Genomic DNA, 285,860 nt, shown 5'->3' with positions numbered 1-285,860 from the left:
ATCAAAGGTTTACCTATGGTTCTGAAGATTCCCCACATGAATCCCACCATTTTTATTTTTTTACTTATTTATTTAACGGATCTGAGGTACCGAGGAACAATAAACCACCAAAAAACCTGACCTTCAGTTGTTGCAAAGCCAGAATTAACTCTGCAGTCAACACAGGAAGAGATCAGCCCACTGACCAACCTCCACAGGCCACATGGAACATCCCAGTGCCAGAACCTTTCCTTAGAGAAGTGGAGAGAAGCACTCTGAGCAGAAAAATGAATTTTCCAGCGACAGTGAAATGGAGGCAACTCAGTCAGGCTAAGATGACATCTCTGGGAATCACGAAGATCTTAACCCAAATAGTCTGTTCAGGAAGGAAATACCTCATGGGCATTTTAATGGTCTTGGTGCTGGAAATTTCAGTGCAACAGGAATAGGAGTGGAAAAATACATCAGCAAGGAAGGAAGTGGGAAGGAGAGACCAGGAAAAAAACAAAAGAAATAATCAGATCTCCAAGAGGGATTGGTCATCTCACAATCAACTTGAAATTTTCTCAGCTCCTACTGAGATTTCATCAGAAACAAAACAATTCCACCAAATGACTTTTCAGCAAAAATCCACCAAATGAAAAATCTAGGATTTCATCACCAGTATGAAAATTGCAATTTTCCTTCGTTTGGATTTTAAAAATCAAAAATCAAAGATTTTTAATGTTTTAGGTTTTTTTCTTCTTATTCCTGACATTAAACGAAACAGAAAGAATGGCACCCAGGCAGGATTCACCTGTCTTTCTCTTCCCAACTCTTCTAATTTGTGAAGACTTCCTTCTTCTTTAACCAAAATAAAAGAGTCTGTGGAAAAAAGCTACCTCATGCTAAAAGCTGCATCTGCAAAAAAGTGAAGGAAACTTTGAATCAAGGACAGAATAGGAATGAAAGACAACAAAAACACTACTAAAAATAAGTTTTAACCTCTCCATTAAGAAAAGTCTTTTTCCTGTTCAGTAAAATTGAACCCTTGGTGGGTTTTTTTTTCTGTGAATTGATTGTTGTATTGCTTTGTTTGGGCTTTTTTACCACTTTAATATATTCATCTGCATTAAGTTGAGCAGCACAAAAGGGCACTGGGCAAGTCAGACTCGAGATTTCCAGCTTTGGCTCAAAAGCCAAAATCTGTTGTTGATTGCTTGGGTAGAACAGCAGAGAGAGGCCAGAGTGAGCTTTAAAAACAAATTCAACACCTTCCACAGCCCGAGAGGCATCTCTTTCCATCTGCCATCTCAAGCAATTCTCCTTGCAGCATGAGAAGCAGTCCAAGACCTGAGCATATTTTGCAGATCCTCCCGTGATTTTGCAAACTCACCCCATGACAAGGGGAAGAGCCACCGTCTCATCTGCCTCTCCTTCTCCCAGCAAGCAAACTGGCTGCCTGGCCCTAGATTCTGTCATTAGAGACAGGAGTCGTTAAGAATTCATGCCCGCTGCCAACACTGCATTTTTTGGAGAGGTCCTGCACTCAGGCAGAACTAATGAGCAGGCAAAGAAAGGGAAGAGCAGTTAAAGCAGAAAACACGCACACAAATACAGCCAAAATGAGAATGCAGACTTATCTGTAGGTCTTCTCCCCTCCAAGGTACTTCGGCAGCATCGCATAATGAAATGTTTACCCGGGGGAAGGGATGATTGTCATACCTGTGATAGGGATGGGGAGGCTGAGGGAGGAAGGATCTAACGGTACCCAGGCACACAGGAGGGCTGTGTTGGAACTGGGGCTGGGTTTGAAAGCACCCAGCCTGACACATTCATTCAGCCGAGGAGATCACAAGGTGCAGGCACTGCCTTCGGATGGCTCCGAAGGCTGCAAATTCTCAGCTGTAAAAATAGGCCAGATAATACCTGTCTGAAGGGGATTTATCCTGCTGTACGTGCAAAATGCTTTGCAGTCATTGGACAAAGGATTTTATCAAAATACAGCCAGAGGCTGGATGAGATATTAGTCTCCCCCTCTTCCAGCTACTGCAAAAAAAAATAAAAAAATAATAAAAATAATAAAAAAATCCTGCTGGTTTCTGGGAGCAGAAGGCAGCACTTCTTCCCACATTTCTGTGTGGAACAGCCAGCTGTGGAGCATGTGCTTACCACTAATAACAACTTTAACTGCAATGGAAGAGCAGAGAGCTTAATCACATATAGAAATAGGACACGCAGAGATGGGATTCACAGAGGGACAGGCTTCCTTCGCACCCACAGAGCAGTCTACATAAGGAAGGATGCTCTTCAATGTACACATCTCCATGTACAGCTTTGCTGAATTGTTGCTGCCAGAGAATCGTAACTAAAGCATTTTTCACTTCCATCTGTTTCTGTTGTAAGCCATAATGTTACAGCAGCATTTATTCCTTCTTCTCCTTCTCTTCCCCTGCCTGCTTTTTCCCCAAGCATCCAATTTTTTAGGCCTATAACCCTGAAAATGATGAAAGTCTCCCATTGATTTCAATTGGCTTTTGTTTAAGGGCTTGATAGCAGAGAGAAAAATTGAATGATCATTCATTGAACGAGACAGATTTGGCCCAGTTCCCCAGCTGGTGTAAATCAGCATGAGCACTCAGAACTCGGAGGCTCCCTGCTCTGTGCTGATGACTTAGTCCACTTCCGTGCACACCAGGAATTTTAATGATGCTGCCCTGCCCTGCCAGCACACGGACCCAGCGTGCAGCTTTTAATGCTGCTCAACAGCTCCAGCTCAGGACCATGCATGATCCACCTCACTCACCTTCAGGACAACCCGTGCCATGGGCTGGAAGACAGCTCTGAAGCTGCCAGGCTGTTCCCATGGAGCACAAGCCTTTTCACTGCCACCAGGTATCCCAGGCTACTGGATCATCACTCCCAGCAGAAGGCAGAGCATCCTGTTAATCCCTGTACTCAAACCAGGATGCACCTAATGTGTTACACCCATACTCTGGACTGTGGGAATGGAAGGGTGGCACCTATCTATGAATTTACTTTGTCTCCCTTCTACTCCTTGCTCACCAGAAGGAATTAGCCCACCTGGGATTAGAGCAGGCAGCCTGTGCTGGCAGCAAGGTAAAAAGCACAGGGAGGTTTTGCAGCAGCATGTGCCTAAGGCAAGACAAGAGGCCAAGCACAACTCTGAAGCCATGCTGCTTCCAGAAATCCCCTGGAATTACCTTCCCCTCATGATGCAGATATTGTTTTTTTCCATTGCTCACCTGTATGCCTGTCCAGCCTGAGTAAGGTGCTCCTGAGAAGGGCAGGATATGGTGCACTACAGCACTGCCATCAGGGCTAACAGTAAGTTTAGGGTTTGAATAGTAGTGAGGAGGCAGGATACAGGGTCAAAGGTAGTCAAACCTCTGCCAAAATGTGTTTTTCCATGAGTTTTCACTTACCTAATTACAGACATACTATGAGAGACAGTCTGGAGGAGCGAGAACCATTTGTCTACAAGCCTCCAGCATTGATCAGCTGGATTCTTCTTTTCCTACAGAGGAGATTGCTACAGTAGTCCAGGAAAGGAAGAGGAAAGGCAAAGCAGAGAAATGAACAAGAGGAAAACCTCTGGCTGGCAAGTCTCTTTCTCACCTTGATTAGTCGAGCAGGATATAGACATAAAATTACAATTGCTTCCTCCATTCCCCCCTGACCTCCCTCTTAGTGTGGGAAAGATGTTAAAACGTCAGGTTTGATTTACCCTGACACACTGACTGACTCACGGCAGCCACAAATCCTCCCCACCAAACCAACCTCCTCTACCTGCCACCAGGCTGCAGATGGCAGGAGGAGGAGGGGGGAAACACCATCTCCCCTTCTTGCTGTGCACATCAAACCAAATAACCTCTTCTTTCACCCACCTCCAAAAAGCAGACAATTTGTTCACGTAGCCTGACGCCGCTGCACAAGTGTGTTTTAAACAAGGCCACGCGATCTCTCCCTTTGCTTTGTGCCTGTCTCTGCTCATTTCTGTTGATGCAAGAATCTGGGGATATGCTGGAGCACAGACGTTCAGCTCAATCTGACCACTGCCAACTGAATTACAGCTCAATTTCACCGGGATGATTAGCTCCAAAAGCAGACATGAGATGGCAGGGGGAAAAGTAAACGCCAACCTATCCTTGTGCAAACTTCCAAAAGAACAGCTAAAGTGTGTTTTGGATAGAAAAGCAAGAGAAAGCTCTAGGCAGGAGGGAAGGAAAAGGGGTGGATAAAAGGAGAGAGGGAAAGATCTAATAGAAGCGGATGCGGTGCAGTCTGGGATACAGCTCTGGCACGTCTCCAGAGGCCAAAGCAGTTCCTATAGGATGGAGGTTTTCTTTTAAAAATACTAATGGGCTGATTTGCAGAGCTGCCTGGCTCCCAGGTCTCCCACAGAAACTACTCCTCAAACATCATTAACATGTGTGCACTGCTGAGAAAGCCTTCCAAATATGACCCTGCAGCCTGACTGCAGCAGCCGACTCAAACAGTGCCCAAACAAGGGATGAAAAGGATGAGCCTCCCTTTGCCCAGGCACCACACACCACCCTCACAGGCTGGGGTTTGCTGTGGTACTGTCACAGCTCAGGGCTGGCACGAGATCCATACACCTGGCTCTGACCTCTCAAGGCCACTGCCTCAGCCCTATGGGATTGTGGTGTCCTCTACACCCCCCAGGCCAGATGGTCCTGGTGGGAATTGTGATGTATCCCAGCATCATTGCCCTTCTTCATCCTTTCCTGAGGATGGGAAGTGCTGTCAGTCAAACCACATCCTCCAGCACTCAGCCTCTGAGACCCTGTGTCATGACAAGAGGCCACAGCAGGCATAAGAACACGGCCACAGCCTTCCCAAGAGGAAAAGGGGGAAAGCAGATGAGGATATCTATAAATCTCTTTTTGCTGCAAAGGCTTTGATTACATTCAGCATCCCCAGGGATCTGCATTCCATGGTGATCTAGTCCTGCTTCACATCTATTCATTCTCCTCTTTTGCACTCCACAGCAGCAAGTGATGATGGAATATACACGTAATTATGCTTGTCAGGAGAATGGACATACCTTCATTTTCTTTAAAATTTTTGCTTAATGAGTTCAATGGGGTAATCCACATCACAAGATACAGCAAACCATCTTAAACCTCTCTGGACTGTACTTGGCTTGATCATCCCCCTCTCCCAGCTGCCTCTATTCAAACCACACATCTCAATCTGACTAATATCTCCTTGTGTGGAAGCTCCCCTGTGCTTTAAATCACAGACTCTACCTTTTTTTTCCCTCAAAAAAAATTCCAGAAGTGGCAGTTTTAGAGAGAGAATTTCCCTCACCCTCTTGGTAACATATCTGATTCCTGGGATTGACCACCACTGAAATCTGGTGAGACATCCAAACCCCACACCAATGCTGGCAAAGTGTCCCTTCTCACTATTCCAGACACTGAGGGATCAACAAAATTATTCATATTGTACTTTTCAGGGGGTTGCTGGAAGGGTACTTTGTCAAATTACTGGAGGGACCAACAAGACACATTCCAGAGCTTGAGGCTACTTGTATTTACTAGCAGAATCACTACTGAGTTTATATCTTATCTACAAAAACAAACCCAGAAACCTTTCCATCCCAAGAGGGAGAAAACACCATTTGCACAGTACAATACAACACAACGGTTCTCAGTGACATTGGCATGCTGAGCTTCCTTTTGCAACCTCCTGGTTAAGAAAAGTTCCAAAAAATGTGTGTTGTGTGATAAACAAAAGCAGCACAGCTGGAACTCCTGTGATACAGAATCCTGTTTCTCTGTAGTTATTTATAAACTCTTCTTTCCAATAGTTGGGAGCTTCATAAACTAGAGCAGATCAATAGACCTAAGAAGGTAGAGGCTGATCAGAGGGAATTAAATGACATTGGTGTACACATCTTTAGAAATAGAAAGAGTTGATCAAAATGTGTGGGTCAGAAAGACCTTTTGTTGTTCCTTCTTTTTTTTTTTTCCCCCAATCAGATATTTTTTCCATTTCCAAATAAAATTTTCCAAGCACTAGTCGTAAAAAGAAGTGTATTTCCTTTTCGCACGCCTAAGCTGAAGTAATTTCTGATTGGAAAATTTCCCATTGGAAAATGCCAGAAACCAAATTCATCATAGTTTTGGGAAGGGTGGCAGGGAGAAATCTGACTTGGGCCTTATTCTCCACTAAAATCCAGTCGTTGCCTTTTTTAGGCTGCTCAGAAAATGAAAAGCAAGAGCATTTTTTTCCCAGCAGCAGCACTGCAGATTTTTGGACAGATGTGGTTATTCTTCATGTGCAAGAAACTTGTGGGCTCCTGGCTGTTGAGACAGCCCAGAGATCACCCCCAGCCACGGGAATGTGAACACAGCACCGAGGTTTCTCTTCTGAGAGGCCAGAAACCATGTCCAACTCTCCAAGTTGTCTCAGAGCCACTTCCCCAGGCTGTCTGCAATCCAAATCAAATCGCATCTGACTTCAGGCCAAGTTCAGGAAACTCGATTATCTTTCTCCCCCTACGCGATGGGAGATGGCAGGTTGAGGGGAAAGAGGAGGAAGGAGTGAAAAATTAACACAAGCACTTAAGATGTTATGAAACTGCAATATGCATCTGTAGCCTGGCCCCCGGTCCTCCATCCCATACATTATTTAACAGAAAAAAAAAGCATAAATGAGCCAGAACAATAGCTAGAGGGTGGGAGAGGAATGTATATATGTATACATATATATACACATATATATATATATATATTTAATTCCTTAAACCATGCCCATTAGTTTTGTTTCTTATTTAGGATACTGCATTAATCATGCTAATATTTTACAGCCGGGCTGTACACTTTAGCCATTACTTTAATCAAAGCCATCAGCGTACCCAAGAACACGCTACCAGGTGGGAATAGCTGCTACCGCTCGCTGTTAATTACTTTGCATTTTACAGCAATCAGCAGCAGGGGCTGAGATCATAATAAATTCATGACTTATGGGTCCATAAAATCATTACCCTAGGAAAATATGTTTTATCAGGCATTCGTCGGGCTGCTGCTCAGAGAGAGATTTCTTGAAGGAAATGACACCCATGAAATTAAACCGATCCTTGCAGTCAGCAGAAATGCTAATGTGGGCACAAACAGAGACGAGGCTCGTGTGGAGCGCAGGGAGGAGAAGAGGAAGAAGGATTTCGCCAGCCAGGAAGGAGGGGAGGCACTGGGGGAAGCCTGCTCACCCCGGGATAGGCGGGACAGAGGGAGGACAGGGCACTGGAAGGCAAGGGAAGAACTAAGAGGAGGATGCAGGGCTGCTAAGGAGTCTCAGCAGCATCACTGCCACAGCCTGAGACTGCAGGAGTGTTGCTCCATGGGGCAACTCAGCACAGGGACACAGAGGGAAAACTTACTCACACCCTTCTACCAGGAGAATCACAAAATCATAGTGACCCACAAGGACCATCATGTCCAGCTCCTGGCCCTGCACAGAATCTCAACATGAGCCTGAGAGTGTTGTCCTAACACTTCTTGAACGCTGGCAGAGAGGGATCCTGCCAGATAAAGACACACTGATGAACTGATGTGCAGCAGCTTTATCAGCCCAGGCTATATTCCCTCTCCAATGGCAGTTTTCCAGAAGGGAATACAACCTTCTGATTTGGCTAATCACAAAATCTCTTTGCCTAAATAATGACACCGAGGGCTTTGCACACAGGGAATGGCAGCTTGGCCTGAACTCCCTATCACCAAAATGGGTCAACCAAAGGCCAGAGTTAAAATTCAATCCCCTAAAAGGCCAGGAAGGTTACATGGGATATCATCATTGCAGGACCTGCTCCACATGGAGCACAGCAGTGGTGTTGCAGTAACATTGAGGGTGGCAGCGAAATCAAGCAGTGCCAAATTGACATAAAGAAGCAATAAAGAAGCCTCAGGATTTGAGAAGCATGAAAGGAGCCTAAATGAACTTGCTGAATATTTTCTAAGTCTTTTCTGCACTTGCATAAAATCCCATGGCACTTGCAGAGTCATTAGCCCTGCCAGTTCCTAAAAAACAAACAATAAGTTCACTTCTGTTTTTTTCTTTTTTTTTGCAATCTAAGATCAACTGAGTTTTCTTTGGCAAGAAGCCACTGACTCTTTAGAACTCTCGTGTTTCTTGGCCTGTGAAAATGAAAAAGTGAAATGCCAACTAGAAAATACCCCCAAAGTGTTAAATTGGCTAAGCCCTTGTTTTTTGCTGTTTGTTTCAGTCTGAAAATACTAAGGAAGCTCAGTCATAGCTGGTTTGTTTGGTTTATTCGCCTCTTCCAATTACACTGTGCAAACAGGGAACATTATTTAGTGTTATTTAAGCATGAAATTATAACAGATCATTTTAAATATCAAGGCCCTAAAAATAAATCTTTCTATCAAGGCACAGCAGGTCTAGATCTACTAGCTTGTTAACATCCACCAGTGGGCAGAAGGTAGGAAAACCCCAGTGGAGACCTCTGTGTTCCTTTCTTTTCTGGGATCATAAAAGCCTGGGCAGTTTTGCTCCAAGACTGCACTGCTGGGGCTGGTATCTGAAAGAACTCTGGGTCTCATCTCCATGAGACGTTGTCTGCAAGAGGGGTTTTGTTATTCCTTCAGCCCTTCAGGCGGTTTTCCTACAAGAAAAGCCAGCCTCCAGCACCCCACACAGCTCTGGGTGGTGCCTGCATGCCCATTCCATGGAGAATGAGCCACCACACCCTGACAGCTAAATCAGGATTCTTGGCCAGAACACACCATGGTTCCCTCTCCAGACACTGCACCTGGATTTCTTTCCCTTAAAATCTAGGGAGACATGGGAAAATAGAGAGTGCACAGAACACCCAGACCATGCTGGCCAAAAGGAGAACACTTGGACCTAGACTGTGGGAGATGCTCCCAGGTCGAGTTGAAGCTTACCAGAGATTTCCACACTATAGTCCAATAAGCCAATACCACACAGAAATAACAGCCCCCAGAGCTACATTAACCCAACACCAACCTTCATGAAAACCTTCATCCAGATTCCAGTGACCTTGAGCTATATCAAAATGTTCTTGGTGTCCTACCTGAGGCCTCAGAGCAAGCCTCAGGGCTAAGGCTGCAGAAAAGCTTATGCCAAAACCTCCTGTGCAGCTCCATCAGCTGCAGAAGACCCCAACCCTATTCCCCAGCCCCATAGGGTGAGCTCCCCTCCTTCCAGACCAGCTCTGGAGGAGAGGTGATGTGCCAACAAAAACTCCTTGTGTAGAACAAGCTGTGGGTAAGAGCAGGTTGTGGCAGAGCTCTGCTGTCCCCAGTCATGCTGCTTTTCTTTGCAAGCTGTCTTTACCTTAAGAAACCCCAATCACTCTAATCCCTGGGAGTAAATTGCTCCACACACAGCCCAGACAGCTGCTCACTCCTTGGCATTGCTAGTCTGGCTTCAGCTCTGGCTGAAGGAGCGAGGAGGAACCAAGACCTGCAGCCAGGTGCTCCATCAGCCCCTCAGGAGCTCCTAACCAGCCAGGGCAAGCAAGCCACAGCCTCCCTGAGTGATAAACCGGCTTTCTTTGGGTTTGCCCCTCTAGTCAATCCCTTTCCTACCTCTCCAAGGAGCAGGAATGATCCAAGCCACATTTCAATGTCTCGGTGTGTCAACACTTTCCAAGATTCAGAAGGGCAACAGAGTGAGCCATATGGAAAGCATGGAAAATACCATACTCCAGCCAAGCCTACCTTCACCCTCCTGGAATGTGGCCAAATTACCTGAGCTAGGCCCTCCTGTGTGGCCCAGGGATAGACCATTACCTTTTTGCTTCCCTCTAGTGGGTTCCAGGTTGATTGTTTCTATTGGGGCTATATGTAACTTCATCTGACAGGTACTGCAGCCTAGAGATTTCCCCTTTAAGGTCCTACCCAGCTATAAATATCCTTTTCTTCTTCAGGGAAAGAGCGTCTGACCCAAAGTGTATGAAGCTTCCTGACAGGCTGGGAAAAGAGAAGAGGTTTAAATGTCAGCTAAAACAATCTTCATTTTCTTTTCTAAATTTGCAAAGCTCCCCGAGTCACTGGAGTGAGGAATTTGCCTGTTTGAAGTTCAGCCTGAAAATCCTTTTGCAAAATATTTGCTGAAACACAATAATGTTGGAATTGGAGGGGATTAAAACAGCTTCAGTCCTTGGCCCATCCCCCTGAAGCCCCTCTTTAAGAGGGTTTCTGTAAAAGCAGACTTAGGTCCCCATGTCTTGAAGGCACGATACAAAGGAGAGAGGGAAGGAAATAAAAACGTAAAGCTCCTAACATCACTATTATTGAAATGCCTCATTTGACATTTTGACTGTTTCAATTAGCTAACAAGGAACGCTCCACTTAATCCACCCTCAGATACTGAAAGAAATCAAGTCTTTCCCTTCCCCCATCCCAGATCCGGCCTGGCAGCTACTTCCCAGCCTCCGGAAAAATCCCAGCCTGGGTGATGGCTCCTGCCCCGGGGCAGCCAGCAAGGCAGAGCATACCCAGCCCAATGCTGGCTGACATTAGGGAGCATCCTTTCCTCAAACCCAACAGCATCAGAAAGTCCAAGGAGGAAGGAAAAGGACACCCAAAAAAACCACTGCCAGTGCCTTTCCTTACCACTTTGGGGAACACAAGAGCAATGTGGTGCTGTCAGACCAACAGAGGGGCCTCTCTCCCTCATTAGGATTAACCAACAAGGAGCCCTGGCTGGTTTGAACTGCACCGAGCTGAAAAATTACCCTCAATGATTCAGTACCCGCAAGAGAGGATAAAACACTGTGAAAACATTTCCCACCTCCTGCACACAGTCCTGGGCTAATTCGATTGGGCTAGTTTTATTTCTCCAGGATTTATCCGCCGCTGTGATTTTACGCCAAGGAAGCTGAAGTGCCGGCAGCTCTCCTGTCAGCACGTGTAACGGCCAGAGCCTTCCTCCACGGAGCGTTTTACAACCTTTAAAAACACACACACACACTCCCCATCCCACAGGTGAGCTCCTGCCTGGGAGGGGGACTCCTGGCCATTACAGGGGAGGTGCTCCACACTCCATAAAGTCAGGGCGGTCGCCTTTGGCTGGGGGAGCTCTTGTGAAGATTGATTATCCCACCAGGAGCACTTTCTTTGCTTTGGGCAGAAAAACAATTCACCAGCTCTTCCATGGCTAGACTTTCATAGACAACTCTGCAGACACCACCAATAGGATTTTCTCCCACGTTTTGGAGGTGGAGGAGTGGGCAAGGAATGATGCACACAAAGCCACAGAGATGTTTGATATCCACAGGACACCACCTCATCCAAAACAATGGTGTCCTTGAGACAGTAGACCCTTACAGGCAATGCTGTCCACATTCCTTCATATTTGAAGGGATCAAGAGTTTGAAAAATGCTGCAGTACTAGGTTAATGGTTGGACTTCATGATCTTGGAAATCTTTTCTGGCCTTAATTAAGTGGATGTAGGTGTGGAGAGCTACCTGTGACACTACCTGGTCTAACTACAAGGACTTTCAGGTCCAAACTGGAGCACCCGGAATCTGGCAGGGAGGAATAGGAGCTGCCTGACAAACTGCAGAGCAAGGTAGAGGCAATGCATCAAAAGTCAGCAAAGCCTTTTTTTTTTTTGTGTGTGTGTAAGACCCAGGTTTCTCTGTTGCTTCCAATAAGGAAAGCCTGGCACAAGTGATGGGATAAATTCTGCCCATTTTATGCCAACCATGACCTCAAGCTCTCTGTTCTGTCCCAACTAACAGCAATATTCTCCATGGAAGAAAAGCAAATTCAGGGCATATTTGGAATAGCCTGTTCCACTGCTACTTTAATAACTCCCACACCTGTGGCAAGCTTATGTTAACAAGAGATGCAATTTCCTCTACCCATGAAAATAAACATCAAAACAATACAAGTGTTTTCAGGATCATCTCAGTAGAACCTGTCTTCCTTTTGCAGGGAAACCAGCTGGCTTTGAGAGTTGTGTCAGATGCTGGCAGCTCCTCAACACCAAGTTACCTTCTATCATGTGGCTCCTCTCGGCAGTTCAGGAAAACATAAGTGTGTCAGGCAGCACTTAACTGAGTGTGAGACTGTGTGCCAAAGGAACAAAGACCTTATCCAGGTGCATGAAGGCTTTGTGGGAAACTGACCCAAATCCTCTCCTGAAATACCTTGGCTATCTTTGAGCTCCTAGCCACAACAAAAGACACACACACACTGTCATAAATAAGAATTGTAAGAAACCCCACATCCTTACATGCAGCCTCTGAGCAGGGCTGGAGTTATGTCAGATAATCACTCCTTCAAACCAGTCCCAGTGCTTCCCTGCTCCATGACTGCTGGAAGGGATCACTGTCCTTCTGCTTTGTTGCCAGTCTCCCAAGCTCATGGAGAGGCCATAACCAGCTGTCCTTGCACCAACATCTGCTTACTCTAAACATTTCTTCTCCCAGAGTGCATCACCTCTTGGCCTTGATTTTTGTGAAGCCAAACTCAGGGTGTGATAGGACTTGCATGACTCTGAATTTCTCTGCAGGCTCCTTTATACCTGCTCCCATTTGACCTCACTGGTCTTCAGAAAGACTGGCCACAGTATCCCCATTATTCCTGATGTGGTCTCAGCTGACAGCAGGGCCAACATGAGGCTTCCAACAGTCCCTGTTACTCCAGCCTTGGCTGTGTCTTGTCATCCTAGTGAATCATAGAATATTCTGAGTTAGAAGGGACCCACAAGGATCATCAAGTGCAGCTCCTGGTCCTGCACAGGACATCCCCAGCAATCCCACCCTGGCTGCCGGACTACAGGGAGCACGTCCAAATGCTCCTTGAATTCTGGCAGCCATGGGGCTGTGTCCACTTCCCTGGGAAGCCTGTCAGTGCCCAACCACCCCCTGGGTGAGGAACATTTTCCTAATATCCACCCTAAACCTCCCCTGACACAGATTCTTGCCATTCCCTCAATAACACTGTTTCATGTCCTATCACTGCCTCATCCAAGCTTTGCTCCTCTGCTTTCCCACCACACAGAGCTGGAAAGGTCCTTAATTCCTGGGAAAAGCAGCTGAAGTCCCACCTACTCAGCCCAGTACCCAGGAGCTCCCTTACCCATGAATAGAGCCATACCTTCATGGAAGAAAAACCATCTCTGGCCCTGCAGAAGAGACCTGGCAACAACTTCTCCATCCCAATCTCCCAGACAATCTATAGGCACCAAATACCTGCAGCATCCCAAGCAGAGGTGCCTCCATTAATCACAGCCCTCTGCGGTTAAAGTTATTTAATTCAGAGGTGAGAGAAGCTGCTCAGCTGTTTTTGTCCAAGGGTTAAACTTGCCCCAGCCGCACACTAAACACATTTTTTACAATCTGGCAGTGATCCTTGCCTATTAAGCATCTCTGGCTTCAGAGAAGAGGTATTGATTTATTTCACTTTTATGGCTGGAGGTATTTATTCCTATTTGCTTTCTCGCTTCTTTACCCCAGCTGGGATGGGGGAATGGGGAGGAGTAAAAAAAAAAGCCATTACAAAGCTGGTGGAGCCCAGAGGTGATGACTCACAGTTTTCTGATGGAGGGCATGAAGGCTGGGACAAGGGAGGTGGGGACCAGCTCTGGGGCTACGCCAAGTTTTGTCACAGCTTTTATTTTTGCAATGAAAAGAGGAAGATGTGTGGCTGCAAGAAAAGGAAATCACATCAAACTTCAGAGGGAAGGTTCCTATCGAAGTTGTGTCCCCATAGGGTGCTTTGTGAGTTAGAGCCTGATTGATTTGTACCAGCTAAGGACCTCAGCAAATCTCTCCTGTGGGAAGAATCTCAATGTTTTCCCGTATCTTAAAGCCAATCTAGAAAGGAAGATAAAACCATACAGCTGCAAGATAAAGCATAGATTAACATCCCTGATTTTAGCCCATCCCCATACTGCCACACAAAACCATTTCCAGGCCAGGCTCCCAGGCAGGGCCCCCACTCCAGTGGTTAACTGTTAATGGAGTATTTCCATCTCTTCCTGGTACAACTGGTGCTGGGATGTGGCTGGCTTTGTTACAGAGGGCCAGCACAAACACAGATTGGCATTTGCACCCTTCCAGATGTTTCTTTGCAGGGAGATGCCATGAGATGTCTGGGGATGTGATGAAAGCAACAGGACAGTTCAGATTCTCCAATAAAGCAGATGCTCTGGCTCATGGCACAGCTCCCATCTCACATGCCCAGCTTGTTCTACCTCCTAGTTGGGAGTCTGCTTCTCAGAAATGCCAAAAAGCCACTCACTATGAAAAAACCAATCACATCCCTTTTCAACAGCATCCAATGTCAATGTATGAGCCTTAAGCTCTGCCACAGAACCTTCTCACAACACAGGATCAGACATAAAGCATCCTGCTTTCCCGTGGCTGTCTGGACTATTTGGGGACATGGCTCAGAGGTGCACACAGCAGTGCTGGGTTAACAGCTGGACTCACTGATCTTAGAGGTCTTTTCCAGTCTTAACAATTTAATGATTTTGGTTGCAGGCATGTTTGAGGAGATGATGCTTTTCGCTCCCACATGCAGGTAATGCAGATTCAACATAAGCCTATGATCTGTAGCCACCATCTCAGGATTTCTGGAGGCGCAGTTCACGTCCCTGTATCTGAAATCCCATTGCAGAGGTTCTAGGGACAGAAAGTGAGCAAAGGCCTGACTAAAACGGAAAACTGGGGGGAAGAGGAGGAGGTAAGAGCCAGGGGCAGTGGGGAAGAGGGCAGGAATACCTGACAGGAGAAATGGAGCAGGTCCTGCTGCATCAGGCAGAGCTGAAAGGCATTTCAGGGAGGTGGGAGGTGCACTTCAGAAGTTCTGGAGCAAGAAGGGTTGGGGATTTGGAACATACAGAGGAGCAGAAGCCCTGAAGCACAGAGCACTCCAAGTCAGGGCCTAAAAAAAACAGACAAAAAACTACAGTAAAAGATTTCTGGACACAGTACAGAGCCAATGAAAGACTCTTCTTTGCACCTCACTAAACCTGCAAAACCCAGGGTCTCCCGTCAGTCCCAAAGGCTGCAAATCTCTCCTAGAAGCTTTGTGCATCCTCTGACAATTTAGCCTAGCCCTGAGAAAGGATGGGAGCTCAAATTCTTCTATCTGTTTGTCATCCCTCCTGCTTCAAAGAGAAGCCCGCATTTCCATTCGTCAAACACAACATGCAGATAGAGAAGGAATAAAAGGAAGGGGTGGGCTGGTGGCAGATAGCACAGAGCTGCCACTGAGTGCAGCCGGTTCACGCTTCATTAGCATCCTCTCTCACCAAGCTGCGAGCGCAGCCTTGCAGACTGGCTACACACAGACAGACAGGCAGGGAAGGAGCACATTTTCCATTTGGAGCCTGTCTCCCCCCTTCCCAAACCCGCCTCACCCCCGTGGAGGCTTCCTTGGGCTCAAAGGTGCACACTTCTGCTCCAGCGTCTCCCGCACTAGTTAAATATACCTTCAGGCAAACGTCAGGAGCGAGCCCAGTTTGAAACTTACTGTGTTGTCAAGATGACAAGTGCTCTGCCAGGCTGTTATTCTCTGCTGCCCTTCCTGTGTCTGTTCCCCCTCCCCTTCTCCTCATTAGATGTTCCCTTGATAAACCAAGGCTGGGTATTTTTATTTTTTTTTAATCATTTAAATGTTTTCTTAACTTCAAAACATCAGCAGCTGCAGGACTGAAAGAAGAAGAAGGATGTTTTTACACCAAGAAAGAGAGAGATTCAGCCTGCTACAACACGGCAGGATGGGTTCATGGACGGGGAAGAGCCCCAGAGTATTGTACTCATGTGGTCACAAGTAGGAGCCCAGCCTGGAAGTCTCAGTTCCCCACAGGCTGCTGCTGGCTCACCCCAGCCTGGCAATCCTGACAAGGGAGCTGGGAACAAGTCAGCACATCCTGCAGCCTCATTTACCTCAGCTTTCTGCATTCTCATGTCCAGTACGATCTTCAAAGCCCTCAGTTTCCCTCCTCCACACAACAGCCTTCAGAATCCCAACCCATGTTTATGTGAGGCTGGCATCAAGGATCATCCACACACATCCTGGGTGTGGATGACACTCAAGCATCACAGCACAAAGCAAAAAAGTCCTGAGGAATGAGCCCACAAGCCAGGCAGAAGCACAGACTGAAAGACAGACATCTGGAAGCCCAAAACACAGACTAGGGACAGAGCTCAGCAGCCCCACAGCTCAGACACTACTGATGCCAGCATGGGACTGCAGAAGGCCACAGGAAAATTTGTCTCATTGTGCTCAATGCCTTTTGTCTCCAGTAAATTCTGCCCCTCCCCACATGGCAACCTCAGGGCAAGGGGGGCCAGACCCTTACCCCCCTTCCTCCAGCATGGGGTCACCCTCACAGGGAGAGACACTGAGGGTTGACTGTTCTTGGTTCTCTGCAGGACAGGCAGCAGGGGAGGATCATTAGTTTGACTTTCTCCTTCCTGGAATACTTCTCAGTCTCTGTGCCTCCACGTCCTTGGATTTCTGCTCTTAATTACTGGATATTTTAATTTTATTGGTTAGGGGTTTGAGAAGCACAAACCAAGCTCCCCTTGAAAACAAGGTGAAGCACTGAACCTTCCTACAGGCCTTCTCTATTATATCTACCTGCCTGGGTTCCCCACAGCAAAAAATAATTCCCTTTTCCCTGTTAGGTGAGCTGGAAAGCATCTTCACTAGCAGCCCAACTCTTAGAAGAGCTTGCTTTAAGTCCTGGCCAAGCCATTGAATCAAAGCAGCTTGAGAGGGAAGATGAATTACGCATTCTCCTCTTGCCTTCTTCGACTCCGGTGCCTCTCACAGCATCTCCAAGCAGCAGCAAATCCTGCAGCTGGGGCTAAATGGTCACAGGAGTCTCCCTGCCTCACCTGGGCTCTTCCTGCATGGTTCTCCAAGGCTGGCTCCCACTCCTTCCATGAGAACATACAGCATCTGGCACTGGGTCTCTAGCCTGAGCAGGGGCTTCTTGGTACCACTGACAAATAAATAACCACAATTAGCTCCTCTAAATGAGCATTCCCATGTTCTAATAAACATCATAAAAAAGGAGAAATGAGCCTTAATTCACGTTTATTGTCACAACTGACATGTTGCAAGATCTTAATTGGACTGAAAAGAGTTTCCAGTAAGGAGATGCTGTTTAACTAACTCATTAGCAGCAGCCTGACAGAGAAGGATGCTCTAGTTTTAGGAAGAGGAAAAGAAAAAACAGATCCCACTGATTCCCCACCTGCCCATGCCCCAGACAGCCTCAGGAAGGAACACAGTAAAGAGTCTCTTCTTTACCTTAGGCACACAGCAGTGTGCAGCACACACCCATTCAAACATCTGCCCTGTGTTCCCTTCCACCAATCAAGAATGAAACCAAAAAGGGCCCTGTGGGCAGCTACCCCCAAACTGAAAATATTTGAGTCCTTCACAGTACCCATTCCTACCCACTACCTACAGGATATTCCAAAGTTCCTGAGCAATAAGGACTTCACCTCTTCTCCAGAACTGTTTCCACCCTGGGGTTCTCACAAGGTCCTGGGAAGCAAAGGAAGGACTGTAGTTCCCCATCTGCCTCCCAACAAGCAGAGGGACTGCTTTGCCTCACCTACAGAAGAAACATATTAACCCAGAGACTGACAAAATATCACCTCAACAAGGCAAACTTTCCAGCAAATTTGGAACCCCAGGGAGAGGAATGGAAAACGCAGTGCAGGTGTCACAGTCAGCCCAGCATCAGCTGCACCCCAGCACCTCTGACTCGGACAGACAGACAGCTCTGCGCCAGTTGTTCCCCCCAGCAGATCTGGAGCAGCTCCTGGCTGGTTTACTCCAGCTCTCTCTGTCCCAATGCAGATAAATTTAGTTTTCTGCTCTCACTGCCTGGGGAAGACTAGGGAGGGGGAGCTGACATCTTTCAAATGAGACCTTAAAAATAAGCTGTCTACATGTCTGGACGTTGAAGAATCCCAGGCAAAGCTTTGCCTGGATAAAAGAGCTCGTTCCAGCACCCTAACCAAGGTACCCTAACCAGACTGCTAGCCAGCCAGAAACAGCTGCAAGCATGACTGGCATTTCTTGCTGTGCCCAGGGTGCTCTAGGGGTGCCACCAGGCTGTGTGCCACGTACACATGCAGTGACAGCCCCTGTGCTTCATTCCTTCAGCTCCTCACAGAGATCTGGAGGACAGGAGCCAGAGCAGAATCAGGAATAAAAGTCCAGATTGCCCATTTTCCATAGCTGTCACCCACTCCAGTCACTAGCCCAGCTTCCCTCCCAGAGTCACTTTTTTTCCCTGGGGCTGAAAGCTGCTCTGTAAAGGCAAGTAAGCATTTGATAAAGAAAATAACAGGATGAATAAAACCATGTGTATGTACAAGAAAGCTTTTGCTCTGATGTTTAGTGCTGCAGTATGTTTTGACCTACTATTGCAAGACTCAGCTACATCTTCCCTCCTTCCAAATGTGACAGAAGGAAAAAAAGAAGCTGTGGCTGATGCTGCAGAGCCTTGTGCTGGGATTCCAGCTGACAAACAGCCTTGGCAGAGCTGCCCACACAGACACATGGATAAACCCCACACCCTCTGCTCTCCTGTCACCTGCAGGAGGAAGTGCACGGGGACATACACAAATACAGGCCTGATTCCTCACTCAAACACTCAGTGAAACACCAGCAGCCTCCAACACAAGGAGAAACACATCCCCAAGATTATATACTTCCTAATGAGGGCTGACATTTAGCAGCTACCACAAGAATCCTGTATTACCCAGAATAAAACTTACAGGCAGAACCACCCCTGCTTGGACAGGGCCAGGAGCAATAGACCTCAAACCCACCCAACACTTATGAGAAGCTGAGGCTGGCAAGTGGCATTGTGTGGCACTCAAGGGGAAGCTCGATGATTCCAAGTGGCCTTTGTTGTACAGCCTCTCTAGGCTGTCTGGCTACTATACAACCCCGTTGGCTTGTCAGTTCTGTGTTGGTACAGAGGGAAAAGGGGCTCTAAGCACCAGTATCAGAGGCTTGCAGGGTGGTGAAGACTCCAAAAAGCACTGAGATCTCACCTGGGATCTCCCCCAGGACAGGATTAAAACTCTGAGGTTTGTTGCACAGAGCTTTAGCACCAAGTCCTTCCCAGCACAGGCAGGCTCTGAACCACACACAAACCAAATGCACTTTTGTAGTGGACTCCAAACCCCCACTGGACGTGCCTCATCTGATTTACTATTGCTGCCATGGAAGGTGGATTTATTCCCAAATTTAGCAGCTGCCAAATCAATGTGAGAGTGTTCACATGGGGATTTGCCACAAGCTTTTGTTAAGCCAGGGCAGGACTTGCACGCTGAACAACCCTTCCCTCGAGAGGAAGCAGTGGCCTCGCTGCACCACAGTGTGGGTTGCTCATTAGGTATCTCACTCTTGCCTAAATCCAGTGGTGATCCTCTTTGGAGCTGGTCCCTCACCTTTCAAACATGACACAGTGACAGGAGACAAGGAGCTGACAAGGAAAAGAGGACTCCTAAACATCAAGCCCAGCTTGGCATGCAGGGCACACAGTAGCGGGTTTATTTTTTTAGCAAGCAAGTTTCCTCTCCTCCAATCAACTCTGAGGCAATAAGAAGTGGGTTTCAACATGGCATAAATCTGCCACCAGCATATCAAGGCTTCAGAATAGCAAGGGCACAGACAATTGTCCAGTGGAAAAGAAAAAAAAAAGGTCAGAGCAGTAACTCTTGCAGTATTTGTTCCACAAACAGAGAAGGTTTACACAGCTTTTCTGGCCTATTATAGGGCAGGAAATAAATCTCAACAGAAACTCATCTTCTTCTCCCTCTTTTTGCAGTTGAATCTCTTTGCCTCCCGCCCCTTGCCATGTCCCCAAAATGCTTTGCAACAAGATGTCAGTTACACAAGCCAAAGCTGAGCCCCAAGAGCCAGTGGAGAAGTGTATTAAATTTAATAGCATTGCTCCAGGTAATCTATGACCACTTATAATCAATTGTCCATGCCCGCTGCAGCATGACTGGAGCCATTTTCCCAGGCTGCAGGTGCAGGACTGGCAGAGAAAGCTCTTGCACAGGCTGGGGGAAAGCTGTCTCACGGCCTTGAGAGGCTGAGGCACAGCCAGACAGCTCATCTCTGCTGCCACACTCCTGCAAAGCCAGGTCCAAGGTCTCCTGGGGGATTGGAAAGCTCAGGCATGACCACACCAACCTCAAAGAGACCATCAGCTGTGCTGGGGGAAAACCAAGGAGGAACCTGTCTCTCTCCTTTGGCATCAACTCAAGGAAGCAAGAAAAGGATCACTGCCTGTTTTATGTAGGGGGAAATGATGCACAGGGACATAGGAATGATTTCTCCCCTGCTGTGGCAGAGCTAGGAAGTGACTAGCATCTCCCGCAGCACCTGAAATCCAGTCCCCCTTCCACACTTTGCAGCACCAGCATCATTCTGCTGCTCAGGAGCAGCTCCAGGCTCCTCCACAGCGCTGAGGGGGAGCATGAGCAGCCCTGGGCAAGGGGCCAGGCTGCCAGAGGGGAGAGGGAGGGGATGGAGTACAAGAGGAGAGCTTCAGGAGCAGGGCTTGCTCCTACCATCTTTGCCATACAGGAAGGAAACGCTGTCACACCCACCTCAACACTTCTCTTAGTGGAAGTGGTAGGAATTAGCTGAAGAGGAGACTGCCCCACATCCCAGGTCAGCTGTTGTCACCACACCAGCCAAGTTCAAGCAAGATCTGGGTCTAGCCTCTATTTCTGGTCCACAGAGTAAACCCAGTTCTCCCAAGATGAGTGTACACTTAGATTCATAAAACCCCAAGGAGCCACGATGAGTACAAATGGCCCAGACCTTTGCTGGATATGGTGTTTCCCTTCCCCTGTGCTCAGCTCTCTGGGGGCCTTGGCAAGGGGCTGAATTTTGTTGCCAGCTTCCAGGAGGGCTGTAATAGGGAAGAGTTACAGTACCCCAGTTACACATGTGCTGCATTTCACAGTGCTCAGGGACAGGAACACATCCCTGGCTTTCTGAGTCTTCCTCTCCTTTTCTTGACCCCAAATGGGTTGAGTCCACGATAAAACGTGGTCAGAAGCCAAGTGGGATTGGCCACAAGCTTGAAGCAAAGCTATCAAGTGCAGCCAGTGAGGGACTGCAGCCTTCAGGCTCCCTCCATCTTTCTCCCTTGACGCTTATATGGACAAAGAAAGTACCTGTCACGTTGGCACCCAGGAGAGAAGATAAACACAGGCACAGCCTCTGAGGTGTGGTCTCCATCCAGCATCACAGCAGAAGCCCTGGAAAAGGAGAAGGGTGTTGAGCCCAGGATCCCCATCACTCGGGCAGTGAGCAGAGCCAGGTGCAGGGAGGAGGTGACAGCAAGTGACAGCTCTAAGTGTGCATCAGTAATGACAGTCCTCTCTCCAGCAACATTTTCCTTCCCTAAGCTCCCAGCTCTCCTCCAGCCAAAGACAAGGCCCTAGTCCCACACAGGCAGCCTCCACCCATATGGGGAAGAGCAGACCCTCTGTCTGCATCCCCAAGCACACAGAGAAAACTAGCTGAGTTTTGTCACACCAAAGGACGCCCACCACCTCCAAAAATCCCTGCTATCCCCCTGACCAACAGGCAATTGTCCGAACAATCAATCCTGAGCCAATTTCACCACGGGGTGGGGAAGGACAGCCAGAAACTACTGTCCAGCCTAAGACCGCTGCTCCCCCAAGGTCACACAATTCAAGCCACTCTCACTGAGGACGCGATAAGAGGCAGCGGGCGCTAAGCTGTCCACTTCAGCCCAGCGTTAATCTCGGAGCTTCTCCAAAGCCTAGCACGGAAGGGATCCACGGAGCCAGCCCGGGAAGCAGCGGCGGGGCTCCTGAACAGAAACACTGCCATCTAGAGGCCCATTGCCTGGGAAAAGGGTTGGGAAAACCTGGCAGGAATTTCCGTACTCCCCAGGCACCTGTACGCAAGAGAGCTGCCAGAAGCGACAGGGAACCTGAGGTTTGGGAGCGCAGCATGGACCAGACTCCAGGAGATTTCGGCCATCACTTCTCAGAGAGCTTTAAGGGATGTTGCAACACTTGGGTCTTTCTTTCCTTCTTCGGAGAACTTGGCCAGAGCTTGGGTAGCAATTGTTCCTTCTGCTTTGAGGTGTTTGAAAGCTTGTCTTGCCCTCTGCAACCTGCTCGGGGAGATGTGAGAAGCTGGGGAAGCTTCTCTACACCCTTGAGCAGAGCATCCTGAGGGGACTGAACCCTCCTGTGGGGAGGCACCAATGCAGCATCACTGCAGTGCCTGGGAAATGGAAATAGGTGTGAAAGCACCTGGCTTAGCCGAGGATCTCAAACTCTTGCTGCACACAAGAAAGTGCCAGCCACCCAAAGTCCTCTGCAAAGGCAGGCTCAGATCCCAGCAGACACCACTTCAAATCAGACCTATACTCCACAGCACACACATCCTCCACAACGTTTTTTGCCCCATGCTGCTCTCCAAGTCAACAGATCGAGTCACATGCTGCTGACTCTATCACACAAGACCAGAGTGGGTCTCTGTCTCACCAGCACCCCCTAATCAGCAGAGGGAGGCAGGTCCTCCACAGAGGAACACAGTTCATTGAACACATAGGACACTTGCAGGGGTGCTGCAGTGCCTCCACTGGTGGGTTCAGTGCTGCAGAACCCACACCTACCCCAAAGCACAAGGAAAGGGGAGAGCACAGCAGCCTCTATCCTTTCCAGTGAGCCATGAACCAGCAGCCAAGGGCCAGCAGTGCTCCTGTGGCTGAGCACTCCACAGCAGGGGCAAACTGAACAAGAAGCTGGGTAGATCACAGGGGAGAGGATGAGCCAGGGAATTCAGCTGAGGTCAAAGGTAACATCCTCATGTTAGGTAAACTAAGGCTGGCCCTTAGTCACTGGTGTAGACTGGATTGTACCAGTGAAGAACAGGAGCTGGAGCATGCAGCCTCCAAGCAGAAAAAAACCTCTCAGCCCTACAGAGCAGCCTCCAAGCAAGACGCAGATCTCTAACATTTTGCTGGTCTCACATTCCAAGACCCCCAACAACAGCACTACACAGTCACTGTTCACATGCAGAGAGTGGCCTGGAGCTCCTAATTCTGTCCCATGGAGAGTGCACACCCTATCGTGATCCACTGCCACAGTGGTGGGACACGCCAGTGCTCCCTCCACCTTTGCAAGCACACCTGGGAGTGTCAGCCACATCCTGAAATCCAGACCAGTGCTTAGTCAGAAAGCCTTTGTCATCAAAGATTAATTTCTGTGGTTTGCAGGTTTCTACCTGAGCTACCTCAGAGCTTGAGCTCTCTGGAGAGGAAAAGAAAAGATAATAAAATCCCCTGAATGTGTGATCAGAAAGGAAGCCTCATTGGGTGTCCTGCAGTCCTCTCACGTTTTTAAACTGGTGAATCACTGGAACTGCTAAAGAAAAGAAAAATCACCTAGCCAGAGCCCTGGAAATCTCATCTGGGAAGGTGAGAAACTAGAAAAACACTTGAGTGCAGGTTTTGAAAAGAAACCACTCCTCAGTCTTAATTAGGGCTTGTCCAGATGAGGCAGCCATTAAGGTGCTTGCACAGGGAGCTGTGGTTAGTGTCCACTAATGGATGAGTAAGAAGACACCCCAGGATTTAAGCTACTGGCGCCTCCGAGGGCTGATGGGGGGGTGCTTCTTGGCAGCTCTCTTCCTCTCCTCCACGGTCAGCAGGCAGGTGATGAATGTCTGAGTCCCAGCCCTCCACTCCCACAGCACATCATTTGATTTGCCGCAGACACGGGGCTGGAGGTCCCCGGCAGCGCTCTGCATGCCAGGAGAGGTCACCGTCTCTTTGAATAACGTCTTCTTAGAGTGCCAAGAAGTGACATCAAGCTTTGCCCCCTGACACCCCCTGGCATCAGAGGGATGCTAGTCAGAGTAGGGGTGAGAGGAGGCGCATTCCCTGCCGTCTCTGCTGCCCATGCATGATTTATACCTGCTGTGTCAGACGGACAGCGATGGCACACGCTGCCTCCCGGCACCGGCGGCACGGCTGGCACAGATGGATGGGGATAGTGCTCTGCTCCATGCCAGCCCAAGACTTTCTCCATGTCCCCTCCACAGAGGGCTTGCCCAGGGTAGATTATTGTTTGCATGCAGGTGTTTGATGGGAGAGCATCTCCTGGGATGTCACTCTGCAAGGGGCTATGTTGGACAAGCCAAAATACTCAAAAGATTCGCTGCTGAGGTCCTGAGACAATATGTAAACCAGCAACATGCTGACACAAGAGACACAGATCACATAAAAGGCACTTGCATTCCTTTATTCCTTCCTCCAAACCTCCCTCTCCATCCCAGCATAGGCTTGCAAGCCTGCCTTCTGCTCTCTGACCCTGCTTTGACAGGCACAGCTGGTCCACAGAGCAGCAGGTCAGACAAACAAGTGATGGCACGTGGCTCTCAGCATTGGATAGGAGCAGCTGAAACATAAGAGACAGACCACACCACAGAGGGAGTCAGCGCTGTGAGTAAGGACCCCTGACCCCAGGTCTTGGTTGGAAAGCTCCCCTTCTCCGAGAATTTGCAGTTTCGAGTTGCCAAGTGGCCTTCAAAACAAACGGAACATCTCACAACAGGATAGAGGCTACAGGTGTGTTTTCTCCTCATTCTCCTCCAAAACTCACTTTCACTGCTGCTCACCAGCTCAGACATGAACATGCATGAGCAGCCACCTACAAACATCACAGATCCCTCTGGAGCCATTTGATATTTATGGTGGCATCTCCACTGACCTCTGCAACCAGCAGGATGATGCAGGACTTGAGGGCATCACTGTGAAGCTCTCAGCCTGAAATTACAAACATTGTTCCACCACTGGGTCACTCACTTCAAGATCTTCCACCACTGCAGCTGGCTGGGACCCTCAGCAATTTTCAGCTGCAAAGTCAGCATTCAGACACGGCTGCTGCTGCTCTCCCAGCCATGAGATGGAGATTTAAAAACCACACTCTAGACAGGGAAGCTCTGGGGTAGGTAGCAAAGGGGGTAAAACGTTCATTTATCCTTGGCAGAACAGCACAGCAGCAAACCCTTGGCTTTGAGGGCAGAGGAAAGCATGGGCAGCTACAAATTACTAATCAATGTCGGGTGACAACAACAGCAGCTAATAAGGAAAGGCTGATCAGCTTACTATGGCAGTGATTATTCCTGACACCAGCCCTCAGAAGGAGCATCCAGGTTTAGCATACCGTCTACCATGATGATAACTCAAGATAACTAGAGAAATTTTGTGCTGAAAAAAGGGAGGGGGAAGAAAAAAAACCCTCAGCAATTAGCAAGACTTGTGGTGCTATTACACTGTGAATGGTGTGCAGGCTTTGTCAGAGCTCACTTGAGCCTTCCAGGTGATGCCAGGGAGGGATGAAGTGCCAGCACACCTTTTCATGTGACAAACAATTCTGGCACCTGGTTATTTTTGAGAACAGCACAACTCTGCTGCTGACACCGAACCTGGCACACATCCTTTGCCATCACTGCCTGAGGAAAAGCCTCTCACATCCAGTGTAGCAGAGCTACAGTTCAGGTTCACATCACTAGGTGGTACTGAGCCCACCTAACCTGGGTACAGGACCAATTCAGGATGAGATAGAGCCAGCACAAGAATAGCAATCTTAATTTACCAACATGACTGAGGCATGTATGTTCAAAGTGTGCTGCATTCACCCAGCGCTGCTCAGGATCCTGCAGTGACGATGCTCTGCAGTGCTGCAGCAGCCCAGGCACAAAGGTCCTCATCACTTCCAGCAAGGCCACTGGTCCTCCCACTGAAGTTTCCATCAGCATCCTTCACCAGCACAGGAAGAGTTACTGCACCCAGCAGGGGTGGCAGAGTGAATGTGTGAACACTCATGTGCTTCCCCCATCTGCTTCTTACTGATAGAACAGGTGAGAAGAAAATCTAACAGCCCCCAAGGCTTGTGATCGCACACGCTCCTCACTCACCTCTCTCCCAAGCAGGCATAATTAAAGGCACTGTTTTCTTGCACCCTTCATTTGAGGGGGCTGAGAAATTGCTCTCTCAGCAATGGTGTGTGCTTTGTAGAGGTGAGCTTCTCAGAAAGGCAGCTGCCTTGGGATTGCGAGTCACCGCAGTCACCAGCTCACGGAATCACAAGTTCTGCAAGTCCAGAGATGAAGGAAGAGGTTGCAGCTTTCCTCCACACAGATCAATGCTGTCACAGCATCAGCAACAGCTGCTGGAGCCTGTTCTGACCTTATCCTCTCCAGCTCTCTCTTCTCCTCCAAGACTTATGGCCTTTGGCACCTTATGCAGGATGGGGACTTTGCCTTGGCCACGGGGTCTTTGCAGAAATCCAGCCCCCTCCTGTCAGGAATACAAACCGGTCTGCTGAGATCCAGCAATTCAAGAGACAGTGGAAGTGCCCATCAGGACTGTGTTTCTGGCCTACAATCTTCCCAATACTTCCCACAGGTGAGTCCTAGTCCTCTCCCTCCCTTCAAGGGTGTTCTGTGCCAGCCCACTCTTCCCACCCACACACAAAGCTGTCATAAAGTCTACAATCCTAATACAGGGCAGCATCAGGGGGACATGGCTACTAGCCCTTGCACAAACAAAATCCTATTACAACAGAGATCCTGATTCCAGCCTTTATTTACCAAAATTATTACTACAAAGGACCCTGAGGGAAATCACAGTTCTATGCTGCATACACTGAATTCATCACTGCTAGGCAAGAAGCCTCGTAGCGTTTTGAGACACACCGAGATGCAAATAACATCTGCGATGTGTGTCATGGAGTGGGAGACAAAAGGGAAAAAAATATGCACAGCCTAAGCCGTGACAGGAAGAGAGAAAGGGAATGGCATGTGTGTTTCTTTTGTCCAGCCCAAGGCAATTTTTAGCTGCAAGGTGCACTAAATCCTTTGTGCCACTCGATTAAATTTACAGCTGACCTAAGCACAGATTGTTGTTCTGCCAAAAAAGAGCAGTCCAGACTCAGAGTTTTCCACAGGGTGAATGGCCACAGCCCTGTGCAGACATGTGGGCAGCCCAAGGAGGGCAAGGAAGGGAAAGAGGAGGGAGATGCCACAGGGAATGAACAGTTTGGAATTGCTACCATGTGCAGTATCATGAGCTGTGCCTGCACTGACACCAAATCCTGTGCTGGAGCATCTACTTTCAGATGAGGAAGAAGAGCAAACCCCCATCACATCCTTCTGAAGTGCCACATTTGGACAAGCAGAGAAAACAAAGGCATCAAGCACCTGGGGCATCCTCCCACCTGCAACTCATGCATAGCCCAGTGATGCTTAAACACCAACACAGTCCAGCAGTGTTCTCCTGTCACAAACCTTGACTGGCTGATAGAAGCAAAGAGGGAAAAGGATTGTGATATCCAACAGGGAACAGACAGACCTTCCTGGGACACATCAACCTGTCAAATGCACACTGTTCAGGCATACTGGAAGGGAGGAGGAAGAAGAAGAGAAGGCATCTGATCTTACACAGATCTACAGGAGCTGCTCTTAAAATTTACCAGTGCAAAGCAAGCACAACGTTGGAGAAGGGGAGGTGAGGTCTCTGATGCTGCAGTGTAGATACCATAGCACTGTAAGGGTTATAAATCAGAGTGCTGACACCAGACTGACTGTATGGATCACACCAGGCACCATCAGAATCACACACACCTGCTACAGAGAGATCTTATCCAGCAGAAGGGTCTTCCTTGCACTGCTGATACTTGTAATAACAACCCATCATCACTTTGCTGTACACAGCCAGAAATGTTGACTTTAATGCCAGGCCAAGGATGCTGTCAGTGCCTGACCTGCACACATTTCCAAGTGATATTTCTTCAGCTACTCTCTATTTGTTATTCAGCTGTAGGTGGATACCTAGAAATTATTAATTCCATCCAGCTGAAAGTGTCTCCCCAAGGTGAAGCTCCCATGTCTCAACATTATCAGAGGAAAGCAAATCCTGACAACAAGAGGAAGGTCCCATCAGTTGACATCGATGAGTGAACATGACAGTTCTCTAGGAGGGAATCAGGAGAAATGGTGTTGCTCAGGGACAGCCCAGGTAGGACTGGCACATCACAGAGGGGACATCAGCACAGGGTGCAAGATCAGAGGCTGAATGAGACTTCCAGAGGCTAGAACCAAATCATTCCTTCTTTGTGTCCTACATCAACTCATTTCTCCTACTGCTGTCTCCACCAGAAAGGGAGGCCATGGTCTTCCTCACATCAATGGATCACAGCCAAGGCAGCAGCCGAATAAGGCAGGGTAACACAAGGGTTGGCCCCTGCAAAGCTGTTCATCAGTATTTCAAGGTGAATCTGACAACACAGCTGGTTTCCTAAGTGTTAAGAACATGCTTTGCTCCAGCCTTTCATCTCAAGCAACCTGCAGCGCCAAAGGGCAGCTTGCCAAAAGCAAAAATCGCATGCAGGACGAAAAGCATCACCCCTGGGAAATCGGCATCCAAGGAAGGTTGGAAACCTCCCCCCCCAAATCTGACAGAATTCGAATCCCTCCCCTGCTGAGACACTCTTTCAATTTCTTCAGTGGATGTATTTCACGTCTCACCTGCAGTAGGACTGTTTCTTGGAGAAGGAGGAGCCATGGAGAAGTTTGAGCACAGCACAAAGCAGAACTTGGATTGTGTCTTTTTTTTTTTCTTCCCCTTTCACTCCCTACTGAGGCATGTTAGGAATGAGATTTCAGAGAGCCCAGCAATACTGCCAGTGCCTGAGTCCCCTGCCAGCAGCCCTGAGCTGGCAGGAACAATACAGCCTCTTCGGGAACCCTTGCTGCTTGTTCTCTCCTCCCAGCACAATCGGAGGCTAAACTCACACTCCAACACCGGTGCTGTGCATGAGTCATCCTCGCTGCTGTCAGCTGGAATGATTAAGGATGAAATGGCATCGCTTATCAGCAATGAGGTGGCTGCAGGACCACTGAGACAGTCACAGATTGGGACTAGGAAACAGAACCCAAAGCAGGGACTTTCTCAAAAGACCCAACCTTTTGTCCAACTCCTACACAAAGCTCAGCATTCCTTCAAAGCCTAAAACCAACTTAAACTTATCTGTGTGCAGAGACAGCAACTGGCTCTTGCACATGCCTGTGGAAGATAAAACTTTGAGAGGCTTAATGATAATTTTAAGACCAAATTGTGTCAAGTTTTTAATGTTTTCAAGTCGGGAGTCCTGCTGGGTCAATAGAAGTGGGCTCACAGATCATAATGGCTCTGACTAATCACTGCCAGCTCTTGGCTGGCTGCCTGGTTAAAACTTGGATTACTCCAATGGGAAGCTGACCCTGATTTAAACTCAAGCCCACATTTTACAGCTTTACATTGCAGCTGCCAGGCTGTCCCTGACATACCTTCTTTATGACATTGCTGTTTCCTCTCACATTTCTGGTGAGCCACCAAGAATCAGGGCCATTAGCAAGGTCTTGCAGTTGACAGGTCTAAGACAGCAACCTCCAGCCAGGAAAACAGTGTGATACATTAAATAGCTGAGCAACTAAACCCACTGGATAAAATTACTTGCAGTAGAACATCAGTCCTGGGGGGAGGCCTCCCTAAGCCAGCCCATGTTAATATTTATTAATAATAATACCAATATCCTTCCACTCACGTATTTTTCCCCCAAGATGCAACAGGAGACCCATTGCAAGAAAAAACCACACAAATTATTAGATATGACTTTTCAAAGACACCTCCCCAGCTCCAAAAACAGCCCCTGAAGTAGCCCTTGGCCTGCAAGACAGGTGTCTGTGTTCCTATGGCATGTGGAACCCTAAGAAGTCATGACTCACCAGCATTTCCACCCCTGGAATTTGAAATGTAACAGACTAGATGATCATTAAGGTCCCTTGAAACACAAACCATTCTATGATTCACAATAGAGTGGGTATACAAGAGATCACCTCTTGCCCAAATATATATAATTTTGGTTGACAGCTGTAATGGACATCAGAGCCTTGCTCTCCAGGGGAGATTCGGCTGGAGATCACCTGCAGATCAGCTGTCTGACTGGAATATAAAGGCAGGAATTGGCACTGAGAGTGATGCTTCATGGATTGAGAACTGATGCTTTCCAAAATGGCCAAGTAAAGCAGATAAAGGAGCTGTAGGTTGATTTGATGATTTAATCAATAAGATAATTATATTAATTCAATTGTTTGATACAAAGCCACTTCCTTTCTGTTTGATTTAACCGCATTTCAGAATTTTCATGGCTGAGTTGATCAAATACATAAAATAGCAAATTTGTGCTAATTAATTAATATTAGATGGATTTTCCTTAACCATGAATTGCAGAGCCCCAGAGGCTGAGAGCATTATCACCCAGCAACCACATCATGATAGCCCTTAGATTTGCACCTACAGCCAACTACCTGCTCCAGAATTCATCCAAAATGCAGGACAACTGCACCACGAGGGGACCTGGCAAAGAACAGAGATGCAGGTGCATCCACATCCTTGAAGTGTGGGCATCTACACTTAATAGAAATAACTTCTGGTAATGGAGTAAAGAAGGGTTAATATCAGGTATATAGTGGCTTTCCATTTACAGGAAAGAGGAGTAAAGTGTCATCCCTTCAGGAGGATGGAAGACATCAGGGTTCATTTTCAGCCTTGTACCCTAAGGGGACACCAGCTAGAGAAGCAGTCAGCAACACCACCACCACACATGCCCAAAGCTACATTTACATGGTGAGCCCCATCCCTACTACTATTGCCCCAGTGAAACACTGTAAGAGGGCAAAAAAACCAAAAACCACTACTTTTAATGCCCCAGAGACTCACTGTAAGGGGGAAAAACTGTGATAGCAACCTCTATCTTGCTAGACTGCAGGGCATTCCTCCCCAAGGCAGGGAGCAAGTATTCCTTCACTCTCCTTCCCACAAAGGTGCTCCACTGTTCCTGTTGCTGGGCAGCAACATTTGAGAAAGCAGACTGAAGATGCTGGGGAGACTGGAGGTGTCTGCAATGACCTTTGGTTTTTCTGCCTTTCCCTAGGAAGGACAAAAAACACACTCCCACACTCCTGCCTGCAACTACATCTCTACAGTAATTCCCAGTGCTACCACAACGTGCTTTCAGGCTTGGTTCTTTTTCCTCCCTCTTTCTCCACTTGAAAATTCGCTAACCCCTGACACTGCCAGGAGAGATGCAGTGAAGGCGATCGTAGGTCAGCCTTCTTCAAACAATTGCAAGGCCTTCTTGCCAGGTTCCTCTCTGGGTAATACCATTCCTCCAGTAAGGAAGAAAAGCTCTAATTAAAAAGACCTGGACAGCAACCCACCAGCTCCCACTCCTGCCCTGATCAATGAAGCTTGCTAATTAAAAGCAGTTGACCTGAGCAAAGAATGGCTTGGAGGAGATTAGCCCAAGGGAGACAAGATTTAAGAATTAAATTACATGAATGGTCTGTTTCATTTTATTTTACAATCCCATTCTTCCTCCTCCCCCACACAGGTAAACGGTTGCTTTGAGGACTCAGTCCCAATTTGTAAGAGCAAAGGAGCACAAAGTACGGTTCTGCTGTTTAATTCACTGTCAAACACCACAGGTTGAGGGCTTGGGGCTGTCGCAGCTGCTTTGTCTGATCACCAGGTGACAACTGAAAAATGGCCAGGTGGCAAGTAATTTCTGCAGTTTGATTAACTAGTCCTTTGCACCCTGCCACATCAACAGGATGGGGACAAACACAGTGCCTCAGACACCCACTCTGACTACACAGTTAGGGTGACATATTTCTCTGCCTGAAACCCCCAGGAGATTTATGCCCAGCAATCAAAAGGAGACAACCACCACCGCAAAGGAATAGTGCTCATATCAGGCCCCCATCATCTGGCCTGACCAGTGACTCACTGGTTTGAGTATCCCAGCACACAGAGCTATAAAGAAGGTGAGAATGCTCAGGCAAACTGACATGCAGCAAACACATCACATCCCACAGCTGGGATCTTGCAGGATGCACTGGGATTGCAAAGAAAGCTCTCACATCCAGTTTCCAAGGTTGCTTTGCCCTGCTCACGTCAGTGGGAACTGCAGGAGCTCAGCACCCCTAGAAACTCTGTTAATAAGAGGCAAAGCAGAAGAATGTAACGCTTCCTTGCTTCAGGAAAATTGGGTGGAAACATGAGGTTTCTTCCCACGGTTAGAAATTCCAGTGCAAAAGTGAAATATGTTCTCCTTCAACCACCAGTATTCAAGGGTCTTCACCACAGAATAACTTTAAGGGGATTTGCCTGGAGCATACACATCTGCACAGAGAGAAAAAATATTCTTGAGAGAAACCAGAAGCTTCCTAACCAAATGCCTGGGATTTTATGTATGTTCCACACACAATCTTGGCATTCATTTTCTTTCTAAAATCACTGTCTTGGAGCTGAGAGGAATAAAACCAAGAGCAGGAGTGATGGCAATCCTATTTGTGTAACTTATTAATCCACTGCCCTTTTTTCTCTGGCGTGTCATTTGTTTCCTCTTTGCTTCTGATGTGCCTGCAGAGCCCAGAGTGTCCCCATACTTCTGACTGTTGATATCAGATCTTCAGAACATTTCAGCTTTCGCTCCTCCATGATTATTCTCTCTCCTTTTCTCCTTCATGCAGCCTGCAGCAACTAGTCACCATTTTCTAACCAGCACAGCTGGACACATCTGACACGGGACTGACCACCAGAGCAAGGCACTTTCTATTTCAGCTGCAATTCCCAAATGAAAATAATACTGTATGGCTTCTTCCAGTTCCTTTAAAAAAAACCACCCTGATTGCAGGGTGAGAAAGAAGTGATTGCATAGCATCCAGCAAAAGGAGTTGGTCAAGAATTAGGACCCTAGGGCACTAACACCAGAAAAAGAAAACCAAAATACCTCCTTATGAATGCCAGCCAAAGGAAAAACAATTCAGCACCAGAAATCTAAACATAGCCAAGCCATCTCAGCGAGGCAGTAATTCATATTCCTCCCCACCAAGGAAAGTAGTGCATAGGCATGTAGCAACAGACACAGAGCTAAACCCACAGCTGCTTCAAAACCAGAGATCTGCCTCCAAAGTGCCCTAGGAGCCCACAGACCTGATGGGGCCCACCAAGCCCACAGGGATCTCACAGCTCAGGTATTGTTTAAGCTGCATAAACAAAGATGCCCGAGATGTTATAATATGCTGTTACTCAGGCCTAATTCCCCAGCTGCCATCCCTGAAGTAATGGCATCATTTTCATTACCATGGGGAAGCCTATTGCAAACCCAGACACTTTTACTTCCAAAAGGGAGAAAATTCATCAGAGATACAGCAAAACATCCTCATCTGACTTGAGAAGCAAGAGTTTTCTTCAAAGAAAGTCAGTCTCTCTAGCAACACCTCCCTCCTGCCCTAAGGAAGAGAAGTACAGGGAGGCATGACGAGAAGCAAAGCTGGGTAGTCCATCAGAGGAAGGTGCTGAGGAGATGCCATCCCTTCCAGCTACCTGGCTGAAATTCAAATGCTGGATTAGTGTCTCTGGCACACTTTTAACAGGAGGCAAAGGAGAGAAATGTAGTGCTTCCTTCCAGCCTTTTGGGTCTACAAGCCTCTCCCAGGCAGCAAACATTCTGGTCCACCTAAAGGAGGATAGAATTAGAAATTAGACACATTTGTCACATAAAATTTCCAGGTACAAGGAACAAAGCTGAATTTCTATCAGGAAGAGATGCTGTAATAACACTGTAGCAGCTGGGAACTCCAGTCAGGTGAAGGTCAGGGCTGCTTGGCATCCACTACAGTCACAGGCCTCTCAGAAAACCAAAAAGAGCAAAGGACAAACAGTTCCCCTTGGCAAGCTCGCTCCTGTCCAGCTGGATGCAACGGGCTTTGAAGGCTGGAAACTCAGGAGGGCTGGCTGCAGTGAAACAGGAAGGAAAAGGGAGATATGGAAGAAGAAAAAAGTTAATCTTCAGAAACAAAGTGGTTTTGTTCATCTTCTCTTTGGTCACCAAGTTAGCTCCAGCTGTGACTTGGGTCTGGGACTGAAAGGAGAACGCTAGCTGGAACCCTAGGGAATTGGAGTCACTTATGTGTCTTCTTTGTACTGAGTTACAGCTCACATAAAAATGAGGGTGGCAAGCCCTGAAGGTGCCCTTTAGCCACATAAAGGGAAAAGTGCTGCAAAAGACAGACCTTGATAAAACACGATCCAAATGGGGACACATTTGGCATCCCTCGGGGTAGGTGACAGCTGCACAGGCAATCATCCTGACAGCTCTGGGCAGGGCTGGGGCTCTGCCCTTGGCCCGCACCCATTCTGTGCAGGAGAACACAGGCAAGTGCAGGGATGCTCAGATTTGGCCGTGTCCTATTTCTCCTATCAAATCTCTGCAAAGGCAGCATTCCTTCCACCTCCCCCCTTGGACATCTAACAAGGATCAGCAGCTGGAAGCCCCTTACCACTGCCAAGCCCAGCACCCAAGGACCTGCCATCTGTGTTTCAGCCTGCCTTTTGTACTGATTTGTTACGTTTTCACCCTGGTTGCACGCCTCGGGCAGGCGACAGTTGCTCTGTGCAGGACTTGGAGGAGGGGAGTTTTACAGCTTGGCTGCTGCCAACGCACAGATGTTACAGGCTGGGTCACGGCAAGGTGCTAAAGGCCTTCAGAAATGTTGCAAAGCATTAATTATGTTCCTGCAGCTGTTCTTTAACCCTCATCTGTGTCTCCTTTCTTCCATGGGCTGCCAGAAAGACAACTGTGAACGGGAAATCAAAGCAGGAGGCTTTGAAAAGCGTCTTTAAAGGTTAAAAGAAACAGCACTCTGCAAAGACAGAGTGTTTTTAAAGCTGTTTGTCCCTGCCACTTGCTTGGACACCTCCTCTTCTCCTATTTTGGTGCAGTGCTGATGCTCCAACAGCATCCAAGGTGAAATGGAAGAGGTCACCCAAATCCTGACATTTCACAGAGCACGTCTCAGCTTGAAAGTTGATCCGTGAGCTTGGGAATACTTTGTCTCACAAGACTGGAGAAAGGAATGATTAGTTGTATGGGCTTAACCAACCCTCCCATCTGTGCAGATCTAGAGATGAGGGGTTTCCCTGGTTTTCCACAGGTTTATGTGAACCTCTTGAAGTGATTCTAGAGGGAGGCCACAAAGATGCTCAGAGGGAGGGAGCACATCTCCAATGGAGATAGGCTGGGAGAGTTGGAGCTCCCGTTTCTGTCCGTCCTGAAGAAGAAAAGGCCCCAGGGAGACCTTAGAGCCCCTTCCCATGCTGAAAGGCTACAAAAGAGCTGGAAAAAGGACTTCAGACAACGTTCTAAAGCAACAGGAAGAGGAGGAATGGCTCTAAATTGAAAGAGAGGAAGGTTAGATTAGATACTTGTAAAACATTCTTTTCTGTGAGGGTGGTGAGACTCTGGCACAGGTTGCCCTGAAAAGCTGTGGCTGCCCCATTCCTGGAAGTGATTCAGGCCAGGCTGGACAGGACTCAGAACACCTTGGTCTTGTGGGAGGTGTCCTTGCCAGTGGCAAGGGGCTGGGAATGGGAGCATCTGTAAAGCCCCTTCCAATCCTGATCATTCAGCTATTCTGCAGACAGAAAAATCCCATTTTGCCCCAGCTGGACCAGAGCTGTACTCAAATAGACCATTGACTAAACTGACCTGCAGAACCCAAGCTTAGAGCTTCTCCCATCCCTGCTATGGAAGCTGGGGTTATGCCAAGTGTCAAGACACCATTGAAGCAGGCTTACCTACAACAGCTCTGGACAATGTAGGAACCCAGGTCTCCTGAACTTGTCTCTTGTGCTTCAGTGCCCTTGACAGCCACCATGTGCCAGGGCTGGCAACACACCCTCTGGTGTCCCTGCACAGGCATTTTTCTGGGCAATAGGAGCCCTGGAAAACACAAAGCTACTGCTGAGGAAGTATCCACACCTACAGCACAGTGCCATTCAGAGCTGCCACTGCAGGAAAGCAGTTAAGGAGGTCTGAACCCAGATTTGAGCCCTGCTGAACATCAGGACTAATGCGTATCCACACGCCACCAGGGCAGCCATTCTGGTGCTAAAATTGCAGCCTGCCTGGGGGGGCATCTCCATACCCCACAAACCAGAGGTTCTCAAGGGGAGAGTTTGTCCATTGCTCATTTTCAGACCAGCTGCAAAGTAAAGCTCCATCTCAAATGTGGGCATTCATTAACATCTGCATGGGCTGGGCTGCAGCTGTGCCGCAGGACCATGAGTGGGCTGATAAAACCCACCAGGCTCCTGAAAGACCTCTCCTCTATTCTCCGTGCTTTAAGCTGCAGTCAAACAGAGCATAACTCCTTTTAAGACTTGCAGATGTGTTTCTGAATCTGGCTGGGCAGACGAGAGGGAACAAGATTGTCTCTGGAATCCTTTGTGCTGCAGTTCTCTGTGCACAATAGACTCCTGCGCACTCGGGGGCTGAATAACTTTTTATGCTAGAGATGAAGCAAAGGGGGGAGAGGAAAAAATACTACAGGCACAATAGCAAACAAACAGGCAGAGAGAGAGAGGTGATAGAAAAGCAGGCAGGAATAACAACGCTGTTGTGCCCAGACACTCATTCTAAACAGCATCTCCCACATTCAAAAAAGCATGAACTAATAAAGAATAAGTTTTTGCCTGACATCTCTTGGACGTGCCTTCAGCTGAGGATCGTTAGGACTCAGCATGCTGGCCAGGACTTGAACTTCTGCAGAATGGCCCCAGACAGCTGCTGATACCCTCAGCTGCTGCTGGCACTAATGCTCACTCCTCTGCATCACTTTGGAGTGATGTAAAAAAAGTGAGTGAAAAAAACAAAACAAAATCCCCAGTGTCCAAGCCTTGAAAGGGGATCCACGCTAGCACTAAGCACTGAACCCCAAGGCCATGTAACAGCAGACTGGGCTATGCTGACAGCCACAGGTGAAGGAGCCAGGTAGCTCAGGAGCCTCACCCCAGATGCCCACATAGGATACAATTTCTCCCACACCAAAGCAGTGAGTGATGGCTTTCTCCCCTTTCCTCTGGGGAAGCCCGCCCCTGGGTATGCAGCCATTTCAAGCAGGAATTGGAGATCAGCAGTGTCACCCTAACAGTCCTTACACCGTGGGCTTGGGCTTGCCCTCCTTGGACAGCTGCCCTAGGGCAGCCAAAGGTGGGCCAACATCAGATTCCCACCAGGATGTACCAACAGCCAAACAAAATCAGATTAAAGGCTTTGCAAGAACAGTTTTTGTGTTAAGACATTTCTGGACACACCCACTCTGCCTAAATATCAGAAGACAATGTTTTTATTTGACTAATAGAGCTCCTCAAACCATGTGGGCCCAGGCTGGCTATTTTAAAACAACGTTCAGCAAAGACTTTTGTTTCTGACAGAATAATTTAACACCCCACTCTTACTGAGTACTCTCACCCCAGGTATCAGATTGGATCAGAAAGGCTGTGCTGGGGAAAACCACACAATCATTAAGGTTGGAAAAGACCTCCAAGATCATCAAGTCCAACCACAGATGCAGCAACATCAGTGCTGTGATCATCTGTGATCCTGGAGCAAAAACTCCTACCTGCCCATATGATCCCTCAGCAGGGACATGCAGAGGCAGCTCCTCCAGCAGCCTCTCCCGAACAGCAGCTTTTCTCTTTCTACTTTTTCCAGCATTCTTTATTTTTCAATCTGCTTCCCTCCTCTCCACCCCCCTGCCCCGACTCCAAATTCAAGTTATGTAAATTTTACAGAGGGGCTGACATCTTCTGATGAGGATGATCCCATCGGTGTTATTGTCTGGCTGCCAGCTCCTGGGAAACAGGCGAGGCACGAGGGCGGTTGCTGTTTTTAACCGGAGGCCGCGTCTGACTCGAGCGTTAGGGGAGTTAATGAGCACTGTGCAAAGGGAGGGATGGCTGGCAGAAAGCAAACAGGGAAAGCTTTATTTTTACATTTCATTATTTTTGTAAGAAAAGTAAGCCTGGGACCTTAAGGGAGGCATAAAGGGGATTTTTAATAACTTTTTTTTTTTTTTAAATAGCAGAAATTGTGGATGGAAGAAGCTGCTGAGGTGTCCTGTGCCTAAATAGCAGGGAAAATTGCCTGGGTCTCCACAGAGGCTCCCTTACTCTTCTAGGTTTCAACATCTGTGAGTGTGAACACACACACTACAAGCTCTAGAAGAGAGTCCTCCATGGCTCACCCCATCCATCTAACATACAGGATGGATCTGCACAATTATCTTCTCTTGGGGGTCACAGTCTCCAGGCTGCCCCCAGGCAGGCTGGGAGCTCCCTCTCCAGCTCTAAAGCAGATTCAGGCCACTCAGTGGGTACTCAGCACCAAGCAAGTTGAAACCAAAACCAGTAGTCTCTAGAAAAGATGGATGGGGCCAGCAAGCCTGACACTATTCCCCATAAAGCAACAGGGAAGAGGTTAAAAGAGAAGATTTATGGGCATATATCTCTGCCAGAACCACCAGGTGATCATGTGTACACATTTCTCTACTCTAAGACCTAATTTTCTACTATTTCCCTTGATTTGCTGTTCCTATTCTCCCATTTCCTTGATTTAAGGCCCAATTATTTCTTGTCCTCTTGCCAGTGAAACAAAATATTTCATAAGCACTTCTGCTGCCCCTCACCACTCCCTCCCTCCTTTGGATGCTGGTTTCAATGCCTGACTCATGCTTCGTGTTCTCTAAAATTTAGAGTATTTTAGTGAACACCTAACAATGATTTTACCATTTTTCTCAGTGATACAAATGGGCTTTGGCACCAACTAGCTTGCTGTTGAAATTTAAGTGAGTCTGTGGCTGCCAGAGGTCTGGCAAGTCTTTGCAGAGCAGTCCCTGGAGACTGTCACCTGGGCAAGATTTCATTGTGTCCTTCACAAGGGAGGAACAACAGATCCTGGGCTGAGCTGGAGGTGACTCTGTGCTGGGATAGGGACAAGGGCAGACAAGTAAAATCTGTAGTTCATCCAGGCCAGCCCCAGCCTTCCAGGGGAAAGCTGGGGACTATCATCCCTACATGAGTCCAAGATCTGGTCCTTCTTCTTAAGGATATAAACAAACTCTTCCCTCACTAAAAAGAAAGAATAATGTCATTGGTGAGTCTCCAGTCTAAACTTCTAAGCACCATCAGATCTTCCAAGTGGTTCGTCACAGACTGGCTTTGTCAGCCCATTGGGCACCAGTCCTTCAAAACATTCCCAGGCAAACACCCTCCCCTCCCCTTGGAGCAAAAGGTTTACAATAAACTTCTATTCCTCTTCCTCCTCCTTGCCCAGGCTTGCATTTCCATAGCATCCTCCTACTAGCTCCCTCAGTCATAACCAAACCTGCCCCAACACAACACAACCATGAAAAAAACCAGTTAAAAGTGCTATTTCAATATTACCAACCTTTTTCAAGGAGATAAATCCATACTGTTAGGTGAGAATAAGCACAGATCAAAAAAGAGGTTTCTTAGGCCATGAGCCTAAGAGAGGGAAAAAGCTCAACATTGCTCTGAGTCAAACTGAACATGGACTCAAAATTGGTTCTCTTGTATTCTCAAGACCATCAGCTGCTTACCTCTATCTGCACAACATAATTCATTTTGCCTTCACTTTTTCCCCCAAAAAAACCCCAATCAAAACCAAACATAAAAGCACAACTCACTGGACGTGCAGCCTTTCTATTCAAACACTGTCAAAAAAAATCTGAAATTTGAAAGTTGTAGCTCACCAGCTGGCTCTCCAGATGGGACATCTCCAGAGATTCTAATCCTTCCAGTGGCTTGCTGGAAGCAACAAGGAGGAATCACCTTGAGAAGATGATCAGGATGAAGGAATAGGACGAGTTACTCTCTCCTAGATATTTTGAGCTATGCCTGTTCTCTTCAGCCACACAAACATTTACCACAGGACATGGATAATTATCCAAACCTGATCTCATGCTCAGATTTGGGGTCAGCTGGGCAAGAGAGCTGGACACAAGCTGGGAGATGCAGAGCCCTCTCAGAAATCAGGCCCTAAATATTGCAATGGGAAACCCTAAGAAGGTCAAAACGTTCACACATCCCAAAGCAGGCAGGATCTGGTCTTCACATCCATGGTGCCTGCTGGCAGCTCCTTCACACATTTCATGGAGGCTGGAAGACAAGTTGAGACCTGCAATGCTGTTTTGTTACACCAGACTTGCTGCTCTGTTATGGGATTGAGCAACTTCACTCCAAAAATCTTCACAAAATAATTGACCACCAAATGCCACCAGAGTGAGAACAGTTTGGTCTCTGGTAACCCAAGAAAGGACTGAGGTTTGTTGAGGGGGGAAGTTCTTTATCTGAACTTAAAAAAAAAAAGAAAACCAGCCTTAGTTAGAAATATCAAGTAGGAATGGAATAAATGAGGAAAAACTTGAAAGACTCTGCAGATTTCCCTGGACAAGGCCATCTCTTCACAGCTGGGGCTACACAAGGCAAGACCTCCTTTGTTTTGAGTGTTGCCTAGAAAAAGCTTCTGGGACCCCACCTCCCACGCTGTGGGGTATCAGTCCTGTTCTGGACTCTTTCTAAGGATCAGCCCAGCAGGGGCTTCTGAATTCCACTCACAGCTCAGGGAGGTCTGGGGATCAGCACCACCCAATATCTGTAAAACCCAGAGGCCTCAGAGGATCCTAACCAGGCTAACTTCATCCTCCCTTGGTACAATCAGCTCTGCTAACTGTATTGGCCTGAGGGTTAGTAGATTAATGTCATTTTTAATTTATCATGTGGCTGTGGCTGGCTGGAAGCATCACCTCCAGAGGAAGCTGACTCACCCTAAGCACACTGTTTTCTGAAGGGCCAGCCAATCCTGCCCAATAGACCAGCTTCCCTTCAAGCTCCCTGTCAGCCCAGCACAGGCTGGACAGCCCCCAAAAGCTGACACACCACAGTTCATATTCCTGGCAAGTACCATCACAGAGCTTAAATCCCCTGAAAGGTGTTGGAAAAGGTGAAAGCTGGCCATTAGGGCAGTTTTATATGAGATAGATATTCTAGGTTGTAAAGCATGTTCAGAAGGACCATTACGCTCTCTCGGCTGCCTTTCCTAAGAGGAAAGAAGATAAATGTCCAGACAGATGTTCATAGCCCAGGGCAAGGGAAATACAGCATCCTCTGGAAGAGCAAGCAGAAGTGCAGAGAGAAGGGACATGCAGAGACAACGCTCAGAGCCAGCGTGACCGGCTTCCCCAGCGTCCCATCAAACCCAAACCACCTGTGGCAAGCACACTCCAGGGCCCCTGTGCCACTCTCCCAGCGTCCCAAGTGTGAGGTGTCAGGGAAAGAGGTGCCCATTAGAGCCCACCCCAACCCTGGACACCTCAGCAGTGTCAGGGATGACCCAAGAAAGCAAGACTGCAGCATGTGAGCAGCGCAGCACCTCTGTGTGCTTACTCTGCTGCCCAGACAAATCCTCTCACATTTGATCTGACCATTCTACAGGCACAGGGATGAACTGTGTGGTCCTTGGGGAGTTCACTAAGGCCATATTTCTGTAGGAAACAGAAGCTTGTGCATCCTAATCTAAATATATTTTAAAAAAATATAAACAGCCTCTATCTGATCAAGAGAAAAGTGTTTGGAGAGTAAATTGAGGATAAATTGGCTCAGATTTATGGGAAGGGGGAGAGAGTTGGAGAGGTCTGAACTGAATCCATCCCTTGAGCAGAAGTGTAACTACAGAACCCTGAAGTCCAGCTCTAACTTCCTCTGCAGCCTGGTAAAATGCTGGAGGTCCCTTCAGCTTCAGCTATTTCATGATTCTGTGGGATGCAGAATTTATGGTACTCTATTTTGACACTGGGAATAGGAAGAATATGGTTAGGGCCCCAGCAGAGCTTCTATCCCTCATCCCACCCCATCTGATTGAATCCAAACCTCTGTTAAAAAAGAGGTCCGGCCCTTTTCCCAAAAGGAGCTGTTAAAAGACATTTACAGCCTTGAAAGAGCAGATGTCCACAAGAAATCAGTTTTTCCATTCATCCATGGGATGGATCGGATCAAAAGAACAGGGACAACACAAACCCTAAAATGCACAGATCCTCAAATGCTGAAACATTTCTCAGCCTTTTCTTTGCTAGATTGGGGAGGAAAAAAAAGACAGCAGAGAAGAGAGATGTAACTTGGTTTACTGGACGCTCCTAATCGAGCTCTAGTGCCTAGGATCAAAGATTGGTTGATTAAAATCCAATTTCAAAGCTTATTAACTTTTGAATGAGAAATGCTGCTATGGTGAGCTTACTTGGGCAGGCTATTTCTGGCTTGGCAGAAGCGGCTGGCAGGGACAAACAGCTCTTTGCTTATCAGCACCCAGCTTAGACCTAGATGAGGCAAGAGGATTTCACCTCCTCAGACCACTTTAAATCAAGACTAAATGAACAAAAGAACTTCCCTTAAGCTGGATATTAAAACCAGCTGGGCATTTCCCCTTCATGCCACCAAAGCTCATTTAAAAACCACGCAGAGCCTTTGTGTTGTTTTGCTAAGTTACCCAAAATTCACTTCCCTGCATAGGATTCTCAGGCTGGCAAGTGACAGCTCTGACATGAAGTCTCGAGGTATCTCCAGCCCACATCCTCCTTTCCCAAGGATGTAAGGACATCTCCTTGTCCTTACAGCAGCTGTGCCACCATGACCAGCTCTGTCCCACTACAAAAGGGGCAGGAAACCCTGGCGCTGCCAGCTGAGATCTGTTTGCCGCAGGCTTTTATCCTGAGGGACATAAATCACAGCTCCTAACCTGAGATCCTTTCAGGACACCCAAGTATATTTTAAAGTATGTAAGACACAGAATCACGAAATCATTGAGCTTGGAAAACATGTCTTAAGATGTAGAGTGGAGCTGTGTCCTGGAGCTTTAGGGTTGAACACATTCCTTGTCCTAAGGACAAATGGGGGGGTTAAGCACTGCCTCTGGGGAGCTAGATCACCCCATCCCCTCCTGTTTGATTAATCCTAATCCTGCTTGCAGAGAGTTTCCCAGTTTCTCTGCTCTTTCCCAGGCACAGCAACCACAAAGATGAGAACTGCAACACAATCCCACAGCAAACTTTTTCAGGTGTTAAGGGCCCATTTATCTCTCAGGTACAGAGCTTTTCAGAACATCTCTCCAGGGAAACATTATTTAGGGCCATATGTGCCCAAACAACGGGCTTCACCTCTTGTGCAGAAAGACTGAGTTTATCAGCCAAACACAGTCACTGTCTAGGTTAGCTATTGACAGGGATTCACGTGTGTTGTAAAGGTAGCAGCTGTGAAGCACCAAGCTCTGGGTCTGACCCTTGTCCTGCTCACAGTGAAACACATGAGGTATCCCAAAAAAACACCAGAACAAGAGGAGTTTAGCACCGAAGCAGGAGAGAAAAGGCAATTCCTGCTATTGTACTTTAAAAAGGGAAAGCAGCAGGCAGCCTGGGTGACCAAATTTGCTTTGAAGAGTGGCTGGTTACAGCTACATGACAAATACCTTTTCTCTCTGGGAGGCACCTCAGTAGCATCTTTCCTGTCTTGCTGCCCTCTGGGAATCACAGACACACTGCCCAGAGCAGCATGGCTGAAGGAACTCCGCTTCCAGACACTTTCAGACCCAGCTCCAAACAGCCATCAGATCAGTAAATGACACAGCAAACACTGACTTCTCCCTGGTTCAATTAAAACTTACCTTTAAGCAAGGAAAAAGGAAAACAGCCTTGCAACCTGCCTCCAGTACACATGAAGTATGCAGGAGTATCTTCAAAAGGATTCCTGCTCCTGCAGATCAGGCACAGGTTTTCAGAAGAGGAAAATCAGTTATTTCCACACATCTTTTTGCAATGTTCAACCAGGTTCCTGTTACACACAGTGCCTCCAGGGGAGGAAGCAGTGTGGACAGCACAAACCAGAGGCCTCCCCCATCCCTGACAAACCCCAAGCATGTGATAATAGAGGGAAAAGTGTATAGCTGCAAACTTCACCTCCACATGAGCACAGCAGGGATCCAGTCTCTGAAACCAAGCCCAGAGAAAACTTTGAACATAGAGAAGACCTGTTGGCATAGAAGTGTTGTAGTAGAAGACCTCCCTGCTGGTGGTGAGGCCACTTTTGCCTTGGGGAAAGAGCATTGTGTTTCTCCCCTAAACTGTAGAGAGGTCAGGATGGAAAGGCACAAAAGTTTCTTCTATGAGTAAAAAAGCTGTTTTTTAAACTACCTCTAGACAGAGAGTCTGACTCTCCTGTTATTCAGCCCATGCTACTGCACCAGCCGAAAGGGCTAAGGCTCCCCACACAGCCTGGGAAAGGACCAGGAGGTCAGCATGGGTTTAAGTGCCACCCTGGAGCTCCACCTTGTGCTCCCAAGAGCAGTAGTTCTGCTCTCTCCTGCAAGCCTCCCTTGTGTATTCCAGCAGCAAGCTACAACTGAGCTGTGAAACAACACTTGGAAGGAAAGGCAACACCAGATCAGCCAGGCGAATGCTGAGGAGAGGTGACAGTAACAAGGAAGGTTATGTTTAGCCTCACATCTGTGCTGTTTGGAAGCTCTCTTCACAGGGAAGAAAAAAATAGCTTAAGAATAAATCTTTTACTTGGAAAGCATCCAATCTGGGAATAAGAAACAAGAGTCTAAGAGAATGAGCAATTGAATGGAGAAAGACTGTTGAGCAGGCGAGGTCAGGGGATGCAAGGTGCACAAAGGAAGGACCAGCAGAGGAAGGATTTGGGGAAAGCAGCCATTTTTGGGGCAGACAGGCAGGCTCCAGCTCTCTCACCAGGATCATCTTTTGGAGGGGAAAGAACAAAGCCCTGTGCTGCCTCCACTTTACACAGACCACAACAGGAGGAACCAACTCCCTGGGCTCTTCCATCCCAAAGCTCAGCAGAAAGTCAGATGCAAGGCAGGAACTGGAAGCTACCGGTGAAGGAAGCCCAGCGTGGAAGACGTGGAAAGTCACTGAATCTGGATCTCAGTTTGGAGCCAGCCAATCCACACAGTATCCTAACATCACAGAGTCCACCTGCACCTCCTCTGAAATGCCCCAGTCCTTCCTTCTCCATCCTCACTCAGCCCCATCCCATGAACCCATGAATCACATCCTACTGTGGCAGCAAGTGCCAGCACAGGAGTAGAAAGACATGCTGTTTGCTGAGGACCAGTTCAAGCACACCTCATTGCAGGCACATTCCCATCTAGTCTTCCAGTGCCCCAGGAGCCAACACACCATGGAAGCAACAGGATCCTTCTCTGCCCACCCCAGTCCCAAGAAAGCAGCACCATGCTTGGTTAAAATTCCAGACAAAACCATCCAGGCCACATAATCCAGCTCCAGCCAGGCTTGCTAGGGATATTTCCCCATTACTGCCTCAGCACTGTGTGAGAGATCTGAGTCCCGCTGCATTACAGGTGGTTGCAAATCCAATTTCCTTCCCCAAAAAACGGGGCATGTTTGCACCTGCCTCAGTCCCCCTGCACCCTGCATAAGGATGGAGCGACCAGGTGAGCAATGAGCACAAAGCCCACATGTCATTAATCCTCCGTGTTCATATCAGAAATCCAAATCTCCAATTTACTTCATCCTGAAGTCACTTAAATGTAAGCATCACTCCTGGCCCTACTTCTGTATTTATTTTTCTGGTTGCAGATATAATTGTTATACTAACAGTGCCTTAGTTGTGATTATAAACACCCAAACTCCCATGCCTATGTATGTGCAGGCACGCATCCACACACACTCATTCTTCTACCTCTTGAGAAATGGGTCTGTTCCGCTTTCTTCTGCTACTGATAAAATATTGATTAGGGAATTTGAAAATTTGAAATGATTTAGGAGTCCCTGGATGGGAAACGTAATGTACTGTGCCGGTCGCATTATGAGCCATCCATCACCTGTCAGCAAGCAGCAAGAAAGTGACAGAATCAATACAAACGTGTCTGAAGATGGGTTTAATTCATTTCCCTTCCCCCTCAGGCCATGGCTGGAGCATCCCAGCCGCAGGAGGAGGAAGCTCAGTAACACCAGCCCAACCTCAATCCACCCAAAGTGCAAGGGGGTTAACTTCTTCCTTGGTAGTCCAACCACATCAGGGCCAAGATGGGTGACCTTGGCCACATTCCCAGGGGAGCATGGCCAGGCCAGCCAGCCAGGAATTGCTAAATCAGATCCTGAGGGCTGCATTCAGAGATGTGCCCCGAGATGCTCTGGGCTACCTGCAATGTCCACGTGGGTCACAGCACCTGCATGGCTCCTACTTGAAGCTGCTTTAATTGACTTGGGCAGGTTGTTATTTGCCCCTAAAGCCACACCATGGATGGTAATTCCAGCCTGTCCCAGCACATTTTGTGCCATGGAACATTCCCAGACATTAGCCTGCTTTCAGAGGGACCAGACTGGCCAGCAGACAGTGTGAATCTCTCTTGCCTCCCTACTTCCCTTCTGCATCACCCACTTTCAGTCAGCATGGCCTGATCCAGCTCCTTGTTCCTCAAGCATTTGTTTTTCTTACTCTCAACCAAGAGTTTTAAAATAAAATTTAAAAAAAAAAAAATTTAAAAAGACAGGGTGAGCAGAATCCATCCATAGGGCGATACATCATCCTCCTGTATTTTGGCCTGTGATCCTATTTTGCAGATTCCCTTAGAGCACCGTAATTCATCCTGCAAGGCATTTCAAATGAGACTGGACAGAGCACCAGAGAAATGACAGGAGTCAGGTGCCCTGCTGTGCCCCCCAGGAGCAGAGAGGGTGACCAGGCAGGCTATTGCTCATGTGTGATTAGAGCTAATTATGCCAGGGTACACCACAGGAGGCGATGGCACCACAAGGGCAGCTCACACAAGGCAAACAGAGCTCCCAAAAGCTGCTCCTTAATGCAAGCCAGCCCACTGTGGACTAGTTAGGCAGCAGCATTAACCCTGGCTATTGAGCACATAGTGTGGCACAAGTGATGCTCCACAGCACAACACAACTTCTGACCTGTCAGCTGTGGGTGGAAGACTCAACAGCCTGCTGGGTGGGAACTGGAGGATCTCCAAGCTTCCACCTTGACTGGCTCTTTGTCCCAATAGAGGGCTGACTGACAACCCTCCCTTCTTCCCGACACTTTTCAAGGCTTCGAGGAGGTGGCACCGGCCAATGGACAGGAGCAAGCACTCATCTTCTGGGCAGCAGTTTCTCCTCTGTTCTTTGGCTGATGATGTGGCTTGCAGGTATGACTTCTTGCACAAAACTTCCTCATTTCTTTTGATTTTAATTCCATTATTTAATAGATGGCAAAACCCTTAATGTGGGAGTCTCAACTACTGTGACTGTGCAATTCATTCCAGATACATCCCTTCTACCTCACCATCCCTAATAGACTCAATAAACGGTTTCCAAATCCAGCAGAAGTGCTCTATTTGCTGCCTAGTATACCATATAATCTTTTGCAGAGGTAGTATTGATCTTATTAAACCTGCAGCCATCGAGTCCTCAAATGTGTCTCAGCATTTGCTTGCCTACAGCAAAGCAAAGTACATCTTCCAGCCCCACAGCAACATGCAGGTGACAGCACCAGCCTACAGTGACCCGGAGACGAGAGGATCAGTGCATTCCTGAGAACAATTTAATAGTCAGTAGACCCATGGCTTTAGGGTATTTAGTCAGAAGCAATATCCCATCTCAAAAAGAAATGTCTGAGTCATTTTAACTGTAAGGGACAGAAATTAGGGACTAATTCAGGCCGTAACAGGTACTGAATGCCAAGTCCAGAAGCAGCTCTGCTCGTGGCTAATGGATTTTTCACAGTGAGACTGGCTCAGGGCTCTCAGCTCATCGCTCCAGAATGCTCACAAGACTCATTCACAGCCACTTTGCCAAATTTTCCTCACCCATCCATAAAGGGAGAATCTCATGAGATTATTTGCATGGTCCTCTCCAAACAAACACCCTTTCCCACAGCACAGAAGCTGGCTCCAGATAAGAGGAGAGGCTGTAGGATTCTGGGCAAGAAACACAGCATTAAGATGCAAAGCACAGAGCTGGAATTCTAGAAAAAAAGATATATATACACATCTGTATGTGCAGGTACATGAAGCTCACCTTTCTGAGGTAACACAGCACCACAGTGTGCTGGGAAGGCAGAGGCATAAAGCACAGTCTAACCAAATGTTTGCCTGAGAGAGCATCAGCACTGGGTTATGTTCCCAGGCTGCCCTGGCAGCGACATCCAAGAAGGGGACAGATGGCAGCTCCACAGCGGAGCATTAAGACCATGACTCGTGTCTTTCTTCTAGACAAGGCTCTGGTGCTGCCAGCTTACAGCAGGCACTGAAGGAAGGGGTGATAAGTGGCCACTGTCTGGCTCAGAGGCACTGGGGTGCCAAGCAGAGGGGGGAAGGAGGCACAGCTTCCACCCCTTTGACATTTGTGCTGACACATTTGTGCTGACCCAGTTGTGTCAGCCCCGCTCGTCAGCCCATCCGTCACCCTGCTGGCTCCTGCCGGGGCCTCAGGCCCTGCAAAGGTGGCTACACATGTTGGACTATTTGTCTTCACAGGTTCTTGGGACAAGGGGGCTGACAGCCCTATTAGTTATCTCACAAAGCATAGCCCTAACACATCCCCAGAGAGGATGACAGGGAATAACCCCAGGGAATAAGAGAACATCAAAACCACGTGGCTCCCAGCTTCCCAGTAAAGGCAAAGCATCAGTACAGCCTGAGAAATTAAATCCTTGAAAGAAGTAGGTGGGGAAGAACAGAACCCTGGAATCTGAAGCTTTCACTCATCACCTGTCATCTTTCCTTAGCCAAGAGTAAGTTGCTTCTGCAACAGGCAGGGATCATCCCCACTTTTAATCCTTGTCCGGGGATGTGCCCAGGCTGGGAGACCTGAACTACTCCTGCACCAGCCCCAACTAATCCTACAGTCTTCAAGAAGGCATATCATTGCTCTAGGAACCCACTCACACATAAAGAGGAAGAAATACTGATCCAACAGGACAAAGAAATCATCCAAACTTACATTATGCCCCCACATCCTGGAAGCAGCAGGTAGGGACTTGGTGCCGGCACTCTGTGCTGGAGGAAAGCCAGGATATATACAACAGCTCATCAAGGTGCAGAAAGCACCAGGCACAGAGGTCAGATGACTAAGAATTGTACTATAAGTCCTCAGAACACATCAGTGGGATGTCACATCATTTTATTCCACAGAAGAACAGCTAAAGAAGTGCCCTGCTCCCCATATTGCCAAACCAGCACTCCTGCAGACAGTGCAAGTATTTCCAGTGCACACACACACCCAGGCTGTGCATCAAGGCAGCTCCTGACTTCCCACATAAGCTGGTTTTTAGGCAAACACCTCCAGCAGAGCAGGATCCCAGCCAGCACCAGTTCCAGGATCTTCCCCAGTTGTTCAGGACACAGCCAGAAGGCAGAGAATGAGCCAAAGCTTTGTAAAATGAAGTGTATCATAGGTGGGGAGGAGGGGAGACAGCTCTTTGAGCAAGTAATTTCAATTGCCTTGAGAAAACAGGTTGTTAAAATGATAGAAATAAATGGGTTGTTTGAGCAGCCTCAGAAATGCTTTCAGAGAAAGCTTCCAGGCAGGAACATTGATTGCAAATACTTATTAACTGCTCCTTCATTATCAAAGAGATGTGATACAAATGTTTACAAATTTTGATACATTTTTATTAATCCTACTTAACTGTTTGGTTCTCTAAACCTTCCCAGAAGAACGGTCACCAAGCAACTCCTTCAATACAACTTCCACTTCTGCCCAGGCAGGTGTGGGCACTGGAGGAGGCACTCAAGCATCTGCCTGTACCAACGAACACACAGCGCCAGTGTAAGATGCAAAATGGCTCTTTTTTATCCCAGTCTCCCCAAAAAGGAGGATCTCACTTCAGAACATGTGTGATAGGGTCACTCACTCACCTTCATCCACTCATGAAAGCCATCGGCCAAGAGATTTTAGGTCACTCTAACTCAGCCTCCTGTCTCAGCTGGGCTTGATGCTAATGGCAAGAACTGAAGAGAAGGTAGAAGGTGGAGGTGTTTTCCCAGGATGATTCTCCAGCTCCTAGCAGCCCAGCACTTACAAACTCCCAAGCTGTAAATTGCTTCAGGGCTGTGTTTTAGGCCCATCATTAAGAGTTATCTGCCATGAAATTGCCAAGTTCCTTTTTAAAGGTTCATGATATTTTTTGGCCGCCACAACATCCCTATACAACACGTTTCCGAGGCTGAATTAGTTCCCCCTCCCCCACAGCATGTAAAGCTGTTTGATTTAAACCTGAAGTCCATTATTTTCTTACCCCTCAGGAAACAACAATTACATTTTAATCATCTTCTTGGGTGATTATCCATGTCTCAAGTCCCCCTTGTTGATGCTTTTCCCAAGCTGGCGAGTTCCTGACCTAGGCTACCCTCAGATGGAAGCTGTGACACCAAGTTATATAAAGCATGGCTCCTTGCTCTTGCCAACATCTTCTCCAGCAGCAACATCAAGCATGAGCGATGCCCTGTGCTGGGACAAGTGTTCTCCTCTGGGGCTCCTCCCTGGAGCTGCTCTTCCAGTGGAGAATCTGAAGGTCTGTTTATTTTAAGCAGGCTAGAGAGAGGCACAGGCAGAAGAGGGGTGAGGAGGATCCCTGCCTCAGGTCACTGCTTCAACAAGAGACAAGATTTCCCTCTGAGAAAGCCTGTGCCAGAGGGATGCACAGATTGTCACCTCCTGGCTACTTGGGCAGGAGTTTCTGTCCAAAGAAGAGGCATCATGCTGATGGCCAGATTCCTGCAGGCTTGCACAGCCTCCATCATCCTGCTGGAAGTCCAGTAATCCTGCTTGAGGACTGCAATGTCCCAGCTAGAAACAACCCTCTGAGTACACAAGAAGCACAGTGATGCTGTGTATGGTATGGTCTGCAAGCTCTAGCTGCCACAGAGATCACAGCCAGTCCACCAACACATTTTGTTTTCAGAAGCTGAAAACCCCAGTGTGCTGCCAAGTCACGGATTCTTCATCATTAGCACCTTGCCTAAGAGTGCATGTAGCACTGCTGGGATTTGCAGGAGAAAATGGTAAATATCCTCTCTCCACATACAGCTGTTAGAGAACACTTCATCACAACAGGAAACCCGGCAGGGCCCAAAGCAGAGACTCACAGGTACAAACTGACAGGCACAGTACATCCCATGGCCTGCTTTCCCCAGCAAGCACCTCCTACCAGCTCAAGCACTAGAAAAGCAGTTACACCTCTCTATACACATTGCCTTGGTGTTGCAATTTTCATATCACCAAAGACAGTGGGTTGTAGCAACCAGGTGTGTTTGGGCCTTCAGCACTGCTGCAGGGTCACAAAATGGAACTAAACTCTGCCACAAAATGGAACTAAACTCTACCACAAAAGCTCAAGTCATCTGTGGGCCAAACCCAGGGTTACATCTCAGCCACACACCTTCCACAGACATCTTTGCCAGATAAGCCAATTCATCAGTTCAAGAATGCCGTACCCCACATAGTTCAATCCTAATCCAGCATCTGCAAATCCCACTGTGAGGTAGAACAGAGCATCTCTGTCATCAGCAGTCAAGCACACACAAAGCTTTGGGCTTGTCTGTACTGCCCAAGCATTATTTTACCCACAGAGAGAATGCAGTGGAAGGACTTTTCAGACACACAGACCTCACTGCAACTGCGTGGTCCCAGGGGCCTTAATTATCCAGCATCCTTCTTGCAGGGAGCTGCTCTCTGGGAACATTTGCATGTTCGACTCCTCTGGACAAGTTCTGAGGCAGGCAGCTAATCCTCTCCCAGGTCTCAATGTCATATCAATTTTCCTGTTCGAAGCTGAGCTCTCTCCATCAGGGGTTTTAAACTAATGAGACATACCGAGGCCTTCAACTCTGGGAATATCAAATGCACTGGGATTCAATTTCGTTTGATTTTCCTGTGGTTTTCCCTTTGTAATTAACACCAGACAGCATGCAACTTCTCTTCATCCTACCACTGGATACCATCTCCACTCAAGACAAACATGTCAGGAAAGGTGATGCTTCTACCCTATGCTGCCAAAAGCATAATAATTTTTTTATGCTTCCTTCCCCTCAGCATGAATATAATCCACATCCTCAAGGTACTATTCAGACCCTTGAATCTCCAAGAGCAGTGGCACAGATCCCTCAGGGTTCACAGCCCCTCCTACTCCTTACTCATACGGATTATGCTCCAGAAACACTGGTGTGTGGGCACAAGCTCTGAAAGGATTTAATGGGTCAGTCTTTCCTAAAATCCTTAGGGATCTGATGATCTCCAAGGTGCCCTAGGAAAGATGAGGAAGTAGGAATCATTAAGGTTGGAAAAGACCTATAAGACTATTGAGTCCAGCTGTATCTATTTCCATGTGCATTCTTGCCAAAGGCAGCCCAGTAGTCTTTCTACTACAGCAGGTTTCCCACACTGCTAAGACACTGGCACTGACCATTGCCTTAGAGATCACACAGGCCAATATCCACTTTTAAAAAAAAAAAAAAACAAACAAAATTAGCTCAGTTGAGCCACATCTGGCAGGACCTACAAGAAAGGCAATGCTCTGTTTGATCAGAGGAGTTTGGAACAGTCCATCAGTGTAGGAAGGGGTTGCACAGCAACATAACATGGTGCAAAAACCTGATCAGCAAGGGGCAGCTCCTACAGGCACTGTTATATGAAGGTTTTGAGGGAAAATATGTATCTTTTAGTGTCCTTTCCTAAAATCAGAAACTGCCAACATCCTATGGCCGCAATCCAGCAGAAATCCCTGAAGAACGGCTCTCCTGCAACCTCTCTAGACAGAGAACACCTGAGGCAGGAAGGGAAGATACTGCTCTAAGCAAAAGCAGGTCAGATCTGCATTACACTAAGAGTGAAGCAGATCCTTCTCCACAATTAGGAAAATAAAGGTCACCAACCATCTACCCCTCACACCTTGACTCTGGACTATCACTGCAGGAGCTATATAAGGGTTCAGAGCAAGACCTCTGCCATTCAAGCACATATATTAAATATATTCTTTTTAAAGGCACAGCATACTGCACAATATATTCCAAATTAGCATGTAAAATACCTAATTTTTCAAAGAAAAACTGTTTTTTTTACAAGAACTCAGTTGTCACCTTGACTTTTCTACACAGGATAGCAGAAGCTGGAAGGGACTCACCCATATTAATGCAGTCTGCAAATTTAAAATCATGCTCTTCCTTTGTATAACTATAACAGCCACATCCCATTTCTTAGAGTGATTTCCATACCAACAGCCCAAAATTACCATTTCAAGAGATGTTGCATTACATCTACCCTTGCCCCAGCTCCACCTTGGAAAATATTTGGGTTCCATTAACCAGACCATTTGCCACCTGAAGCTGCAACCAACAAACCCTCCCATAGCTGCAGCACACCCATGGATGTTTGAGGGATGAACCCCTCTCCTGTTAATGCTCACAGTGTTGTCTCCCTGATTTGGAAAACACCAGCCCAGCCTCTTGCTGCTGTGGCAGGAGCCTGCAAGTTCCAAGTGTTGAGCAGTACCTTGGAGCAGAGTTCAGCAACACTTTATTATCGCTCCATCACAGAGTTCCCCACACTGCCTGGCAGCTCCAAATGAGCCCTCCACGCTACGACAGCACCAGGACCACCGAGGTTTCATCAATATTCATGTCCCAGTGACACTCCAGAGAGCAATGGAAGCTTGTTTTCACCAGCAGATCATTAAACCAAGGGAAATGAGTGACCTTGCAAGACCAGCTGCATCACTGATGTCACCAGGAGCTGAAGGGACAGAGACAGGGTCATCCCCCAGCACTTCTTTTAATAAATAACAGCTCTAAATGAGCATGGCCTTGCCATGCCCAGTGGGACCCACGTGAGACTGGAAGCATCACAGACAAAGATGCCCAAACTGGAGTGTCAGGCACAGCAGTGCCTCCTCTCAGCAACCCTGACCAGGGGAATGCTGTTGGAGGAAGCAACATCGAGCAAAACAGGGCTGTAAATCTAAATTAAATTGGTGTTTCAGCCATAGTTAGCCCAGTGCAGGGAACACACACAATTCCCTCCAAGGACAGCAGCATTTAGGAGCACCCCAGGGCTTCCTGGAATGCTGCATCCCAGCTCAGGGATGCTTAGCAGAGAGCTTCCCCAGGCTGCACTACAGCACTCCATATGCAGAGACTGGATTACAGACCCTAATTGCTGCCATCCCTCACGTTAACAATTAGCATCAGGTTAATGCATTTCCACTGCTCTCAGGAGAGGATGGAGAAGGGAACAGGAGTCTTAAGTCCCAGTTTACCTAGAGTTCATTGGGAGGCCACAAGAAAGCAACTCACAGGCAAACTTTCCATACACCCAGGTTCCTCAGGATATTCCCAACCTCTGATAAAATCAAAGACCCACAGGAAAAAAGTTGGTTCCTTTGGCCCTCCTGATCCAAGCAGACAGCTGCCCTACCTCCACATTCCCACCTACAGAAAGCAGCTAATGGAAAATCACCTCTCACCAAAAACCAGATAACCTGCGGGATGGAAGATGCCACAGACTCTTTTTTTCTAAGTTCTTTAACTGGTGTTGATACCCAGCTCGGGTGCATCAGTTAAGGCTGATTCAGCCTCTGAACTCTTCCATGACTCTTGATCTCCAAACGTGGTATCAAGAGTGCGACAGGCAAGCAAAGAACCTCCTGTACCCCGTGTGCATGGCTGCACACTGAGTCTAAGGGGATTTGCAGCACACTCTACTTCAGAAAAGTTTTGCTATTTGATTCCTTAAAAACCTAGGGGGATGAAGTGTAGAGTAAGAAACCAAAAATATGAAGAGTAAATCTAAAATCACAGGATTTATTTCTAATGTTATTTGCCACATCTGCAACTTCCACAAGCAAGAATTCACCTGTATTTATCATTTTCCTCTGAAAAAGAGATTGCCTGAGTAACAGGATAGATCATCCTTCGGTCTTTGAACAGCAGGCTGTCTAAGGCAAGAGATTCACACACTCACACCCCTTTAAACCACCTCAAAGGACTGTAGGGCAGGAAAAAGCCTCTGCCAGACCAAAAAGCAACATACTGACCACCTAAAGAGCTGCCCAAAGCATTCTCCAGCTGAGACTGAGGGACATGAAGGCGTGGGTGCACAGCTGTAGCACACAGGGCTGTGAGGACACCCAGCAACATGGGGATCCCTCCCCCTGCACACACAGACACAAAAACATCCCAGAAGTTGGTGCCAGTCCTCAGCAAACCCACTCGAATTGTGTGCTGCGGTCAGCCAGACTCACCCCAGCACAGCATCCTGGGCTCGGCCCGTCACTTCCAGCTCTGTGGTCCTGGGAGCCAAGCAGCCCTGGAAGAAGGGACAAACAGGTGATGACACCTGTATCTGCCCACGCAGGTGCCCCGAGTTTACATCGGCCTTGAGACACTGATACTATTAAAAGCCAGCAGTCCCTGCACTGTGGGCTTGGGAGGGTTAAAGCCATCCACACACTCAGGCACCACCGGCAGCCCTCACAGCACCTCCCTGGAGCTGCGCGGGGCAGCCTGACCTCCACCCCACAGCCCGGCCCCAGCGGGCTCCAGCCCCACAGTCTGCTACCAACAGGGCTCGGACTCCAGCTTGGATCAATGGGGCACGAGCCCTACAGCCTGCCATGAGCGGCCACAACCCCACAGCCCTTCACGAGGGGATCCCCACCCTATAGCCCGTCACAGGCAAGTTTTAGCCCCACAGCCTGTCAGACCGAAATCGAGACCGCACAGCCTGGGGCCCCACAGTGGGGCAGGTTTCAGCCCCACTGCCCACCACGCAGGCTCGCGACTCCAGCTCCGAACACAGCCCCTCAGACGGCGGAGCCACCCCCCGCCATGAGCCCGCGCTTTAACCCTCACACCGGGGCACGCCCCCAACCCCCTTCCGACGAATGGGCGGCTCTAAATCAGCATAAGCCGCAATGCGCGCTGGGTAGCGCCGGCGCCTCACCCTGAGCTGAAAAAGCCGCCTAAGCGAGGCTATATATTGAGCCCGAAGCGTCCTTACAGGCGTCCGGGGGAAGCTCACTGCCGAGGCCAGCCACGGGGTGCGCGTCACCCGCGCCCCGCCTCGGGGAAGGTCTGAGGGAAGGGCCGCCCGCGGCCCCAGCAGGGCCCCGCCCGCGACGGGCGGGTGAGCCACCAGCAAGGGGGGGCGCCGCGCGGGCCGGCCCGGGCAGGAGAAGCCGCAGCGGTTCCCCCGCGAACCCCGGCGGATGCTCGTGGCCCCGCGGTGCTTTGAGACAGACTCACGGCCTGCGCGCTGAGTCCAATGGGTGAGGTGGGGCAGCGCCCCATAACCCAATTCAGACTACTCTCCCCCGGACACCTTTTTTCCTTTTCCATCCTTCCACCCTCCTTACCTTCCCCTTCCTCCGCCCTCCTACCTTTCCCTCACACCTCAGTACTCCACTCCCACCCCTGTTTATTACTGACTTCCGACACCCCAAACCTGAGGGCCAGCAGAGGGCAACAAAGATCGTTAAGGAGCATCTCGCTTGTGAGGAAAGGCTGAGTGGGTGAAGAGGTAACTGAGAGGGGACTTCATTAAAATAGCTGTGTATAAATACCTAAATGTTAGCAAAGAAAGCTAAAAAGAAATAATGGACTGGACTTCAGGGACCACACGTCATGACAACAATGAGTTATACAAACCAGATGTAATTTTTGTGAAGGAGGAAGGTAGAGGCCTGGGTTCCCACCTGGGTGGCCAAACCCCCCTCCCAGCCTCACAACCCCCATTTAATGACTTTTAAATCCAGAAACCTCCCCCTTATTTTACAACACCCTCCACCAAGCAGGCCCAGCCGCTGCTACCCCATCCAAAATAACCACAAACACCTTTTTTTGTTAAAAAAAAATTCCTGTAATTGGTTTTTGCCATCCGCACCCACCACCTCACAGTGGGTTGGGGTAGCGATGCCGGGAGAGCAGCCTGGGTTGGGTGGGTCGGGCAGCAAGCTGGGAAACACAGAGAGAGAGAGAGAGAGAGGTAGTGTGAGCAATGGGCTGTACCCCAAAATACTGATTTGCCATCATCAGGATACCTCCACGTGCATCCTCCCTACATTTCATACCCTCCCATCACTGTCCTCACACAATTGATTTACTTATAAAAAGCCCTTATTCCCACGACTGGTATCACCTAAACCCTCCTACCCACAGCAGACCACCTGAAATGTGGCTCCACCCAAAATCCAGGAGACACCTCCTCCCCAAAGTCAGGAGCCACCCCCACTCAGGGAAAATGCTCTCACCTGAGAGACCTGGGCAGGGTTGAAGAGAGGAATTGAAGCCAATGGTGGGAGAGGTCCGGGGTAGGCAGTCTGGAAGGACAGAAGAGAGAGAAACTTAACAGACACCCAAGCAGAGAGGTGTCCTGGACATCCCGTTACACATGGATACACTTCCCTCCTCACCTGCTGTCCTGTTGACTGCCTTCCATCCCCCTCTGATGAGCCTTTCCCCTCTGCAGACACTGGACTAACAGCAAAGGCACTTTCACCCTGCATTCCTCCTAGGGCCAGCAACCAAAAACAAAAGCCAAATTAAAATTAAGAGGAGGAACTTCTAAAAGGCTGGTGGGGGAGAGAGGTGAGGGGAACCGTGCGGTGTTTACCAGGGTTTCTGGAGAGAGGCTGAGCCAAAGGGTTTGTCCCAGCTGCGAGAGGGGCAATGGATGGGGATGGTGATGTCCGCTCCTGAAATCACATCCACCCATTTAGAGCAGAAGCTCCTTGAGTTGGGAGAAGACCTCTGCACCAGATACCACACCAGGCTTTTGGGGTACCCATTCTGCACCCATCCTGCTGCAGAGGTGCCCCAGGAGCTGCAGGAAACACAGCTAAGGAGGAGCTGCAGGGTCAGGGCAAGCAACTCGGGCACAAAACTAAACCAGCCTGAGGGTTCAAAATTAGGCAGGAGGCTGGACGCCAAGCCCGGGTACAGCCTGAGGGGCCAACATCCATGGGTCCCTGTCTGTTCTTCACCTCCTGCTGGTTTTAGAAGAATATCCCAACAGTTTTTGCTCTGGGACTGTAGGTCATTCTCTACCAGGAAGAAATTTCAGGGGAGGTTCTCGCTCCAAGCCCCACTATCAGGGATGTAATGCCTTGTGGAGCTGGCTAGGTCTGGGATGGCCACGCATGGCTGCTTCCCCCTCGCTGCTGCACTTCCAATTAAAGAGCTTTTTTCCTTCCCTGCATCTCCTAAACCTGCCAGAGCAGTGCCGCTCACAGCTGCTGTGTTCCGCTCCAGCGGAGGGCAAGCGATCCCTGCAGAGTTTGCCAAGGGCTTGGATGACCTCATGGATCAGAGGCGCTATGTGAATTTACAATTATTATTAATCGAGGATTCACTTCCAGGCTAAAAAGGGTTCCCAGTCCTGCTCTGTCCCCACAAAGAATGGCCGTGGCCCCTGCACGAGGACAGAGGGAGAAACAGTGGGAGATGGGGAGGGAGATGTGTCACCCATTCTCACACTGCATGTCACCAGGGACAGGATGGCTTTTTGACCCCTACCTGTGGTCCTGGTGTGGGAGAGTCTGAGTCTGTCTCAGACTCAGCTTTGGGAGAAGTTTCCTTGGTGGGTTTTGACCGAAACCAGCCAAACCACCTGAATCCAGAGCTCTGAGAAATGAAAGAAAAGAATGGAAAGGGATAAGAAGGGGTGGATGCCAGGGTCCTCCAGGTGCCAGCTGGGAGTGGGCACCATTTTTCCAGGGGCAGGGTTGGCATCAGGGACAGGCAAGCTCAGCGCATGAGGCTCATGATGCTCTGAGCTCTGGCATGTTCACCTTGTCCTCCTCTGGCTTCACGGCCTCTGCCCTCTCTTTGGCAGTGTCCTCATCCGCGCTCTCCAAGGACGTCCGGCTGTCCCCCAGGGAGACAGTGGAGGTCTCCGAGACAGTCCGAATCCTGGTTGGTAACTCCTCCTGCCATCAGACATGGAAGCTGCCGCATGCTGTCCCCAACAGGAGCTGCACTGGGCATGGTCAGAGCCCCCCAGGACTGCTCCACACCCCAATTAGTGGAAAGCATCCCTAGGGACCCCCACATGCCTTACACAGCAAGAGCACCCACAGCAGGGCACAGCTTTTGGCACGGTGATGCAGGGATTCCATGCGAGTTCAGTGCATGGGAGGATGGGTCAACACATCCCAGATCCAGCCAGAAAACTCAATGAGATGGTCTCCCTGGCCCCTCTGACTCACCTGCTCTGCAGGGAGGGCTGGCTGCTCCCCTCCAGGGGACAGCCTGCCACCCCAGGGGTCCCCAGCTTCTCCTGTGGAGCAGAGGGAAGGACACGGTCAAGGTCTGATCTGTGGAGCTATGGATTTATCCATCAGAGCTATTTCCAGAGCTTCTACCATGCCCCTCTCCAGAATACAGCCACCCATGTGGTGGCCAAGATGTCCCCCAAGAGATGCAAAAGGCCATTATGGTCCCTGTCCCTGCCAGCACCAGGGAGTTAGTGGTGAGGCTGAACTGGTGCATCTCAAGGCAACTTCTAAAGAAGAAATTCTTTGCTGTGACAGTGGTAAAGCCCTGGCACAGGTTGTCCAGAAAAGCTGTGGCTGCCTCATCTCTGGAAAGGTCCAAGGCCAGATTGGATGGGGCCTGCTCTAGTAGAAGATGTCCCTGCCCGTAGCAGGGGGTTGGAACTAGGTGATCTTTAACATCCTTTCCCAACACAAACCATTCTGGGATTGTGTGATTTTTGCAGGGAAACAAGGCTGCAGCACTTACCTGCTGGCAGCACTGGCTGTGGAGGGGGCTCAGCAGAATCATCTCCCACAGGGGAACGTGTCCCTTGGCCGAGCACAGGGGGCTGCAGGTCTCTTCCAACGCTGGGCAGCGGAGATGCCATAACCTGAGCAGGTGCTGGGGACCTGAGGGACACATCCTCCTGGGAGCTCGGTCCCTGGGGTGGCACAGGCTCGAACCACTGGTCGTACTGGTAGCCTTCACTCAAGGGGATATCATTGCCAGGCTCTTCATCTGCAAAAAGAAAACACACCTCAGGAGTTTACAGTTTTTGTAATGTTTATAATTCTATTGGGCTGTTGCACAGATTTCTCCCCTTCTCCATGATACTTCAGCAGGAGCTGGGGGAGTGAGGAAAGACTCCAGGGACCAGGCAAGAGAGGAGGTAGGACACAGCACAGCAACAGGAACCTTCCAGAGGTTTCAAGGAAGGTGGGCTGGGAAAGACCAGGGGAAACATTTTTAAATCCTTGGAATGCAACGGAGGTTAAAAATGAAGTCAGAAAGGGAATGCTATGGAAGCAAAGAGCCAAATAGCAGCATGCACCAGCAGCTCAAAAGAGTCTGAGGTCTCCAGCCTTTTCCCCCACTCCTGCTTGCACACCCTGAGCAGGAAAGATTCACCAGGTAGCCTTCATTCCTGTTCCACAGCAGCACCCACGGATGAGTTCCTTGCTTTAAGCAGATTTATTCAGGATTGGGATTTTTTTGTTTGAAAGGCAAGTTGGATTTGTTTTATTTAAAATACCCATTGGTGACAAGTGTGTGTCCTGCTTATTACAGCTTGGCAGCCTCCTGCCAGAAACACTGGGCACCGGGGATTTCTCTCCCATTGCTGGGAGACGTGGCAGGCAGGACCCAGATCCCATAGGGAAGGATTACAGCACCTCTTGACACAGTGCTATCAAGCCCTTTGCTTTGCTGCCAGCATCACCTCCAGCCCACACACGACTGGCTTCACACCCATGAGCTGCTCCCACATGGCCTGGAGATGCTCAAAATCCACAAGGAGGAGGATGGATGCTCAAACCCATGCTGCCTGGCAAGCTCAGCTGGAACAAGTCAGGGAGGGCCATGTGGATCCCAGCTTGGCACTGATTTCAGCTTTGTTTTTCCAAGATGGATGGATTCAGCACCAAGCCAGCTTTCTCTGCATGCAGGTTCCTCAGGTGGTGGCTCTGGATGGCCTTCACAATGAAGAAAAGGGCCAAGCATAGGGAAGGTGAGCTGTGGAGACCACATGGAGCAGACTGGCTGCTTGGAGAAGCCAAGCCAATGGGATCATCATACCTGCAACTTCCTTCCAGGGAAGGAAAATCATAGCCTCAGCCCTGATAGCAGCAGAAGGCAATCAGGATTGATGATCCTTTTTACTGCCTGGGAGAGCTCTTTGAAAAGGAATTTGGCAGCAGCAGGGAAAGCTGATAGGAAGAAACAGCTTGAAGGAATTAGTTGTGTTTCATCCTGTCTGCACCAGCCTCTGCTCTCCACACTTCAGTGCCAGCATTCCCAGTAGAAAGGCAGATCCAAAGAGCAGGGGACTGTAGGAGCACCCTGCTGATGGAGGTGGATGTGAAGCAACACCTGTCCCTGAATTCTCCTCAGTGGGACATCCCAAGGATGCCTGCCCAGCTGGAAAAGAAAAGCTCTTCCCTTGACACCAGAGCATGGTTGCATCCTGATATCTCTGGGCCCTCTGGGAGGGTTGGCACAGGAGGGGACTCTTGGGGTCACCAAAAGGCCAAGCAAAGGGATCAAAGAGGCAGCAGGGAAGGAGAAATTCTGGGTTTTCAGCAACAGGCATCCTGCAGCCTGGCAACACAGCAGAATGAACTCCCTCCTGAATCCTTTGCCTTCTAAGTGTGAAATCCCTTTAGTTCAGCTCCAGTTTGCAACCTCACAGGACTGCCTGGGAATGGGGCCGTCTCCCCTGAGGCTCAGCTCGGAGGCTCATCCAGCACCCACCCCCAGCTCCTCTTCTCCTCCCACGGCACCCACAGGAGCCCAAAGCTGTGGTAATTAGGCCAAATTACTCAGACTTTGTATGAGGACACGAGCATCGAGCCCTCGCTTTGCAGCCCATGCCTGAGGGATGCACCCAGGCAGGAGCAGCCTGTGAGCTCTGGGGAATGCAAGGAGCAAGGAGCTGCTGCTGGTAAAAACTCCAGGGATTGGGAAGCTGCTTCCCAGCCCATGGCAGCGCAGTTCTAGGCAGGGAGAGCCCACTGGGGAGACCACAACCTGCTGCTTTGTTTTGTTTACCTGCTGTTGGTAGAACAGCACAGGGCTGCTCCAGCTGGGCGGGTGCCACCTCCAGAGGAAGATCATCTTCCACCTGCAGAGGGAAAACATGGTAAAATGGATAGGAAAAAGGATGGCACAGGACAAAGACTAAGGAAACCATGAAGCCAGTGCAAAAGAAAGTACAGTGATTGAGGATTTGGGGCTCACGGCCCACCCCAGGCTGCAGGAGAGACCCACACCAGCATGGACACAACTCTTTCCCAGGAAGTGAGAGGAGCTGCAGCACCCCTGAGAGCTGGCATGAGGGGAAAAAAGATGGAAAAGGCCACAAAACCAAAAGCAGATGTGAAATCTGAATGAAGAGCATTAATCCAAGCACCAGACAGTGGTTAAAAGACCCAAGAGAACACCCACAAGGTGACACCCCACCAGTGACCTCTCCAATGTCCTCCCTGCAAAGGGTGACCATCACTCACCCACCAGCCCCTGCCTGCCCTCCTTGAGCCAAAACAGGCAGAGTTTTGCCCTGTGTGAAGCTCTGTATCCCTCAGGCACTGCAAGCCACTTGCTCCCACTGAATCTGCAGGTCCCAGAGCAGAGACCACATCTCAGAGCTCACAAGCCAAAGAACAACAGCTTTGGAACCTCCATCCCCTCCGATTCAGGGAAGAGGAGGAGGATGCTCCTGCAGACAGACCACAATACAGACCAGCTGTCCCACTGCATCCTCGCTCCAGCTTACCTCCCACTCCTGGCAGCAGGCTCGGAGCTGCTCCAGCCAGTCAGGCTCCAGCGCCTGGTCCTGCTCCAGCATCTCCAGGAGCAGAGGGTCGGAGAGCTTCAGCCTCTCAGCCAGCTGCAGGGCCAGGGGGACAGCAGGGATTATCACAGATCCACAGGGATCCAGCAGACGGGCTCAGGAAAACAGCATCATTTTGTAATACGGGGGTAAAATGACACTATCCTCTTATGCAGGATTTATTCCCTCTCCCACACCACCACAGAGGTGCCAACCCATCCCATGCCCCACAGTCTCAGCAGGGATGGCTCAGCATCTCCACAGAGATGCCAAAAAAACGTGTCAAAGATGCTCCTCTCATCAGAGACAGGTACCCATCACCATCCTTTTTCCCCCTGAGGAAAATGAGTGGCTTTAGTCCCCCCTAACAGCCATCCTGGGGCACTGGTTTGCAGGACACCCCACCAGGAGCCATGGAAAGAGCCCAGCTCGCAGGGGAGTTCATCAGCTCCTCACCTACCCCATGAGGATGGATGGGAGCTGCTGTTTTTTCTGATCTGCATTTACAAATCTCTGAGAAGATTTCACAGCCTCCCAGGCTTGTCCTGATGCTTGATGTCCTTAGAGCTAAAGAGTATTTTCTTAATATCTAAGTGAAATCTTCCCTACTGCAAATTAAGCCTCTCTATCCCTGCTCCCATGGAAGCTGTGAGAGGAGCCAGGCAGCATCCCCCATGAGCAGTCTGCCTGCTGGAGAGCTGTTATCACATCCCTCTTACCCCTTTCTCCCCCACCATATCTTGCCTAGAAGAAATAACCCTCAGGCCCTCTTCAGAGGTCATTTTCCCCTCAATCTCTTATCACCCCAGCTCTCCACTCCCACACTCACTCCAATTTAGCCCTGTCTCCACATGCAGCAGCCCAAACATGCCCCAGCCAAGACCCCTGAGACCCCAGCATGGAGGGATTATCACCTCCTTGTCTCAGATATGCCAGTTGTACTCTCACAACCCAGAATAACACTATAATATTGGTGAGTTGTTGGTTTTGTTTTTTTTCTTTTGTAACAGCATCCTGTTATGCTGCTGCTCAGTATTTTTTCCATGCTCCACTATCTCCCCCAGGTCCCTCTCTGCAGTATTGCTGCTGTGTGTTTCATTCCTCCTGCAGAACGGGGGTCTGTGCTGCCCTGGCTGCAGCCATCTCTGACATGGGGCTCCAGCTGGGAGCAAGAGGCTCTTTCTGGGGCAACCCAGGTGAGATGTAGGGCTCCCTGCAGAGCTAATTCCCTGTCTGAAGGAGGTGTTTAGACAAGGATCCAGTTTGAAGACAGCTGGGTGAGGGAAGATGGCACTCAAAGCACCTTCATCCCAATCTTTACTGAATTTTCTCTTGCTGATATCAGGCCATCTGCGCCCTGATCTAGTGGAAGGTGTCCCCATGGCAGAGGAGCTGGACCTAGATGATCTCTAAGGTCCCTTCCAACCCAAACCATTCTAGGATTCTTAGGGATTTCTCAAGTTTCCCCTGGCTACTTCACACTCCCTTATCTTCAATGCTTTGCTACAAGGCTGCCACCTTCAGGGCCACCAAAAGCCACCCAGAGGTGACTTTGCAGCTCAGTCACCCTCCACAGCCACACAGTACTCAGCTATTCCTTCCTGCACCAGTCCCCAGCAGCCATTTCTTTCTATTCCTGAACTTTTATAAAAAGCACACTCTAAACCAGCACAAAACACACTTCCCAGCTCCGTGAGGTTACAGCAAGACAGGACCTGCACAGCTGGACCCCACCTTGGGACTGGGAATGGCCACGAGAGCAAAGTAACCCAGCAGCCAGCCAGGAGCCTGCACTACCTACAGACCCACTGTCCCACCTCTTTAGAAACACACCTATGCTCATCCTAAATCAATCACAGGAAAAAGGAAATTATAAGCATGATTACTCCTAAACGGGGGGAACGTTTAATCCAAAAGCTAATGTGCACTTTGATCCAGTATTAATGAACCAGCACCTGGTTGTATATCGTCCCCAGCTTCAAAAGAGGGGAAGTCTTAATCAAACACTAATGTGTATCATAATTTGTAACACAGTCTAGAACATCAAAGACAAGAGCATCTACGAATGCACTAGTTTTTCAGATGAAAGTGTTTTCTCCCAGGAGAAGCATTATCCCCAGCAGAATGGCAGATCTGAGAGGCTGTTAGGCAGTAAATAGACTTGGATGATGGGGTGAGGAAGCAGTGCCAGCCAAATTTTGGGTGAACTCAGCAGCACCCACTTTGGACAGGCATCTTGCTGCCCCCTCACCTCACAGCACCATGGCTTTAGTGCCTTTCACAGAATCACAGAATGGTTTGGGGTCAGAAGGGACCTTAAAGCTCACCTTGCTCCAACCTCCCTGCCATTTGCAGGGACACCTTCCACTAGACCAGGTTGCTCAAAGCCTTATCCAACCTGGTCCTAAAAGCTGGGAGAAGGTGACAAGCAGCCTCAGCACTGCCCTGGTCTTGTGAGAGCCCCATCTTCCTGGGGAACCTGGAACACTTGGCCTCGCCCCTCTCTGCCCCAGCCCCCTGCTCAGGATGTAGAGGGGCTGCACATGTTTGGGCCATGCTCCCTCTCAGTGTCACCCCAGAACACACCCCTCAGGAGGTGAAGAGAATTGTAGATGATGTGCTGGAGGGGAAATGTGCAGATTTCTTAAGTCTGTGACATTTAGAAGTTCAGAAAACCCCTCCAGACTTAAAAACATCCTTTGTTTCCAAATAACTCTGCTCCTACTTGGCAGTCAACATAATACCTTTGTTTTCTACCCTAAATCCTTGGGGATTAGAAACCCTGTGGAAGTGTTGGCTTTGCTGTACTTGGCAGCAAACCCTGGGGGGCTGCTCAGAGCTGCCAACCACCCTCACCCCAGCAGGCCCTGAGCAGATATCATGCCCTGGTTGGGATGCAGGAGGTCCAGACTCACCCTCACCACCTGCCGGGCCAGGACGGGGTGCGCGGCTGGGTCACGGCACAGGAGCGCGGTGGAGATGTGCTCGCAGTACTGCAGGGCCTGGGCTGGCAGCCCGTGGTCAGCCAGGCGAGAGGCGTAGAGCAGCTTGTACACCTTGGGAGAGGGAAGCAGAGCAGCCATGGGTAGGAGTAGGGAGATGGACGAGGCTGTGGGTGCCCTGTGCCACGGCACATCACCCCAGCGTGACACGCGTGCCTCAGATCGTGCACCCAGAGGCCACTTGCAACTTGGGACCACTTCCACCCATCCTCATGGAGGCATCCAGCCCCACCTCCTCGAACCAGGCAGCTTCAGAGAATCCTAGAATGGTTTTGGTTGGGAGGGACATTACAGCTTATCTAGTTCCAACCAAGGGACACCTCCCGCTGGACCAGGTTGCTCCAAGCCCCATCCAGCCTGGACTTGAACTTCCAGGGATGTATCCAAATGCATAGTGCCTAAGGCAGCAACAGCTGGGTGCTGCTTTGCAATAGGAAAAGCACACCTGTTACCCAGAGAGCAGGAAGGCAATGAGAGCTGAGCAAGCACTGATCAGACACACTGTGCAGCCCAAAATCTGCCCCACATGTGTCTCTTGGCCAAGGCAACCTCCTCATCATTCCCAAAGGCCAGTAAGGGGACAAGCCTCAGGAACAGCTTGAATTCCAGGCTTCAGGGAGATGGGTGCATATTTTGGGGCATGTCTGAGCTCCTGCTAGAGCTAACCTAACCCTAACCCTAACCCTAACCCTAACCCTAACCCTAACCCTAACCCTACAAGGTGTAGTTGAGCATATCCAGTACCTGGAAGGAGAGCAGGAAGGAGTCGGGCTGTCGTAGCTGCTGGCAGTACTCGAAGATTTCCATCCTCTGGATGGCCTCTGTTCTGGCAAACTGGGAAAATGCCTGGCTGCAGAGGAGAGGGGCAGGGTCAGTGAGCAGGAGCAGAGCTCCCTCCCCAGATACCCCCACACAGAGCACACATTAGCAGCAGTGAAGATAAAAAGTGAGATGCCAGGGATGAGGAAAACATGGGACAGGTGTCTCTGGCAAGAGCCCCAGCCTCCAGTGCTTGCTCACCGGTGGCTGCTGCCCAGCAGGGCCATGCGATCTGCCTTTGCTCCAAAGTAACCAAAAGGAATATCTGCCATAAGGTAGCAGAAGTGAGCTGCTTCCACTGCTCCCTTGCTGGCTGGATGGGAGGAAAGAGACAAACAGTTAGAAACATCACCACAGCTTTGCTTTGGAGGCCCTCAAAATTATGCAAAAATGCAAACCCTCACCTTCCTGCCCATGCAGACCCTGATCCCTCCCCTGTCCCTGTTTTTTGTCTGTTTTACCCAATTACTGCTTTTTGTTTCAGGAGGTTTCAGTTCAATGGTAGAAATGGGTGAGTCTAAGCTGGGCCAGCTCCATCTCTTGCGGAGTATTGGCATAAAATCCCACCACTGGGAGCAAGACTCAGTCCTTGCAGCTACCCACACCTTCCCTTGGCCAAACTGCTCCAGGAGGCTCCACAGGAGCAGCTAATGGATGTGCCTGATTCATCTGAGGATCCGCTGGCACCTCAGCCATTCCACCACACTGCAGCTCCAGGGCTCCAGGCACAACTGTCTCAGTGGGGACACGCACGGTGACATTGCAGGGCCCGCCCCTTTAACATCTGTTTCCACTGATCCCAGCTCACCCAGAGTGTCTCCCATGGTGACAATGGCTCGGTGGTTCAGCTCTGTGTCTCCAACCTTGTTGGACAGCATCACAGCCAGGTGGGGCCTCCAGTCGCCCCACGTGGCATCCCCGCAGCACTGGAGGGAGAGGAGGAGAACAAAGGTGAGCAGAGATGGTCACCAAAAGGTGGGTGTCACAGGCAGGTGACAGCACAGGGGAACACATGCCAGGGCCAGCTTCTTGCTCACAGACCAGTGCTGCCTGAGGGATCCTTCCTGACATGAGCTGGAAGAGCGTCTGCAGCGGGTCATTGATGGCCAGTGTGCTGGTGAACCTGTGAGGAGACAGCAGAGAAGGGCTGCACCCCAGGACACCCCAGGACACCCCAGGACACCAAATCTTCATTCACCTCCCAGAGCACATCCCAAATGCCCCAGGAAACTGATGTCTTGAGGGGTTTCCCAGAGAATCCAAGAATGGATTGAGTTGGAAAACAACTTCTAGTCTAACCCTCCTTCCATAGGCAGGGACACCTTCCACTATCCCAGGCTGCTCTAAGCCCAGTGAACCTGGCCTTGGACACTTCCAGAGATGGGGCAGCAGCAGCTTCTCTGGACAACCTGTGCCAGTGCCTCCCTACCCTTAGAGGGAAGAATTTCTTTCTAACATCTAATTTAAATCTACCCTCCTTCAGCTCAAACCATTCCTCCTTATCCTATCACTCCATGCCCTTGTAAACAGGAGACAGAGAGGATCACCATCCTCTGGGAATGATGATCTGCATTACCTTCAGAGCAGGCAGGTCTCCAGGACAGCACTGCATAAAACCTCCTTAAAAGGATTTGGGTTCCACAAGACAGAAAATTTCTGCTTAACTCTCCCTGAAGGGATCAACCCAATCCAGACTAAGTACATTAAATTCCACCAGAAAATGCTCATACGAGTGGGGTGAACAGCTGGGACTAGGCTGGATCACAGTGAGGATGGCTCAGCTCCCCCTGCCCCTGTCTTTGCTAGGACAGCATGGGCAAAGCCAAAAGCTTAGAATAAATTAACCATCCCTCTCCAGGGAATGGCTTTCCTCCTGCTTTCCAGCCCCCGCACCTGGTTTCTCCTGTCCATTGGGAATTCTGAAGGACTCAGGCCTATCTGGATGGATGCCTTCTGTCCCCTTTGCCACCTCTGGAAAGGCTCCAGATTCCAGATTGATTCCAGCTGGAATCAATGCTCTTTTCCAGTTTGAAAGGATAGCAGCCTTGGAAAGCCAGCCATGAAACATCATACCTTGCTTTAGCTTCTCCAACTTACCCAGTGAGGACCCAGCTGTACGTCCGAGGGTCCATCTTGCTAGACAGGAACAGGGCATGGCCCCACAGCTGGTTTCTCATGGCCCAGACCAGAGCATCCTGCAGTTGAGGGGGAGAAGAAATAGGGTTTGCACCAACTCTGCTTCCCCCCTCTCCTGCTCCCCCAGCTCAGAGAAGAGTCCCAATAACTGCTCTGGCTTTAATTAGCATCTTCCAAAAATCTCTTCCACGTTCAAATCTCTTCCAGGTCCCTTTGTCCTTCTACCTTGAAAATTTACAAGAACTTGGACCTTCAAGGCAATGTTGTGTCCCCTAGATTTCCAGGTCTGTGCTGCCTGTTAGCTCTCAGCGCCATGGGATCCCAGTCTGGACACCCAAGCTGCAATCCTCCTCTCTTCTCCTTGTGCCTTAGGTCTCCTGTGAGATCACATAGCTGCAAATGGGTTTGGAACAAGATGACCCTTAAGGTCCCTTCCAAAGCAAACCATTCTAGGACTCCTTGAAACTAAATGTGATAGAAGTGCTGGTAAAAGCTTCTGCATCTCATCTTCACTTGGGTCCCCCATCCCAGTTCCCAGTGGTGGGAAACACCACCACTGGTGACATAAGCTCTGTTGTACAAACACAGCTTGGAGGGTTAATCCCACAACCACAGGTTCCCTCTGTACCACCCTTCCCTTTAATACCTGCCTGAAGGGGCCAACAGGTCCAACAAGAGAAAAACCTTCAGCCCCACATCCTGGATCCCACTCACCACTTACTTTCTTCCTGCCATAGTAGAGGAGCTTGGTGAACTTCTCCACTATCTGTGCCTGTGTCTCCACGACGGGAGGGACCTCCCCGGTGATGAGGTCCAGCGTGCCCGGCTGGCGCGACGCCCACTCCTCGTCCGCCAGGCCCACCAGGTTGGGCGCAGGGTCCTGCCTCTTGTACTTGTCCTGGCGCCTGCAGTCCTGCATCAGCAGCTCGGCCGCGTCCGAGCCCACCATGGACTGGGAAAAGGAGGGAATGAGGCACGTGGAGGCTGCCCCGCCAGCAAAAGCTGACTTCCAGTCTGCCCCCTTCTCACACCTGTATCCCTTCCCAGTACATCCCCCCAACAAGACCAGCTTTGGCCACCAGCATGCAGGTTTGGAAGGAAAAGGATTCAGCACAATAAGCAGGAACTTCACAACACTCCCCCTGATGACTTCATCCACCTGCTCCCAACAAGCAGACCGGGTTGGGTGTATTTCAGTGGATTAAGGGAATGTCCCCTGTTTAAGTGCTGGCTCCTAGGTGAAGGTGGAACCAGACCCCTTCATTGGGCTGTTGGTAGTTCCCAAGGACAAAAAGCAATCACGGAGAAGGATTTCCTCCAAATATCCAGGCAGCATCAGACTGAGGGATAGTGGTATGGAAATCAGATCCTCTTAAGGATCACCCCTTCCCCCCAAAAATAGCAACTGGATCAAGAGGCACCTAAGGGACATATTATTTGTCTCATTTCCAAGATCAGAAGGGTTATCCACTTCCATGGGATACCTACCCCATTCTGCCGGCAGAGGAGGACCAGGAGTTTCCAGAGGAGAGAGGAATCTCTGCCCCTCTGTGTTGAGACATCACAGCCTGTGGATATCTTCTGCTGGCAAAACATCATCACATCCACCTTGTGCAGATCTTCCCTACAGCAGCAGAAAGAAGCATCAAAGAAACCCAAGGCAAAGCAATACAGGGCATCATTCAGGCTCAGTCCCCAGGTTCACTGATGGGGATGCCAAAGATTCCAAGAAAGAGCTGGAGGAAAGAAGACCCCCAGTACCAATGACCACTTTTTAAGTTCAAACACACTCAAATTTATCGTGACTCTTAGCAGATCTCTGTGTTCCAGGGCTGCAAAGCACATTTCAAACACACTCTTTGCCCTCCCGATAATATTTTCCTCCATCCATCTGCAAAGCAACAGTTTGGATTTTCTGTGCACCCATTACATCCATGGATGTCCAAGGATGCAGAAGCAGGCATAGTCTGTGCTGGAGGCAGAGTGGAGGGTCACTCATGTGACCACAGAAGCCCTCTGGGACTGAAACAGAAGCCCTTAAGCTATGTGCAAGCAGAAGTGCTGCCATGCAATAAAATAACCACACAGTTAGAAAGAAAGGGTGGATGAGACAGGAAACTGCAGGTGGAGATGCTGATCCTGACTCAATCATTCCAATGTATTATATGAAGATTCCTGATGTACCCTTTGGCACAAGTGGTAATCCAGAATCAAAGAATGCTCTGAGGGTTGAAAGGGAGCTTAAAGCTCATCTAGTCCAACCCCCTCTGCCATGGGCAGGGACATCTTTCACTAGACCAAGCCCTGTCCAGTTTGGCCATTTAACACTTCCAGGGATGGGACATCCACTGCTTCTCCTGGCAACCTGAGGCCTTACTATCCTCACAGGGAAGAATTTCTTCCCTGTATCTAACCTAAAGTTCTCCTCTTTCAATTTGCACTCCTTCCCCTTTGTCCTGTCTCTACAGTTCCTGACAATGAGACCCTGTCTGGCTTCCTCGTAGCCATCTCAGATACTGGAAGGTGCTGTGATGTCTCCACACAACCTTCTCTTCTCCAGCCCCAACTTCCTCAGCCTGTTTCCATAGCAAGGTTCCTCCAGTCCCTTTTTATTCTCCTCTGGACTTGCTCCAACATTTCCATGTTCTACTTATGCTGGTGGCACCACAACTGATTGCAACAGCCCTCCAGGTGGGTCTCACAAGGGCAGAGTACAGGGGGAGCTCCAGATCTTCCACCCAGCTTCTGTGTATACACAGCTCTTCTGCTTGGTAAATCTTCTTCCTTTTCTCTCCCTGTTTGTGTTGGGAGTGGCCAGAAATAGAGACAGCCTGATGCAACACACCCTGATTCATCCCCAGGCTCACACTGGATGAAGGGTCTGACCCTGCTGTGGCTCAGCCATATCAGGGGACAAAACCCTTAGGGAAAGCAAAGCCACAGGTTGACCCAGGGCTTTAGACATCCAAAGAAACACAAAAATATATCATTTTCCTGAGACAAAATGAGTACAGAATAAGGTCAGATGTATAAACCACACTAAACCCACATCCTATGAATATTCAAAAAAACCATGTCCCACGATCCAAACTAACCCACACTGCATGAAAGGGGCTGGGATCCCAACCTGAACTTAGACATGGCCTTTGTAGGTAACTCAAAACCATGGACCCTTTGAGTCTGCCTTGAGCTCACGTCTCCTCATAACAGAGACAGCCAGAAGGACCCAGCTCTTGGACCTGCCTGTGCTGCCATACCTGGCCAGGGGCCCAGGGAAGGCTTGCAGCTCCTCTAGCTCTTCTGTGCCATGAAGGATCACCTAAAAAAACAAAAGGAAATTCAGCAGCTGGACTCCTGCAATCAGCCCAGCCCCAGCTGGGCTATTGGAAAGCCAGTGCCTTGGCCAAGGATTCCACAGTGCCAATGAGCCCTGTGCTGTCCTAAGGTAACCACAGAGCACAGACCCTCAGCTGTCACATGGACTAAGCACTAAGGTCCAGTAAAGAAATGTCTGCTGAGATGGCATCTTCCTCCTTCTGGAGGTAAAATAGGAGACTGGAATGCTGTGGTAGACTCAGGGCATGGACAAGGCCCTCGTATTGGAGCACCTCAGGAAGATGAGTGGAGTTGTTCTTTGGAGAGGTACAAACCACATCTGTCCCCATGAGCAGGTCACAGGTACCAAGGGTTATGGAGATGAAGGCTGAAAGCACCACCCAGGCACAATGGAGACTCAGAAGTCCATGTGGGATGGACAGAAGATGGAGCAAGGAATTGTAAGGCTGCTGAGGAGGCTGCTTGGGTTATAACTATATTTACATCCCTCAGGGCAAGAGGAGCCACTCCAGGGAGGGGACTGGGTTCCTGAAGGGCCAGCTGTGTCTTACCTCCAGGCTGTGCAGCTGGACACGGGGCAGCTGTCCCTCAGCAGGGTGGTGGGGACTCACCAGCACCAGGTGGCCCCCAGCTCCAAAGCACAGCGCCGTGTGCAGCTGTGGGAACTTGAGGGGGACTGCTGGGGTCGGGGTGGACACCGAGGACCCCCCTGCAATGACACACAGGCCACTGTGAGCCACTCACACTGATCACACACCACATCCACTATGGAGGACTTGACCAGGTCCCAACTTTGTCCCCCAACTTAAATAGCCCTCCACTGACCCCTCTATGCAAGAATTGTCCCCCAAAGAAGCAGATGTGCACAGCAGCTCCTACACCTACCCAGGGAGAGTCCCCAGACCATTCACCCACCCCACAGCCCCCCAGTTATGCCTTGTGCCTGCACAACCTCCTCCAGGAGAAGACCAAGCCGAGAGACAGCCAATATCCTACCACCAGCCATTTATTCCCTTGCTTTCCCCTTGTCAGAGCCCCCCATTACACCTCACCTGTTTGTCCCATGTTCCAGGACCCCGGAGGCACAGGGTCGTAGTGGTCGGCACCGTCACGGATGTACTGGCTGAGCTCATGGCTGCTGGAGCTGAGCCCTGACTCGTGGTACTGCAGGAGCAGACTGGGCTGGCCTGAGGGCTGTGAGGATGGGAGAACACACAAACCTGGCTCAAAAACTAGGGACACTGCTGATTTCCTGCTCCCAGGCACTGGGGCAGGCTCTGCTGCTCCAGGAAAGTGCCCAGCAGGAACAGCACAGCCAATTCCCATCCGAGCAGCTCACACCCCACACCAGCTTGGATTAACCCAACAGCTTAAAAAAATAATTTACATCAGGCACAGCTGTAGTCTGGCAGCTTTTCCTAGCCCTGACATAAACTCCTCACCACAGCCAAGGAGATGGGGCTTGGAAACCCAAAAAAGCATCACCCGGGAGCAAAATCACCGGAGCAGCTTTGATTTGATCTTTAAATTTTCTCTTGGCAAAACCCAGCAGTCAGGACACAAGTGTGATGGGGCATGACCCAGTGGACAGAGCTGACAATGACACACAGTTGTCAGCTACCTAGGAAGGACAGAATCATGGATTCATTAAGATTGGGAAAGCCCTGTGAGATTGAGTCTTACCATTAATCCAGAACTGCCATGTTCACCACTAAACCACATCCCCAGCTGCCAGATCTACATGTCTTTAAAATCCCCCCAGGGATGGTGCCTCTACTACCTCCCTGAGCAGCCTATGCCAGGGCTTGACAATCCTTTTGTTGAAGAAATTTTTCCTAGTATCCAACCTAAACCTTCCCTGGCACAGCTTAAGGCTGTTTCCTTGTGCTCTGTCACTTGATATGGGGAAGAGGAACCTGATCCCCACCTGGCTCTAGCCTCCTTTCAGGGAGTTGTAGAGAGTGACAAGGTCACCCCTGAACCTTCTTTTCTCCAGGCTGAGCCCACAGTCCTCTCTGCCTCTCCTCATCAGGCTTGTGCTCCAGACCGTTCCCTAGGAGAACTAATCCCACTAAGCCTGCATTTCTGTCCTGCTCCTGGCCTGAGCATTCAGCCCTGCACCTGGGGCAATGACAGCCCAGCACATGAGGAGATCATCAACACCAAAAACCCACTGTAATAATCCCCAGGGACAGTCAGGCACCAGTACAACATAGCAGAGGGGCCCTTGTCTCAGCTGGAGGGGGACACATGGATCGTTCCCACAATCTCTGAGAGATTCTTGTCCTCCACCCCTGCCCATCTCCAGGTTACCTCCTTGGGCCGACTACCAGCCTCTCCCGAATCACTGCCGAGGGTTCCTTCCCCTGTCCCTTCCCTCCTGCCAGGGGAGGTGCAGCTCTCTTCATAGCAGTTGTTGGTCCTGCAGGTGGGAGCAAAGGGAGACACGCTGAAGGTCTGAGATTTTTGAACCACCCCCAAACCTGCTCATTTTGCAGCTTTACCTGTCCTGCCATGGGGGGCCCATGGCCAGGTTGGGGTGGTAGCCCCTGTAGTAGTGCTGGTCCCGGTAACTCTTGCTGTGAGACTCTCCCTGTCTCAGGTCTAGAGAAAATCAAGATTCAGCATTATCCCACCAGGGCAACAATGAAGTTGCAGAAGAAAAACCAAGAGTCATGGCAATTTGCCATGCCCACTCAGTTTGCTTCCAAATTATCCCAGCACATCGGAATATGATAATGCCTTTTACACCAATAGAGCACCAATGTCATTTTCTCTTTCCTCTCCTGTTCAGGCCAGAAACAGCAAAGAAGAGGCCCTGGCTGTCCTGATCACACGGCACCATCAAATTTGGGCTGGAACCAGGAATGACACGAGTTTTCAGCCATGGTAATGAAGATGAACCATCCCTTGGGTGCACCTAGCTCCTGCTCACGTTTCCTAAATGCAAACAGGGAGCCAGTGCTGCACCAGAGCACCACCCAGGAGTGTGGGCAGGAGAGAGAGCCCTGGAAATGTGCAAGCCTTGGGAGAAGAACCCATCCTGGGGAAAGCCTCATTTCTCCTGCAAGCTGCCCCCAGCCCCAGACCCAAAGGATGAGCCCATACCTCTGTCAGGCTGCCACCACTGGTGGCTTTGGTAGGGGTAGCCATCCCTGTAGCCAGCTGCAGGATACTGCCAGTGGGGACCTTCATAGCCCTGCCTGGAAAACAACACAACACACTGATCTGGCAAAGAAAGGGTTCTGGGGTCACATCTAGGGTCCCTCCTGCTTGGGACCTCTGGAGGGAGAAAAGGTGATGGAAATAAAGCCAGGTGTCCTGCTCGGTGGCAGGGCCAGAAACTGGTCCAGCATCACACCTGGAAGGAGCAGGAGGAGGTTTGGATGCTTTGCCAACCCCACCTGTGAGAAAGCTGTGCACTGCAGTTTCAGATGATGCCCAGTTTTATGGAATCCAAGAATGGTTTGGGTTCAAAGGAACCTTTAATGGTCATCTCATTTTGACCCCTTCCATGGGCAGGGACGCCTTCCACTAAACCAGGGTGCTCCAAGCCCTGTCTAACCTGGCTTTGAACACTTCCAGGGAACCATGGGCAGCCACAGCTTCTTTGAGTAACCTGTGCCAGAGCCTCACCACCCTCAGAGAGAAAATTTACTTCCTAATATCCCATCTGCAACATACGACCTCAGCACAAAACCCCACGTACTGACTCCATAATTCACTGAGGGCAGTAACTCAGGCAAATCAACCCAGATTTGCTGGAAGCTCTTTCTCAGCACTGAGAGCATCCTCCAGCCCACATTTTATCCTTGCACTCTCCACTGTTTCAGCAGCTGAGCTTGCAGGCTGCCTCTTGCTCCTATATTACCGCTTGTATTTTTATTGTTCACCTTGCACTTAGGAAAAAAGAACTGCATTTAATCAAATCTGCAAGAAAAATGCACCTCGGGGCTGCGACGGAGCTTGTCAAACAGCAGCCACGGAAGTCACAGTTTTAAGAGGAAATCAGAGCTGCAAATGCTACACAGCCTTAAATACTGAAGTCATGGGGCTGCTTGAATAGCTGGACATCACCTAGAGACACGCTGTGTCCCCATGCAGTCACAAGGGCAGGACCCGTGGGCACTGAAATGGGCAATTCTTGATTTATGGAGGTTTTCACGGGGTGGGATCAAAGGGATCTCACCTGGAGTGGGGCTGGCTGGGGTAGCTGCTGTCACAGTGCTCAGCACGGGAAGCTGGCCGGCGGCTGTCACTCCGGGGCTGGTGGCCCTCGTCCCGGGGGTGGCCAGGGAGGTGGCTCCCGTGCCAGGAGCCGGGGCGAGGAGCCTGCCCTGCGCGCAGGAGCTGCCTCCGCAGTGGTGCCGGGGGACCCTGGTGCCCCTCTGCCCATGAGCCCCGGGCTGCCGCTCTCTCCCGGGGCTGGGGCGGCTGCAGAGGGGCCCAGGGCTCCATCACAAGCTCGCCAGCAAAATCCTCGCTGGTTTTGGGAAGCTTAAGCCCCAGATGGCTTTGGTGGCCTGCAAATGGTAAGTCACAGTGTGTTTGATCAGCAGCTTCTCAACCCCCTCAAAGCCCCCTTTGAAGCCCATTGCCAGCTACTCTCTGCTTTTTGGGAGCATCCTGGAAACCCAGGATCCTTTCCAAAATGCCCAGAGGCAAGGAGAAGTCATCTCTACATCTTCCTTAACTTGAAGCTCCCCTTAAAACACCAGGATGAAATGGTCTGTCTTTGAAAGCAACAGACAGGCATCTCTTCCTAGAACAAGAACCTCAGAATGGTTTGGGTCAAAGGTGACCTTAAAAATCATCTATTTCCAACCCCCTGCCAGGGGCAGGGAAACCTTTCAAGGCCCAAGGCCCCATCCAAGCAGATTTTGAACACTTCCAGAGATGAGGAGTTTCTCTGGGCAACCTGTGCACCACCCTCACAGGAAAGAATTTTTTCCCAATACCTAAATCTGAATCTCTCCTCTTGCAGTTTAAAACCACCACCCCTTGCCCTATGGCTACAGGCTCTGCTATAAAATCTTTTTCTTAGAAAGCCCTCTTGTACCCAGGTAGGATCCTCCTGCACTCCCAGCTGCAAAGCTCCAGCACTCACAGTCCCCTCAAGCTGTGAGAGGGTGAGAAATTGCCCTCACCTCTGTGACACAGCAGTGAAACCCCATTTGATACACAGCAAGGGAGAGGACATTGCCAAAGCTTTGAGCAGGACAAGGAGTTTTGCTCAAAGAAATGAGCAGTCAGGGAGAAATGGAGGTTTGTTCTCGTGAGCTATGGGATGGGGTGGAAACAGGGATTTCCTCCTGCCTTTCAGCTCCAGCAAGAATTCCAAGCAGGCACCAGGTCTAGTTACAGCAGTCCCGTGCAGAAGAGGAAATCCTGAGGAGAGCCCAGGGCTGGGTGAAGCCCCAGCTGCCAGGGGGATGTCACCCTCAAGCCCCCCACACTCTTCTTGCAGCATCAGTACCCAAGTCCCCCACCACTACAGGCCTCCCCAGTGCAGGGAGATGGCCAGATGCTGTCTGAACCCGTCCTCACTCCTCCCTCTCAACATTTAAGGCACTTTGGGGTAATTTCAGGACTGGAAGACACACAGGTCTGAACAGAGGTGGCTCAGTTTGTGGCTCTCTAGGTGACACCTTTGCCCTAAACAGCCCCCAGCCACAAACATCCAGGCACCCATTCTTTCAGTCCCACCAAGGGCCCACCCCAGTTTTCGGCCAGGGGTTCCCAGCACCATCCTCCCCCCGCACACACCTGCTCAGAGGCTGCCGGGGCCCTTCCTCTGCTCCCTGTTGCCACTTCCAAAGTCCACTTCCACATGGGCCAGTGGGCAAAGGGCAGCCTCTGCTCCTCCGCCCCGCGCCGGCCGCTCGCTCGCTCGCCTCTCGGGGGATCCCCGCTGCTGCTTGCATCCTGAGGGTCACCTTTCCCATCACTCGGGTCTCCTCCCACCCAAGATAAGGAGCACGCAGCCCTCCGAGCTCAAAGAAAGCCAGATATTTCTCCTGGGGAGTTTTTTAATGCTGAGAAGTCAGTTGGAGCTGATAGTGAGAGGACAAAGGTGAACAGCTTTAAGCTGTACGAGCAGAGATTTAGATTAGATGTTAGGGAGGAATTGTTCCCTGGGAGGGTGGGCAGGCCCTGGAACAAGGTGCTCAGAGAAGCTGTGGCTGCCCCTGGATCCCTGGAAGTGTCCAAGGCCAGGCTGGACAGGGCTTGGAGCACCCTGGGGTAGTGGAAGGTGTCCTTGCCCATGGCAGGGGCTGGAATGAGATGAGCTTTAAGGTCCCTTCTAACCCCAGCAATTCCAGGATTCTATGAAGTGTCTTCCTCGATACATCCTCACATCTCCTAAATCTTAATAAATAAAACCTGAATGGTTTAAATCAGACCCAGCCACAGGTCAATCAAATAACATCCATCCCACCATGTTCTCCCCAGGGCAGAATTTGGGTAGGATGGAGCTGGGCTCCACCCCAGCACTGCCTCATCTCGGTCATTAACAGCACTATAATGCCCTTGTTCTCTAAGTGACCAGGGATTCCTGCCTGGAGACCCTATCCTGAACGCTCCATGGCACCTTAAAAACTGAGACAACAAGCAAATTAAGGTAAATGATGTCATAGAAAACCACATTAAAAGCTAGATATAAGGTCCATCATCTGCCACCCAGCAGTTTAGTGATGTCTCACCTTCTCCCCCATTCCCAGAGCCTCCAAATTACCTCCAGTGTAACACTGACTGATTTGGGATTCACAGGCAGGAGAGTTTGCTTTGCATCATGGTGGCACTGTCAGAAACCCCCTCCTTTAATGATGTTGAAAGACTACATATATTATAGCTTCAGACCTTGAAATTTCCACCCTGCTGGGAGAGTAAGAAATTTTCCCTGGTGATCCTGAGAAATAAGCACTCAGTCTCTGCAGAATTCAAGATTTCAAGTAAAAAAATATCCTTAGCACTCAGCCGTAGAGAAATCCGACTGGGAGAAACACAAACCAGGGCAGCGCTGTCTTCGTGCTGCTGAGCTGCTGCAGCAGAATGAAATTAAGCATTTCCTTTTCATTTTACAGCTACCCTTCAAAACTTCAGCAGGTTTTCAAGTAAAAGGTCTGTTGTGGGTGGACCAGGTCTCGGGGAAAGCGAGAAGGGATCCCTAGAAACCATGAGAGTTACACTTTAAAGATACACAAATTGATTGGATAATTCATAAATATAAATAACATAATTCCACTTGGTTTCTGGCTAATAATTTTAGGTTTCTAGCCAAGAGGTGACTGCTGGATGTTTCCAGCCTGTTTAGTAGCAACAACACCAATCTGTACTGGGAGCCTGTATGGTTCAATCAGCATCACATAAAGATGCTGAAAAGGGGAGTAAATTTAAATTAGATATAAGGAAGGAGTTTTTTAAGAGAGGGTGGCGAGGCCCTGGCACAGCCTGCCCACAGAAGCTGTGGATTCCCCATCCCTGGAAGTGTTAAATGGCAGGTTGGATGGGGTTGTGGGCAACCTGATCTGGTTGAACATGTCCCTGCTCACTGCAAGGGGAGTTTTAAATGTCCTTTCCAACACAAACTGCTCCACCTCTGTGATCCTCAGGCTGCTGTTGCCACCATAACTTGGGAAGTTGGATTGCAAGGAAGATTTGGGAGATTGTCTTGAATAAAAGCAGCTGCAACTTCTGATGCTTGTGTTTGAGTTGTGGGGAAACTCTGTTCCTGCTCTTGCTAGGGAAGAAGAGGTGAGAAACTCTACCAGCCACATAAAGCTTTGAGCAGAAGTGGTTTCAAATGGATGGGGAACACCAACTGAAAGGCAAAAGCAGGAAAGTGCGTTGGAAAAAGAAAGAGCCAAAGAAAGGAGATGGGGAATGAAAAGTGACAGAAGGAAAAACAGAGAAAAAAGGCTGAGATGGGTGAGAAGGAAGGGAAGAAAAGGATAACCTTTCAACATCATCACATCCAGCCAAGAAATTAGTATTTCAAAGGAGTTTGGTTTTCTTGGAAATGGAAGCCCTGTGCCCCAGGACTGCCATCAGGCTCACAGGACTTTTGCAATGCAGGCAGTACGTGCTACAGATAGCATTTGTCACAGAGCTGAAGGGACACCGCTATCACATTAAAACATCACATTTTTCTGCTTTAAAAGATTTCACTGGTGTTGTTACAGTAACAAGATTAGGTGGAAAACATTTTTCTTCATGTCCTTGGTGTATTTGTGCAGCTCCTTGGGGCCCTGATCACAGACAGCTCCAGGCTCTCAGGTCAGTCCCCCATAGCAAACCCAACCTCATCTGAAACCTTTGTAACCCAAGAGTAGAAATTCAGGTGGCTTCAGTACCTGAAGCTATTTGGAGGTGATTTATGTTGTTTCTACTTGGTTCTGAGATGAGGTTTGTTTCTTTTTTTAAGCAGAATGGATAGGAAGCTTTGTTAATCTTTGAGCTCCAGCCTCCTATAAATGTGAAAAATATATATGTAAATAAATGCTTTTTTTATGCAGAGATGTCTTGAGCATCACGCAGGGCAGAAATGCAAGTAGCACCTGAGCTACATAAAATGTGAAAACTCATCTTAAATATTCTACACAGCAAAAACACCAACCATGAACGTGCTGCCAGCTTTTGGGACATTTGACAGCCTATTTCATATCACACAGAGCAAGAAAACAAAAACCACCCAGGCCTCGGGTTCCCAGACAGGCTGAGCACCTGCCCCACATGGGGAGAGCCCTCACCCCCCACCAGTCTCAATGGTAGATAATTAATAATTAGCTGGATCACCCCTCCCAGGCTCGAAGGGAAGGAGCTGTGAGAGCCCCTGCTCCAGCTGGGGGTGGCACTTGGAGCTTCCCAGGCCATGGGAATCCTGGTGGGAGGAAGGTGGCGTCTCCTAAAGCACCTGAGATGGGGTCTGCTCCCACCTACAAACATCATCATCATCATCCTGTGGGTGTGACCTGGCCATCGTGGCCTCACTCCACGTCCTGCTGCAGCCACCCCGTGAGCTCAAGGTCCCACAGATGGGTTTGCACCTTTCCTTCCCCGTGTGAGGTTGTTTCCAGCTTGGGTGGACTAAGCTGTCCCTCCCCACCACCCCCCTGCACACACACAGCCACGTTCAGCAGCTTCCAGACACGCCTATTAATTTTTGGAGACTTAGGCAAGAATATTAATTGCATTCCAGAGCCATTCAGCATATTAGAAAAAGCATTTTATACCCTGCATTGTATCTGGTGAAGAAACAGAGCTGCAAAAAGCTGTTATTTGTGAAACTCAAAACACCTCCCCGCTCTGGATGCCGTAGAACCGTGACCTCGACCTTCTGCATGAGCTCCTGTTACGAAACAAATCCCAAAAAACTTCCTAATCTTGCCCTTACTTCATTCCCACTTCAGCCAACCCTTCTTAACTCTTGGCTGTGAATGCTAAGCCCTGGCTACCTGCATCCCTCACCCCTAAAGGAGAGGCTGTGCAGCTCCTGCATCCCTTCACGGCCAGCCCTGCAGCATCTCACCAGCCTGGCCCCACCACGGGAAGGGATTGGGATACACAGAGACCCATGGAGAGACAAGAGCTAAACCCAGCAGCAGCGAGAGTTTTCAGTATTCAGGTCTTCTCATTCTCCTGTGCAACACCCCTTATGTTTTCCCAGCCATAAAATTGATGTTTATCTCGCTTCTAACTGCCTTACAGAGATCATTACACATTGCAAATGCAGCCATTTGCGGATAAAACGAGCACGAGCAGCCTGGAGACTGTCACACCACCCCTTCCCCAGCCACATTGCAATGCCTTACAACCTTTAAGCTGAAAATTACCATATAAAACCAAGGGACCTGGAAATATTAGTTAGGTAAATGCAAAAAAAAAAACCAAACAACCAAAGCAGAGGTAATTCTTCCACCTGCCCCACACCACCCCCTGCTCAACCATGGAAAATTAGTTTTCAAGTGGGACAAATCTTGAAGCTATTCTTGTAGAATTAAGTAAAACAAAGCTAAACTAACTGGCCAACCAAAACAAAAAGAAACAAAACTAAAAAAAAAAAAAAAAAAAAAAAAAAAAAAAAAAAAAAGAAGAAAAAAGCCAAGAGAAAGTTGCTGTTCCTTGTCTAAAATCTCCTTGCTCTAAAATGTCCCTCTGGTTCTGGGTCTGTTGGAAGGTGTGGAGGGCACAGAAGGCAAAGGGGGATGCAGATGTCAAAAGAAGAAGCCCCAGTGGCCACACCACCTCCCAGTGTGTGTGCCATGAGGCAGCAGGGCAGGGATGCCCAGCTCTGGACTGGAACACAAATCCAGGGCAACACCAGCTCTCCTCAAGCTGAGACTTCCACTTCATCCCTCTTGCCCCTAGGCTCCTTCCTGGTGGCCACGGAGGTTGTGACCAGACACAGACCCTTCCCCAAGGTCTCCATCGAGTGCCAGAGCAAGGAAAGCTGATCAGCTGGAAATCTTTAGCCCTTTAGAGAAGCTGCAGGGGTGTCCTTTAGAAAACATTGCCATCTTGTGTCTCTTCAGACACCTGAGCTCTGGCCGCCTCCCTGCTGGAGCCAGCGAGGAGCTTTATTGCAGGCAATCAGGGGCAATAAAGACCCGTGACACTTACAGATCGCTTGGCTGTGTCCTGCTCCTCCTGCTGCCTGGTAAAGTTGGACAGTAACCGTTTCCCTCTTTTTTTATTTTATTTTTTTAATCTCAATTTATGATTCCTCTGCCATGAAAAGCCACTTACGCCCTCCACAGTGACATACACCGTATCCTCCAAGGCCAGTAAATCATGGTCTCTAGTCATGTCAAATTTTGTGAAGTAAAACTAAATTGCAGCTGTACTCTAAGGCGAGAAGCTGCAAAATTGAGGGAGAACAAGCTCTGTTTAAAGCCAGAAACCCAGCTGGCAGCCTCCCATGGCTTGCAGAGGCAAGGATCACAAAAACCGCTCTGTGAAAGAGAGAATCCTGATAGCAGGGAGCCCACAGGACCCTCTGTGCCACCCCAGGCTGCCTCTGTAGGTTTCCCGTGGGTTAAAATAGTTCAAACTCAGAGGATTTCACTCTATAAACTGAGCTGCAGTCCCTCACAGCCAGAACACAGAGGGCTGGGAGCAGGACAGAGTCAGCATCTGTTCATTGAGGCTTGATCCTCAGCTTGAATTTGGGCTTGGAAAGAAAGCTGGGGAGCTGATGGGGTCATAGCTTCTTGTTTTAAGTTTTGGGGTTTGTTGGGGCTTTTTTTGTGGAAGCAGCAGTTAGAGAAGTACTAACACAGCAGGGTTTCACTCTGCTGAGCCCATCTGGGCTCGCTCGCCCAAAGTGCTGGGCACTGCACCAAGAACTGGGGAAACTGAGGACAAAAAAAATACTTGACCCCAAAGCACCCTTTACATTTTTCAGGGGCACAGTGACTTGCCTTTTCCCTTCTGCAGCAGAGTTAAACTTTCATGAAAGCTGAATTAACTTGGAGAAGAGCCAGCTCCAGGGACAGACAGCAACATGATGGAATGAGAGCAACGAAGACCCAGATCACTGCTGTTCCTGCTAATTCCCCTGCCTGCATCCCACACTAATAATTTCTAGGGTGTTCAAGTTGCTCCATGCACTGCAGCTCCTCCATCCCACCATGACAGAGCATCCAGCCTGGCAAAGGCACCAGGCACTTCTTTCACCATTTTTCAGGAAAAAACAAAAAAACAAACAAACAACCAACAAAAAACCCCAAAACAGAAAGAAAAAGCCATTGCTATTTTGGAAAACAGTTTATTCCACATTGCCAGCTCAGGAGTCTCCTTCACTTCACAAGGTGACCTGACAGCCCATTGCATGAGCCAAGAGCACAAGCTACAAGCTCTCCAGGTGGAAGAATGCCTCCCCAGAAACAGAAATGATCCAAAACATACACACATACAAAAGAGGAAAATTATCAGCAGCCATGACATAGACAAGGAAAATCACAAAACATCTCATGCCAGAGTCTTGGCTGATAAAAACCCAACGTGCATAGCACACAGCTTCGGGCTGGGATACACTTAGCCCTCTCTGAATGTTTAATGGGAGTATATGCATCAGTTAATCAGCAGCACAAGACACAAAGCGTTTTGTACCTCCTCGCCACGTGTTGTGCAATTAAAAGGCTCCTCATTCAGGCACAGAAAGAAAAGTCAAGGGACTTCGGCTGTGAAACATCCATTATTCAAAAGTATATCCATTATTCAAAGTTTTTCTTAAAATCCTAATGTCAGTTTGAAAGGAAAAAGAAAATGAGTTTCTGAAAGCTGTGCTCCGTTGATATTCCACTCCAATTTTTGCTGATTGTAAGTACTAAAACTCCAGACATTTTGAGGAACTAAAGAAATCCTTCACAGCAGCTGAAAAAGGCAACACCCTGTGGGTAGTCACAATTTTCCCCTCACCCTCACTTAACTCTACCTAGAAGATCCCACAGACCCCCCCCAAGAGCCACCCATCTCTACCACACTGGGACAAACAGCGCTGCTCCAGCAAAGATGCCACCCAGGAACCACCTGGACAGTGGAAAACACTCAGCAAGAGCAACAAATTGTGATAAATTGCCGATATTAGAATATAAAATAAATAGCCAAGGTTTTACCTCCTCTTGGAGCTGGAGGAGAGAGCGCTGAGCACCCCCTTGAGAATCCAGGCTTCAGGAAACTCTGTAGGGGTGAAACAGGTCTGAAGTCCAAGTGGTAAATCAGTCCCCAGGCTGGAAACAGGTGCAGGGAAACAAAGATGCTTGGCCAGGCCCAGAGCAGCAGGGTCTAGGGCCAGGGTGCCTGTGCTCAGCTGAGCTAGAGATCAGTGTTTCTACTCAAGGCTTAGAAAGCAGAAAAGCCCCCAGGCTGAGCTTATTTAGAGCCCCAGCCCAGAGGTGGGGATGCACCAGAGGCACTTAGGAGAGGTAGAGCAGCTAAAGCTGCTGTGCTGTAGGGCTGGCTGTTGAAGAAAGAGCTGAACTGAAATTATTATTGAAGTTATATATCAGATTAAGAAGCGGGGGCGAAAACCTGAAAAGCAATTGAGAGTTATGAGCCAATAAAGGTGCTTATAACTTTAATTTAAATAAATACGTGTGAAAGAGGAACGGGAGCCTTAGAAAGGCTTCTCTGTCCTTGAAGAGGTAAAGCTACAACATGTAGTAGTCTCTCAAGGCTCAAAGATTCTTTGGTGTGAGTAAAGGAAGAACAAAAGGAAACATGGCAGAGGGAAGCAGCATTCCCTCGGTGATAAATACTGGTTGTAACTGTAATACTATATAAGAATATATGCTATTAAGTAGGCTTAAAATCTGCTTATTTAGGATTTCTGTGTGTACAGTGTGTAACTAAAATGTGGAACCTCCAGTGGTGTGACCTGAGCACAGAAAAGACACGACTCCAGCAGAGCAAATTTTTGGAAGGGTGATGACTGACAACTAATAAATGCAGTAATTTGGGTGTAACGTATTAAAGCCCTTAAACATTGCTGGAAACTCAGTGGGTGCCACAGGGTCGGGGTCCTGCTCTTCCACCATCATGCTGACTATTTTTCTACTGTCAGACTACCAACTTTAGGTGCTGCCAATAACTTGAGGAACAATCTGAGTGTGTAAAATGAAGGCATTATCCAGCAGCTTGTGCTGACAGCTATCTTTAAGCAGCACATTTATCTAAAGTACAATGATGCTTCAATAGTGGATACCTGTAGAGTGCTTCCAGGGCACTAAAATGAGCTGGATTTTATCTGCAGGAAGGCTATGGCTCACAGCATTTGGACAAATTCTTTGCTGCAATAGGCCATTTTCTGCTATTACCAGTGAAATAAGCTAAACACCCACTTCTTTTCTTCCACAATGAGTAGCTGTGCACGATGTGATGAATTTGCAAAGCTTTTAAAGGATGGATGGGAGTTAAAGAACTTCCTCCAGGGTCCAAGGCAGTGCCAAGCAGGACCAGAGTTGCAAAAGAAGCCGGGAGGGGTACTGCAGCACAGGCAGTGCTGAAGGGCTGCTGGAGCCAGAGCTGCTGTGATGCTGGAACAGCAGGGCACAGGACAGACGAATTGAAGCATTGACAGATGAAATGGTTTGACTGTTGTGACTCCACAGCCCCTTGTAGCTGGAGTTTCTCTCGTTAAGCTTCAAAGAGTCGCAGCCAGCTCGTTAGCGGCGTCTCGGGGTTGCTTTGTTTGCGGTGGCTCTTCCAAAGGTACCAGTGTCTGTAATGGCCCCTCCTGGGACCAGGCTGCCTGATGCAGGGTCACGAGCACATTCATTCTTCCCAAGGAAAAATGCCTGGGAATGTGGCAGGCCACGTGGAGGGAGGGCAGGGGAGCAGTGTCCTTTCCTTGCTGGTCACTGCTGCTGGCTGGATGGACTCAATTCCCTGTTCAAAATGCTGTCATCTTTCTGATTTTGGTCCTGATGTCAGCTCAGACCTTCCTGTGCAGCTGCTGGTGGGGCGCTGCTCTGCTACAGAACTGAGTCTGAGCCTTAAGGCTCACCTTGTTCTATCCCCCTGCCATGGGCAGGGACACCTTCCTCTATCCCAGGGTGCCCAACCTGGCCTTGGACACTTCCAGGGCTGGGGCAGCCACAGCTTCTCTGGGCACCCTGTGCTTCACCCCTCCTGTGGCAGTGGCTCCCAAACTGGCACCAGTGGGACCCTGATTAGCCTCTGCTGCTCTTTGTACTGCTCAGACTCTAAGACGCAGCTGGAAGTGAGCTAAGATGCTTTGCTCCCATAACCACTGACTGCAGCCCAGACATAGAATTAGGTTATTGTCAGGGGGGAAAAGTGCCCCCCAGCCTTCTGATGGGGCTGGGATAAGCAGTGTGAGAAGCCAGGTTACACCTGGAGATGATGACCTTTCCTGTGGCCTTGTGCTGGAGCAGGTGGTTGAAAGCTTCATTTAACTGCAAATTCAGTCAGAGGTATTTATGGTGATGGCCAGGAGGCTTTGCAGGCAAGGAAGGGGCAGAGTGAGGCATGTGGAGAAGTCTGCATGTGAGTCTGGGCTTTGCACTCCTGGGATCCACTGCTGGGGTTGAAATAATGCAGGACCAGACCAGCTCCTGGCTATTCCTCTGCTCTGCATCCTTGAGTGTGCTGGATGGGGGCTATGTAAATATTTCTATGGAGCTGAGCCATTGCCTAAGGATTAAAACACCATAGAATAAGTTAACAAAATGATTTGAGCACCTTCAAACATGCTCCAGGGGGGAAGTGCAAATGAAGGAGCCATCAGGATTCACTAATCCACTTCTAAAGCATTATCCCAACACATTATTCTTTAGCACAAACCCTTTGGTTTGGGAATGAGGGGATTTTTATGACATTGCCACTAAGCACATCACAGTTCTGGCCTTGCAGTACCCAACCAGGAGTTAATGACTCCCTGCCTCCAACTCAGTGAAAGAAGGTTTAAAAAGATGAGGGGAAAATGGGATTTTCTGATTTAATATTTTTGTGTCTTAGAGAACCAGGACTCTGGAGTTCCAGTGCCAGGGGCCTAACTGCTCACAAAACTCTGTTTCTAAAAAAAAAAAAAAAGGATATTTGCTAGAATAACAACATGGAGATGGATATTACTGGGGAATGGAGAAGATAAAGAAAAAACTGGAAAAAAAGGGACTTGGAATGCTCCCATAGAACAAAAGGTTCTTCAGAAGCATCTGATTAGGGGACAAGAGGAGGATTTCTCTTCTTGCAAAACCCACTCTTGCAGTCCTGCCCTCCCACATGAACCTGCAAGGAGAGTCAGGAGATCCAGTGGAGGTCTTGCACGTAGTCTTGAGACATAACCTCCATGCTGAGGAGGGCTTTTCCTTCAGTGCAACTTTCCAGAGCTTCCTTGAAGATGCTTAGATGGGATAATGGGAAAACATCCTTTACTGTGAGGGTGGTGAGACCCTGGAACAGGCTGCCCAGGGAAGCTGCAGATGCCCCAACTCTGGGAGTGTTCAAGGCCAGGCTGGACAGGGCTTGGAGCAACCTGAGAGAGTGGAAAGTGTCCCTGCCCATGGCAGGGGGTTTAAGGTGCCTCCCAACCCAACCCTTTCTGTGATTCCATCCCCACTGATGGCTGTGTCAGCTCCTCTGCTGCTTCTGAGCATTTCACCTCCTCTCAGTTCATGCTGTGCCTTGTGCTGCCCGTCAGAGCCAGCTCACATTTGGGGTCATTCCCACTGCCACTGTCACCTGAGACTGAAGGAACACCCTCCACCCTGTGCAAAAGCTGTTCTGCTCAGAGGAGCACAGAGAACCTCGGGCTGGACACGTGAGGTTTTTTTCAAGCAAGTGGGAAGCTGGGGTGTGACCAACTCTTTCTCTGTATATATTTAAATGTCTATTTGGCACAATGGAAAAAACACATCCTTGACTTCTGAAATGTGCAGTGCTTCCAGGCCATGGGAACCCTCCACTGCCATCCAAGGAGGACCTGTACAGAAAGGAACCCCATCTCCTCCCCAGCACAAAGCTTTGATGTAGTGAAGTGAAACGTTCTGCTAAGCAAGGACCTGTGTTTGATGCTGACTTTACAAGCAGGAGTACATTAACTCCAGGCTGTATTGAAAATGCCACTCCTGTACCATTCAGACAGCCATGTAATTGCCTCTGCTGTGGAGCAGGAGGAGGAGGGTGGCATGGGTCAAGGTATAGAAATGATTCCTGCAGCCAGTCCCCTCCTCTGCTGCTGTCTCTCTGTATGAACCTCAGGACATTGCTTCATGTCAATGGCTTTGTCTAGGGATGTTCCCATCTTTCAGAGGAGTGGAGAACTTGGCATTTCAGCTGGCAGCTGCTGCTGAAAATTGCAGGAGTTGGACTCCCCCACCACAGCTCCCTGGTGAAGGCTGAGTGGCACAAACAGTGCTGCTCACAGCCAGAGCTGCTGCCCTGGACATCAAGGGACACTGAGCTCCTCTTTGGTGAGACAGCTTTGTGACAGGGCCAGCTCAGGATGCTCCCTGCTGAGGGGAATGGGAAATTAACTCACCACCACACGTGGCCCGTGGTGTTTCAGCACCAAACAGGTTCACCAGGAATGCCACATTCTGGGTAGAAAGTTTGTGTTGAACAGTTCTGAAAATTTCACTGTATCTGTGTGGGTTTAGTTTGCAAGAGTTGTCTTTCCTGCAGCCCCTGACACCTTCAGACTGCTGAAATTCAACAGGTCAGGGCTTCTGACTGAAGCTCTCACTGGCTGCATCCCACCTGGACCCTGTGCAATCCTCACCTCCGTGGGTCCTGCATGCTTTCCCCTGCTTAGAGGGAGGGAAAATCCAGGTGCAAACCTGAAATAATCACCTCAGTTTATACAGATAGGTGCCAAAGGGACAAGATGCCAGTTTTTTTGATTAATTTTTGACAGCTGAAATGCCCAGGTGTAGGGTCATGCTTCATGTGCTGCCCCCTGCTGCTGTTTACACTGGTTAAGTCCATGTCCCATGGCCAGAACCAGAAGAACCAGAGAGATTGTGCCACAGGTGGTTGGCAATTGCACCATGTCCTCATACCACACCTCCAGGAATCTGCTACAGCACCTCCTTAACCTGTGACCAGACACAAGTAATCCCAAAGAGGGATGGGGCCAAAGATCTGCTGAGCTGAACCCCCATGGTGGGGCTTGGTGTTTGAAAAAGTTTGTTTCAGTAGTTTTTTTACATCTTTTAACAGCCCACTGCTAGGAAAATACTTCCCCCAAGCATCACACTCTGCCAAAAATGACAGGGTAAGGGGGAAAGAAGTAATCTGAGGGTTGCAAGGCAGCGGTTCAGGCAGAACTAAAGCTCTGAACAAATAGAAAGAAGTCTTTTCTGTTTTGGAAAACAGTGGCTCTGTATCCTTACCTTCTGATCAACGACACGCTCTGCTGCCACAGCTTTAGTGCCAGTCACACCACTTACCCTGCTTCCCTGCCAAAAAACCCCCACTGGATGGGTGTCAGGAGAGAAATCACGCAGTCCTGCTGTTCTCTCTGAATTAAACATTTGATTTCCCTGTGTTTCCAGGAGGAAACGTGAACAGCTCATGCTGTGTCTAGTAACAGTCCACTTAGCAATTGCATTAACTGAGTGTGTTTAGCCCCTTCATCTCCTGGATGTGGCTCCTCAGGCAGAGCCTGTGCCTTCTCCATCGGCAGAGCTTGGCATCCCTCATCCACAGCCACGATGCCAAGGCTTGAAGGGGGCAACTTCCATGGCACACACCTGGATCTCCACCCACACTGACCGATGAGGGAACACGAGCCTAAACTCTTGTATCCCTGCTTTTCCCTTCCCTCCTCTCCCTCGACATGGGCCAAAGGCTGGGGAAGTCGTGAGCAGCAAAGTTCCAGGTGGGCAGAAGATGGCAGCAACAGCCCAGCAACAGCTCTGCTTCACTGCATAGGGATTTCCTTTCTTCGGGAATACCGGTGAGGTTTTTCAGAGGAGGGGAGACCTTTTCACCCCTTTGGACTTCAGGATTGTGATTCTCTTGTGAAGGCACAAGAGAAACCGCTCCAGGGCTGGAAAACCAAAGGAGATGGTTCAGCATGAAGAGCTTGGTGCGAGAAGGATGGTGTAAGCATTACTCACGCATTGAAAGGCTGGGTGGAACATTACAGGACACTTCCATGGATTTTAGATTCTTAGTGCAGGTACATGAGGCCAGGCAGATTCTCTGCATGCTCTTCCTGACACAGGGGATGCTGCCCCATGGGAGGTGGTGGGAAAAGGGCAGCAAGCATTGAGCAGCAGCAGTGCTAGGACAGTTTTGGATGTTATTTTCTTTTAGTCTTTGATCATTGCAGGAAACTTCTGTGGATTTTAGCTCCTGGGTGCAGGTACATGAGGCCTTGTGGGTTTTAAGCTTGACATCCCCTTTCCCCAGTGAAAATATTTAGGAAAAGTTAGAAACACACTTTTTTAGAGCTCTGTTTTTTCAAGGACATGGCAAATGGACCCTGAATGCTCCACTGTGATGGGGGTCTAGGCTGGGGTGGGTTGGCAGACACTGGAAGTGACAGGTGGGAGAGGAGGGAGATCTGAACATCACACTGCCTTGCATCCTGGATTTAACTTTCCTCTTTTCTTCTGTCTTGTACACCTTTTACAACATCGTAACGTTTGTTTATATCCTGTTCTTAGTAAGGTTCACTGAGATGGGACTTACAACATCTTCCAGCTCCAGAAGATCTTGGCCAAGTCACCTGTGTAAACTCAGTGTCCACACTTGTTAAAGGTAATCAAAGACTCCTACTTCTTGGTAAAGAGCCTGGAAATTAATCAGTGAAGAGAGGTAATTTTTTTCTTACTATTGCAGCCTTTAAAAGGGCTGATTTGAAAACAGGGCTTATGCTGTTGTAAGAAGTTGCCCAAATACTATAAAAATTAAGCAGGTTCTCATGGTAAGGAGGGTTTCAGGGCAAATGGACAGGGCAGAGGGTTTGAAGAGGGGGGCTGGAGGCACAATCCAGTTCCAGAGCTTTCTCTGATGTGTGAAGCTGGGCTTTCTCTGGTGTGTGAAGCTGGTGCCACTACTCTGTCTGTGTTTGTAGAAGGGACAAGGAGAGATCCAAAGTGAAAGGGGATCTGGAGAGGGAGATGATTGGAGCTGAAAGAGGGGAGCAGAGGAACAGCAAATTCTGGAGACAAGCAGGGCAGGTACAAGCTCCCTTGAGGAACATGACTCGATTCACTTCCCCGGTGTAAGGGTATTACATTATTCTCAGTGAACCAATAAGTGCCACAAGCCTTTGCAGTGATCACTGTACTTTGTGGGGCTGCAGAGGAGGGAATGGGGCACCCCAAATGATCAGAAGCTTTGCTTTTGCAGTTTGAAAATCTCCTCTTCAGGAGGCTTGTCCCAGGATGAACACCAGAGCCTGCAGGAGGGAAGACTCCACCATCCTCTTGCCAGGGCAGTTTCTCATAAAGCTTTTACAATTAAAGCTGAGGAGTATCTTTGGAGTGCTCCAGCATGGTGGGGTGGGAGCAAACATCTTCAGTACTGGACTTGGGGGGAAAGCAAAGGAAGCCCTGGTTTGAGGCTGAGCTGCAGAGGGTGCTGAAGGGGAGAGATGAGTGATGGGGAAAAGAAGATGGGGAAAAAAGAAAGGATGCCCTGTTCCAGCTTAGTGGGACTTGAGAGGCAACAGGGTCACTGCAACTCCTCACAGTCCTGCTCCCAGAACAGCATCCCAGGGCACTGGGCATTGAGCACTGCCTGGTGCTTTCAATATTGGGTGAATATAAAAATGCTGGGTAAGTATTTAGAGTATCTAAGTAGATCTTTGCAGCTTCAGTGAACCACACCTGATGAAAACTTTGCAGAGGAGCATTTTGGCTTCCAAAGGCTTGATTTTTTAAAATTTTTATTTTTATTATTTTATTTTGTGAGAGAATGTGCCTTTGCAGAAGCCCGTGGTGGTTCCCAGCAGTAAAAAAGGGCTGCGTGCTGCCATCACAGTGTGTCATCACACCGATTTTCCCAGTGGGGAAACCAAACATTCAGGGGCCATGGGTTGAGTCAGAGCTTGCAGAGCCAGGGGATGAGAACCCCGATCTGCTGACTCTCCACCCCATAGTTTAACCACAACTTTGTCCCTTCCCCTTGGGGGATTTCACACTCCAAAGCTGCGCTGTCTTGCGCATGATTTTCGGAGAAAACTATTTTCAGAGAAAATAATGTTCTCCTTGGGCTGAAACTTCTTATAATAACTCTCTGTCCGGAAGGCGGATGGGAACGCATGTGGGGGAGGGATGATGAGACAAAAAATTTTGGGGGTGGAGAAATCAGTGTGGCTATTTGTTCCAGCCTAACAAATGAGGAAGACCACAGCACACCCAGCAGTTACTGCTCCACACAGCAGCTACCTGACACAGACCAGGCCTGGGGTTGGGTGTGGCAGTGCCAACGTGGCTGTCCAGCCCATGCCATGCCAGGTGTGGGGTGAACTTGGCTGGCTGATTGTTCTGGAGGCTGGCAGTGGTGATCACACCACCTGTGTGTCCTTATCTGTGAGCCAAGCAGCGCGTTTGCATGTGAGCACCCTTCTGTCTGGCACCTGGGATCAGGAAGAGAGTCAAATTCCTCTCATAAAATCCTGCAAGAGCTCTAAAGAGCAAAGTAACAGCAATGGGACTGAGAGAAAAGATCTGTGTCCTGATCAGTGCTCCAGCAGCAACTGAACGTGTGTGAGATTTTCTGTCTATCCCCTTTTTCCTTCTAGGATTAGCTCCAACAGGTGGTCCTTTAGTAGTTTAGGGAGGGAGTGCCTCTCTTACCAGGGTCGTGACCACTAGCCCTGGTGCCTTGTGGTGATGTGAAGGAGAAGGGAGCAGGCTCAAGCTGAGCGCTGATACCATTTTTAGATGGACCAGGTTGTTACTACACATCTTGCACAACCTGGATTAGAATCCTGCAAAAGGACCATGAACTGGCTCTTCTCTGGGTCAAGTGGATTTTAGAATATCAGCTATGGTCATAGAAGTGCTGAGACTACACTTTCATGGAAAATACAGAGGTGAGAGGGAAAAATACCCAATGAAGCTCTTGGATGCTCAGGAATTTCTCAGGCAAAAATCTGCACTCATGCACAGGAAGCCCTAAACATTTCAGACTGTCCCTGCAGAGAGGGCTGGGCACTGCACATCTGGGCAGTGGTGGCTTTTGGGAGCACTAGCTGTGGTCTGGGAGCTCAGGCTCCTGGAATTCAAGCTGTACATCTGCAGGGCAGCCACGGTGTGGGCTCGCTCTGTGTACGCTGTCCTTCACATCTGCCCTTGCCAGGATCAGCCCTTACCTGTGAGCTGGAGTGGACAACTTGAAAAGCCTTTTGCTGCACTTTGCCACAGGGAGTCTGTCAGCTCATTTCATCCATCAAATAAGCATACGGCCAGCAGTAATTGCTTCTTGTCTCTGCTGTACAGCCCTGATTAAAAACCAGGGGCACAGAACCAAGTGTCATTGCTGTGGTATTTTTCCATTCGCAGAGGAACAAATGCTGCTTCCCACCAGCTTCCAGCTTCCCTACCATTAGCAAGGAAGATCTCACCTGCCATGAAGGCAGATGTAACCAACTTGAACGTCTGTGAAGGACTGTGCCCCTGCCCAGGATCACTGTCTGGGGGACAGACTGGTGTTTCTTGGCCAGCAGTGTAGGAATCAGGATGATCAGCTCCAGCTTTGAAGCAGCTCAGATGCAATTGAAATGGATCCCTTGCAGAACCCTCCTGGCTTCTGCTGAACTACAACACAGATGGGTTCTGGCTCACTCCATGCAGCAAAAGCCACTTAATTACCGCAGCAGCTCAATTTATTTGTTTTGGATCATCTTTATTAGCCGTCACTTAAGCTTGTAATTAAGGGAAGAATAGGGGCTGTAAAAAGAGTAGCATCCTATGCTGCTGGTCTTCTCCCTGTGCTGCAGAAGCTGAGTGCTGCTCCAGTCTGCCCAACACCTTCAGAACTCTCTCCTCTCCTGTATGGATAGCACTGCTGTCACCTGTGCTCCAAATTGCCTGCTTTATTCCTGGAAAAGCATGGCTGTATTTTTTTCCTGGGACACTTTTAATTGACTTGGGTAGAATTACCTGATGCCCCAAACTCTATATAGGCACAGTGTGAGCAGCAGCTACCTCCTGGAGGGATTGCTGCTCATCTCTTCAAATAAATACCCAGGTAGGTTAGTACTCTCTCACCTAGTGGGAGTGACCATCAAAATCCTTGCAGAGACCCTGGCAGGAAAAACAAAGGCCTGAGGAGTGAGACCTGAGGCTCACATGGTAACCAAGGGAGGCCAGACCTTCTCCTCAGGAGAGAACACTGCTCAAAAACACAAAGCTACATCACTCTCTGATTGTGTCCTGTGCTTAAATCCTTGTGTTCAACAGAGGTGTAGCTGTTCAGGTGCTTCTTCTCAAGTGTTCTTCTGTGCTTTTCAGCCTGCCTCTGTACCAGTCCCAAATCTCCTTGCAATCCTACATCTTGATTACACTCCTAGGGCTGAAGGCTGCTGTGACCACACAGCCATGTTCCACCATTCCTGCGCTGAGGCTCAGTTTTCATTTATGCAGCCCAGTTCTGGATTCCAACATCTTGTTTTAAACATGGCCTGAACAACCACAAGCATCAGCAGAAAGCTTTCATGATCTCTGTGTTTTTAACAAGGACTGAAGTATCTCATCCATGCCACCGTGATGCCTGTCCCTGGAGTGGGACCAGCCATGGCCTTTGGGATAAGCTCTGCTCCCAGGAGGTTCACAGGTGAGTGGCAGGGATGCATCTCCAATCCAGCATCTTTGCAGGTGCCCTCTTAGTCAGATGCAAGGCTGGACTTGGCTTTGAGAGCTGGCAGCTCCAGTCAAGTACTTCTGTGTGGTCCAGGTGGAAATTCCCAAAACTATCCATCCCCTGTAAAACCAGGGGAAGCTCATGTTTGTGGTGCAAGGGAATTTGTATCAACTGTCAGGGTCTGCTCACGGGACAGGGGAGAAGGCTGGATGTTGTATTTGTGTGGGTGTGAGCAGTTACAAGCTCCAGAGCCGTGTTTTTCCTTTATTCAAACATCTCAAGGAACAACAGCTTGCTGGACTGGGAGGGGAGAGGAGGCGTTTGCTCCTCCTTTCTTCTGAGGAGTCAGCATCTCACAGTGCTCCATCACTCCTGCTTGCTGAAGGATCCTGTGGTAAATGTGGAAGTGCAGCGTGGAGAACCCGGGGCTGTACTTGTAATGAAGAGCCATCTCCAGGCTACACCAAACGAGGTTGTCTGTGTCCTGGTACAGCCTTTGTTTGCAAACAACAGCCTCTCTAGGTAACCACACAACAGAGCACAAGTGCCTATTTATTTGCATCTGCCTCTGCTCACAATAGTGAAGGAAGGGAACCCATCTGTTCAGGCAAGGGAGAACAAAAATACAGGGGGGGAAGTTGGTTACATTTGTAATACAAGACAGCCCAGAGAAAGAAGCCCATGATTCTAGAGATGCAGATAAATCTAGTGACTACTCTTTGCTCAAACTTCAAGCCAAGTCATCTAACTGGGACCCTGACAAGAAAAATAGAGACAAATAAATCATTCCTTCCATACTGGCCTCATTTCTTCCTCAAAGACAAAACCCAAACCTCTTTGGCTGAGTTACAGTCCAGTAACTGCAGCCTTTCACTGACCCCACGTCCATCCCACGACCTTTTCTGCACTGACTCATCACAGCATCTGTTGCTGTCACCTCCCCGGTGTCCTGGGGACCAGTTTAATCACAAAATAAAGGATCTGTTCAAAGGCTACATTTTTAAACACCAGTCCTGGGCTCCCTGAAGATGATCCAGCCCATGAAGAGAAAGCTGGCAGGTTTGTCACAGTCTTGCCTTTGCTTGTTAGAGTCAGTTGGAGAGTTTTACAGATCTGTTCTGAAGGTTGCTGGAGGCTGGTTATTTTGTTTTAAATTCAGGACAGCAGCAGACAGGCAGCTACTATTAAAAGGAGAAATGTTAAAAAAAAAAATAAAATAAAAAAAGTCATTTGGGCTTTAAAGCCAGCTGACTGCTTTTGACAGGCCGAAGGATTTTTTTATGTCTGGATATTCCTGACCTGCAAGGTGAGGGGATGTTGTCATGGAAGATGATTTGAGCAGCTCCAGCAGACAGAGAGGAACCTCCACCTTCTTTAACAAGGGTCCTGTGCTGACTTGTGAGAGCTTTTAATGAAACTTCAGGTACCCTGGCATGGCCACATCCAGCCATTCCTTGTTTCCAAAGAAAAGATCCAAAATCAGACCTTTCTATTCCAGCACCAGCCTTTCTTCATTTCCCTCCTCCCCAAATACTATGAGGAGGGAAAAAATTGCATTTAGTGCTGCATATGCCTTCAGATTTGCTTTTTATAAAGGGGTTGGGATGAAGGCACATATCACCCTAAGAACATCAAGCTGGAAGGATAAGGTGCTATTATGTCAGGCTGCTCCCTTAGTCTCCTCTGATTAGTTTTGCTTAGGTTGAGAGAATGTTTCTCAGCAATTACATAGAACTTGGCTGGTTTGGTGCACTTCTGACACATTTTACAAAAAATACTTGATGTGCCCCAAAAGGAGTGACTCAAATGAGGAAGAAAAACGTTTCTCAGTCAGAAAAGTCATGGAAGTGAAGAGCTCACAAGGGTTCAGTTGGTGACCCCTTGGCCCAAACTGTCCACAGCATCAGCAGGGTTTATATTTGGATGATGTTCTCCCAAGATTGAGTCATATTTCCTGCCTCGAGTTGCTCCAAAGGCTGGTGTTTTAGGCAGGGTCCACATTTCAGTCTGATTCATGCAATTGGCAGGAGTGGCCCTTTCTGCTGCTTTTGGGTGGACTTGGATTACCCAGAGCATATGAAAATTAGACCCAAGCTGAGTAAACAAATATTGATCTACTGAACCTCAGGTCACAGCTGAGAATAGTGTTCTGAAGGAGTACATGGAAGGGGCAGGATCACATCAGAAGGTATAAATGCAGGGTGAAATTCAATCCTGCTCCAGGGAGTTTGCAACCTTAGTACAATCAATAGGAGCATCAGAAAACGCTGGTCTCATTCTGGGTTACAAAACCCCCGTGTCTCTGAGCGGTTCCTCCTTTAGCAGCTGAGTGCAAGAAAACAATTAATGCAAAGTCCAGAGCTGCTGAAAAGAGGAGGGGAAGTGATGCTGAAATAGCTGTGTGTCAGGGGCTCTCAGAGGGTCGGGATGGGAGCAGAGGCACAGCCTGGTTAAGGGAAAAGCAGGGCAGTGGGATAGACTTGCTTGAGATGATTAATGCTGACCCACACCCCATCATCATCCAGGCTATGAGCGCTCCTTTCAGATGGCGGCTGCACTGCTGAATGTGCTACGTGGTAATTTTCCAGGTACTTGGCCATTTGACTTGAGGGGTTTTTTTAAACATGCTGGATGAGATGTGATGTCTTGTGAGCACTGGAGGGGAGGCAGCAGAGCGGATTTTTCCCACTGTGGTGAATTAAGTAGGACGTGCTGCCTTCCCAAGCAGACTCCCTGACCTTCCCGTGTCTCTGTAGGGTCACAGTTTATTTCCTAACACCTTAGAGAAAAGTCAGAATCAGCTGGTCTTTCCTCAATGGTCTGAGCTTTCCCCCAAAATCCACATTGTGATTTCGGAGAAAAATTCAGTCCATTGAGGTTGGTATACTCAGACCAATAAGGTTGACTCATTGCAGGGCTGATCCCTGACCAGCAAAGTCTCTGGATTTACCAAGAAAATGATTTTCCAGTCACAGGATGGTTTGGGTCAGAAGGGACTTTAAAGATCATCCAGTTTCCAGCAAACTGTCTAGTCAGATGGGTTTTCCCAGTTTTCCCCAGCAGGATACAAGGACAGGAGCAACCATCCATCACGGCACATCATCACCAGCCTGGCAGACAGCAAGCCCCAGGTGTGGAGGGGACAAGCTCTCACAAGCCCACATTTTTGGGCCTGGTTCCTGTTTCATGTGGCAGCAGGTTGGCCTCAACCCGGGGACTGCCCCAACAGAGCAGGACACGGCAGCTTGAAAGGGACTGTCGGGAGAAGAACAGCTGAGAGCCACAACGATCCTGGCGCGTGTATAAATAGAGACAGAGCTGTTATCCTGATGAAATGAGACCAGATGTTTCTCCCAAATCCCTCTTCTCTGCTAGTGAAAATTATAGTTTTAGTTACAGCAGGGCAAAGCAGGCAGCAAAATATTTTAGAGCAACTAATGTTGAGAAGTCAAAGGGGCAAAATGCCTCACTGGGGTAGGGGTACCATGCCCTGTGATGCTGCAGGGACGGATCGGGCATGGTCAGAGTGGGAAGCAGAGGAGTCCCTCGCTGTCTTTGTTCTATTTTTCTGCTTCCCATCCCAGTATTAATGGGCTGAGTTCTAAAGCCCATGCTGCGGCCGCTTTTGTGAGGTAGAGATTCAGTGTCAGCACATGTATCCTGGAGGCAGTTGGCACGAGATGAAGGAGGGACGGCAGCAGCAGTTAAAACTGGGCCTTGGCTCTTTAATATTTAACTTTCCCCAGTGCTGGGGGTTTTTTTTAATCAGTTTGCGCATTATCTGCCATCCCCGTTCAAAGAGGGTTTTAGCACAGAGATTTCAGTGCTTAATCCCAGGGGCAGGGAAAGCGGAAGAGTCTCTCTGAAGGTTCCAGGGCTCAATCTGGCCTCAATTACACCAGCCTAAATCAGCAAAGAGTGGCCACTACGGACGTGGCTGTGACCGCTGCAGGTAACAAAATTAGGGGTCGGTCCTGTACCTCACCAGGAGATGCCTCTGCTCCCTAAGGCTCCATCTGTGATGGAGTTGCCAGGAGGATATAAACATTGTCAGACTGCCTCAGAATAAACCTCCACTTCGGGCAACAACTAGGGCCTGGCTTTGGCCAGCTGCAGATGCTTAGGAAGGGATATTGGAAGAGGGAGAGTATAAAGTGATCCTTCCTCTGGCATTTCCTCCCAGCTCCTGGTAATCAGCAGTTGAGGGACTTCCTAAGCCGGAGGTTGCATGAATTTGTGTAATCCCTGTTGTTTTTTTTCTCATTCATTTATACTTTTGGCCTCCATGACATCCTGTGGCAATAAGTTCCACAATATAATTATGTGTTGTGTGCAAAAGTACTTCCTTTCGTCTGCTTCAGACCTGGCTCCTGAACATTTCTCTCCATGTTCTTGTGTTGTGAAGAAAAGGGAAAAAGAATTCCACGTCCATACCAGACCTCTCTTGACCTCTTCAGATTTCTCTGTCTTTACTTGCCCCAAGGTTTTGTTCTTCCAAACTGGAGTCTCCTTGTTTTTCTAGTCTTTCCTCCTCATATGGTATCTATCCCATCACTTCCACTGTCCTTACCGCCCTCCTCCACGTCTCTTCTCATTTTCTTATTGCCTTTTTACTTCTGAGATAAGATCACTGAAGTGAGACTTGCTCACTTCTGAAGACATGAATTTATTCTCCTGGAAGAAGGTCAGCTCAAAAGCTTTCTTTTCTCAAGTCACACTGGTGTACTTTGATTTCTTTTCTTCCACAACACCTACAGAAGTCTCGGGCTTAATGAAAATACACGTGCAGCTCTCTTCAAATAATTGGATTTAACCTACTCTGAGCAAACCCCCAGCCCTAATTTAACTAGAACTTGTGGGTTGAAATGACATCCACAAGTAGATCAACTAATGGGGCTGGTTTGCACGAAGGGCATTTCATGCATGTGCTTATATTACAGTTCATTTATGCCTTCACAAATCCCTTGAGCACTGCTGGTGGAGAAGACCCCCAGCCAGAACAGCTGAACTGGTGAGCGTGAAACTTGGGAGTCTCTGATTTCCAGGACATCTTTATTTATAAAATATGTCTATTTTTGCTCCTGTCATGCCAGCAAAACCAGCCTTCCTATTTTAGTCATCCCTGCTCTTTATTACTGTTTATGTTGCCCCAAACCCCACGAATAAAGACTGGAGAATGGATTTTGTCTTCTGCTGCCATGTGAATTTCAGAAACCACACTAGCCAGTCCTTCCAGACCTTGCAGTTAGGATGGCTTGATCATACTTGCAGATACAACCAGTCCCCGCTTGATGGGAACCAGTTGCTGCTGTCCTGCGCCGTTCCTGCGTAAACGTCGTCCCAGGATTGTGCGGCAGCTTTTTTTAAACTCCACTTTTGGCAGAAGCTTAGCAGCCACATCCTTCCCTCACAACACACCAGCTCCTCTTGTGCTTCTCAAAGCAGCTTCATCCCCCTTTCCTCCTGTGTCCGCTTGTGCGAGTTTCCTGCAGCAGGGAAAGAGCCCGGGCTCGTGTGAGGGATGGGAGGCTGGTGGCAAGAAGGGGGCTGTGGAGAGAGCAGGAGGGGAAAACCTTGAGGAGTTTATTGGATTGTGGCCACTAAATGATAAGCTAGGAGAATATGTACATTTTATATTATCAGGAGCATTGGGAATGAGCCGGGGTAGAGAGCATGTAGGAGGGAAAAACTGCTTTTCCTACTGCTTTACGGTATTATTATGGTAATTTATGCAGATGTCTGCTCTGGAAGGAGTATCCTGCACAACCTCAACTCCCAGAACTTTGGAAACCATGCTGCAGAACATGTTTTAGAGTGGGAAGAAGCAAGGAAATGTTACTGGGTGTCCCAGCTGTACTTCTTCTGTGCAGAATCACCCCTGTCACAGTGGTGGAGGGTCAAATCCTCACCAGATTTCATCCTGGTTTAACTCTTCCTGATTAAGAGGGTAGTTTTAAAATCCTTTTTTCCCAAAGAATTGAAGCTGACACCATTAAACTCACTGGATCTTTCTTACCCCTGGTCCTGTCTCTCACCTCCAACAACCTCAGGAAGTGTCAAACTCACTGGTTTGTTTTAAACAAAACAAACAGAGGGATAAAGGTCCAAGAGCTAATCCTGGCGCAGTGAGATCCTACAAGCCTCTTCACTGAGGGTGCCCAGCCTCTGCCAGATATCAGGTATGAATCTGTAGGAAACTGGACTACACCTGTTCTGTGATTTGCCAATCACAAAACAACCTAACACTTGGAAGAAGGAGGTTTCTTCATTTTCCAGCTCAGCCTGGAAATTGCAGCAGGGTGCATACACCCACCATGGCAGAACTCATCCTGCTCTCTCCCAACTGTGCAGAGAGTGACCCAATTGTAGGGCAAGATTCAGGTCAAGCTCTCAGTCGAGCATGAGACAGAAACTCACAGAAATGAGGTTTCATCAATTAATCATGAGGCTGGCAGGACTTTTTCCTCCATTGAAACAGTTAATGCAGCTTCCATTGCAGACACAACTATATGGTGTAAGGGAACTCAAACTCACTTGGAAACTCACTGCCACTTTGCAAGTCCTCAGCTCCCAAGAGGAGTTTTTGGGAACTCCTAGGACAAACCTTCATGTTTCAGCAAAGGATCAGGACTTGTCAAGCTGCAGAGCTCTGAGAGTTACGGTCCTTTCTTTCTAAGTGAAGTTGCTGTTCTTCAGACACAACTTGCCGTGTAAATCCTCTTATTCTGCTCTGCTGCAAAACAAAACAAGATGACAGAAATGTGGCTAGAAGGTGTGGGAGCTGTTATCTACTTTAAAGCAGCTTTATGGCAGCATAACTGCTACAAGTCCACACTAAATCAACTGTCCTTTCAATAAAGAAAAAATTGTTAGTGCCTGTAATTTGTGTACAGAGGTGAGCCCTTGGAAACAGCCTGTGGTAATGGAGATAATCACTGGATCTGAGTGCTTGGGTGAACCCAGACACTTCACATTGATCATGGACAGGCTCAAACTCAGTCCAAGAGATTACAGGGATGGAACCCAAAGTAAGCTGAACCTCTTTGCCCACATCCCCTGAAAACTCAAGTCACAATGCCATGATTTAAAAGACGCTGAAGGATGCATGCTTTATTCACAGCTGTTCTATTCTAGACTTTTAAATAACAGATGCGTACCTTAAGAACCGGGAAATTCACCAAAATACGAAAGGGAAATAGAAAACTGAAATATGGTGTACTGGGGGAGACCGTCAGGGCAAACCAGCCTGCAAATCCCCTAAATGAAATGCACTTAATCAAGCCAGTTGTCCTCCTTTCCCTGCAGCACAACTCCTCGTATACCTGAGAGAAACTGTGCGAGTGCATGAAAGATTTATCAGTCTCGGTCCGGCGCAGGTCTGAGCCTGGGGAACCCCACGGCAGCCGCTGTTCGAGGCCAAACCCATCACCCTCGCGTTACTGGGAGAACGGGCCGCTGTGGGAGGCATGCGGCCGCAGCCGGATTATCCCCATTTGGATTTCTTCGGGACGCCTCTCCCCGGCCGCGACTCCCCTTCCCCGCCGCTCTCCCGGCACGGCTGAGGGGAGGAACCATCCCGAGTCCCCCCCGGGGCAGCCACACGAAGCCCCGCAGCGAGGCGGCCCCAGGGGCCGCGGAAACGGCCGGCGGCGGCTCCGAGGGCAGAGGGGCAGAGCCGGCGGCCATCGCCCGCCTCTCCCTCAGGCCAGGGGCGGGCAGGGGCGGGGCGCGGCGGCTCCGCCCGCGCTGACGCTGAGGGCGGGGAAGGGCGGGCCGGGGGAGGGAGGGATGGAGCCGCACTGAGGCGAAGCGGGGCCGGGGCGCAGCGCAGGCGGCGGCGGCGCCTCCTCGTCCCCACGGCAGCATGGAGGCGGCCGCGGGAGCGGCGGCAGAGCCGGCGGCATGGGCGGCAGAGCCCTTCGCGGAGCCGGAGCCGGGCTCGGAGGAGCTGGAGGCGGGCGGCGCGCTGGACCGCGTCCTGCGGGAGTCGGTCTGCCAGCAGCAGGGCTGGGTCCGCGTCTACGGTGAGGGGCGCCGGGGCGGGGAGCGGCGGAAAACTTCCCGGCCCCAACTTCTTTCTCCCTTTCTTTCTCTCCCCGCTGCCGAAGCTCCCAGTTCCCCGCGGGTCCTCGCCTCCCCCCTCCCCGCCCCGTTCCCGGAGCCCCGGGCTCACCCCGCGCCACGCCTTCCCCTCTCCCGAGGTGCAGGATGCTCCGCTCTTGGAATCCGCGTCCAAAGCTTTTGTGTGCTTGGAGTCCCAGGATGTGTGCCCGGGATGCGGCTGCCGGCAGGGCTGAGCGCTCCCGGATCTAATTAGTATTAATGAGCTACTAAAGGCCTGGGAGGTGCTGATACGGTGGGTCCCGTCGCCCCAGACTTACTGGTCTGTGTTAAATTGACACCTTTATAATTTATGGAAACGATGTTAAGATCTTCAGCAATGCAGGACGAGGGGTTGTTTCCCCTTCTTTGTCAAACTCTCCCTGGTATGCAACCTTTTAAAATTAGCTTGATTTATGTGGTCGGGCCTCTGGTTTGTTTAGGCTCCCAGCTGAAGTGCAGTCGGATTTAATCTCTCTATCAGCACCTAAATAGTGGAAATTCTGCTTTATCTTTTCCTTGTCTCTCCCTCTTGTTTGTCTTGGTAATCTAAGGATAATTGCTCCCACGTTTCAGAGTGAGGAGCACTGCAGGCATTATTTTGTTTTCCCTCCTGTAACAAATTTGATGGTCCAGCCTTGAAAAGGCACCGGTTGTGGTGTGTGTACGTGTTACCTTTGTCTTTTATTATGATGGTTGTCCCCTCCCTGGATGTGTTCAAGGCCAGGTTGGATGGGGCTTGAAGCAGCCTGCTCTTCTGGAGGGTGTTTCTGCCCATGGCAGCGAGGTTGGAACAAAACCATCTTTAAGGTCCCTTCAAACCCAAACCATTCCATGTTTCTATGATTATGGAGAACCTGTAAAAGCACTTTTTTATTGGTACTTTTTAACGTGTCTCATGCTGGTGATTGTCCCTCTCATCTTCCTCCCCTGTCCTGAATCCCAGTGAGATTCTCCAGGTTTTCACTGACCTGTAAAACTAGAAGCAAATGCTCTCTGTGTGTCATTGATCTGTTACTGGTTGTGTTATTCCTGAAACACAACGATGACATGAATAAGTTATATGCAACAACTCTGCTGCATGTCTTGGCTGATGGCAGGTAATTATTGTGAGTACCACCAGCCTGAGCCTTCGCACATATCAAATGAGGAAAACGAGGCTGCAGGTTTTCTGGAGAGCACGGTCACAAATAAACCTTTGTGTTTATTTTGGAAGCTTGAAAAGCTGGTGCAGTGGGATGAGGTTGTCTGTCTGCTTTCTGTCTGGTACGTCAATGAGCAAAGTTATACTTAGCACAATTAATTGTAATAGAAGTTTGGGATTTTTAGTAGTTTCCACTGTGTTTAGCTTGCTGCTTCTTGCCTACCTTGCTTTCGTTAATCCCAGCCTTGAGCTGAGACTCTAAAATGCAGCCTTATGCAAAAATATCTCTCTGCTCTTGTCAAAAGAAGTTCCAAAGAAAGCAGTTTGCCTTCGGATTGTTGAGAACACTTTCTAAAGGTAAAATGAGAATGTACTTAAGAAGAGGATGTCTGGCACCAGCCTATCTGATTGTTACCCAAGGTTGTGTCTTCCATGAGTGGAAGCAGGAATGTGGTTTCAAAATTAGCTACAGTGAGGAACATTGTACGTTGATAAAGTCGTATGTTGTGATGTGCTTGTAGTTTGACATTAATGTGTAGATAAATGGGGAAAAATCCACGGTGACAGGGCCTAGCCAGCTCACAGGCTATAAAAATCAGCACATAAAAATACATCTCGTAGCCCAAGGACAATAACTAATTATTTCTAGTCTGTGTTTAAAAACAACTCATTATCCCTCTCCCTCATAAAGAGTCTGATGTGGTAGTGTCTTCTCTCCTTCCCTAAGAAATTGCAATCGGATTAGCTAGTATTTGTTTGTTTCCTTCTGCCTATTAGCCTTTTTTTTTTTCCTTGCATGAGCACATCTGGAGAAGTTTGCGGACAATGAATCAAGCTGAAACTGTGCCATGTTTGTGCACAGCTAAATATGGGTTACAAACCTATGAGTGACAAGTGTTATTCATAGGATTAAAAGTAAAGCCTTGCACAGTTGTTTGAGGAACCACAGCAGCATAGCGAAAGAAAACAGGAGCAGAAAGCTTAGCCTTATTGTCTGTATTGTCTGATAAACAATGAGAACACTAACACTAATTATTTCACCATGAATGGCTGGGGGAGGGAAGGAATATCGAGCACATGAAAAGTGGAGAAGCTTTTTCTGGCACAGCAAAAAAATACAGCTTTTGATGTCGCTGCATTTCTTTTCTGCGTGTCTCTGTGATCATAAACTGCTGTCTTGGGGAGTAGTTCCAAATGAAAGGTGACTGTCTGAAAAGTGTCCCTAGTAGTGGGAAGATGTATTTTAAAGAAAAAGAGCTCAGCAGCCACTTAAAGACAGACAGCTGTTTGTTTCTGTGCGTCCCTACTTGGCTGTGGTGTGCCATCCACTTTGTCTCTGTCCAAGGAAGTAATTACTGCCATGAGGGGAACTGCTCTGGTTGCAGAGCCTTTAAAACTTCATCTGTTAGCACAGAGAAAAGAATTTAGCAGTAAAGTTCCATCACTGCTGGTCTCTGCGGCTTGCCAGCGGTATGACAGTGATGTGAATACAGTAGGACTTTACAATGTCTGGGATGTGATTTCAGTGTGACACTGAGGTCTTGTCTGACTTCACTACGAGATCTAAATCACAGTCTGGCTATTTTTGCATTTCCTGCCTTAGCTGCACTAGTTCCAAGGGTGGCTGTTTCATTCTGTGTTCTGGAGGTTCAGCAGCTTCTGCTTAAGTGAATTAGCCAGGACATTATCATGGAAATACAGTTTCCCTACCCATGGACGGAGTTTGAAATATAATTAGTTTCCTCTAACCTGATGTTTGAATAGTGGACAGGAGCAGCAGATTTGCTTGTCAGAGTGATAGGTTTAATTGCTCGTGAAACACAAATCATGTGAGTGCTGTTAGATGATGTTTCCAAGAACTGGTTTTGACACACAACTAATGTTTCTGTAAAAGATGTATCGACATGTGTTCTGGGTGACGGCTTCCATTCAGACTCATGGCATGTGTGCAAGGGGTAGGAGGGGGGAGGTGTTTTGCCTGGATTAATACTGTGTTGGGTTTTTTTTCTTTTTCCTCTCTCTAAAAGTGATAACTGACTTTTGAAAGCACCCACCCATGTTTCAAGGTCTTTTTCTCTGCTCTTTGAAACAGGTTTTGTGAGGAGGAGGCCGGGCAATAACTGTGAATAAGACAGCATTTTCAGTGCTAGCTGTGGAAACAGAGCAATTACATTGCCTGGTGTGGCTGACTGAACATCCATGGATTTTGCAGGAATGAATTCCAAAGCCAGCATCACAGCATTGGTGTTAAATGTTGCATGTGATGGGGGTAGAATCGGTTTTTGCCTGATGTACAGTCTGTGTCTAAACAGGTTGCAAACTTCTGTGGCGGCATTGTCAGATTCATTGATGATGTGCCTGCTCTAAGCTCCTGTGCTAAAATTGCAAAAAAAGGGCTGCTGAAATATGCAAAAAATAGCACAGGGAAGAGTCTGTTCTTGACTGCTCATCCTGTGAACAGACATTGTTGCTCTGGGGCCTTATCTGGACTAGGAAATGTCTTTCTCTTTTAGCAGCAGTGCTAAAAGATGATGGTAGTTGTACAAACTCAACTGCAGATAGGATGTGGACTCTTTCATCACCTTGTCCTCTAATCCTGTGGCAGTCTGGAGACATTCCTGGCTGCTGGAATGACCCTCCTAGCCCCCTGCTCTCCTGGCAGAAGAAGGCTCTTCAAGCACAGGCTAGTGGGGCTCCGTGCCTTTTAATGGATATCAATCTGCAAATAGAGCTTGGCTGGCCCTAACTCCAGAAAAAGCCCTAGACCCTGTGCAACCAGACAGAAACATCTCTTGGCTGCCTCAAACCTGAGCTCCAGGCTTTTAAGAATTGGCCCTCAGAAAATACCAGACTCATGCTCAGGACTGAAGCCACGGTAATGTACGTGGTGTCATGCGGAGATTAAAAAATAGCTGTGGCTTGGGCACTGAGCAGAAGCATCTCCTAATCATGTGAAATTCAGTTCAAAAGCCCAATTTCTGTGAGTTATCCATTCCAGCAGTTCGTTGTCTGCCTTGCTCAGCTCTTTTATATCAGTGATTTCAACTCTTTTCTGAGGGGTTTCTGTCTCTTTGCAGCCTGCCTCACTATGACTTTGTAAGTAGCTTTATATCTACCTTTTCTTTTTATATTCTTGTTTTATTCCACTGTTTGCAGTCACATCTGAAAACGCCAAGATTATCAGTATCCAAACCGTCTTGCTTTGGATGAGTACCAACAGGCTTTGGTGACGAGTAGCATCTTGCTGTCAGCAGATCCTTTCCTTCCAGCCCTGCTCAGGCTGCTGGCCGGCTTTTTTGCCGATTTGGGGATGGGGAGTGTGAGCCGCCACCCTCCGTGCCCGGGGTCCCGGCTGCCCCCGGCCTCCAGCCGAGCCCGAGGAGGTCCCAGCAGGTGGCGGCATCTTCATTGCGGTGCTGCAGGACCTGGTGAGGATGCCCGAAACGCGCGGGGGGGAATCCCGTCCTCTCCGCTCCCAAACCTTCTCGCTTACCTCCATGAGCTCAGTTACGAAGTACTCTAGAGGCCGTCTAACAGGGGACAGGTGGGAACGGTGCAGTTCATGTAAAAACAAAAGGAAAAACCCCTCGTAGCCAGGCAGCGAGGCAGTCTGATAGGTGAGATGGCTGTTGCTGGGGGTTTTCTCCTCCTTGAGACATGTGCAGATAGTCAGCTGGGCTGGGGTTTGCAAACTGCTGCCTTTCTGAGTGCGTATGGAGCTGCAGTTCCTTGCAGGAGAGCATTTGCTTTTAGGAAGGATTTAACAGGAGAGAAGGTGAAGGTGCAGGTGAGATCCTTGGAAAGCTGAAAGGGAGCTGCACGGCATCTGTGCAGCCAGGCTTGTGTTGGAAAGGAGAGAAGGTCAGTGTTCACGAGCATTTCTTTCCCTTCTGATCAATAGGCTTATTTTTAACTCGCCCAGAAAGTTGGTGCAAAAGCAGGCTTGGAAGATAAACCTTGTTGGGCCGGGAAATGTCATTTCCTGAGTATTTGGACAATGCCTGCTGTGGTGATATTTGACCTTATCGTAGCCTTCAGGTACCGAATGAGGGACAGACGTTGAATGCCGACAGCATAAAGCTTTTGTTAGTTTTATTGAGATAATAAGTAACAATGAATTTTAGTTGGAGCTGCATTGTAAAAGGCAGAGTTTAATCAAAACCAAGGTTTTAAGTGACCGCATTTGCTACAGATGAAAAACAGTCGAGTGTGCTGTGGGCAGAAATGCTGCTTTCCCTTGCCAGCCAGCAGCAGGGAATATCAAAAATGAGTGAAGTGCTCTTACAGGTGATCTGCTCATGCCTGCTCTGTGACAGCTCCTCTAATAGCCCTTTTTAACTCCTGGGAATTCTTGCAAGCATGCAGGGGGTGAATTACAGATCCTCTCTGCTCATTCTCCTGTGTGTTGGCAGAGGTGACACGGAGTGGAGCTGAGGGCTGGACACAGCCTGCTTTCTCCTTGTTTGCTTTACTCCAAAATCTTATTGCAGAATCAGCCCTTTGGAATTAAAACTGTTTGCTTTTCCTCTTTTTAAGAAACACTGACAAGAATTTATACATAAATGAAGTTTTATTTTTATTTTTCAGGAGTTTTTAGCTGGACTCCTTCAGCTGGCTGTGTTGATGCAAGTGTTGCCTAGGTTACTAATTTATTAAGTCACTTAAATATTTGGAGGCGTCAACAATACTAGAGTATGCTGGGGAAAATGAGGATGACATTATTTTAAAACACTGGTTTCCTGATTCCTGTATTTCAGTCACACGATTTATCTCTGGCTGAACATTTTCATGTGGTGCTGTTTCCTATTTTTAAACAATAGGGGAAAAAGAAGGGAAGATAAGAAGAGCATAACTGTGACCTGTTGACTTATTATGAGATCATGGATTCCTTTTAACTGATATTTATAGATTTTCATAAAAAATAGCTGAGATTTCAGTATTTTCTGACATATATGCTTGTTTAGCCTCAGGGTCAGAAGTTAAGCTCTCATCTGAATTCTTTCGAAATCCTCAGTGAAGACACATAGTAATCATGAAAATACAAATTGTATCTGCAAGGAAAGTAACCAAGGGAAAAGAAATATTGCTGCATTTTGGTTTGTAAAATTCCCTCAAAGCCCTTTGTGTGTTTTGACACCCTTCTATCTCAGAAAGCCTTTATAAAGGGAAATAGCATTTATTAATTCTCTTTAATAGGGTTTTGAAAGGTTGCAAAAATATAGAAAGGCTCTCCTCCAAGAGTCGGGACTATTTTTAATTGTAAAGCAAGCTGGAGCAGTGCAAGTAATGAGCTCTTGGAGGTGAAGGGGTCTTTGCACTTAAGTAAATGTAAAACCAAGTCCTGGATTTAGATCCTTTATTATCTAAGGGGATTTTTTTTTTCTTCCGACTGGGAATACCCCATTAGAAATTAGCTCTTAGACTTCGAGCACTGGCAGGCACTTAGTTAAACACATTAATTCTGCAAACTGTGGGAAAACGACACCCATTTCAGCAGATGTGCGATGCGTCTGGTGTAGATTTGCATAAGAATGCATATGCTTCTCTGTGAGTTTCTGGCTTGATTAAAACTTGCAGGCACCTTTTCTCTTCCTCTAGTGCTGTGTCTGCATTCTTGGGTATTAATGGTTTAATTGAAAATACCCTGTTGTTTTCTGCCTTAAGATAATTCATTTTATTTACACAGTGCTGCACTGTAGATGCGTTTGGTGCCATATAGACAGAGGCTGCTTTGCTTGTCTTTTGGAATTTGTAGCCAGGACCAGAGAATAAAGGACATAGCAAACATGAAAAATGGCAAATGTGTTTGAAAGTGGATGGAGGATTACACGGTGCAGTATCAGGAGCTGGGAGGGGATTGTGTGTATTCAGTCCCGGCTTCCAAGGAGGTGTGGGAATGGAAATCGGTACTGTGATGAGAGGAAGAGACGTGTTGAGGAATCTGTGACTAAAAATGATCTCAGACTTAATCCCCTCCCAGTGTTAGGCTTTCACAGTAACAGTCCAAGAGATTCAGCAGAACCTTTTCACCTCAGTCCTGTTATCAATGTGGATGGCATGAAAAGAGTGTGGAAAATTCCTTCAGGTAGACCGTAGGTACTGTAGCATTCAATCTGAGAAAGCTTTGTTAGCTCTGGTAGCAGGGAATTGAAGCAAGGTACTGGGAGGCAGGATGTTGAAAAAGAGGAGGATTAGTTGGATTTTGACTTGAAATTTCCAACAAGGCAACAAAACTTCCTAGGAATAAATATTTTGTGTCCATTGTATCCACATAATGTGATGTAACAAATGCTGGACGCCCACTACCACCTTCTAGGGCTTCAAGAGGAGATGTTTTGTGTCAGGAAAGGGAGGAAACTTAAAGCAGTGGGGTCTGTGGGATGGGCACAGGATGGCTGTGAGCCAGACTGCACCAACAACAGCTTCATGCCCTCCTGTGAGAGCTCTGATGATCCCCAGCTCTGGAAAAGCAGTCCTCAGGGTTAGGCTGAGGAGCTGGAAGGCCTGGAAATTTATGACACATCTGCTTTTTGGGAGATCCCTCAGAGAGAAACTCTTAGTTACTACATAGAAATATAACAGCGTAATTAAGTTTCTCCTCTTGGGATATACATCATCGTTAGCTAGAGAGGGGTTGTGGAGGAAATATAAATGGGTTTGGCACTTCTGGAGGGATTTCTACTCCACATTTGATACTTGCGTGACAGAGTTAAAAACCTGCTTGCTTTTTTCAGGATCTCATTACTTGAGTCAGTGGATTGGCCTTAGATAAGCAGAGGTAATTCACACCCTCATTTAGCTGACTCTTTAGTGCACTGATACTGGCCTCAACAAGATAGGGGACAGATGCTGCACTACTCAGCACAGTGTGTGCTACAAGGGTTCCAGGAAAATGTGTGCAAAGCAGCAGTGCCTGGGAGGGCTGAATGCAGTCCTTGAATCTCATTTAGAAATTAAATGATCGCTTTGCTTCAGTTTTCTGTTCCATTTTGTCTTGACAAATGGTGACTGCTTTATTAACAATTCCATCAGGGTTAAAGGAGGAAGGATCAGTTTCACTTATTTACACCATTCATTGCCTTGCTGTGTGAGTGCATCGAAAGCATTAATGGTTTTATTTGAGAGGGCTGCTCTGAGCTGAGAAGGTGAGGAAATGAGGCACAAATAGGTCAGATAACTTGTCCAAGGACAAAAAAGAAACTTGGCAACAGAAGCCAAATCTTCTGAGACACATACAGTGCTTTGCTTGCATGCCTTGGGTTGCACTGCTTTGTGTTTTGGGTGCCTCTAAGCCTGCTGCTTTACTTGGATCCTCTGTAACTATTAATAGTCTTCTCAAATACCCTATTAGCTGTCAGATCTGTAGGTCAGCAGGGCAAGATGCTCTCAGAAGGGTTGGACTTTCATTCAGGTGATTACATCTGCTTGCTCCTTTTATTTTATTTTATTTGTTGTTGTTGTTTTTACTTCCCAAAAAGCCAAAGATAAATTTTTGTTTACCTTCAAAATGGAATCAACTGGTCTCATTACAGTGATACCAGACTGGATCACTGCTATGAAGGTGTTGACTAGCCTGTAATTTGTAAACAGGACAGGTTAGTGCCTATATCATTAATTTCAGCTAGGTAACTCTTCACTGCTAACTGGGAGAAGAAAATCTATCACAGATCAAAACTGGAAGACCATAGAACAATGGTTAAACCACTTTGAGCTCCAACATCCTTCCCGTGGCATTCGGAACCCGATGCCAGTGAGTAGCACAAGTTTGGTTGGCTTTTTTTTATCCACAGTAGTTTTCCATGTTAGGTATTTTATCCTAGGAGTACAGTACAGTTCAGTGCAGGCTCTAAGAAAGGAGACAAAATGCTTCCTGAAAAGATGTTTATTTACATGATGAGGTTATACCTCAAGCTGTACAGACAAGCTGCTGCCTTTGCTGCGTTTCCTACTCGCTTAAATATACTGGAACACGTACATCACGCACCAAAAACAATGTGCTCACACTCACTAGGAAATCATTAGACTTCCTCATCAAATAATACTAAGTATTTCCTATTTTGAGGTATGTTTCTGTAATTATTTTCCATCTTTTTTTTTTTTTGTTGAGGGTGGTGGGTAGTTGATAGGTATCCTGGAAAATAAGAAGTCAGGAAAGAAACCAACATCCTTCTAAACCAGGTTTGAGAAGATTTATTTTCTAAATGGCACTGGTTTATGGGGTCCCTTTCTCTCTTGCTTTCTGGCAGCACTTGCTTGGGATGTCAGTGAGGTGTGGGTGATTGATTACCCCGTTGAAAGGATTTCATGGGGTCCTTCCTTAACTCCTTCCATTAGCTATGGCCTTGCTCACTGAAGTTTTCAGATAGCCTCAACCCCCTAGAGATAATGAGTTTTATTTCCCATATAGTGCAGTAGCAAAAAAAGTTTTATGGTCTTGCCATAAATATTTGTCAGTTTGCTTTCCCATACCCTTGGCTGGCGACTCCTCTGCTTAAAGAAGCTCCTGTAGTTGTTCTTGTCCAATTCCTTGAGTACTGAGTACTGTCAGAGCAGTGTGAGCTGAGGCCATTTCTAACTCAGCTCTCCTCATTTTGATTCCAGAGGTTGCTAATTTCTCAATTTATAGCCATTAAATCAAATTAGGAAGAAAGCCTAATTTCTTTTTTGTCAGCCTAGACAAGCTTTGCAGACGGAAGTTAAGCATTTTCTGCTCTAATTTCTTTTTTTTTTTCCTTTTGGACTCACTAATAGGGAAGTCAGGAATGTGAAGCAAATGGCCTCTGTTTGCAGAAATGATGAATGTGTAGGATAAAAGGGGGGATGATAAGAAGGAAGCAAATATTTTTTTTTATTCCAGACCGGTGCTGGAAACGGGGAATTTACATGTTGTGAAAGTCAAAATATGTCTGAAACTTTGCTGGAAAATAATTGGAGAGGAATGCAGTAATAATAATTAAAAATCTAAATGGTATGAAAGGGCATTAATCTTAGCAATTCTGGCACAACTTGCTTTCTGCTATTTTATTTTGTCATAGTACATTGCTTTTTCTGTGTTAAAAACCAGAAAAGGGTGAAAATACAAAACTGTCTGAAAATGCAGTATGGCTGTCAATGATAAATATATGTTTGCTGTGAGAGTAACATTCACCTGAATCATCATGTCTCAAATTTATCTGGATCCTGACTTCAGCAGGGTGTTTGGCCAGTTATCTCAATTTGTACATTTTTGGTAATTTGGATTTAATGGCTCTCTTGGCACCTTTAACCTGCTGCTTATATATAATGGTGATCTAATACTGGGAATCTGTCATTATTTCATATGTGAGCCAGTAAGCAACTGTGAATTATATACAAGCAATTAGAAGGAGGCCTTCTCCTTAGTCCTATATTTTGACTTACACATTTTTATAAAAATGATTACATTCCCTGTCTTTATGAATAATATGAAGAGCAATAGCTGTTAGCATCAAGAGACAGTAACTGTTGGCTTTGCAGTGGTCCAGATCTCTTCTCAGAATGGGTTGGAAACCAGACAGCCTGGGACACAGCAAGTGCTCTGGTAGGAGTTAAGGTAGTTTCCCCTACAAGCAGGTAGATGTTCCTATAAACAGGTGCCCAGAATTAAATCCACCTGCTTCTTCCATGCTGAGAAAATACTTGCTCTGATTACAGGTTACATTAGCTTTGATGTTTCACTTAATTCTGGGGGGGGAAAAAAGGTGAGGGTGTACTGCTGGGCCCTAGTTTTCTGTGTTTTCGGGCTGATGACCTTTTACTGCCATCTCTGTGGAATTACTACAGGTATCTGCTGGCCAGACCATGAGATCTCTTGGCTGACATACCCATCCTATTGTAAAACATAACCACCACATCTGTTTGCAGATCAGTCTCTAGTTGGATGGCTCTAAAAATGCTTTGGGATGAATCTCAGATGAAAGCTGTGGTGACAGAGGCGTGTTGGGAGGTTGATACCCAACAACATAAATCTTTGCTGTCAAGACTGTTATTGTTGTTGATGGATTTGAGAAGGGTTATCACCAGTTCAGTCTGAAAAGCATGCAATTGAGTTTAAAACTTTGAGTAACTTTGTAGAGAAAAAGCTGTAGTGTATCACTTTGAGTGTAGTTAATCTGTTTCATCAGTTTATCAGCTGAAATGTTCTAGCTGTACTTTTGATTTCCATTTATAATAACCACTCAATTCTATAGCTGACACAGTATCCCTCCCTGTTTCGTTTCCAGACTTTATTGATGTGGCTTCTTTGTGACCTACTTTCACCGCTTTAAGGTTGCTTTTTTTCATTCCCTTCCAAAAGGAAGTGCCTTCCATGAGAAATGCTGGAAGCTCACTAGCCAGTTTTTAATACTGGTGGATGAAAAACGTGGACCAGCCTGAGTGGCCTTCTGCTTACACCCAGGGTAGATGACGTGACTGACTCTTGGGTACTTTCCTTACAAACTTCTGTTGCTGAGCATTTTGAGACCCTGGAGGTTGGTGTTTGGAGAATTAGGGAAGCCTGTATTTCCTTGGAGCTCTGATTGCACGTGATGGAAGTGACCAGCCCTGTGACTCTTAGGGACACTGTGTTAGCCTCTTGTCCTTGCCAGGGCCTGCAGTATGTCATGTGCATATTACTTAAGCACTTGCACAGCTGGAGGAAGCATCATCCCAGTTCTTACTCCTTTTACTCATTGTGGGGTGTTCTCCATTTGTGTTGCTCCTTGTGGTTTTCTCTGTAGTACCTACTGGTGGTGATTCAGTTTGAGGCTGAGCTGTGTCTCTCTTCAATTAGCAGTACCTGTGCTTTTTATCTGGAGCAGGAGGTGTGTGTTTACTTCTTTGTGGGGACACAAAAAACAGTTAGTGAGATGCAGTTTTCAGCAGATACATAACATTTAGCTCAGTCTTGTTGGGGGTATTAATAACTCATAGGAAAAAAAAAAAAAACGCTCCTGTAATTTCACAAAGCAGATTTGTGATCATCTTCTTGTAAAACTGGCTGCTTTTCTCCCTGCTCTATTTCACTTGGGTGTCAAGTTGGTATAAACACTGGTTACCCAAAAGAAAAATCTATTCCAGTCATTTTTCTGGAACCTTGCTGGCTTGTTGGTTTCCAGCAAAGAGTAGCCAGCTTTGTGTGTGTGCGTGTCTCTGTTACAAAATGAGCACGCTATTAATTTTAACTGCACAGTTTTTGCTTGGAACAGCAATTCAAACCATGAGGGAAATCGTTCTTGTGTGTGTCAGTGTCAAAGGAATTTCAACAAAGGTGACATTCAGCTCCCATTGGGGTCTGGTCTTCGCTCTTCTGGGGCTGGGTGCACATTGCCCTTAAGCCTCTTAGGGAAACCTTTAGAAGAAGGTGAATGGAGAACTTGAATTACATGAGATGTCCACCAGTGCTGCAGGTAGTGAGGGATTGGAGGAGAAACACGTTCTTGTAGCCCACTGCTGCAAGTCACAATCCTCACTGCCTCCCCTGTTGCCTTGTGTCCAGCCAGCTGTGGGCTTGTGTGCTGATATAAACATGAGGTGGTGTTACTCTTTTAAATGGAGTGCTGGAAGAGTCTGGGGGGTAAAAATACAGCTGAAAGTAGCTGCAATGGAATAATTTGCCTCAAAAGGCAACCTCTGGCATTGTGCTGAGCGTTACCAGGGCTCTGAGGTTAAAGGAGCTGTGTGTGATTGGGGAGAAAATGCAGGATTCAGCAAGTGTGGGGGTGCCAGCTGGAGAGACACAGTGGTTTTCTGGGTACACCAGCTATTTCTCCATGTGTCTTGCCAGCAGGATGCTGGGTGAAAGTGGGGTGGTGCTGTTTTTGTTGGAAGCAAGCTTGGTACAAGAGGCCATGCTGGTCCAGAGGCATGGCATGTGAAAGCTGTTAGTGGTTTGCAGCTTTTTAGGATGTTCTTTTTCTCTGGTTGAAATATCCAGCAAAGCAAGTGAAACATGAGAGATACTGAGTTTCATACCTTTTCTTTTTTTTTTTTTTTTTTTTTTAATCTTTCCTTTCATCAGTATATAGGAAACAATGAATGCAAATCTATTCCCCAACACGTGCAGATGCATTTGTTGCTTGGAAGCTGAGCTGGGCAGGAGCTCTGAATTATCAGCATCTGATCCCAGAGCTTTCAAAATCTGAAATCTCCTTAATATTCTGATGAGCCACCATGGTTATTATTCCTCTGTTTTTTTCACTTTTTCTTTTTTTTATTTTTTTTGAAACTCATATTGCAATCTGAATACTGTTGGTTTAGGATTAAAAGAGATAAAGAGATGTTAGCTGGCTCTATCCTTTGCACAATTTTCCTGTGACAGCAGAAAGAGGGAGAGTGGATAGTATGATTCTCTTTCCTCCACAGTAGTACAAATGAAGCCTGAATTAGGAACAACTTTTAAAAATTAAGAGATATTTCCTGCTCATAATTGTGTCTCTCTAATACTCTGAGTACCAAAGCACATAAATTATTCATGCAAGGAAGAAATCCTCTGAATTTTTTCTTGGGGAATCACAGCACTTCCAAAGAAAAAACTTTTTGCCTCTAAAGACACTTAACAACTCTGCTCTGGATTCTCTGGCAAAAGTATTATTCCTGTTATAGCTTATCTTTAGAAATAACCACAGATTAATTTTAAAAGACACATGTCTTTTAAAATGTAGCTTGCTTACCCAGATGGCAATTAGATTAATCTTAATGGTAATGTAAATCTGGAGTAGCTCTCCAGCCTAAGGGCTGGCCATTTTACTCTCCAGCTGTTTTCCAAGTGATTTATTTCATTTTCCCCCTTGGTTTCTTTGCCTCACCCCCCAGCTTTACTCTTGCTGCTCATAGTACAGTGAGAGAAGAACAGCTGCACTTAGCAGCTCCAATAAATGACTTTATTAGAATTAGAATTGTGTCTGCTTTACACTAATACCAAAGGTCTTAGTTCATCTTGTAGCCTCTAAAATGGATTGTCATCATTTCCACACTGCCTCCTTACAGTGGGGGAAGACAGCTCTGACTCAGCTCCTGGATAAATGGGAATACAAGGAACTGAGTGCTGCTGCCAGGAAATTTGTTCAGGCTTTGTCAGTGGCTAGAAATGTCTTTCTCCCCACTTACTGTAATGTTGAACATAACATGCAGGAAGAAGATCTGCTTTACAACAGCTCAGAAATAAGGATGAGCTACCTTTCTGTCAAAAGGATGTAAAAAAGTCCTTAAGCTTGAGGATTTAATGTGGATATGTTAGAGGACAGTACAAATGTTATCCTAGGTCACAGCAAAACCAGTGCTCCATCTGAAACCTGCAAATTCTTTGGCATTCCTTGCTGACAGAAAATAGGATTAAAAACCTTACTCTTTTCAGGTGTTCCAGTGAAGAGGCTCATGAGTAGGGAGTTGCCTTTTTTTAGTTGGGAAGTAGCTCACATTTTGTATGGCAGGATGGAAATTCCTTGCTGCTTCTCCTGGTTCTTTGAACTTCAGAGCAATACAATTACATGACAAACACAGCAGAGTTATGTGCAATCCCAGGGAAGCCATGCCTGCAGTGTCCTGGGGATGGAGCAGAGCAAATCTTAGAGGTCAAACTCAACTCCCAAGTTCTGTATGAAAGATCTGAAAGATGAAGTGGTGCTTAATGGTTCCTGCAGAGCCCTCACAGACAGACTCCCTTGCCTGGGAGGAGGTTTCCAATTGAAATGCTACCTCTGGGCTTCACTTTGAGGCTTCCCATCTTTTCTTCTCATCTGGACCAGTGTCAGCTGCTACTTGTATTTGTCTTTGCATCAGGAAAGTCTCTGCAGAGCGCTGGAGGATCACCACTGGAGAGCCCCAGTGTCCAAGGGATGTGATTCCCAAGGGTCCTAGGAAAAAGCATTTCCTCTTCTGCATTTTCTAACTTGTATGCTATCTGTAGCTTGTTATTCTTCCAAATTCGTCTCTCTGCTGCACCCGCCATGGCTCCTAAGCAAAATTTTATCCCCTTTAGAAGTGCAGCCCAGACAGAATATTAACACCGTTCTAATTTATTTTGTGAAGAATGGGCTAAAAAGGGAACAATTTGCCTCATTTGCCTTGTCAGACTTGTTTAATGTCAGTACATGAAGTATTCCACTAGAACACTTCCATCTTTACTGTTAGTAAGTGGATGTTTTTTGTGGCTGGTACACACAAGGCATGAGCTTCCATTCACACATTTCTGCCATAGCTTCTTTGCTCTCATTCAAATACCAGTTGTTTCTTTTGAGTAACTTATATAGTGGCAAACAGACCAGGCAGAAAAAATGAGGTTTGATTCTTATTTTTCTGAAGGTGTGCCTTTGTCTTGAAGAAAAGAGAAATTGTTATTTATAAGCCAAATAATGTATTTTCAAATGTGCTGTGTGGTTTGGAGGGGTTTTTTTTAAACTGTTCTACTTTTAACTAGAATTCTGTGGGTGAAGTGCTAGAATAAAACCCAGCAGCAGCTTGATGCTGTGCACCCACTTGGATGGTAAAGCAGAAGGAAAAATACCAGGGGAGCGAGCTGGGGAAAGGGGCAGCAGCCCTAAAAATCCAAACTCTTCCTAATCTGTCTCTTAATCAATTGTGTTACTGCACTCTCAGTTCACAGGCAGCCTGAAAGAAGAGACCAAAGTTCTTCATGGGAGATTTGACAAATCCACCTGTCAGTGTCACCCAACAACTGATTTATCATCTCTGACAAGTAGAAAATTGCTTTGACTTGTCTGCAGGACAAGTAAAATTTAGTAACAGTGATGGGGTATTTTAAAAATTGTCATGATCATGTAAATCCTGTTATCTCTGTAACCCAAGTTCTGAACTGTAAAATGACATAAACTTGCTTAAAAATTTTTTTTAAAAGGTCTCATATTAACAGATAACAGGACATTTTCCCCTCTCAGTTCATTTTTAAATCCTGTTGCCTTCCAAAGGCTGACACTTATGTCTTTCAGCCCTATTTCTTTGGTAATAGAATATTGAAGAAGATGTATTTTAAAGAAAAAACCCAGCATGTAGCTATATCACATCAAAAAATACAAAGGAAGAAAGTCTGCTTAATCTGACAAAGCATCAGTGTTTAGGCTATAAGCTCATTATGGGGCTTGTATAGTGGGAGCTGATTTTTTCAAATTAATTTCTATGATTACCATAATAAACATTTTAATAATATCCTTTCCTTCCCTCATATCCTCAGCAGCTGAATATTTCAGTAGGTTATCTGGTCTTTCACAGCAGCCTTTATCCCAATCAGCCATGCATGATCTGTTTACAAGAATGCTTATAGGTATTTCCAGTATAATTTCATGTTCCAGGTTTTGCTGCTTCAGCAGCTTCTCTCAGTGCATTTGGGGTGTTCCCAGAAAACACTCAGGGAGTTTTGAGAATTTTTGAATTTCTAATTTTATTTGGTAGTCAATGCAAAGAAGTCACATCATATTCTATTTAAATCTTTCATCAAAAACAATTTGCTGTAGCAAATATCCAGCACCTTGAACAACGAGGCTGGTGCAGCAGCGGTTGGTTTGGTACGTGCATTATTTGCTGACAATAGTAAGTAAAACCTCGTGTTCTGCTGATGCTGTGACTGAAAGGTTGAGGGAACACAGAATGTAGGAGTAGGGCACTGTTAAATGGCAGAGATTTGTTTGGATTAGGGATCTGTGCAGAGCTGCCTCTTGCTCTGGGGTTCCAGCACAGGAAGGACATGGACCTGTCCGAGTGATTCCAGAGGAGGCACCAGGATGATCAGGGGGATGGGGCAGCTCTGCAGTGAGGGAAGGCTGAGAGAGGTGGGATTGTTCAGCCTGGGAAAGGGAGGGCTTTGGGGTGACCTCAATGTGGCCTTTTCCTGAAGGGAGCCCACGAGACAGATGGAAAGAGACTATTTACGAGAGCATGGAATGATAGGACGAGGAGAAATGGGCTCAGAATGAAAGAGAGTAGGTTTAGATTAGATGTAAGGAAAAAAATTCTTCCCTGTGAGGGTGAGGAGGCCCTGGCACAGATTGCCCAGAGAAGCTGTGTCTGCTTCATCCCTGGAAGTGCTCAAGGCCAGGTTGGACACAGCTTGGAGCAGCCTGGGATAGTGGAAGATGTCCCTGCTGATGGCAAGGGGCTGGAAGTGTCTTCAAGGTCCCTTCCTGCCTAAACCATTCTGTGGTGTTGTAATTCATGACTGCTGCCAGCTTCTAGAAGCTGGTGGCGTTTCAGGCTGTTGTACCACATGGATTTGGGTCTGATATTGCTTTTCACTTGCAGCTTAGGAGCAGCACCAGAAATGTCAAAAAACATCATTCTGATCTAGGCACGTTCATAACACACATCCTCTGGGATTCCTCATTTGCATCCAAGACTGTCCTGGCTCAGTTTCTATAACAATCTCATGTTCTGTATGTTGTCCATGATTACTCCAAAGCTCCTGCTTCCCGAGTTTGTTTCCCATCCATGTCCTCGTGCTTTGAGCACTTCTTCTGTGCCTTGTGCTCTCCCGAGCTCATTGTCAGCAAGTAGAAGAGCTGCAGCACATCAGTTTGGAGATCTGGAAGCTGTGTATGGGAAGGCTAGGCAAGCATTTGAAACCAAAATAAAATCTCCCAGCGAAATAGTGGCATAATCAGCAATTCTAGTGTGTAAAGCTGATTTCTCTAACCTGTCCCTTTTCCACACACGGTTCCCCCTCACCTCCCTTTTTTCACTTGCCCCTGCTATTTGGGCTTTGGGGGTGGGACACTATTTTTAAAGATACATTAAATGCACTAGCTAAATTTACTGAGCTAAGAAAAACAGCACAAGGATAATGTAATAATTGTGAAAACCTCCTATCAAAATCTCTGTGACAGAAATAAAGCATGGATAAAATGTATGATGCTTTTGAAGTGAATCCATTAGTAGTGAGGATAGACAGCAAAGTCTAGATATTGTTTGATTTTTTTCTTTTTCTCTTTTGAAACTACCTGGTTGCTGGGAAATGTCAGCATTATTGCTGTCTTGAGGCTTTTCCAGTGATAGCTGATTAAGAAATTGAATACTTTCAGTACTTCACTGTTTTAAAAATAAGGGGTTGGGGATTGTGTGCAAATGAGAGAGTAAACAAAGAGGCTTTGGAATTCCAGTCTGGTGCAGAGGAACAGATTCATTGCTGCAGGAAGAAATGGTTTCTAAGAAACTTTTGGAAAAAAGGAGGCAGATAATAGCAGTGCTTAAGCCTGTGACCTGCTGCACACTTTGATGGTGTTTCTCAACATCAACATGGATACAAGTAGTAAAGATGGAAGATAGGAGTAAAAGCACCTTTCATGATAAGACCAGAAGAAACAGGTTTTGCTGTAAAGATTAAATGCTTCTTGCACTTGTATTTTAAGCAGTATTTTGCTCTCTTAAAAGTATTTGAGGAAGACAGAGATCAAGCAGGAGACATGATAATTACACGAAGCTCGTTTACTTCTGACACGTCATGCCAACCATTAAATCAGGAGATGTGGTGAAAACCGGTTTAGAAGCTTCCATTTTAGTTTATTTGCAATTTTGTCTTGTAAAATCAGTGAAGGCATAAATGCATACAAGCATGATGGCCTTTTAAACTTGCCATGTTTCTAACAAGTGGTGTAGGAAACTGCTGCTGCCTGTTGACCCTGTCCCTCTGAACATCAATAACAATATGTTTATTTTTCCTCATCTCTAATGTTAAGTTGTTGATTTCAGTAGTTTTGACCTTCATTTCCTTTTGGAATGAGACTTTTTTTTTGTCTCCTTCTCCTTGGATTTGAAGATTGACCATCAGGAAGCAATATGTTTTGCTTATTTTAAGCTATGCAACACATATTCATTCCGTGCTTTTTCTGTCCTTGGTTTCAACTTGTAATATCTCAGTTTCTTCCTCACTTACTCTAAACACACACAAAAAAAACAGGGCTGTCTTTCCTCCTGCAGGCTCTAAGCCTTTAGTAACACTGATATTTATATTATCAGCAGGCTGAAGTTCACAGGGTGATGCTGAAGTGAGAAATAGAGAGTGTAAAGAAATTGCTTTGTTATTGTACTCAAAGGTTTTTCTCAAGTGGAAAAATAAAACTCTGTTAGAAGTTCAGCAAGATCCAATCACCAGTGTTGGAATTTGAAGGTACACTGAAGAAAGGAAAAAGAAAAGAAAGCAGACTGACAGTGGGATACAAAGAAAATGTCAAGCATCTGTCGTGCCTGAAACTGTACAGATTCTGTTCAGTGAACATGGTCACTTAAATTTTACCCTAGTTTTACATGTCCAGTTAAACATTTTAAGCAAGTTTTGTCAGCTGCCTTAGTTAATATACATATGATTGGTTTCTTGATTTTTGCCCTGCAGCCTTGTTAGTCTGATCCTTCTTTCAGATAGTATCATTAAAATACTGTCTCATTAGAAAAATGCCAATTTAACATCATCTTAATGTAGCCTGTGTGCATCTATTTTTCTGTAGCAATAGTGCATGCAAGCTTGCCTTTTTTTCTTTTATATCCTTTTTCTCTTTCCCCCACTGTATTAACAGCTGTGGTAGATGAACCAAGAGCAGGGACCCCTGCATTATGTTGGGACTCGACTTCAGTGGTGACTTATCTGAAGTCTTGCCTGACTAATGGCTCTGTCACTGTTTGCTGGAGAGGATAAATTTGGCTTCCCTGGTCACAGAGTACTACTCTGACTTTTCTGTTAACACCTTTGACTCTTTCTTTGCTGGCTCAAAGAAAACCACAACAATTTAAGTAACCTGTAGCCAGCTGGAGCTGGAAGTACAGTACATTTTAATCCTGCCTTCATTTCAGCAGTATTTTGATTATATGATATGGAAAAGCTTAAGTTACTCTGTGTCTACTTGGTATCAGTAGATCACAGACACCGTATCACTGTTAACATTGTAAAGAAAAATATTCTTCACATTTAACTTTGAATACATTTTCCCTCTATTTCTTACGCTTGTGATCTGAGAGATGGGAGAATTTTCTCTCCTCTTTTTCCTCCTTTTCCCCAAACTCTTAATTAGTGTTTCCAGACAGAGAAATGGGATACATCAAAATCTTGCATCAGGTTTGTTTGCAGTGACCTGCCGGACTCTGTGGCTGTTGCTTTGTATAAAAGTAGGAATTTAGATCCCCTCTTTTAGGATGGACTATTACCTCCAAACTGTTGTGGCTCACTGACCTTGCATGGTGTATTTGTGGGACATTCATCTTCATGAAGCAAATGCAAATCTACCAGATTCTGCTTTTCCCAGCAAGAGGCTTTCTGTGACTCTAATTCCCTTATCATAAACACAGCAACTTCAGTTGTCCCCGAATCCTGGCCCATCTGTCTCGGATTTACTAGAATAGTATCATGGTTTAAATAACATCGCCTCCATTTGTGGAAGCAAACATTTATTGTTTTATCTGCAGGCAGAATTGATGAATATTAGCGTTTGCAGGGATAAATGGCATTTTATCATGGACTCATAGCAATATCCCACATGGCTGCACCTGCTCTTGGAGGCAAAGTACAGGGAGAAGTGACTTACAGATGGACTTCCAGGCCCAGAGGAGACTCAAACCCTCTCTAAAAACTGATTATAAATTACCTTTTTTCCATAATTTCAGCTGTTTAAATTTTGAGCTTTCTTCTTGTGATCAAACACTTGTCCCAGCTCCTTTTCCTGAGCAGTCTCAAGGATTGTTTTTCCCCCATGCAGGATAAAGAGCAATAATGTGCTGCAGCTTGGGGGCACATTTGTTTGAGTGCTGTCCCATTTGATTAGGCATCCTTGGTGAACCAAACCCACTGATTTTTTAACCCACCTAGCATGGAGCTGAACTTCAGATCCGAATCCCTGGTATTTGTGCTGATTTCACAGATGGTGAAACTTTATTTTCCAGTTTTACAAGCTGATTTTACCGATATTTGGCGAAAATCATCCTACTGTGTAACTAGCATGAGTAAGCATCAAAACTTTTCTGTCTCTTTCCAGTATCTTTTCTGCTGACATTTTTTCTTGTTACAGTGCTTTTTGCAGTACTTTCATATCTATTTTATTCCTGGCTTGTAGCAACTGTGAGAAATCTTTTAAATAAGGACAGTTGTTAGTGTGTGTGGGTTTGAGAAGTTATGAATTCACAGCTACTTGAATGTGCAGGAAAAAATAGCCCTCTTTTTCCAGCTTGAATGATTTGAGGATTTTTGGGGGAGGGCAGGGAGGCATCAGTCACTTTCTACAGTCATTTCATGCTGCTGGATCCCTCTGCATCCTCCAGCCTGGGCTGGATCCTCTGGTAGGTTTATGGCTGTAGGTCAGTGTTGGAAGGCAGTTTATGCACATGCTCTGCTGTGTTGGAAAGCTTAATTAATTACAAGCTTCTCATTTTTATCTTGCTGTTTTACTGCTTTCACACTTGCTGATCCCAGGGGGAGATGGTTCCCCAAAGATACAGCCCAAGGCACAGCCAGCTCTGCTAGAAGGAAAGGTTCTACTAACCTGTTTTAGTGCTGGGCAAAGGGTGTTGTGAATTTCCTCATCCATCGATTTGCCACTCCCAAACAAATGAGTAGTCTGTCCTTGTTTGGATCACCTGATTACTAGCCAAAGTTTAGGAATAGAAGGACAAAGTAGTATGTGTGCTGTCGAAGTGGATTCTAAACGGTTGATTATAGGGTTAGAAAGAAAATAATATGACAAGAAAATGCAAGTACAGATTACACATGAAAACAAGATTCTTCCTCTGCTGCTCTGGGAGCCAGCACACTCTGCTGCTCCTCACAAGGCTCCATGACTTTGGGATTTCTTCAGGCTTACAGTTTCCTTGCTAAAATCACTGCTGAGTGCAGCCTTCTCCTTCAGCCTAAAATAAAACAGCCTGGTAGCTGTGCTCTGCCCAGGCTGAGCTTTGAGAGTCAGGTGTCAGCATGGGAGCAGAATAGTTTTCCCCCTGTGCTCTCAGCTGGGATAAAAAACAGGGTGAGAATACTTTCTTAATTTTTCCCCTTAATTTGCACATTACTCATGCATCTCTTGGTTTTTTGCAGATTTTTTGGGTCTTCTGTCTGTCTTTGACTGTTTCTCAGAGTTTGGGACTTTGATTGTCCACAGACCTTAAGAGCTTCTACCTTCCCTCTCTCTGTGAGCTCTTCATGAAGGCCAAGTGTCACACATGTGACAGGTTTGCCATTCCCTGCTTTTTTTTTTTTTTTCCTTTAAGCTACCTTCCTTCCTTTCCCACCGCTTCTTTTTAGCATTTTTAGCTGCTGTAATGCTTCTGCTATAATTAGCTCTGAGCATGACTGTTGTTATCTTTCCAGAGTTTAATTTTTAAAAGAAGGTCTAGAGGAAGTAATGCTCACTTGGCTGAAATCCTTTTATTGTTTCAGCCAAGTGGCCAGCTTGGGGATGGTTAATTCAACAGGCTTTTAAGAAAATTACCTGCTTGTCCTCTTCTTGTCCTCAGTCTGGATCAAGGACCTCATGTACCATGGGATGTACAACTTAAATATGAGACAAACACTCACCCCCGGTGCACGTGCATGCTTATTTTGATTTAGTCTGGATTTTGTATAATTTGTCCATCTAGGTCATCAGTGAAAATAAGCTCACTGTACTATATGCAAAACAAGTCTGATTTTTGACTTGTTCCCTCCTGAAGAAGAGTTCTGTGCAGGGTGTTGATTTTGCAGAGGCTGAGGCTCAATTGTATGGAGGGAAGAATTTTTCCTTGCTTTGAAGCTTGTGCCAATTAAGGCTGAGCTGGTGAGGCAGCCTGGTGGAAACTGTGCACCCTTTTCCTTTTAGCTTATGGGTGAATTTTGTCTCCATATTTACTAGTGTGAAATTAAAAAAAAAAATAAAAAAATAAATTGAACAGGATACAGGAACAGTAACTTTGACTTCACCTTGCACCATCTTGCAAACAAATCAGCGGCTATCGTCCTGCCCTTCCCAGAACTGGGTGTGGTGGCTGAAATAAAACATTTCACAAAGAGAACACAGCCCTATTGTTTCAGGGCAGCAGAACCATGACTTCTGAAGGCTGAAGTGAGGGGTTTGGTAGTTATTTTTACTGTGGGTGTCTTTTTTTGTGGGTTTTATTTTTTCAAGTAAGATATTTCTGCTGGTCTTGCTGCTTTGTCTCCAGTCTTTATTATTTTATTGATTATCTAAATAAAGTAATTTTACAAGGAGCCTTCAGGGCCAATCTCTGTAATTTGGAGCTCATTTCAAAGTACTGCTTCAATTTAATTGAAGAATTTCAGGTAGTTTAGCTTTGAAGTATTCCTCTGCACCAAGGAGTGACTGCATGAAGGAGAACCTCCCTCAACAGTTGCCTCAATACGTGGCCTCAGAGAAATGTCTGTATCCTTTTTCTTCCACCTCCTCATTGTTTTACACTCATGCTTATAGCTGTCTTGAATTTCATTTTTAGTTTTCAAGCTGGGGTTTTTCTTTATTCATTTTATGAATGCAATGCCAAGCAGGAGTCAACCTTGTACCTTAAAACCCAGTCTAGGTTTACTGCTTAACTAGGAAATAGGAACAAAGCGGCCTCCTGCGTAACTGGTACCATTTCTCTTGCTGAATAAACCCGTTCTTATGATTATTTCTTTACTGGCAGCAGTCCCAGAAGGTTTCTGAGTGGATGTCCATGCACGCCCGTGCCCTGTTTTGTGACTTTTGCCCACTGATGGGGTCTGAAGTATCTCTGGTTTGTATGTTCCTCTTGGAGAGATGCTGGATACTGAGCAAGACAGCTGGACTTGGCCCAAGAATGACTAGCAGAAAGCTTGAGAATTGTATTATGCAGAAGAAAAGCCTAATGGATTGTAAGAGAGTCCCTGGGACCTTGGAATGTGGGTCTCCCAAAGAACTCTGGATGGGGGTACAGCATAACTGAAGATAAAGGGAAAACCACACGTAATAAAAGTGTGATTTATGATTGTGACTTCTTGTGCCAAGTAACTACATGTGGAGACTGTGTTGTTCTCAGGAACATAAGGAATGATCTTTGTGTTTGTGGTATTATTTACTCCAAACACTACTTGACACTGTGTTAGAAAGGAAGTGATTTTAAGTTGGGTTTTCCACCTAAAAACACAAAGGGAGAAAGAAGTAGGAGATTCCTTTGCAAGCACCTGCTGCCGTGGGGCATTGAGGTGTCTGAGCACAGCTCCAGGTTTGACATTTCAGCAGCTCTCTTATTGATGAAGTAATATTTGACAGTGTATAGCAACATTTTTCTTTCAACTTTTGTTTTCATTTGCAATCAGCATGGCTCAATTAAAAGTTTTCCCTTTAAGATCTGCTGCCAAACCTTTTATATCTGATCTTTTAAACATATTATTGTGTGGCTTTTCCATCTCCTCTATATTCTCTGTTGAAGAAAATCTGATAAAAATGGCTGATTAAATAAAATACAACTTACTACAAACCTGATGATAAAAATTTTAGAACACGAACATGTTGTCAGAGCAATCATTTCAGTTTGCTTACTGTGGTGGATTAATGTTTGATCCTTCAGTCACATTTGGAAATATAAAATTACAAATTTTAAAAACTTCCTCTCTGTTTCAGACTAAAGGCTTAGACTGCATAAAATCCAAGTAGGGTAAAATAACATGTGCTAGTCAAATGAGCGAAATATTTGACGTCCTTCAGCTCTGGTAACAAAAGGACCATAGTCTGTGGAATCCCTGATGCCAGCTGTGTTGAAAGTTGCTGACTTGGCCTGTGGCTGTTCCCTGCTCATGCAGAATTACACTTTCACAGACACAATCTGAACTGTGTGCAGTTTTCTTTTTTTTCCTAAAGAAAAAACAAACATATGCTCGAATATAAGCGGAGAAGTATGTCAAAGATGCAAAAAATAAAAAGCAGGCAACAAAGCATGTTTATTTACAAGAGTGTCTTTGTAATTTTGATTTATGACTATGGTTTGCCACACCTTCATTTCTTTATCTCTTTTTCCTTTCATTCCTCTTCAGAAGTACTTCAGCTTTGCCTAATTGCTTGAAGAGGAATGTAATAAAATGATAGTATTTCTAAGGAATGCAGCATCACATCTGACTGTGCAGCCTTCCTCATGTTTGCTCTTCGACTTTGTGGGCTCTGCTCCATGGAAATAATCCTTCTCCTTTAAAGGGCTTTTCCTTTGTGTTGCATATAATACAGATTGGAAAAAGAAACATAGCAGCTTCTGCACTGTGCCTTCCCTCTGTTGTAATGGGGAGAGGTGAGTGATGGAGAAGCATTTCCTTTTTTCTAACCATTGTTTAAAAGCCAGAACAACCTTTAGCAAGTCTAAGATTTGTGAAAATTTGTTGTCCTATGGGAGGTTTAGACAAGGCTGAGAGCCATGCATAGATCTGATGACATCTATAGTGGCTACTTGCAAAAAGAAGAAACTGTGATGTTCTTTAGCAAATTTAAGTGTTTCCCAAATATTTTCTGTTCTACAGAATCGTGGCCTTTATGTGTAGGACTATGATAAAATGGAAATAATCTGAAGTTGTAAAAACCATGCACATATTTTATGTGATTAATTTTGTTAAGCTTGACCTGTAAAAGTAAATAACTGTTTTACAGTGCTGTTTACACAAAAAGGCAGTCAGGAGCACGTATTTCTTTGAAAGATGACTCTTTTGGCTACAGCACAATTTTATTGGGGGCTCCTGGGATCAGTTTGCTTTGCAAAATGTGTTGTACTCTAGTAGTTATTCTCCCTGTGTGAAGGAGGATGGCTGGTAGGGCTGACTGTCAAAGAGCTGTTGGGCTCTAATAATTCCCTGACACATTTTCCTTACTGCAGGAAAAGCTCCCTTCTGAAGTCAAAATCATTTTCCCAACAATAAAACTGTTAGGTAGTGCAGTGCTGTGATTTTCACTTTGCTAATGCAGCTGGGAAACCCTTCAGTTTAGAGACAAGCTGAGAATTTCTACTGCTAATCTGCTATATTAAGGCAAATTAGAGTTAACTGATGTGCTTCTAAATGTGGCCTGTGTGAAATTGAAATGAAGTTCCTTGCAGCGTAATTTTTTTTAATTTTTTTATTTTTTTTAAATAGCACAATTTATTATTCCATAAGTAGGTAATTCCTCTTTGCTGATAACCCCACGTCTGGTGTTCCCTTTTTCCATCACAGTTCCCTTGGAACAGCACTGTGCCTTTCAGGATGCCACTGATTGAGCTGTAACCCCTTGAGGGCTGTATTTAGACTGGCTGTTAATAGATCAGCTCCTTCATGTAATTACCGAGCTCTGACTGAAGGAGCAGCTCCTGGAGCTCAGTGCACATTATTGCTTTCCATTTACTCTGTGAGTTGCAGGACAGCCCTTCCCACTTGGTGAGGAGTTTGAGCCTTTAAAAAATGAAGAAATAATTCTGTAGCTCCCAGCAGATCTTTCAATAAACATTAGCAAGTTCTGCTTATCCGTGACAGAATACGAAAATATTTTCCTGTCTGATTGTGCATCACTGGCTTGAAATGGCACCTTTTGGAAGTGCCTCTCCTGCTGGGATGCTTTGTTTTTGGAGTGACAACTCCCACCTGTGTCAGTCATGGATACTTCACCACTGTGAAGGATCTAACTTCCCTGGTGAAGGATCCTTGGTGGAGCCATACCTGGCCTTGCAGCAGCTCTGTTCACTTGACTGCAGGGAACACTGGAAGGTGTTGGAGACAGGGATTTTTCCTGAGGCTCTTCCGTTGATTTCAGTTGTGTTTCAGCATTATGGAGCAGGATGAATGAGGCAGTGCAGAGACAGGGAGAAAGGCTTTGTGGTTTTTATTAGCAACAACTGTGCAAGCAAACTTAATTTGGCATTCTGAAGCCCGCTGGTGATGTTCCAACTTTACCCCTCAGCTGTTGCTCACTGCATTGCAGAGGCCTCTGTAATCTAGCAATTTCTCATTGTCTCCAGCCCCTGCCATTTATAAGTGGGGACTCGGGTTGCAGAGCAGATTAAGTGAGCATTCCCTTTTATTTTTAATTTTAATACAAGCTTTTTCTCGAGTCATAGGAAAAATACACCTGGCACTCACTAGCCAAGGGATATGTGCTTATTAGATGAGTAGAAAATACCTGTATGATCTTATCCTCTATGGCTTTATAGGAAAGAAGCAATAATAAGCACTTTGATTATCACACTTCCTATATTTCATCTATTCTTCCACTCCCAAAGCAACCAGACTGGTTTATTATTTTTCTTCTTCCTCCTCTCTCATTTCCTTCTTCTGTAGTTCATGGTATTTCTCATCCTGTCTCTTTTGTCTGTGTGCTTCCCTTCCTTACTGCTGCCCCATGTGCAGCAGTAGTGTCATCTTGCTCATTTTTAGATTAAAATTCTTATCCTTTTGAGAGGGATATTTTTCAGGATATCTTTTATCTGCTTTGTTTTTCAGGTTGTAGGAGAATTAGAAAGGTTTACAGCAGCTGCCCCATGGAGGCCAAGCCTTCTCTTCTCTCCATGCCAAGGGGACAATCTCTACTGTCCCCTCACTCAAATTCCATGTTTGTACTTTTATTTAGGAGAGTAAAAGCACAAGAGGGTTTGTGGGCATCACTCATCCTACCCCTGCTCCCTTAAAGCAGTCATTTTACGTAAAACCATTTTGCACAGATTATTCTGGGCTGTTATTGACATGCCAGTGGTGAGCTGGCATGTGAAACCAAACTCTAGGGGTCCAGAGTGCCTTTTGCCTTGCACAAAAATGGTATCCCAGAGCTATTCTGTGCTGGTGGGGAGGGCTTCTCTCTTGGGAACTAAATTTTTGTCTGTCTATTGCTTGCACTGGTTGCAGTCCAGCAGCCTGTCAAATGTCTGACATACCCCCTCTTAGAAAAACTTGAGCAACTTTGGCATAAAGCTCAGCTGATGTTTTTCATCCGACTGGTGACTCACAGTCCTGCTCTCAAGAAAGCAAGGAGTGGTTGGGTCAACTCTGCTCCAATAAACAAGGCAACTGTTGCTTATGCTTAAAGGTATTCCTGATTTCTGCAGTAAAATTGGCATCTCATAAACGCTGCTTCATGCTTTCCTTCTCTCCAGACAAATGTTTGAAAACAAGGAAAGAGATGAAGGTCAGTGGATTATTTTTTTCCTGCTTGGTAGCCTCTAATTCAAAGTTCAAACAAAGCCCAGGATTACCAGCACATAGGAGGGAAAATTCACGAAGTACCATTTAGCAGCACAACTGGAATCTGGTGTGAATACATGATTTGCTTTTATTATTAGGCTACCATATCTTGTAGGTTTTTTTCCCTTTCCTCTCATCCACTCTAAAATACAACAGCCATGAGGAAGAGTTGTGCAAAACAATTGCAACCAACTGCCTTTCTGTTCTGCTAAAAGAAAAACAAGTGCTTCACTAGACTGCCTGTTCAGACTTTGACACAGCCAGTGTGGAAATCCATGAGTTATCAAAAGGGGCGGTTTGGGTTCCCACGATGACATGGGACTGAAATGCTTGTTTGAGGTATTGTGAGGGAAAACACATTCCTTTGCACGTGGATTGCAGTGGGCTTTCAGGGTTATTTCAGAAAGAAAATTACAAGATTCTCCTGTGGTTCTGAGCTCTTCTGTTTTCCTTACTGACGTGCTCAAGTTTAGGGATTTAGAGGTGGTTTCTGCCAATAGCAAAAGTAGGACCTCATGTGCAGTCACAGCATTAAGCATGTCTGGGCTGTGGTGGGGAAAAAGGGAGATTCCAGGAGGAGAAAAGAAGAAACCATCAAATTTCTGCTTCTGTTATTATGCTGGACCTCAGCAATTTGGTTTCTAAGATTATAAATTCCTGTTTGGGAGGATCACTCCAGGTGGAGGATGGCTCTGCACTGTCCTCTCCCACAAGTACACAGACAGAACAGTTGGTTCGGTTTATTCTGTGCTGGAGTGGTTTCAAAATATTCCTAAAGAAGTATCACCTCCCACTGAAAGCAGTATGACCTGTCACTGCCAGCACTGTCCCAGAGAAATATGTTGGGTTGTTTGGTTGTTCGTTTGTTTGTTTTTTAAAGTGGTCATTTTGGTTGGCTGACCTTCTTGGTAAAGAAGACCTTTAGTTAAAGATTAATATCTGCATCCTTCTCATATCATATTGGCACCTGCAATAGACATATTGCAGACTTCTAGAATTATCAATAGAGCTGCAATGAATAAATTTTATATCAGCAGGGGGTGATTGAGAATGAGGGAAATGGGTACCTTTGAGTCTCTTGTACCTTGCAGAGTAGCCAAAGCTGCAATTACTGTCAGTTAACTGTATGTTCTGTTACTTACAAAGATAAGGTAGTTCACTAACAGAGTAATAGCAGTATTTTGTTATTGTAACTTGACAGTATCCTACAATAAAATAGGAAATTTATTACCATACTGATGAATTATGTACTCTTTCTGTGGTGCACTAGCAAGTAAACTGTGTGAGAAGACACTTGTTCTTTTGTCTTTTCAGCAGCATTTGTCTAGAAATCCTCCTCTGAAACAAGAGGGGCAGGGGAGGCTGAGATCTGATGCGTTTTTCTTTGCACTGCTGCTGACAAGAAAATCATTTATCTTGTCTCCCAGCAGAGCTGGTGGCAGGCACTGGGAGCAGTGCTGTGGAAACAGTGATCAGAAGTGAGATGGATGTTGTGCAGGTGCAAACAGCATTTCCTCCTTGTGCTGAACACATGGTTATAGAAATGCACTTGTCTCTGATGCACAACCCAGAATTATCTTTCTAGAGAAATGCCATGTGCATTCCCAGCTTTGGTCACGCTGGGTGAAGGACTGCAAAGTGCTGTGTAAGGACCCAGGAGAGTGTGCAAAGACTAACCCAAGTGCTTATTTCTTCTGGCTTGGCTCCATTTAATCTGTTGCAGATACTTCATCCTATTTTAGCCTCCCATCCTCAGTATCCCCAACATCCCCTTTTTTTCCTTCCCTTTCATCTCTAAAACGTGTGGTTTGATTAGGAAGCTGTGATCTCTTTATAGTCATTTCATTTAAAAGCACATTAACCTGCAGAATGAGCCACTGGCTTTTCCTTGTTCAATTTCCAATGAATTTCCTGTTTGTCTGGATGCTGGGTTATTCACTCAACAGTTAAGGGAGGCAATTAGGCTGCTGAAAGCTCCTTGTGGCTGAGATCTGCCAGACTGGCACTCGCTGCTGTGTCTCAGCCACAAAGGCTTTATCCCTTACTGGCAATGGCATCGTTTGTGCAGTTCTTTTTCATCTCTCAGTTCAGATTTCACATCTTCTGAATTCAGCTTTGTGTCCTTTTTTTTTTTCTTCTTTTTGTCTTTTTTTTTTTTTTCAGTCTGGCTCAAATTGTAGCTCAAAATCAGTCTTTAGTATGTCTTTCTGTGCATGTTTATATAGGAAACTGTGTCCCAAGGGAGGGAGAGCAGTGGGAGAAGAGAGAAAAATCTACAAATTCTTCCTTATCAAAACCCTTTGACAAAAATTCAGAAGTTGAAACTTCACTTTTTTTCCTTTTTTTTTTTTTCTTTTGAGTGCACTTTAAAATACTGTATGAACTCCAACAAACTTAATTTGTTCATCAAGAATGTTGTGTGAGAGGTGAGAAATACTTGTTACTGTGTATAATTTGTATTTGGGGGGAATTTTTTGCCGTATTCTTGCAGGTTTTCTGTGGAGGTAAAACAGACAACTGCAGGCAGTCATGGACTGCCTGTCTTGTTCTACCTGTAGCTGCTGGTAGGACAAGGGAGAATGGCTTCATGATGAAGGAGCATAGATTCAAATGATGTATTAGGAAAAAATTCCTCCCTGTGAGGATGGTGAGGCCCTGGCACAGTTGCTCAGAGAAACTGTGGTTGCTTCATCCCTGGAAGTGTCCAAGGCCAGGCTGGACAGGGCTTGGAGTCACCTGATCTAGTGGAAGGTGTCCCTGCCCATGGCAGGAGGGTGGAATGAGATGATTTTTAAGGTCCCTTCCCACCTAAGGGCATGAGACCCCCTCTGCTAGACTTGGTGTACCTTGCATATCCTTCTGTGAAAGGACCTGACTTTATCTCCCTGTCCTCCTCTCCCCTTCTCTCCTTTTTCACTATGAACTGTGCAAAAATGGTTAAGAGAAGCTGCAGAGGGAAGGAGACTTCTTCCAGAGGATGTACATTGCTGGGGAAGAAGGGGACACCTGACTCAGGGAAGGAGTCTGGAAAGCTCTGGGAAACCCTGCTGAGGACTGTACCGTGTGTCCAGACCTCCACAGCCAAGGTGAATGTTATTGTTGAGGGGAGCATGAACCTCAGCCCTGTACTGAGAACTTGCAGAGCAGCTACTGGGAAGTTTTGATTTTTGTAGAGACTTGGATATAGTAATGAGCTGCATTTCAGAGAATTCATGCTGCAAAAAAAGGTAGCTCCATGTTTGTGACTTCTTTGCACTGTTTTTGGGTTTTTTATGTCCTACCAAGACTTATTAGAGACATTTGGTTTTGATGTCTTGGATTCAAGAAGACAATATGTCATTTTATTAGCGCATTTCTGGAAGGATATGTGGTTCTCCCCAAACCCTGTGCCCTTGCTCTCCACGGCCCATAAAACCTGATTGTTCTATAAGTCACAGCAGTGTTAGTGCTGCCTGCAGTTACTGATAATTTTCACTCTGTTTTAAATTTTTCTAAACCAAAACAGAGACATGGAATTGCTATTGGCATTTAAACATAATAAATAAATACACTTCTGCTCCCAAATACAGACTGTCTCTGGAGACAAATTTATAGTGATCTCCCATGCAGTCTCAGTGATCTCTTCCTTGCCTATCTTAATTCCTAGTTAACATGCAGAGAGAGACATGGTATTTGAGATGCTTAAAACATGGAATTTTTCAATTAGATGGCTTTTTCCAGATTGGACACGATTTGTGGGGATGGGAGGAAGGGAGTTGGTGAGTATCTGTAGAGGTAGACTTTAAATAAATAACTTAATATTTTTTAATAATACTTGGATCTGTGGTTTATTTTGCGGTTGGTTTGGTTTGGTTTTTGTTGTTGTTTATTTCCCCAGAGAGAGTCTTTGAATGCAGACTGTGCAAATACTTTGAGAATGATTGAAGCTATTAATGCATCATTGATTTCCTCCATTGACTTGTCCATTAGATATTTAATCCCTTCTTTTTAACAAGTGTGTATTTTTCTGTTTGAAGAGCAGCCTCCCACTATCTCTTGCATAGTGGGAAGCATCTCCTGCAGGCTTTCTGTCGCTTTGCCAGCCTCCAGACTTGGCTTCCAAGGATGGTTGAACACTTTGGACTTATCCTGCCTATCTGCTGGAGCTGGAGGAGTTGGGGAGCAGATTCCCTCTTTGCATGGCCACCCAAGCCAGTTTAATCTGTCCTGCCTCAACAGTTCATGCTATGATTCTGTGGCTTTGTTGGCAGGAGAAATCTGAAACAAATCTCAGCAGTGCCTTGGATATTCCCTTTCCTGTGTGCTTTCTTCTGTCCCTCGTTTTTCTTAGGCCAGTTGTAAGAGTGTTTTGCTAGATGGTCACTGGGGAATGAGGGTTTGTAACAGTAGCAGCTGCTGTGAAAAATTGCTGAACTGCATCTGTTTCACAGAGTTCTGTGAAACTAAGAATACATTCTGCTTAACCCCAAAAAATCCATAAAAATGAGGAATGATCAGCTGTTTTGGGGTCTGCACAGGGACTGTATTTTTGCTGTTCTGAAACAACTTGTTGAGCTGCATGCCTGAGAAACAAAGTGATTTGACTCACTGCTTATATTTAGTATCATTACCTACTGCATTAGGTTCCGTTTTCTTCCAAGCACTAATGTTTTTGCTCAGGAAGGTTAACAGGGAAAACGCCCAGCAGAAAGCATTTTTTGTGCTTATCGGAGGGCAAACGCGTGGAAAACATCAGGTCACTGTGCTGGGTGTCAACTTGTTGGTTTGGTTTTTTTTTTTCTTCTTCTTTTTTGAAGAGTCTGTAGAAGGAGCAGTATCTAAGGGTGGGGAGAGGATGTCCTTCCTTTTTGGTAAAGCCTGTAAAATTAGAGGAGATGGTGGGTCCTTAGTACAAATGTGACCTGAAATCGCAGCACCCTCTTTGTCATGGTCTAGAATAAAGAGTCACAAATATGTGAGATCCCAAACTTAAAATATACCCTCTGACTCTACCTACACAGGGTGATAATTTTTCTGGTTTTGAGTGTATTTGCAACTGAAACAAAATCCTAATTGCTGTTTTTATATGTAATATTAAAAATATGTTTGGTCTTATATTTCTGTTTGGGACAAGCTTTTACTACAACTTTCTGTAATCGCATGGGAAGCAAAGGGGAGATGCGCAGGTTTAAAGTGCTGCTGGCAAAACTTTAGTCTAAACTTTAAATCCTTGAAGATTGTTTGAAAGCTTTGGCTGCCAAGAAAGCCTGGGCTCAGCTCAGGAAATTGCATGATTCCTGGTGCTTCTGGAACCAGGTGAGGAGCTGTAATTGACTTTTCACCAGTGAAGTGTAGAACATTCTGTTCAGTTGGTGTGTAACAGGTGAATGCCCCAAGCACTGGGGAAGTGGTGTTGAAAGTAGAAGTGGGTGGAAGATTTGAGCACAGCTTTGCTGGTCTGAAGCCTGTGTGCTGCTCTCCATTCCCCTTATTGCCATCTCTGATGTTAGTGTTGATCTATCCCAGAAAACCTCTTCAAGGGGTTAACTGACCAAACTCGTCATTCTGTGTGACCTTAAAGGGATCACAAATTCAAGACCATTTTTCTTCCCCTTATGGGGGAGTGAGAAGCTGCAGAGCTGCTATTACATTTTTGTTTCTGAAGCATGAAAGGCTTTGATTCCTCAGAGTGCTGCTTCTGGGAGCAGCAATATTTTCTCTCCTTTGCTCCCAAGCAGTCTCATCCCAAGACTTTTTATTTTTACTATGTGGAACCCCTCCATAACCAGGCTGAGGAACTTCTACTGCCTGAAGTAATTGCTGTTGGTGCAAATCTGAAGTGTCCTGCAGTATCTCCTGAGATTCCCTGTGATAATCACATCACCCTGCCAATGAACCCTGTTAATATTCACGTGGCAATTGTTTTGGTACTTGGCAGAGATGAGGGTGTTAATGTGAAGCCTACTTTGGCTGATGGGTATTAAAGAAATGATTTATGTTTTGTACTGTAGCAGTGATTTCATTACACTTGAAGAATTAAATTCTGAATGGCTTTTGGCAGACATGTACATGAAAATATGTATTGAGGCAGTTAGCTGGCATGTTGGACTACACCAACCGCTCCCTCATAAGAAGGATGAGGACCTGTTGATGCAGGTCCAGAGAAGGGCCACAAAAATAATCTGGAGAAGAAAAGGCTAGAGCGCCTCCTCTCCTGTGAAGAAAGAGTGGCAGAGTTGGGGTTGTACAGCCTGGAGTAGAAAAGGTTCCAGGGTGATCTTCTGATACCTAAAGGGGCTTCAAGAGAGCTGCAAGGGAATTTTTACAGAGGCATGCAGTGACAGGACAAGGGGCAATGGCTGACAGAGGGCAGGGTTAGATGGGATATTGGTCAGAAATTCTTCCCTGTGAGGTTGGCGAGGCCCTGGCACAGAGTGCCCAGAGAAGCTGTGGCTGCCCCATCCCTGGAAGTGTTCAACGCTAGATGGGAGCAACCTGATTTAGCAGAAGGTGTCCCTGCCCATGGCAGAGGGTTGGAATGAGATGATATTTAAAGTCCCTTCCAACCCAAACTGTTGAGTGAAGGGAAACAAAGACAGAGGGGTTTGCTCAGTCTGAGTCTTATGCACTAGCAAGTTTTCCTGCCAAAATGGAAATGAAGGTTTGAAACCGTGTGCAGTTCTTCCATAATGAAGTGTTGCTTTTCAGGCTTGGATGGTGGAATGAGGAGAAAGAGCCCTTCAGCAAAAGGCCACTGGGCTTTCACACTGCTTGCCCTGTGCTCCCTTGCCTCTTTGCAGACGGGCTTCTCTTACGTGGAGGGTTGCTGTGAAACTTCTGCACTATATCTGGAAAGATTCATGTGAATTTTCTGGTTTTGTGACCAGCACTGTTTTTTTTTTTACTCCAAACCCTCAATCTCACAGTTAAACATAAGGGATATCAGCAATTTAATCGTACTTTACTTTTATAAGAACTTAATTTCTTGAAAGAGAAGGGGAGAAGAATCTGCTGTTGCCTTATTAAGAGAGTAAGAAAAAATGAGGGTCTTCAGTAGCCAGCTTTGTAAGATGGTAATAAAAAGGGTCTCTGAGTAGTTGCAGATCTCTCAGTGTTTTAGTTTAGATGTTAAAAAGGCCTTTTATGAGATAAGTGGTCTTTGAGAGAAAGACAAATAAAAAGCACATCTGAAAACACATAGGATGGAGCTCTTTCAGGCAGGCACTTCTCATCATCTTGGGGCTGAACACTGCCCAGCTCCCAGCTTTCTCCTCACTCAGCCTTTTGTGCCAGCCACAGTGTGGCTTGGTTTGAGAAACCACAGAGGTCAGGCACCATTTCATTGGTGTTATCAGTGAAGGCACTGCCTGCTGAAGGCTTCAGACCAAGAACTGCTGTAACTCTGGTGTGCTCTCAGAGACAGGAAGGGTCTTGAGTGCTGCAAAGCCTTTTCCATCCCAGGTGGTTGGGGGAAGTTCACTTTTGGACTGGCATTTTCCAAGCACTGGATTAGTGTGAGCAGAAGGGCTGCTGTGTCTGTGTCCCAGCCAAGGTGAGAATGGACACTGTTTGGCTGACCCTTAGGGATGGAACAGGATCCCCCTGTCCATCCTGCCTCCTCTCTCCTTCCAAGGATGCTTGAATGTGGCAGGCTTCCCTGATGGCAGCAGACATGCAGGGGTGGAGAGCTGCTGCTGGGCAGAGCAAATGGGCAGAGACTCTGTCCAGAGCCACCCAGCTTGTCAGTCTGCAGCAGGGTGTCCGTGAGCACAGCACTGGACACAAGTGGCTGCTGCTGTCTCTCTCATGGGCTCTGCTTGCCCTTGCTCATCCTGCCTGCACCCAGCATGGAACTGCTGGGGAGCCAGTGGAGTTGTCAAAGAAATCATCACCTTCCTTTGGAGCATCTTGGGTCAGTGGAACTTGACCTGCCTGCTCTCTTCTCTGTCAACAGAGCTTTTGTTGCCAGCATTGGAGTAAATGTTAGAACCCTCTTGGGCTGTGCAAAAAGGTCTGGTGCATGCTGGTGGTGTGCTCCTTTTGCTCAGAGGTGGAGCTGCCATGAAGTAAATGCCACAAAATGGTGGGGAAAAGCCATTGGAAGCTGAAGGAGCCTGAGGCTTTGTGTGGTGAGGTGGAGATCTCCCAGAAGACAAGCAGGCTGTGCTTAAACATTGTTGGGGAGGATGGGTTTGACTCCTGCCAAATCCCACACACTCATTTCTGCCAGGCTGACCTTGTTCCTGGAGAGCTGGGGGCTGGCTTGTGGGGCAGGCTGGTGACCAAAGCCATATGCTCTGACCCATACACAAGCTCAGCATCCTCCTCTGCTCCTCCATTGCTGCTGCACTGGACAAGCACCTTCTCTGGGGGCTTGTTTTTGCGTCTGCCTCCCCCTTCTTTGCCTTCTCTCCCTGGAGTGACTGGAACTCTTTTCATGAACACTTTTTGACCAGGCATGTGGAATGCTTTTGGGACACCTCGTACTGGAAATCCAGGAGACCTCTCCAGAGGAGGAAGCAGCGTCTCCTGTTTGTCTTGAGTTACCCTGTCACAACAATGGCTTCAGAATCTGCCTAATTTAAAAGCTAGTTTTAATCTGATGGGAAGATGTTTGTGTATTTAAAATAGTTATTCCTTGCTGGAGCCACTCCCTTCTTTTGTCCTTCACTGCTGGACTTTTCGGCATCACTCAGCTAATGTGCAGTGCTTGTTTACGGCCGAGATACTGGAGCATGAAGAAGGAAGTCGGTCCGTTTAATACTGATTCAGTTCCAGGCTTCCTGTGCGTGTGCATGCACGCGTGTGTGTGTGTGTGTGTGCTCAGCCCTGCTCCTCCAGTCGCTGTGCAGCCTCTGCAGGAAAAGCCACGGCGCTGGCAGAGACAAGATGCAGGTGTCTTTTTTTACCTCTTCCACCTGGTTTGGGCATGAGCAGGTTTAGGCAACACGGGTAAAAATTCCAGTATGGCAAGCCTGATGAGGAAGATGCTGATGCAGGCAAAGACATGGAGTGGTGAGTACGGGAAACATCTTGTCTGATGGGAGAGATAACTGCTCAGAAGGGTTTAGGTGCCTGGGAGGAGAAATGTGGTAGCAGGCAGAGAGCTGTTGGGTATTGCTGTTGTTTTCATCTTTCATCTCCAGTGCGAGACGGCAACCTGAAAATGCCAAAACCTTTGTCCGTGGAGAAGATGGTTATCTGGGTGAATGTGTGTTTAAAGTCTGTTTCTTAGCCTGCCCTGGGATTTCTACCTTAGCTTGGCTCTGTAGCAGCAGCAGTCCGTTTAATTTGGAAGTTTTGGAGGGAGTGGAGAGTTTGCAGGAGACAGGCACCACCTCAGGGGCATTTAAACTGCTGTGTGAGTTGTGACTGCACTGAAAGATGAGGCTGAGAAGAAAACAACACCGATGAGCTGTAGAAGAAACTATTTTATTGCTTTGCTCCTGTTCTTTTGATTTGGTGGCAAGTATCTCTCTGGATTTCAGTAAGGTGCTCTCATGTTGCACAGTTACAGAAATTGTCATCAGCAGTGTTGGATATTTTGGATTTTAAAATATTCCAGTAGCAGCACCAGCCTGTGCCTGTGGTTTCTCATTTAAATTTATGGTGTTTATCCAGCTCTTAATTGTGCAAATTAGTGTAATTATCAAGTGATTATATGCATAGCCAGTGAATGTTTTTAAGAGGCTGTCTCAAATGTCAGGAATTGATTTTATTAGCCTTATGTCTTTCTGGTGCAAGCACCTTTCTTCGTGCTGCTCTTCTGCAAAGCAGGCATCCCAAACTGCTTCAGCAGGAAACAGTTTCTGCAGTGCCATATCTGAGGGAATGACTGCTTAATAGGGCAGAAAGCTCTTCAGTGCCTAATTAGGGCTGATTAGGTGAGTTATCAGAGACTGAAACAGCCCTCCTGAAGCAGGACAACTTTGCTCCGGGCTGGGATAAGGATAGGAGGACACAACCTGGGCCACATGTGGTAAAGTTTGTCCAAGTGCCGATTTTATCAGTGTGTGAATTTTAATGAAAAGTTGTTCTTGGAAATTAGGACTTTTGTGTGAGTTGTTGGCTGGTGCCCATCTCTCCCAGGGCTGCAGCTGAGAGCATGGAGGGGGCAGTGTAGGCACAAGCACTTCTCTTGTTCAAGTTACAGACTGGATGTGCCAAGTTATTGTGTTGCCCTTTGTTGGGAAGGAGGTCTTGTTAGCAAATCCTATTCCCTTCTAGCCCAAACTTACTGGTCTCTCCCTATTCATCCAGGATTTCTCAGAATCCATGACTTTCTGCCTTTAAGAAAATTGGAGTCTTAAAAGTCTTAACTTGAAACAGAGTAATCTCCTTGATTGCATTGTGACAGATGCAGTGTGACAAATACAGGAAACTGTAGAGATCTCATTCATCTCTCTATAAATAGCTTGGGACTTAGGGTAAATTAACCAGTCTTTCCAAAAAGAAGCTGAGTGAAAATAAATGTCATTGAACCATGGAATGGTTTGGTTGGAAGGGACCTCAAAGATCATCTCATTCCAACTTCCCTGACATGGGTAGGGCCACCTTCCACTAGACCAGATGACTCCAAGCCCTCTAAACCTGACCTTGAACACTTCTGGGGATGGGGCAACCACAGCTTCCTTGGGAAACCTGTGCCAGGGCCTCACCACCCTCCCAGGGCAGAATTTCTTCCCATTATCTTATCTGACCCTGTCCTCTGGTAGTGTGAAGCCATTCCCCCTTGTCCTGTCACTACTGACTGCCCTTGTCAAACATCCCTCTCCAGGTCTCTTCTAGGCCCTTTTTACTTCAGGGATAAGAAGAACAGAATGACTCTAGTTGAAATTTCACTTGAAAAAGTCAGTTTGAGAATTAACAAAGGGGTTTTTTTATAGGCAAGTTTAGCAGGCATTAAGTGGCTAGAGCACACATTTACTTTGTGTACATACCTTGTGTACATTTCTTCAGAGTTTTAGTTCATCGATGTTTGAAAGCACAATGTTTTGTGGAGGGAAACACAGCCAATAGAGCAACATCTAAATAACCTTGGCTTTGATAACTTTCAGCATCATTTCAGAACCCCTGGAGAGCTGTATTATTTTGGGGGGTTTTTTTCCCCTTGAATCTCACTGTTTACATAGTGGGGAGATGTGTTAAATTAGTTTTTTTAAATAAATGCCTGCAGGATGTTAGAAAGTTGAGGATGCTGGGAGAATGAGGTGTAGGGAATGTGATCCTGGAACAAGTGTACCCATTGAAAAAGCACTTGGATAGGGTGAGTAAATACAGGCAGTCATTCTGCCCCAGGGGAAGCGTGTGCTTGAAGCCAGTCTGGTTTCTGCATTTGCAGGGAGTTGAGTGCTGGTCCCATAATCCCAACCTGCTGCCCAGATCTTCATAGCAGCCCATGGATAAAAGGACTGCTGCAATTAGCAATCAGATTGAAAAAGAAATGGCACAGGGAGGAAAGATTACAAAGAAGCACAGAGGACACAGTATTTATTTTTCAGTGTTTATGGTATGAGAAGCAGCAAAAATACAGGTCTACACCTTATTTTGTTTCATCACAGAAAAAGACACTGATTTTGTCTTTACTAAGTAGAGTCTTTAAGTGATGACCATTCTTCTTTTTTTAGTGCGTCTCATGTCATTAAAAAATAACATTTTCTTCCATTCTTGGTTGTTAAGGAGGGGTTTACTTGAAGATCTGAAAATGATCATGTGTTTGTGTGGTCAAAAATTATGTGTTTGATTAGCCAGCAACAACTTACAGCAGCTTTCAGAGATTTTAGGATTAATGAACTACGTGAAATATCAGACTTTAAAAGGGACTTCTAAATGGTGAGTTCTCTATAAGAACAGATGTGGTCAGATACTATTTCAGCAGAACTTCTATTCCACATACTTTGAGACAGTAGGTTTTTTAATGGCCCCTTGAGATTGTATTATTTTAATATAGTGAAATATTTTTAATGACTCCTACTAATGTATAAATATGTTTAAGGTTGGTTATGGTGTAGAACTGGCGAGCACTTCATGAAGTGGTGGTGAAACTGAACATTGTAAGGTTTTGATCTCTATTTAAAACAAAAAGGTTATAAAATATCATGGTCAAAATGGCATTTTGCCAGCCTAATAAATGCTGCTGGATCTATCTTTCCTCTCTTGAGATCCCTGCTGCTTTTAAATACTCTTTAATTTGCCTTTCTGCTGGTGTACAGCTGCAGAGAAAATGCAAACTGTTGTTTGTACACTAAAATAAGCTTCAGCCATGCCCTAGCTAAAGAGACTTTTAATTCAACTGAAATTGGTTGTTCTTGAACATTATTCTTTGTCTTATATAAAAATACAAACTGAATGGGAAACTCACTACGTTAAAGAACAGCAAAGCAGCAAAAGCTTATTGAGAAGGACTAAGCTAAGCAGTATCCTTTGTTTTCTAACTATGAAAACAAATTTCATATTTGTTTATTTCAGCTGCATCACCACAGCTGATGCTGCCATATCACCTGGAGGTTCTGCAGGATGGCAGTGGTTGCAAGAAGCCATTAAATGAACTTTCAAGTTGTCCCATCAAAGCTCTCAAATAGCAGAAAAATAAGAGTCTTAATGGTTGCATTATCTTTACATTTCTGTAATGTAGTTACAGAATAATAATAAGAAGAATATATAATAAAAATATGAATAATTTTCTGTTGGCAGGTAAATAATGGAAGTAACGGGGATCTCAGGTAATTTTATTTAAGCATCAGTAATATCTTCTGTCTGAGAGTGCTGAGGATGATGTATCAGGGACCTTTACCCTTATAGAGAGGAGTATGGCTTTTAAGGGTGGTAGCCCCTGAGCTGTCACATCAGGGCCCATGGCTAAGGGAGTTTCAGTATGGATTTAATCACCTGAGTGCAGTGATTCATTCAAGTGGACATGTTATAGAACACATTTGCTCAGAAGAGCATCTCATTTAATGACAGTCTTGCAGCACAGGTGTCAGAAATATTCTAAATCTGTTTAGCATTTAGCAGTGCTGCATTCTTCTGCCATGGAGCCATCAGAATCCTGTCTGCAGAAAGGCTTTTAATATTCTTTAAAAACAAACAACAACAAAACAAGAAAGAAAATAATCTGTTTAAAAATAACATGGTATTACCTTGAATATTCATTGTTTTTATGAAGCTCCTAGCCAGGCACAGAACGTTGTGTGCTATTTCCTCTGCAGACAGATAATTGCAAGGGGAGAGGAAATTGAGCCATGTAAAGTAAAAAAATCTTAGGAAGTTCCTATTTTTGTTTTCTGGGAACTTAATATATATTTTTATTTTAATTCTTTTTTTTTAATAATGAAAACATTTTAGCCTCTTAAAAAAAAAAAAAAAGTTGGATTAGTAATAAATCACTTTGGCAATAAATTGTATTTATGTCTCTGAAGGTACCTTACATTAAAAGTGAACTTTTTCCTGTTCTTGTATCTCTGTATCTTCTCTTCAGTAAGGAGCTACTACTTGTATTGTTCCAGTCATTTTCCTTGTGGAGATAAACTTGCAGTCACTTTCTGACATGACAAAACACTAATTATTGCTCCTGGTATAAACACTGGAAGTATTTTGGTTCACTTGTCAGTGTATTCAGTTATTATTTTGATTAAATTTGTAATCCTGAGGGTTGTTTTCAGATAACAGTAAGATAATTAGCTTTGAAAATGAGGTTTCCAGTTTCAGTTTTTGCAGGGCCTGAGAGGAGATAACAGATGATAGCTTAGGTAGTAGGAAGAGTAAATTTAAACTGAGTTTTGTGAATACTGAAAGTAACTCTGGGGCTGAAAGTTATAATTAGGCTCGTGCGAAAAAATACAAACATTAATTTCCTGATTATGTCTGTAGATTTTAAAGTCTTAAAAATCCCTGAATGGAACTTTTGCCATGGCCAGGTATTTTCTGGGACAATCACAGGCAGCAGCCTCTTCTTTGGGCTAAATTCGGGTTTTTTTCCTGAGTAAGTGCTTTAAATAACTATTCTTGCTAAATTGCAGCTTTCTACCTGTCAGATTTCAAGAGCTCCACATCAATCATCAAATGTGTCTGGCAAAGTAATGGCAGCATTCGACCTGTCTGTGTCAGAAGCTGCTGCACTGGAATTTCTGCTGCTTCTTATTTCCTTCTGGAATTCTCCTTCTGGAATCTCTGGAGTTAAGCTCTTGAGATAATGAGAACATATTTCTTCCTTCTCTTCCCTTGCCCTTTCTCTCTCTGTCGTGTTTCCCCCTCTTATTTCTGGCTCTGAGTTTCTGAGCTTTAAATGCACATTTATTCATCCTTTAGTGAGACATTGTGTTGTGCGTCACTGTTCTCTTCTGTATTGCTCCATAAATTCTGCCTGATTTTCCCCATAGTGTGGTTTGTGTTGATTGGAGTCAGTTATTTTACAAGGAATCCTTGCATTTAATTGTATTGCATTTAATAACAGGAAAAGAATGTGAGAGCAGTAATTTCCCTTCCCCCTGCCTTTTTCTGCCTTTGGTGGGATTACCCAGAAATTTCCACCTTCTGGTTCATTCAGAAGTTCCCTTAATATTGATGCAATACAAAATTTAGAGGTCTTAATGATAAAAGAACTGCAGCTTCTATTCTAATATTCTTTAATGGCCAGCTTAAAAAAGAGAAAAATTTAAGTTTGGTGTTGGAATAGAATTTTTTTGCAGTATTGAATCTATTGAACTGTGACTCATTTGATAGTCTAGAGTTGTGATTATATAAGAAGGACTTTCAAAAATAGGCTGAAAGCAGAGGTGCAGGCAGATGAACTCTCCTGTTCAATTCAGTGATCAGACCCTGTAAATGGGAATTGAATGCATATGGACTATTCAACTGTGAAAAGTACAGTCTACAATGGGAAAGCTTGTGGGATTTAATCCATTTTTTGGCTGTGTCTGATAGTTTGTTGCATGGGAAGAGCAGAGGAGAGTAAGTGGGAAAAGTAACTGAAAGAGCCCAGTAGGGTAGAAGAATGAAGGACAGAAATAAACCCTACTTTTTTCCCAGTGAATGTGACAAAGATTCTGAATAAGAAATTGATGTGCAATCATCTCTGCATAAATCATGCACTATTTCTGGAAAACTTCTTGCAGACTTCAAATTCCACTGCAGACTGATAAGTTAACAAAGCCATTTTAAGAGGTATTTGTGTCCTCCCACCTTTCCTTACAGGTTCCTTTGATGAGCTTGAAACTGTGGAGCTGTAAAACCACAAGCACCAAAGTGAAATGTTTTAAACAGCTCAGAACAGCAAAGTGCTCCTTGAGGGTCAGCTCACAGCCAGAGCTCCTGCAGGGTTCAGGAGCCCAGGGGGAGCAGTGAGTTTTGGATTTGCTGGCATTTTCCTGTACTTCTGAGATCCAGTAAGTGTTCAGTTGTTGATTCTCTCTGTATTTCACAGGCTTAGTTATCCTTCTTCTGTCGAGATGACCATTGCAGCTTTGCAAAGTCATTCTCTGCATACCTGAATTTCCACCTAAACCACTAAGAAATGCTAAATTGGGTGTACAGTTCTACCATTTAAATGTGGTTTAGTGGCTTGGCAGGGGGTGAGTTGTCATTCACTTGATAACAAAAGCTGTTTAATTTAGGCACAATGAAAGTTTGAAAAGTGGTTGGAATTTGGGGGAAAAGTGTTGGGAGATCTTGTACCCTGACTTGTGAGTACACAGTGACTCATGGTGTTGGCTCTGGGAACAGAGCATTCCACTTCTCAGCTGCTTGGGGAACATCATGTGTGGATGATGGGGAACAAAGAAAATAAGAAAATAGAGAAAGAGGAGCTCATGCCTTCTGTGCATCACAAATACAGCCTGCATCTAATCTTTAGGGATCCAGGCAGGAAAGACTTGAAATGCAGACTCAAGTAAGGTAATTCTTTATACCTAAAGACTGAATAAGAGTTATTTTAGATATCAACAACTAAATTTTTTTAGAAGTGTAAAAGCAATTGTGTATTTACTGTAGGATGGTAAATATCTTTAGTATTATCCGTTCTTTTCGAGCACTTTGGTATCAGTAATTTCTTGCTCATCTGTGAAAGTCTGAATCCAAAAGTTAAATGGCAGATGCGCAGCTTCCCACGGTGATGTGGCTGCATCTGGTAGGTGAATTTATCACAAAATCCCAGAAGGTTTGGGTTGGAAGGACCTTAAGGCTTATCTTGTTCCATCCCCCTGCCATGTGCTGGACACCTTCCACTATCCCAGGTTTCTCCAAGTCCCATCCAACCTGGCGTTGGACACCTCCAGGGATGGGGTGGCCACAGCTTCTCTGGGCAATCTGTGGCAGGGATTCCCCACCCTGACAGGGAAGGATTTCTTCCCAATATCGCATTTAAACCTACTCTCTTTGTGCATTTAAGTTCAGTTAAGTTTTATATGATACAAGCTGAGACCTGAGACTTCTTTCTAGTGTAATAATTAAATATTCAAGCCCTCCTTATTGAAACAGTTCTCCAGACTGTCTTGCCCACTTTCTATTCTGGCTGCTGTGTTCATCTGGTGTGAGAACTTCAGAAGTATGTTTGACAGGCCAGGTAAATGCATTAACAGATGATCTGAAAAATCCCCTAAACCAAACCACAATTTATTAAACTCTCAAGGTGATTTGTTAAGTCTTATCTTGGGGATTGGCTTTTTTTTTATTTAATTGCAGCAAATTATATTCCTTGAGGGGTTTATGTTTTAAGAAAATAAACTCAGATTTGTCCTTTTTTTATCCCCTTGTCTTCTACTACAGTTTATTCCAGAGGAATAATCAGTTTTCTTAAGTCAGTTTTCTAGACAGTCAGGAAGGTAGAAGAAGGACCTGATATACTTGACAGCTTTTCAGACAGGAAGAACTTGATTTTGTTCTGGTTTCAGTTGTCCCTAAACGTGTGTTTGCACAGGGAGGTGAGTTTTGGCCCCTGTTGCTGGGCATCATGTCAGCTCCATGATGGTGAAACCACATCAGCTTCTCATGGGTCTCAAAACTGTGTTTGAACCCTGAGCAGCAGCACCTTTTAGTCCAGGCTCTCTGGCTGAGATGCAGGAGGGCACAGCTGCTCCAAAGCTGTAGCCTAAGGCATGGGTTGGAAGGGAGACTTCTCTGTGTGTTCCATCACCTTTCCATGCCTGGTGTGAGCAGGAGAAGCACTGACTGTGTCCTCGTGTCCCCTCCTTTCCCATACATCAGGGTTGCAAGTGGGGAGAGAGTTGTTCTGAGCTTTGGGATCCTTTCCTTTCATCTTTCCTTCCTGTTTAACCATTACCACCCCCAAATTCTTCTGGCTGCTGATGGTCAGAGACTATTTTGCAGGAGGCTTGGCCAGTTAATCTTTGGTCCAGAGAGGAGAAGTGTAGAAGGAGTTTTAGTGACTCTGACCAGGGTTTTCATTGTTAAAAAAACCTGGATGCATTAGTATGGAATAGAAGTAAATAGAATAACCCAAATTTGGCCCAGGGTTGACTTACAGGGCTTCTTCTCTGTTTGTAGCATTCCTGACATTGGCATTGTCCTGCTCTGTCCTCTCTTGCTGTGAAGTGAGGAGGGAACAGGAAGCGAGGACCTCGTGTTCATCTAAAGAGGTGGTGTTGGGAATGCCAAATTCAGAGGATTTCCTGGCCTTTTTTGTTTTTCTGGAAAGAATAAAACAAAACTTTAATAAGACAAAAAATAAAATCCTTGTCTGTCTGCCTCTTCCCTTGCCACTCCCCACCACTTCTGCCTTGTGCACCACCAGCCTGGGGTGGGATGTTTCCAGGCTCCTTTTTGAAGATATTTATAAATAAGTTGAGGTCCATATGCTTTTTTTTTCCCAAATGATTTCTTTACTGTAAGTCATTATATTTCTGTGTAATTGATCTATGTGTGGCAACTTGCATCTAGGGAGGGAATGGGTTGGGCCCGTGCTGCGCAAACATGGAAAAATAAAAAAAAATAGTTTGACAATAGTAATGACAGCTAGGGACAGAAACTTGTTAAAAAAAAATACAAGTTAAAACTAACTTGCTTTGAAACAATAAGAATAAATGGGATGCATGACTGTTATGGACTAAAATAGAGCAGGGAATAGAGGGCATTGATTTCTCTCCTCTAGCCTCAGCCTCCCCAGCAAAATTTGGCTTATAAATATCCATAAATCAAGAAGGAAAAATACACTTTAAGATGTATTTTTAGCACGAAGGAAAAGCATTTCAGTGGTGTTCCTTCCCATATACTGTGGTTATAAGTCCCTTTATCTTGGTGTACTTAACAACAAATCAGGATTTAAGGTTTGGTGTCCTGGTATGTAGATTTTTTTTTCCAAACACAAAAGTGGGGAATCCTCTTTGTTTTCTACATGCTTTGGGGAAGAGAGGGAATACATGGCTGGACATGTGCTGCAGGCAGGAGTATCTGGTGGAAAGATATGAGCCACAGCAGAGCAGGGGGAGCAAATGCCCTGCCGTGTCCCATGTAAGGAGATTAGGTTAAGACTGCAGCCTGGACTGAGTAAAAATTAGAAAGGATAATGCTGCATTAATTCACACAGGTCTAGCTTCTGTAGCACAATGACAAAACAAAATTAGTAATAGCCTAAAAATATAACCCTGAATAAAAGAACTTTCTCCTCCTCCTTTTGCCCTGCGCTCCCTCCTCCCCTCATTTCCTGCTTGGGCACCCAAAGTTGGAAACTTAAGAGTGGGTTTTGAATGGGATTTTTCTTCCTCCTCCCATGCCTTCATTTGAAAAAAAAAAAAAAATTAAAAAAAAATTAATTTTATTTATTTTTTAAAAAAGCCTGTTTCTGTAGCAGTGACTCAGTCCTGCAGTGCCTATCTGCCTTGTGTCAGGCATGGGGCTGTCTGGGGGAAGCAGAGTGTGCACATACCCAAACTGTGAGACAAGCTTTGAAATTGCACCAAGCGCGCTCGGAGCATCAAATGTGCCGGATCACGCTGCGATTCCAGTAACAGCCAGAGCTCTCTTGGCTCCCAGTGGGAAAGTGGTCACGCTGCTGGAAAAGGGGAGAGAGGCCAAACTGCACATTCATTTGGATAATTAGGTAAACAGTAAATAGGAGAAGGCCTCTTCTACTCAAACTCCGTTGTTTTTTCCGAAAAGTCTATATTTAGATTTGGCAACCAGATTTATCACAGTGATTGGTGCATTGTTTAAACAAGGTCACCGATGTGTGTGCATGTTTATCTCTGCTTAACTGAATTGCTTATTTGAAGTAGAAATACCTCCAAAAATATTATGCAGAGCTCTTGAAAAGTTGTGTACTCGTGCCCCAGAGCACGTGGTCTTTATTAGAAAATAGATGCAATTATTCATGTTTGGTTTTGCAGCTTGAAGTCCTGAGGGATTTGTACATAAAACTGTGGAGATTTGATGGCATCCTGATTTTATGTCTCACTGGTATATGAGCATTTCATATATGTAAAAACCTTTTTATAAGGCAGAGATTATAACAAGTTCCTAAGTGAATCCAGACGGGTGCTGTCCTGTCTGTTGGAATTGGAATACACATGCTCATTAATTTTTAGTCTAACTGGTGGTTGCTTTTTTCTTTCTAAAACCCGGAGTGCCTTTGTGTTTTATATCTAGAGCAATTATTCTGGACTTGTTGGCAGGTTGGTTTGAGACTTCAAGGTACAATTTCAAAGCCAGACTTTATTGCTCACAGCAGTTCCATGCTGCTTGGTGGGGATGGAGCATGGTTTACTAACAGTGCTAGTGTGGTTAAGGTAAAAATAGAAAATATCAGTTCATTTTCCTTTTTACCAATGAAGTGAGAAAACAAAAAAAAGGCATTTCAGAAATGTCAGCTAGAGAGGATTTTGCCCTAAGCGAAAGCATGAAGTTCTGCAGGGTTTATTTCCTTCATTTTTTTTCATGGTTCTGTTATACCTTTTGGTTAAAATTTCATTTTTTTTGCAATGAAAATAAATGAGAATTTATTTATTTTGAAAGAGATTGCTCAACAGTGGCTGCCTATTGAAAGTATTGCTCACACAGACTTAAAAATGGGATTTGGGAAGGATTGACCTCAGAGGGAGGCAGTTCTGCTCATCTGGTGTTCACACCTGATGAAACAAAACCAGTCATTTTGGAACTTGAAACTGAAGTGATCTCTGCTACCATAATAATGAATGAAAAGACACCACAGAGATGAAGTTCTTGTGCATGGCTCTCTGGAGGACGGGGCTCCATGTGCAGCTGCCACCCACAGCAGTCCTGAAGGTGGCCTTGGTGGCTGGGGATGGCTTCGTGAAAATCCTTTTTTCACAATGCCCACTTCTTTGTTTTGTCCTGTGGCAAGGAAGTGTGTGCACGTGTCACAAATGAGTTCCTTAAATAGTCTCTGAAAGAGAAATTATCTTCTTTCTCTTCCTCCTTCCTTCCTGTCCATTCAAAGGTAGAAATTCTTCTGTATCTTTCCCTTTTGGGGAGAGACTCTCTCTGTACATTTCAATTCCCAGGCCAGTGCTGGGACATACAGCTTCATCTCTCAGCGATCCTGTGGTGTCAGAGCCATGTCCTACACTGGACATCATTCTTCAAATTGCAAGCACAGAGGTTCAGTCAAAAAAACCACACTGTTTTGGTGCCTGCAGGTCACCTTGCTTCCTCCCTTGGCTCTACTGCCAGTGCTGGAATCTCCTCCAGGCCTGGCGCCGGGCTGGCAGCAGGAACATCTTCATCACTGTCCCTGACATGTGGCTTCTGCACTGATTCAGGGCTGTTCCTTACAGACAACCTGTGGAGAGAAAACTCTGCTGGTTAGAAGGTTATCTGCGTTTAAGAAATACTGTTTTTTCTTTCCCTGCCCTCTCATCTCTTTTTTTTTGTTTCTCTTTTGGTTGTTTCTTTTACTACTTTCTCCATGCAGTGCTATAGCACCTGGAATTTTATACAGAGCCTTTTTCCATGCTACTCCTAAGTGTTTTAATTTCAGCCTTTTGGCATTTTGAGATACCAGGTTGTTTCATCTTTCCTCTCTGGTTTTTATTTCTCCATTTAGATGAAGATTTAATCCTAACTTCCAGCTGTCACTGATTTGTTGTCAGTTGTTGCAGTTTAATTTACGGATATTAACACAACATTTCTAAGGGTGTTAGGATAGTTCTCATCCAGCTCAAGGAATTCCCCTACCTAAATTTCAGAGCCTGAAATAATTCTAGATTTGTAAATTCTTCCTTGTGTTTTGCTGTCTAGGGTCATAGTGTGGTGCACTTGGCTGTTTTGAGCTCATGGTTGGATTCAGTCTGAAAAGTCATCACAACAGACAGAGAATTTCTATTACTGGTGGTGTTTAGATGATAAATTCAAGAATTTCATTATGCCTGTTGCTAAAGTTCTTTATTTATATACACTGTAAGAGTACACTCTCCAGTGATTTTGAAGAGTGTTGTCAATTAGCTGGTGGTTATCTTTTGCTGCCAGTTGGCCCTTACAGTGGGATTTCCAGTGTTTGAGAAGCTTTTAAAACATATTTACATTTTAAAATGTATTTACAAAACTAGTGTTCTGTGAAGGAGTTGTTGATATAAAGATAGTTTATACATTCTAAAAAAGGATAAAATAAGATAATAAATAAATTATAAATAAAATAAGTTAAATAAAATAACAGCTATAGCGACTAATTTAAAAATATACAGAATGAAATTGTAAACCCAGCTCCTAACATCCTTGGTGGAGAGTTGGTAGGTCTTACTTTTGCAGAAGTCTGCAGTGAGGATATGTTCCTTTCTAGTTAGATAAAAATAAAGGCTGGAAAGTTCAAATAAATGCACCTGCTATTTGGGCATAGTTACCAAGACCATTTTTGGGATGTTTACCCATTAAGTCTTCTGTATACTATAATTGTATTTCCTCCCCTAGTAGTTTAGGCTGTAGTTGGTTTGATGAACACAGGGATCACATCTAGCAATAAAACTGTGTTTTGCTGGTAAAACCCTTCCTTTAAAGATTGCAGCAGTAATGGCTTTTCCCCCCACTCTTTCCACAAAAATCCCAAACACTTCTGTAGGGAATGAAGAGGGGTGATGGGAAGTGAATTTTGCCTGCTGAAAAACAAAGCTATTAAAAACAGAACTGAATAGCTTGTGTATGATATTTCTGATGGTACTAAGCCCAACCTGTAATCATGAAGCAATGGATGTCAGACTGTGCATAAGTGCTTTTTTTTTTCCTCTGTGCAGTCAAATTTTGTATATTTATATAAACATATTGGGGCGAGTGCCTCCACTCTCTCCACGTGGGTCATTCTGCTGTTTCGCCTTCCCGTGCTGCAGAGGAGCTGCCAGCGTGTTTACCTGCAGGTCATGCATTTATTTATTTGCACCAGTGCATGTTGCTACAATCCTTGGCTGGCTGGGGTGGCTTGCAGCTGCGTGTGGGCTCAGCCGCTGCCTGTGTCTGGCTGGCTCTTAAATGTACATTTTTATGGCCCTTGAAACTTGGCACGAGCTGTGTTTGGTCGTCAACAACAGCAACAAAAGATTGCTGGTGAAATTAAAACCTGGCATCACCATTCTACAGGTTTATTCACGATGTATTGAAATGAGATTTTCTTGCTAACATTTGCTGGCATTTATCCAAAGCCCAGCATCTCATAAATTTATATTATCTCTCTCTGCTCTGCTCAGTTGACAGGGCTGTAGCAGCTTCTCATGCAGATCACGGGAACAGTATGGAAAAATGAAACCAGCAGATTTTCACGTGGGGAGTTCGTATCAGCAGAGAAATTGTAGCAGTTTTTCCAGGGAATTAGAGGGCAGAAATCACTGAATGAGTCAGGTTGGAAGGGAGCACAGTGGCTCATCTCATCCTGCCTTCCTGCTCAAGCAGGGTCATCCCAGAGCACAAAGCAGAGGATTGCATCCCGACGGGTCTGGGATATCTCCAGTGAGGGGGACTCCACAACCTCTCTGCACAATCTCTTCCAGTGCATGCTCACTGCGCAGTGAAGAAGTTCTTCCTCATATTCAGGTGGAAACTCCTGTGCATCCTGGAGAGTTTTCAGTACCTGCCTTCAGAAACCAGACCATGGAAAAAGCAGAGCTGAGTCAGGCTGGCTTGCTGTAGCTGTGGTGACAGGTTGGGCTTGGAATCGTGGGGCAGGGACAGCCGGTACAACCTGCCTTGGCACCCAAATTTAGGTGAGGAAAATGAGGTGCTCTGTGGCATTTAAATGCTCTGATATTACCATTTAGCTTGTGCAGAGGCACTTCAGTCTCAGCATAGTGATAGTGGAAACAGCATATCTTGATTTATGTGGGACAGGTGAGCTTGCAGTGTGGTCACTGGAAGGCTTGGCCAGCTCCAAGCACACAAGGCAGCTTTGCTCTCAGGAGCTCTGGTTTGGGCTCAATAAGGTATCTCTGTCTTCCAGCCACACCAATTCCAAGCCTCACTCTTCCAGTCACTCTAACCACAAATGTGACAATTCCTAAGGTGCTGTTTCATTCGTCCTCTGTGTAACTTCTAAACATTAATTAACACTAAGTGTTAAGAGGTCGAGTAAGTCAGGTGCACTGGTCTGCGCTGAGCTGAGGAAAAGTCATATCCACCTGCAGGAAATGTTGCAGGGGGAAACAGATGGATCTTGGTGATAGGAGATGGGAAGGGGATGTTAGGTCATTAATTACTTAGCCTTGCATAAACAAAACTTAATATTTTGAAAAGTCTCTAATTTAAAGGGAAGGAAAAATCTTTCATCTTCTGTGCTATTTAACTACATGTCAAGTTGGGTCAATTGGAAAACTTTTGTGTTCATTCCTGCTTTATATATTGATTACTCCTCCACAAATTGTTCCAATGCACTGAGCATTGGGCTAGTTTTAAATGGGAAGGAGCTAAGGGGAGCTAGACTGCTAAATCCAAGATCCCTGACCTGCTATATTCCTTCTGGTTTCTCTAGGGAGGATACAGGGTGCAATTTGATTTACTTTTCTACAGGTTAAAGCTGATTTGATGGCTGGTGGTTGGAGACTTAAGCTGGGATCTTTTCAGAAGTGGTATTTGCTTAGCCTGCTGTTTTTCTCAGTTAAAAGAGAGGACTTGGTTGAAACCAAGTGTGGTGAATAAATGTTCAGGGTTTATCATGGATGTTGGTGGTTACGTGGCATTTTGGTTTTTTGGGTTGTTTTTTTTCTTTTAACTCTCTTCTTCCTGCTTTTTCCCTCCATGTCTTGGTAAAAAATGAGAAAGCTGGTAAATTTGGTTGGTCCGAAACTAATTTAGAATGGAGCAGTTAGGTCATAGGAGATTGCAGTTCATCCTTTTTTTACAATATAAGCTATGAATTCAAATTTTACACATTGTAGTGCCTTTACTCAAGCACTAGACAGCTTCCAGAGAGCAAACAAGCATTAAACATTCATTTGTAGCACCAGAGCCAGGTTGTCCTTCTTCCAGCTGCTTGGCAATGGTGCACTTGGGGTTTTGTGTGGTACTGCTTTTTTACTAATTTAATTGGCTGGTAGTATTTATTAAACAACATACTCTGAGAAATTGCTGAGGCTCCGTGCAGCAGAGCTGGGTATTTTTTCTGGAGAGCTGAATGGTCGAGAGTAGAATTCCCACACAGGAGGCCCTTGGCAAAAATTTATCTTCATATGCTCTTCATAAGGCTGCTTGTGTATATTTTCTGTGAAATGTTATAAAGTTAGGAAAGATTGTTTTCCCAATACAATCTAAAAGCTGAAACACAGTTACATTTCAACATCGCAAACCTCCATTTTGTGCATAAATTACTTCAATATCTAGGAGTAGTGAAATATAATGCTGTTAAACATGTCAAATGTGATGATTAAGTGACTGGATTGTTAGGAAGAAAATAGTAATTTTCTGAAAAGCTAAATGAATGATTTGGCGCAGTGAACTGTAAACACTACCAAAAAAAAAAAAAAGAGAGAACTGAGGAAAATTTGCTAGTGGAGGATCACGTTTGTAGGCAGTTGGTATTAAAAACAGGAGTGAATATATTTCAGATTTTCTCAACTTAATTGACAAACTCGTTTCTTCCCCTGACATTATTTTACCTGCTGACAGCTGCGTGGGTGGCTCAGTAGGGCTGGGGATCTCACATCACTGATACAGTGGCAGTCGCTGCTGTAAGCTGATTTCTTTGTGATACTGAGACTGTCAAATGCTTCCCAGGATAAAGTGCTGCTCTGGAAGGACTGGAGTGGAGCCTGAGTAACAGGACTGTGGATCAAGGAGAAAGTTCTGCCCTCTGGATTACTTGCCTGCATGCTCTCTGGACAGAAGAAATGCTGGAGCCACTTGAGGCCAATTTTAACTCAGTGGCATTGAATTAGTGTAGACAACGGGGTTTTTTGAACATCATTGTTGCTGCTGCTGATGATGTGTAAGGAAGGGAGAGATCAGTTTGATTCGAAGCCCAGGCTAAAATTTTTGAGTTAGCTATTTAAAAGAATGGTCTTGGTAGACTAAGCAAACTTGTCCATCAGTGTTTTTGTGTTAATAAACATGTAAACCTTGGCTGCCTTTTTAGAAGCACTTTGAGAAAGACCCTTTTACCCTCTGCAGAGTACACTGTGAAACCTCAGCTAGGCCAAGGGTAACTTTCCTTTGATCACGAAATGTGTTCTTCTGAGCAGTGGTAACATGAAATAAAAAAGTAAAATCAGAAGTAAAAAAAAAATAAAAAGCCTTCTCAGTATGTTTCAAACTTAAACTAAACTGTGACTTTGATGTTCTTGGGCTTCATGTAGAGTGCTTATTGAAGTTTTTCTCTGTATTGTTAGGTCTGTAGAGAGCTGTGGTCCAACCCCTGGCCACACCAATAAAAATAGTTTTGAGTAGCAGTTAACCCATAAATGGTTTTGCACGTTGCTTCGTGCTGTAACTTGAGACGTGGTTAATCTTTCTGTGTGTTCCTTGCTGAAATGGGTGGTCTGTGTGAGTCTGTGATCAGTGCAATGCCAGCTGTATTTGGGAGGGGATGGAGGGACCTTTCCATACAGTCAGGTATAGAATCAGCATCATCACCACAGAATGGTGATGAAAAAGGAGGGGGGATAATCCTGGTGATTCTCTCTGTCCTCATGCAGACTGGTGTCTTACCTAAAGTTCTGTCCTGTCCAAAGTGCTGTTGTGCTAAATCCCTGCCTTGGGATTTAAATGGGGTCATATTATCTGAGCTGAGTCATTCCTCAGGGGTACCAAGCACCTTACAGGTGCAAGTAAGGGCTCTCCAAGGGCTGTTTCAAAAGCATGGTCTGTGTGGGTGCCCAGCCTGGCAGAGATCTGCAGGAGTTACAAAGCACACTAGAAATCCACAGCAAGCAAGGAGTGCTTCGGCTCCTGCACCATCTATCTGTGTTTTCTGTCCTCTCCTGCCCTTCTGTGCTCCCAACCCAAAAGGAGATGTCAATGTGTTAGCAGAAACTTGTGCAAACACAGCTTGCAGAGCTGACCAAAAGCCTGCCTCACATTCTCAGCTTTCCCTGCTGATTATGGCTTGTGCCACTGGAGCCAAGCACATCATCACCCATCGGATTTATTCCTACTCCTGAAGTTCCCTGAAGCCTGCTTTACCAGCCTGCCTAATTCAAAGCATTTGGTCAGAGCACTGCTGCCACATTAGCAGCCAAAGGCTCAACAAGGAGGAGAAGGAGGATCCATTGCTGGAAGGGGTGGGGGGCCCAGTAACAGCAGACCCAGTTCAAACTGGGGTTCTCAGTGCTTGTGTTTGCCTTAGTCTTGAAAAAAGTGGACACCTGGGCTTCTATGCTTGGTGAAAAGGATCAAGGAGAAGAACAGCTACCAGCAATAGATGAGGGTCAAGTCAGGAGTTACTTTAAAGAACCTTTGTGAGTCCAGATGGGCTGCAACCAGAGGTGATCAGCAACCCCTGGGATCAAGGAGAAGAAGACAAAAGCCAGCTGACATTTTTCTGGTGGAGTCTGTATCGTTTTCAAGGGAGTAGCAGTATCTCTGTGCTCACTGCTTGTGCTTCTTTGAAACTTCATTGCTCTGGATGGAAATTGTAGCAGAGTTGTGGTATAAGTACATTTTATCATTCCAGACTTATGTTCTGAGCAGAGTGAGGTTGACAAAACACAAGAGGCAGCATCATTATTTGGTGCAGAAATTGCATTGCAGTGTCTGAGCTGTTTCTGGGGTTATTTGTTGTGGCTTCTTAAACATGGTCATTTTTAGATAGTTGCTTATCATTTATAATTGGAAAGTCTAACTTGCTACTGAGTAGTGAAATTATTTTTTGATTTGAAGGAGGTTTTAGGGCAACTCCTGCTCTGTTCTAGGGAGCAGTGATACCCTTTCCCATATATACACATAAGTAAGGAAGTTTTTGCATCTGCAGCTGTCAGGAATGTGCTTTGGCTGATGAATGCAGCCTAGCTTAAAGGCAGGATCCCACAGTGGGTCAGTTAAGCTTTATTGGTCTGCCAGACCAGATTATCATTTTATTTAACCAGAGGAGTAGTTTTCATTGTTACTTTATTGCCAAGGGTGTGTCAGCATTTCCATTATAAACCCCCTATTTTCAGGGATTTGAGTAGACTTGAGATTTAAGTGTTCTGCTCTAAAACTTGGCAAGTGTGCTCTTCGTTCACCAGCGGATATTTTCTTTATGAGATTTTAGAGCGGTCAGCTGTTTCTTAAATTGTAGTGGAGGCAAGAGGGTTTTTTCCTCTTGGTTAAACAGATAGCACTATTTTTTCCATCTCATTTATTGCAACTAGATTTATAAAAAATAATCCCTATTCTGCTGTTTAAAAAGGGAAGAAAGGGGGAGGAGAAAAAGGAGTATCTTCCTGCTGCCCTGTTCTGTTTGCCATGCCTCAAACCCTTCCCTTTGGTCTGTGTTTGGTGAAGTCCCACCCACCCTCTCTGTCCCTTCTCTCCTCCTCTTTACTTATTTCCCTTCAGTGTATTTACACTCTCACTGCATTGAGTTGCAGGGTTTGTTCTCCTTCCTCCATTCCTCCTCTTTGCTTTCCTGTCTCGTGCTTCCAGCACAGGATTCTGATGAAAGTCCCTGTATTACCTTTCTCTAAAGGCAGCTCTGAGGTACTCTTAAATGATACAACATACCTGTGGTAAATAGAAACTTCATATTTAACTATACCTAGTAATCTATTTTGCTACTTAACTGAAGAGCACGTGCATGACTCTTAGTTGAGTACTGCAGTTTTTCAATGCTTTTCTGAGATGTTGCTGTGTCTCTAGAGCAAAGTACTTTCGCATTCCTTTTTTTTTTGTTCTTTAATCAAATCTTTAATGTAGACTGAAAAAAGTGAAGTGTGATTGGCACAGAGCAGCACTGTGGGTTTTCATTGCTGGCTCTTTTAGTCATTTCCTGAGAGCTTGGTGCAGAAATGTGACAGCCCAGGAAGCGATAGCGAGCTCAGCAAGGCTTCACGTGCTGCTGGAAATTGGTGTGCTACAGGTGAGGGAACGTCCTTCTGGTGGAGATGTAGGAATACCTGGTCCTGGGATTGGTGCTCAAGGTCTTCAGGAAGAACCTCGGCTGTTTTGCAGTTCACAGCCATGAGCAAAGTCACTGGGGATGTAAAATGGTGAGTGAGGAACTACCAGCTACGTGACTACTAAGCAGCAAGGAATGTAAGTGAAGCACCGGAATCCAGAAATGAGCACTTTCAAAAAGCATCATAGTCTTTCTCCTAGGACCTTCAGAAGATCTTTGTCTGAACAAGATGCTAGCACAGCTGCCTTGAAGGACTATCATTGGTACCACCAAATGAAAAGCAAGAAGTTGAATAAGCAGATGAGTTTTGACTCAGAGAAACATCTTGGAGCATACAGGTGGCAAAGACATCCTTGGCCTCCCTGGAGGGTAGGCAAAAGAGAGGGATGCTCCAGTTTGAAAGGGGAATGCAATGACCCAAGGCTTGCCAGAAGTTCTGCAAGCATGGATGCTACCAGTGCTGACAATCTCCACGAAGCGCCACCTGGGACATTTTTGCCGAGCAGGACTCGCCCATTCCGGGTTCCCTTCAAGCGCTCTCTGTCCGAGCCCATGGCGCAGGCCGGGAGCAGGAACAGCCGGCCGTGCCTGCAAGCCGTGCGCTCGCTGGACGCCGAGCAGCAGGGCTACTTCATCCGGGGCATCTTCTCCTCTCTCTCAAGCGGCTTTTCAAAGATAATGAGTCGGAAAGGGGACCCTGTCAGTGAGTCTGTAACTGAAGGGGGGACAGAGGACAATCAAATTGTTTGGAGTACAGGTAATGAACTCACTTTGTTTCGTTCTGCTTCTGTTTGTGTAACAGGTGAGTGCAGCGAGCCACACGATAGTTGTTTAAACAGATCTGTAACTTGTCTTTATTAATATGACACCGGATGCTCTGATGTTCTATCTTCATTTTCAAAAAGCAACTGAAAAAAAGGGTCCTTTCTCAATAAGGAAGTGGTATGAGATGTTTTGGTGTGTGCTTTAATACTTGGAGGTCCCTTTAAAGCAAGCATCACCTGGTGGTAGCAGTTGCATTTCCTTCTCAAGTGTGTGGTATAAGCAGTCCTGCAGGCACGGTATCCTCTGTGCTGTTGTGCTGCCCTGACTGAGATCTCAAGCCTGCTCCTGTCAGTGAAGTAACAGGGTGAGAGAGAAATTAAGCTGTCTTTTAGACAGAGTTCCAGACAGTGGAATGGATCTAGTTCCTCATACCAGATTCTCCATTTTGTAATCAAGCAGCTGGATTGGTGGCTGCTCTCTGGTAGATGCCAAGGATGGCTGTGTTGCAAGGGTTTAGCCAGCTGAGATTGAGGTCAGCAAAATGCCAGCCTGAGATTTCATTTAAATCTACCCTGCTGATAACAACACTCTTAAGGCAGGCAGGGTGGGAAAAAAGAGCAGGGGAGAAAAGGAGATAAACTTGCCTTTTTTCTCAGGCTTTTCTGAAACTTTCTAGTGGGCTACCCAGCTTGAACCCAGTAACTGATGATGCCTGGGAAAAAATCCACAAAGTTTGAATTTGTAATAAAACCAAAAATAAACTTTCCTTCTCCCCAAAACCTCAGCACTTTAGATCTAGAGTCCTCCAGATTATCATATTAAAAACCTGATAACATCTGGATACAGCTGAGGCTGCTGGACAAGTCATCAGTATTCAAAAAAATTCAGTAGTAGTAGTGAAAGAAGAATATACTATGTCTGCAGGGGTGTTCAGTCTTTCAGTCCCAGTGGAATGTCCCTGTCAGGCTTGTGTTTGCTATTGCAAGCTGTCATGTTGCTTTAAAACAAAAACCAATGACCAAAAAGAAGAAATAACTAAGAAGGACTATTTCTGTTTAATTTATTTACAGTCTTTGATTCATTTCTCCAAGACCTTTTTCAATATAAATTTGGCTTGATGGCTTTAATTTGGCTTAATAAATTGTGTGGAACACATGGTGGGGAAAAAGAAAGTAACAGAATTACTTTTCTGTTTCTTTTCTGTTGAAGTCTTCTCATTAAGGAGTTGGTTGGGTTTTTCCTCTCCTCTCTATTTATCCAGATTAGGAACAATGGTTTCTACTCCAGGCTCTCACTGTTGTTGAGACCTTCTGGGAAGGTTTTCTTTGTGATATGAGCATTTTGGATCAAAATGCCACAGTATCTGAAGGGCTGAGCATCCTTCTTTCCTCGGTGCTCTTTGATACCAAATGGTTCTCTCATAATTCACAAGTATTGCCAGTCTCTGTGTTATTGGGGTACTTTTCTTTTTAGCAGTATGTAAACAAAAGAAAAGCATTATTTGTGAGAAGGCACCACTTGGTAAATACTTCATGCCAGTTATGGGACAGTGATGGAGACTTTTGGCTCTTTTCTGGGTGGGCCAAACCTCTGTCTGAGCCTGCCAAAACTGGTTTTGCAAAGGTAGTCACGATTCAGGAACTGAGAGAAAAACAATGGGTCTCTAGATTAAAAGTCAGACTCTCTCGAGGGAGGAAATTATAGCTGAGAAGGTGTTTGGGGAAATAAGTTTGATGAAGTCACCCATAAAATCATTTTGCATCAGCCAGGTCCTGCTTGGGCCACTTCACAGGAAACCAGAGCTTTTGGTGGGATGGACAAATGCCTCCATGGGGTTTCTTTTCACCCTTTTGCCATCACATTCAATCTCTGATCCCTAAAGTGGATGACAGCTTGTGTTTAACAGGACTAGCTCACCCTGTAAGAGGTGCAGCAGAGTGGGATATACAGTCAGAGGACAACTAATGGCTCTCCACTGGTTTTATTTGTCCTTAAAGAAGTGCTGCCTGTGCCCTAATCAGCTGGAGCTGCTGGGCAGAGGCTCCTGCCCTGTGCATGACTGCAGGCTGAGACCTGCTAAAACTGTGGTGAAACTTATGAACTTATGGCTTTTAGCACTGAGGTCTGAGGGAAGTGACTTGAAGATAAAAGGGGTGAGAGAAATACACATCTGTCATGTTCTTCAACCACAGTCTAGATGCTCAGAGTGGATCAAATCTTGTGTCCTTCCAAAAACAACACATGTTTAATTCTGGGGGGGGTCACCACTGTTGGTGCTTGGATGGACAGAGGGTGTCTTTCCATGCCTGTAGTCCTGTTTACTGTTCAAGGAAAAAATCCAAGAAAATGGATGTTTTCCTCTCCTTGAGAAGCAGAACTTGGCAATCCCCATGCAACTGAGATCTGTGGTAAAAGTGCTGAGGCACTCACACTAACCACAGCATGGTGAGAAACATGGGGTTTCTCCAAAGAATGCAAACAGCTTTACACAGAAAAGCTTGATCAAAAGTCCCCCAGGAAATGTCTGTTTGGACATAAATTCTTGTCACAGTGATTGAAACCCAAGAGACCTTTTCTGTGTTGTGAAATACACAGTGGGAGAGGCACTCTTTGGACTTGAACCAGGAGAACCCAGAGGTGCACGTTCTGTCTCCTGTCCACAGAGCCAAGTCCTCTACTTCCACACCCTCACTCAAATTAAAAGTATTTCCACTTTCCTCTGAAATACTTGGAGATTATCAGCTTTTTTAAAAGTTTGTCTTCCTTCTAATGCTTGCCTGGCCTCTTGTGTTTTACTTCATCTCTGCGCCAGAATGGCAGAATTGTTCCCTTCTTCAGGAAAAGCTGAACTCCCAAAAGAGGACCAGTTGTTTTTATGGCAGCTTGAAGAGAGAAGTGGGATTTAAAAAGAAAAGAAGAAACAAGATCTGGATAAATATTTTCCACTTGGTCTCAGAGTCTAGGAAGCATGTTCAGACACTGTTTCATCAGTTCTTGGCTGTGGAAATCCCTTCTGGATGGGCTCACTCACCCTCTTAGGCGATGAAAGGATGCTGAACCCCAGGAGAGCCGCGTCCTTCGGCTCTGCCAGAGCCTTGGCAGGATGCTGAGCCTCCCCAAAGTGCGTGGCAGGCTTTCTGCATGCCACTGCAGCGTGGGTTTGGGGAGGAAGGGCACAGATGGAGTGGACAATCAGCAGGAATAGCAGAGCTCTTTCCTGGTGTGCTGTGTGGGTCTTCCCAGGAGCAGTTTGGGCCGGGTCTGGATGGGAATGAAGCGCTTTTGGTGCATATCTGCTGATTTCTAACCACTCCTAGAGCCAGGCATTCGAAACCAGCATTTCCACTGGCATGTGCAAAGCCTGAAGGTAAAAGATCTTACACTCACTATTATCATTTATTTATTTATTTACTTATTTACTACTTAAGAAATCTAAGAACATATTAATTTCTAGTAAATATGTTAGCTTGAGGAAGGAGAAGTGTGATTCTGATAAACTCATTGTTGAGAACATACCATGATATGGATGCAGACAATGCCTTGGATCCCAGGGTTGGGGGTGAGCAGCTGCACCTGTTCTTATTATTTCTGAGTATTACCAGTGACCCTTTCACACACTTGAGACAGTTCTCAGATAACATTTATTTCACTGTTGCTTATCTGGATCTCAGGGTGGTGTGCATTTAATTGTAGACTGATGACAAAATAATCCTTTGGTAGAATGCCTTACCTATATCTTCTCTGGGTATCTCTGTTTTGGTTTGAGGGGGTGAGAGTAAACACTGGTTTCTTTTATTTAGTGTGTGTTTAGTTTTCACAATCATGCTCTTGTTAATGTTTTTATAAAGACAATTCTTCAGAATTCTTTCCTTCTCTTTCAGCACCTGGATAAAGATATGTTTCTTCAGTCTTTTAATTTTCATTTCAAGCTTTCATTCATTTTATAGGGGATTTTTTGTGCCTTGAGTGAAAGAATATTTTGTATCCTTGCTTTTCCAAAATTGTTTGGGTTTTTTTTTTACAATTCACTAAAGTAATTTGAACTCTATGCTATTTTTAAGATCTTTACACTGTAGGTTTATTACATTTCTTACATATTTCCATATAAACTTACCTAGATATTTTTATTTTCCCACTTATAACTCAAAACTAAGGCAGTTCCCTGTTCAGTTTCTTAGAGCAATTTCCAAAATACAAAGCTGTTTCTTCCTGAGTAGGAATTTAATATTTATTACTCATTGGAGCAGCTTTTCTGTATTCATGCTTTTAAAACCACTTGCTGATTTTAGAAGCCCTTCTACTGACTCATGTGCCTCCACTCCCGAATCTCTTTTGCTCTTAAGTAGTTTATTTTTGGTGGGTTTTTTATTTGGGAAGTTTTACACAATTGAGCTAATTCATGTGCTCCTTTAAGTGCTGTGCAAATGCTTTGTGCTGTGAAACCTGATGTTGTTGTTGAAAGGTGTAGTCTTAATGTTCAAACTCCTCCACCTTTAATTATCAGAGCAGATTCAAGATAGCTGCTTGTACAAAATCCCTCATTGCATTAAACCGTAGTTTTGTGTAGTTATAAATATGAAAATAAGACATTGCTGCCCAATTTCTCTCTCTTTTTTAAACTGTAGCGTGGTCTCATGGTAGTAGATGTTGTGTTAGCATGGAATATTTGAAAATTACAGCGGTGTGGGGATGCACAGGGAAGATTTCTGGCATTTGACAGCTTTAAGTATCACTTAAACATCCCTCCCCACTACTTCCTTCTGCCTGGTTCATCCCAGGCACTGTAACGTTTAATGTGGGCTATAGGCTAATACTATGCAGCTGAATATTTATGAACACAACACAAGATAATTAGCCATAATATGCAAAGCCAATAAAATTATGTTTATCTGATTTTTATTCCACTTAACGGACAGTGTCTCTGTGCAAGCAGTTGCAGTCATTTCACTGTTGACTGGTGATTTTCATGTGTTTAATCCCCAGATCACTTTTGTCAGAATCCAAAGATTCACATTCAGCGGGATAAAGGAGGATGTTTCTATTTGTAAGGGCTATTTTCTGACTCGTGAAATCATGGCAAGGAACTGGCAGGGTGTTATGTTCCAGGTTGCTTTTTGCCATTTTTTGTGGTTGGTATCTGTGGGACTGTCGGGATATTGTGCTTTACGCTGCTCGAGCAGAGGAGTCTGACAGCTGGTGCATGCAGGAATATTATCTGTGATTACCTTGATCATGAGAAGTTATTGCATGGGAATTATCTGAGGAGAGGCTAATCGTGTCCTGGAGACATCTTGTCTCCTGTGTTTTCTTAGCAGGGAGAGAGGGGTTTGAAGAGATGCAGCTTTCTTAGAGGCAGCCAAAAAGTGGAAGTGTGGAGATTAGGAGAAAGAGCTCCCAGTGAAGTAAAGCTCTGGGGTTTTGGTGGGAGAAGCTTTTCCTTTGATAACAGGCCAGACAGGGTCAAAAAGAGGTGGCTGGAGAAGGAAAAACAGTCTTCGCTTTCCAAAGGAGAAGCTGTGTCTGGAGCAGGCGGATTTGGAGTCCTTGTCAAAGCTCTGTGTTCCAGCTGTGGAGTCTCTAGAAAGAGAAACTTGGGCTGTGAGACCCCATGGGGAGGGATGCCCCAGGGATGCTCCCAGCCCAGGACTGTCTGCAGGATGGCAGCACCTGCCCCACAGCCCAGAAGGGACCCAGACTGGTCCTTGCCAATCTCCTTGAGGGGTCAGCAAGGCCAGGCTTGGGAAGTACGAAAGAAAATGTGTTAGACTCTTCTCAAAATTCTGTGTTCTTCTTAAAGACAGGCTTAAATCGCAGCTTCCAGAGGGTACAGAAAGGGGAAGTGCAGCCAGTGGTTCAGTTCCTGCTAAGCTTATCTGACACTGGAAATGGGAGCTTTAACTCTTCCTGACACACATACATTGGGGGCCTGTAGTGAGAGGGTAACTTCTGCCATGGTAAAATTTTCTTCAGGCAAAGCTTCCTGGTTTGCATTTCCACAAATGCTGCCTGTAATGGAATTTGGCGCGAGATGAAGATCGCCTGCGTGCCTACAAAACGAGCGCTTCCTAGGCACGTTGACCCTTTTTTCCTTAAAATAACAAACCCAGAGGAAAGTATTTGGGTTTTAGGCCTTTGGTTTTTTTCCAAATAATGAATGGTGCAGATTTGCAGTGTTAACAGTGTGTGATTTAGGACTCAAAGCAATGGCATCTTAGAAGTAAACATGTGCAAGATGATCTCTGTGCACTTATTTATCCCATTACTTTGCTATAGAGTTACTTGATTGCTTGCTTTAATTAATTAACTTGTATTATCATTTAGCCTTATGCTTTCTGTGGTGATACTTTCTCTGTGCTAGTTACTCAAGAGACTCTTTAGACTCTTCTGAAATAAATACTTCATAATCCTGTAAAACATCACTTGTTTAAAGGAAGCTGTTTATGTAAACAATAGGCTAATGCATGAAACTCTTGACGTGTTAGCATCGAAACCAACTGTCCTGTGAGTGGTTTTGTTCTTACTCTGAGGAAAGCTGAAGCTCGACATCTGGTCTTCTGTGGGCGAGAGAGCTTTTTACAAGTTACAGGACCGCTTGTTCAAATGAAGTTAAGAAAAATTTCCTACAGAGAAGGTGACAGAAAAAAATTACAGAAATATCTTCTTAAAGAATCTCATGTTTTAGAGACCAGGCATTCTCTGTGCCTTATGGGGAATGAGTTGGTCATTGTAATCTGTGCATTTGGTATGGAAGATCCTTCTCAAAATATGGGGCTTTAGTGAGGACGTGTAGTGATAGGATTAGGGGTTTTGATTTAAAATGAAAGGGGGCAGGTTTTGGTTCCCTATTCAGAAGAAATTATTCCCTGTGAAGGTGGTGTGACCCTGGCACAGGGTGCCCAGAGAAGCTGTGGCTGCACATCCCTCAAAGCATCCAAGGCCAGATCAGACAGGGCTTGGAGCAATGTGGGATAGTCAAAGGTGTCCCTGACCATGGCAGGGGGTGGAACAAAATTATCTTTAAGGTTCCCTTCTGTCCAAACCATTGTGGGATTCTATGATTCTATGAAAAAACACTTGCCTGAAAACTGCTGCAGAGAGGAGCCAGATGAGTGACAGCAAAGTGTGAGAGCAGGAGTGAACAAACCCACTTCTGCAGTCAAATGCATTTATTTGTGTCAGCTGTCATCACATCGCCATGGATGCTGTCTATAGGTTTGAGACTTAGGGGATCAGAATTATATGGCTTTTTGAGGTTTGAATTTTAGTTCTCAAGATTCATTAATTGTGCAAAGATCCCTGATTCTTTTTGCCCTACCTTGCCCACAGACAAATCCCTCTTTCTAAAAAGTTAAGTGCAAGAAAGTACCCTGCCATGTCCAATGGCAAGTTGTAAGCAGACCTGCTTACTCATTTTATGTCTGACTTCAGCTGCTTTTGCATGTCTTACAGGTATTGAAGAGCTTTCCTGTATCCCATATTCTGACTGCTCCCATGTAAACTCTGAGACTATCAGATATTTCTGTGATGATGATATGGTCAGAGTTTCAGATAGATCTCATTCATCCTAAGATGAGTTGCTTTCAGTTTTCTTCCACTTACACCTATAAATTTACAACCCATTTTCATAGAAAAAAATACTAGCCCTTTTGATGTAGATACTCTTAAAAGCAATTTTCCTCTAACAGTCATTTAGTGACACAGATGCTTTGGCAGACAGGTTTGGCAGGTTTTGACAAAGTACTACAAAAAATCTGCCAAACTTTCAACTCTTGCATTGTGTCTCCATCTACCTTCTCTCTCCCATCAACTCTGGCTGCACTTGTACACAAGAAGAGGCTTTTTTGGCAACACAGATCCAGGCAGTGCCTGGGAGAACTGCATGTAAAGGGAAGAAGGTGAACACGCAGTTCCAAACAGCTCCCAGTTGCCTTCAGTTATCTCCACTCACACTCTGCTTTTTTTAACGTTACTGATGGGGTATTTTGGCTGTGTCCTGTATAAATAGCCTCTCTCAGTAACCACTTCCTCTGCCAGCTTTGTGAAGCAGTGAATCCTTGCATGCCTGATGTACTGTGGTGCTGCTTTTGCAGGCTGGGCTGGCTGAGTGCGTGGTGCTCAGCAAGGGGAGGATTCTGGCTGCACTGTGGTTTATTTGTAGGTTTCCTGTCAGCCCTCCTGTAGCTGATAAAAACGAGTGTGATTCAAGCCACTGATGTCCTTTATGACAGCCCATTCTTTAACTGAGAGTGCTTAAATGATGCTGAGACTTACAGAAATTAGGTTGAAGCTTTGAAAAGGAGTGGGGAAGGAAGGGATAAGTGTTCAGTCTGTTGTGGCAGAGGCAAATCATCATCTCGATGTTGATTTTCATTATTTCCAACTGTGGCTTCCAGCCCCACTTACATATGCACCATCATATGATTATTTTTTATCTTCTTTATGGAAGAACAGTGTTAGGGCTGACCTGTGTTGGTAAAAGCCTTTCTGTCCAGAAGAGTTGGTTGATGGCACAGGGCATCTAGGAGGGTGTTGGATACCCTGGCAGGGTGTCAGGTGAGGCCTTGTGCCTTTGTTGGGTTAGGCATCAAGAGGTTTGTATATCTTTTATGTCTTTTTTGTACCTTTTACTACATAATATACATACTACATAAGAAAATGTCTAAGCCAGTCACCCTGGTACCTCAGCAAAGTCAGTGAATGTGATTAATACTGAGGAAAGAGCAAACCAACACATGTCAGGAAAAGGTGCTGCAAAGTTTTCTTCATCTTGGCTGTGCAGAGACAAATCCTGTGCGTGGACAAATCCTGAAAAATCCAAAATCAGGCTGGTGCCCTCCTACACACCGGAGTGCTGGTGAGCACAGGCCAGGGCTGGGGAGCTGGGACTGCTGTGGGGTCTGCCCAGACCCAAAACAGCCCTGCTAATGACGTTCCCCCTCCTCACACAGACATGTGGCTCTGTGTTCTCTGTTTTAGCTGTGCTAACAAGGTATTTTCAGCTGCTGTATCCACAGCAGCAGGGAGGAGGTTGCCACAAAACCTGCCCGAGGAGCTCATTATAATGACAGTTCCTTAGCTCCTGCTTGGATGTACTCTAAAAGGGGAATACATCTTTCCAGGAAATATATTCTCCCTTCTTCATTATGGAGTTTCTTCTGAGCTTTCTTTCATGCCTATAAACAGAAGTGAAGGCCCTTAAATATAATTGTAAAATGCATTGTTATTTTTTCTGGGGGGAATTATACGTGTAGAGCAGGAGTTTTGAGTTACTTTGACAAAAGACATGAGTGGCTCAAACGTACTAATTGAAAAATTTCTGTTTGCACAGGAACCAAAACAATTTATTGGGTGCAGATGTAGCATCTTGTAGAGCCAGCAGCCACCAAATGCAGGAGCCTGGCTGTGCTGTGCAGCATATGTGCCCAGACTTCTGACACCTTCCCACTGTTACTGTGGAAACTATCATTTCCAACACGGCCCTGAAGCAGGGGGTTTTTATCTGCAAAAGGGGACAAGGTCTGCAGATGAGAAAGAAATACTCCTTTGCAGTGTGAAGCCAGCTGGGGCACTGTGCTGGATTTGCATGGCTGTGCTTGATGTGGAATTGCACGTTCAAACGGATGCTGATGTGCTTATTGTAATTTTAATGGTAAAAATCCAGGTGGGTGTGTTATGAATGCAGTGAGACAAATAGGAGAGCTATCCTGAGAAGTGGAAATTAGGGGATGCAAGGGAAAGGAAAAACATCCTTAGAGAATCAGACATTTCTGAATTACCAGGTACACAGAATGAAAAAAGTGACAGTGTAGAGGCTCATCAGACTCCCTCCCTGCCCCCAACAGGCCCAGCCTGAATTAAAAACACATACAGCAGTCTCCACTCTGAATAACTTCTGCATGGCTATATAATTTCAAAGAGAAATGCTTTGAGGGTGATGATAGATTTTGTCTACATATGTAATGTCTCATTTGTCTTTGGATACCCAACAGCCTTCGCTTTGTTTATTCAGAGCTAAGCAAACATGAAGCTGAATGTACTTTCCAATGATCAATGTAAATCAACGTGAAAAATGGAAATCATTATAAAACATACACACACATATATATTTAGTGAGGTTTGCTAGATTGATTGCTCCTAAACCTAGAGCTTGGCTGCTCTTACGTGCAGAGAATTCACAAAGAGACAGCCATAGCCCAGGGACAGTGAAGTGTGGTCACTGATGGATAAAATAAAATTCATGACTGTTTGCATTTTAATGGATTTTAATCACATGAGGGTTTGGGGCGGGGTGGGGGGGAAATAGATTTGCTTTTTCTTTTCATCATCGTGTCTGATTGCTTCAGGGCTACCAAAAGTGGTCCCAGGTACTGAGATCCATTTTTAGTTCTTGTGCTCTTGTTAAAAAAAGCTTTTGCAAAGACAAGGGGTGTACACAATCATCATTAGTCACTGACAGCAGGACAAATAGTACTGGTCTGTAGATGTGGCAAGGAAAGAAGAGCTTAAAGTTTTTGGCAAACTAAGTAGTGAGGAGGAAATGAACAAGATGCCATGGATGGTTTTTATCACCAGAGATTTACAAAAATAAGCTTGACATCCGTCGGGGGTTGGGGGGTAGGGTACCATCCAGCTCTAACCATGTGGAAGCAGCACCATCTGTCTTTGGCAAACTAAAACTCTTGAAAAAAGGGAGTTGTTCCTTGGTCTTTCACTCTTTGGTGCTGCCTCTCATCTGTTTGTCATTCCTGCTGTCTGTGACATGATCTTCATACGTATTTTAAACATTCTTGCTTTGTGTTGCTGGCAGGGACCAGCTCTGCCCAGTTCACCACTCCTTCCTGCTGTCCCTGCTGCCTCATTCCTGCTTTGTCAGCTGCTTGTTTCCTCTGGAACTCCATTTCTCCAGTTCCACATTGGCTTAGATTTATCCCTCAACCCCCAGAAATAATTTTTTGTTCAGGAACACCATTGCTTAGGCAGCTAAGCCAGGTAGCTTAATGTGATAATACTGTCACTAAAAAAGAAAAAAGAAAAAAGAAAAAAAAAAAAAAAAAAAAAAAAAAAAAGAAGGGAAGGGAAGAGAGGAGCAGAGTATGTGTAAAATGCCAAGGTGTTTTATGAAGGGCAGAAAATAGAGAGGCTCATGCTTTTTGCCCTGTATTTTCTTTTGTTATGTCACTAAGTGGGATGTTTGTGTCTGTTTATACTCTGATTTCTTGTGTGTTTTGAAATCTCATTGTACTCAGTGGTGGAAAATTGGCTGCTTAAGTAAAGGCATGTTAAGGACAGCTCTCTACAGTAGCTGGAAGGAAATGCTTCTCAAATGCATTGTCCAAGTTGGTTCTAGTTAATAGTCTCTTGGGTATGTGAACTTTCCTTGGCTTCTCCACCCATCTTCTGGCAGCAAACAGGATTCTTAGCATTTCAATTTAAAAATAAAATAATTAATAAAAATCTGTGCTGCCCTTCTAAATTGTTTCCCAATAGGAGTGAAATGTACTTCAGTAATAATTCATCAAATCACTTGGGTGAGTTGGTTATTCCTGCTGGGGAGGGGATTCCCACAAAACAGCAACATAAAGCAAATCTCTTCAAAATATTATAATTATTGTGTTTCTATAAAAATTCCCCTCTCCCTTTCCCCTGGTCTGGTTGGGTTTACTGTTACGAGATGCAATTGCTCAGCAGGACTGCTAATTAGATGTTACCAGGCCTGCTTCTGCAAGGTTGTGACCTATAAATTTCTGTTTAGCATTGCTGTAGGACAGACATTTTCTCTCCACTGGTTATTATTTATCCTTGCTGAGTTCAAGTGTTCTCCTTCTAGGATTTTGGAGAGGAGTACCTGTGGCTTTACCCTTCGGATAGAAGGGGGTTTGGATTTGCCCTGGGAGTTTTGTGCTGTCAGTTTGCAAAGCATACAGAAGGGAGGACATTTGGGAACAAGTGTGTGTTTGTGCTTAGGCATTAGATGTAAATACAAATTAAAATGTAATTTAAAATACAAATTTTTTGGTATAAAAATCTAGCTTGAAAATACAAATCAACTAAAAAGCAGCGTAGTGAAGAACAAAAGATTTGGCCTTCACAAGCTTTATATTTGACAAGTTTGGGGAACAGAGCAGGAGTAAGGAGGGAGAAAGTGAGAAGGTGAAGGCTCAAGGGTAGTGAGTGTTTGGGGCGAGGATGTGGCCTTTATTCATCACAGCCTGAGCTACTGGAAAGAGAAGGAAACATTAAGTAGAGGGAAAAACCAGCTGAAGAATACCTGAAATACTGCACCCTGACTCCAGATCCTTTTAATTAGCCAGTCCATCCTCAAAGGATCCATTAATCATGCGGCTTGGGTTTGCCAAAAGCCTAGGGAACCTGCTCTGCCTGTTCAGGTGGGACCTCAGGAGCCTTGAGCTCAGCAGGGCAAAAATGTCCAGACCAAACTGGCCTGCAGGAAACATCCTTTCCCTGGCACTGAGTTAGCTCTGCACTTGCAATTCCCTGCCTGGCACTGTTACTTCTTCCCATGTTGCCTCTGTCTTTCACAGCTCGTTTCCCACAACACAGAATCCTAAAGTGGTTGGGGTTGGATGGGGTCTTAAAGATCCTCCAGTTCCAACCCTCTGCTGTGGGCAAGGACATCTTCCTGTGGACTGGATTGCTCCAGCACACGAAACTTCCACACAGCTTCTCTGGATAATATCACGCAGAGTAGGCAAGAAGAAAGAAATCACCCGCTATATTCTGAAATTTTGTAACAGAACGAAGCTCCATTTGCCAATCCTCTGTGTTAATGAGGAGAGCCAAGCACTCTGAGTCAGGAGGCTCCTGAGCCTTGATGCCAGCTTTCAGCTCCGTGTCCTGCTTTGACCATCTTGGTGGTGATGTCCTCATGCTAAACCAAAGGGGATTTTTCTCCCCAAGCCGGCTTCCCTCCCTAAACCAGGTGCAATAGCTGGGTTAAATTACACAGGGAAACCAACCTCACATAACCTTTAGCTGAAGGTTAAAGGGTAGAGCTGATGAAAGAGGAACTACAGGTCATTGTCATGCTGCATTAAATGTGGGATTCAGGTTATTTGCCACAAGACATCTCTTTGCATAAATCTAAATATGGCTCAGGATCCCCATTGCACTTTTATAAGATCCAGTCTCCTTCCTCTAAAGTTTTGTGTCATTATCATTAAATGATGAAAAAAAGTCCCATCTAGTGTTGATTTACTGAGGTGCATGAAGACTTTTCAGATGTTAGCGAGGAAAATGGAATTTTCTTCAGGAAAAGGAGGAGTGTTCTGGTGCTTTTGCTTTTAAGTAGGTCAAATCAACAAATTTGTGTGTAATAACCAGGCGGTTCTGGGTTCTTCTGAAAACATTTTGAAGATGCCAGAAGGAAGCAGATCTGTCTAAATAGCAAGGCTATTGCTTGGCTATGTCTAAATAGCAAGGGGAGTACTTCAGGGTATCTTGTACATTATATTTGAACCCCTTGAGGAGCTCCTTACTAAGTCATTTGTTTTAAGTGGTTAAAATACAAAATCTAACTTTAGCCTATGTGCCTGAATGACCTGGTTAATATGCAAAAACATGCACATTATTGCAGCAGATTTTAGTGTCCTGTGAAGTCTCCTTTTGACAAGGGAAATAAACTCCCCTCTGTGAGACATCAGCAGTGCTCACAACTCCTCTTTTCCCTTTTCCCCATAGTCTGTTGAGGCAAGAAAAAAACCCAAACCCAAAAGAAGCACCTAATTGCTTGTGTGGCAACCCAGGCATTAAGAAACATTCAGGCTGAAAATAGCTAAAATTGTACAGCAGCACTGGCTGTGAAGTGGTGGCAGGGTGAGCAAAGATTTAAAGCATCATGTGAGATCTTTGTGCTTTGTTGGTTTTTTTTTGCATATTGTTCTTTATTTTTCCCTTATTCTTTTTTGTCATAAACACCACCACACACAGGGAGGGTTGGCTTGAGATAACACAGGGTGTGTTTCTGTAAAGTTGGGTTTCAGAGGTGGGGAGTTCAGCAATCCTACCATGAAATGAAATTTATAGGGTGACACCAGTGACAATGAAAATATCTGCTTTCTGGAAAGGTGAGAGCTTCTAAAAGACACAGTCTGCATGGTGTAGTGCAGGCTGCACTGAAAGAGAGAGTGTTTGGTTTTCAGTTTTTCATCTGGCACTTGTTGTAGGCACTGTCTCATCACCTGCTCTGTTCCTGTGGCTTTCTTGTCTCTGCAGAAATGCTTCCCTACCTTTGCCCTTCCTGTACCTCCCTCCTTGACAGGAAAAAGCAGGAGGGTCCTTTTTGAAAGTGGTCTGTGACAGATGAATGTCATCTGGCTGGTGCCTTCTTGCAAAGGGTGGGGGTAAAGCAGCCTGTGAACTTGGGCACTGCTTGTGCCACTCATCTTTAATTTTTACCCCGAGTACATTGGTCCATTTTTTTTTTGTGTGTACCAAATATATGTGCAGGAACTGAGCAGCTTTTGCTTTTAAATTGTTTTGTTGGGTTTTTTTTTTTTTGCACAGCTGCCTTGGGCCAAGGTCCTTTTAAAGTTCAGGACTTTTTTTCTTTTGTCCTCTTCCTGCACTGCTGCAAAAAATGAAGAATGAAGAGGGAACAGCCCACTCTGAATGCCTGGTGCTGAAGAGACTGTGAGATGGAGATTAGGGGTTGGTGAGAGCAGAAGAGAGAACAAGGTGAAGGGCACAGAGCTGGATAAGAAAAGGACCATGCATAAATTAAGAGGAAAAACTGCAGACTTTTTTTTCTCCCACGAATAATTAACTTTTCTGCTATTCTCCATTCTCTGCTTTCTAAACCTCTCACGAAGGCCACTCCTTGCTTTGGGGAGAAGTGTCACTTGAGAACCTTCTCAGAACTTGGCAGCTATGTAATAGGGCCATGTAATCTTTTATAATCCTCTCTACAGGTTTGTAATAACCATTTCTGTTTTGAGATTCCAAAGTGTTTTGTAGGCCAAGTGGGAATTTAACTGTGAGAGAAAAATGTACTTAATATTCAGGAGCAAAGATGAGTGGTCCTGGACAGGGAACGAGACCTGAATAAGAAGGAAGGGAAACCTGCTTTAAGCATTGAAGAAAGGGTCACAGCAGTGGCTTCGAGCAACTGCGGGTTATTTGAAATCTTAGTTATCCTGGGAACCAAATTGGTTGTTTTTTTTCCATGGACAGCAGCTTGTGTTGTGGTGATGTCATGAGATTTAGGAGGCTGCACAATGAGCCGCTTGTTCGCAGGCGCGCAGGGAGGCAGGGCCGAGCCCGGGGCGCACCTGCGTGTTTTGTAAAGTCCCAACCTTGACTGGGTTGTGATTTCTGGTTCCACTGGATGATCCACCAAGTGCAGGGTGATTGCCTGATTGGAAGGTGCTGGCACTGATCCATCTGAGAAGGGGCCGATGTCTCCTGACACATCTTTCACTCCGTGTCCGCAGGGACGGGGACAGAGAGCAAGGCGCAGGAGGGGAGCGAGGATCAGTTACCCTTTGTAAGTTTAGCATTTAGCAATCGGCTATGCGGCAACTAAGAAGCTTAGAGGAGCTCAGTAGTATTCAAGCTAATTGGTAGCTTTAAACTGCTATTAAGAGCTCCCACACCTTTTGCTCAAAGAAGCTGCTCCATGACATAAAGCTGGTGCAACTTTCTGCTTTCTAGTCAGAATTACCCTGCCAGGCCAGCTTTATGCCTAATTTTTGCCTCTGCAGTTAGCTCCTTAGCTCTCATTTTTTAGGACTTTGCAGGAAAGCTTGAGACTGTTGGCACACTCAGCATCTGCTCACTAAACTAGTCGTAAGATTTTAAGACTTGCGGTTTGTTTTTTGGAACGGCTCCATAATTTTTCCTTTTGAAACGAAAATCTCAGTGAAACTGCTCGCATGGTTGTGGCCTAACTGAATTTGTGCTCTCCAGCTTCTGCAGAACCCTTGGCTACCAGGGAACACCGAGGCCTTTTAGGAAATGCCAGGGGCTGAGGGTGGCAAATGTGTTAGCACAGGCCTCGGGAAAGGTTTGGGTTTGGAATTGCGTGAGTTACGGGGAAGCGAGGAGGGAAATCTTGTCTGATCTCTGCCTCAGTCTCAGGCCTGGTGTGAAAACTCCTGAGCTGGAGATAGGCACAGTGGTGACGCTGCAAGAGCAGGGCAGATGCTTTGACTCGGGCCCAAGGGAAGTTGGCAGAGCCATGTGGGAGCTCAGCTGCGGGAATCGAGGCTGCTGTACCTTGCTGGCTGCTGGCTGACTCTTGTACAAACAAGTCAGATCTCTCCTAGGGAAGGAACTGAAGGGGTGGGAATGATGTCAGCGAGAGATCCCATCCTGCTGGGAGATGCCAGGCTTGTTGAACAGTAGCATTCTGTATTTTGTCTCCTGCTGGTTGCAGAGGAGACAGCCCTTAGCTGCTAAGGCATTCGCTCATCTGATGGTTTACTCCTTCCCACTTAAAAATTGCTTCAGACGTGTTTTCTTAGTGCAGAAAATCCGTAGGAAATATAAGACTCTGCCTCTGGTAGTGGACAAAACGTTGATTCTCACTCTTTGAGTTTGAAAGGTTAATCTTTCTTCCTTGGTGTCGAGGTGAGACAGCTGCATGTGAGAAATTCCGAGCAGCAAGGTGACCCTTCTCCCACCCCATCACAGATCTCAGCAAAGCTTCCCAGCAGCTCCTGGGGAAAAGCTATGCCTTTAGCTGAGGGCAGAATAGACACACAGTCCTCATCCTGAGAAAGTGAAAATCCTTCAAACCTCACCTCTAAGCAGTGAACAGCAGATACTTTCAGACTTCCCATCTCTAAATTTTAAGAGATTCCTTTTCCCAGAGCTGACATACTCATGGAAGGGAAATGGAAGCAGACACAACAAGCACGAAAATTGCCACAGTCACTTTTCTTTGAGGATATAGGACATGAAAACTGCACCTGACTGAACAGTTTTTACTTTATTTTCTCTGTGTCTCATGACATTCTTCACTGGGAGAGTGGAAAACCAGTCTTGAGACTGTGTCTGATCACTGCCACTCAATAAAAGGGCAGTGGAAAGTTAATAGGTTAGATTGGCGAGATTGGCCTATACTAGAAAAATTAAAGATCTTGTGAAGAACGTGTGTTACAGTGCCAAATGTGTTGGAATCCGAGAAAGTCATGGCACTGGTCATGGCTTCTGCCAGCTTCTAAAATACTGTTTTCACCTACTTAAACCTTTTATGAGTTTATTCTGTGCAGAATGGATTTTCCAGGTAGTGTTTTGGCTGTAAGCAGTTGGCATGAGAGCTTCTGAGATCTCTGAAACCTGATGGTTTGACTAAGCCTTCCTTACCCTCCTACCCAGCATATTAGATTCCCATATAAGAATTTGGTTATCATTGCATGCAGCTGCTGGAGGAGAGCAACTGGGATTCAGCTGAATTGAGGGCTGCTCCTTGCATGTGTACTGAGCTTTGCTGAGTGTGGCTGCTACATGTAGCGGGAAGAATTCACACCAGATACTTATCTGTGTAATAACATCCTACATAAATGGCGTGCCTCTCATCCCACAGGATCTGCTCACGCTTTCTACACTTAAAATGCCACCTGCTTCACCAGGGGCCTGTTGCTGACCACGAAAATGTAGGCACCTCTTAGCTGAAATGGGAGCCATGCCACAGAGTGATTTAGAGGGGCAAGTGGGCACTGCTGGATCTCACAGTAGCTATGAGAAGCTTCCTAGAAAGCCTGCAATCATTGCCCACATCGTGCTTTGAAACAAAATGGCAAAATTAGTGGTGCTTTTTCTAATGTATGCTGGTCATATTTCTAAGTGTGTTGTGATTCAGAGAAGAGTTAATCAGCCCTGAGAGCATCATGTTTTCTCTGTAGCATGGGAGTCTCTGCATTGCCACACACAATATGTGCTGAATTTTCCTAATATTATACCACCAGTCATGAGCATTGTGTTTTCTGTGTTGGGGCAGTGTGGTGGTTGTCTGTACAAACTTGGAGGAGGAGTGTCCCTTCCTCTTCCAAGTGAATTTGTGCATTGTGATGGGTTTCTCTTTGGACAGTTGTTTTTGATAGTGTCTGTCTGCACTGTTCTGGTCTTGGTCAGATCAGAAACCGTTGCACATGGCTGGGAGCTAGTCTGAGAAATAAGAAATGCAAACAAAAGCTCTATATCAGCATGAGAGAAACTACAAGTTTCCTTGCTTGTGCTTTCCCTAGCAGCTCCTCAGTGGCTGACACCTCTCATCCTCTGCCCTGTGCAGATTTTGAGAGATTGTCCCTCTTGCAGCTGGGCCAGGACTGCTCCAATGCCTGTGCAGATCTGCAGATCTTCATCTGAGCATCAGGAGCTGTCTGAACTGAGTGCACATACACACCCTGTTGAGTGTCACAGAGCCGCTGTTGCTGTTTATTTTCACTCATTACTGACTTCTTTTGCAGAAATCCTGCTGTATTCCAAGATTTGAGGGAATGGAGCATGTTGAGACACTGTATTTCCCTTTCTGCCACATCTTTCCCTTGAATTCCTTCATGAACTTTGAGATGGTGGAAGTTTAGTGGAAGGACTTTCTTATCTTTGAAGCTTCATGTCAGTAGTAAGACTTGTTTCAACTTCTGCTCAGCTTGCTTTATCAAGGCTGGAACTGATGGCTATTCAAACTGGACTGTGTGGTCATGCACAGCTGGGTAGGTTGGGACTCTGACAAGCTCTCAGATGACAGCACTTACCTAAAACGCTTTTCTCTCATCCTGTCTCTATGGTAAGTACATAAAACACTATGGAAACATTGACATTGGGCAAGCAGACCTGTTGTCAAAAGGTGTTAGGGCTCCTACTAATCTCTCTTCAGGGGAAAAAAAATTCCTCCCAGCATACAAACTTGGCCAGCACATTAGTTACTCAGCTGCTTGGCAGCTCCTTGTTGGAAATACTAGGAACAGAATACGGACCCTAATAAAGTCGAGGAAAATTTGGCAAGTACTTCAGTTAGCCCTTGATTTCACCATAGGAATAGTGCTGTTCAAAAAAAAAAAAAAAGAGCTCTGAGGCATGCCAGGGGTGCTCTTGTCATCACCGGGATGGAGGGTTATTTCTGTGTTTTTATTGATGGTAAGTAGAGAGTGCATTTTGGCAGAGACTGAAGGCACGGATTTGCCTTTAATGTAGTTTTGTTGGCTTGATTTCTGGTAATTCTGTCCTTTCACTAGCTCTGAGGAGAGAAGATGCTGCTTTTCTGGTTGTAGGAGAGCTGTTGGGGACTGAATGACACTGAAACACCATCTCTTGGAAATAATTCTCTGATTCTGCCCATCGCCTGCTTTTTGGAGAATATTCTCCACTCATGAACGCATTTGGAATTTTAAGGAAAATAATTGTTGCATTTTTGAAATGGAAGCTTTCAGAAATGTTCCCATCTGATAGGACTGCTCTGCTCCATGAATACTACTGGACTGCTATCAGTTTTCCTAAGATGTCTTATCCTGTCTGTGGGGATTAACTTGGCACTGGTTGCCGCTTTCCGCGTTTCCTCACCCTGCACCACTCAACACTTCTTGTTGTTGATATGTGATTATGGAGTCACTGCCCCTCTATTTTTCCCCTTCTTTAAAAATAAGCCCTGTACTTCAAGAATAATAAGGTACAAGTTGTCATCTGACTGAAAGAAAGGGAGCTTTGTGGATATTTATAACATGGCTAGTGGCATTTCAGAGCCCTGAGGAAAAACAACAGTTTCCAGTCTTTAGTGACGTCGGATGTGGCAGGAGGTAGTGGCAGGGATGTACCAAGAAGGGGATTTTTTCCAAGCTGTTACTTAACTGATATTAGCATTTGAAGGCACATAAGGCCTGACCTTTAATCCTATGTGTAGACTTGCTGATCTGCTTACTTGAATGCCTCATTGTAGTGCTGCAGAATGAAGGGATTGCATCAGACCTGAGGGAAATCTTCTGTCACCAGAACTCGCCTATTTAGGTGTGTGGCTGCATGAGCCCATCCCACTTGTAACATCTGCAAACTCAGAGCTTTCAGATGCACCTCCCTGATCTCTTCTCTAGCTCCTGTCTGAAGTTGCATTCATCAGTGAGTGATCCTTCATCTCCAAAGCTCCAAGCCTTGCTGTATGAGCTGACAGAGAGTAGCCCCACAGTTAGAAAGGACGGACCTAACCTGCGGTCTTTCCCAAAAGTTTCAGTGTTCCTAGTTACACATGGACTCCTTGCAATTCCCTTCTAGAGTGATTCAAACTATGGTTCTTAATTAGTTTCATGGGGCTTTAGTGGAAGAGATTGGTGGGTTTTATTGCATTCACTTGAAAAGTTGGAGCCAAGAGGTAAAATGAAAACCGAAGATGAAGAGTACCAGAAAGCAGAACAGGGTTTGTGAGGCGACCAAGTGTGCATGTGATACTGTGCAAAGTCCCAGAGACTTCTGTCTAAACTGGTAACATACTTCAGAATAAATTTTGAAGTCACAGCTGTTGTGAGAGGCTCCAAAGATATCAGCCATGCAGGAGGGCGAGCTGAGAAATAATTTAAATAGGTGGGACTGACGCACCAGAGCTGCTGTGAGGTCTTTGTTGCCGTGAGTTTTCTGGGAACAGGCATTCCGCATCTGTGTAGTTTGCAGCTTGCAGAAGAGAGCGCTTGGTCAGGCTTGCAGGGGCTGTGGGGCTGTGCCCCAGCTCACATTCAAAAGGACACAAACACAAAATATTATCACTGTGGTGTTCTCTGGGGGTGATTGGCAGCTCCAGACACCGGCATGGCGTGTCACTCTGCCAGCAGCCTGTGGAAAGCTGTTCTGACGTAGCCAACCCACTTGGCAACAGAGCCATGGCTGGCTCCCAGTGCCTGATGACTCAGTTAAGTCCTGGAGTTGTTATTGCAGTGGAAGAAGTCGTTCTGTTCTTTAATTCCTTTGTGCAGCCCATGGATCAATTGGATGGTATCCTGCCAAGGCCTGTAGTTAGTAGAAATTATAACACAAAGATCTTTTGAGGCTGGGCAAGTCGTGACTGCAGATTCTGCATTGGAGCCGACAGCCCAGGAGGGTTTTCTTTTGCCATCAGAAAGTTTACCAGCAGTTCCAAATACGGCTTGCTTGGTTATTGCTCAGTGCAGCAGCTGGAGGCACTCTCCCTGCCAGCCCACCCACATGAGCAGGACAGGGCATGCACACCTTCATCCTTTTCTTCCCCCTGCTGATTTATCACGTGCTTTCCTTACCCAGGAGACCAAATCCCCAGAGATCACATCTTCCCATTTCTGTTGCACACTCATACCAGGAGCTCATGGCTTCATCCTTCTCACTCCTCTACTCTCTGTCAGGTTTGTCATGTTTAAGCAGGGATAGGGCTCATGTGCTGCTGTTTGGGAAGCCAAGGTCAAAGCAGGAGCAGCAGTGGTTTTATTTTACATCTGGTTTGGTTTTTGGTTAGACACCATGATAAATGTGAGTTGCAGTTATGCCAGAAATCTACCTGGAGGGTTCATGTCTGTAAAATGGACTAATACAGAGTTTGCTGTGCTCCAGGAGTTTGCACAAATGCACTTTTCACTTCACAGAGTTTAGGGTGGTTCCCCTTCATTATGCTTACACTTTAAATAGAGTTTTGGGGCAATTTTGAGACACACAGCATTGGTTGTCACTCCCACAGAGTTGTGTCAGAAGTAACAGTGTGGAGCCTGATTCTGCATCTCAGCTTCTTCCCTGAATTATTTTACCTGACATTAAGGGCACAAAGGCGCACTTCTTCACTATTCAGAGCAGTAGGAGTCATGGAGCCCTCTCCTTTTTCTTGCTTAAAGGTTGCCTATTTCAAGCACTTTCCTGAATGATCACAAAAATCCTAATGCAATGTGAGGTTGAGCAAGGCACTGAAAGCCATCTTCCAGGTCTGGCTCTAGAAGCTGACACATCCCTTGCAATGCAGAGGCAGAGTTGTGGGAAGAGAGCATGAAGATGCTGCAGTGCTTTTGATAAAGAGGGGGCACATGCAGGATCTGCAAGGAGGAAAATAAGTTGGGAGGGGTTCCTCAGTCCAGGTTTAACGCTGGCGTTTGGGCTGACTCTCCCTGGAAGAGGCTGAGGATTCGCTGGCCTCTAGTGGTGATGCTGGGGAGAAGCCACGAGAAGCAGCTGGGTTATCTCTGCGTATTGCTAGGTGTGCTAAAAGGCAGGTAGTGCTACAAAACATTTCGGGTGTGAACACTCACTTTGCTCCTGAAACAGTTAAAGGAAGTCCTGGACTCCTCTGTAGGAAGTCCCTTGATTTTTGCAATGTTTTAGACCCCTGGGACTTGAGGTATCTACAGTGTCTACATTGAGAATGGATGATTTTTAATTATTGCAAGCAAATTGTACAGAACTAGAGTGCAAGATAAAAATGAAACTTAATCTTGCAAAGCAACCAGAACTTTATCAAAACTTTGTAAAGAGATGAATCATAGAATCCTAGAATGGGTTGGGTTGGAAGGAGTCCTGTTAGTAGTGACAGGCATAATGTCATATGCAGCTCAATCACGAGAGACTTGATTTTAAAATAAATTTCAATAGATCAGGACTGTTGGGTTATGGTTTGGCTCTGTGGTTTTGGGGGGGATTGTTTGGGGTTCTTTTCAAGTATGAGTTTTTGTTGCTGTAATGTCTGTGGCTAAATGAAAACGCACAATTTCATCAAGTAGGTTTTCCATCAAAAGGTGCTAGTAAGCCCTTCTCAATTAAATGCCCATACCTCTGAATTTTTCCTTCCCTTCTTTGAGCCTGCTTTCCTTGATCGCTGTCTTCCTTCCTATATCTCTCTATCCTTAGTCTCAAATAATCCACTTTATTAAGATTTAGAGTACATTTGGGGCCATACCCCTTTGAACCATGGTTTTGAGGAGGGAGTGGAAGAAAGATTAAGTTTTCATAAGAGCTCTTGGTCTTTTCAATATATTTCGGCCTTTGACAAAGACATTTATACTCATCTCTGGTACTGCCATTTTTTAAGTCATAAGTAAATAAATATTCGTAGCACATGGGTGCCTCCCAGCATTCCCATTTTGCCTTTTAAAATGCTGAAGCAGGCCCCACTAAGCACAGAGCTCAGTTTTGGTTCAGATCTCACTGCAGAGCTGTGAAAGCAAAGAAGGTGGTTAATGCCATGTGCTAACAACGTCGCGGTTTTCTGTTGCCAGATGTGAAAGGACCACCCACCCACAGGCTGTCCTGCGGCCAGTCCCCCTACACCGAGATGACAACATGGGAGAGGAAATACTGCATCCTGACAGACAGCCAGCTGGTGCTCCTCAACAGGGAGAAGGAGGTGAGACAAGCCCACAAGTCTCAGTATTTGGCCTTTATTGGTAAAAGGACAAGGCAGCTTTCTTCATCTCCCCTTTATTTCACTCATGAATCCTTTGAAACATGTGCAAGGGGAAAGAGGGAATTTAAAAAGAAATTCTTTACTGCAAGAATGATGAGATACTGAAACAGGCTGCCCAGGAAGGTTGTGAGTGCCCCATCCTTATAGGTGTTCAAGGCCAAGTTGGGTAAGGCCTTGAGTGACCTGGTCTAGTGGGAATTGTCCCTGCCCATGGCAGGGGTTTGGGACTAGGTGATTTTTAAGGTCCTTTCCAACCCCTTACCGTTCTATAAAAAGGGGAGCTAAGCAATCCTGTGTGTGAGTGGATGGATGGGTAACTGTGCACACAGTTATTATCCAGCTGGCCCAGATGCTGATGGCATAGAAAAGGTGACAGCAGCCAGAGTGCAGAGTTCTGCAGCCTGTGTTTGTCTGCCACTGTGTCTTCCTATTTTATGACTCCTTTTAATGGTAGTTAAAGCCAGCACAGCTGTGTAAACCTGCCTCTTTATGTCAGTGCAGGCAAAAAGGTAGAAAAGTGAAGGCTTTTTATCCACAAGTTTTAGTCTAATACCATAGTCTCCTATATTTGGGGATAACCTGAATTTTTGTGGTTTTTCTTGATTCTTTTGAAGCTTCTGTATATGGCTGTTGCAGACTGAGAGTGAGACCTCTTTCTGGTGTAGAACAAAATATTAGTCAGCTGTGCTCAGGTTTATTTGCAATGAAATATTGCCTTGCATAGGGAGAGTGGGAGGAAATGGTTTAGAGAAGGACTTGAGTTATTAGAAGGGAACAGCATTAATGCTGATGCGTGGGAGAGGTGATCAAACACAGGCAAAATGGAAGGCCCATTTAATTTTATTTGTTTACTATGTAATTCCTTTTCTAGTCTGACAGGACTGACACCTGAGGAATTGAAGTATACACCAAAGAAACTTAAGGAGATGTGAGAATCATTTCTAAAACAGTGCTGTACCAGCATAGATGGACCAAAAAGATGCATCTCATTAAAGAAATGTAATTTAAAACAACACAGGCTCCTATCACAAATAGTTACCTGAAGGTGGTAATCATGCACTTAGGGGTTCTTATTTCTCCTACCACAGACAGCTGAAAGCATTTTGCTGGGAGTAAGAGGAGTCTTTTGACTAGATCCTGAGGAGTAAATGTGGGGAGTCCGATGTATCACATCATTATATTCTATATTTAAATACACTGGTTTTTGTCAGAAGCTGAGGAAATTCAGTATAACCCCAAGAAAGCAAGCAGTAGTGTAAATTCTTGCAGTGTGCTCTCAAAGGAATCTTCCTGCACTACCACAGTGAGAAACAGCTTGTTTTGGGAAATGCTGCATGCAGATGGGCCCAGCAGACGTGCCTTTGGTGCAGGTGTGACTCTGCATGCTGATAATGGGATTTGTTTCAGAAGCCTGTAGCTGGAGTCAGATTTGCCATTCTGATTTTCAAGTAATTTGTGACTACTGTGAAATGAAAGGAAAAAGGGAGCTCCTTGCAGAGCCATGAGTGCTCAGTAGGAAAATAAGAGGTTGGTTTAGTCTGGCTTCTGAGGCTGTACACACAGCAGTGTGCAGACAGTCCCTTACACAAAGACACAACCTATAGAACTGCCAGTCAGGAGAGAGACACGGGGCTGATACTCTGGATTTACACCTTCTCCCAATTTTTCTGAACTAGGAGTATCCCTTTGTAGCCTTCCTGAAAAAGGGGAGGGGAGGCAACGCAGTTAAATTTTTCTTGGCAAGTCATTGAGAGTTGAAAGACGCTCCATGAAATGTGATCTAGAAACAGGAGTGCACAAAGGCCTAAGGCAGCAGTGGGGGTGAGATGCTTGTTGAGAGCATAATGATGGAAAAGTCTGTACAAGGGGGATCATAAAAAGCTCCTGGGTGGGACCACTGGCACAGCGACCTAAGCAAAGACCAGGTGAACAAAGAAGAGGGAGGTTATTTTTAAAAAAACAATAAACATTATGTTCAGAATAAAATTATTGGGAAGGTGATGCTGGAGGAAGTGTTCTGCTGACTCAAACCAGGCAGTAGGCAAGAGGAGCGGAAGAGATTCCTGCTGTGAACACTGTCATTACTGATAGAGTGAGTAGGTCAGAATTCCTTTGGGCAGCTGAAAATGAACTTAGAAACGATGTTCAGGACAGAAGGACACCCACCAGTGAGCGAGAGGGTGTAGGGGAGGAAGGAAGAGATGGCAACAGCAGGGTGCCCTTGCTGCAGCCCAGAGGGAGCATTTGCATCATCATAAGGCTGACATAACTTGAAAGGTGTAAATCTGAAACCTCTCATTTTATTCTCTGTCCATCTGCTTTGTTACCTCACGGAATAAAATCAGAGAAGCTTGGCCTGTGTGAGTCTGGAAGGGAACAGAAATGGGTGGCTATACTACTTTGTAAAATCCTTCTGCAAGTATGTGTGTCCAAGTCAGAAACTGAAAAACATATATAAAATGTAAAAAAAATGGAAGAGTTCTCCATTGTTTTGGTTTTGGTTTTTTTTCAGTTACTGCTGCTAAAATACAGCATTATGAATTGCAGATTTTTAAGACCAGTGGAACACTACAGAAATAAACAGTGTAGTAGAGAAAACTCATTTCTCATAGTGTCCCACCACTATGAATTTATTGTCAAGGCAGTTTGATTGAAGTATATGCAAGAAAAATTTTGTGCCAAGCAAGAGTAGGTTGAAAATCAGAGACATTTTGAAGTGCAACTTGATCCAAAAACATCTGTAATTACTTAGACAAGAATAGTCTGGCAGAATCACCTTGTGTAGTGTAGAGAAACATTAATTACTTGACACCTTGTCAACTTCATAGAATGAGAATAGGTGAGACTGAAGAGTGAAAATTATTAATGGAAGGAAGAGATCAATGCCCAGGAAGTAAGTAGAAAGAGAATTAACCCCTTTAGGAACATGAGAGATGACTTAGCAAATAAGGAGTCCTGAGTGATAGGAGATGTGCAATTATTACAGCATATCCCAATGTGATAATATTTAACAGCATTTTCCAAGACAAGGAGAACAGGTATAGATTGATGTCCATCCAAATCAGGTGTTTTTTCTACAAGGAAGAGTTTTCCCTATCAGGAAGGTGTGGATGTTTCCATCTGCTCTGGGAAACCTGTTCCATCGGGTGGGAGGAGCTGTGAGGGTACAGTAGAAGTGTCTGTAAAATCAGAGCCATTTAAAACAGGGAAAAAGGGAATGAGGAGTGGTTCCAGACAGACAACACCGTGCACAGCACTTCCACTTGGAGGGATGTGACAAATGGCTGCACCTGGCTTTGGGCTGCTTTTTAGCTAGGCTTTGTCAGCAACTTGGCTGCAGTCCTGCTGAATGTTTTAGTCTTGTGCTCACTTGGAAATGAAGATGAACAACACTTTTCACTGTGTTAGATTCTTCCTTTTCCCTCCCTGCACCCAAACCTCGTCTTTCTTCTTGGATTTAGAGGTGGTTTTAATCAAGGGCAAAGGATAGCAAAGACCTGCAATCACTGTGACAAGATCTGCTGGTGCTGGTGACAGGGGCCAGCAGCAGCATACCTGGGATGTATTTTCCTGCTCTTCCCTCTCCTGTGACTGACACCATTAGTGGTATGACAGTGGTGATCCCAAGGGAAAACAGCAGGAGCAAACACTACTGCGTGGGGCCCTGGGGGAAGCTCTTCCCAGATCTCACTGCCTTCCTCAAAGGATTTGTCATGTTGGGGGTCTTAGAGCAAACGTGTTTCACCTGTAAAAAACAGTTTATCAAAGCTGAACCCAGCCAAGAGATAAGATTTGCCTCAATTCCCAAGCAAACTTAATTATTTAATTTCTAAAAGCCCAGGGAAATGTCTGCTGTCAACATTTTTAAAGTGGATTTCCATGTCAAAACCTTTCTGAGGGAAGGTAAAAACTAAAATTAATTATTTAACTGTTTTTCTGACGTGATTCCAAACTTCCTGACTGTTAGATCAGAAGAGTCTGCAAATTCTCAAGTTTGTCTTGAACCACTCTTTCCAATCTTGAAAAAATCTGCAATGAAGATTTTTTTTTCCACATGTTTTTTTTTAAAAGAGACTATCTTAGTTTGCCTTTAAGAGCCATTAAATGCTTGGAAAGCTCTTACTCCTATTTCTTCTGAAATCCCCTCATCATCAAACTGCTAGAAATCCCCGATACAGACTTTTTATACTTAAAAAGTATGTTCAGTGGCAGGGGAGCTGGGATGCTGTTCGAGGATTTAGAACCTGAGCTCTGCACCCACCCTCATTAAATTGTGAATTTTGTCATGGAAATGTGACCTGTGATGAAAATTGCCAAGATTGCTAAAATGATCAGCTTCTGGACTGTCCCTATGTACCTTTTTATCACAGAGTTAACACTGCTCAGATCCCAGTCCTGAGCCAGCAGCTTCAGCATGTCAGCTCAGGGTCAGAGAATTCCCAGGATGGTAAAGTCTCAACAGAGAAAGAAGAGGATAAAGCTGGATGGGAAAAAAAAAAAAAGAGTTGAAAGACTGAATCACCATTAGAGTCCTGACTCTGCAAGGCTGTGTCATTCTCCTCAATGCTTTGCTGAGCTGCTTGCTGGAGTGGCAGGGGCTTGAGGAGTGTTTGGAAGGTTTCAGATGTCTGCCTTGGTCTTCACATGCTATTTATTTCTGCACTTCTTGTGTTTTGGTGCCTCCCCATCCATTTATCTGACCACAGAGCACTTTATACAACTGTTTAAAACATGTCCAGTCCCAAGAGATGGAGAGCTGCTGACCAGGCTCATTTTACATGTTCACAGAGCTGTATTTTGTTTAGAGCAGGCTGGTCTCACGCTGTACCTGTATTTGTGACTCTCACAAATACAGTGGTTCACCAATTCTGAGCTTAGTTAGTACCTGACCATGCCAAGATCTGCTGGACCATGGCCATGAGCGTGCTGCTCAGGGCTCTTAATCTTTGGAGGAGGCTCTCTGCAGCCTGGGGACGGCACCTTTGTCCACCAAGTTTTATTTCTGCAAAGTTTTGCGTGGAATTTTCTGCTAAAGCCACAAATTCCAAACTATGCTCGAGGGCTATTAGCAGATGAATAGCAAACGAAATCCCCTATCAAGATGACATATAACAGTGTGGTTTGGTGGCGAGTTAACAGCTGTTGGCATGGTTTTTTCCTGCAGGTACCTACAGAAGGGGTCCAGGAGCCGCAGGATGCCTCCCGCGGGCGCTGCCTGCGCCGCACTGTCAGCGTCCCCTCCGAGGGCCAGTTCCCCGAGTACCCAGCAGAGGGGGCCGCCCAACTAGGTAAGAGAACCTTGGCCACGAGAAAACCAGAAATCAGCTGAGCTTCGAGCTCTCAGAGGGCAGCGCCCTGCCAGAGCAGCCTGGCTGGGTGGGTACCACCGCAGGATATGGAGGTCGTGCAGCCCAGGCGTTGCCTCCAGCAAAACCAGGACTTTTCCAAATACCAGGGAGATGGTTATGGGATGCTGGAGGAGCATGGCACATGGGGAGCTTGGTAGCTGTGTTTTTAAACTCGCTAGGCAGCCCTGGCATTGAAAGGTGAGAGCTGCTGGATGCGGGTCAGTAGGAATGCAGCCCTTGCAGATGGCTCTAAGTGGTTCCCACTGGTTTAGAACTGTTAGGTGGTTATGTTTTACCTCACCTCTGGAATTTCCTTTGCTTCATATTTTCACAACAAGCACTGAATAACAGGTTTTTCTCTAGCTTACCTCATGCCTGTTCAGGGTGCAGTTCCTAAAAGAAGCAGCCATTTGCCTGCTGTTGGCTATAATTATCCATGTTGAAATTTACACAAAGCAAAAGAAAAGATTGGTATTAAAAATGACAGACAAAGGCTCTGTTGCAGTGGTTCCCCAAGTCCAGGTTTGGCCCAGTTCCCTTTCCTTTCCACACCACCGGTGGCTGCATAAAGAGCACCATTCCAGCTCTTCCCAGAAAAGAAGGAAGAGGCAGCAACCACACACAAGCGAGCTCTTCTTTCTCTTCAAGCTTTCCTTCACATAGGCTGGTGAGACTTAGGAGCAGTTCTTCTCTGGTTCAGCTGTGCAAAATGTCACTCCTGGGAGAGTGAGCAATGAGGCATAAACATGCATCTGTAAATAGTAAAGCAGCCTTGATAACTGCTATCAAAGGTAAAGAGCAGATAAGGTATTTTTCATTTCACAGCCTCAGCTGGGATTTTTTTTTTACTAAGAATTTTATTTTGCAAGTATACTTTACACAAGTAAGAAAAATCCCACTCTTGTAGATAGTTAATTAACACATTGCAACTGTATTGCTTATTTATTTGTACCTGTCAATAGCACTGTTTAACTTTTCCTTATTTGAGGAAAGCAGATAGGATTCTTTTTTTTATTTCTTAGATTCCAGATTGGAAGTCTGAAAATAAAAGAGGCAAAGTTGGAGATTTAGGAGGAAAAACTGCAAAATACTTTAAGATGAGTGACATGAAAAGAGCCCTGACTGGATTTGTTTGTGGCATTTGAAATACATCTCTAAATGATCATCTTGTTTTGCCATATGAATAAATGTTCATTCTTGTTTGGAGCTAAACCTGGTATTAATCATGTTTACATATTGTTGTTAACAAAATACTTACCTCAGGTATATGGTTAGTGAGGTGAATGAAGAATTGTATTGCAGCCAGTCTGCACTAGGCAGTGAATGTTATTTGTAGCCTCACAAGCTAGAAAAATCTAAGATCATAAGCTTTTTAAAAATCTAAGATTTAAATGCCTTCTTCTATGCCATGTGCAAAAATGAGTAGATTTTCTAGACTTCACTGAGTATCGCAATAGCTGGAAATCCCAGTGTAATGTTTATAAGTGGAACCTTGTAACATTCTTGGGTTTTTTTTGAAGGCCATAGAGAATGGATGACTCTGCTTTTTGGTATCTGCCTTGCTGTGTTATTTTGCTTCAGTTTTCGATGCAAGTGGTATCTTGTAGTGTGTTATTTGATATATGCCTGACAAGAATATATTAAAAGTACAAGATATCTACATGGTCTTCTCCCTGTGAGAGCTACAACTGTAGTGAATGCAGATGTCACAGAGTGTGTAGGCAAAGCAATTGGGCATGCAATGGGAAGGGAAAAATTGAGCAATGCCCTTTCTGTGAGTATGGATGGGAGTGAGGGGGAGGGAAGGTCATATATAATCTCAGAATGCAGTGCCCTAGGCAGTTCCCTTGTTCTCACATCCTGGTTAAAAATGTCTCTTGTCATGATTACAGAATTCCTGCTAATGAAAAAAGTGGGTTGGTAGCAAGCAGTGGGAATAGCTTTATAACAAGATGCTGAGCCAGAGGACACATTAGTGAAGGGAACCATTGCACATCTATACAGAGAAAGAAACAGATGGTGGCAGCCAGGACGTATCACATGCAGTACAGATAACAACTGCACTAAAATAGCTTTGGAATGGACACCAAAGGCTGAAAGGCGCAGCAGAGGCAGCTACAGTATCTGGTAGAGAAATTGCTATGCAGAGATGATAAAGAGTATCAAGCTTGTCCTAGGGAAGCGTGTGGATAGCATGACAACTGCAGGCCTTGCATCTGACAGTGATATCTGAAATTATTCCTTTCAGAAGAGCTCCTTAGGAATTACTCTAGTGCAATAGCGTTTGCTCTTTTCCCTAAGTAAAGTTACCATACCTCTCTTGTGATTTATTAATTAATAGATTTATTTATTAAAAAGGATAAAGAGGAGAGAATGGGGCTCTTTTTTTTTTTTTTCATTTGTAGCAATGAAGTTATAACTTGTATGAGAATCTTTTTTGTTAATGGAGCAAATGGAGCAGTGCCTGTTCTTCAAGGGCTTTGCATAATCAGCACCCTTTCTGCAGATTTCTGTGGCATTCTTTACAGAATTATGCACACATCCGTGCAGCACCATTCCTAGGAAGTGTGTGGGAGAAAAACTACCCACATTACATCTGAGAAATTGAAGCAAGAGATGTGTAACTCCCCAGAGTTCAGCATTAAGTCAAGTGTGCTTCACCCAGGGGCTGCTGAAGTCATTCTCCCCGTATCTTTCATTTTTCACCCTTGCTGCAGGGTTGGCTCAGCTGTTTGGGAGGCAGCTGCTGCACCACCGTGGTTACAGTCCCATGGACTAAGATAGACACCAATTTCCACATACTTCAGTACAGCAAGCCGTAATTTGTGATGGTTCAGCAGCTGCCAGAAGAGCAGCTGAGCCATCCCTTCTGTGCAGGCAGAAACCACTGTGGTCACCCTCAAATCAGGGCCAGAGGGGCAGAGGCAGAAAATACCCCACAAGATAGAAAGTGACTTGTTTAAACACTGAAAACTAATACAATCATTTAAAAACTGTAACTCCAGAGACACTCAGCATATGCTGCTAGCTTAGCAGCTTGCCCTCTGCTTGCTGTCAGTGGTGAGGTTGTTGCTAATGCTGAGATTCTTAATTCCTGTCTGGAAGATCCACTGTACACTAAGTTGTGTCAGCAAGCCATCCATTAAATATATGCCATAAAATTTCCTTGGTGCATAATCCCTATCACTGTAGTAATGCCTCTGTGAGTGAACAGGCACACTCTAAATATGTCATTTACTTGCTGGGATTTCATCTTGGCAGCACTTACTCAGAGGAGCCTCCATTCAGGAAGGCTAAAAATGTAGCTGTAATTTCTTCCTAACTCCAGCTTGACAGCCTCTAACCTTCTCTCAAATGTTATTTGCAATGGGCCAATTCTGTTACAAAATGTGATGCAGGCCCTGAAGACCAGCACCTAAATGTCACAGGAAGAGGAACTCAAGCTGGCCCATCTCTATTTTGCCTCTGTTTCTGCTTCAGATCCTGCTCTTTTTCTAAGAGGTGTATTTTTTTCCTGTTAGGGAGATTACATCCTTTTAAGGGATCGTTGTTTATTATAGTGTGTCGGAATTAGCCCATTCATACAGTAAAAGCATGACTCAGATTTCCACCATTCATGCTGTTTGACAGGCTAGTAGCAGTTACCACTTCCTTTCCCAAAATAATTGTCTTCTCTCTTGCTCTGCTTCCTTCTTGCCACCTGCTCACTGTAAATGAGTTGTTAAGGAGTCTACACAGCAAAAGTTTGGGTTCTGGCAGCTTTGTGGCATTAATAAGAGGGGGGTTTTGCCTGCGTATGTGAAAATACCAGGAGGAATTGAAAGTGAGGAAAGGCTTTGGGGTTTGGTCTTTGTTGCTGTTGGTTTTTTATTAATTTTAAAGTATTGGGAAAGAGCATCATCAGAGTTTTTGAGATTCTCTGATGCTTAGAAAGGCTAGTGGTGATGCAAATAATTCTTCTTTTTATATTTGGAGGTGAAATCATCCAAGAAGCAAAATAAGACTTTTTCACTTGTTGAAACAAGTTAACCCAGCTTTCTCTCAGTCTGAAAGTGCCTCTCTTGAAAAAAGATTGCTGAAAGGAGGTCAGAGGTGAAGATGCTCCTTGAAAATTTTACTTTTGTCCTCACCCTGAGTCCACTAGCATTGGGAATGAAGCACTGTTCTGTTTTGATGCCAGGCCCAAATTGCATTGCAGTTGGTGAGCAGTTAGCTGGGCAGAAATCCTGCCTCTGTTCTCTTCTAAAATTCCAGAGGCTTTGGAATCAGAGTGAGAAATAGAAGATGAGTTAAGCAGCATCTGGTTTCATTTGTGTGTACCTCTTAGAACAGATCCTGCAAGTCTCTGCTGAGCCCTCCTGCCTGGGGAGGATTGCTCCAATACCCAGCCCATGCTCTTCCTTCAGGTAAAAACCTGGCAGGAGAGAACAGACAAGAGCTAAAAAGATTCCTGGGGTGATTTTAATAACTGCTGTTTCTAAGACAAAGTTGTTTACAACTAAAACTATTAAAGCTGAGCTTTGCTTTCTGTGTATTCCAGCTGGAATGAGTATTTGTGATGAAAGAAAAAACAGATACACTCTGTGCTCACCACATAATTAATATCCTTGTGCAGTAAGAGCTAGGATAAATACCTGGAGAGGGTAGAGGTGGGGAGAGGGAGACAGTTTGTTTTGGAAGAAAAAAGATTGTTTGTGACCTGCTCAATGGAAGAATCTACAATGCACCAGTCTTTACACTCAGTAAAGATTTTTATGTTCATCTTAGGAGATATGCAGGAATTTGATGTAAAGTCCTGCAACTTCTAAGAAAACTATGTGCCAGCAAGTTTTCAAGGCTGTCCTTCAGCTTCCACCACTCAGCTTGGCCTACAAAGAATATCTGTTAGAAAGTAGGGATGAAACTTCACAGCTCCCTGTATCTCATCTGTAGGGGTTTATGATGTGTCTTGATGAAGTAATTTTCCCAGTAGCACTGTCTGCTTTTTCACCCTGCTGCCATGTGCAAAATACCCACCTACTGTCAATTTTTGTTATGTATGGCAGGGATACAAAACAGGGCTTGGGTTTAGCCCTCAGACTGAGGGGTGTGTTTGGCAGTATCTCTGGCAGGAAGGTGGATTCAGATGTGCTGACTTGACGTGTTTGCAGCTCTCTGGGTTTGCCCCACCTGGGCTTGCACGAGCGTGTTTCTGTGTACCTGTGAGAGACTCCCATCCTCCTCTCTGCAGACCCAGGAGAATCAGATGCCTTGCTGCCAGTTCCCTTTATCATGTAATTTAGCAAACCTCAGTGAGTGGTTGGGGATTTTAATTTTCTTTTTCATCTGTGCTTTGTACCACAAGCCTCAATTACAGTGCCTCCAGCATCTGCAAGGTGATGCTGGACAGGGAGCACGGTTCTGCACCCTGTGGGACATGACAACACACAGTGTTTCCACAGGCTGCAGGTGATCCCATGCATTTTGAGCCCCATGGCTCCATTTTCTGCTCCCCTTCAGCCCAGAACTTCTGCCAGAGTTGCCAGGGTCCATGCGTGGGAGCTTTAGCATGCTGGGATATGAAGCCTGTGGCTCATGTTATTACACAAACAAGGGTTTGCTGACTACTACAGCCTTTCCCTGCTTCACTGCCTGGTGCCTTGGGTCACAATCTCTTACTTCTCTGACTTGAGTAGTAGGGAGTGTAACTTTGCCAAGATCAATTGAAATTCTAAAACTTTTAAGTCTTTAGATGACATTGTTTACCCATCGTGTTCTATCCCAAAATGCAAATGCATGCAAACCATGAGTTGCCTTCTAAAAAACCTCCTGTGGAATCCAGCTGCTCTTGGGACAACTTTACAGGCTTCAAAGTGAAACATCTACTGTGTGAAAAGTGCCCTGCTATCTTTTGCATCCACAAAAGAGGTTAGGAAACTTTTGGAAAAGCCCTGAAGTAATCTGAAATTTGGACAATGTACAGTGCAATTTGCCTGCCTTGGAAGGATGAAGAGTTTAGACAACTCAGCTTGAAATTAAAGCTGACTCCAGGGAGGCTAGATGTAACAAACAGGATGCCTGCATCTCAGTGACATTCCCCTGGGCAATTGGAGTTATTTGTATACGGAAAATTGCCAAGCTGCTATCTTTCTTCTTCTTTAACGCAAGCGAAGCCAAAGGATTTTGGTTTGTTCTGAATGCTGCTGAAACTTTATTCCCTTGCACACAGATCATCTGTGCTGAAAGCTGAGTTTCATCATGAAGCAAATTTTATCTGTTTAGATCTTAAACCTTTTTAGGGCAGAGATAAGGGGTAAGAACACATAATCTCAGCCTTCTAATATTGACACATAATCCATTAGGGGTTTTTTTTCCCCCTTGAAAATGTATATTACATCCCTGCCCACTGCTTCCAGAGCACACACACACAAAAAAAAAAATCACTTTAGTGATTTTTAAATGTTATATTGAGAGCATAAAGAACACTTTGTAAGTGAGAGCATATTATGCAATGTACTAATTTCTAAGAACTGGTGGCTCTTGGGCCATCTGGGGCAGATTTGTTGCCTGTGTTCTAACCAAACCTTGGTTTATTATGAAGGACCCTATGATTTTCCTTTGTTTTCTGAAGAACAGCAATAAAAAAATATTTATTAAATTATTTAGAGAAATCTACCTTAAAACATACATGAACTCATTGTGGATTGTTCAGTTTTGTAGCTTTTCTTTTCTAGTTGTTTATCTTGTAGCAAAAAGTAATTACACTTCACCCAACCATGTATACTTACCTTTTTTCCATCAGTAACGACTGGCTTAGCACTTAATGGAAAATTAGCCTTCCTTCCTACTGCCTGAATTTCCTTGTCTTGTCTAGAGTTAATTTGAACTGTTGAGCTAAACTTAAATGTACTGATCTGGCTCAGAGTTTGGTATTTGTTTACAGAACTAGCTGTTGATCAATTTATGATTTTAGTAAAAATTGAACCCCAAAAATGCAAGTATTTATGAGATTGGATTAGGAGCATCGAGTTTGAAGTCTCTATGAAATTAAATGACCAAAGCTGTCTCTGCTGTGCAGGGATGTGCACATTCCTGCCTCCCTGCCCTCCCACCCTCCTCGGTGCTGCTGCTGTCGCTTGCCAGGAAAATGGATTTGGGTTCACACAGCGAAGTCATGCTCACATCCTTGTTGTGTTGATGGGCTGGCTTTGAATCTGACCCGGGAGATGTTCCAAATTACCCCCAGCAGCAGCCTGGAGTTAGAGGAGCTTGGGTGCAATACAGAGATGCTCTGTGTGCTGGCTTTGATGGAGCCAGTGCTCTTGCAGTAGGAGTGGAGGCACTGCCCAAGCACGTACTGGGGATTTTATTAACCTGCCACCCTTTGTCAGTGATCCCTCTTTCATGGCACAGGGGGAGGAAAGAATTAGAACTGTGATTTTTATCTGCAAAATGGACAAAGACGTTTCAGCAGCTCAGCAGAGAGAGATAATTTACTTAAAGGAAAAACAATAAAGCTACAGAGGAAAACTGGGCTATTGAACTCCACTGGAGTTCATCAGGAACTCTTCTACCAGGCACCTCTGTGCTGCAAACTAATCCTGGATTCCCAAATGCAGCCTCAGAGCTGGAGAGGACTGTGCATTCTAGCAGTGATTAGTGCCCATTAAGGTACAATTGGTGTCCAGTGCTTTTGGCTACAGACTAATAATTCTTGATGCATGTTTGAGGCTGCTTGATCTCCTGCATCACCCAGTGAAGAATGGAAGGGTTTTTCTGCTTTATATTTTTCTCTCAGTTGAAATTGAGAGAAATTTCAATTTCAAATTGATGTTTCAGTGAGCTGGATGCAGTTTAGGATCTGACCATTGAAAATTCCAGTCATCTCACTTGTTCCTCCTCACCAGTGTCCTGTGGCATGGACAAGCTAAAGCAGTAGCAGAGAAGTCCTGTTATTTGAACAGAAATCACATAATATTATCAGGGGGTTCTAATAATTTTTATTCAATGTCACAGCCTTTTGAAAACAACTTTTATCCCTAGACTTTGCAAATTGCATTTTGAATTTCTGAATCTGGGTAGATTTCTAGAATCAATCCAAGTGCTTGTGTAATCTGGCTTTCCCACCCCTAATTTATTTATTAATTGCCCCATTCACTCTTTCTACCTAAGTCTTTAGCAGATGTCTTTGCTTGAGTCAGACAGATTCTTGAGCATTTCAGAAATCTTTTTTGAGGTCAATACATCATGCTGTAGGATTGATAAAAATAGATACTGGGACTGATTCCTGCATCACTAAAAATGGCTTCTTTGGGAGAAATAGGCAGATTATGGCCATATTTCAGAGCTGAATCTAAAGTTTTAACCCTTCTGTTAGAATCTGATTTTAAAACAGAGGATTCCTAAATGATAGGAAAAGAAAAAGCAAAATGTAGAAACAAATCCAGACAAATTACAAAAAAATAGATAAATAATTCTAATAATTTTTAAAAAACGAAAGAAAGCAAGAAGCCAGGGTTTGCCCATAAAAGCACAAGAACCCTTTGAAGAGATGTACAGGCTAACTTTCATGTCCCAGTCCTTCATTTTTCCATCTTTTCTCTGGTGCCCTGTGGTACACATGAGTTGTGTGATGTTGCTCCACCCTCTGGAGAGATGCTTTTCTGTGGTGCTGCGGATGCCGCTGGAACAGAGCTCTGGAATGAGGAGTGCTGTGTAATTACCAGAGCATTCATGTGCAGGGGCAGCCACAGAGAGATCATGGGCGCTTATAATGCTCTTGCTGCTCTTCTGCAGAGTCTGGCTCCATCATGATCCCAAGTTTTCCCTACTGCTTACAGTAACTGGGCATTTCCAAGCAGCAGGTCAAACCAATTTGTCCTTTGGAGGGACTGTATATTTTATTTGAGTGCTGTTAGTGACAGATTTTAGAGGGAGAATGCCTTTTTTTGGAGCTTCTCTTCTGTTCCAGTGCTACCCTTGGTGCAGGATCCCTGGGTGTAGTTTAGTGATTTGCTTTAGAGGGCAAGGGAGCACTAACAATTTTTTATAATTTATTTTCCAATCAGTAGTGTTTAAGCACACATTGAGTAAGTTTCTTTCCCAAGGGCTAGGCTTGCTTTTCCTGCAGATTTTCCACCTGACCCCTGGCAGGAGGCAGGGTGACCAAAGCTACTGTTTCTTCCAGGAGAAGCACTGGGGGTGTGGGAAATTGTTACCTGAGACACAATGTGCAGAAGCTTGTTTTAAGTGACCCTGCAAGAAAAAAGGTAGTGGAAAAAAGGAGTGAATCAGAGGAGAGTATTGTAGTGCAGACAAATGGCAAAATTAGAAAAAGATTAGGAAAAAATTGAAGAAAATTAAACAGAACACTCGCTCTTGACAACAGCAAAAGGTAGGAGGGAGCATGAAGCCCCTCAGATCTTGGTGAGCAATTTTAGCCTGTTCAGCAACAGGCTGAACAACTTCACATTCTTCTTGTGTGTGTGTGTTTGTGTGCTCTGGTGCCCCTGGCTGGCAGGTGGGACCTGCTGGAGGGCAGACCATGGGCTTTGAATGACACATGAGCTTTTAAACGTGACACACTCTTCTGTCAGGGTGTCACAGCTTGTAAAGGGACGATATGGTGGCAGCAGCAACAAAACTGTGTAGGGTTTGGCTTCTGTGCCTTAAAGAGCTATAAATAAATTAAAATGCTGTGCCTGGAAGTTCAGCTCTTGGCACTTCTAAAATATTTAAAAAAAAAAAAAAATAAAAAGGACAGAGCTCAGGAAAAGGTAATTGGTATCAGACTTCACAGTTTCATTCCCAAAACTATAGATCTTTGAATATAAAAACAAAAATAATATAAAGACAAAAATAAAAGGCAGTGCAAAAAACAAAGAGGGGGAGGGAAGTTCATTGTTTGTTTAAGTGACTCTTTGGGCTTTTTTGCTGCTGTGTATTTCCTAAGCTGTAAAAGCATTTGAAGTGGGGAAACATCTTCAAAGGAAGTGCAGTTTTTCAGACACATTCAGACGTAGCTGCTGGTCCAGCTCATGAGATGTTTTCATGTGAACTGGCAGATCCTTGCACTCTGGACAGCGTATGCAGTGATACCGCCCTCTTAAGTTTCCCTGTAGCCGCTTTTAGCCTGGGAGTCAGCTGCTTGAAATCCCTGACTTTTCTCAGCATCAGCCGGGTTTTCACAGGAGTGCCTCCTCCTGCCCACACCCCTTCCACCCCACCCCGAGTGCTTGCGCTGCCTCGGCTCGCAGCCCTCCCTCGGGACAGGGGAGAATGGAGCGTGTGTTCATCGTGTCGCTGTTTTTGGGGAGCATCCCCTGCGCTGGGAGGGCGGGCGGCTCTCGGAGGGCGGCTCTCGCTCAGCCCCAGCCGAGGAGCTGAATTGGGAGGCTCGGACGGCTCCGGCTCTGGCTTTTCTGCATTCCTGGCCGGCCGGGAGAGGAGAGGAGAGCGCGGAGGCTCGGCTGCCTTCCCGCTCGGCATCCTGGCAGGACCATGGTGGAGCTGCTAGGATTCCCAGAGGATGCAGTGCACAGGTGAGACACATCCCTCCTGCCGTGATTCCTGCCGTGATTCCTGCCGTGATTCCGGGGTTCTGGAAGGCACAGAGGTGTTCTGCTGACTCAAAGCAGCTAGAAACTTGTAGGGGTTTTATCCGTGTTGCATGTGTCTATCAACTCTTTTATTCATCAATGCAGCTTTATGCAAAGGTCTTTAAAGAGATGTTTACATTGGTCCTTTTCTGCTCGCTGGTACGGAAATTAAATATTAATATTAGAGCAATATGTAGATGCAAAGGTGGAGAACAGGCTTTTGTAAACAGCTTTCAGAGCTAAAAATCTATTTTATTTTAGAAATCTATTTTATTGCCACTTAAGCCATGAGGTTTATTTTTCTCTCTCTCACTGAAAGCCCTTGCCTAAGTCAGTACATTTTAAAATGACATTGGATTTCTAGATAAGGCCAGCCATCATCATTCAAGGGCACACTGTGGGAATATTTGTCAATGTTTACCTGTGATGTTTCCAGCATAGGAAGGATGTTGCCAGCCTTGCTTCCTGTCCTCCAGAAAGTGATGGTAAATCAAAGCGGTTCAGGGAATCCTACAGGTTGCACATAAAAATCAAGAAGATTTGGTTTTCTTCCAATATAAAAGACACACTGCCTTAGCAATACCACTTGCTTTTCCAGCAGCTTTTGTCCTAAAATGTATTAAGTGATAGCAAGCTAGAGAGCATTTACGTTTCCTGCCTTTTGATATGGTTGAACATGTTCCAGTAGGTACAAAACCAATAAATGTTGTCTAAGAAACCAGAGAATGGAATCTCCTGAGTCAAATGTTTTCTACCTTGGAAACCTCCTTTAATAGGTGCTGATTACAACATCCTCCTTAGTCATTTTCCTCCTCATCCGTAGACAGGGTGAATACTAATTTACTAACTTGGAGAGACTGTTTTTGTTAGCCTGAACCAATGGGTTTGTTCTGCAGCTGCTTTTGAATTACATGATCAGAAAATGAAAACCTTCTGCCTTAGCTTTTTTTGGATAAACACGCGTTTCTTTGAAAAGCAAGCAAACTTTTGGCAAACTGTTCAGAAAAGTTTAAGGCACCACAATGCCTATCCCTTCCAAATTTCATTTAGGTGATTTTGGGGTGGTTACCACGAGGTTGCCTTTAGAATTTTCTGTCTCTTTTTGGGGCTCTTTCATACGATTAACATGCTAATAGGGTAGAGAATTTAGAGTACAATACCAGGGAGTCGTGGAAGGCAGATGTGAGCAGCAACTTATATTCCTGCAAATTCTTCATGTTGTGCCCAGCTTTATCTGATACTCTGTGGGTGATCTCATTCTTTTTCTCTTCAAAATCTCTGGGGAGGGGGCGAGAAAAGTGTAATTGCAATGAATACTTTAGGTGACTTGTGTCAGAAAGATCTGTCATGGCTCTTTAAAGCTCATGGGAACAAATCAGCTTCATTTGTGCATAAGCAGGAAGAAGGGACATTCTGCTACACTGAGCCTTAACCTTGCCATTTTCTGATATCTGGGAGTCAGTGTAATGTGTAATATTGGAAGTCAGAGAATTTGGGGATGCAGCAAATTACAGGGTGTGGATGGTGTTTGTAAACGGCGAGAGATCCATTTCCCAGCCTGTAGAGGTATGTACCTTGTCCAAGCTTTAATTCTCCACAAAGGAAACACTTCCTTTTATCTAGATTTCTTGGCTAATTGGCATCAGACAGCACAAATGTTTTTAGGAGGGCTAATAATGGTGGGATTTGAAACTGGGCCAATGGCAGAAGGGAGACCTTATGATCCCCTTCCATTTTATTTTCTTCAGCTATGGGTGACTGCATCTGGTAAGGGAGAGGGAGGAAATCTGCATGGAAAGTCAGCAAGCAAATGATGCAACTACATGCAGAGTTTATGGTTTCAGCACTATCACCTCCACATGTGAAATTGTCTACAGGCTAGGAGTATATATGTTATGGATTTAATGGGAAACAATGGTGAAGTTATTGCGGTACACATGACTGCAAAAATTGGGTTACAGAGTAATAGCTGCTTCTCTGAGCAGGTGGTGGCAGCCAGGAATGGCTGTGGTGAATCTGTGTGGAACCAGAGAATCATTAAGGTTGGAAATGATCTCCAAGATCATCAGCTCCGTTAACCTGGCACCTCCGAGGCCACTGCTAACAATGTCCCTAAAAGCCACATGCACACTTTGTTTTAACACTTCCAGGTGAATCCACCACTTTCCTGGGCACCCTGTTCCAGTGCTTGACCACTGTTTCAGTGCAGAAATTTTTCCTGATACATTCTTGACTAGCAGAACAGTGCTGATCCTTGGGCTGTGCTGCTGTGGTAACACGTGATAATTGCATTTTTCTTCTCCTGCACCTGCAGTGTGCTCAGCAGGGACTTTAGGAGGGCAGTGTTGTGATGTGAACACCTGCCAGAGAAGTGAAACAGCTCTGCCAACACGTTTCCTTAGAGTCAAGTCTCTGGGCAACCTTCAAAGGTGGCACCAACCACAAGCATTAAAACATCAACATCTGACCTAAAAAGAGGGGATTAAAACTATTTTTACTATTTAGTTATCCATTTTCCTAATTGTTTTGATTCATTTTGGAGTGGGCTTCAGTCAAATTTCCAAGCTCAGTCTCATTGAAACTGTGACAGACAGGTCCTTTTTCTAGAATAGAATGTTGTAATTGTCTCCACATCTGTTTGGTTCCAGGGGTAATGGCTACAGGAAAATGCCAACTGTACAAAATAAAGCATAATTCTAATGCCAGCTTTCACAGCGTTCATGCTCTTAAAGCCCTGGCTTAATATGTCCCAAGGTCACTCCAAAATGTCAGCTGTATTTTCACCAGGGAGACTTCACCAGAGTGTCCAGGAGGAAGCTTTAAGATATTGCATCTGTCAGAAATTAAGCCCATGTCCACAAGATGGAGGACTTGGTATGTTCTTGTAAAAATTCCTTGCGCTGTGCAGTCTCTTCCCTTGCTGTGCTTGCTTGCTTCACCACCAAATCTGGTCCCTAATTTGGGAAGAGATTAAAAAACCCCTCCATATGCTGCCTTTCTTGCACCGATCTCTGGAGTTTGGCAGGGCCTTGGGTTTTGGCAGCTGCTGTATTTTGGTGCTTCTGCAGAGATTAACAAAGTCTTCCTACAAACACAGGTGGAACTGAGCGGTAGGAGGGAGGGAGACCACATGATTCATGGGCAGGGGTAGGGAATCATATTGCTGGTCACAGCCACTCGTTCTCTGGAATGCTCCTGCTTTTCTGCTGCCTACCTGGTAAGTGCAAGCTGCATGCTTTCGGGCTACTGCACGCTAAGAGCTTTTGGGTGGTGGTTTTCTGTCTCCTTATGTGGTGTTAAAAGTGCAGGTAACATTTTTGTGTTGTTGTTACCTGTGCCAGTCACGGAGGGTTCAGCTCACATCTGATGGTGTTGGCAAAGCTGCGGTTTCTTGATACATAAAGGGAGCAAGCAGTGACCTCAGGGTGGAGTAAAGCTCCCTGCTGGCACGGCACCCTCAACCCTGCTCTGCAGGAATCGCTGGTATTTGGGTTGTGCTGAAAGCAACAAGTTGAACTCGTTGTGGGAGTGCTAAGTAAGGCTGTTACATGGAACCAAAATTATTAGGAAGAGGGTAAATAATGCTTAAGCTGATGGGGCAGTTCCTGTGTGATCTGGCCAGACTAAGTGTCATGGTCAGTAGATCATCACATTGATCGTGGTGAATGGCATCTCACAGCCATCCAAGCTTCCAAGTGTGGGTGTCAGGCATTCTGATGGAGCCAGAAGGTTGCAGACTGAATGATAAGATACTTACTTCGCTCACATATTTAATTCTCTGTCACGTGAACTGTTTTTCTCAAAATTCTAGTTCTCTGTTATCTATGTGATAATGTGGAGTCATAGAAGGACAAAAGACCCCAAACCAACCAGCACCCAATCCCCAGCCCTCTCCAACTTGTTCTTTCGTTTGTTTGCTTGTTGGAGATGTCATCCAAATGAGTCTAAATAAGAAAAATCATTCCTGGGTGTTTCCCAGCTCTGGTTGAGCCTGTATGCCCAAGGAAAAACAGTAGGTCAGGAAGTAATAGTAGAGACCAACATGAATGGTGGAAGCATGCCAACAAAACTGCCTTAATCAATTATTTTCACGAAATACAGCACTTGTGAAGACATGAATTGTGCAAACTCTGTGGCCTGCAAGGTGAGCAAGAAAAATTCTTGGGAAAAATGTCATCTTGTGAATGCCAGCATCAAAAATTAAGTACCCTTTACATTCTGCTCATTAAATATATAGCTGGGTGTATTCATACTTTAATACAAGATGTCTGTTGACATGAGGCATATGACTCACAGCCTGGAAAGGCACTCCAGAGTGGATGGCTCTGTAAATAATGTCTTGGTCCTAATTTGGAATTAAATTAGCTTAATATTTTTGGAGTGGTCATTAATAGGTACTTACAAACTTGCCATCCTGCTAGCAGTGTAACTTAGCTGAATCCCTTAGCTATTCTGAGGATACCAAGGAAGTTGGATTGAGTACAAAAATGTAATTAAGTTGGTGTGGAAGTGGGAAAGAATACCCCATGGTTGTTCATCAGTAAAGTTCTGAAAATCCATCAGTTGTGCCCAGCTGAATTACCTGTATTATTATAGGATAGAGAGCTTCAAGGTTTGTTGTTTTTCTCACCTTCATTTTGAGCCTTTCTGTCCCTATTCATCTTTCCAGGCTGTCAGCAGGCACAGCTTTCACTGCCCCTGGATTCCTCTCTGCTCCAGAAACTATTATTTAGAAAATTTTTTTTTTCTGCCCCCCTCCTGAGTAACCACTGGTTAAGGTCTGACCTCAGCTGGGCTGGGAAGGCTGGTGGTGCTCACTCTGGAAGAGAGGAGAAGAATTACCCTGCTAAGTGACAATATTACATCAGTGTGCAGAGGTTGTCATCTGCATCTGGATAAGAGCTGTTGAGAGAGAGTGTAGAGATCAGTGACTGTGCTAAAATCACTTCATTAAGCAATCTGAAAGGATAAAACACTAGAGGATAATGTGTATGTGTGGGCTGGCACTTCATCAGCATGGTTTCGCTTTCCACAATAAATGAACTGGATTGAAGAGAGGCTTGAGTGTCCTTCCATTTTATTTTATTTTTTTCTGATTAAAAAGGGCTTTCTGTGTACTTTGCCATGCTCCAGTGGGGCTGTCCACACCTTCTTATGTCTGACATAAATCTGCTATTGATTTACACTGCAACAGAATTATTCTGCTCATAGCTTGTTCATAGGATCATGTAACAGCACTACACGCTGCTTTGACTTAAGTAGCTTAAGCCAAAAAAGTTACCCATGTTCCAAAATAACTGTGAATACTTCCATCATGATTTCCTAATACAGACTGCATTACTCAGCCTTGTCCACTGGGATCCCATTGAACTAGATCACAGCTTAGTTAGGAGACTGTTATATTGTAATGCTGCTCCTCAAAGCAAAATTACTTTCATTATAGGTAGGCATTTAAAATGATTTAATGAAGGAAACAGCCTTGTGCATATAGAATTGTCATTTTTAGGTGTCTGGGAAACTTATTTTCAAGCTAGCTGCTTGTTCCATGCTGTGGCATTGAAAATAGGACTGGAAAGTTAGTACTGCTTTGCATTTTTCTGGGGCAAAGTGCCTAAAATAACTCCTGTTATTTCCTAATGGGCAGGTATGAAGGTGAGTAGTTTTGCCTGACACACAACATTGATCCAGGGGTTGGAAAAACAAACATTCATTGTTCCTTATTCATTCCTAAATTATCTGTAAGACATTTTATTAAAAATGACTTGGGTGTACAATATCTAAAGTATATTGCTGTGAGGACATCATCTACTGACTAAAGCAATATCCATCCATCAGTCTGTCAGCACCTGTCCCTAGCGCATGTAAGACCCATTTTTCCTCCCCTTGAAAATGCCTCAGGCAGAGAACATTAATACATTATGATTTATAATGTCACTGTGACTATGTGCTTACAAAGCATCTGCATCACAAGGCATCTTTGCTCTATTATTTGCATATATTATGAATTCTCATTCACTAAAAATTCCTGTGGAAACTTCTGAGACTCATGCTTTTGAGTAGTTTCACTGATCAAGAAAGCTAATTTTTAAATTCACAGGATGGCAAAGCTTCTTAGCTTCACAGATTTCAGACACAGAACTTCAGGAGAGTGACATTTGTGATAACTGCAGAGTTCAGTCAGTGGCTGTAATGCAGGAATTACCAGCAAGGGATGTAGACAAGTTTTAAATGACTGGCTTTTGTAAGATGCTCCAAAGCAGAAGGGTTTGGTTTAATTTACAGGCTTGAGAACTCATCTGCTTTTAGAAGTCAGGGGTGAGGGAGATAAACCCAAACACTTTGAACAGGTTTTCTGATGTTTTCACCTGCTATTCTGTACAGCCACTGGTACTAATTTTGGAAAGCAGTCTCTCAAGACAGATATCAGCTGATTATTGTCCTTGCTTTTTGATTGGATTTTTTTGTTGTTTTTTGGGTTTTTTTTTTTAAATTACTACTTTGCTGACCCTTCCCACCTCTCTATATTTTCATATTTTCCATACTTCTGCTCTGGTTGATGGAGCCATTTGTATCTGGATTTGCATTTCGACAAACTCCCACTGTAGGTAGGTCCCACAGCATGAAAATAAGTTAGTCATGTTTTGAATAGTCTTCTCATGCTGATTTGCATTTTATCTTACAATCTGTCTGTCCTGAAAAATTTGGACAAGACTTTTTTTTATGGTTTTTGGAAAGCTTTAGAGCACAAGATCTCCTTTAAGACAAATTTAAGAAGCCATTCACAGTGTAACTTCTGCTGGGACCAGCACTACATCCCTCCTGCAGCTGTGGAGCTGTGTCTCTGGCTTTCTTGCACAGCAAAGGTTTAAAAATCAAAATCAGTGCTCCAGAGGAGTCTGAAGATATATTTGAAGGGATTGTTTGAAACTAAGTATTCAAAGGATGTAAGCAGAGAGGACATTTCTGATACCAGTGTTTGATAATGGACTATCAAAGCAGAAAAACCAGCCAGAGCCCAGTGGTTGGGAGATGAGGCTTGATAAATTCAGTCTTGGAGCTAAGGAGCAATTTGCTAAGCAGGAGAGGAGTTAATCATTGGAACAGCTTACAGGGGATCAGACAGGCTCTTTATGTCTTTGCCTTTTGTGGTGACAATTGAATGCCCCTTTTTCTGGAAGATAGGTCTTTGTTCAGAAATAATTCAGTGAATGGATGAAGTCCATTGATGGGTGATGTTCTGAAGATGTTTCAAGTCAGGTTAGATGGTTTGTTTTGTCGTGTCAGTGGCTCTTCTACATCTTTTCTATCACTTTAAATTTCTAGGGGGACTGTGTTCATGACTTACTTTCTTACAAGGACTTTTTAATTCTTGCTTTAGTTCTGATGTCTGTCTCATGACTATCTGACAGTCCCTTGCAGGCAGGTGACCTGCACGTTAATGTGACCTGTTAAACCACACAAAATGAAGATAAATAATAGGGATGTATTTATGCAGGTTTTCCTCCTCTGTGAATTTCCCCAGGAATGTTAATTCACTGAAGAAATCTGCTTATCAAAAACTTCACTGTCCTTTCAGTTCCTAGTTGCATCCTCCTGACTGAAGTCTTTGCCAGCTCTAGTTCCATTTCTTACAAAGTTGGTTTTTTTATCTTCACATATTTTAAAATACTCCAATAAGCCAGTTTCATATTTGATATGTAATATACTTCCTCTGCTATCATGAACATTTTAAAATATTGGAAGGGATTAATAAAGCTAAATTATTACACAAGATGAGGCAGCCAGGGAGGAAAACAGGATCTGTATGTGATTTGTACTCCTAGAAAGGATGTAAAATTGGTAAATGTTCATGGGAAATCATACTCATAACTCTGTTTTCTCTAGAACATTTTATTTATAGCACTGATAGTTAATACTGCAAGTTTTTAATGGAAAGACACTCTCAGGTGATTGTGAACACAGTGTTTGATTAGAGAACTAAAAGAAAGGGGTTGAAATTTTCATTTCATATTGACCAACCATATAAACCAAAATAACTATCTAATCCTTTCTCTGGAAGTTCTTTAATTCCATTCTTATTACAAGTATATTTATGTCATCAGTTTGCACAGTCTTAAAGAAAAGGTTCTACTTGTGGAAGCTGGACAAAATGTGATCCTCCCACACAGAGGGAAATTTGTTGGAACAGTTCATTTTGTAAAAAAAAATGAAAAATATTTTAAAAAATCAGCTCTTTTTGCATAGAAATCTAGCTATCGCAGGACTTTATATGATGTAGGAAATGTTTCTGGGTTTTCATCCCAGATATGGGATGCAGACACATTTTTTCAGTGGGGACAGGAGGACAGCTCTGCTCAGTCTGGCACGCTGCTGGGGTACCTCACTCCTGAACCTCCTGTCCCATGTTCCCTCATTAACTGGGAATTCTGTAGAGCACCTGCCCTGCTTGGCAGGTGTTTTATGAAAATATCTGTCCTGCACAAACAATACTTGCTACAGTTTGTCTTAGTAATTGGAATTTTCCTCCCTGCTGGGACTTGATAGCTTTTTTTTTTTTTCTTTCTTCTTCATTTGTTGGTTGGTATCTAAATTTTTGCCTTGCTGATCTAATGGCTTTTTGGTGTAGCTTGAGTTTTAGTCAGTGGTCAGCAAATATCCTTGTTTGTAATAGGGATTGGCAAGTGTATAAATTATTTAAAATAAAGACAGGTTCAGAAACTGATGAACAAAAGGCAGCTGTCTCTTTAAAGAGCGCAGTTTGATCAGAGCATCAGCCCCATCCCCTGAGGACAAAGGCAATTTTGATTTGTGGGGCCCAGGAGTCCCTCACTTACCAGGGTTCATCCCTGCTTGTGCATGTATAAACCTGCAAAATGCTCTTTTGTGTAGAATAAATCTTGGGCTGTAAATCCTGTACAATTAAATGTGACCCTTCATAAAGTCACGGTGACGAGTCTTCACTGCAGAGCAAGCTCGCTGTCCAGGGAGGGCAGAATTATTTCCCATTTCGCTTGTTTTTAGTTTTTTTAGATAGATAACCACCCACCAGTGCTGATGGCTTCTTTGAGCCCCCAAGATTGCTGCTGTCTCCTTACCTCTGTTTGCTTTGCCCCATGGCAGTGGGGACTGAATCCAGCAGGGCTGTGGTTGTTCTCACTGCTGAGGAAGAGGAGCAATTCCCCCTGTCCTGAGGAAGAGGAGCAATTCCCCCTGTCCTGCCGCTGAGGAAGAGGAGCAATTCCCCCTGTCCTGCCGCTGAGGAAGAGGAGCAATTCCCCCTGTCCTGAGGAAGAGAAGCAATTCCCCCTGTCCTGCTGCTGAGGAAGAGGAGCAATTCCCCCTGTCCTGAGGAAGAGAAGCAATTCCCCCTGTCCTGAGGAAGAGAAGCAATTCCCCCTGTCCTGAGGAAGAGGAGCAATTCCCCCTGTCCTGCTGCTGAGGAAGAGGAGCAATTCCCCCTGTCCTGCTGCTGAGGAAGAGGAGCAATTCCCCCTGTCCTGAGGAAGAGAAGCAATTCCCCCTGTCCTGCTGCTGAGGAAGAGGAGCAATTCCCCCTGTCCTGAGGAAGAGAAGCAATTCCCCCTGTCCTGCTGCTGAGGAAGAGGAGCAATTCCCCCTGTCCTGAGGAAGAGAAGCAATTCCCCCTGTCCTGCTGCTGAGGAAGAGGAGCAATTCCCCCTGTCCTGAGGAAGAGAAGCAATTCCCCCTGTCCTGCTGCTGAGGAAGAGGAGCAATTCCCCCTGTCCTGCTGAGGAAGAAGAGCAATTCCCCCTGTCCTGGGGAAGAGGAGCAATTCCCCCTGTCCTGCTGCTGAGGAAGAGGAGCAATTCCCCCTGTCCTGAGGAAGAGGAGCAATTCCCCCTGTCCTGCTGCTGAGGAAGAGGAGCAGCTCCCCGGCTCCTGCTGCTGTTGGCAGGCAGCAGCAGATTCCATTATTGCCGATCAATGCCGCCGCCATGCAGGAGGAGGGGAGAGGGAGGGGTGGGAGCTTCCTATGCACAGATTGATCAAGCTGCCATTGCATGAACAAATCCATTGCTAGGAAGGCTGGGATGCTGGGATAATAGCTGGAGCAGGAAGGGGCTTGTAAACAGGGGAATGCAGGCTCGTCACTAGTGGGGAGGGGATTTGAATTGCCTCTGAGCTTGCTGTTTTTTCTTCTAGCGTAAAGCACAATACCTGAGCCTTCAAACAAAGCCAACACTGTGAGGAATGGTAGGGCTATAGTGCACTTAGCTGATGAGCTATTGTGCTGACTTATTTGAGCTTCTTCAGCACTGATGTATTTCTACTTTTTACTTAAGTTGATTCTATCATAACCTGCTGCTTCTTCAGGATTTTGAAACCTCTGTTTCCCCTGCTTCCTTTTTTTTTTTATTTTTATTTTTTTGCTGTCTTCCTGTTCCTGCTTGGACTGAAACCTGACACAAAGGGACAAGTACAAATCCCAGTTACTGCTCCCACCCATGCCTGCAGTGGCAGATGTAGGGTTGAGATCACGTTCTCATGTTTGTCAGTGTAGACAATAACTGGAGTACTGGAATCCCAAGACCATCAGCTCCTCCCCACCCTTCCTACCCTGCTCCGTTCACTTACTGTGTTCTGTATGGAAAAGTTTTCTGGCTGGAAAATAAGTCTTCTTTCTCCTGGGCATGTGGCCGAATGGCTGGATAGCAGCACTGAAGATGAGAAAAGCCTTCTCTCGTTCCTTGGTACGGTAGGGTACAAACTGTATTTTTGGGGTTTTAACACTTTACTGGGAAGCCTTTACGACTTTGGTGCTTAATTTCTTCAGTCTTTCAGTTACCTGACCTTACTTGTTTTTAACAGCTAATAAGTGGTGTGAACTTTTAATTAAACTTTGTTACAGCCTTTTTGAAATAGTTACAAACACACTGGCCAAATGTTACCTTGTAAATGGGCATGTGCCCTGCAGCGAATGAACTAAACTGGACTAAACTATGTTATTTACTGCACTGGTTTTCTTCCCTGTGCCATTTGACAAGCTGATCACTGGGTTCAGACCACGTCCTCTGATTTCTGTCAGCTTGCCTGACTTCTGAACTGCGTGATGGTAGCAAGATAAATCAAGGGAGACTGCTCAAAGTTTTTCTTCCTAAGGGAAATGTGCAGATGCATTTAGAATAAAAATTCCCAAACGGTGTCTTAACTCTGGGACCACGTTTGGGGTTCACTGACACCTCTCGGATGTCTGCAGTACATTGAGTCTTTTCCTGTGTCCTTAACAATAATTTTTACTGTTTAGGGACAAAATCCCTCCACAGTGAGCAAGAAGTGCTGAGGCTCGGAGCAGCTTTCTGGGCCATGGAGAGGAACAGGCAGGAGCTGCTGAGCTTTGGTGCATTCAAGAGCTATCCCAAAGGATTGCTTTTTGGAGAATGCCTTCCCAACCCTTTTACAGACAGTAAAAAGATTTTTTTGGAAAGCTGTGGCTCAAGGCTGTTGTTTAATAAGGAGGACAATAAATATTGATATCATACTAATGTGTGTTTAAGTCATAAGCCTCTAAACAAATTAGGCTGCAGGAACAAGTTACCATGCGTCAGCTGATCGGAGATAATTGTCTGTGTGCAATCTCTGCAGCAAACACAAGGTAATTTGAATTAGCAGGGGCAGTCCAAGATCATTAGGAGCTAACGAGGACATCAGCATCTCCAGGTCATGGGCAGCAGCTCCTTCTCTCTGCTTTTGTGTTGGCTCCGTTGTCCAGGCAATTTGTTTGGCTTCGTGTGGAGTCAACCATGAAGGGAAGTTTTAGAGGCTGCTGCATGAGGAGGTCAAAAAGGAGTAACTATCCCAAATTTTGTACAGCCACCCACACCAGGCAGAGGATATGTTGAGCAGTTTAGGGATGTGCATCTGCTTCATTTCTGACTTGATTTGCAGAGCTGGAGGATTTGTTCTTCCGCTTCAAATTGAATGAATGCATCAGTCTAAGAACAGCTGATGGTGTTCTCACTCAATGCCATGTACAATTTCCTCCAAACTTTCAGGGAAAATAAATTGTGGGAGTTTATACTTGAAACCCCAAAGTTATTTTCTCTTATGATATTGATATCTGTGCCATTTCTTCCAGCTTCCTCTAATATTTACCTGCTTTGCATGTTAGGTCTTGTCTTTCAGACTGTAAAGTCGTTTAGGAATCAATGACTTCAGGATCTTTCAAGTTACTTGGTTACATTTAGGTTGCTTTCTATGCACCTTCTGTACTGGGCACTAATTCAATTACACTTTTTTTTATATATGCCAGCACAATGCAAGTGTCTAACACCAACAGAATTGCCTTTCTGTAAATTAAAAATATTTTATAGTTACCTGGATCGTCTTCCAAGACTTATCTGATGGACTCAATCCCTAATAAAGCACAGACAGTATCTTCTTTTCAAACCCCCACTAATGGACTGGGAGAGTTTTTGATCATAGTTTGTATCTAGCAGTTGTTTGATGCTGGAGTTCTACAGCCAGTGAGCTTTGCAGGGTTCCCTTTGTATTTCCCTTTCCAGGCTTGGCAGCTTTTGTGCACTTCAGTGTCCTGAAACTTGGTTACATTCACTCTGATGTATCTTCTTGTGATTTTTTTTTTCCCCTGTCTGGTTGCCTCGTTAAATGTGGAAAAGCTATCTCTGCAAATTTCCATTTTTTTCCTTTAAGTTATACCTTTCACGATTTGCATAATGTATTTTAGTCAGAACACAAACTTGGACTTCAGGACTTAAAATAGATTAGGGGGGTTTGAGTTTGCTTTTACCTTAGGCTTCTTGTACAGGCATTTAATGAAATTTTTATGACAATCTGTGAATTGGGCCCTAGCCTGAATTCTCCCCAAGTGAGCAAAATGAGAGAGAATGCTTATTGCAAGATAAAACATTTAACGTTTTTATTTATTTTGATATTTCAAAATAAAACTTGAAATTTTCCTATTTCACTAGGTCATACCCATCTGAAAAATGCTGCTGAGACACTTCTTCCTCTTCTTGTTCTTTCTTCTGTATCTGCAATTATAATTCCTACCTGCTGTGTCTGTCCCACAAAGCTGGGAGGTTTGTTTAGTGTCTGCTTCTCCCACCTGAAGAAAAAGCTCTTCACAGTGAAAATACAAATTTCCACCACAGCAAGTCTTTCAAGTGGCCACAGCACCCAGCAATAGGAAATTTAGGTCAATCCCCAGATTGGGTGGTGACCAGAGGTCACTGAGGCTACACCACTGTGGCTGAGAGGGCTCCCTTCAAGGGAGGGCAACTCTCACCACTGCTCCATGTAGTAAGTGGCACCTGGCTTACACAAACCTTCCTCCTGGCCTACAGAACAAGCTTTGGTGTTGCTGAGGGTAGAGAGTGGCTCAGCAGGATGGAAGACCTACCTTCATTGTATCCTCGGGCAGTTCCCTCCTCAGAGGCATCTGCCACTGCAGAGGAATTGGCTCAGCTGATTTGCAACTGACTGTTGCTATGTAGTGTGTAAATACTCATTTGGATAAATACTTATTTACATAAATATTACTGCATATTACCAAGATAACAGGTGATAAAAGTGACCCACTGAGATGTTTACAACTCATTTTTTTTAATGGTATAGTGGAAAGTGTCCCTGCCTGGATGATCTTTAAGGCTCATTCAATCCCAAACCATTGTCAGACTCTACAATTTTTTTGTTGCAGGTTGAAATGGGGAGGATCTGTCAGGTGGGTTTTCTTCCCTTTTCCTTTTTTTTTTTTTGTTTTTTCTTGTTTTCTTCCCAGAAACAGAAAGGCTGAAAAGGGTTTCAGATTGTTTTGATGGATAAACAATGTGATCTGTCTGTAGCCTTGGTCCCTGAGAGTGAGCAATGCAGAAAGCAGTTGTAATTTAATACTAAGCTGATGAGAGGTGCATTGATTTTTGCAGCAGGTGAAGATTATGCAAAAGTAGCCTCAAGCATTAGTAGTGGAGCAGGGGAGGGAGCTGTCTAATTTTTTGCCTGGTGGTGACAGTATAGATTTCTTTCACAAGACTCAGCAAAAATACTGTTCTACAGGCATCATAGCAAGTTGCTTCAGCTTTTGATTTCCAGTTAACATATCCCGACAATTTTGCTCTATCTGGGTCTTCCTTTTCCTAGGGACTAAGTGTGTCTATTTGCTCTTTTTTTTTAGAAGGAGAAGAGAGGGAGAGGTAGTTTTTATTTTTAGTTCACTGCAGGCACCTAGTGAATATTTCATTTTCCCTTCCCCATTTGGTACACTTCTGTGATGGTGTGAGAAAAGAAGAAACCCATTTTGCCGATGAAATGCCAACATTTTATTTGCAGAAAAGTTGGATTGCTGCTGGGTGGGTGTTGGGGAGGAGAGGGAGGGCAAGGGGAGCCAGGCACGTTCCTTGTGGTAGCTTTTCAGCCCCACTCAGTTTAAAGTTAAGCCCTTTCCCAAACTGCCCCTCCTGCAGAAGGTGTTGTGGAAAATGCTGGGGAGTTTGGGCTCGTGTTTCCATTTATGACTCAGCAAAGTTAAGGGACTGTTTTAAATTACCGGAGCAGCTTTGATGTGATTTCCTGCGCGTGAGAAGCGGAGGAAGCCAAACCTATTACGTTACTCGTTACCAGCCGGTGTAACATGAAAGGTGCTCACTCTAGCCCTGTGCCAATGGAATATATCAATCCTATGGACACGGGAACGGCAGGGACAATCCTTTATATTCTACCTAACACAGCTCTGGGCAGAGCAGTACTACAGGTGCTGCAGAAAATAAAGTTTCCCTTCATCTAGGCCAGGGAGGCAGCTGGCGATATTAAAGTGCACCGTCAGGTAAAACTGGCTCCTGAGGTGGTGGGACCGACTGACTCAAAAAACCTTGGGCTGGCACTGGCCCTGCTCCAGGTGCATTGTTCTCTAAAGGTGCCCTGATGAGGACTTACCCTGCAGCTCTGGAGCAGGAGATGCTGTCGGAGAGCGCTGCCGGTGCTGCTCCAGAGGAGGAGCGCTCTCCCCACAGGGGCAGCTCTCCGGCGCTGGAGGGCCGGGATGCGCTCGGTCGCTGCGGGCAGGGCTCGGGCATCGCCCTCACAGCTGGCTGTGCCCTGCCCTTTCCTCACACACCACACCATGTCTTGGACTCTGCCCACTTCGAGAGGCTGCTCTCCCTCCTAGCAGTCCTTTCCCCCGGCAGACCGAGGGGCTCAGTGTCAGCAATTTGCTTTTTGAAAAGATAAATATCTACCGAGCGAGACACTAATACTGCAGGGTCCGGATTCCTTTGCCTCTCCTCCTCCTCCTCTATGCTCCATTTTGTCAGTCTCCAAGCATCCATGGGAGAGACGTATTATAACTCTGCTGAAATCAAAATCCGGTATGCAAAGGCATCACAAGTAATGTTATCCCTGAAGAAAGCTTCTCTCCTTTTTTTTCCTTCGGCTGTTTGGAGGAAAACGCCGCTCCCGTGGCACCAGCTGGCTGGCTCTCCCCATAAAGCTCGCTTTTTGCCGCTGTGAATCAGGATGCTCAGGGAAAATTTCGGTGGCGGAGGGAAGCCGGCAGTTGGGCGTCTGTTAATAGCCTGAAAGTAACTAATGAGGATGTGCAGCCGGAGCGATTGATTGAAGAGCTGCAGTCCTGTGTGCTGCTGCTTCTCTCGCTCGCTCCTCGCCAGCCCAGGCAGGGGAGGGCGGCCAGAGACACCCGGCGTTCCCTCAAGTGGAACTCACGGATCCCCAGGGCCGGGCAGCCAGGAATGGAAGTTTAAGCTGCATCTGAAAGGAGGAACGGCAGGAGTCAAAATGTCACTGCCCGGAGTCACGGCTTGCTCCTTTTCTTTGAGGTTCGGAAGATAACAATGGACTTTCTGCTAGGAAGTGATTTTTTCCCTCCCCGTGTTGGGGGGTGTTTTGTGAAGCTGGATTCCTTAAAGTCTGGCAATTGAGCTGGAGATGGGCAGCACTTGTGATAAAGGTATCTGTATGCATACCTAGCTTAATATAAAAAATGCATATATGTGTGTTTGTGGAGAGATTTTTAATGCTCTGTGTGTACTTTATTATGCTATTATCCCAGTGGTTGTACTAGTCAAAGACATCAGTGCAGCTTTTATGAATATTCGTGCTCATCAGATCAGTCTGCATGGATTTAAGATGCCAAAGTCGTGTCTTAGTAAGGTCATACTGCCAGAACGAGGAGAAGTTGACCTATTTTTTTTTTTTTTTTGTCTGCAGAGATATATATGTCATATTACCCAGGCACTTTTAAGTCTTCTGCTGGTTGCATGCTTTGAGCAAGTGGTGGGATCATACACGACCGAACTTTGACCTTTGCCAAATTCAGCTGGGACTAAAACTGAGCTTCCCTGGGTCTTGATTGTAGTTGTCTGTTAATTACTGCACTGCTTACATTAAAAAATTGAATCAAAAAAAAATAGGTTTAAGTTCTCTGAATACTGTCTCTCTAACAGTAACAGAATATTAAGTATGTCCAGGTATTGATCTTTACCAGCACTTTTTATTTTAATCTCCCACAGTCAAATCAGATTCACAGCCTTGAATCTGCTAGTGTAAATGCCATCATAGGTTAGTAAGTGAATAAGATACAGGTAAATAGGTGGTTTAATTCAGCAGTTTAGTAATGCACTCAAAACTTTCCTGAGGCTTCTGTCCTCCAGAGCACAAAGCCTGACTATTCCCCACCCCCAGGCACCCATTCACCACCTTCTTCTTCTTCTTCTCTCCCTCAGAGGTCCCAGCAGAGAGATCTCCTCGCAGACGGAGCATCTCGGGGACGGGCACCTCTGAGAAAACCAACTCCATGGATGTTCCGAACACTTCTCCTTTCAGAGTACCAGTAAGTGTGCCTTCCCTGCAAAGGGGCATTTGTCTCATTGGATGGGAGGAGGAGATTTAAATATCACAGTGCACAACCAGGCTGGGGGAGCCTGGGGGTAAAGGAATATTTGCTTAATATTTCTGCTTGACCAAGAGGTTTTGCTATCAAGTGTCATATATGACCAATAAGATTCCTGGTAGATCCCTAACTTGCTCCTTTTCATTGCCTTGATCTGAAGTTACAGATAGAGAAGCAACAGTGTTAATGTGGGCAGCGACCTATATAAATACTTTTGAAGTTGCCTCCAGGGATTGCATTCCATATACAATCTTGACAAGGAAACAAGTTCCTTTAGGTTTGGGATATTTTTCCCTCTTCCCAATGAAGTGCATGGAAAATTGAAATGGTTTTATAGTTTATTCAGAAGCTGATTAAATTTCTGTAGGTGTGTTAATTCCTCTTTAGCTCTTTGGGTTTTGTTCTGAGTTTGGTTAGCTGTGAGTCTGTATAAGAATTGTTCAGCTACTGCCTGGATTTTGCTTGGGTCAGTCTTTGGTCAGTGTGTCCAGGAGCACAAAGGCATTTCTATTATTAGACTGGGGACAAATGCTTCAAGTTAAAGTGAGGTGCCCAGTAATTTTCAACAAAATTTGTTCATGTTTTGAATATTTGAATTTGAATATTTGAATTATAATTTGAATATTGTGAACATTATCATGCCCTCCATTACTTTTGGCAAATAATCTGCCTACTTCAGAATAAATCTTGCATTGTGTCATTTTAAAAACAGCCAAAAGATTTAATGAGCTTTTTTTAAATTGTTCAAGGATTAAGCTTGGTCAGAGTGTATAGAATACATGGTGTTTAAAGCAACCTGTGAATTCATGGTATACTGGAATGAAGAAAGGGACCAAGGAAGCATTGAATACACTGGGTATCCTTACTTGGGCCCTTTTCAGAGTCATAGAGTAATACAGATTGGAAAGGACTTGAAAATCTCCAAAGCTGCTATCCCACCTGAGCTATTCTGTGTTCTATGAATGAACCTTTGTCACTTCAGAGATTTGTTTTCTGGATAGTACTTGGGGAAAAAAAGGCCTTGGTCCAGTTGTATCTGAAGTTGATACAAGAATATTCTGTTGTGCCAAGTTCTGAGATTTTGATAGTGAGTCCCTGATCCACAGAGTTCCAGGAAGATTTCTGAACTCTGAGAGCCTTCAAAAGTCTTATCCATGTCTCCATTTATAAGAAATTCTGTTTTCTTTGCTTTCATCTATAAGTAATAGCCCAAGCCTTTAGATGTACACATGCATTGTAGTAACATTTCTCTAACAACTGCAAGCTGTGTATCAGAAGTGTTCGATGACTATCTGTATTGTTTCTTTTATATGCCTCCTTTTTTCATCACTTTTGTACCATTCCTTTTAATGATGATCCTATCTCTTAAGTAATGTTTTAATGGTTCTCTAATTCTTCTCTAATAGTTCTGTAATACTTCTTAGCTCCTGCTCCCTTTCAAAACAAGAACGTTTCTCATTTCCCCTGGTGGTGTGTTGGGCTTTTAGGACTCTGGCAAATAGGCTCAGGAATCAGTACCTGGCTGCTTTTCTTGGGCATAAACCAGCAGAGAGCTAGAAGATATTTGTGCCATGTGGAGCTGGATTCTGCTGCTTTGTCTGCCTGACCACCTGTACACCCAGGAGCATAATGCACCCTCCTGTCCTCCTCATGGGGACAAGGCTTCTGGCTTTGGAGGTTTTGTTGTGAGTAACCCATTTATAGCCTGTTACTCCTAAGTGGGGGCTGAGATCACCCTGTTTTAAAACACAGCAGCTTGTGAGCTGTTTAAAAGAGCAAGCTGCAATTGGAAGTCAGATTGCTTAACAATACAGATGAGCTCAAGCCAAAACTGCTGAAACCAAACACAGTGTTAACTTGGTAGATTGGCACACATCTAATAGGTGGCTGAGAAGATGGGGAGGAATCGTGTTCCTGCCTGTGAGTGATAATAACAATTTCCCAGCTCTCAGAAAGAGGAAAGGTGACTTGGGTACCTCATGAAAGTCTCAGTTTTGCATCACTGATCTGAGAAGAGCTGCAAGTGAAGGATGCAAAAGGTGCTTGTAATGGCTTCAAATTTGTGTCTGTGAGGTTGTCCCTATTTGACAGGGATTTATTCTACATATAAAGGAGATTAATAGTAAGAGAACTTGCTTTTTTTGTTTTTCCAGACTTTGTCACCTACAGTGCAGGTTGGAGGGCTACAGGCAGCTGCAGCATAGTGCTGTCTCAGTTATTCTTCCCATGGCCCTGACTCTGTGCCATACCTCATCTCCTCACTGCTTGGATTTCTAACAGAAAGCAGCTTAAGGCAGGGGACAGCTTAACCTTCTTCCATCCTGATGGAAAATTATGCTGAGACTTTCATAATAAGTTGCTTTTACAGCTTTTTAAGTTTGTCTCTCAGAACATCTATTTAAAAGCTGTCTTCTCAATAGGACAGTAGCTTCCAGCATGTTCTGTGCAGGTTTTTTTCCTTTTGAGCACAGGCAGTGGTAGTCACTCAGAACAAGGCATCTGGTTTTTAATACTGCTAACTGGCATTGCTTTAGCATCTGGAATTTTGATTCATAACAGCATAATTGCCTTTAAGCAAACATTTCCTTGACAATGCATTTTTTAAGTAGCCTCTTCAGTGGCAGTGGTCAATGAGGGATTTATGTTTGAGGGCTGACGTGTAAAATTCGTGAATTCGCCTTTTTACCTCCTGCATGGGCACTGTAGGAAAAGATGTATGTTTAAATTTGTGAAAAGCAGAATTTCTGTAGTTATACTCTTTGCTAGGATGGACCACTCCATGGACCAGCATGTCCAGGCAGAATGGAGCTCGGAGCAACCTGGGATAGTGGAAGGTGTCCCTGCCCATGGCAGGGGGTTGTAATGAGATGATGTTTAAGGTCCCTCCCAAGGCAAACCGTTCTATAATTCCATGATTTGTTCTGGTTATCTCCCACCAAGGGGAGTAAAGGGGATTCTGCAAATGTTGACACCGCACAACACAGACAGCGAGAAGAGCTCTTGGTGCTTGTCCTTTCCTCCCCGTGGCCCCACATTTTTCTTGTCTGCACTTGAAGCATTAGTCTCCATCTAAGTTCAACTGTGTGCATTGATGTTTGATGATTTCCAGGTGTGTCAGGAAGAAATATTGAGAGAGAAGGGAAGGGCACAAAAGGTAGGAAAACAGAGATGAAGAGATGCATCTACTCCCATATAGATGGATGTGCTGTTTATAGATACACATATAGGAAGAGTCATTTTTTTAATAATGGATATTATTTGACTGAACAAATAGGGAGGCAGAGGGAGCTGGCTCCAAGTAGGCACTGTGACGCATAGGTGGGCGAGAAACCAGCTTTTCCCTTCCCACACACACCATGTCCTGGCAGCGCCTCGGCCTCCTTGCATCCCGTTCCCTACTGTGGCACTGTGGAGCCCCAGCAGCACTGCTGCAGCCTGACACATTCCCTCGTTGCTCTGCTGTTGGAATTGGGTAAATATGGGACTATCCACATCCTCAGACCTCCTGCAGTGGCAGGATGGAACCTCTCAACTCACTCTTCAGACTCTCACTGCACTCTCCAGTTTTGGCTCAGAGTTGTTATTACAGATAATATGATTCATCCATGTCTGCTGGCTGATGGGGAAAGAAAGATGAGAAAGAGGCAAAGAAACAAGTGTGAATGAGACAGGAAAGCCAGAGCACAATCTTGGAAGTAAATAAAATGATTTTTATAGGAACCTTGATGTAGGATACTTGCAGCTTGCCTTCCTTGGTTTGTTTCTGGCTGAGGGTATAATTGGATCTATAGAAGTGCTGTCTGCCTCTTTGCTCTTTAAGAGTACTGCTAAATGGAACAGAAGACAATGCAGCCAGCCCGAGTGAAGGTCAAAGCTTGATGAGATCTCGTGGCTGCCCAGCCTCATCTTTTATGCAGTCAGCAAGATCGTTGCTTCTCCAGAGCACTGCTCTGCTCCTGCTGTGCTGCCAGGGTAGGAGAAGTCTGAGCTGTGCTGCCCATGTGACCCCAAAGCATACAAATACATATTTTTAATTCTGCATCAGCACCAATGCAGAGATGGAATTGTTGATTTGCGTTTGTGTGAGGCACCACAGCATCCCCCATGAAAAACACTGTGCTCAAATCTGTTCCCTCAATAGAAATTTGCATTTTTCCTTCCATTTTTTGCTCTTTACTTCCTGTGACATGTTTATTTGAATCTGCTCTGGTTGTTATCACTTGCCTGTGCTGTGATGGCTTAGATGTGCTGGCTATTCTGTGAATTCTGTGTCAGAAAGCATAAATGGGTGATTGACTATCTCCAGGATGCTCACCACGCTTTCATCCGTATCTTTATTCTGGGATGGTGCTGTTCGTAGGTTCTATAACCTTCACAGTGTCCTGCTGCCACAGCAGATTTGTTCATTACATCAAACTTTAGTGGTGCATCAGATGATGGGGATATCCAGGCTCTGACACTGTCTGGTGGACCTCAACAGCAGGAGCGTTATTCTCGTGTTCAGTGTAAACCTGGCTTTATCCAATTCCTTTTGTTCCTTAGTTAATGTAGGGAGCTATGAATGTACATAGCTTTAAACAGTGCTCACATTCCAGTTGTCCTTGGCTGAGTAGTATTTAAATATGCACCAACTCATTTTATTCTTCACCTCCAAATCATGACTTAGTCAAGTTATGCGAAGTTTAATTAATGCATCCTCTGCAAATGAGTCCTTCTGGCCCTTTTATCACTTTTCTTGTGTTTTTAATTCCCTTCGATTGATTCTCCAAGTTCTGGTACTAAAGTTCACAGGAATGTGTGTTACCAGTTTCTAATTGCTCCTAACCCTTTGTGTTATTTCTCTGTCCTCCCTGGCCCTCGCTTCACCTCCTAATTTAATATAGCTCAGTGTAATTAATGTGCTGTTTAACTTTTCTTCTGGATGATTAACAAGGATGTTAAGCAGAAGCAGTCAGGCCGATATCCCCACCACATCCCATTGGACCCTTTCTTCTACTCTTGATACCTTATCACTTGTTGTAATTACTCTTTTTAGATATTCCTGCAGCTGTTCCTCAGGTTTATGTTAGGAGTTTTAACAAAGCTCGTTTTTAATAATTTTTTGTAATTAGCATGTGCGCTGCGTTATCAAAAGGTGTCCTGAAGTGTTGGGCTGCTTGGTGGCTGCATGCCAGGGAAAGAGCCAGGGTCAGAAAATCATTGCCTGCCCTTCCTGACAGGCTCAGGTGACCTGTTTCTTATCATGTTAATTTTTTATCACTGTTGTTTTGTTGTTCTCCAGACAGACTTTTTACCTTTATTCCTTAATTCCTGGATAGGGGCTTTTAAGGATGTTCCTTCCATCTGCTGTTCCTGCTGTGGGCAGCTCCACAGGGGCAGCCAGGTGCTGCTCCCAGTTGTGTCCAAGCTAAACCCCTGGCTGAACTGGGATCAGAAAAGCTGATGTGGCCCTCTTGGCTATCAGGTAGCTCTTGCTTCTTCATGAATTTTTCAGTGTTAATTCCCAGTGACTTGGAAATTCGATTCCTGCAGGACTTTTGGCTGCACATCATGCAGAGTGCACGCAATCTTACAGTGCATTTTATTAACAGGTGTATTATCAATGTACCCTTGTTACAGCATCCTCTGCATTTCCTTGGGTTTCTTATTACTGTTCCTGAACTTGTTCCTCCTATTCTGCATCCCTCCTGTGGCTGTAGACCATCTTTCATTGGAAAGTTGAAATTGTTATCTGGCCAAATCTGCAGTGCTGTCCCATCAGGGGAAAAATATCTTTCCTGATCCTTGCTGTTGATCAGCTTGTGTCCTGAAGCATGATTATTGCTCACTCTTGTTATTTTTAAACCTGACTAATGCAGCTACATATGTTATTCTTCCTTATATAAACACATAATCCTTTTTTAATCTTGCTGAAAAAAAATTGTCTGTATAATATCTTGTGGTGCTGAATTGGATGGGCTCATTTATAGATAGCATTAGGAAAGGTCTCCTGACAATCAGTGAAACGTGCTGCCTCTCATGTTAAATTGCCCTTTGGTTTTCTTATGTAACAGGGTGCATGAGGAGCTTAGGTAATTTCCATTCTATTTGTTTTATACATCTATAATCCCATCTTGCCTTTGTTCCTAAAATAAATAGTCGGTCTTTAAAACATATCATTTGTAAATCCCCCTCTTGCCTTTAATCAGTTTATACTTATGGAGTTCTGTTTTGTTCTAGCTTTCTTGCTGAGAAAATCACAAGAGTGATGCATTAGTGTGAAAGCTACGGCAGATTTACATAACACCACTCTGCTTTTATTGGGATTTATCCTCTGTTTGTACATTCAAACATGCTTTATATTGTTTTGTGCCTGTGCACAAACCACCTCTCCAGTGATGCAGTGCCAGTTTTTTTGACCTGGAGTAGATGATGGAACATGGCTGTTTTAAGTTCCTGTCTTGCTCTGTGTATTACCTCCAAGGTGTACCTAGGGTTGTTTTCATCACCTTTTCTACTGTGTGAGTTTCAAAGGGAGTCACTGCTAATATTTTAACGCTAAGTGTTACTGGGCTCATAAGCACACTTCACTTCCTTGCTAGTTAAATTTGCCTTCTGCTGTTGTTCTGCAAGGAATGGTAAACTTCACCACTTTGCTGCTCATTCCTGGAATATCCTCCTAGTTTGATCTTTCTGCTTCACCACCTGGCCATCTTCCCCTGCTTCTTTGCTTCCCATAGCTTTACAACATTACTGGCACAGGACAGTGTTTTCACTTGGCTATGACACTATTTTTTTCCTTGATAGCTGCTTGTGAACAGCTTAAGGAATAAAATACTCCGTGTCCTCACCATGCACGTTAGTGGGGATGCAGTTCTGCTCTCATCCACAGTCACTTGAGGGTTGTCTTTGTACCCATCCAGTCCTTCCCCTTAGAGAAGATGAGTCTCATTGCTCTGTAAATGAAGATACCCACCTGGTGTTATTAATAATGCATCGGTGCTCCTCATCAAGAATTACAGATGTTCAAGATGCGTTGCAAGGCTCAGATGCAGTATGCTTGTCTCCAGGAAGAGCTAATGTAGTTAACAGCCCTGTGTGTAAGATGGGCCTTTTTTGTTGCCCATTTTACCCTGCTTCTAGTGCTTTGAAACCTCCACTAATACCACTGCATTGTATCCATGGCCAATTTGTGTTATGCTTATACACAGTTTCATTTGTTCATGGCTGAATTAACCTTTCCCTTTCAAAACAGCCTGGACAATCATTATTTATTATGCATGAGCTGCTCTCCCTGGAGTGAAGAACCATCATGTCCATAGGGAGCAGCAGTTCAGGAGTTGAGTAGTTCTTGGGCTGTCTGAATTTGTCAGACAGTTCCTGTGCTGCTCTGCTCAGGTTAAGGACAGTTGGCATCTTTGGCACAAAGTGAGCTTTTCCTAAAGCCAAAACCTCCCTCAACAACCATCACCCCTGGGTTGGGAATACTTGGAGTGAGAGTTTCTGTGCTTTCCCTGTGTAGCTATGAGGGGAAGTTTCCAGCAGCCTGCTGAATTATCCCCTTCTCCTGTGGAGATTGCTTCTTGGCAGAGCAGGAGAGTGGAGTAGCTTAACTTCCAAATGAGATGAACAGAATTCTCAGTGGGATTGAATTATTTTTAGATGTTGTTATCATTGGGTTTTCTCTGGCCAGTGTTTGATGCTTTTGGATGAGATGACAAACCTGCCCTGACCTATTCCTGATTGTGCACCATTGCTCTTTCCCAATCTCTCTTTTGCATCCTAGCTAGTTTATCCTACCAAATATTTTGTACTTTTTTGATTAAGAACACAGTCTCATCAATTTGGGCAGTTTGGGTAATAATTTACATCTTTTTTGTCTGAGGGTGTTTGTTTGTAAATGTTTGTTTAAGCAGTAAAATAAGCTTCTGCTTTTAAAGAAGCTCAATGATGATTCTTAAAGCTCAGACACTCCATTACATTTAGATAAAAGAACCAAACAAGAGTCTGTTTTGTGTTGAAATAAGTATTTAGAAGAAATACCTTAGACAATAAGAAAAGCAGTAAAGGTGTTTTAGTCTTTTTAATGGTGCAGGCTGCTTTATAGACATTGGCAGGGATTTCTTGTCTACAGGAGTAAAAGGAAATAAAACTTTCAGCAAGGTGATATTGTTGCTGATAGAAGTTTATTTTTCATCACTACATCTTTTTTATATCTGCATTTGGTATTTAAAAGCATTTCCTTTGGCAAATGCAGGTCAAAAAACTCTGCTCAGTTCTGGCACATGTGAATTTTTCATGCTGCTCCCAGGCTGTCCATCTGTAAGCACTGGCCCTGCATGAACTGCCAGCACAGAGCAAATATTGTAGATGTTTTCAACTCTTTTGAGAATGACCAATAATCAGTCCCTTTGTTAGAATAAATTTTTGTCTTTAAATATGTTCTTACCCTGTTTGGGTTTGTTGGGTTTTTTTTGTATAGTCAACCCTGGATAGCCTTATTCAACCCCAGATAGAACATTTGTTTCATTGAGGTATAGGTTATGTTCGATTAAACCAAGGGCATGTTCCATGTTAAAGCAGTACCAATTTAAAACTGTACATGCACACAAAAAATGAATATTCACAGTCCTTCTCTGAGTGGGATTTGGAATTATTCAATATAAATACTTCTGGACCCCTGCTGAACTGGGTCAGCTTTGTGTTATTTGCCCTTAAGGGGAAAAAGCTCTGTTATTTCATGTTTGCAGTTTCAGTAGACTGAGAGGTACTGGACTGAAGCCAGGGCCCACCAGATCTGAATCCCTGTTGGCTGGGTTTGTTACCTTTTATGCTGAAAGGTCAGAATATACAAAAGTGCCTTTGAAAGTGCTGTGCATCCTCTACTTGAATTCCAGCAATGGCCCCAAGAGAAGCCCAGGAGCATCTATTGATTACAAGGTTTTTTCAAAGGCACTTTTTCAATGCCAGGACCAAGGAAAGTGCAGCATCATGGGCAAAGTGCGAGTGGCACACACAGCTGAAAATACATCTTCCCTTTTGACACTACCTTTTCCCCGAGAACATTGTATACATTTGTGAGGTTTGTTTTTTGTGCTGTTTTGCTGTTGTTGTTGTTGTTTTTTGGTTTGGTTTGATTTTGGTTTTTGGTATTTTTTGTGGGGTTGTTGTTTTTTTTTTTTAGTATTTAGATATCAGGTCTTTTCCTTTCCACTTTATCAGGAGAATGTAGCAGCTCTCACCCCTGAGGAGCCTCTGGCTGGCAAGCCTCAGAAACTGAAGGGGAATCTTAAATGTAGCACTTCAGATTCAGAAAGCAGATTCCCCTTCCTTTGTTCCCTCTGTCTCCAGAGGTTTTCAGTTCTTGGCTAGTCCAGGTCAGAATTAGGCTGACCCCGTGTTGGCAGCACACCCCCATTGAGCAGGAGATGATCCCAGAGGTTCCCTCCAACTAACATGGCTTTGGGCTGTGATTGTTGGGTGAACAATTGTAATTTGAAGACATATTCTTTGAAGATTTATTTTATTTTTAGATCCTAAGCAGATTTTTGAATTGAGCTTTGCTTCTTACCAATACTAGAACTGATATCCGAAGCCACTGGTGTATGAAATGCTTTGAAATTTTCTATTCTGGCTAGCCAGATTATTGAAATTATGAATTATTTTAAGATTTAACGTGCTACATTTAAATTCAAAAGGAAAACCTGGCTGCAATTGTGGGCTCAATAGAAGCTCATGATATAAGACCTCTGTACTTTAAAGCTCATCAAGAATTACAAACATGGCATGTAGAGGGGAAGTAGGAACAAATACTGATATTGAAGATTGCTCCTTATTAAATGATAATTGTGAAGTTTGGGTGTCTTGTATAATTGTTGGAATCCATAGAAGTGCCCCAATGATGTGAGTAGTGCTAATTACTGCAATTGGAAGCTCTCACCTCCTGGAACTGTCACTGACAATCCAGCCCTGCCTTTCCTGCTGCTCAGAGGAATCCCAGTCCAGCCCGTCCCATGACTGGCATCAACCCCTTGTGTTTGGACTCAGTGGCAGTGCATTGAGTGATTCATTACTGGCATCAGTTTCTCTGTTTCACTTCTGCAACTTCTCATTTTAGGGCTTCTTCAGTAAGCGCCTGAAAGGATCTATCAAGAGGACAAAGAGTCAATCCAAACTGGACAGGAATATAAGTTTCCGTCTGCCCTCTCCCAACAATTCCGAGGACAGGTAAGGTGCGATGTGCCTGCAGAGGTGACACACAGCATGTGAGTGCACTCAGGGGAGGAGAGCCAGGAGGGGGATTTTTTTGTCCAGCTGGCACGAGGAGGGGTTTTGGGGCTGCCTCTGGCACGTCAGAAGTTTAGTGTGCAGTGTACTGCTGATGCAGGACGGAAAACTGCTGCTCTTCACAGCTGTCAAAAAGCTCAGGTTAAGCAGATGGTCTCCTGTACCTTTTCCTGCTTGGAAGTTGCAGACTTCCAATTTCATGATAGAAAACCATGGGATTGATCAGCTGGAGAGAAATTTGCCTTGCTGCATGCAGTGCTTGCCTGCAGGCCAGTACTGTGGTGAGATGAGGAGTTGTGTTGGTGCGAGCAGGGTGGTTCTGCCAGCACTGGCACAGCCCAGAGATCTACAGTGCAGTTCAGACACACTGAGGACCCTTGCAGCATTGGTGTTCTGGTTATTGCAGAGTTACCACAAGGAACAGACGATCTGTGTTTCAGAAAACTAGAAAACTCTGTCATTTCTGACCATCTTAGTGCTCCATTTGTTATATCTTTGTTTGTTTTGCTTTTGGCTGGAGATCCAGGCTGGGAATGAATTGTATATGAGGCAAGCGAAGGCTCTTACACACAGTGTTTCCTAACTATTTGCTAAGTCTCTTTATGGTTTTTATTAAACATATTCTGTCTTACATTCCACGGTAGCCCAGCAGGAGAGCTAGATAGAGTGAAAAATAAGTTGGCCTGTACTCGAGGCCACGGCAGGCTTCTGTGATTTGACATTGTTCAGTGCATTTTCCCTTCTCCTTTAGCTGGGCTGAATTCATTAGTTGTATCTGTCATGCTGTGCTGCTTCAATCAATGGTGCTGCCTTCTCCATCTGAAAGGCAGACCATAAAATCACAGAGATAGCAAGGCTGTGGGTGTTGGAGGTCTGTTAACATCAGGAGTTACAGAAAAGCCTGCTGCTTACCAGATGTGACTAACCATCTAGATGGCCTTGCTGCTTTGATACAAGTTTTCCTATAAATCTCCATTTTCAGGGTGTTGCAACATGGCTATAAAAGCAACTCAGTGAGCATAAGCATCTTAAATAATGCCACCAGGTAATCAAGTACCTACTATTTTTACCACTGTTTGAAACCAGCTTTGCTTGAATTTTTGTGATGCAAAAATTTCTTTGCCTTAAATAATCTGGTTGTCTTTCCTGAGCTTGGTACTCATGCTGGATACTTGCTTTTGTAGTGTCAGGGAAACACTCTTCTGGGAAAGCTAATAAATGTAGCTATAATTAATTCCTAGGTGTTTGGTTTAAGATGTGATGTTACACACAGCAAAGCTGTCTTCTCATAAAAAGCAGACCCCCTTCTGCTCTCTGCCAGTGTGGGCACAAATTTTCAACTAGACTCAAATGAAATGTGAATTTTCTCTGATGGCCTGAAAGCACAGAAGCATAAAATCTAGGTATTTGATCACATGGTGGTATTATTGAACATATTATTGAACATAGAGCTGACTCTAAATTCATGAGAAGGAATTGCCACTCTCTCACCTTCTGTTCTTCCCACGTTCTGTATGAGCCTCTCAATCTGTAGCAGTAACAACTTTCCTGTCCTGCCCTGGTGAGTCAGCCCTTTCCCATTTCAAGCAGGTGATTCTAGGTGATGTCATAGTGTTACACAGGTTTTCAGGGCCGGGTTGACCGATAGCATCTCCCTTTTCTTGCTCTGACAAACACAAGAGCCCTGCCTTCAAAGAAAGCGTTATACAGCTTTATAAATTAAAACCCTGCATGGATTAAAAAAAAAATAGAGGCTGCTGTCATACTGCCTTTTCATGCTTTTTGGGGTGTTTGGGACCTGTCAAGAAAGTGGAGATTTTACAGATAAATACCTCTAAAATTCTGGAGTAAGGAAGATAAGTTATCCTGGTGCACATCAAGATTAGGGATATTGTAACATTGCATGCCATGCTGGATGGTGACAGAGGATGGATGCTGCCTGTTCAGAGTTGATTTAAAACAGAAAGGAATAAGGAATGCTGTAGGGAGAAGGGATGGAGATGAGTTGCAGATTTTTTTGTAATCAGATATTCTGTTTCAGCAGAAGGCAATCAGCCAACGTACCTTTTCTGGTTTTTACCTTTATTTCAGTGTGTCTGGGTTAGTGGAGAAGGAGAGAAGAGAGTTCTGGTGCCCCTCTAGAAACATGGATCAGCATCCAGGTGTCCTGTAGAAATAAATCCATAACCTCTCGGTGTGTTATTCACATACCTCCTGTTACTCAGGCTCCAGTTGTTTGCTGGTGGTTTTTGGCACTTGAATTCACCTGTGTTGTCTTTACAAGGCAGGACTTAGACTGTGCTCCTTTGTGAGCCACAGGAGGTGGGAGTGAGGCTCTTCCATGTGTTGCCAGTGCAGCATCTCACCAGGTTGCCAGCAGCTCTCACCATGAGGCAACCTTGCACTGTAGCATCTTTCACAGCTTTTCCAGCTTCTTTCCTCCCGCATCCTTTGAGCTTTTCAACTCACACATTCATCTGTAATGTTTTCTCAGTGTCCATGATATATAGAACATGTAAAAAAAGCATGAGAAAATACTTAAGGGAATTTATTTTTTTTTTAAAGGAGAGACTAAATAATATTTCCAGTTTGTGACCAGGAATTTGCGAGTATCTCAAACTGAGGGAATATCTCAAATTGAGTTTTGTTTACGGAGAGGGAGCGAAGGTGATTGCGACTGGCTGCATATGGTCTCTGCGACTGCAGCAAAGCTCTGCAGACAGCTGGGAGGGCTTTGCCCTGTTGGGATTTACTGCCACGTGGGAATCCTCCTGCTTTGCTAAAAGTCATTTCATGGCATTATGAGCCATTCGTAGCTCGGAATGGGCTCCGGCGGGGCACAGGGAAGCAGGTAGCCATGGCTCTGGGCTTCATGGTCAAACGGTATCACTCCTCCAGCCACAGCTTCTTCTACTTTCGGTAAGTTCCTGCCCCTCCCTCCTCACCTCTTTGCAGTGAGAAAATAGCACGGGTCGTGTAAATAATAGAAGCAAAACCTGCCGTGTTTTTCGTGTTTGTTCTAATTTAATGCCGGTTTTCAAAAAAAAACCAAAAAAAAAAGGGTGGGGGATTTTCACCATGATTTAGCTGTCAGGATAGAAATCTGTGTTACACAATGTGTTATTAAGGCTTGACTCACTCCTAGCTTGTATTCATTCAGCATATCTGATGCTATCAGCACACTGGAGTGTGGGCAAAGGGGAGGAGTGGTTTGTTTCCTCACTCCTGATTTGGTGAATGTATTTCTTTCAGCCGTTGTTTGGTTTTTCACTGCAAACTGAACAAGATCCCGGTGTTTGTCACAAACCTTCCCCTTGGTGCTGGGCTGCTTACATACATACATATTTCTTAATGGCTGATGCTTCTCTGCAAAGCCCAGGCTCGTCCATGTAGCGTTCACCTTGAGTTTAGCAGGGAAATGAAACTGAATCAATTAAGCATTTCTGCTCCATCAAAACAAACCGATTGGAAACGTTAATAGCAGAGACTAGGGGAGAGAGGAGAACTCTCCAGCTGTGAAATTCAGCAGCCTGCTTGGCTGAACCCTGAGAGGTGTCTGCTAGACAAGCTGTGATCCACAAGGAGAGCAGGCAGGCAGGGAAGGGCTTTGCAAATCCAGGATTCAAACAATGAGGCTTTGGGCAGGACCTTGTCAGAAAAGACCAGAATCTCAAGGGAAGACTAGAACAATATACTCAGAGAAACCCAGCATTTAATCACACCTGAGTGTAACTTGCAGATAAATAAGTTACCCCAAGTTTCTGATTTAAAAAAAAAAAAAAAATTAATAATAAAACTGGTTAGACTTGTAGAATTGTTGACCAAGTAATAGGATGTTCAGATAATTGGCAGCTGGAAAATGAAGAGGGGTGTGGTGTCTACAAAAGGAGTGTTTGGACAGGGAAAAACCTGGTGCTGCAGCACTGGCAAAGCACAGGTGAATTGCAGGTGGTGCTGGAGACAGTAGGGTCCTGTTCCACAGGGCTGGGTGCTTGGAGAGCAGCAGAAAGTTCACTGCATTCCAGTCCAGGCTCTCTCCTGTGACTTTGCAGAGTGGCTAAGTATTGAATTTGACTTTCTGCTCTTGGGGAGTGTCTCCCAGCACATGGGGATTGCTGGAATTATTTGAAGTGTGCAGATGAACAGCTTGGTGTAAGGCCAGCTGGAGACTTGGCTGTAGCTGGGTGCTTGGGCTGAGTTCTTTCCTTTCACACCAGTTTGGCAAAGGAAAGTTCATTTTTAAACTTTTTTTTTTTTCGTCTTTTTGATTACTGATGTCCACAGGCTTGTTTTACAAGTAATACAGTGCTCTCCCTGGTAAGCTCAGTAATTGGAAGTCTTTTGTGCCTTGTAGGTTGGCTTTTAAATAGGTCAAAATCAGCAGGAGAGCTTCATAACCAGAGCAATTAGGATTTTACCCCTTTATTCTACTTGCCTTATAGACAGTGGAATATAATAGAACTTTGCTAATAGGCTGCTGTGTGCCATGGGCAGCCACTGAAAGCCAGAGGTTTCTGGTTCCCGGCTTACAACCAAGATTTTCCTGTCATGGAAAATTACTGAATTATGGTGTGCAAGGAGAGAGGGTCAGCTTGGTGCTGGGCCAGTAAGATGGGGTGGTTGGAGAGCTCTTTTTCTGTGGCAGTGGCATGCTGCTGCCAGGTCAGTGGTTTAGGGCATTGTCTGGGCTCTGATTTACAAGGAAATGATGCAGCTCTGAAGACCAGTATTCCAAAACATGTGAAAAAAGAGGTGAGAAGTTTAAAACGTTGCCTGACATGCTCCTCCTCTCTCTGTTTTTCCTATGGGAAAGAAATTATGAAGAATGTGTTAGAATTGAGTGGTGCTTTGGTAACTGTCTGAACTCCCATGTAGTTCCTTCGCAACCTCCGCTGTTAACAGGCATAGACAGAAAAAGCAACAGGATAAAAAGTTGATCATGGGAGGTTAGTTGTAATTTAAATCAGGATTTGTGTTGTTAATGGAGCTGTTTAGCAGAAACAGATTTGTACAAACAACCCTTCCCCCACTTTTTGCATGTGTGATCTTCCTGTTTACAGTAATCTGCTTCCCTGGGATTACTCCTCTGCTGACAGAGTCTGAGCAATACTCATTTTCCCAGTAGCTTCCTACCTAAGACAGGAAGGACCCTGTTAATCCAGCCCCTTTGCTGGACACTGGGACATGAATTAGTGGCACCTATGCCAAAAGGAAGCCAGCAAGCAATTTTCTTTACTTGTTACAGATTCAGCATATCAGATGAGGCTTTAAAGCAGCAGAGAAGTATTATTTCTGTACAATTATTGCCTGTATTGATTGGGATGCTGCTGATACAGGCAGAAGTCAAAGATTTGCTTTGCAGATCTATCAATAGATGAAATCTATACTGTGGTGCTCACAAATGTATGTACTTGTGTTTGTAAATGCATGTGGTTGCATCTAACCAACAGCTTGAGGATGTTCTGACATTTGTGGAAGATAAAGTGCCAATTCTATGCTACTTAATCAATTTATTGAGTTGTTTTAAATATGGTAACATCAAAGGATTGCTGGAACAGACTGACATTTGTCTGCCACAGGACCCTGAGTCAACAAAACTACCAGGGCTCCAGCTGCTCTGCAACAAACCCAAATTCTCACAGCCCCCTAGTCAGAAGAGCAGTGGAGCACAAGAGAAGCTCCTCAAAGGTGTGACTTGCAAGATGGGATGTGCAGGCTTGGGGTACATCTGCTGTGTGTACCTGCCTTTGCCCCTGCCCTGTTCCCACAGGCTGTTCAGAGGCTTTCTTGGAAGATTCCTTGCTCTCTCATGTTGCCTTTAATGTCTGGATCTCATCAAATTCGTAGGAAAGGACAAGGAGGAACTTCTCTATCAGGGAAGGTCACCTTAGCCACGCCTGCAGGGCAGCCTCCCCTTGCCTGCTGCCTCTGCTGGCTGCCAGCCCTCCCTAATCTCCTTAGGGGATGCTGTGTCTTGGCAACCCAGGAGCATGCAGGAGCCTCTCCTGGCACCGTGGGGCCGGTGGGAGCTCAGCTGACAAGGAGGGAGCTTCCCTCCCCTTAGCTCTGGCTGCTCTCCTGGCCCCAGCCTATCTGCCTGGCACGGTGCTCCTCCGAAATCTGTAACCTGAGGCTTGAGGAAGAACTCCTCTCGGATTTGTTTGTGCCTTTCTTCCTCTGCGAGCAGGATTTGTTGTGTGAGATGTAGCCCAGAGCAGGAAGGTTGGAGGGAAGGGCTGTGGCATGTGGCGCCGCTATGATCTGGGGATGCTCTGCTAAGTGGCTGTACAATTGTTTCGTGTAGGTCTGCTTGTCTTGTCTTGCTCCAAGCAGCCTCTGCTTAACTGGAATTTGCAAAATATCTTTTCTTTTTTTTCCTCCCTTCTTAGGTAATTATTTCTCTTTCCCTCCTCTTCCCCCTCGTTCTGCTCACTCCATGCTTTCCTCCACTGTCCAGGAGCTGGCTGCAGGCTCTCAGTACTTTGTAAGGACAGGAATTGCTCAGAGTTTGAGGCAGGGACAGAAGCCAAGTGACCTCAGCAGTGCTTTCTTGAGAGGAGAAATTAGAGAGGATTTTGCAGAGATGACATTAAAGTGGCGTATTGTGGTGTGTTTATTTTAGACTTGCCCTACCTTAACTGCAGCGAGTGCTCAATTATACATGGCTGAGGTTTGGCTTTGCGTTGGTTCAGCTGCTGCTGGAACCTGTTAGAACAAAGCACAGCCAACACTCCTACCAGGGCTGCTGCTGCTTTGCATCTGAAATCAGTGTCTTTGGAATATTCCTCCCATCAAAGGGTTTTGCTGCCTGCACTCAGGTCATTCAATATATTAAATGGGAACAAAGTTCTCCCTCACTGTTTAATAAATCTCACTGTGTGTGAATCTGCTCCAGTACCTTCAGCATTTCATGCTGTACAAAAGAGCAGTCGGGTGAGCTCTGCTTGTTGCATTGCCTGTATTCTTTGTGGTACCCAAGGTTTTGTTAAGCAGCCTTGTTAAGGTGTGTTTTCAAAATGTCTGGGGGGGTTTATGCCTCTGAGTTCCCCTACAGAATTGCTCATAGGTAGGAGGAATTTGATTTTGCTAAGGATAAAGAATGTGAGGAACTTTTTTTTTTTGTACATGTGAGGGAAGAAAACTAATTATTTTTCAAAATTAGGGAAGCTGTTAGAGGTAGCTGTTCTTTTCTTTCCTCTACAAATAACATTTTTTAACATTTTCCATTTGATACTGGGAATTGAATAAAAGAGGAAATACTATGAGGACGAGCACAGGAGCACCGTCTTTCTCTGAGTGATGTGTAGAGAGCTGATACCTCTTTACTTCCACATCTGTTCCTTGTGCCCAGTCACACTTGCTGGATGGGCAGCCACATTTATGGGCTCACCTTCAGGCATCACTGAAGCCAAGGACTTTAATATCTTAACAAAATTCAGACCTGCCAGGTCAACAGCTCCTTCTCTGCTAAGCTGGGACTCTGTGCTCTTCTCCCTTGTTGGTCAGCTGTGAAGGATTGACTGAATTCCTGCCACAGGAAAAACAAGATGTGTTTGCACATGGTGTTTACCTTGAGATGCAAGTTGTGCCTCAGGTGTTATGTGACTGTTGCAGAAGCCTCTAGGGCAGGTGTCAGTTTGGAGGCAGAAGGAGAAGAGGTGAAGCCACATCATCTCTAAATTTGGCACATTCTGCAGTTTTCTTTGACAGCAGAGCTCCCCACTATGCACAAATGTGCATAAAATATTATTTAATATGCATTAAATCATATTGGGAGAGTACAGAAAGCGTTAAAACACATCTGAGAATGCCACTGTTGATTGCCAAAAGCTGTGGCATAATGGAGGGAGGGAAATGTCTTTGAGAATTGTTCAAGAACTGGTGGGGACAAAGAGAAAACTGCCTTGATAAAAAGGTGCTGTGAATCTGGAAGATTTCAGCTCTGGTGGAGCTCAGGGATTTACAGGACAATCAGCTGAAAAGGAGAAGCAGTATGTGTTAGTGAGAAGCTAAAAGAGAAAGAAAGCATCCAAAAAATTGAAAATCCAAGCTGGAAGAAGCAGCTGAAAAAGAAAATGCAAAATGACTGATTTGAGCAATTGTGAAATTGTGTATTTGACTTTAATGTAAAGGCTTTGTATGTTAAAAATCAAGTGTATAGTGAAGGGTCATCTGCTCTAATGAGTAATCCTCATTCTGCATTGGTTACAGATTTAGGGATCCATGTGCTCTTTGCTGCTAATACACAACTGTGTCCTAATCTAGCTAGTAATAAGTCTTATCAGTATTGCATCCAAAGCTACCTATGGGCTTTTTTTTAAAATTTCAGCAGTTAAGTTCTGATTTTTTTGCTGTTGTTCTTTCACTGACAACTTGGCAGCTATAATTTCTAGGTCAGTGGGAATGGACTTCCTAGGCTGGATATTCCCTTGGGAGTCTGGGGTTACTGGCCTAATGTTATTTTCATAAGGTTTGCAGACTAATTGTAGAAGTTGCTCTGAATAAGCACCGAGACAAGCTGCAGCTTTCTCTGGGATCTTGCCAGCTCTTTTTGGTAATTGTGAGGAAAAAAAAAAAGACATTTCCTTTCCTCCTTGTCCTACAGACCACGTGAGCTGCCCAAGCTGAAGGAGTCCCGTTCCCATGAGTCTTTACTGAACCAAGCCAGCACCATAGAGACTCTGGACTTTGCGGCAGAAGAAGCAGTCTTTGTCAAACCACTTCACAACAGTATCCTTGGACGAGACTTCTGCTTTGAGGTAGGGACAGGCTCCAAACAGGCAGCTGCATGTCCCCCTGAACCCTTGGGGAATGCTGCTCCAGGACTGGGGGACTGCAGAACAGAGCAGCAGCCACTGCCAGTGCTGAGGTTTGGGTGGGGGCTGTTGAGCCACCTTGTGACTTTTTAAGTCCTTGAGGCTAATGGCATCAGTCACTGAACAGAGAGAAATCTTTTTCAATTACTGGGTCTTCTAATTGAAAAATCTCTTCAGTTTGTTAAATATCTAAGCATTTGTAGTACATGCAAATGTATGGTTTGATACATACAGCACAATGGGCATGCAATAGTATGTACATTAGCTGTTTGTTCACCCTCTCTAAATTCACCTAAAATTGAATTTAGAAAATTTACTGTAACCAAGAAATGAGTTTTCCAGTCAGAGCCTCTTTCCATTAGCTCAGAGCTCTCCAGTTGCCAGAGGAGAAGCCTCAGTGGCTGTGGACGTGTCCATTGCACCGTGGAGCAGAATCCAAAGATCCCTTTGCTGTTTCAGCAGAGGCTGCAGGCTGTGGCTCCAAGCTCTGCTCCATGAACAGGCAGAAACCGTGTGTGTGAGCACAGTCCTGCCATCACAGCTCCAACACTGGAGCCGTGTGTGTTTGGATGCAGCTGAGGCCATGTCACCTGTCGTGGCAGGGGCAGGTCACTCTGTCTCCAGCAGGATTAGTCAGATGTGTTTAAACTTCTGGAACAAAGATCTGTTTACAACCTGGAAAATTCTGGCAGTAAACCAGCATATCAGGCTCTGGTCCCTCAGGATGCATCCAGGAACTGTTCCTGTTCGCTTCAGCCTCATTCTTCTGGTTGGAAGCACTTTGTAGCTTGCTTAGGCTTGGGGAGTTGGGTGGAAAACACTGGCAACAACTTAGCTCTGAGGCTGTTCCCTCAAACTGCTTTGTAATTGTGAACACAAATGAATGGAAAGAGTAAATGAGGCTTGTCAGGCCATGTAAGAGGGGAGGAAACCGAGGTGGTTCCCTGGTGTGGGAAAGCCGAGCTGTCAGGGCTGGAGCAGGGCACAACTCCCTCAGTTTGTTTAGGCTGTCTATATGGACCCCTGGAAATATTTTGGATTTACTGAGCTCATCATGTCCAGTGTGTTTTGCCTTATGTTAATGCATTATCTGTTCTGTCTTTACACTGTTGGTAACCAAATCATCTGCCCCTGGGCCTTAGCAGGGAAATTGGCAAGCTTTAATAGCCACAGATCAATTAACAGCTATTTAAAAACAGAATAGATTTACTGGCTGATTAAAGCTTTGTTTAAAAGTCTTTAAGAGGAGCCTCCGGTGCTCTTAATTTTATATAAATTCTTTAGTTTCTCCAGTTTTATATAACCTCAAACTTCTGCTCTCTGTGTTTTGTGGGCCTTTTATCCTCTCTGCCTTCTAGGCCACTGTATTTTTACCTCCCTTTTTCATATTTACTTTGTTATTCGAGCATTGTTTATCTCCCTCCTTGCATTTTGCAGCCTCTTCCATGTCTCCTAGGCTTGCCTGAGCTCAGTCTGTCATTTATTCATTCCAGGTAACCTACTCCAAAGGCAGTAAATGCTTCAGTTGTTCCTCTGCAGCAGAGAGGGACTGGTGGATGGAAAACATACGCAGACTATCGCAGCCGATGAAGGTAATAGAAACTGCGGAAATAAGATTAGTGGGGGAATGGAGGTGGTATGATTGGATTTTAGTCCAGTGTACCAGGGCTTCCCACAGATGCATCCTCAATTAATTTAGTCTGGGGAGCCGTCCGCTCATCCGTGTGTCTAAAGCTGCCGTGTGCTGTTCCAGGGAGTGCAGTAGGTCAAACCTTTAATGAGTAAATACACACCAGTGTGCTTCCTGGTCCCTGCCCCAGCACCAGCTTGGGATGCAGGCTGGATTTCTGAGGCCATGCACCCGGCAAGGATGGGGCACAGCTTCATAAGGGTCGTGTTTTAATCTAGAGGCAGAGATAGGCGTGGGGAGGAAACGCAAAAAAAACCAACGTTAAACAAATTGGAGCTGGAGTGAGACAGGGAATCAAGTTACAGGTCAGCTGGAAATATCTGATAAGTCACTCCATAGCTGCCTTCCTACCTCCCAGGGACAGGCTAACAGTGCTCTGGGATTCCTCACCAGTCTGGCAGCTTTGGACAGGCTCTTGTGCAGGGTGTTGGTTTTCTAAAGCATTTCAAATACATCTTTTGAAGAAGAAAAATATCCCAGTCCCCACACTCTTGACATACAAATGACAGCCCTTTGCCTCTGTGTTAGAAAATGTCCAGTTTTCTAGAGATTCCAATTCTCTCTGGATCAGACAATCTGATTCTGAATTCTTACTCTGTCCTTACCTCAGACAGAAAAGGCAGCCCTTTTGCTGCTACTTTAGAAGATGAAATATTCAGCTTTTAGGGGTTTTGAATCTAAACTGATCTCTTTCTCCTGCACAGGACAATTGCCGTCGAGCTGAAAACGTGCTTTGCCTCTGGATCATAGAGGCCAAGGATCTGACCCCTAAGAAGAAATACTTCTGTGAGCTGTGCCTTGATGACACCCTCTATGCCCGCACCACCAGCAAAGCAAAAGCAGATAACATTTTCTGGGGAGAGCACTTTGAGTTCTACACTCTCCCGCAGATTCAGAGCATCACAGTTCACATCTACAAGGACGTGGAGAAGAAAAAGAAAAAGGACAAGAACAATTACATAGGCCTGGTCAACATTCCCACAGCCAGTGTGAGCGGTCGCCAGTTTGTGGAGAAATGGTACCCAGTCAGCACCCCTACAGCCAACAAAGGCAAGTCAGGGGGACCCTCCATCCGGATCAAATCCCGTTACCAGACCATCAGCATCCTGCCCATGGAGCAGTACAAAGAATTTGGGGAGTATGTTACGAGCAACTACGCCCTGCTGTGCTCCGTGCTGGAACCTGTGATCAGTGTCAAGAACAAGGAAGAGATGGCTTCTGCCTTGGTGCACATTCTTCAGAGCACTGGGAGAGCCAAGGTAAGCACAGGTGACTCCTGTTGGAGTGGCTCTGGCTGCTGATAAGGGATTCCTGGTGGAAACTGGGGGGCCCATGACAATAAGCAGCAGCAGTAGGTGTTGTTTACATCTAAGTGTAAGCGCGAGGACTCTAGAACTTCACGTTACTCTGAAAATTTAGCAGCTACGTTTGAATGTTTAGGGATCTTCCCTTGCATTCCTAAAATCAGGATGTAGGTTAAGAGACAAGTGAACAAGAGATTGGTAAACTGGAGAATTGCTTCTATAAATAAGCCTGTGATACAGTGAGCAGCGGGTGCCGGCGCTGAGTCAGCGCTGAGTCAGCTGATCAATGCCGGCATCGATTTGCTCAGCCTTTGAACAGCCATTTGGGGGATCTATACCGAATTAATGGTGATCCCACCTGCCCCAAGGATGCTGTTGGGACTTCTGGGTGGACACTGATTTCTTCAAATGGATTGTGGGAGAGCATCCTGCAGGTCGTGGGAAGTTCTGGGAAGCATTAGCAGGCATTGATCTATCTGGCTGCTGCCTGCCAGGTGCTCTGTGTGAGCAGTGCCACACTGGAAACAGCTTCTGCCAGTGAAACCAGCTAGAGCAAGTAAAGCACAAGTCAGTGGGCTAGAGATGTGGAAGGATGGCTGTAAACAACATCCAAGGGACAGCCTCATCTAAGTATTCCAGAAAAGGTCCTTTTCTGCTTGCATAATCGCATGCCCCTTGAAAACATCCCGGGATGGCTGGTGCTCTGTGACAGTGTGTGTGACAGGAACACGTTAACCTTTACTTATCTGATGAGAGAAGCTGGTAGCTAAGATTGAAAGCAGGTTGAAACCCTGCTGGAAAACAGGCTCTGGATTGCTGCAGTGCCAGCTGCAGCAAGTTGATAAATTAGTGTTATAACTTTGCATTCCTGGTGTGTGAAGTTTTGAACCTCTATTTACGGGAGGCACCAGGTGGCTCGGGCTGCCATAAAGCTCCTAAGAGGGTATTTCCTGCTCGTGCTTCTGCTGATGGGGATACAGCTGGATGTTCCCAGTTTGTGCCAGGTGAAAAGAATTCTTGTTGAAAAGAAACCAACAATAACTGACTGAAAACCAAGAGTACTAAATGTCATTGACTCACATAAAGTTACCACTTCAGGAAATAAGTATTACTGTAGAATTAGACCCTATATAAAGAGATTATTCACTGTATCAAAGCTTGCTGACAGTTCCTGCCTGGACAATTGAATACAGTTCAAGTTAAGCCACGTAGATAACAAGCAAGTTGAATGTTAACTTTTTTTTTTTTCCCAAATCCTAAAGTACTTTTGGTTTGTGAATTTAATTTATTAAACCATTTTTCTTATTTAAATATCATCAAGCTGTGATAACTTGTGCATCACTTCCAATTTGGATTTTTAAATCCATGTTTGTAAGAAATATTCCTTATAAAGATAAGGATAAATATAATAGCACAGTTTCTTTCAGCAGACAAAGCCTTCGATAAACAAACTGGTGAGAGGTTCTGTTCTGGAGATAAACTGAAACACAAGCTTGGCTATAAAGGGTTTTTTTTTAGAGATTTTTGCTTCACCCTTTATAATTTGTGATTTGTATCATTCTCTAAGTATAATAAACCCAAGAGGAGCCCTGGCTGCTTCTTCAGCTCTTACTTCATGTAGCAGCTGCACCCCTTGTCTCAGGCTGAGAAATTATTTATTATCCTGAAATATCCTTCCTTCTTGGCTTCTGCAGTTAGCCTGGCAGGACTGAGCTGGTTAAAATCACCTTTGCCATTTGACCTTTTTTCCTCAGGACTTCTTGACAGATTTAGTGATGGCTGAGGTAGATCGTTGTGCCGAACATGACGTCTTGATCTTCAGGGAGAACACTCTTGCTACCAAAGCTATTGAGGAATACCTCAAGCTGGTAGGACAGAAGTACCTCCAGGATGCACTGGGTAAGAAACTCCCTGTCTGCCACCTGTTTGCACAGCAAGGGCTGACCCTGAGCTGTGGCTGCAGCTGGGATGGGAAGGAGCTGCCTCAGTGCTCAGCCCGAGTGTCTCACACACTGATAGCAGAGTCTTGCTCTCAATGCCCTTCCTCCATATGCAGGTGCTCTTTGGTGCCTGCAGGAGTAGCACCCAAGGCAAGGCAAGCTCATATTAATGTAGCTGACACCCTCTTCAAGTTTGTGTTACCATGTTCTGTTTTTCTGGGTAACTTTCTTTTGTGTCTCTAGTGTGATAAAGAGGTACAACACTGCAATTTCTTTGTGAGCAATGGTGGTTGTTCGATCTGAATTACAAATAGGCCTGAAAAAGGGGTTTGGACACATAGTCAATTAAGAAACAAGGCCAGGGAGTGAGGCTGCAGAGCTGCTGAGCATCCCAGGACAGGAGATGAAGATGCATCCTGTCTGGGAAGCCTCTTGCCTGTGTTTATCCCGAGTGCTCAGTATTCACTGACTGATTAAAACTGCCTGGCCATCCTGTGATCTCCTACTCCATTCTCCCTACAGGGTCTTCATGGCCACTGTTATGTGCCAGGCTGAACTCTGATAATTTTGTTATTGTTCCCACTCCAGCAAAAGGTTCTGCTCTAGTCCTAAGCCAGTGCCTGGGGAATTCCTGGCCACACAAAGATAGCAGTAAAGGGGACCAAACCCAGGCTCTCTGAATTCTGCAGACACACCGCAGTCGGGTTTCAGCAGCTCTGCACAATCTCCCTTATCCACAGCTGCACAATGAGCCACCCACCCTGTTGTTTCTGGGATGAAGAAAGCTTTGGATATTGATACAAGAGAAGCAAGATCAGGCCAAAACCAAGTCCCACACCACATCCTTTCACAAAAAGGAAAAAATAGCCAAGCAGCTTGCTTTCCCAGCAGTCTTGCTTGTCCTCAGCAATCCCAGACACTGGCAAGGCGTCAAGCTGGCTAAATTAGTGCTCCGAGGGTTAGTGTAGTCAGCTCTGGGATTATACCCACTTTGGCCATTTCTGAAGTGTAAGGAGCCTGTTCTGGTAGTCTTATTCTCCTGGGTGGAACCACTGAGTGTTATGTCACAGCTGTAGGCTCTCACCTGGTATGGAGAAACGAGCAGCCTGGTACTTTTGTGCTGTACTTCCCAGCAGGCTGAACATCAGCTGTGGGGCCACTCCATTATAGCTGACTGCATGCTCCTTAATGTGCAGTAATTGCATAAAATATTTTAACATTAATGACTTCTAATACATCATTTAGCACTGAGTGATGATGGTAAATTATAGGCAGGAGAGATGGAAAATGCCCCTAAGGCCATCCAGCTTGTCTGCAGCTCAGGGCAACTTTGCTCATGACAATATCCCCATCATAATTCTTTGACAGGTTTTAAATTTTACTCAGCTGCCCTGTATGGTTGGTGTAAACAATGTAACATGTCTGTAAGGGAATCTTATATCTGATTATAGCAGGGTCTTCTGGGCCAAAAGAGTAAGTGTCAAATATGTTTAAGGATAAAAAATATTATCCAGTAAACAAGAGTTACAACAGAATTGGCTTAACAAAAGTGATGCCAGCGGTTTTGCAAGTAAGGCATTTAGATGCCCTCAGCAGGAATGTTTTGGACTGCAGCACGAAAAAAAAAAGAAATTAAGAAAATGTGGTGCCTGCTTTGCTTGCAACAACACGAAGCTGAGATTTGGGAAGGGGCTGAGAGGTGTTTAAGGGTTTTTTAGGAAAGCAAGTGCTAAAAACAAACCCGTTTTGCACAAACAAGCCTTGTGTTAGCTCAGAGCCAGCAAGATCATCTGAGGAGATGAACTTGAAAGACATTGAATCATTAAGCCAATGAATAAAGGGCTTCTCCTAGCAAACACCCAACAGTTTAAAAATCACTTGGAATGCCTGCATATAGAGGAGGGAAACCACTGAGTAGTAAATTCCAGTTTGTCAGACAAAGTCAACTGCATGTGGTTTGTATGTGAGCAGTTTCTGTTGTGATGCTGAAAGGGAAGGGTGACAGAAATGCTAAGGAGCTTAAAAGATGCAGCCCATAAAAACGTTGTAAGGTGTTGATATAAAAGGTTGGGAGAATTAGCAGCATTTAGCTAGTGCTTGGGTATCACTCTTATTCAAGAGCAAGGTGACACTTCTGAAAATTTTTTTAAAAAAGGCACATTCAGAAATAATATAAATAAATATTATTGCCAGCGCATTTTCTGTGGAAATTATGAAGACAAATAACACACAGCTTCATTCCTAAGACTGTGGATAATTTCATACTTGACAACACAGTCTGAATACCAAGTCAAATCCTCCTCTCTAGGCCACAAGGGAAGTGCCTGCAGGGTTGCTAAGCAGAGCCATCCTGGTTTTGCACTGTGCTTGGGGACAGTGAGAGCAGGGGAGGCTGGAGCATCAGGGACCAGGCTGTGCTGTATTGGGAAAGGGCTGGGAGGAGTCGTGCCCCCAACAGCTGGTGTCTGAAGGCTGAACTGCAGACACCCAGAGCAGTTGCCAAGGAAAGACATAAGCAGGATTTAAAGGTGTGTCAAGTAGGCTTTTCCTGTAACTACCCTGGTTTCTCTCCTCTTTTTCCAGGGGAGTTTATCAAGGCTGTGTATGAGTCAGATGAAAACTGTGAAGCGGATCCCAGCAGGTGCTCACAGAGTGAATTAGCAGATCATCAGTGCAACCTGAAAATGTGTTGTGAGCTGGTCTTCTGCAAGATTATCAATTCCTACTGGTAAGGCATCTTCCTTCTTCCTCTCTTTGTCCCAGTTTGCTCAGAGGTGCCTGTTCCTCCTCTGAGGGTGAGGGAGCAGAAGTGGGACAGGGAAGGAGCACAGCCCCATCCATCTTCCCAGGCTTTGTCCCCTTTTCTCACTGCCTTCTTGCATGAGGGTCCAGGTTGCGGGTGGAACCTGTGCTCAGACTGAGGACTCCCAGCCCACAAACCTGTGGGGGCTTCTGCACAAATCCTCTGCCAAGGGAACACATGCTGAGTGGGACTGGATAAGGAGGGAATAAAGTGAGAAGGTAATAGCTTAGCTTGGACTTGGCATAAAAAGCTGCAAGTTTTGATTTGTACAGAAGACCTTTAGACCCTTCAGATGTGTGGAATTGAACAGGAAATCACAGGGAGGAAGCACTGGCAGAGAGGTTTCTATTAATCTCTGTTTCTGAGTAGCAGTGGAAGAAGAAGGGCCTTTCTGCTTTGGCATGAAGGGAAGGCATTAAGTATTGAGAGCTTAACAAGCAAGGTAAAACTGTCAGATACGGAGATGAGCTCAGTTTGGCTCAGTTTGTTTTCAGTATTCTAACACCCTGTTTGCTCCAGGGCAGCAATGGATAAGTAGTTCTTAGCTTGCAAATCAGCATGTCTGGAAATGGCCTCCCTTCACACATATGAACAAGGGGTGCTTTAAAGACTATTTAAGTGCCACCAGATTAAATGGGGATCTATGAATAGATGCCTGATGACATTACCTAGCCTAGAGTGAAAGAGGAAAAAAAAAGAGGAGGTAGAAAAAAAGAGCTGATGGGTTTTTGTTTTGCTTTTCAGCGTGTTCCCTCGTGAGCTGAAGGAAGTGTTTGCATCTTGGAAGCAGCAGTGCCTGAACAGGGGCAAGCAGGACATCATTGAACGCCTGATCAGTGCCTCTCTCTTCCTCCGCTTCCTGTGCCCTGCCATCATGTCCCCCAGCCTCTTCAACCTCATGCAGGAGTACCCTGATGACCAGACCTCTCGCACTCTCACCCTCATTGCTAAAGTCATCCAGAACCTTGCCAACTTTACCAAGTAGGTGGTGCCAGGGAAACTGAAATCTGCAGTGTGCCTGATCCTAGTTGTGCTCACAGGCAGCTGATTCTCTGGCAAACTGAAGCCAGCTTTAGGAAAATGGGAATCTTCTCACTTAGATGTGAACACTCGAGACACCTCAGATAAATTTTCCTCACACGCAGATTGGAGCTGTGTTGAATTTTGTGGAGGAGACACAGCATAAAACCGAGTAAGGTCATGCACTAGCATGTTAGTGTATGTGCTGTTTCATAGGAAAAGAAGGCTGTTCCCACCAAGGACCATGATTTTCATGCTCTCTCCCTCCAGAATTCTCAGTTGAATGATACAAAGAGCATGGCACATCTACATGGGAGCAGGAAAAGAGTATCTGTGGGAGGGAGGGGGAAGAGATGTGATTTGTAATATAAACAGTGAGGTAGTAGTATTTAAGTAAGTACAACAAAGCAGTGAATCTCTTAAATTGTCTGTGTGGGTTTTTTTCCTCCAAGACTTCAAAATCTTTAGATTTTGAATTTTTCTTTTTTTCTTAAAAATACTCCAAATCTTCAGAAAGGCAGATCTAAAGTAAAGTATTTAAGTAATTGTCTGTGAGCGCTTGTACTCTGTATATTGTGTGAAGGTTACTGACTGGGTTTCCCCCCCACCTCCCTTTCCTGCAGGTTTGGTATTAAGGAAGAATACATGGCCTTCATGAATGAATTTTTGGAACATGAGTGGGGAGGAATGCAGCGTTTTCTGAGGGAGCTCTCTAACCCAGATACCATCTTGAACATGCCTGGATATGACGGCTACATCGACCTGGGCAAAGAGCTCTCCGTGCTGCATTCCCTCCTGTGGGATGTTGTGTCCCAACTTGATAAGGTAAAGCTGTTTGGAGGCCCAGGAGGGCAAATCAGGGGATGGTACCATGGCAACAGTAAACACCAGGGAATATCAAGGGAAACCAGGAGCTTTGGAGAGAAATGTTTGATAGAGCTATTTCACAACTGCTCCTTCCGTGATTCCTGATGAGGGCCTGTGGCAGGGCGTGTGAGGTGGGTGGGCTTCAGCAGCAGTGCACACACTTTGCAGAGTCTTTAGGAGGGCCAGGTGCTGAAGGCATTGCTTAAAAGTGGACCTGAAATTCCCTGGGCAGCCGGTCCTTTCTCATAAGTGAGACATTTGGACAGAAAAGGCCGTGTTGCTGTGCCCTTGTGGTGCTAAGGGAGGTGCTTTGCTGCACACCAGGCCCTCCCCTGGTTCTGATGGAGAAAGGAGCTGGCCCTGCGGAACTGTTCTCATCACCAACCCGATCCAAAGCCTGCTGAGATGCTTTCATTTCCGTAGTCCTTGATTTTGGCATACAAGGAAAGCCATGTAAGAAGCTGGATCCGCTCCGAGTGCCATCCTGTAGCAGAGCAAGATGCTTTCTGCTGTGCCCTGTGCTGAGCTCATACCAGTTCTTCTGATCCCTGCAGACACCACCAACAATGAGCACTGTTTCCATTTAGCTACAGAAGGAGGGAAGGCAGAGCTTTGCTCTTCCTTAGCTATGTGGGTTTGCAGGAGCCAAAATCATTAAATTCTTGGTAGCAAAGGTACTTGATAAGGCCCAGAAAAGCTGACCTGTGTGTCTTTTTTTTCTTCCCAAGTGCTTGGAACTGTTCCTTACTTCAATTTTTAGAGGTGCATTATTTTGTCCATGTTCCATGTATATTATTCTTTCTTTTGAAACTGGAGGAGTAAGGTGAATAGCAATGCACTCACTTTTTATTGCATTAGGGTTTGCCAAAGTAGTTACTGGTTGTGTATCTATTTTTTCACTGTACATTATTCAAAAGAGAAAACAAAAATCTGAGCTTGTTGCATTAGAGTAAATTGAAATGCCCTTGAGTCAAAAAGACAGTCCATCTATTAATCTTAGTTTCATGATAAGCTGTGATCTCGTGTTTCAATTTACCTCATACATGTGCACAGTGTGCATTCCAAATGTATGGATCTGCATGGCCCTTTCTGTAGGTTAGATGTATGGATCTATCCTAGCAGACCCTTGGAAGCTGGTACAGTGGTTTCCTAAAAAGAGAATTAAGGGGTAAGGTTACATTCATTATGGCTCTGCTGCGGGGAATGATTGGGAAATAATAAGAGGAGCCACCTTGGAGATTTTAATAGCCACAGTGCTGTATGAAAGTGTCTGTTAAGAGACCTTTCTCTGGAGCCAAGCTGGCTGGATACCTGCTTATGGGGAAAACAAAGGTATCTTGGAGAATAACATTGGGTTTGTAGCAGAATTTTAATTTTTTAATAAATCTGCAGCTCCTTCACCTTCTTCCTGCAGTCCAGGAGCCTGGAGATGCCCTGTAGCTGTTCTCCCAGCAGTGGCCCAAAGGGGTGAGGAGCCAGGGCCTGGAGGAGCAGCCTTCCTTGCTGAAGGCCAGCTGCTCTTACCCTCAGCCTGGCCAGCACTGAGCTAACCTGTAATTGGAGCCACACATTTCATCCCATGCTGGTGGGGTGATACTGGGATGAGGATCACTGATGCTCTCATGCAGTTATTTTTTCATGTTTGGGTAGGGAAGAATGGCTTAATTAATTGTTGATAACAGTGTGATAGGAGATGGCATCCATGTAGGGTTCCAAAAATGAAAGGCTTATGAAATGAAAACCTTCCCTTTCCCCATCACCCTCAACCCCTGCGATCCTCTCATGATCCCCCTCATCTGTTGGCATGCATTTCCTTTATCACATGTCACCCTTTGCCTGGAAAGTTTCCCCCCATACGTGGCTGGATCTGTAGCCTTTGAATGCCCTTCAATGAGCAGATGCCGTAGTTTTCACTTAGACCTCACCCGCCCAGGACTCAGTGTGCTTTGCATGATAGTTTTGCATTGGAATGGCAGTAGTTTTGTTTTATTGAGCATGATTTTTAATTTTGGGGGTCAATCCTAATTTCTTTTCTATTTCCTTTTCTTTCCTCAATGTCTGCTGCACCCCGTTTCGTCTCCTCCATCCATCTCGTCGCCGTCGTTGCGCCGCTCCATAACACTGCATTACGATCCTGGCACACCCGCACACAACCACCCACCCTCCTTCCTTCCGCTCCATCCCTCCGCCTCTCTGCATCGGTACCAAAACAAAAAACACACCCTGGCGGATGTCGTGATGCTTGTATCCAATTAGGGTGAAAATTCCTTCCTACAGGCAACCGTGGCAAAACTGGGACCTCTCCCTCGTATTCTTGCGGATATCACAAAATCCATGAGCAGCCCTACACCTACGCAGCAGCAGCTGAAACGTTTCACGGAGCACAGCTCCAGCCCAAATGTCGCTGGAAGTCTCTCCTCGGGGCTTCAGAAGATAACTGAGGACCCCACCGATGGGTACGTCCCAGCTGGGGCTGGAGGGCAACTGTGGGGTTGTTAAAGCAGCTGTGAAGAGCTGGAACAAGATGATCTTCGAGGTCTCCCTCCTGCCCAGACCATTCTGTGGTTCCAGGGGTTGAGGGCTTTGTCACCTGAGCTGGCTGCAGCCCCGCTGCGGAATGGGGAGCTCAGGCCTCTCTCACAGGGAATACACCAACCCAATAAGAGGTGCACAAGGTGGCACTGGGCACCTGGAGCTTTGGACTTGCCCAGGACTCAACCACATCTCTGGGAGTCAATGGCTTGAGCTGATAAAAGAGATTGTTCTGTGATTTACTGCCAGCCTGAGGGCACGGTCAGCCATGGTGTTTCCTTCTGGCCATCAGGCTGCTAATGGGAAAACTGAGCTGTAGGTGAACCTTATTACCTGTGGAACAGCAGAAATAGTCCCTCCTGTGTTTCATGCAGCATTTCTCCCACTGTAACAGCTGTAAATCTGGAGCTGTGACACGGCAGAGCTGCCGAAGAGCTCGGCTGCTGCAGGCCCAGAGCAGTACCTGTGCTATCAGGTACAAGGGCCAATTTTGTCATGTGCAATTCTCTGCCCTCTGAGCTTACATCCAGCTCTGAAAGAGCCTTCACACAACTCCTGCTGAATTTTAAACCTCCATAGTACACAGAGTCATAGAATTATTAAGGTTGGAAAAGCCCTCTAAAAATATCAAGTCCAACCATTAATTAGCCCAGTGCTGCCAAGGCCACCACTAAACCATGTGTGCCACATCTAAACACCTTCCAAGGATGGTCACTCCACCACTGCCTGGGCAGCCTGAGCCAGTGTTAACAATCCTTTGGGTGAAGAAATTTTTCCTGGTACCAAATTTGAATCATCTCTGGCACAACTTGAGGCAATTTCCTTTTCACAAAGGGTTGAATGGCATCTGCCCTGTTGATCTGGCACTAATAGCACTGCTAGCCTCAGAAGGGACTAAGTGGGGAGGATTTAGTGGGAATGGTTTAGATTTCACCATTTCACCTGTGGGAAAAAGAAAATAAAGATGAAGGACTTCTTGAATCAAACACAATTCTCCAAGATAAGTGGTAATTAAGGAAGAGTGTGTTCTAACTTGCACACAAAGAGCTCATAAAAGGAAGTCTGGCTCCTTGAAGCTTTCAGTGGGGGGAGGTTAAGTGAGGTAGAAAGACTTCTCTGGGACAGATCTCTTGGGGTCTTGTCTGCTCAAAAATTAACCAAATTCCTTTCCACTCTACAGTGACATAAACAAGATGAAGTCTCCAACCCAGGAAAACATAGATGGACATTTTAGGGGCAAGACTTTACTGCTGGTTCAGCAGGCATCCACCCAGAGCATGACTTGCTCAGATAAGGATGAGAAAGTCAGTGTCTTGCCCAACGGACGTAGCATCTCTCTGATGGACCTGCAAGACCCTCACACGGCTCACAGTGACACTGCTTCCATGATGCACGACGTGCCTTTGCGCCTGGCGGGCAGCCAGCTCTCCGTCACCCAGGTGGCCAACATCAAACAGCTGTGGGACACCCAGAGCACCCCCCAGAGCGCTCCCCAGGTCCGGAGGCCGCTGCACCCGGCGTGGAACCAACAGGGCAGCCTCCGGCCTCTCTCATTCCAAAACCCGGTTTACCAGCTCAACAATCCGAGCCCTCCCACGGCCAAGGCTTCCGTGGACTCCAGCCCGGAGAACATGAGCTCTGCCAGCTCCCGGAGCCGCAGCAACAGCGAGGACTTCAAGCCCAGCGGGCGCAGCAACAGCAGCCTGGAGGACTCTGCCAAGCGCAGCTCGCAGAGCGAGGACTCGGCGCGGCGCCCCGCGGGCCCGGACAAGCACGTACCAGTGGTGCTGCCCCGGCAGAACAGCAGCAGCCAGGCGCAGATCCGCAAGATGGACCAAGCCGTGCTGGGCACCAGGGCCAAGACTCTGAACACCCTGACACACAGCCCTTCCCTGCGCAGCACGGGCAGCGTTTCCGGAGCCTCGGGCGCCGTGGGCATCGAGCCCGTCCAGAACGGGAACCGCTCCCGGCACCAGTCCTCCTCCTCGAGGGAAAGCCCCGTCCCCAAGGTGCGGGCGATTCAGCGGCAGCAAACGCAGCAGGTAAGGAAATCCTGCCTCCAGGCCTCCCCTTTGGTGTTCAGCTCCTTGGCCTCCAAAGCTTTCTTGACCTTGGAGTTGAGCTGAATCAAGAGAAGCAGCACTTACGCCGGTGGCCAGCAGCAGGTGTAAGGAACAGTCGTGCTTGTCACCCTCACAAGCTTGGCAAGCCACCTCATCTGTGCCACTGGGATGCTTTTGTACTAAATTAAAAGAAAAAACAAGCTGTTTTCCACTTACTAAGGTGGCAGCAAACCTGCTGAAAGAAGCAGGACTGGAAAATTTCCCTGAATGCAATGAAAAAAAAAACAGGTGCAGCTTTGTTCCAAATGGTAGTTCAGATCACCACGTGAGGCTGCATTTGCCCTGTGGTGCTAATTTAAAAGCAGAGCTACCTCAGAACAGGGAAATGAACAAAGATAAAACATCACAGAATAACTGCTGCCAAAATAACAAATAAGCACAGTTGTCTAAAGTGTGGAGAAATCCATATTTCACCATGATGAAGCAATCTCTCGCTGGTCCTCAAATAAGTGCTGCTTTTTCATTAATCATCCAAAACTATGAATAATGCAAATTTTTTTCTAGCAAAGGAGTGCTTATATCTACCAACTCCTAATGCAGGTCATCAGTTGTTCATAAGCAACTATAAATCAAGGCTTTCCTGTCAAAAAGCCAGCATTCCTTTATCTCTTTAAAAAAAAAAAAATAATCCTGCTGTGATTTGCTGTGTGTGAAAATATTTTCCTAAATTAGTTTAATTTTAAAGAGGAAGTGAGTATTTCAATGCTACAGTGAAGGTAGAAAACATGATTTGCAGGTCACAGCTTTTGCAAGGGGAAGGCTTTGGGCTGTGAGGTGAAGCTGGCAGAAAAACCTCTGCTCTGCCCGAGGTGGGTTTTCTCAGCAAACTCCTGAATGTTACAGGAAAACCTGGGTGATGCCTGGGAACCCAGGAAGAAATCAGGTCTTCAAAACTACTTTGATACCTCAAGTTCATTCAAGTACCAGACCAGAAACACTGAATCACAAACCAAAGCTTAGTATGCCAAGTTAGTAATACCCAAAGAAGTAATTATTATTTGAAGTGTGCATGTGTTTGTGTCTTCCTGCAGTGTGTGTTTTACAATGGACATAGGGGCATGGCTAGGTGAAGGGTGTTTATGGAATACAACCAGGCCTTGTGTGCTTCTGGTAGCACATTTTAGGCCAGTAACAAGGATAAATGTGAAGAGGATGTGCATCCACTTGTTTTCCCACTGTATTTTCTATACTAATCATTTCCACTGGATTCATTAGAGTACTTGCTCCTGCTTTATTGAGAGAAATCAATGTGTTCTCTACTTCCCCACACCCATGAACAACGTCTTGAACGGTGCCAAATCGAGTGGCCAACATTTTTTTCAAGGCAAATTCCATTGCATCCTTTTAATTGCAAATCTTGTTGTGGAATTCTGTTCTTGTTTAAAAAAGAGAAAGAGAAAAGAGAAGTTGGGCATGTTCTTTCTAGGCATGTTTTGTGGGCGTTATAATTATTAGACTCTGTTCTCTACAAGTCCCATTTGTTTCTGAATATAGAGCTGGGCCCTTTGTTTGCTGGGAGAGGTCACTTTCTGCCTTCCATTTCCATTTAGGAGGTAGGTGGGAACAGAAATGTCAGTGTGTTCCTCTGGAAGAGAGGCAAAGAGGGGAATGATCCTTGCAGGCTAATTCTTTTTTTGCCCTTTATTAGAGAATAACTCGTAACCCATTAGCATGTGTGACTTGCCATCCACTTGGTCTTTGACAGCTTTCAGAATTTGGCTGCTGGAAATACTTTGTCCTACACTTGGAAGGTTGTTTGACCAGATTTGCTGCTGCTCAGCAGTCTGGTGAAGGGCTGGGGATGTACTTTATTGTCACCTTTCTGCTGGCTGAGTCCCCTGTAGCTCCAGTGGGTGGTGACAGGGTTCATCCATCCTGTTCCTGATTTCTCCAGCGATTCACAGCCACTCATGGTCCGTGGTCTCCCTCGCTCTGGCTGCCTGACAGCAAATGCTGTCAAGAAAATCTGAATTAAGGAGCTTTGCCAGGCTGCCACGCTACACCTAAGGGGCTATTACCTTTCTTGCTGGGACTTCCTTCTAGGGAAAAGGCCTTTGCCTAAATCCAAGGAATTTTGCCTAATTGCTTTTACATTTCTGCTGAGGCTTCTTTCTGAGCAGGAGAAACACAGCAGGAGGGTGACATGATCCCTGACTCCTAAAGAAGCTGTTCCTCCCCCATGGAGAGCTTCTGGCTGAGACTGGGACTTCAGAAGTTCCATCCAGGGAGCACAGTGCACTTGGGTGCACCACTGGGCCAAGCAGGGAGCTGAAGAGCTGCCTGGGCACAAAAAGAAGCTGCAGCTGGGGAGAAGTTGATCTTTTGCATTTCTCAAAAACATAAGACAGTGTTGCTCTTTCAGGAGTAATTATGCTAATTCCAGCGCTTATAAACTTGTCTTTGTCTGTGAAAATTGCTTGGAATTTATAGCAAGCCATGTTTTCCCCACCCAGGCAGAGAGTTTCTTGTCTCTTTTTTTGGCTCCCTTTTTGGATTCCTTTGAAGAGGAGAGAGAGAGCTTCCAAAGAGGCCGGACATTTCTCGCAGTCAGCACAGCTGGCCCTGGCAGGGTGGCGGTGCTGCAATGGACCATCCAAACCTGGCAGGCACTGCCTGGATCATGTCACACCTCCCTGCCACATTCAAGTCCTGCCATGCTGTCCCAGATCCAGGCTGTGCAGTTCCATGCTCCACTGTGGTCTGTCCCAGCCTGGCTGAGGAAGCTGCTCCCAAGTTCAGCTCCTCAGCAGTCCAGGGAAAACAACCTGTCTCACCTGAGCACGCTGCAAGCAGAGCTTTGTCACTGTGTTTTCTGTGTGCAAGATGTGGCAGGGTGAGAAAGCCTTGCTGACAGCGTGGCAAAGGGAAGAGGTAGATGTGAATGGGATTGGGAAATGAGAACTTTTTCAGAGAGAAGCTCACTTGGAGAGGAAGAAAAATTTCTAAAGTGCATTGGTTTTAGAGGGATTCAGGTGGGTTCTGTAGGTCCAAAGACAAGGGAGGATGAAGTATCCCTGCAGGAGACATTTTGGGGATCCTTTGAGGCTGCCAGATCCGTGGGTATCTTTCTCCTCCAGCTGAGCTGGGTTTCAGAGCTGGCTTGTGTGCAGTTTCTCTGGAGGATGCTAACAGGTTTCTCTGCCCCAGGTGCAGTCACCAGTGGACTCTGCCACGCTGTCCCCGGTGGAGAGGACGGCTGCGTGGGTGTTCAACAACGGACAGTACGAGGACACGAAAAAGGACACCACTCCAAGCCTGGACGAAGTCAAGCATGCTGAAAAGGTAGATTTGATTCTGTGTGCAGCCAGCTCGGGGGGTGCCACTGCGTGCTGGGCTCCCCACAGTGAGTTCAGAGGGACTTTTGGGCCCTGCTGTCATTCTCACACAGGTTATATTGGTTACAGTGATCACTAACAACATAAATAAAGTAAATCAGGGTTGTTAACCCGACTGAGCATAGCTTAGGGCATGCACAGGGACTTTGCAGGGCTGCAGCTCAGCTTTCATCAGTAGCAGCAGTCAGATTTTGTCTTGGGCTTCTCCTGAGGCAAATGCCTGTCATCCAGGTACTGCACAGAAATCCACATGATCTGTTTTCGAAAGTGTGTGTTTTTTCAGGAGCAGATCACATTTTTCCAAATACAGTTACAGCCATTTGTTGCTGTGGGGATGGAGTTGTTGTGTAAGAGGTTTGGTATTTTGAGAAGGCAGGGAGTGAGGACGAGAGCATTTCGTGGACAAAGAAGCAAAAACATAGGATTGGTGGGAAAGGTGAATGAACCCAAAACAAAAGAATATATTGAGATTCATGGCACTATTGCAGAAATGATTGCCCACAGAGACAAGAAGAGCAAAAACTCAGCCAAGTAGCCTGACAGGTTCTGGTTTGCAGTGACTGGTTTGCTCTGACCTGCCCTGGTTGATTAGGTCCTGAAGAGTGACTTATTTGGGTCACACACCGCTCTGGGTTTGTAAGTTTGGGCTGCCCAGGCCATTTCTGCAGTTGAACACTTTTACTTCAACAGTCAGAGCTGAGGAGCCATGAGAGCCCTCTGACTACTTGAGTTGTGCTGCAGAGTGACACCCCACAGCATGGGAGCAGCTTGATGCCCAGTGGGAGCCCACGTGCTCCTCTATGGTCTCCCCCATGTTTGCTTCTCACTTCCTTTACTTCAATCAGCTTATTTTTCATTAAAAAAAAAAAAAAAGAATAGCAGAAGAGCATTATAATGATCTAATCTCTTTGTTTTTTCTCCTTTGCCCCTGATTCCCTCCTGCCACCCCCAGTACGAGCAGGAGATCGCCAAGCTGAAGGAGCGCCTGCGGGTGTCCAGCCGCCGGCTGGAGGAGTACGAGCGGCGGCTCCTGGTGCAGGAGCAGCAGATGCAGAAGCTGCTCACAGACTACAAATCTCGGCTGGAAGACAGTGAGGACAGGCTGCGCAGGCAGCAGGAGGAGAAGGACAGCCAGATGAAAAGTATCATCAGCAGGTGAGGCTTTGGAAAGCTCGGGACTGGGTGGGACAGGCAGATCCCCTGTGCCACTCCATCCTTAGAGCTGAAGAGATGGTGTGGAAACTTGCCTGAGACTGTCAGGAAAGTAAAAGAAAATATTTAGGAACTTCTTAACTTTTTAACTTAGGCCTCTGTTGTACTTACTGTAGGTCTTTTGTTGTTGTTGTTGTTGTCATTATTTGGAATCTGTACATGAAATTAGTTTTTCAGAGCAGTGGCATTTTTGGCAATGTCCTGAAAATAACAAGGTTGGGCAACCAGGGGTGTCAGATGGAGAGATCAGCTTTCCTGAGAGCAGCAGAATTCTTCTCTTAGAGAGCCAGGAGGAGTCAAACCAGCAGGGCAGAGTACCTGAAACACCTGGGAATAACATTTAACTGTCCTAATTTGTCCCTCTCTGTCCCTCATCAGACTCATGGCTGTTGAAGAGGAGCTGAAAAAGGATCACGCTGAGATGCAAGCAGTCATTGATGCAAAGCAGAAAATTATTGATGCACAGGTAGGTAAAGAGCTCAGGATCTCCCAGAACCTGTGTGTAGAACCTGTTCTTGGCCCCTCTCTCCTGCCCCAGCACTGTTCTCTGTCTGCCAAGCCATATCGGCCCGCAGTGTCACACATGTCACTTATTGCCTCTGGGAGGTAACTGGGGGCTTTAATTAATACTGTCTGACCTGGGCTTTGAGGCAGCCTGGCAACAAATCCCAGGACTGATCAAAACCTTTGCTACTCTGTGAGATCCCAAGGGAGTAAAGGAATAGCAGTGCATTGTGTAGATGTTGTTCCAAGTGTGGGCATGGGCCCTCTGGGAAAGCTGTGCCTCCCCCCAGCATAGTTCAGCTGCCATGTGCATGCATCTCAGCTGTGCCAGCAACAGCATGGCTTTGGACAGTGGAGTCCAGGAAAGAGAATGCTGCAACAAAGCATTGTCCTGGGAATGTCACATGTGGCATTTCACCCCCCCGGCCATCCCTGGCAGTCCTGGGGAAATGCCCATTTCCCACAGACCTGCAGCTCCCACCTCAGTCATCCTGGGCAGCTGTGGGGAAGGGAACCCAGCAGGATGTGCATGTGGGTGTATCCTGTGGGGTCATTCCAGCTTTTCCTCTGTGTCTGTGCTGATCCCACAACAGAACCTGGGACTGGTTTGTATCTGCCTGCTGTGTTACGTTTGTGGTATTTGCATTTGGAGGGTCTCTTTCCTGCTTCTGGGCTTTTCAGTAGTTCCAACTGGAAACTTTCTTTAATAATTTTTTCAGGAATAATATAAGTTATTCCCTACACAAAGAGTGGTGGTGGGAGTCTCAGCTGAACGTGGTTAAACATTGGGGTATATTTGAACTCATGTGGAGCTGTAGGGAAAATATAAAGCAGCAAAGAGCAGTGTTTTTTTGAGATAGATAGGCACAGTCAGAGCATCTCGTGATTACAGACTTGGAATGGCAGCTCATCCAAGCAGCAGCCTGAATTCTGCAATGGGTGGATGCATTTTTCATCTGCCTCAAGAAGGTGGAAGGGGCACTGAGAGAACATGCAAAGTGATTTTTGGAGGGGAGAGATTGTGACTGAGTAGGAAACTTGCCTGTTAACCTGTGTGTGCCAGGAGTCTCTCAGCCTTGGTGTTGTCGTGGGCTAGCAAGGTGGAGCATGGGCCATTGTGATCCCAGTGTCACCAGCTGGCAGAGGGGACCACTGCTGACTTCTGAGACTTTCAAACCCTCAGGGCTGTGGAAGAGTGTAGTCCTCGATCACACTTCATCAAGTGATGCAGCATTTATCACCTGTGGTGGAAACTGGTGAAAAAACAGGAGCAGAACAGCTGCATTAATGATTTCTCTTTTTCTTCGGCAAGCAAGGTCACTGGCAAACCTCAAGTGCTTCATTGTCAGGCAGTGCATGGGGGAAGTGCAATTGTCACTGTCCTTCCTCGACTACCTGAGCAGAGGAGGAAACTGGTGAGAGATTCAGAACAGACTCACCAGGAGTGCCCTGATGTCTGCTGGGTTCTGTAGCAATTCCTTGAAGTCGTGCTTGGAAGGTTTTATTTAGTCTGATTTCTTCAGTGGCTAGAAAAGGAAAGGTGTTTTGGTGTGAGATTCATTGAGTGGGGCTGGAACCTGGCTGAAGAGTTAAAGGCTGCCAGGAGCAGCAGTGACCTGGGATCCTGTGCTTAGGGACACCAGCCTGGGATGGTTGGAGGGGTGCAGTGCAGCTCCCAGCACTGCCCCAAGCACACAGACACGAGCTGCTCTCCTGGCTCTGGAGCCTGAGCAGGGACAGGTCTGGCCAGACTCTCTCCTCGGAGCGGCACAGCTGCAAAGAGAGCTGGCCCAGTTGCTATTGCAAGTGACATCTCCGCTGTGTTAAATTACAGGTCATAAATGGGGATGAGATAATTCCAACAGGCAAGTAAACCCAATCAGTTCTCTAGCTGAGCAGTACCCAGTCCTGGCCCAGCACACTGACCTCCTACCCATTCCAGCTCTCCTGCTCCCTGTGCCTTGAGTGTGTCACAGATGTGCCTGGTACATCCAGTTTTCCTTTCAGTGAGAAGATGCCTCTACTCACCAAGACTATGCTTTTAAGATTGATTTTCCAAGTGTGGATTTCCAGCTGTTTTGCAGACTGGCTCAGTGAGTGCTCAGCAGTGTTTGAAAACACCCAGCCTTTCACTCTCAACTCTTTGGAAAGATTTTTTTAGAAATTTTTTCAGGAAAAGTTTCAGAAGGAAAATTTTCATTTTAATTTGTATGTTCCAGGTGAAATACAGTCGGAGGAGTAGGAGCTCTGCCTGGCTGAGGAGCACATTCCTGCTGAGGCTGTTGTGTTCTGCAGGGTTCATTTCAGCATGGGAGGAAAGGCCTGTAACTCCTAGGCTCCATGTTCTTACTCCCATCAGCTGCATTGGGATGAGGCCTCGTGCCTCTTCCACCTCTGCTGGCTTTACACAGAGCTCGGTGTCTTCAAGGCAGTACCAGAAGCAGGATTTAAATTCTACTTTGTTTTTGCACCCCAGCACTCACCCCTGTGGGGGAGCCTGCTGAGAAAAGCTGATTAGTGCTGTAGCACACACTGATGTGCTGGGATCCAAATCCCAGGGGGCTGTGGTAGCACGTGAGTCTCCTGAGCAGTGTGTCTGAAATGTTCCTCAGTGTTTATGCCTTCTGAGCATCATTTTTCCCTCCATTTTGTTTCTCAACGGGCTGGACTGGGAAGAGTTCCCACGTGCAACTTGTTTTGGTTGAGCAAATGAGACATTTTCCCTTCTCAAAGAACAAAAGCCAATCAGCTGATGACATGGAGAGCACAGTTACCTTCCTGCTGTCTCTAGCACTGCTTTCTGCAGTTATTATTCTTTTTTTGAGAAAGATGGAAAATATCATCTCTGATTATGCCAGCAGCTCCTTGGCTTGCCCCTCTGGTGCTGTACCCCACTGCAGATGCCCCACTGTTAGCAGGCTGGGTCTGGTGATGGGTTATGTCAATTTAGCAGCACACATCCCTGAGCTGTCTGCTCCGAGTGGAGGCTGGCACGTTCCGTGCAAGGAAATCAACCGGGCACGGTGATTCGTGGAGCTGGAATGGGTCTAGGAGCAGCGTGTTCCGTGTTTGTTCTTTGTGTTCTGTCCATGGCATCTCCTCTCCACCCACAGCGCGCTCCCCCCTCACCTCCAGTAACCCCCAGCGTTAGCTTTGGCTGCTGCTTCTCTGTGTTGCTGTTGCACCATCACCGCAGGCTGCCATTATCTGCTTTTTTATTATTATTATTATTATTTATTTCTTTATTTATTTTGAGCATCCCATGAGTTTACTCTGAGCACACTCCATCCAAAACGCAGAGACAACGGTCGGCAGACACCACTTGCACTTTTCTCTGCCAGATAAAACCCCCCACAACCACCACCACTTTTATTTTCTGCTGCCTGTTTCTGTTTTTCTAATCTACTTCTAAAACATAACATGGAAATTGGCTACTGTTGTTACTAACACCGACACCTTCCCGCTCCCCTGCCTGGCTGGGTGGAGCCTCCCTGCCTGGATCCGTTCCCCGCTGTAACTCGGATTTCGTCGCGCAAAAAGTCCCGGAGGGCCAGAGCGGCCACAGAGGAGCCCGTGGCACCCCGAAAACAGAAAGAGGCAGACAGCCCATCTCTCCAGGGAATGCTGGCCCAGCTGCCTCTGCCCCGAGCCCGGGTGAGCAGCAGCTCTGACACTGTGGGGTGTCTTTGCAGGAGAAGCGGATCGTGTTCCTGGACTCGGCCAACACGCGCCTGATGAGTGCCCTGACGCAGGTAAAGGAGCGCTACACCATGCACGTCCGGAATGGCAACCCTCCCAAGCTTTCCATCACGGAGAATGGTGAATTTAAGAACAGCAGTTTCTAATTCTGCAGGTGCTGCCAACCACCTCCGTGGAAGAGCAAGACGGAGCAGAGCCAAGACCCCTCACCGCCACTGATTGTTGCACATAGTTCTTCTGTACAAGGAAAATCGTATTGTTTGAAGATTGTATTGTTTGAAGATTGTTCTAAAATTGTTTTAGAATTGTATTTTAAAATTTTATTTTAAATTGTTTTAAGATAGTATTGTACATTCAATAAAATTTAAAAAGCAACTCTGAAGGGTGGGCTTTAATTCCCCACTCAGGGCCAGGAGAACCAGGCTCCCCAGAATAAGTCCTTGTGGATCACTGTGTAAATAGAGGGAGCTCTTGGGTTGTGTACAGAAAAATGCCAATGTAATATACCAAAAGGAAGTGAATACTGTAGATTTTTTAATTATTGCTATTTTTTTTATTATTATGTTGTTGTTGTTGTTATTGTTGTTGTTATTGTTGTTATTATTGTTGTTGTTGTTTTTCTCTTGTTGAAAGCACTGCAGTCCTGGGAGGAGGAAGAGGGGAGCGTGTGTGTGTGTGTGTGTGCGAGCGGTGAGCAGCGGGTGACCCGAGACAGCAGCTGGCTGATAAAAGGACGTGAATGGAGTGGAATGAATTCCATAGGAAAACTCATCAGCTGGGTTTATTCCCCTCTTCCCCAGCTGGTCTTTAGCTGAATGCAAACTTGATAGCAAACATTTTAGCAAGAGAACTGGCTCTTGCTGTGTCCCGTACCTACTTTTGATAGGTCTCTGTCAGAAAACAGCCTTTCTGAAGAAGGTACAAAGTGGGAGCAGCGAGCTGGATTCCTGGAATTTGCACAGTCAGGCTTCCCGTCAGACAGAGGGAATCTGCAGGATTTTGTGGTAGGATTCTTTCTTTTTTACCCCACTTTTAATGCAGTTTTATATTTTCTGTTTGGAGGATTTACAGACCTGTAAATACTTTTTTAACGATTTCTAGCCAACCCCCACCGTACAACCCCTGCAGCGGCACCCTGAATTCCCTCTCTGCTCTCCATCAGGAACAGACAGGTTAATCCTCTTGGGAAAGGGCTAACCAAAGGGTGCCCATGCCCAGCACAGGAAATTCCATATGCAAAAGTCCCTTTTTCTAGAGGATTTCTGTATTTTAATGCTTACTTATTTTCACTATTTCAGCCACTTGCTTAGCCAGTGTACTTCCAATGAAAGGTGCTTTCTGCACCTTTGTTGAAAGATCTTCCATTTCTGCTGAAATTTTCCTTTCTCTGGATACTTTAAAGGGATTTTTTTATTTTTTTGAGTTCTGTACACAGCAGGTTTTTTCAGGAGTTTTGGCTAAGCTTTCATCTCCAGTTCCTTTCAGTTGTGTTTCATAGAAGCATGATTCCAGACTGTGTGAATGGGATATTGCTCCAAAGTGACCTTCTCCTGGGAGATAGTGACATTCATAACTTGTAACAGATGAACAGTAAATGGCTTGGTATTGTCAATTCTCATGATTTCAGCAAGTGCCACAATATTTAATCTGAGAGAGGGTTGTTGTTGTTTTTTTTAAATCCCAGATTCTGGAGTCAAGTGTGAATTTTTACTTCCATCTTTTGCTGTGCATTTCTAGCCCTCAGACTCTCACAGTAAATTAAATTATCACAGCATTGATTGAAACTGTTGATTACAGAAACATACCAGTAACAGCCAGTGTGATTAACCATTCACACATGCTGTGGAAACTGGAAAAGTTTACTTCTATTTGAGACAAAACCTTGAGGGTTTTCACTGAGAGGTGCTTCATTGTGGGATTGTCTCACGAAAAACGCAGGAGTGTCTAAGCCAGTTCCCTGCACATGAATTATTGGCGATACCGAGACCCAAACCCGGTGCCTGTTGCCAAGTTTGCCTGGTTTTTGGAAATGAATTAATCCCAGCTCTGTGGCTGATGCAGGAGGTGGCAGAGTTGGGATTTGGGATTAGTGCTCAGCTCTTTGGGATCAAAGTCCCGGCTGCTCGGCCGGGACTCGGTGCTGCTGGTACTGGCACACCTGGGGTTGTGCTGTGCATTGGCTCTGCAGTGGTTACTTTTCCATGCTTTCCAAACTGTCTTCCAGCTCTAGATCCTTGCTGACCTCTGATATTTTATTCCTCAAACTGTGCCTTTGAGTTCTTCCTTTCTCCCTTCAGGCATTGCAGCCGTAGCAACTTCTCCAGTTTGTGTTGAGCTGTCAGGTGAGGGCCTCTTTTACACAAACCCTTTTTGTGGGCTGTTTCTGTGGGATCTGCATGTCCCTGTAGCCATGTACTGTAATTGCCCAGCTGCAGCACGGGGAAATGTGCCTTTTGGGAGCCATTCCTTTTGGGAGCTGCTCCCGTGTGGCACCGTGCAGGTGACATGGGTGTGCTGTGCCCGAGGTGTGAGCGAGCGCCCGTGCGGCTGCACTGACAGAACAAGGCAGGAGTGTTGGTCATGGGGAGTTATCCCAGCATTATTTCAGGAAACACCTTTCCCCAGAGCTCCCCAGTGCTGTGGTAATGTCAGAGGTCGCTGGCTGAGCTGTGTGGTTTGGTGCTGAGGGTCCACTTTGGTTTCTGCAGTAGGGGCAGCATTTCAGCCTGGATTTTTAGAGGGGAAAGAATCCCTGCCCCAGTATTGGTGAGGTCTTTGGTAGTGCATCATTCCAATTCTGTACCTTCTGTGTGTTTCTCAAGCTTGTAGGAAGAAGCAGTGGCTCTCTCAGAGCCTGACCCCTCTCTGTGGTCCCACAGCTTGTTGCTAGGCTGGCTGTCTCTCTGCTCTTCCAGTTTTTCCCCTAAGGTGCCAGGAGTGCTCCTCCAGCTCCTGCAGCCCAGGAGTCGCTGCCTGCAGACCCAGGAGGGGTGAAGGTTGTAAAGTCAGTGCTGCAAGACTGGAATTGATCTGCTGCAGCACAAAACACTGCTCCTGAGTCCTGCAGGCAGCTGTCTCTCCTAGTTTGTTACCAAGCAGCCTTCCAGAAAAATTTTCAGCCGCCTGAAGCTGACAATATGTGAAAATGCCAGTTTCTATTTTGTCCAGACTGATAAAATCCAAGTGGCACTAAAGCACGTGTCTGTTCAGGAGCAGGAGCCTTGCCTGGGCCTGATCACATTTGGGTTTAGACTCGTGGCCAGGGGTTTCTGCAGCAGTGAGGGAGTAAATGTGCAATGTGTGATGGGAGGTGCTGGCTTTGGGTTCTCACTCTGAGCAAAGGCTGATGGCTGTGTCTAGTGCTGTGCAAGGAGCTGCTGCTCTCACTGGGGAACAGAGGAAGTAGTGCAGGAAAAATTGGATAGCCTGGAGGAGAAACAGTCATGTACCTCAGACTGAACAGGAGAGTAACCCCATCCTGGTGTCTCAGCCTGTGCTGGCCACGTTGGTACCGTTCTAGGAGGCTTCTCTCCAAACCTCAAAGCCACCTGAGCTTCCTGAGTGCTCAGGAAAAGCTTGAGGCCAGCACGGCAGGGCAGGGAGACAGAGCAGCCTCTCGTGTGTGGCCTCTTGGCAGGTTGTATGTGGTGTGTGAGGTGAGCAGGGTGACAAGGGACAGGCTCTGAGGGGACAGAGGGAGCACAGCCTAGGGGCAGCATCCTGTAAATCCCTGTTCTTTGCAACTCTAGGAATTCTGACCTTGGTTTTTTTTAGGGGAAATAGACTTCACACATAGGAATTACCAACTGTTACTTCCCTGGTGTATCAGAAATGGGCACCTTTTTACAAAAGCACAGATCACACAGCTACACATTTTGCCACGTTCCTCTCAAGTGGCATAACTCAGGCAGGGAATCTACAGGAGCATGGAAAGGGATGTGTGTATTTTCTAGTTAGAGAATATGAGGTGTATTCACTAATATATTATTTATCCATCTAATAAATCATCAAAGAAATGGGGTTTATTTTGTGTTCATGTAATTGCTTTGGTTTGGCTGTGAGTTTTCCCCCCATGATATATTTATTTCATATTTTGATGCTTGCATAAACCCACCAGATTTTAACTTGGAAGTCCATGAATTTTACAGCCATGTCCATGGAATGTGTCAGCAATATTTGTGTGGATGTTTGTGCTCTGCAAAATGTCTGTGTTGTTCCTGGAGAACAATTCCTGTCTGAGTTGAACCATGATGTGCATTTCCATCAGTGGTGGGCATGGTCAGCCACAGGTATCCAGCTGAGTCTGCCAGAGGAAAAAGGGTTAAATTTGGGGTGATGTTTTTTAGGTGTTTCCTTCTCCACACTAAGTTAACTCCCAGGAGAGTGAGCATGTCCTTACAGATCATGCCTGCCAGGAATCCTACCTGCAAAAATAGATTTTCTGTCTCAAGGGCCTTAATAAGAGTGTTACTACACAGAACTGTTCTACAATGATAGCTCTAAATAATTTATTTTTTATTTCAACAAAGTACACCTTTAAAAAGGAATAAACTTGTTTTTCAAGCCGTATTTTTATGCTTGTAGCACTGGACTGTTTGGTCTCTGAGATCCATTTCTGCATTTCATTGCCTGGGTTTGTTCTAAAGAAGATTTATTTTTGTTCTGTGAATAATTTTTGAAGGTTCTTGTAATATGTACAGATATAGATACATTTGAGGACTTTTATTGATATTCCTACAAAGAATACAAATAAACTTTAACTTTAAACAGTTTGGACTCTGTGAACTTACACTGATTTAAGGTCCCCTCTGTTTTTTGCGCTCGGGTTGTGTTTGTGTAAATGCAGAGGGTGGAGGGGAAGGAATTCCCACCGGGACAAAATGTTTGGGACAGAGCAGCCTGAGCGAACCAAGGGCTCCGGGCCGAGGATCAATTCCTGTGCCCAGAGGCTGGGGAATGTCTGGCGTTGTGGAGTGAGAGAGCGACGAGCTGTGGAGGCTCGGAGAACTGCTCTCTGCTTCCTTCAGCCGTGGGGTTTTCACTGAGTGCTGAGATGTCCCTGCGTTAATTCCCGAGGTTATTGCCCCCCACGCCAGGCCAGTGAATACGATCAGCCCGGTTCTCCTTTCACCCCGTTCCAAAATTGCACATTGTCACTCAGCAGCCCAAAGCCGCATGGTTGGAGGCAGGGACAGGCAGAGGGATGTTATTTACGGGTTCACAACAAGTGCTGGATTCTAAGATACCTGTTCTTCACATGGGGATGGAATCTTATGTACAGTGAATGGAAAAACCTTCCAGAGTGAACTTATCTGTGAAATCCGTGCTCAAGGGGCTGTACCCGGGCTGTACCGGGGCTGTACCGGGGCTGTACCGGGGCTGTACCGGGGCTGTACCCGGGCTGTACCGGGGCTGTACCGGGGCTGTGTCCGGGCTGTACCCGGGCTGTACCCGGGCTGTACCGGGGCTGTACCGGGGCTGTACCGGGGCTGTACCGGGGCTGTGTCCGGGCTGTACCGGGGCTGTACCGGGGCTGTACCGGGGCTGTACCCGGGCTGTACCGGGGCTGTACCGGGGCTGTGTCCGGGCTGTACCCGGGCTGTACCCGGGCTGTACCGGGGCTGTACCGGGGCTGTACCGGGGCTGTACCGGGGCTGTACCCGGGCTGTACCGGGGCTGTACCGGGGCTGTACCGGGGCTGTACCCGGGCTGTACCGGGGCTGTACCGGGGCTGTGTCCGGGCTGTACCGGGGCTGTGTCCGGGTTGTACCGGGGCTGTACCGGGGCTGTACCGGGGCTGTGTCCGGGCTGTACCCGGGCTGTACCGGGGCTGTACCGGGGCTGTACCGGGGCTGTACCGGGGCTGTGCCGGGGCTGTACCGGGACTGTACCGGGGCTGTACCGGGGCTGTGTCCGGGCTGTACCGGGGCTGTACCGGGGCTGTGTCCGGGCTGTACCCGGGCTGTACCGGGGCTGTGTCCGGGCTGTGTCCGGGCTGTACCCGGGCTGTGTCCGGGCTGTACCGGGGCTGTACCGGGGCTGTACCGGGGCTGTGTCCGGGCTGTACCCGGGCTGTACCGGGGCTGTGTCCGGGCTGTGTCCGGGCTGTACCGGGGCTGTGTCCGGGCTGTACCCGGGCTGTACCGGGGCTGTACCGGGGCTGTGTCCGGGCTGTACCGGGGCTGTACCGGGGCTGTACCGGGGCTGTACCGGGGCTGTACCGGGGCTGTGTCCGGGCTGTACCGGGGCTGTGTCCGGGCTGTACCCGGGCTGTACCGGGGCTGTGTCCGGGCTGTACCGGGGCTGTACCGGGGCTGTACCGGGGCTGTGTCCGGGCTGTACCGGGGCTGTGTCCGGGCTGTACCCGGGCTGTACCGGGGCTGTGTCCGGGCTGTACCGGGGCTGTGTCCGGGCTGTACCGGGGCTGTACCGGGGCTGTACCGGGGCTGTGTCCGGGCTGTACCCGGGCTGTACCGGGGCTGTGTCCGGGCTGTACCGGGGCTGTGTCCGGGCTGTACCCGGGCTGTACCGGGGCTGTGTCCGGGCTGTACCGGGGCTGTACCGGGGCTGTGTCCGGGCTGTACCGGGGCTGTGTCCGGGCTGTACCGGGCTGTACCGGGGCTGTACCCGGGCTGTACCGGGGCTGTGTCCGGGCTGTACCGGGGCTGTACCGGGGCTGTACCCGGGCTGTACCCGGGCTGTGTCCGGGCTGTACCGGGGCTGTACCGGGGCTGTACCGGGGCTGTACCCGGGCTGTACCGGGGCTGTGTCCGGGCTGTACCGGGGCTGTACCGGGGCTGTACCCGGGCTGTACCGGGGCTGTGTCCGGGCTGTACCGGGGCTGTACCGGGGCTGTGTCCGGGCTGTACCGGGGCTGTACCCGGGCTGTACCGGGGCTGTACCTGGGCTGTACCGGGGCTGTTACCGGGGCTGTACCGGGGCTGTACCCGGGCTGTACCGGGGCTGTACCGGGGCTGTGTCCGGGCTGTACCGGGGCTGTGTCCGGGCTGTACCGGGGCTGTACCGGGGCTGTACCGGGGCTGTGTCCGGGCTGTACCGGGGCTGTACCGGGGCTGTACCCGGGCTGTACCGGGGCTGTACCGGGGCTGTGTCCGGGCTGTACCGGGGCTGTACCGGGGCACAAAGAGGGACGGGATGGGATGCGGAGCTAGAGGGAAAAGCGATGCCAGTGTAGCCTCTGCTGTCGTGGTTTGGTTTGGGGAAGGGAAGAGGGGCAGAATGGACGGGAGAGGGACGGGAAGGAGGAAAGAAGCGATGGCTGTGCCGAGGGAAGGTGAAGTGGGGGGTGAGGTGCGGCAGGAGCCACAAATGCCAGTGAGGATGGCACTGGGACAAAACAGCGACATCTGGGGCAGGTCTGGGCTTTTCTGTCCCAAACTCAGGTGTTCTATCTATCCTGCAGGGGACTTTGAATTCCACTTTACTCCACTGTGTAAAACTGCATGTGAATGTTCAAATTCTTCTCCCATTTCCTTGGGAAATTCCTCCCCTCCGAGAGTCCTCCTGCCCAAAAGATGTAAGTGTACAACCTTGAGTGATTTCAAAGGATGTGCACTGCTGCTTTACATAGAGCAGCAGCTGCTGCTTGGATCCATTAGCAGATGGAACAGCAATTTGCCTATGCTGAGATGAGTGTCAGGACAAGAGTCCGTGGACCCATCTCACGTTTCTGTCCTTCACCTTTCTCCTGGTCCCACAGATTAAATATCCTCATGTCTCCAGAAGATGTATTCAATTCCTGCTTTTTGCTGCGAGGGGTAGATCAAATGTCCTGGTTGTAGACATGAAACCTGGTTACCTGTCAGTTCTTCCTGCAGCCAGCATGAATTCCTCATCCTTACTCAGCTCCGCCCTGCTGACACGAGGGAAACACGAGTTCTGTGGAGCTGAGCCCACTTTTCAGGGCCCAGCTCAGTAGCAAAGCAGCCTGGGCTGAAATGGAAGAAGTTATTACCAATATTGCAGATTCCATGGTGGCTGCCAGGAGCAGGGTACTGGGGATGGATGTTCCCAGCGCCCTCCATGGGACCCCAGAGCGCTGTTGGGTCATGGGTGGATGGGGATCACAAGGGACAAATACCCTGTGCTGACCCCAGTGGAGGATGATCCAGTGATGACAGAACCTAACTCAGAGTGAAACGTGACCTGCACAGAGATGAGTGACATTTCTCACTGCCTTTTCTCTGCTGTCCAGGCTTCTGTTGGCAGCAGGATGCAGACAGTGGGAGCAGCTCCTGCTCTGCTTGGCAAGGAGCAAGTTCTGCCTGCAGTGAGGGAGGAGGAGTTAGAGCTGAGCTGCAGGATGCAGCCACTCAGCCCTTCCCTCCCCTCACGAGGGTCAGACAGGGACCATCCATGCTGGACCTGAAACTCCACCATGGATTGTTCCTGTTGGAGGGGCTGCTCTGAGGATTTGCTCTTCCTCCCTCAGAGCACAGGTGTCACACACAGGGGCTGGGACACCCTGAGCCTTCCACAGAACATCCTGCTGCAGCCTCTGAAAGGAGGAGCTGCCCTTACCAGGGACACAAACTACGAATGTCCAGGAAAAAACAGCTCTCTGAAGGCTTTTAAAAGATGCTGGGTGGATTTCAGCTCCTACCTAGTGAGAGAATTCACTTTGGCCCCCAGTTAGCTGCAGTTCCTGGGAGCACACATCCCTTTGGACATGGGGCCTTGCCCTTGGGTTTGTACCTTGAAATGTCCCTTTCCCTGGCCCTCAGCTGTGGGTCCATGTGACACCTCTGTCTCTGGAACACTCACTGGTTCCCTCTGCACTTCCAAAGGACTTTTTCCAGGACTTCCCTGGCGGGAAGGATCGGTGGACAGCTGACTTCCCTTTTCCTCAGTACCAGAAGGAACTGCAAAAATTTCCTTTATATTGTTGGATGGTTATTAGGATGAGGAAGGCTGGAAGAACTTGGACCTGATACTGTCATAATTGGGATTAAGTAGAGCTTTTGAGATTTTTCTCCTTCTTTGGGAAACTGAGAAGCAGATCCCAGTCATGCCAGGATCATGCCAGTGCTCTACTGGGGAGCATTTAGCAAGTCATTGCTGCAGCAACCAGTAAGGTTAAAAAAGTGGATAAAATTCTTGTCATCTCCCCTAGGGTTGACTGAAGGGCAGAGGAATTGTTGCTCCCTCAGTTCCATGTTTTTTGTCATGGATTTTTGTTGGGGGTTTTTGTTGTAGGGGGGTTTTTTTTGTTTGTTTGGTTTTGGGTTTTTTGGGGGGTAGTTTGTTTTGTTTTGTTTTGTTTTGTTTTGTTTTGTTTTGTTTTGTTTTGTTTTGTTTTGTTTTGTTTTGTTTTGTGGGATTTGGGTTCTTTTTGGGGTTTTGAATTTTGTTTTGGGGGGGTTGTTTTTTGTTTTGGGGGGTTTTTTTGGAAGAAACGCTCTCCCTCTGAGCAGATTGTGGCTTTGGGAAAACAGGAATCTTAAAATGAAAGTCCATCTTCCCCAACTGCTGACTTGACAAGTGTGCTGCTGGGATCACCTTGTGCCTGAAGGGGAAGATGGAGAGGCTGAAGGAAGCTGTGACCTCCACCCCGCTCCCAGCTCATGACAGCGATGCTCTGGGAGCTCTGCCCATGTGCTGCTGTCTGGCAGCTGCTGGGGGCTTTTCCTGAGGGTGTTTGCTGTGATGATGTGCTCTGGAGAGCATCCTGTCCCCAGCTACTGCTCCCACTTGGCTGCAGGGACAGAGGCTCGGGGTGTTCAGGAGCGCCTGGGGATTTCTGGGTTATCCAGAGATGAGAAATCCTGGGGGAAAGAACCACAAACTGCTGATGGTGGCTTTTCAAAATGCCTTTCAAAACCAGTAAAATAACCTGATCAGCCAGGAGCTGCTGGGCCCCTGCCTGCAGGCTGCAGCCCCTCCAGCCCCCAGAGGAGCTGGGTGGGTCCCAGGCAGCCCTGGGGGGCGCAGGGCTGCTGTCCTGCCTCCAGCCCAGGGCAGGAATGGCTGCAATGCTGCGGGGCAGGAATGAGCTGCTTTGGCAGATTTCTCCTCGGGAAGCAGCTTGGACAGTGCTGGGGTCAAAAATACACAGGCATCTGACTTCAGGATGATTGTAGGATCCAAGTGCTTGGCTGGTTCTGGATGCTGAGATTTGGGTCTGGTGATTTGGCTCTGTGCAGCTTTCCTGGATCACACCTTCCCTGCAGTTTGCCCAGCTGTAGGACTATGCTACTTATTCTGATTTATTATACTGATTTATTCACTCTCTGGGGCAGGCCTGGTCTCATGCTCCCCAACAAGAGATGCCCCTCTAGAGGGGGGGCAAGAAATACTAACCTGGACTGTCCCTGGCCCTAAATAGTAAATAATGAGAGTAAAATAATAATAGTAGAAATAGAAATAGAAAAATAGAAATAGAAATAGAAATAGAAATAGAAATAGAAATAGAAATAGAAATAGAAATAGAAATAGAAATAGAAATAGAAATAGAAATAGAAATAGAAATAGAAATAGAAATAACAATAAGAAGGAGAAGAAAATAGTAGGATTAGGATGATGATGATGATGATGATTATGATGATGATGATGATGATAATAATAATAATAATAATAGTAAAAGCAGTTTTTGCTCCAGATACATTCACTGCACTCTTTGGCACAAGGCAAAAGGGGGGTTATTGTCCCACAACCTTTGGAGCATCAGCAGCATCATACTTTGGCTGCTGACCCACCCCCCCCAGACACAAAGCAGGATGCAATCAAATAGTTTGAGAATTTTAAAGTGACAATGAAGTTTTTATACCTTCCAGTACAGCATTTGCAGTTGACTTTGATCAGGGATTTGAAGGTGAGATGTGAATCATCACAAAGAGACCATCCTGGTGGGCTGACCAGAGGCCCAAAGGTCTTTTCTCATCTGATGGAAAACCTGGAGGAGCCCAGAGACCTTGAATCTGCTTAACTTGGACCTGGCCCCAACCCAGTTTGTGGCAGGCTGGCTGCTTTCCCTGTGGGAAAGGAGCAAATGCAGTGAATCAGAAGTTTTGGCATTGTTATTTCAACCTACCTGTAGTTCTTCCATGTGGGGATTGGCGCTTTCCTTGCCAGGGCTCCCCAGGGAACCTGCAAGTTTTTAATTTCATTTTAGTCTCTTTAATAGCTGTGTGAGTGGTGAGGGAGGACAAACCACCCTTGTGCCCAGTTTTTCCTCATTTCTCACGTTCCTGCTGCACTTGTAAGGGTCACAGCTATCGGAGGGGTCTCTACTGCAGTGAGTCTGGAATGAATTTGATAAATGATTCCTACGCAGGCATGACACGGACACTGCTACAAGTGTTTCCTTAACCACTGCTCCCTTATCAGCATGAAAAACAAGTATGTGGAGTATCTTGGGCAAATACACTTGTGCAGATGCTGGGAGAGCTACAAGCCTTATCAGCAAACAGGTTCAGTGGTAACATTTGCAATCCAGTCCTCTTGGAAGGGCTGTCAGTGGAATGCTCATCTTTCCTGGAAGCCTTAGGCCATCCCTGCTGGCTCCAGACCTCTCCGAGACCACATCAAAATCTGTTGCTGTGACAATGTCCACAGACACTTCCCACTCATGCTGCCCTCTAATTTGTGTCCCACTGAAGTTCTAGGAGCATAAAAAGCAGGGCAAAGGAGATGCTGCCCAGCTAAACAAACCTCTCCTTCCTACCCACAGGGCTGCAATATTTCTCTTAAAGAAGTGATGTCTATCAGGAAAAGTGAGCTAATGATTAATGGCTGTGCAATAATGTGCTGATGTAAATAAAAAGCCTGACATAAGAAGTGGACACAGAGCAAAAGTCACAGGCTTTGCTCATATCCATGAGGATGAGCTGGAAACCTGTGATAATTAAAGGCCACTGCAATCCCTGTGCCCAGGGAGTGCAGGACAGCCCAGCTCAGCAGCAGAGCCTCGGGTAGGGCAGGCTGGCAGGTGCAGGATCTCTCTTGGGCTGTCCACAGAATGCTGTGGTTCACTCTGAACCCAGGCTCTCAGGTAGTCATGTCTTCATTCTGGAAGAGATGTGACAATATTTGTGTCTGCAGCCTCCCCATTTGTATTTCTGAAGGCTCCTCACTGTGGAATCGACTCTCCCATGGCAAATTCTCACCCCAACAACAAGTCAAGAGACTGTGAATAAAGAGCCTACAGGAATCTCTCCTGTTTGGGGTCAGGAGATTTCCCCATGAGGGGTATGCACCAGATCTTGCTACCTCAGCTTTGGACAGACCCTGGATAAGACATGGAAAGCTGTTGCTTTGAGTGGAGGTCAGAAGATTGCTGCCAGATGTAAGGTAAGGATCTCTCTGGAAAGGAGGGCAGTAAATGGTCATAAACTGCAGTTCCAAGACCTTGATTAGCATTTACTGATTTTGACCTTGGGATAAACAGCATGGAAATGCTAACAAGACTGTGGAGGATGCAAATTTGGGAGCTATCTTCAAACATGTGAAGACCAGAACATCTTGGAAAACAAACTGAATGGGCTGGAATAAAAAGAAGAGGGTTCAGGTGTGGGAAAAAGAAGGAAAGTACTGAAAGTACAACTACATACAGTAACAATGCTGTGGCTGGGTTTGGATGTGGTAATTCGTGATTCACTGTTCAGAAATGTGTGAGGGAATCCCAGCTGGCCTGTCAGCTGGACAGACAGCAGGCACAGAAAGGCTGTTCCACATGTGGCCATGCAAACCAGACTGGAGCCATGGCAGAACCACCCAGTTTGCATCTCCTTTGCAGGGGTGGAAGTTTGTTACACACACCAGGGATTTTAATTTCTCCCACGTGTCAGTAGAAATCCTGAGGGGAATGAACTACTGTCACATGGGCTGGATGTTTTGTTCACTGGAAACAGGGCTAAAAAAAAGAGATTCAGTTTTTGTGCCATCTCAGAGAAGGTTTTGGAGGGTGCTGATTGCACATTTCAGTGTGTTGTTCCAAGAGGGTGGGATCCTCTGAGGATTGGCCTTTGTGGCTCCATCCAAAATGTGTGCTAGGCAAGCAGGACAGGTCCAGCCCTGAATGAAGGAAGTTTATCTGCATGTGAGGATTTTAATACCATGTTCCCAGCAGAGGCTTTGTGGGGCTTACCTTGGCTTCATGCTGAGCTACAACAACACGACCGACGACTTCCACCGTGGAATTCAGTGAATTCACTCCCTCTTCGGGCACCCAGTTTGCCAGGAACAGAAAACCAACAGAGAGGCAAAGCTCAGGATTTTCTGGGTTGTATGCTGTGAATTGTGGAGGCAAGAATTTAGGTAAGACATGTCCTTTCCCTGTGTTTCCTGCTGGTGCCTCTCTCCTGGTTGTGGAGCTGGACAAGCCCCCTGCAGAGCTGGAGGCAGACAGGAATAGTGCTGCAAAATCCCCCGAGCTCAGCTCTGCCTGAAGCATTAGTGGTTTAAAGCACAAATTTATCAGAGCATGCAGATTTGTGAGATGATGTAAGCAAATCCAAAGGGATCCTGTGTTGTCCCTGGGACACACAGCTGTGGCTGTTGGGAGCAAAATCCTTTATGTTTGGCTCAGTGGGCTGCTGGAGATGTTTTGGTAACAATCTGAAACACTAAAGCCAACTCATTCTGGTTGATGGTGGCAGAAACCCAGTCCAGGGCACATTGCAAATGGTGAGAGCCAGGGCCATTAATCCTTGGCACACCCCCTAAAACTTATCCCAGGGAGAAAAAGCCAGAAGGCCAAGAAGAACTTGGAAATTGCTGCTGTTCAGAACTGGCTGTGTGTCGTTTCTCCTGTGCCTGCTGACGCTGGGATCTTCCACATCAATTGCTTCTGCAGATCACACCCCAAACAGGCCTGGCCCCCTTCCATGCCGCTCTCATTTGCATTCCCTGGAACACCAGCTCTAACAATTACATCTTTTATATTTGCATGCACCTTCTGAATGCTTTTGAGCTGATTGTAAAGGTCAGGCTGAGTGGTGAAGTGCAGGGAATTTAAATAGATCAGTCTACCTCAGATGCTTGAAGAAGAAATCACTCTGGGCTAGGTTCTGTCCTGATACACATCTGAGTGTACTGGTCCTGAATACTGCAGTGGTCCAGAAATTAAATAGAGCTGATTTTACAGTCCTGTCTTGTCCTCCCCACGCTGTAATTTCAGAAGGCACAGCACACAGTCTCAGCCACTGTGTTTTGCAGACACCAGGTGATGCAGGCAGGAGATGAGGATCATGACCACACCAGATTTTGGATGCTTATGTCTCTTCCTTAACTCATGGATCTGCAAAATCAGGATGGAAAACTTGCAAAGACTGAAATACCTGCTCCTTTTATCTCTGCTCTCAAGGTAAAAGGTAGATCTAGAACTGTTCAGAGTGAATCTAGCTCAATTTTTTTTTTTTTCTGCTACAAAAATGGTTTCAGCATTACAAGATTTTAGCAGGGACAGCGTTGCTTTCATGCTCCCCAGTACAGCTTTATGCTCCAGAGTGTCTGCTTCCAAAGACTCCTGCTCATGCAATGTCAACCAAGTCACCACCAGCTCAGCTGGCATGTGGAAATTGTCAGTGGCAGCACTTCCATGCCCTGAAGCTACTCTCTTCCTGCTGCCCTGTATCCCATTATCTCTGTGCAGACTTTCCTTGTGTTTACCTGCCACGTTCCTGCCCTGCAGGCCACTTCTTCAGCAGCTCTCCCCAACAGTGCAGCCTTCAAGTGCAACCTCAGTGCCTCTGGTAATTATGTTTGAAGGTTAATGTTTCATAAAAATATCAAAGCTTTTCTGCCCCTGATTTTGGAAGAAGCCAGGGAATTTTTTTCTCATTTGTTGTGGTCTAACAGTTACATGCTTGGCAGCTGGATGCTTGTTTTTTATCCAGGGTTTAATCTACCTGATAGAACTTTATTAAAATATGAAGTGTGGGTGTGGTAATCTTTTGGAAGGTGAGGGGCTCTGAAATGGCTTTTTTTCTCCCTAAAAATTCCCCTGAGTGCTAAAGCAACATTTGGAGCTGTGTCATCAGGCTGTATTTGGCCAAAGATTTAATGAAAGGCCAGAAATGAGGTGCTTGTGCTAGTGACTAAATGGCAAACCCCAAAATATTTATCTTCTGGCTTTGCTCTATGACATATGCAAATATGACATAGCAAATATGAAATAAAAGCTGTTCTGGCTGTAAAGTGAATAATTTTTCTTAGAAACTTGCATCTTTTGCTGGTTTTGTTTTCCCTACACAGCCTGGTGGGAGGAGGGGGGGAACCCCATCTTCCATAAAAATAAAATTCCTGCACTATAAAAATACTTTCTGCTGACAAGAATCTCCAAATCCACCAGCAGCACTGCCCAAAAGGGAGATGGGCACAGATGGAGGGAGGGTTACTTCAAAGCAGAGGGTTCACAAACCTCCCTTGGCATTGCATTGGTGCTAACAAGGGGTGAGATTCTGAGGGGTTTGATGATAAAATTCCTGCTGAGTTCATATGGAACAGAAGCCACCACGTTTTCTTCACCTTGCCCCCACTTCCCAGGCTGGCAGTGGTGTGTGCTAGAGCCCCCATGCATTGGCTACTTCCCTTTCTCCTGCAAGTGGAACCCTAGCAGTGCTTTACTCAGTGCAGTGCACAAGTTGTTGCTGCACATAAAGCTGGTTTTGATCTGGGATGAGCTGAAAGATTAAATGGCTGCTACAAAATGCCATGAAATTCTGGTTTTACAAGTTGGATTTTGCGTGGGAGAAGGGAAGATGGCTGCATTTTCTTTTTTTTTTTTTCCATGTTGTTTGTGTATCGTTTCCAAGCCTTAATTGATGAATGTGATATAGTTTGATAGCTAAACATATCAAACCAGTTTTGTGGTGAAAATATTATTAAAATGAAAACAAATATGGGCCTCTCTACGTAGGTGAGAGAGAGCACACAAGGAAATGCTTGAAGTGAATAGGTTTGGAATCTTTTCAGACTGGAAAAAACCCCACAGCTTTGCTTACATGCAGCAGACATTGGTTAAAATATATTTCAGCTTTTGCATATGTTTTTGAGTATTTAGCTAAAAATGAGGCACTGCATCTAATTAAAATCTCAAAACTCTCAGACAAATGCTACAGGCTCAACACTTTGAAATGTAAATAGAACCACAATAAAGATCCTGATACGGGGGTGATAAAGAGGTAAAAATGTGACACACCTTCTGAAAAGAGCACCTGGGGCAGGTAGGGAGGACCAGTGCAGTGATGAGAAATAGAATAAAGGGCTCTAACATTTTACACAGGACTTGAGCCTAAATCTAATGCAGAACCTGCTCCCCAGAGTCACAAAGAGGCATTTCTGTGCCACCCCGAAGCATCCTGCATGACAGGGACACTGAAGGGGTTTTGTGCTGGGTGGAGAGACAGCATTTGCCTGAGCCTCACTCGTCATAAATTTGTGCCTTAGAGCCTGAGAGTTTCTGATGTGTATTTGGGCATTAATTAGGTCAGACATGAACTATTTAATTATTGGCCGACCAACAGAGCTGGAGCTAGCTTTTAATGACAGGAACATTCAAATTGCAACTTCATTTAGAGAGCCAAACTTGGGCAAGAAAAACATTCCTTAAAAGCATCCCCAATTCTGAAAGTTATTTGCAAGAGTTATATCAGCAAGCAGTGCCTCATCAGAGAAATATGAGAAATGGCTAAAAGGCAGGACCAGGAGCTAGAAAAGAGAAGTTTTACACCCGGATCGCTCCCAAAATCACTGCAGAGAGAGGCGTGGTCGTGGTGCTAAGCCCAGCCAGCTGTTTGTTTGGATAGAGGGTGAGTGAAATGCTCAAAATTCACGAAGTTTACGAAGTTTATTCGCGCAGTTTCTGAAGGCACAGACCACCAGGGAAGCGCCCCTGTGGCCGGGAGCAGCCCAAGCTGGAAGGGGCAGTGCGGAGACATCCAGCGCTCCCTAAAAACCCAGCGTGCTCCCAGAGCAGGGCAGGGGAATGGTTTGGGAAGCTCCTGATGACCACTGGGTGGAGCTGAAGCCCTTTCGGCTGGTTCCTAGCTGGGTGCCGATGGAGGAAAGCGGCTCGGGGTGCCGGCAGCCCCTCGGAGCGCTCCTTATCCCGGTGACCTCGTTCCGCTCCGGGGATGCGCTCCGGGGCTGGGGCCGCTCCAACAGCGAGCGCTTGTTTGGATCTCCGTGTCGGACACAGACAGGACTTGTGATGAATCTGTAGCACAATCAGCCTGTGAAATCATCCTTGTCTCCGAGTGCCTCTAATAAAGGCTCTGACCTGAATAAGCGAAGGGGAAACACAGCTGAGAGGAACTTGGCGGGGTGAAGAATGTGTGTGTTAAACAATAAGTTCTCTTTGTTTCTCAATTCGGCTTTTCCGCTCGAAATGATTTGGAGTGACAGCGGCGGATCCATAAAGGACGAGCAGGGAGCTTGGATCTGGGCGGGCGTAGGGAAAATAGGGCTTGTTTTGAAAACAAATTCCAAGCAGATGGGCAGGGCAGCGGGAGGGCGAGCGCTGTTGTTCGGATCGCTCCGAGCTCATTATTTGTTTTCTCCCGTCCTGCTCACTCGGGCTCCAGTTCCCTGTTTTCCACCTGCAACCAGACTCCCCTTATCTCGCTGATTCCTGCCCTCGACTGCCCTTTTCCCACAGCTGGCTCGGAGCACGGCCTGATCTCCTGGCGCCTGGCCACGAGTTGGGGACATTTAGCAGCCTTCTGCCCTGTCCTGGAGCCCTCCCGGTGTCCCGATGCCCAGCCGAGGTGGCACCAGGGCTGTTTCATGCCCCTCCTTGGGCAGCCGCTTCCCGAAGGGTTTATCCCGCTCAGGAGCTGCGGTCCATGATCCTTGCTGGATTTGGCTACGGTGGCTGAACATCTCCATGCCCACAGCCAAAACCATCTCCTGGGGGTAGAGCAGAATCCAGCTGGGATGGCAGCTCCAAGCTCTATCCCTGTGAGGGTCAGCTGTGCCAGGAAAAGCTGGAGGTGTGGATGTACCGCTGGTGGCAAGCTGTGCCTTGTTAGCTGGATTTTGTCGAGGCCATGAAAAGACACATTGCCAACAGCTGTGACCAAGGAAGTCATTCCCACAGCAAGCAGCTGTGACCGCTGAAAGGCCTTCTCCTCCTCTTGTTACTGCTCTGCTGGAGGCTGCAGTCCCTTCATGTGCCCTGCCCCGCTCCAGGTGAGGTTTAAAGTGCTGATCCAAGTGGTTACAGCTCACTCATCCAGCTTTGTCCAAAGTGTGAGCTCTCACAGACTTCTGGGGGTGCTGATGGACACCTGTGAAGCAGAACCTCTTGGGCCAGCTCAGCCAGAAGTGCTGGATGAGGATGTCTGTCTTTGGCCTCGGGAGGCTGGGCAGCTCCAGCTAATCCAGCAGAAAAGCTTTTCCTGTTGGCCCCAACCTAAAATGAGCTGACACAGCTCTGCAGGAACAGGTACAGCTGTGGGCATATCTCTTGTTTTCACTTTTGAAATACTTCTGGACATTTTCAATATGTCTGAAGTTTTCCTGCCAGTCAGTAGCTCCCTGTCAGAGCCCCTTACCAGTCCCACCTCCCCTCTCCTCCTCACTTCCTCCGTGTAAACCCCTGTCAAAATCAGTGCTCCCGCTGCTCCCCCACTCCTGATGGCTTCTGGCTCCAGCTGGCACCACTCCTGAGCACGTTAAAGTAGAGAGACATCCCTGGTTTTGGTCTCTATTTCCCCTGTACTTTTTGTGCTCTACCCAGGGTGGCTGCTGATATAATTAGAGTAGACCAACATAATGTATAATTAGGCCATGGATCAAATGCAAGTGTAATACAGCTTATGGTGGAGGAATCTTCCAATACCATAAAAATGCTCAGATGTGAGGGTGGTGATGTGATTGTAATCTTTGCATCTATTCCCTGACCCAGGAGATGATGAAAAGGGATAATTATTACACTCATGAATAATTTAGGAAGCTAAGCAACAGCACCTGGAAATTAGGTGTCAATTTTGCAGGATTTCCACGGAATGAATAAGGACAAAAAATAGGTCAGGCACAGTTACGCTTTTGTCATTTTGAGGAGGGGAAGGAAATATTTTTAGCAGGAAGAAAATGCTTTCTCTCCTGGCTCTGCAGCACAAGTAGGTGCCCGTAACTGATGAGGTTCCTCACACAGGATTGCTCCAGGCCTGACAGGTCGCTGATGATCTCCCCAAGCACTCACAGGAGTTGGTCTGCGTGCTCCTGTGCTGGCAGCCTCTCTGTGAGGATTTCAAGATTTCTTCATTTCTTCCTTTCGGCTCAGAGTTTATAGTTCCACAGGGCTGTGTTCTGCCGTGGATTGGTGTCATTTCTGAGTCATTTTCCCAAGCCAGCATCTTAGAAAGCTATTTCTTAAAGTTTATTTCCCTGAAAAAAATATGAGGGCAATATTCACATACTCCTCTGTGTGAGACAAGGAGGCTGTGCTTGGGCTGATGCACAGATGTAAAGGATGGGAGAGACACAGCTCTGAAAAGGGCTGGGGTGCTGTGCTCTGTGCTGCCCATCCTGCTGCAGCTTTTATTATCTCTGCAATAGTTCTCTCTTTTGGTTTTTAATTCCCCATCTCCCTTCAGGCTGGCAGCGTGAATGGTGGGTATTTAAAATTGCTTTCAATATTATTTACATAGTTTATGTCTAAGACTATTATTCAAAATGAGAAGCTGAGTTGTGACATTGGGTGATCATGTTAAAAAGGAAAACCTCAATTTGTAAAAATATATTATAATTCTAGCTAAGGGAAGACCACTTTTCAAATTAAATACACATAAATCACACCCCACAATTATTTCCCAGAATAGAGCAGTACAATATGGATACAGCAGCCAATTAATTGCTCTGCCTTATGTGTTATTTTTTTTTCCCTGGCTAGCTTGAGGACCTCTGCAACTCTTCCTTTAGTGTTTTGTGGCCAGTGGGGCTGTGGTGGTCAAGCCATGTCTTACCAAACCACTTATCTCCAAAACAGAAGCCACACACCTTCCCCACCGTGCATTCATCTCTCCACAAGCAGCACAGCCATCTCTGGAAAAGTACTTGGGAGCATCTCACAGGACACAGCAGACATCTTCTGATCAGCTGGATTTGTTTTTATTTATTCAATGTATTTAATTATTATTTTATCATTATTTTATTTATTATTATGTATTTATTTACTCATTTTATTTATTTGAATGTATTTTATTCTGCACCTCAGCTGTTGACAAGTCACTTTTCTTTTTTCCATCCCACAACAGCTCAGCAATGTGAAGCTTGTATGGTTTTAGGTGCAACATTTCTCCATTATTTTAGGTGAATATTTCTTCAAGTGCAGCTGGTGGTGGGACTGACATAAATTTTTACTCTTTATGTACAAAAGGATGGCACAGTGACTGTAACTGGAGAGCTCAAATGCAAATAAGTGTGGAGACACAGCAGGCTTAGAAGGTAGGCTAAGTCCTATCATCTTTCCTTTCTAGGCCAGGGGACAGTTTTCCTGGGGTAAAAGTGCACATCATAGAAGGTTTTGCCATCACCAAAACCAGTGCAATCCATAACTGCATCAGGAGAAACTTTCCCCAGCACTGATAAGCTTGGGTCACTTTATATATCGTGTTTGTGCTCATTGTATCACCTTGTGTTTCATACAGATATATATAAGTCGTATTTCTAAAAAAAACCCATTTTTTTCCTGCAGCTTTGGGATTTTAATGGGGAATTGTAAGGTGTTAGAAGCTGCTGATATGTTCTTTTCCAGCCTCAGTTCTGAGCAGCAGGAAGTGTTCTACATTATAGAAACCTCAGTTTTACATAAAGCTGGTGGGCAGGATTCCTGCTGGATGGGTCCCAGCACATGTGTGTTTACAACGATAGAGATTTTTTTTTTTTTTTTAAACATACTCTTATTTCAGTGCTTTTGTATAAATTTTATGATTCTGAGATGCCTTTTTTAAAGTTTCTAAGAAACTGAGTTGTGAGTTTTACAGCTTCTCTGTCGAGAAGGATGTACCAGATTATCCAGAAATATCAGTATTCCCAGCTGTGTTTATATGTATGTATGTGAGTATGGCCCTCTGAAGTAACACCCAGTGCTGGCTGGTTTTATTGCAGTGAAACTGTGAACATTATTTATATGTTTTATTACAGGAGCCAAACCATTCACTGGGCAATATCGATATTTTCTTAATAAAGTCTCATTTTAGTGTTTGTTCAACCTCACTCCTTAGGTTAACTTTCAGTGCCAGCAGTGTTTACATATTACATAAATACACTGGTACCTGTAATAATGTGGTGTTTTGCTTCCTGAATTCATTATAGGCTCTTAAGCACTTAATCAAATTCCTTCGGATTATCCCGTGCCTCCTCTTCTGCAGGCAGGTTTGTACACCAATTTGATCATCTTTATCTGGGGAGTGCTTTTAACCTGAGCACATATGGGACTGTTTGTTCTGCTCTTACAAATCCTGGAGAGTTGCATTTGCTCTTGGGAGCGTGGCTTGCCATGTGCTCACATTTCAAAGAGTTATCAGGGTTTCTTTTGTTTTAAAGTAGACCCCCAGTAATATTTTATCCTCTTGATGCAATTATTCTGCAATGCACCGCCGTAGCTGCATTTCAGATTTCAGTTCATTCCTGTTTATTTCTTTACATAGTTATAAAGCTTTCTTTTTATTTACTCTTCAATTTGTAAACACTGTAGGATACCCAGGGAAAAAAAAAAGCTTTTTATTATAAATAGAACATGTTCTGAATGTATTTTTTTGATGTTAAATTCCATTCCAATTTGGAGTGCAGTGCATTACTGCTCATCGCTGCCTGTTGGCCTGACACTGAACCCCTTGTACTGCTCCTTTTCCATGTGTGACCATTTTTTGTGACTTCCATTGTGAAGAAAATCTTTCCCCTCTGTTTAGCTACCCTTACATTCTGCCTGCATGCACTGATATGTGTTTTTAACCAGATACACCGTCTTGGTTCTCATTAGATATTTCTGATTGTCCAGCTTGCCACCGCAGCAGCAGTTTCTCCTGATGTCTGTCCATGGCAGGATCAGAGCCAACAGGAAATGTGACATTGTATGTGGTACTTTGAACATTCCTGGCAACTTTAACCTGTTTATTAAGAAAGGTGAAAAAGTGAATAGTTGTAAGATATGAATGTGTAAGGAACATGAATGTATGTGTTTAAATTTGCACAATACCTCGTATAAATGAGAAAAGTGGATGAGAAAATTACCCATTTTAAAGTCTCACTACTTTCAGATAACGCATTTTATCAAATTCTCTGTCCTGTGATATTTTTGAGGTGTCAGACTTCTCTCTGTCACGTAAAGGGCATGCAGCTGGCAGTTTAGACATCTTCAATTGAGGTGGTGACTGCTGGCAGTACCTCAGGTTAGATAAACATGCTTTGTTCATGTGTTTTAAAAGGTGAAAAATCCAGCAAATAATTAAAGAAAATTGTTTACTTCACATTAGTGAGCTGATAATTTCTCTGTAGGAACAGAAACTTTTTTGGGTTATGCAGCTTTTTATCTGTAATTATTTTTAGCTCCTGTAAGCAACGGGTCCAGATTAGCGTTCATGGCAAATACAGAACCAGCCAAGCAAACATCCTTTTCTGCAACTCAAAAATCCCCTTTTTTTTTTTTCCTTGAGCACCTCTAAGTGTTTTTTCCTCTTGAGCATATCCTCTAAGGATATTTGTAATTGCAGCTGCATAGCAGAGTTAGAAAAGGGCTAATACCATACAGCTGGGTCAAAGACCTTGTATTTCCATGCAGGTTTAAGGTCACCTGAAGGCCTAATCTTACTGTGTTGTGATTCTGTGTTTCCTTATTTGTTGCTTTGTTTCATCTATCTTTTGTTTAAAACGTTTTTTATTTTTTAAAAAGAGTATGCAATTAAGAAATCCTTGTGCTTCTAAGAGAGATTGCTGCTGTCAGAAGCCAGAAGACCCAACACCCATCATGATTTTGGGTCATGGATGAAAATCCAGGGAGCACCACTTTCAGATCAGGTTTAGAGGTGCTTTGATGGTTTTTTCTGTTTTTATAGATTCCAGCTATGTGAATAAGAACTTTGTGAAGCTTTTATTTGGATTTAAAAATACAGGAGAAATGAGATAAAAAAACTTCTTCCTATTATTCATGGTTGTACTTTTCTTTATAATAAGCATTGAAATCTGGATTAAAAAATTCTCAGGAGTGACCCGCATAATATAAAATCTACTCTGCCCTTCCCTCTAAGTTTAAACAGTGTAGTCCCAGTTGTGTGGATTCTTCAAGAACTGAGTGGATCCTTGGAAATCCTTAGCAGTCTGTGAAACCTGAGCCATATGAAGCATAGTAACCCACATGAGGGCTCAGAGTCTGGAAGAGAAAACCAGCAGCAAATTCCTTCCAAATTTGACCTGTTGGCTGCGTTAGCAAACAGAGTAGGAAAGGGCAAAAGACATTGGTTGTGAGTTTCTGTGGCAAAATTGCAAGGAGTTCGTGTCTTTCCTGTTGTATGACTTGAGAATACTCGGACTCCTCTTTCCTGACCATTTCGTGAAAATGTCAGAAAATTTTACATCCTCATGAAACAAAAGCTGCAAGAGCCACCAAAGTTGTGTACTACCCCCTTTCTTTCTGGTAACACTAGACTGAGAAGCCAGGGGTTGCCAAGTGTTTTTGCATGGTTTTGGCAGTGCAATGGCCACATCCATCCTGTAGCTGGGTGATTGCTCAGCCCAGCACAGGCCTGGGCCTGCTCGGGAGCCCGGCCGCGCCTCCAGAGCTCGGTGTTTACTCCTCGGGAATAAAGCCGTGATGGAGCTCTGGTTACACACCAGCACAGCATTTCAGTGCAGGCCTGGGCTGTTCCTCTGGCAGCCCTAAGCACAGCCATGCTGCTGCCCAGGCCATGGCACACATCCCAGCCGCGATTGTTTTCACTTCCAGAGCAAAGGTGCCAGTGGAGTTTGGCAGTGGTGATCCTACCCCGAGAGCCTTGAGTACCACAGCATAAAGCCAAACAGTTTTAAAGCTGTTTGGCTGCAGAAGGATTTCCCAGGTGTCAGGGGAGCTGTGGAAAGGGTACAGCTGTGTAGAAAGCTGGGAATTATCCTAATTTCTCTGAGACAGGAAAGGGCATGGAGGGAAAAGGGCATGGCTGGAGTGCTGCTGCATTCTGCAGATGCCCTGGGGACACTGCAGATAAAACAACTTTAATTTGCTCCTTAGGTCCCATCTGCTGTCTGGGACATGAGGAATCAGGTAATCATTGAGAGAGGCCTGTCTGTTGTGTGGGGATAGATGGGACAACAAGACAGGGCTGAGTTGTGGGTGTCTAGACAAGCCCACTGAGCTGCCACTGGACTTGGTGTGCTCAGATTTTGCTCAGCAGCGAGGATCTGCAATGCCAAAGGATTTAGAGGAGGAAAATTCCTCCTTAATGTCCAGTCTGTTCCTCTGAATAGAGAGGAGAGTGACACTGAAGGGACATCTTGATGGGTTGCCCAGTGAAATGCAGCTGCATCAGACTGGGGACACTAAATCTGATAGTCTCTTTGAAAAGCTCAGAAACTATCAACATTTATAGAATTGGAAAATTAATTGGGTTAACACAATGATGCATGATCTGTGAGACTGTTTTGTTGCTTGGAGTTCAAGTACTATTTTTATTTATTTTCTGGCAAACATTATACATTGTCATGGATAATTCTTCCATTTGAGTGTTTCCAATGTGTCTGCCTCCCTTATTTGTACCATGAAATTCCTAGCTGAAAATGAAAATTATTTTTAAAAATGGTGGTGGCTTAGAGAGTGACCTGCAAATGGAGTTGGGTATGTCCACATGTCTTCCAGAAGTGCCACAATACAGATCATCAACTGCTATTTAGGTGCATCTAATGTATAATTAGCCAAGTGCCTTGTTCCAAATGAAACAGATTAGATTAAACCACCTTCACTGAGTATCTTGTTTTACTGTGTTGAATAATACAAAAGTTACAATTATCACTAGCAATTTTCTTATGGGAAATCCTTTAGTGCAAAAGGTATTAATCAGAATAATTGTATTAAAGACAACTTAATGAGAAAATTATTTGAGTAATTTCCAAAAGAGTTAATAGGAAGGAAGATTTATTTGAATTAAGATTACATAGATTTTGACTTCCTAAAAATTATGCTGTTTTCCCTGTCCCACTTACAGGACCTTTTTTTCAGACAGCCTTCTGCTCTAATGTGCACATTTTGTCACTTGGTTAAAGATATTTCATGTCCTGATCACTCCTGATACCGTTCTCAATGCATGTTTGGAAGGTTCTGTATTTTTCTTTCCCATAGGGTTGTATAGAAATGGGCAGTCAATTAAAAATGTACATGCACTTAGTTGTATGTATGCATAAAATCCACAAGCTTAGAGTATATTTCTTTATTTTGTGTTTGGTGAAAGAGGAAGTCACACACCTCTGTTTTGCTTAGAATGCTTTTCACTGAAGTCATTCCTCTCTTATTAAAGCCTGTATTTCCAAACTCTTGACCTAAGTAAAAAAGCATGAGCTGTTTGTCACAGTTACCAGTCTCACTGAGATGCTTGAGATCTGGGAATGAAAGACCCGAACACAGCTGTGCTGAAAACAGCACGGTGGCTTTTTCAAAGGGCTTCACCTGCAAAATAAGTGTTCTCATGACCTCGGAGATCCAGCTGCTATTTACTGAGTTCAACTCAAGGTTTCTTATGTGCTCTTAAAAGGTTTTAGTAATACAGGGTTCTGATCCTCAGTTTTGTTCCTCTTATTGTGCTGTATTAAAAGAGAAGCTCTGGAGAACAGGATGCCCTGGGAGGGGGAGGCCATGACCTGCAAGATGACAATCGATGGCACCTGACAGCCAGCTGAGGCCTCAAGTCCCTTGGATGACTTGTCACCCGTGAGGCTCCAACCTCAGATTTCCTACCCAGGGCTTCTCCAGTCAAAATGTTGCTCACCTCATTTAATCTGCCATGTTGCTGATGTGGGTAAAGCAAAAGGAGTTTATTTATATGCTTGGAGGTTGTTTTTTTCCTAGTTTGAAGACCATAGCTTTCTTTCACAGGAATCACTAAGGGGTTTTGAGGAGTAAGTTTTAAAATGCCTGTTGACATTTCAAGGATGAAATGCGCTACACTGATGCTGAGTTTCTGCTCAGCATAAAACTCTGTGTTAATACCTTGTGACTTGTGTAGCGTAGTAAATCTGCCACCTAGAGAAACCATTCCATTGCTGTTCCTGTCGGTGAGCTCAGTGGGGAGGGTGACACCGAATGACGCTCGGTGTTTCCCAAGTGAGAGAACCTGATGGAACACGCTGGGAGCCGGCGTCAGGGAGAGCATTAGGCAATGAGATGTGACAGTGGCTGTAATGCCAGGATATCCCTGTGCAGGCACAGGGAGTTGTTGGGCACTGGGCTGACAGCCCGACCTGACAAATGGTCTGTTTTCTGACAGTTTTTCTCTGCATACATAAAAAAAGCTTCACTGTAAATAGGCAAGAGCAGAGCTTTCTCAAAAACTCTCACAAATTTTAATGTCAATGATTTTTTTTTTTTTTTCTAATCTTCTCTCGCTCTTCAGTAAATTCCAGGGTTGATTTTTTTTTCTTTTG

At 45.8% G+C, this 285,860-nt stretch overlaps 3 protein-coding genes, 3 long non-coding RNA genes and 1 other non-coding gene across 29 annotated transcripts; 4 read left to right on the top strand and 3 right to left on the bottom strand.

The window, feature by feature from the left end:
• Positions 1 to 8,254: 8,254 nt before the first annotated feature.
• Positions 8,255 to 56,528, bottom strand: LOC147651445 (uncharacterized). Its single transcript, XM_086841936.1, has 7 exons — positions 56,472 to 56,528; positions 55,987 to 56,271; positions 55,286 to 55,350; positions 21,186 to 21,269; positions 16,857 to 16,963; positions 14,730 to 14,892; positions 8,255 to 14,630 (listed from the first exon to the last, which is right to left on the bottom strand). The coding sequence occupies exons 1-6, from the start codon at positions 56,526 to 56,528 to the stop codon at positions 14,762 to 14,764; spliced, it is 729 nt and encodes a 242-aa protein (XP_086698062.1). The 3' UTR covers positions 8,255 to 14,630; positions 14,730 to 14,761.
• Positions 56,049 to 56,361, top strand: LOC147651446 (Nuclear RNase P). The gene has a single exon (XR_015274191.1).
• A 349-nt stretch (positions 56,529 to 56,877) lies between the features above and the next one.
• On the bottom strand, positions 56,878 to 82,206 carry SEC16B (SEC16 homolog B, endoplasmic reticulum export factor). Its single transcript, XM_023931704.2, has 26 exons — positions 77,904 to 82,206; positions 76,327 to 76,660; positions 75,246 to 75,340; positions 74,642 to 74,741; positions 74,451 to 74,559; positions 73,190 to 73,331; positions 72,689 to 72,846; positions 72,059 to 72,120; positions 70,290 to 70,425; positions 69,523 to 69,753; positions 68,763 to 68,860; positions 67,707 to 67,788; positions 67,474 to 67,591; positions 66,867 to 66,978; positions 66,591 to 66,696; positions 65,760 to 65,900; positions 62,788 to 62,901; positions 62,064 to 62,136; positions 59,784 to 60,035; positions 59,249 to 59,319; positions 58,832 to 58,969; positions 58,557 to 58,664; positions 57,655 to 57,736; positions 57,455 to 57,552; positions 57,293 to 57,361; positions 56,878 to 56,996 (listed from the first exon to the last, which is right to left on the bottom strand). Exons 2-26 carry the CDS (start codon positions 76,593 to 76,595, stop codon positions 56,934 to 56,936), a joined length of 3,027 nt encoding a protein of 1,008 aa, XP_023787472.1. The 5' UTR covers positions 76,596 to 76,660; positions 77,904 to 82,206; the 3' UTR covers positions 56,878 to 56,933.
• A 4,897-nt stretch (positions 82,207 to 87,103) lies between these two features.
• On the top strand, positions 87,104 to 91,692 carry LOC147651444 (uncharacterized). Its single transcript, XR_015274171.1, has 2 exons — positions 87,104 to 87,146; positions 87,618 to 91,692. It is a non-coding gene; the product is annotated as an uncharacterized LOC147651444 (long non-coding RNA).
• A 1,652-nt stretch (positions 91,693 to 93,344) lies between these two features.
• On the bottom strand, positions 93,345 to 103,174 carry LOC111932587 (uncharacterized). The gene is made up of 3 exons (XR_002866230.2): positions 102,743 to 103,174; positions 101,955 to 102,153; positions 93,345 to 100,967 (listed from the first exon to the last, which is right to left on the bottom strand). It is a non-coding gene; the product is annotated as an uncharacterized LOC111932587 (long non-coding RNA).
• A 29-nt stretch (positions 103,175 to 103,203) lies between these two features.
• Positions 103,204 to 264,040, top strand: RASAL2 (RAS protein activator like 2). 23 transcript variants are annotated; one of them, XM_086842935.1, is made up of 20 exons: positions 159,672 to 160,989; positions 184,166 to 184,293; positions 189,518 to 189,641; positions 216,994 to 217,100; positions 227,257 to 227,366; positions 236,032 to 236,185; positions 237,736 to 237,834; positions 238,637 to 239,191; positions 240,991 to 241,135; positions 243,760 to 243,904; positions 244,724 to 244,960; positions 245,623 to 245,824; positions 248,144 to 248,322; positions 249,579 to 250,440; positions 253,669 to 253,803; positions 254,809 to 255,011; positions 255,447 to 255,534; positions 257,407 to 257,437; positions 259,265 to 259,324; positions 259,426 to 264,040. In XM_086842935.1, the coding sequence occupies exons 1-20, from the start codon at positions 160,395 to 160,397 to the stop codon at positions 259,488 to 259,490; spliced, it is 4,224 nt and encodes a 1,407-aa protein (XP_086699061.1). In that variant the 5' UTR covers positions 159,672 to 160,394; the 3' UTR covers positions 259,491 to 264,040. The 23 variants fall into 23 exon arrangements, with proteins under 23 accessions (XP_086699067.1, XP_086699066.1, XP_086699063.1 ...); XM_023931707.2 differs by having other exon boundaries at positions 248,123 to 248,322; XM_086842941.1 differs by lacking the exons at positions 159,672 to 160,989; positions 257,407 to 257,437 and adding an exon at positions 103,204 to 103,444 and having other exon boundaries at positions 248,123 to 248,322.
• Positions 125,560 to 127,395, top strand: LOC147651443 (uncharacterized). Its single transcript, XR_015274170.1, has 3 exons — positions 125,560 to 125,612; positions 125,745 to 125,814; positions 127,261 to 127,395. It is a non-coding gene; the product is annotated as an uncharacterized LOC147651443 (long non-coding RNA).
• Positions 264,041 to 285,860: the final 21,820 nt, after the last annotated feature.

This window comes from Cyanistes caeruleus, chromosome 9 (genome assembly GCF_971803275.1).
Source record: "Cyanistes caeruleus chromosome 9, bCyaCae1.hap1.1, whole genome shotgun sequence".
NCBI lineage: Eukaryota > Metazoa > Chordata > Aves > Passeriformes > Paridae > Cyanistes > Cyanistes caeruleus.
The sequence above is the reverse complement of the archived record's forward strand: the minus strand, read 5'-3'. Positions and strand labels throughout refer to the sequence as shown.

Excerpts from the sequence above, each read along its gene's own strand:
- SEC16B (XM_023931704.2), bottom strand. The coding sequence starts at position 76,595 with ATGGAGCCCTGGGCCCCTCTGCAGCCGCCCCAGCCCCGGGAGAGAGCG. Across the intron at positions 58,970-59,248 it reads CAGCCCTCCCTGCAGAGCAG|GAGGAGTTACCAACCAGGAT; the intron begins GTGAGTCAGAGG and ends GTCTGATGGCAG. Across the intron at positions 57,553-57,654 it reads GCCTCTCTCCAGAAACCCTG|GAGGAATGCAGGGTGAAAGT; the intron begins GTAAACACCGCA and ends TGCTGGCCCTAG.
- RASAL2 (XM_023931706.2), top strand. The coding sequence starts at position 160,395 with ATGAGCACTTTCAAAAAGCATCATAGTCTTTCTCCTAGGACCTTCAGA. Across the intron at positions 237,835-238,636 it reads GACTATCGCAGCCGATGAAG|GACAATTGCCGTCGAGCTGA; the intron begins GTAATAGAAACT and ends TCTCCTGCACAG. Across the intron at positions 248,323-249,578 it reads ACTGAGGACCCCACCGATGG|TGACATAAACAAGATGAAGT; the intron begins GTACGTCCCAGC and ends TCCACTCTACAG.
- LOC147651445 (XM_086841936.1), bottom strand. The coding sequence starts at position 56,528 with ATGCTCCTTAACGATCTTTGTTGCCCTCTGCTGGCCCTCAGGTTTGGG. Across the intron at positions 21,270-55,285 it reads GCCCAGGATGCTGTGCTGGG|GGCTTCTGCTGTGATGCTGG; the intron begins GTGAGTCTGGCT and ends CTCCTTTTCCAG. Across the intron at positions 14,893-16,856 it reads ACCATGCAGGAAGAGCCCAG|GCCCTGACTTGGAGTGCTCT; the intron begins GTGAGGCAGGGA and ends TGTTTTTTTTAG.